Raw genomic sequence first — 287,208 nt, 5'->3', positions numbered from 1 at the left:
ATGCCGTAGATGGGACTGTATTTAAGTTAGAATATCGCGGCGCTGAAGGGTATGTGTATACCATTAAATATACCGAAGGGACAGTTGTGCTTAGTGTAGATTGTGGCGAGGGATTGTTTTGGGGGGAACCCCAAAGCATCTCTACCAAAAACTGGAAGCTCTTCCGGACCGTAGTGTGTGCGGACCTGGACAATGTGGGCTTCCCAGAGGTGCTGTATGTTTCCCAGTGGAACAGTGCATCAGGCCCTGAGCTTTACAGGGTTGAGGCTGATCGTTTCAATCGCAACCCTGAAGACTTTATTTTTCTCAGTGCATGTGATGACAGGGATAGTCTTATTGCTTCCAGAGGGCTTGAAAACTGGAGGTTAAATCCTTACCCTCTAAACCTTGAAGAGCGCACAAGATGGTTTAAGGACTTGTTTTTTATACAGTGGTGCGACTGGAGAGGTTTGTCGCGTCTGTTTAGCCAGATTGACGACGCGATCAAGAGGGACAGACTCAACACTGCGTACGAGAGTATTAGAAAACGCCTTGTTTTTGACGATCTGGCGAGTTGTCCGAAGACTGGTTTGCCTGCTACCCTGTGCAAACCTAAAATCATAAGACCTTCCGACAACTAAACCATAAACTGGTAGGTTTAATGTGAGGGGTGTGTGTGTGTGGGGTTGCGTGTGTATCTATGTGACAAATTAAGAGCTTGTGGTTTTCATTTTACAGAGAATGACTCGCCGTCGTGGGACCTGTCAGAGTCACCATCAATAGGGCTGCTAATCCCGACCCCCCAGACTCCACCACCCTCACCATCATGCTCACAGGACCCCCTCATATCAGACCTGTGGGAGGAAACTGTAATCGACATCAAACTCGCAACTCTCCACCTGTTGATGTTGGCGCTGAATGAGTTTCTACAAGAGACATGTTACGGATGCCAAACAGGCCACCCCAGTCAGGTGCAACACAGCTGCTTGCAGGAATTGTCTGAGTATTTCTTCGACACCTACTATGACGATGTGATGATAAGGCTCAAGACTGACCGATTCATCCCAGCCATCCAGCTGTTTGTACGCTCAAACACCACAGATGGGACTGGAACACAAATCCGCAGAGTTGCAGAACACCTCATGTGTGAACTGAGATCAGAGCGAAATATAGTATGCGCCATTAATGACAACATTGTGGACCTGCTAGAAGCAAGTACTTGCGCCCGACGTGTTAAACCAGCCATGCTCCGCATGATTGGAAACTACTGGGGTGGGAGACACCTGGTTTAATGTGTGCTGTTCAAGTATCCATTGTCTGTGATTGTGTCTGTGTGAAAATTAAATAAAAAGACGTGTTAACACCAACTTCTTAGTCATTTGTGGTTTGTACAGTCATGGAAAGCACATTGCATAAAATATATCATGATCCAGCCCATCCTGCGGGGTTGGCCAGTTTAAATAAGCTACGTATAGCGGCAGGGGAGGCATCAGGTGTAACACCTCCAATATCTCAGGTCAAACATTATTTAGAACAAGACGACACTTACACACTCCATAAACCTGTGAGGATCCATTTCCCCAGAAATAGAGTATTGGTGACAGGGATCGACAAACAGTTTCAAGCCGATCTGGTTGACATGTGTGAATATGTGTCAGATAATGATAATGTGAGATATCTGCTAACATGTATAGATGTATTCTCAAAATACGCATGGGTTAGATGCCTAACAAACAAGACAGCGAATGTTGTATCAGCTGCTTTTGAGGATATACTTAGTGAGGGTAGGATCCCTGTGAAACTACAAACAGATGAAGGCAAAGAGTTTTATAATACAACCTTTAAACACCTAATGGAGCGATATAATATCAAGCATTTCTCAACAGCTAGCGAGGTTAAATGCAGTATTGTCGAGAGATTCAATCGTAGCTTCAAGGGTAGAATGTGGAAGTACTTAACATCAGCCAACTCCCGGAGATATGTAGATGTCATACCAGATCTCACACAAGCATATAACAATGCTTATCACAGATCTATCCAAATGGCTCCGGCAGAGGTGAATAAGGATAATGAGAAGTCGGTGTTTAACGCGCTGTACAAAACGAGGCCTCAGAGGGAACTGTGCTTTAAATTTAATATTGGCGACACTGTACGAATATCAAAACTGAGAGGAAAGTTTCGAAAAGGATACGAGCAGACCTACACCGATGAGATTTTCACAGTCAAGGAACGTATAGGGAGACAGCCCCCAGTGTACAGACTAGCGGATCTAGCAGGAGAGGTATTGAAAGGGTCATTTTATGAGCCTGAGATACAACGTGTGGTTGTTGATGAAAACAAAACATTTAAAATTGAAAACATATTGGCTAGAAAAAAAGTGGGTCGGAAAAAGCATGTGCTAGTGAAATGGCTAGGATGGCCCGACAGCTTTAATTCGTGGATTCCAGAAAAAGACATCGTTGAGGCGTAATTAACTCAGATGACGCAGCTCTACACACATTCATTCAACACTGAGCATAGACGGAGAAAGCATGAATAAAAAGAACAACAACAATGCAGGCTTCTATGTAAGCCTCTTCTCGAATGCTTCGGCGCATGTTTACCCGGGTAATAAGATATCTAATTTTAGAACAAAGCTAGCAAAACCTATCGTTTTGGATCAGCCGTATGAGGTTGCTGTTATAGAGATACAGTACCCACGCATATGGATGTCTTTTCCACGAACGATGCAGCTAACAATTTAGAAGTTCAAAATGTGTTCACAAAGTATGTGCATCATAGGAATTTGAGTTGTATATATCTAGTTCAGAATTTGTTTATTCAAGGAAAATCCAGTAGAACCATTTCCTTGAACACTAACTATCTAATATTGTTTAAAAATCCGAGAGATAAATATCAGGTTATGCTTTTAGGTAGGCAAATGTTTCCGGGTAATACTAAATATTTTATAGAAGCGTTTAATGATGCCACATCCACAACATACGGGTATCTTTTAATAGACTATAAAGCTAAGACCCCGGACTATTTAAGACTCAGAACAAATTTACTATCAGAGCGTCCGGTTGTTTACATTCCAAAACAAAAATCAGCAAAGAGGTGAAAGGATGTCATCACGCATGCGGAGGAATCTGTCTCTGTTGGAGATGATATACAGGGCTCCTCCTACTCTACGCAGAGTTATTATTAGTAATTCAAACTTAGATTTTATCAATGCGCTGTGTGAGATAGCCTTTAATGTATTGCATGGTAACATACCACTGACCAATCAGCAGTACAAACAGCTGAAAAAGAAAAAATCAATAATCAGACTGATTGCAGACAAAAAAATAAAAACTTTGAAAAAGAGAAAGACAATCAACCAATCTGGAGGGTTTTTACTGCCGCTATTAGGGGCTGCAATCCCTTTCATAACCAGTCTGATAGCAAACAGGTGAAAATGGAACATGTGCAAAAGATGTTTTTGGTACCCCAACACCAGTTGGACTTAATAAAGCAACACCAGCAGCAGCAGCAGCAGCAAACAGACAGCATCAGACAACAGTCTCAGAACGAGTTGGACAAGGAGATGTTACAAGTGTTACAAGATTCTGACATAGATGTGTATGAGAAGGCTAAAAAATACAGCGATATTCTCCAAAGATACCTTACCCTTGTGAGACAAGGTGCCCGTGAAAAGAATGTATTGTCTTTATCATTACCTGAACAATTTAACAGGGATGTGCAACCCCAGTCGACGGACACATCGCCTGTTCATGGTGATGCAGGGGTGAGGGATCTTGTTGCGGAGAATGTTTTAACACACATACCTAAAAGGTGTAGGAGGAATGCAGAACTTATTCTATCAGCGGTGAGCCGTTCGCCACACTTGATCTCTTACAACGACAAAGGCGAAATTGTTGTTGATAAACACACCATCCCTGGTTCACACATTTATGATCTAATTAAAGGCGTCACAACCACACACACACCCTCTGAGGGTTTGAGACCTATCGGCTGGACAGAGTTTTTAAAAGCTGTCTCAGATTTAAACGTACCGTTATCAGCCATATCTAACACAGGCATACGTAAGACCGTCGCCATGTATAAAACCGATCACACACTGTCTGAAGACCCTGGTTTTTTAAAACACACACCAAAAAAGATCACCCCTGGTGGACCGCTGCGACATAGTACACTAAAAAAAATAAAGAATAAAAAAAACAAATTAAAGGGGGGTCCTGTAGAGTGGTTGGATTTTTGAATTCAGGTTTTTTCTTATTGCACCTGAAATTGTTTTTCTGCTAAAAATATTTGCTGTTTGGTGTTTTTTCTACTGTAATGTTTTTTCACTTATTGCTGCTAAATTGTTTTGTTTTGTTTTATTTTATTACTGTTAAATATATTATGTCTTTATTACTGTTAAATATATGTTTTTCTTTTTTATTACTGGTTAATGTTTGATTTCTTTTATTTATGTTTAAACAATGTATGTTGTAAATCTATATATTTATATACGAGATTTGATAATAAATACCATTGACTCGATTATCATGCTCTCATGTTGTTTTTATTATTCTCATTAGTACATGTCAGTATCCGCATTGCACACACACGTAATCACTGCATACAGCAACAGGTTGTATGTTGTTGACAAATCGACACACCATAGCATCATTACAAATTAAATCAGACCCATACATGTTAAGCACACGCTCATAAGATACACCATTTTGCACATGATATAAAAAAAATACACAGTGTTGACCGCATGTGATGGAGAAGTCGTTCTGCACTTGTTTTCCTGAATATAAAACAGTGGAACAGTTTTTTAGAAGAAACATCTTTATTGCTGGGGGAAAACTGTCTAACGAGTGACCAAAACTATCAAAAAAATAACCGCGTCTGTCTCTCGAAATATAAACAGCAAGCCAATGTTCCCCGGGCATCGTAGAAGGGTGGGTGTTTACAATACTCATAGCAGGGAGTCTTTGAAGCCGTTCAGTGGTTAGCTGATCATAGGCTAACACGCCTAGGAAATGTGTGTTTTTATTGATAATGCTGCCGATCACGGCTGATAGTTCTATAGTGTTCATGACCGTTTTTGTCTCAATAGTAGTCCAAGAGCACCTGTCTCATGTTAGATATTTCAATGACTGAATCAAATACCGAATAACACAAGAGGTTCACTGTACGGGGTAGTGGATTTCTGAAACGGGTTTCCAATCTCACGTTCCCTGTTTTAATTAACGACACATTCCCTGAATGTCCTTCGTCAGCTTCCAGATTGAAACAGAATAAAGTGTAGCCGTTACCAAAGTCCGCACGCGTAATAGCTAAAGATCTATCCTTTAAATGTCTTCCTGTGGTTTGTATCAGCTGGTAAAATTCTCTGGTATAGTGTTTTCTCTGGAAATTGGGCTGGAATGGTTTAGCAGGATAAGCCTGACTATCAGCATATAAAGACATAAATTCTATATCGCAGTTTTCAAAATGAAATGGATTACGCTGGTAGGAGCCAGTGTATGCTTCATTGTCTATAAATGCAATGATCACAAATTTAGGTATCCTACCCATAAATAAATTGTCATTTGTTGATATTCTAGCCCCTGCAGGTATGGAGAAGGTCTTTAAAGACACTCTGTCTACCGTGTATTTTGCGTTTGCATGGTGCAATGCCTTGCTGTGTGCAAGTCTGACGGTCGGTGATACACTAACTTTCTTGACAAAGAGACTGGCTGAGACAATTTTAACTCTGTATGCATTGGCATCCGCTGTCATGAGAGCAAATTCGTCTTTAGAGCGCACAAATTTCAGTGACAGGTCGATTCCATTAAGTAACAGTTTTTCTTGAAAAAACAGGTCTGCATGTACTGGTGCAATCAATTCAACAATACTGCTATTTGCTGTGTAGCCACCTCTGGTCACCAGGCCCTGGTTCTCTCCTTCTATAGATGTGTCATTCATGTGTGATGATGTATCCTTACAGAATAACCCGGTGCTGAACTGTGTGTCTAAAGTGTCCTTATTATAATTGATAAGACATTCTATCACACCTCTGTATGGATATGTGTTGGATGATTGACTAATGAGGCGGTCTCCCAAATTAACATCAACTTGACTAAATATGCTGCATCCAGGATAATTAATAAATCCTACATTAGCGTCCCTAGCCAGGTTTGAGCCATCAGCGTTTGTGATTCTCACACGTGTGTAGATATATGAGTCATTTAGATCCAGGTAATCTTCACCGGACGATGAGATGTAAAACTCGATCGGCCCTCCATCAGTGATTGCAGATACAGGTGGGATTTCGATAAATGTACTTTTCTCAATGCTAGTCTGTGTGTAGGGAACAGTAAACAGGTCCAGCTCTGTTTTTACACATTCTCCAGAATGACTGTGTAACAGTGCCATTTAGAATATGTCAAACTCTGCAGTTTTAGAACGACTGGTTCTGGGTCTTTTCACTCTGCGTGACGGTGTCCGTTTGCTAGCTCTCCTGCTAGGTTTTGTGGTTTTACGCTTTTTAGACAACGGTTGCCCTGGGGGTGGGGTCTTAGATGGTCTGGGCGTATACACATACAATCCGCTACCGTCCTGCTTAGTGGTTGAGGGTCTGGTTATGTTGGTTATGACATCAGACACTATGCCCGATGCGGCTGTTTTTAGGTGTGGTTTGACTATGCTAACTCCTTTTTTAAACAGTGGTACAGCAAATCTAAACAAGCTGCGGAACAAACCACCCAGCCCTGACCCATATTGCGTACTGGTCCCAACATACCCTCCGAGCTCTCCACCAGCCTGTGATAAGTAGTATTTTACATATTTTGAGTCATCAGTGTTGTAGACGGCCATCCTTTTTTTCAAAAATGGTGGGTTATCGGTCGGAAGTGTAACTTGACAAACACCTTGCCGTATAAAAAGGGTATGTGTTGATTTCGATCGTCTTTCAAATCAATTTCTATGTCGTCGATCAATGTCTTTGACACAGGTGTGTAGTGTGGGCTGTCAAATTGTAGAATAGGCAAGCGGCGGTCATCGTCCGTGATATTTATAGCTCTTAATAGCCTCGCGTGGGCGTCACCCACAAGCTGGTAATCAACGATATCTGCATAAATAAAGATGTTATATTTTCCCCCGTATATGTCTGCGGGGTGCGGGGCATATGTGTTTTTATAATGAAGTACAAACGGCTCTCCTGTTTCGAATCCTAGGATTTCCGCCAGTCTCCCTCTAAATGTGAGAATAGTGCCCCTAGGTCCCATAACACAGGCATGGTTAGTAACTGTGTTGTATTGCATTTTAAGGTCTCCAGTGGTTTGGTACTGCTGACATTTAAAATTAAATTCTTTTATTATCTGTTCCACAGATGCATAATGACCCACAGACAGTTCGATCATGGTTACGGCGATGGTTCCATCTTTGACTGGGTCATGAATTTCCACTTGCGAATCTGATTGTGGAAAAGACATCCATATGCGTGGGTACTGTATCTCTATAACAGCAACCTCATACGGCTGATCCAAAACGATAGGTTTTGCTAGCTTTGTTCTAAAATTAGATATCTTATTACCCGGGTAAACATGCGCCGAAGCATTCGAGAAGAGGCTTACATAGAAGCCTGCATTGTTGTTGTTCTTTTTATTCATGCTTTCTCCGTCTATGCTCAGTGTTGAATGAATGTGTGTAGAGCTGCGTCATCTGAGTTAATTACGCCTCAACGATGTCTTTTTCTGGAATCCACGAATTAAAGCTGTCGGGCCATCCTAGCCATTTCACTAGCACATGCTTTTTCCGACCCACTTTTTTTCTAGCCAATATGTTTTCAATTTTAAATGTTTTGTTTTCATCAACAACCACACGTTGTATCTCAGGCTCATAAAATGACCCTTTCAATACCTCTCCAGCTAGATCCGCTAGTCTGTACACTGGGGGCTGTCTCCCTATACGTTCCTTGACTGTGAAAATCTCATCGGTGTAGGTCTGCTCGTATCCTTTTCGAAACTTTCCTCTCAGTTTTGATATTCGTACAGTGTCGCCAATATTAAATTTAAAGCACAGTTCCCTCTGAGGCCTCGTTTTGTACAGCGCGTTAAACACCGACTTCTCATTATCCTTATTCACCTCTGCCGGAGCCATTTGGATAGATCTGTGATAAGCATTGTTATATGCTTGTGTGAGATCTGGTATGACATCTACATATCTCCGGGAGTTGGCTGATGTTAAGTACTTCCACATTCTACCCTTGAAGCTACGATTGAATCTCTCGACAATACTGCATTTAACCTCGCTAGCTGTTGAGAAATGTTTGATATTATATCGCTCCATTAGGTGTTTAAAGGTTGTATTATAAAACTCTTTGCCTTCATCTGTTTGTAGTTTCACAGGGATCCTACCCTCACTAAGTATATCCTCAAAAGCAGCTGATACAACATTCGCTGTCTTGTTTGTTAGGCATCTAACCCATGCGTATTTTGAGAATACATCTATACATGTTAGCAGATATCTCACATTATCATTATCTGACACATATTCACACATGTCAACCAGATCGGCTTGAAACTGTTTGTCGATCCCTGTCACCAATACTCTATTTCTGGGGAAATGGATCCTCACAGGTTTATGGAGTGTGTAAGTGTCGTCTTGTTCTAAATAATGTTTGACCTGAGATATTGGAGGTGTTACACCTGATGCCTCCCCTGCCGCTATACGTAGCTTATTTAAACTGGCCAACCCCGCAGGATGGGCTGGATCATGATATATTTTATGCAATGTGCTTTCCATGACTGTGCAAACCACAAATGACTAAGAAGTTGGTGTTAACACGTCTTTTTATTTAATTTTCACACAGACACAATCACAGACAATGGATACTTGAACAGCACACATTAAACCAGGTGTCTCCCACCCCAGTAGTTTCCAATCATGCGGAGCATGGCTGGTTTAACACGTCGGGCGCAAGTACTTGCTTCTAGCAGGTCCACAATGTTGTCATTAATGGCGCATACTATATTTCGCTCTGATCTCAGTTCACACATGAGGTGTTCTGCAACTCTGCGGATTTGTGTTCCAGTCCCATCTGTGGTGTTTGAGCGTACAAACAGCTGGATGGCTGGGATGAATCGGTCAGTCTTGAGCCTTATCATCACATCGTCATAGTAGGTGTCGAAGAAATACTCAGACAATTCCTGCAAGCAGCTGTGTTGCACCTGACTGGGGTGGCCTGTTTGGCATCCGTAACATGTCTCTTGTAGAAACTCATTCAGCGCCAACATCAACAGGTGGAGAGTTGCGAGTTTGATGTCGATTACAGTTTCCTCCCACAGGTCTGATATGAGGGGGTCCTGCGAGCATGATGGTGAGGGTGGTGGAGTCTGGGGGGTCGGGATTAGCAGCCCTATTGATGGTGACTCTGACAGGTCCCACGACGGCGAGTCATTCTCTGTAAAATGAAAACCACAAGCTCTTAATTTGTCACATAGATACACACGCAACCCCACACACACCCCTCACATTAAACCTACCAGTTTATTGTTTAGTTGTCGGAAGGTCTTATGATTTTAGGTTTGCACAGGGTAGCAGGCAAACCAGTCTTCGGACAACTCGCCAGATCGTCAAAAACAAGGCGTTTTCTAATACTCTCGTACGCAGTGTTGAGTCTGTCCCTCTTGATCGCGTCGTCAATCTGGCTAAACAGACGCGACAAACCTCTCCAGTCGCACCACTGTATAAAAAACAAGTCCTTAAACCATCTTGTGCGCTCTTCAAGGTTTAGAGGGTAAGGATTTAACCTCCAGTTTTCAAGCCCTCTGGAAGCAATAAGACTATCCCTGTCATCACATGCACTGAGAAAAATAAAGTCTTCAGGGTTGCGATTGAAACGATCAGCCTCAACCCTGTAAAGCTCAGGGCCTGATGCACTGTTCCACTGGGAAACATACAGCACCTCTGGGAAGCCCACATTGTCCAGGTCCGCACACACTACGGTCCGGAAGAGCTTCCAGTTTTTGGTAGAGATGCTTTGGGGTTCCCCCCAAAACAATCCCTCGCCACAATCTACACTAAGCACAACTGTCCCTTCGGTATATTTAATGGTATACACATACCCTTCAGCGCCGCGATATTCTAACTTAAATACAGTCCCATCTACGGCATTTTCACAGCGTTGCTTTTTACGTTGAGGACCCCGGCTGCATACTCCTGTAGACATACCTAGAGCGGCTGTGGCATGGGCGATGTCCTGGCTGGGTGTCATGGTTGATACAGATGGTATTCTGTGCTCCTTAGGTCGGTGAGTCGTTGGGGTCCTTAGCGCGATGTGTCTGTGCTCCTTAGGCCGTGGCGGTGATGGTCTTAGAATGTGAAAGGATCACTTTTATACCTATATAACCTAAGCCATCCCACTAGGAGGAGTCGATACCGCCCAGAGGGTGTGTTTTCACACCTGAACGCGCATGCGCCGAGCACATCTGTACGCGCATGCGCACACGCACGAATCCGACCAAACGGGGTGGGAGGTGTGGGGTGGGGGGTGAGGGGGGTGGGGGGGGGGGGGGGGGGGGGGGGCAAAAAAAGTGCAGGTGTATTACTACTCTTGTGAATTTTGTCCAAGCAACTATCTACTCTTGCTAGATCTCAACAAGACATGGTGGAATGTGTTAAACAACAGTGGTTTCTGGAAGTATTCCTGAGTCCATTTAGTAATGTCAGTGACACAATCATGTTGATGAGTGATGCAGTGTCGTCTGAGGGCCCGAAGACCATGGGCATCCAATAATAATCATTGGCCTTGTGCCTTGTTCACAGAGATATCTCCAGTTTCTCTGAATTTTTTGATGATGATATGCACTGTAGATAATGAGAGTTGCAAAGCCTTTGCAATGTGACATTGAGGAACAGAGGAGACCTAATACGTCACTTATATTGTTAATCATGTTACAGACTGAATACTGATATCAGTTAAATTAATTACTTGTTAGATGTTATCCCAGGTAAATATTTTTGAACTTTCTTGCCTACAGGTTTTTGGGACCTGTAGCAGGCTTGAAATTTGAAATTAGCTCATTTAGTGGATGAAGGTGTACAATTTCTCAGTTTAAACATGTTATGTTATTTATGTTCTGTTGTGAATAAAATATTGACTTGTGTAATTTGAAAGAACGACCCAACTTTTCTTGAAATCGGGTTATAGCTCATGCTATTGTGCCTTGTTTGTTTTATTAAAATGAAGATTATTTTATTATGGGGTTTGCCGGACATTTTTATTTTAAGTAGCTTCTAAAGTGAGCCATGGCAGAAAAATTTTAAGAACCACTGTCTTAAGCCAACATTCTTCTGATTGGTTGACCCTGATCAGCAGAAGGTTTGAATAGCAGGTTGGTGAAACTCTTGAGCTCGGTCACCTGTGATTCTATATAACAGAGCCAAGTGTAGATGAAGCTGTCTAAAACTCTGCATTTAAAGAAGTCCTAAGCCTGAATTTTCCCCCTCGTTCTATTGTAATGAGCTTGAAATAAAGTGACTTGACTTGTGTAGGTTTTGTGAAGACGTTTCACCCCTTATTTGAGAGCTTCTTTGAGTCTAAAACCAAATCGTAAAGAGTCCCAGGTATTCAATTCAATTCAATTTTATTTATATAGCGCCAAATCACAACAAAAGTCGCCTCAAGGCGCTTCATAGATACAGAGAAAAACCCAAAAATCATATGACCCTCTATGAGCAAGCACTTTGGCGACAGTGGGAAGGAAAAACTCCCTTTTAACAAGAAGGTTTTCTTATTTAAACGCCAGTGGGGTTATCCGTTAAGAGTTTCACTGACCCAATGTTGATCATGTGTCTCATCACAGGAAGTGTGAAACAAGGTTTAGGTCATTATCACCAGAGGTTTTGGGTGAAACCATTATGAGACATTGCCTCATGCAATCATGTAACCTACTGAGGTCAACTAACGCAAGATGTGAGTGGGGGTTGAGGCGCCTGGGAAGGAATCTCAAAACTGTATTGTAGGTGGCAGACAGTCGGTGTCGTAAGCAACCCTCTCTGTTCAAAGGTCACAGCAACTATTTTTCCTGACCTATCATATGAGCACCTTGTACTGTCCCATCTCTAATCCATTGCTGACATCTCCTGGACCCTCTGCAATTTCCAATGAGATGATGCCGTGGTCAGTGATCCAGTTGACATAGTACTATGTTTCATCCTCGATCCTCCAGTACCTAGACTCTTAAGGAAGTTATGCCAAGTTACTTTTTATTGACTTTAGTTCTACTTTCATTACCAGCATTCCGGCAATGCTTTAAAACAAGCTCTCCCAGCTGAGTGTCTGTTCCCATCTGGACCTGGATCACTATATTCCTGTTTGACAGATAACAGCTTGTGTCACTGGGCATGGACTTTCCAGCTCCAGTCACACTGAAAGTGATGCAGCAACCACAAACAGTAAAAAGTGAATCACATTTCACGACTTCAAGCAACAATGGGTGAATAATGTCTGGTATCAAGCATTAGACTAGATCTTAAATTTTTCTCAACTTTCCATATAGCTAGTCATTCACGAATGTCTCTACCTTGCTAAGAAGCAAAACAAATCCTTTTTCAGTGCTTTTCCAACTTTACTATTAGAACACACTAACTTGGGAGCGATGTCAATTTTGTGCTCTGACATCTGACTTCCAAGGTAACTGGAACAGAAATAGTCAGGTGGTGGAAGGAAAATTTGGAGGATCTCCTTTAGAAGAACTATAGATTATAGATAGAAGAACCAGAGATTTTGGATGAGGGCGCAACTGGTCTTCAGTTTGATGCTGAGCAAATTGATGCAGGTACTCTTAAAAAAAAAAAAAAATTTTTTTTAAAAAAGATGCCTTGAGTTCTTTAAATCTTAAATCTTAGAGGCTTCTTTAGGTCTAAAAACAAAAGGTGGAGAGGTTGAAACCTCAAGATTTAGGTTTACTGGAAACTCACACACGCAGACTAGAACCTACTGTTTCCTCTAAAGCAGAGGGAGGAAAGGAATACAAACATTTAAAGAAAACTCTTAAAACCTGTGGTTATCCATCCGTGGCTTCATCAAATCAACAAAGATGCACAGGAAAGAAGGTCAAACACCAACTAGAGAGAAACAGAAGGACAAACAGAACATTGTTATTCATTATGTCTCATGTTTGTCAAAGAAACTCTGGAGAATTTTCTCCAACCATGACATACCAGTGCACTCAGCTACACTTTCCCAAAACTCCCAGACACAAACTAAAAAACATGGTGTATGCTGTGCAGTACATCAAGGAGTGTTACCTTGACAGTTTGCCTGGAAATATCACCAACTGTGCTAATGGGTTTTAAACTCACAAACTTGTAAATAAATATGTTAAACCGTTCCAGGGCTCAGACTGTTGGTCCATCCTTCTGTCCTCTTATGACAGAACAATCTTTCCAACCATCAACCCAACAACATTAATCTTGGTTTGGACCCAATCTCCCTGTAGGTAGGAATAAGAGCTTGGAGCGCACACAGTAGTTTTTTGTCAGCTCGCCTATAATCCAGACTTTCTACTTCAGACGGTAAATAAACTTGTGTTGCATTGGTCAACCCCAGCCCTTTTCCACAGGATCTGCCTTCAACCAAAGCCTTCTCTGGTGAGAGGGATGAAGCACAAGGTTTTCTTTCCCAGGTTTACAAAGAAGCTTTGCAGAACCTATGCTTCAGAAAATGGCTAAAATTACTTACATACTGAATCTGAAAGGCAGGACACTGCAGTGCGCTCAAGCAGTAATTAATTCCAATGTTGAATTATCCTATGCTGAGTTTATGAATAAGTTCAGATGTGTTTTTATAAAAAGGATTAGCTCAGATTCCGCAGATATTGCATATTCATCATCCAACAAGGAAAACAAAGTGCTGCAGATTACTCCGTGGATACTCCTCCCTGAGGAGACAGGCAGGGAGGAAATGGTGCTTTCCTTCATGGCTTCAATGACGACATGGCAAGGGAGTTCGCTGCAAAAGATTTACCCATTCTCTTTATAAACGTGTTTCTATGTGCGTTAGGTTGGAAGACCATGTGCGTGAGCATCAACACCGCCGGACCAGCTGGGTCCGTGAACTCTAATCCTATGGAATTTCCACATTCATCAGAACGTTTTTTTGCGGAGTAGCAAGCAGGCAGAGAACACATGGCGGTGTCAGATCCAAAGCCCATGCAGGTTGACAGTACTCATTTAACACTCTCAAACACTCTGCACCAATCCTGGCTTAACCTGGACCTGTGTTTTCCATTTATTGTTGACATCGATGCCTCTGGTTCAGGGGAAGCTGCAGTTCTGTTTCAGAGAAAGAATGACAAAATAAATCCATGTGACAGGAACCTAATGTCCCATCTGTCCACCATCATCTCATCGTTGTCGGCACCTTTGGAAATTAGGACCCTACACCACCGGGCAGAACATGTTCCCTCTAAGCCTGAAGGAAAAACGAAGGAACACACGCATGTAAAGAAAGCACTCAAAACGTGCAGCTATCCTAAATGGGCGTTCTTAAAGTCAGCAAAGAGGCACAGAAAAGAAGATCAGACACCAGCGAGGGAGGATAAGAAGGACAGACGCAACAACATTGTCATCCCCAATGTAGCCGGTGTATCAGAAAAACTCAGGAGAGTTTTCTCCAAGCATTTCAGACCCAGCAACACGCTCAGACAAAAACTGGTTCACCCGAAAGACAAAACTCCACTGTGAGCAACCATCTTTGAACAGAGGCGGTGGTTTACAACACCAACTGTCTGCCATCTATAATCCAGTTTTGAGTTCCCTCCCCAGACACCCACTCACATCCTGGGCCATCTGACCTCAGGAATTCGCATGATAAGGTGGGGCCAGGTTTCACAATGAGCTCACCCGAAACCCTGGCTGATTGAGACCCACCACCACTTTCACACCTTGGCTCAGGTGATTAGAGGATCATCAGGGGGTCCTTTTGTCCCTCTTTGGGGGGGGATCCCACCACTGGGTTTAAATCTGGGACTCTCTGCCATTTGACCTTAGAACTGAAGAAGCTTCTCGGATGAGAGGTGAAACATCTTCAAGCAACTTAAAGAAGTCCAGACGCTTTTCTTTACAAGCTCCTTTGTTCTCCTGAGAACCTTCACAGACATATGCTGACCATTATCACCTACCTCCATCAGATTACTCCCAAGGTCAGAAACAATTATCCATGTGCCTTCTCTTTTTGCGGATTATCACCAACAGAGGGTAACTATGATATTGGGGACCAAGAGGTCATCAAGCTGGCACTGAAAGAATGGAGGCAATGGCTCGAAGAAGCAAATTATCCTTTCAGTTTTGGACTGACCATAAGAACTTGGGTTACCTCCGTACTGCCAAGCATCTTATTTCCCATCAGGAATGCAATGTCTTAAGCTCAGCCATGATCTAAACCTGGAGAAATTAACTCACACAGTGTGTGGTAACCTTGGTCACCAGATGGTTTGAAAAACAGGCCGGTCTAGGAAATCTACCTTGGAAAGTGAATGAACAATGGCACTTGGCAGATGATTGGATGAACCATCAGCCTATTACAGCATACCACATGCTGACCTGAACCAATTAATGCAACAAATTATAGGTACATAGGTAAGTAGAAATCAGGACAGAGTAAAACAAGCTGTAGTCTGATGAGTTTTGAAAGTCATCAAGCGTTTGGTGAAGGGTACTCATTGGCTGGGATGGATTATCCAGTGGGGATTCTGGGTAGGTGTCCAGAGGCCTGTGTACAGCTGGAGGCCCTTCAAATGAGACAATTTACAGACCTCTGGACACTAGTGTTTGGTGATCCCGTGCCAACTTGTTTTAATAATCGGGCTTTTTTTCTTTCTTCAGACTCAATATTATATAAGGCAGTTGTACTAGTAGTAGCCAATTACTACTACTACTTTATATGTTCCTTTACCATGCAACCAACAACTGCAGTGTCTCTATGAGCAATAATAATGGTTATATATATATTTTTAAAGTTTTTTTTTTAAATAAAATGTGTTGTGGCTGTAACATCAGCTATTGGTTTGTGGGATAACTGGTGGTTGGTTTGTAAAGACTTGTTTTAAAGCCTCCAAGCCTGTTGGCTTTTTTTGAAGAAATGTTTAGGATGAGAGGTTGGGGTCATCAGCCTATGGCCTAAATAGAGCTCTGTCCTGTCCTAGTCTGATAGAATGAATTAGAGCAGAGATTGAAACTTTGTAAATTGAGAGAGACAAAGTGGACTCACTGCTCCTCTACATGGAAAGGAGCCATTTGAGATGGTTTAGGCATCTAATTAGGATGCCTCCTGGATACCTCCTTGGGGAGATGAGAAATTGCATTTCTTGGCTGACTTGGATTTCCTCTCAAATGAGGTGGCCAGGATGATGGAAATCTAGGTTTCTCCTCCATGCGATGGTATGGATGATGTCATGGATGTGATTGGCACCAGTTTAGCTCTTCATGTGATGAGAGATGGATAAGTCTGACTGTAAAATCCCCACCAAAATTGTTAGCCAATGAGCATACCACAGATCAGTTGTTCTCAAACTTTTTACAATGAGTACCACCTCATAAAATATATGGCTCTTGAAGTACTACCCTTATGACCAACATTAAAGTACAGTAGTATAGGCCTATTTAACACCACATGCAGTTTACACAGACAATTTTATTTCTTATATGGATGTTATTTATTTTAACTGTCATAAACAGGATGTGACAAGTGATAATATATAACAACTGTACTGCATTAAAACATTCAAAGCAGGTGGGATATCCAATCTTTAAGTGATGACCTGATGAAACCTGCTTCCTGCTTCACTGTGTTTATATTATGTTAACCATAGCTGTGTGGCCAGCCAACACAGAGCACATCATTATATACCAGCTAGCCCAACTTCAGTAACCCTACAAACGCCACCGCTGTTTAGTTTTCTGTCTTAATTTAGGTCAGAAGTGATTGCAGAGCTGTATGTTTTAATTTTTGCTGTGGTGGTTAAGCTGCCGGATTTTAGGGCTTCATGACCCTCCTTGCTTGGCAAGTTTTACTAGCTGGGCTAGTAGTTAGCAAGTATTTGCAGGCAAGTCCATCACTTCCATTGAAACTACGACTGTTCAACAAATTTTTGCCAATTGTTTGGCGAATATACATTTTTCTCAAAGGGATAGACAGTTACTGGGCGATACTGACCATCAAACTCCAGACCACTCTCAACCAGTCTGTGAATACCCATTTTTCACTGCATTTAGGACGTTTTTTGCTCACTTTATGTCTCGTCCACGATGTTATTTCTCTCTCCAGCAGCGTAGGTTACAATTACATTAGCATGACCAATTATGCAAATTAGGTGATGACGTCATTTAGCGACTTCTAGCGACTTTTAGGACAACCAATAGCGATTTTCCTTACTGAGGAGTTGGCAACACTGGCACAGATCCACTGAGCGCTCAACACAGACAGCACCGTCAGAAGAAAAGTTGATAAAATAAATTAAAAATGTTGTATTGTTCGATACATATGCGTACCGAACCGAAAGCACTGTATCGAACGGTTCAATATCGATACGAGTATCGTTGCACCCCTAATATATATATATATATATATATATATATATATATATATATATATATATATATATGAAATTTCCTGCTCGCCCCTGCGAGTGGTCTATCCTCTCGGGTCCTCTACGAGAGGCCCGGGAGCTTGAGGGTCCTGCGCAGTATCTTAGCTGTTCCTAGGACTGCGCTCTTCTGGACAGAGTTCTCCGACGCTGTTCCTGGGATCTGCTGGAGCCACTTGCCTAGTTTGGGAGTCACCACACCTAGTGCTCCGATTACCACGGGGACCACTATCACCTTCACCCTCCACATTTTCTCGAGCTCTTCTCTAAGCCCTTGGTATTTTTCGACCTTCTTGTGTTCCTTCTCCCTGATGTTGCTGTCATTCGGAACTGCTACATCTATCACTACCACCGTCTTCTTCTGTTTGTCTACCAGCACTATGTCCGGTTGGTTTGCCACCATTTTGTCTGTCTGTATATATATATATATATATATATATATATATATATATATATGTGTGTATATATATATATATGTGTATATATATATATACATATATATATATATACATATATATATATATATATATGTATGTATATATATATATATATATATATATATATATATATATATATATAGGTACACATATGTACACATATATCTAGCGAGAGAGAGATAGATATATATATAGATAGATTTATATATACTCTTTATTTATTTTTTATTTTTTGTTAAAATAAAGTAAAATACATTTAGTAGCAGCTTTACTGTTAAACGCCATGCTTGCCCAGAGATTTGTTAGCTACAAAGACAAAAATGGCAATAAGCCCCGCCTACACGTGACATCAGAGCACAATCAAGATTTTGGATTTTGGAGGGGGGTAGTGTGCGTTCCAGTTAACTGTTGCACTGTGAAATACACTTTTTTTTCTGAGTTTTGAGTTTTGTTCAGTTAAACCCGGGATTATTTCCCAGCCGTTTATGCCCGTTTCCCACCCCCACCCCTCGGCGGGGTTAACAGAGCCCGCCCTTCTCTCCCCAGCAGCCTCCGCCTCTCTTCCCTGGTCTGTCATCCACACCGCTGTTGTTGCAGCCATTTTACCGTGGAGCGTCGGCAGGCACAGCGACCACCGGAGGATGCCGAGGGAGCACCGTTAAAAGGTAATTCCGCTTTTTTCACGAGCTCTTTAAATTCAATGGGTAATCTTTACATTTCTGACCGTGCAAATGCGTCGGCTAGTGTCTGACGAGTGGAGGCCCAGCCGGCAGGAGGGAGCTCAGGGAGCCTCAACAACTCGTAGCTGCTCAAAGAGAAGAAAGATCGTTGGGAGAATGTTTGGCGAGCGAAGCTTTCTGCTGCCACTTCGCATATCTGTGCGAAAAATGGCGACGTCTCCTATCAGACTGCTGAAAGTTGTAATATAAGCTTACATCCGGCTTCGTTTGATCCAAGTTTAAGCGCGCTGTAAAAGCAATGTTTTTGTATAAATTTGACTGACTCACGTTGGCGCATTCGGCAAGGGGGCGCACGAGAGCAGCGCGAAGAAGGGGGCGCTCGAGAGCTTATTTACCCGTCGATATTTCCGTTTAATCATTAACAGGCTAGCCTGTTTTTAAATGTGTTCTGTCACTTTTTACTTAATAGGAACAACATTTTGAGCTTCTTTATTCGTTCTAATTAATTAAACATGACTTTAAGTCCATTAGTGTACTGTTGAAAATAAGGTGATGCTAGCTGAACTTTTGTTTGGGGCAAGTCATGCCCATCACCCAGCAATAAGTTTGGAGCGTTGTCAGTTTCATATTGCTAGCATTCATTTATAGTTTCTTGTAGTCATTTTCCTTTTTAGGCTTACAAAAGTGTGTTCATGCTAAACAGAAAGTAACTTAAGCTTCATGTTACATCTACTGTTTGTAAAAACCTTAAGATATTTGTTTCGAGCAGCTGGTGGGAGGTGAAGTACTACTCCTGCTAGGTGGAATCAAGTTGCAGAGCAATGACACAAGTTCGTACACAAATGTTCAGTTTAACTTCTTTGTTGTTGGGGTTTTTTGTGCTCATTAAATCTACGCTTTAAGTACATCATAACCACAAAGCTCTCAGACATCCTACGTTGTAACCTGACATGCATCTACACATTACATTGCCCCAACCCACAACTATTATGATTAGTCTTCTCAGTACTGTTGATTCCTCATTTGTTCTTCTGGTGATTTTATGTCACCGTTTTTAGATTTTTATTTTATTTCTTCATTAAAAGAATACAAATGTCTGCCTCGACAGAAAGGCTCTGATAGTAGCAAATTCTTGAAGGCTGGTTGCCAAAAGTAGCTAAAATGTTTGCAGGGAATGTTGAAAGTGGAAAAACTTGAGCAGTGAATATTTATTTTTATTATATATTTTCTTTAGAAAAATATATACTTGACCACAGCAAAGAGTGGGCCTTAGGCAATTAAATAATAAGTTACTTAGTCCGGGTTAGGTATTTTAAAACATCTTGGTGAGTGTGTAAAACTACTCTGAATTAGGACGTTGTGGTTTGGGTTAAAATACTGTCGTCTAGGGCTGCACGATTTTGCATAAAATGAGAATCACGATTTTTTTTTGCTTAGATTTGAGATCATGATTCTCTCATGATTTTCTTTTCCAATATAAATATTTATTGCGCTTATTAACTGCACATCAACTTCGTAACAGTTGAGACTGAACATAAAAACAATAAATAAACACAAAAACAACAAATGTATCACATTTTGTCGTTGTCACAAAATGTTGTACTGTTTGAAATTCCATCTCCACCGTTGCTCGACACTGCGTGTATAGAGCAGGTAGTGCAACAATAGAAAAATAGTTGCGGGACGGCACTGTGTAGCGTTTGTCTAGGGTGTTGATCATTTTCCTAAATCCCTCGTTTTGCACAGTATTGATGGGAGCCATATCTTTGGTCAGGTGATAAGTAATAGCCTCTGTAATTTATTTGTGCCTGCGGGAGTTCGACAGGTATAGGGAAGCGCTGTATAAGGTTCCCGTTATTGATGTTTGGGTGGTTGACCGGGACGGATTTTCTCCTGTCACTTTCTCGTCATCCCTGACGTGCTCTCCGTTGTTTTTTCCCTGCCAATTTTAGCAGCCAGCTTCTGTATCACGTGGTATAAGGCTCCGCCCTTGTCATTTGTTGAGCAGGAAGAGTGAGCGCTTGTTTTCATGCAGATTACGTCCCGGATCAAAATGCGGTACAATCGTCGTCTTTTTTTTTCTTTTTTTTTTCTTTTTTTTCAAATCGTTGTCATTTGGAAATGAGATCGCACATAAGTATGAATTGAGATCGCGATTTTCTAATGATTAATCGTGCAGCCCTACTGTCGTCACTACTTGGTGTTGGGAGCTTGTTTTTTATAAATATTTTTAAATAGAGATTTCAAGGAAAAATACAGTTCTGTTTTTACTGGGAATTGTTTGACAGTTGTGTTAGGTTGGTATCATGCTAGCTTTACAGACTGAAGTTTGGATTGGACTTAGCTTTTGTTTTTTGAAGGGGTTCCACACAAATGCTAGCTGTGTGGTCACTCCAACACACATGGCACTTGAACGAGCCCTTTTCCACTGACTCGGGTCAGCTTCACATGACTCAACTTGGTTTTTAGTGTTTTCCTTTAGGAGGTACTATCTGGTACATGGTACTTTTGTAATACCTACTCTGCTGGGATTCCAAATGATCTGAGGTAATCCAAAAGTCAGTAGACTGCCGATTTGGTACATGGTGGCAGCACGTGAGCCATGAGTGTGACTGCGTTACAAAAATCAAAAGCATTAATTTGCAAACCTGGCAGTGAGGGGACTGACTTCACAAAAAAACAAAAAAACTGTGGTCACTGTCTGACAAAAAGCCATACAACTAGCAGCAGCATTGCCTCGATGTCCTTTATTGCTGTACTGTTCATGTAGATATTTTAATGCCAATCAATAAAATCTAATCAAAATGTCACATAAAAATGACGTTGCAGGACTTTAGGTTGCATGTATAATGACCTCACGAACATAATTACAGGGTTCGTACGGGTGCTTGAAATCCTTGAAAATGCTTGAATTTTAATGTTGTCTTTTCAAGGTTTGAAAAGTGCTTGAATTTTAGATGTGGTGCTTAAAAGTGCTTGAAAGTGTAACTGTATTTCATTCACCACAAATAACTATCTGATTGAATAGTTTTCTTATCAGATAGAGAACTAAAATGAGTCGCGAAATGTAAAAGCAACATTTCTCCGCCTGGGCTGCCTTGCGTCAGTTTCAATGTGTGACCCCGCCCCTCCCTCGGCCAGTTGGTGATGAGTGCGCTAACATACCTGTAGGTCGCTGTTTTAATGAGTGTTTGATGGAAAACGAAAATGGCGGACTTTGCGCTCTCTAGTTGCGTGATAGGTGAGTCCTAGTAAATAATTTTCCAGTACGTGTACGTTACACATGCTATTTTTTAAACTTATGATTATTATTATTTTGCTAGCTATCAAACTCGCTGGAGAAATGATTGAAATGCACTGAGTGTGATGCAGTATGGCAGCGCTATTATGAAATATGCTGTGAACTTAGCTAACATTACTTAGCAGTAATATGAGTTAATTTACTCAAGTGAAAGCTTTAAACATTAGCCCGATACATAACTAGCCAACTTAAGGCTTTCTGATTAACCCTCTGGGGTTGATGGACCCAGAGTCTCCATTTCAACTTGGGTTGAATGTGCGGACTTCAAACTATATACCAGTTTTTAAATTGTGTTGATAGGCCACGTAAAACCGATGTTTTTTTTCTGATTAAAACAGTGGCGTTTACGCCGGGAAGAAACGGTTAAAACACAGTTTTCTAAGGAGAGTGCTAGCAAACACGCTTTGCTTGTGAGTGAAAAAAGAAAAAACTCTCCTTCCCTATTGGTGGAAAAATGTACCATGTCGACCAATCAAAAAATGATATTGCAACATGTGGCATTTGGTTGTTTGGGAAGAGGGGGAAGTTTTAGGAGTGACCGGCGAGAGAGAGCGAGTGAGCGAAAGAGAGAGAGAGAGTTTTGATACGTGAGAGATTTGTGACGTTTACTGTGTTTGGAGTCTCAAGTTAGTGTGTAGTTAGTGTGTAGTGTAGTCGTTTTGTGTGTCAGTTCTACTAGTGAATGTCACAGCTGCTGCAAAAAAGCCACCAAAGGCAGATTGCAGTGTAAATGCTGAGTGACACACCTGCTGTCAGACCTGCAGGTTTATCCCTGTGCTGTTCTCATCTGTCTTATAGTGGACATAAACTATCTTTTGGAGTTGCATAAATAATTTGTGCCTTCTTATTTGATGCAGAACACCTGATTGTTCTGTACATAGTTTTAAATGGTTATATAAAAAGAGCCTTGGCTGCATTTTTAGGTAAATAGTACCATATAACTTTGTTGTTTGTAAAGCTTGTGCATATTTTTTAAAAATGTACAATTTCTATTTGCATTACAAGTTATGAAAATGATTCGTTAAACATGCTTGTGGTTTTTACAGGCTAAAATATCACTTTCTACTCGTATTTTAAATTTTGTCTGAATTTAGATAAATTGTGCTGATACAGTTTGTCAAAATGAGAAAATAACAGATTGGCAAGATGAACAGTTTTTAAAGGTGAAATATAGAGGCCAAATCAAAAGTAGTCAAACAGCCAATTATACCTTGGACTCCAGAGGGTTAGAGGCTAAAAGCAAAGTTGTCACCAAGTACTGTTTATATATGTGTGTATTGCTGCAGCTTTTTTGAGTATTAACTTGGGTGAAATAATGGTAATATGAGGGAGCGATCCATATGGTCACAGAGAATAGCCTCTTGTTTCTGTGCTACCAAAGTTCCCTGGCTTTCATTCAAAATGTGTTTATCGTCAGCACCTACACATTAAACTACTTAAACATTATAAATGTCTTCAAGCTCACACTGAGGCCTGTGGGGCACTATCAGGCACTGAGACAGTAGACACATTTATGTGTTTTTGTATATGAATATTTCATACTTTAAGGTAGGGGTGGGCAATGTTCCCTCTAAGCTGCGCACGTGCGCAATTGCGCACTGCTGGCACGGTCTCTGCGCACAGAATATCTGCGTTGCGCACAAAAAAATCTAACCTGAATTGAAATTAAAATTAATACTTTAACAATTCTGTTTTGCAGTATTAGTCAGTAAGTGACAGGCTGCTCCCGTATGGGATTAGAACAATGCCACCTTATCCCATTGTCCAGCCAATAATACGATTCATAGTCGCACATACGCAGCTAATCAACGTCGTTGACAGGCTATGACAGCGTCCTTATGTGCCGACACCGGTGTTTTAGCGAGCAAAGCGGCGTGGCTGATGTGGAGTGAAGCCATGTTAATGAAGACGTGTACAAACATTGGAGATGTGAGCAGGACAGATGGAACAACTGACGGGAAAAGTGTGGACTTTATACTAGTTTTTAAATTGAGTTGATAGGCCACGTAAAACCAGAGTTATGATAAAAATATCTGCAATGTTTGGTTTTCTTCCTGAGTACTATCGTTGTTTATATTTACCGCGGGAAGAAACGGTAAAAACGGCGTTTTATAAGAAAAAGCTCGAAAACACTCTCTGCCTGTGAGCAAAGACAAACCCTACCCCCCTCTACCTTTCCTATTCGTCCAAAAAAGTACCATGTCGACCAATCAAAAAATGATATGGCAACGTGGCATCTAGTTGTTAAGAAATGGGGGGAAGTTTTAGGAGTGACGGTGGTGTTTTGAGATGTGAGAGATTTGAGACGTTTAGTGCAAATCTTGTGTAGTTAGTGTGTAGTGTAGTCAATAGTTTTGTTGTGTGTGTCAGAACAATGAGGCGACTGCTGAATGTTACAGGTGTTACAGGAGTGATACATCTTCTGTTGTCAGGCCTGCAGGTATCAGGCTGTTGTTCTCCTTTATCTTATAGTGGACAGAAATAATTTTTTGGAGTGGCACAAATAATTTGTGTGGCATTAGATTTGATGGAGAACAGCTGATTGTTCTGTAAATAGTTTGAAATGTTTATTTAAAAAAAACACCTTGGCTGCATTAAAAAAAAAAGCTGCAAAAAACTTTGTTTGCATAACTCAGTTACTTTTTTGAAAAAGTAACTATATAATTAATTGCCCAGCATTGGTCATTATGTACTATATTTTGCAGACAGAGAGTTACAGGACTGTCTCCCAGACCACAGACTCATAATACAAGTCAGAGTTTTATAAAAAAAAAAGAAAAGAAAAGAAAGTTGTGTTTTCGAAATTGGAGTTCAGGTTATTTTTACTTCCAGTAGTGTTAACATGCTACACAGGTCAATGACTAGATTTTTTTTTTTACATTTTCATTGTAAATGGGCTAAAGCAGTTAATTAAAAGTAGTTTAATATAAATGTAAACGCTGTAATTTGATTCTTTTAATAAACCATGTAACTTGGATGGATTTGATGCTGGCGTGACCACAGTGCACACGTCTGATGTCACTCACAGTGGTCCAAGAGACCGCTCAGGGAGTTTGTTCGCTCAGACACGTGAAAAATTAGAGGGAACATTGGGGGTGGGCGATATAAATGATATACGATAGAAACGATATAAAGTTGGCCAACAATAGAGCGGTATAGTCATAATCTCTATCGCGATAGCGCATGTTGATGATGTCATCAAGCTGTGCCTGTTTTGGTCGAAAGCATCGCAGTGGCTACAACCATTATCATCTGCAAATTAAGCCAACAGTCATAGCAAAGAGATGAAGCACTTTTGAAATATGGGGAATCCAAAAACTGCGCTTCCTCCACTTCTATAACATTGATACATTAATGTTGAATTCTCTCGCAGCTGTTCTATGCCCATGTTGTTGCAGTATATTAATAACTAACCTTGTATTGTGGATGAATGATCTCAGTTGTTCTCCTGACTGAAGTTTGCCCCGTGTATAGCATCCTGCTATGCGATTGCATTTGTCCCTGACCACCAGAATCCCTCACGTTAACTTTTATCGAGTGGAAAAAAAGTTGCAGAGAACGGGGATGTGAGAAGACTCCAAACCTCCCTCCGCAAGCTCATATGTAGTGTTGATGCATGTGTGTTCTAAGGTGCATTTAAAACCCAGGAGGGCATGGAGCTACCTGCTAGGTAGCAGCAGGTAAGCGCATAGCCCCTCCTGATAGCCCTCAGTGTCTACGTGTATTTAAAATTGAGAGGTGGGCAACGACGCCAGGGGTGAGGTGTACACCCTGATGGTCTTTTGGAGTCCGTGTAGCGTGCCCACCCCCAAGATCCTATATGTATGTGTTATGAGAGTGTGAGTAATGTGAATATCTAAGTTGTGAGATAAAATTGAGGCACAGGCAGCCAGAAGGGGACAGAGGGGGGGATGCCTCCCCTGCACCCTGGTGACACACCTTTACCCCAAGGCCCTGCATGTGTGGGTGATTGTGGTGGAGCGGGAAGAGGGAGGCAGCTGGAGATTGGGGGGGGAGGGAAGGAAGGGAGGGGCAAATGACCCCTCCCTGGGGCCAGCCAGCTCCCCCGCTGACCCCAGTAGGCACCCCCATACTCCGCAACCCGCCAGGGAAAGGGGGCCCAGGCCCATCCGGACCAGGGCCCAGAACAGAAGCACTGCCCGGCCCCACAGAGTCCGGGACAGCCCACCTGACCCCACCACAGAGAAAACTGCACCCACCCCGTCATCCACTTATCTTCCAGACTACACAAGACAATAGACGTCCAGGCTGAGATCTTCCTCCACCTCTCCTGTATCTCCCCCTCCTGCAGATTTTATTCAGGATGTTAGTTTCTTCCATCTGGAGACGTAGTAGAACCCATCAGCAGTGGTTGTGGAACTCCTATAGACTCGTTAAACCCAGTACCATAAAAAGCTGACTTTCATAAGTATGAAATTTCTCTTCAGATTGCCTTGTTTAAAGTTATGTTAGCAATAGTGGTTAACCCATAAGAAATCTAATGCTGGTATTGATTTTAAAAAAGTGGTGACAGACCAAATAAGTTTCTCATAGCATTTAAGCAACATTGTCACACATCCCTGAGTGCATCTTGAGTTACAGCTGGTGTATAGGTGACTTACAATGCAAGGCATATAAGCTCATTTGAATTCCCTAAGACTCAAGATTTCTTGTTACACTATGAGATTATAGTTCTCTGGCTTTTCTGTGTTGTGCAACCTGGATAAATATGTTTAAGCAAAATTTCTACCAGTTGTTATTTGATGGATCTATAAAATATTTATGTGCTTTCCAAAACCTTTCATGTTAGTGGAGCTGCACAGAGTTTAAAATTTTGTCTGGAAATATTTGGACAGAGTACTACCAAGCATTGAGTTGTCTACTTTGTAATTATACTTCTCAGTTTCTTATTTTGTTTAGTTTTGTTTTAGGTTTTTTGTTTTAAGGCATACTGTGTCCAGTTGCTTCAATAATTGGTAGTGACCCATGCCATTGTGTGCTTCAGATCATGAGCCAATAGTTTGAATCTTGTAGTGAGTCTTATGCATTTTCTCCAAAGGTCCTCCATTCATGACATACTTGGATGACGAATAATATGTTGTTTGTGTTCTTTCAATAAGTCTTATATCCGCTTCCTGTGGCAGATTTCCTTTTCTAAGCTTCAGTTCCTCTCATGCTCAAGGCTGCCTACCTATGAATATCTGTTGTCTTGTACTAGGGCTGGGTTTGAAAACGATGTGCTCGGAGTCCGGTGTTTTTTGCTGGCTCTAGTGAGCCTTGAACCCCGGTTAGCTATCGAGCTGGTGGGGTAATGGACGTCTCTGAAAACATCACTGCACTTTTGCAAATATGTGATGTCTTGACAAACCGTATTTGAAGTTTACAAAGCTATATTTTTGTCTGAAAATATGTTTAAAGTTTATTTTGTGATCCAGAAAGAGTAATAAGAGTAAAACTTATAAAAACTAAGTAGCTGACGCAATTGTTGGAAACTGGAATTGGCTGAGCCGCGCTATGAATTCTGGGATAGGGTTGGGCCACGAAGGAAACACCCGACCCACCCTTCAAATCTGGGGAAAAGGAGGATGCATTTGGAGAAGTCTTCACATTTGGACAGTCTTCGTTGCGTCACTATAATGTAATCGGCCTACAAATGCAACCTCCAAAGGATGCAGTCCCTGAATTTGGACACAGCTACGATACCGGAAACAGCTTCTTCTTCTTTGGCGTTTAACGGCAGCTGGCATCCTTGTACATGCAGTGCTGCCATCTTTAGTTTCAGTCCATTATTACACTCTTAAAATATACTATGACCGTGGCTCAGGGGGTTGGGAAGCGCCATCTGTAACTGGACGGTCGCCGGTTCGATCCCCGGGCTCTCTGTCCTGGTCGTTGTGTCCTTGGGCAAGACACTTTACCCTACCGCCTACTGGTGTTGGCCAGAGGAGCCGATGGCGCGATATGGCAGCCTCGCTTCTGTCAATCTGCCCCAGGGCAGCTGTGGCTACAACCACAGCTTGCCTCCACCAGTATGTGAATGCGAGAGTGAATGAATAGTGGCATTGTAAAGCGCTTTGGGTGCCTTGAAAAGCGCTATATAAATCCAATCCATTATTATTATTATTATTATTATTATTATTATTATTATTATTATTATTATTATTCCTGCGTCTTTCAGGATCTTACAAAGCTTCAAATGACCCGTCGAATATTAAATTTGTCTTTTTGATAGTCGACGTTATTGTGACTAATCGTGGCATCCCTCTTACCATAGCAAATTTAAATAATGACCAAGGAAACTTATGAATTTGAAAATAATCAAATGTATTTTTAACAGGACCATCACAATAAAATGAAATAAATCAAGATATTAGGTAATACAAAATTAAGTGCTAGTAGTATTTTAAGCCAAATAATTATGTGCAGATAGAAAACTAAAACTGGTTTTCGTCCAAAAGTTCACATCCAAAAAAATCCAGTCCAAAATAACAAGTTAACAAAGCTTACAGATGATTGGACATACTCTGAAGTTGGGCTTGATCTTATCTTTGAAACGATATTCCCAGCTGCTGATAACCATTCTAAGATTGTTCTCTGTTATGACTTCAGCTATTTGGGAGTTGCGTGAGCCTCTTTTTGGGAAAAACTCATCTATATGCCCGTACTTAATACTAGTAAGGCAGAATTGCCAAGCAACTTGATTGGGTTTAGGTCAGGCGACTTTGGAAGCACCCCATCACATTCCTTCTTGGTCAAATTGCCCTTACACAACCTGGAGGTGTGTTTGCTGTCATTGTCCTGTTGAAAAATAAATGGTGGTCCAACTAAACACAAACTGATTGGGATGGCATGTCGCTGCAGGATGCTGTGGTAGCCACGCTAGTTTAGTGTACCTTCAATTTTCAATCTCTCCCCAACAGTGTTACCAGCAAAGCTCCCCCTTTGGTTGGGTGGAACCAGAGATCTCAAATTTGGACTCATCAGACCCAAGCATAGATTTCCACTGGTCTAATGTCCATTGCTTGGGTTTCTTGACCCAAACAAATCTCTTCTGCTTGTTGCTTTTTGTTACAAGTGGTTTCTTAGCAGCTATTTGACCGTAAAGGCCTGATTCATGCAGTCTCCTCCTGAACAGTTGATGTAGAGATGTGTCTGCTGCTCTGTTTGGCACTTATCTGTGATCTAATCTTAGGTGCTGTTAACTTCAGGTTTCTGAGGCTGGTGACTTAGATTATTTTTATCCTCAGCAGCAGAGGTGACTCGTTGTTAATAATGCTCAAAAGAGACCAAGAAAGGGGTGTTGATGTGTTAGGCAGGAGGTGTTCAGTGATCTTGCCTGGAAAAAAAACATGTATTTCAGTTCAAGTCAACCCCATATTATTATTATTATTATTATTATTATTATTATTGGGGGGGTTTTTTTGGTTTTCGTTCCCCTGAAATTCTGAGAACGGGTTAGGGTCCTCCGTCCTAATGTACAAAAGGCTTGAAATTCAAATTTTAAAATTGGAGGACACATCAAAAGGCTGACTTCACAACAAATCTTCAGTCAGAGTATCTTTTATCATTCCTCTCAATTCAAACAAATTGTATTTTATATGGTGCTAAATAACCACAGCAGTTGCCTCAGCGTTCTCTATATTGTAAGGTAGAGACCATAAAAGGGTCTTCAGTTGCAGTACTGCTGTAATGTCTACTGTGTGTGAGTGAGAGAGGGTAGTTTTCACCAAATCTATCTATTCCTGATTGTTAATGTCCTCTTGAGCACTTCGCCCAGGCTGAGCTATCTGAGGCTTTGTGGTAGCCTATGTCACCATGTTCAGACTCATGCTCCTTCAAAATTGCAACAAACTGTCTGGGGTTCAGTGCCATGGCTTTGATGAAGCTAACTGTTTTATTTAGTTAATTAAAATGTTGTTGACATAACTTTAGCACAGACTTACAGAATGCCTCCTGCTTATAATGCAAAAATACCAGTTTCGGTTCCGGGTTCCTTTCAGCCACATTATTTTGCATCCGCTTAAAAAGTCTGACATTTTGTCAGGTTGCTTAAACGTACTTGTTGCTTTTGCAGCTTTGCTAGCAAAGGTTTAGATGTCTGTTCTAGGGCTGCACGATTGGTCGACTAGTCACGATACGTCGACTATCAAAATCGTTGACGACTGATTTAATAGTCGACGCGTCGTTTGAAGCTTTGTAAGATCAAAAAAGACGCAGGAATAAGTAGTAGGATTTAAGAGTGTAATAACAGACTGAGACAGAAGATGGCAGCACTGCTTGTACAAGGATGCCAGCTGCCGTTAAACCCCGAAGAAGAAGAAACTGTGTCCCAGAATTCATAGCGCAGCCCAGCTCAGTTGCCATCAATGGCGGCAGCTAGTTAGTTTTAATATTTCTCTTATTATTCTTTCTGGGTCACAAAATAAACGTTTAACATATTTTCAGGCGAGAATGTAACTGTGTAAACTTCAAATATCTGCTCAGTTTATCAAGACACCACATATTTTCAAAAGCGCGCCAACGTTTTCGGAGACGCCTGTTACCCACTAGCTCGATAGCTAGCCGGGGGCAAGGCTCACTAGAGCCCGTGAAAACACCGGACTCCTGGCAAATCGTTTTCAAACCCACTGCCGTCTTTCGCTACTCCAGTTAAATATATATAAGTCAATTAGATAACTTCAAAATGTTATTGTTTGGCTTTTTTTTAGTATTTTATTTGTTCCTGAGTAAATCGGTTTGGCTGAGATTAAAGTTATAGTTTTTACACAGCTGAATAAACGTCAAGCAGACAACTGATTATCAGAAGTATGAGATGCTCGAGAATATACTCCGGTGTCCTGTTATATTTTAGATAGCAAGGAGTTTATAAACTTCACCGAAACAATCTGCAAATTTCATTAAAATTTAATGAACTATCATTTTGCCTTTATTTTTAGTTAGCACATACCTTAAACACGTAAAGCTGTAAGCTAATGATAGTTATATAAGAGCAGATGCTGCTGGTGCAATAAGCTGTACGTTTTATGTCCAATGGATGCATGATCTGATTAGCCGACTAATCGCAAAAATAATCGGTGACTTGTCGATTATCAAAATAATCGTTTGTGGCAGCCCTACAGTCTACTAAAGCACATCCAGGGTGTGCTTAGATCGTGTATTAGATTCCTCTTCTTCTTTTTTTTTTTTTGTTGTTGTTGTTGTTTCTGGTAGAGGTTTGATTTTTTTTTTTTTTTTTTTTTTTTTTTTTTTTTTTTTTTTGTGAGTTGGGCTTGGTTATATATTTAGGGTATATTTTGTCTCCGATGTAACTTTGATTTGGAAACTAAGATTTGGAAAATGCTTAGAAATATCAAGCTCTGCTTTATAACTTAACATCTTAATCTTTAAGTTCACTGTTCACTATTTTTCCACGAGAGATAACTGTTGGAATTGGTTTAAATACTAGTATTGGAGCAAAACGTATGGGGGGGCACAATTTTGGTATTTTGAAGACAAAGAAAGCACATCAAATGTCCGTCACAATTCTGTTTGAAACTTGGTGGCTTTTCATTAAAACGTCAGCTGAACACTCAAATCGTCTAGGTCCTCAGAGAAACAAAGTAAGTTTCAGGGGACTCGCAGCCAACTAAAGCATTTCAAGTCAATCGCTCTGGTGTTGAACCATTGAGACAGAACTGGAGAAAGTTACATAATACCCGAGGTTAAAGGCATTTCAGCACTTTTAGTAATGCACCCTGCAGTTTAAAAAGGAATGTGTTTTTTGTTTTGCTTTTTTTTTTTTTTTTTTTTTTTTTTTTGTCAACTAATTTAAGAGTTTCTCATGTAGTTAAAAACTTAAGTCATTGCAGTTGCTTGATGACCTTTGCTACATGTTGTTACTGTTTACTGTCTCTATAGAGATCGACAGACCACGTGATTCCAGCACTGGTAACCATTAATTCTGCGGTTAATAATCCATACTTGCATTTTATTTGCCCCAGAAACAGTTATGTACAAAACGAAGGAGAACACGGCAGGTCCGTACAAAGACTTGATGAAAAGGCAAAAAAAAGCAAGAGGAAAAAATCAAAGGAGTGAAACGGTTAGACCCATACGAGCATACACAGTGGACTAAAGACGCGTGCTGCCCAACTTTCATCACACACATATTTATAATTATGTGGTCCTAAGTGTGAGTGCATACACTCACAAAGTGTTTAGTAACTTCAGATCCCTGCAACAAGCCCAGGTCCAGTTTACTTTGGTGATTCACAGCTGTTGTTAAAAAAAATTTCCGTTTGCGTTGGCCTGTACAGGAGATAATCTATTTGTCGTTTCAGGTTGTAGTATTACACAACATTTTCAGATCCAATAGAAATAAAATAAGTGTTTCGTAATTCATTCAATTTATTGTCTTTATTTATGACTGCCATTATTGTTTCATTCTATTATAGAATCTTACAAGAAAGAAGCAAAATTGTATTCCTTCATGCTTTATTACTGCTTTGTTGAAAAACAAATCAACAATGCAAAGAAAATAATAAAATAAATAACCATATCAAAACAACATACTCAAACAGTTATTCATCACTTGATTGCTTCAGTACAACACTTGGGCACATATATGCGTGACTTTTCGTGGCTGTTTTGATATCGTTCTCTCTCTTAACCGATCAAATCTCGCTGTGGTAGCAGTTTTAAACTCGGTATGACCCAGGTTGATAGAGGGCGCCCAGTCTGGATCGCATTCCAGCATTTTGTATGCTGGTTTTCCTACAAAACACAACAAACATTAGCCTGCAGAGCCCCAGTAAACAAAGCAGCATAGTGCAACGAATTCAATTCAGATCAATATAAGACTTATTTGTAACCTACATCAACAATTATGTTATGATAAATTACGTAATAACTACAACAAAAGACTTAACTTTGTGGAAATGCTTGGAGCAGACTAACATGTGAGCTGGAGTGTGCTGGAACGTTATATTTGGTCTTCGAATGGCTGCAATCCAGGCCATCCTTCGGTTCTTTGTTACTTCGGACACAAGGCTTGAACAATTTTTCTTTCACGACAGAATCCGATAAAAAAACTCTTTACCCGTCGGCTTCCCGCGGCTATTACGGTTAATGATATAACAGCTTCTTGCCATTCTTTCTTTTTTATCGCTGTGTGACTGTTTTCTTGTGAAAGCCTGCGTGCGCTAGTACCACTTGCCACTCGTACCTACAATCCTTTGCGATTTTGACGTCACATTTTCGATCTCTACAGGGTATTGTGGTGGGGGTGGGGTAATGCATGAAAAAAACATTAATGTGGACCCCCAAAAGCTACTTAGTTTTTAATATTACTCTTTCTGGGTCACAAAATAAACTTTCAACATATTTTCATGCCAGAATGTAGCTGTGTAAACTTCAAATATCTGCTCAATTTACCAAGACACCACATATTTGCAAAAGTGCTGTGACGTTTTCGGAGACGTCTGTTACCCCACTAGCTCGATAGCTGGCCGGGAGGTCAAGGCTCACTAGAGCCAGCGAGAACAGCGAACTCCGAGCACCAGAGGTGGGAATCACCATACATCCCCCGATACGATATTATCACAATACTTAACGCACGATACGATATTATTGCAATTTTTAAAAATATTTTGCGATATTCAGATTCTGTACATAAAGGTAAACTTTATCAATATTCATATCTAATATCAAAGTCTCACACTCAGTCTTTCTCTCATTTCAGTCAGTTTTATTGTTGTCAAACTGAACGGTTTGTATTACAGTCTAGTCCAACTTAACTGAATGCAACCATCTGGTACAATTATAGCTATTCTAAACTATGCAATTTCTGAAAACTATGCAGCCCATTCAGCAACTGAAGAATTTGAAAGTAAATTAAAACAAAATATAATTTTACATTAAATAAAAAAGTTTTAAACCTAATTAAAATAAAACATGTCTTAAATTAAAATAGGTAAACAGTCATGTTTATTGCTGCCAAAAAAAAAGTTAAACACATTTGGACAGTGAAGGAATGTCAGGATTCTTACTCAGAAAAAGGAGCTGATCAACATGCTCTGAAGTCAGAGTCCACAAAAAATTGTTTGTAACAAAATATCGATTTCTGCTGTCCCCGTATCGATACATTGTTAGCAAACAAAATATCACGATACTACACAGTATCGATTTTTTTTCCCCTCACCCCTACCGAGCACATCGTTTTCGCAGCTCGACTTGCGGGAAGTGTTTCCAGCTGGAGTCGAGTGTTTTAACAGATGCATGAAACTATACATTTTTAGACACAAGTTGTAATGGCCGCCGTTTTCTTTGTGAGTATTTATTACACGGTGTGCTGCGGGGAAAAGCCTGTTCTAACGTTTGAGTCTAAGGTTTATTTTTTAGCACCTGGCGGCTCTTTTTTTACTTCTCATCTGTAAATAATCTGCTCTTTCGTGATTTAGTTTATTTTGAAAAGTCTCAACAGGACCTTGAGCTTTATTGTGCAAGGTTTATGTGGAACATAAACAAGCGGACACGCGATGGTGTTACCGTCGTTGTTGCTTACCAAAACTCATAAAAACAGTCGTTTGTCCGTCCGTAGTGTGGTTATATAAAATATAAGAGAAAGAGAGAACTTTAAGAAATTAATATAGCCACTACAGTGACCATCAAAACGATGAAAAATATTGCCGTAAGCAGTTTATTTTGCAACACCACGAAACAAACGATAGCGTAAAATGAAACGATAGACGTTTTTATATCGTCATCCGATATATATCGTTATATCAAACAGCCCTAATCTTGTCTTTATTTTTAGTTAGCACATACTTAAAGACTTAATGGTAATGATAAACAGGTAATGACACCCAGGTAATGATAGTTATATAAGAGCAGATGTATGCTGGTGCAATAAGCTGTACATTTTACATCCAATGGATGCAAGTTGACTAATAGCAAAAATAATCAGTGAGTAGTCAGCTGTCAAAATAATCGTTTGTGACAGCCCTACTGTTCAGTATAAGTAAGAGAAAGTTTTACTAGCTCGTTGAGCTGGAAGGGGGTCTAGAAGAACACCTGAAGAAGATTTCAGATTTTTGCAGCTTATACTTTACATACTGAATATAAAAGTCCCATAACATTATATAAATACGTTGTTTGTTTGTTTTTTGGAATATATGACTTCTTAAAGTTAGTTAGTCTTTGTTACGTGTTACTTCAAAAATCTTGTTTTAATTTTTTGGGTTTCACATACTCAACCACAACTGACATCTTTTATTTATTATTGTGTTGGTGAATAAGGTTATTTTTTGCTCCATATCATTCCTCACTGGGTGGCACCACAATTTTTCTATTCTGTATACAGGAAAAACATTGATGTTGTCATCAGTGCAATGAATTCTGTAATAAGTATGACAAATAAGGGTTTTTCCTGGCTCAGGATGGCCCTTTGGTTAGTGACTGTGCACATCAGATTATTAAGCATGCTTAAACATGCCCTGTGGTGCATTTTTTGACAAATCTTTTGCATTGTGTCCATCATCAGCAACTACAGACAAGTGCTACATGATAAATTACAGTGATATGCTTCATCTTTGGCAAAGCTAAAGGAAATACTCATTGTCAATATTATATTGCAGTCCAGGGTGAAAATAAACTATACAACTGTACTTAAAATCACTGCAAAGATGCTCAGAACTGCCACAAAAGGCCGGAATCACCAATGAAATGCTCAGAAAATGAGACTAAGAACCCACTCTGAAAACTTAAAAAATCTTTGCAGATGTATAAAATGTAGGTCTTAATTGGTCAGTTTTTGCTAACTTGTTACATATCTCACAGAAATACTGTATTTTCCATTACCAGTGTTTTTTTTGCACCTATAAGTGTTATTAGTAACCTTTTAGAAAGTGTTGTTAGCATGCAACAGTTTGCATATCAAAGTACAGATAAGCTTAAGCAAAACTGAAGCTGATGTTAAGGTGAGGTTGATAAACACAGTTGGCAATTTGGTAGGACTTGTTTCAGTGAAACAAGGTCTCATGTGTTTAACCTAGATGAGTAACTACCATGTAGCAAGCAGTGGCAAGTCAGAGCTGTAGAGCTGACTATTAAAGAAAGAAAATGGGCTGGTGTTTGATTCAGCATGCAGCAGTCATTATTATTATTTCAGTAGCCTTGTTAGACCACAGTTTGCAGTACCAAAACACATAAAATTGCTCTCAAGCTGATGGTAAATCACACATTGGAATGTGGGTATAAATTTAGTCACTTGGAAGCAAATGGTTACAGAGGCTGACAGCCTTTAGCTGTGTTCTTTAAGGTTTTAATCACTAGGTGCCGATAAAAGCGACATAATTTGTGTTCCTTCCACTGTACACCTACAAAAGAAGCCCAAACAGTATTTTGAATTATCATGATAATTATTTTGAATTTTAAATCCTATTCTTCTATTTTATCTACCTAACAAAGAAAGAAGGACAAAAGACAAATTGTAGAAGAGAATTGGAGATGAATAATAACTAATGATTAAATGGAGAGTCACAGGACAGCCAGTAGCCTAGGCTTTGCAGTGTCATTAGGGGAGAATTCAGAGTTACCTGAACCAGTGCTAACTACATGCTTTATGGAAAGGGGAAGTTTTAAGCCTGTCTTCATGCTTGCTCAATCATCCAGGTAAGGATGTATTAAAAAAAAAGTTGAATCTGTTCATCTGGATGTAGTGTTTTCAGTGGAGAAATGTTTCGTCACTAGTCCAAGTAACTTCTTCATTCTAGTAACTTGACTGAAGACAAAGTGACTCCCACTGAAAGAAGTGCTCTCTTGGGGTGATATGATATTATGAGGACTTTAAGATAAGATGGGACCTGATTATTCAAGACCTTGGATGAGTTAAGAAGGATTTCTTGATTCGATTATGGATTTAACAGGGAGCCAATAAAGAGACGTCGGTATCGGAGAAATATGATTGCTTGATGGTCCCTCTCAGTACTCTTACTGCTGGCCAAGGTAATGCCATCCAGAATAAGAATCGGACACAAAGATTTTTGGCCAAGAATAATGACTTAAGTTTTTTGTGAATTTAAAAAAGTCATCCAGGTTTTTGTTTTAATGACATACTGGGAGTTTAACTAATTGGTGTGTGCCGTCTGGGTTCATGGATAGATAAAGCTGCGAGTCGTCTGCATAGTAATAAAATATATGGCATGCCTTCTGATAACACTACTAAAGGGAAGTGTTACCTCGATCCTGGTGAAGACCATTGTGGAATTTAATTAGCCTTATGTATTTTAAAAAAGGAGGGGGGAAAAGACTAATATCATTCAAAACAGTGAAGTACCTTTAAATACCTACAGCACAGAGCAGAGTCCACTCTGAGGCTATGAGATCATTTAAGCTTCACTATGGTGAGATCTACTGCCAGCTTGAAGGCCTGTGGTACGCACTGGATTAATATAAAGAGGTTGAGCATATGTAAGCTTGAAGCATTTATTAATAGTAGGACGTCTTTGAGCAGTCTCAAAGGAATGGGGTGTAAAAGGCACGTTAATTGTTTGGAGGAAGTAATTGCTGAAGTAACTACTGAAGTTAACTCAAAGAGAAACCTACAGTTGTTATATTTTTCCAGTGATAAATAGTAAGATGTTCTAGCTCTACGGAGGGCTTTTGCAGTGTAGTAGCAGTTCAGGGTTGAAATGGCACATTAGCATGAGAGCGCAGATGTTTCTCTGCTAGACAAATGTACTGCACTGTTGAGAGCTGTTGCATGAAGAAAGAATGATTTCCTGTCTTAGTGGCAGCGGGAAGTGAAACCACTTTCTTTAACTCTTCATTAAACAAGTGTTCAATTCAATTTTATTTATATAAAATTATATCAAATCATGTTTTTAATCTTGTATCATAATTTTTGGTTGAAATTATTAAATTACACCACCTCAGCTGATAAACGCATTTAAAGTTCTCCGTTTAATGAGCCAGGTGGAAACTATTACATGGCATGACCCATATACACCATTTGGTCTCATTGCTATAGAATAGCAGTGTCTAGTTCTTTTCAGAAAACACAATGTACAAGTACAGTAGTATTTCTACGAACTGGGTGTGTTCACAGAAATATGTTGTTTCTGACTAACTGCTTTTGCTATGTAGTGCTGCAGATAAATTGTTTGGCCATTTCACATCTTGAAATATTGTAAACCTTTATTTATTCGTATTAGGTTTTTTTTGTTTTGTTGTTTTTTTTGGTCTGTCTTTATGCCCTGGTTTCCAAAGTGCATAACGAGGCTTGATCTGAAGAGGTATAAAGGTGGTAAGGTGGCTCTGAAGGTTGATATTGTCTAATAACGAGCCAGCTCTCAATATTTGCTGTTCCAGCTGTAGAGGGATGTCTGATTACACTGCTGCTGTCAGTAAACTGACTTCTCCCTCAAGCATTAATCTGCCTATTAAAAGTCTCCAGCCCATGTGTTCGCAGCTGCAGCAGTACATACTGATGTTAACATTTTATGTTCAGGCGCCTCTTATCAAAACATCTCACTGTGAGCTCAGCTGCAGGAGTCCGAAGGTCACAGCATCCAGGCCCAGGAGATAGCACAATTGTAGATGACTTCCCATGCATGGACAGTACAGAATCTAAAACATGTACAGATGATAAAGACGATGCAGCATTTGCAGTTGTTGTAGTCAGTTTGCCCCAGTTTAAGACTGGGGGAGGGGGGGACGGCGTGAGAACCAGCAAGATGAATTGTAAAATGCCCAGGGTTGTTCTCGCTCCTCAAAATCAGGCAAATGCTGCAAAACTGATGGACAGCATATGATCAGTTTTGCAAATAATGAATAAAGTCAAAATTATTTAACAAACCAAATTTGGCATTGTCCAAACTAACTGACCTAATTGTATTTACAAAGACTTGGATTATTAATTCAGTGGTACTAGAAGTTTCCAAATTTCTTTAAACTCTTTTGCTGTCAGTGATCATGTTTATATGTAGCAGCAACCTCTCACAATAAAATGGAGATGTCCAAGGAGATGTTGAAGATCTAAAATGTATGGTATAAATATTTATTTTAAAGCCTGACATTGCTTTATCATTAAAGTACATGATGGCTAAACCTTCAATCTTTTAATGGTGCCAGTAATAGGTTTTACAGACCATTTATAGGGATTTAATGTAATTGTAATGGAAACACAGAGACAAGAGCATAATTTTAATTTTGGCAGTATTGCGCAGAGAAAAGAGAGCTCTACATATTTGTTTGATGGGCAAGTTAACATATATTTTCTGGTCAAAAATGATGTGGAGTAAGACTTGAGGCATTGATCTGTCTGTATGGGTTATAATTCTTGAATCATTGTTTTCTGCAATTTGTTTTGACCAAATGTGGTAATTTTTTTTTCTCCTGACAGAATTCAAGTCATGGCTTATGAGGCACAATGTTCCACGGTCGGCCGGCCATTGGCGTTTGCTAATGAAGAGCGGAGGGCTGTTCATTCCTGGTCCCGGATTTCATCAGCAGGACATAATGTCCTCCTAGATGCTTTGAAGATTCTCAGCCCAATGTCCCGTGACCTTTCAAGCACTGAGGAGCTTGTCACCTTCCTGCAGGAGCTAAGTGAGGAGGGTCACAAGCCCACCGTGCTTCGCAGCAAGGATGTGTATGACTACCGGTCGTGCACAAGCCAACCCCTGACTGAGGACATGCTGAGACCACCAAACAGGAATGTCAAACCCACAGCTAAGAGGCGGAGGAGAAGGCCTCTGACCAAGAAGAGGGAAGTTCACCCATCCTGGAACACCTCTGAGAGGAGCAACCCCAGGATTCAAGGCATTCGCCCTCCAGAACCATTGGTGGACCATCGCATCATTGTTTGTAGCAGGACACCCAGTCGGATTGTGGCAAATTCAAATGTGGACATGCAGCCGTGCCTCAGACTGACCAGTATTGAAGGTCTATCTGGCTTCCACACAGCCAGACTCCAAATCCACACTACTCCACACTCATCCTCTGAGGTGGCCTCTAGTGGCTTTTTACAGCAACAGTACCCGCCAGCGATTTCAGGAATACCTTCTCAGCCTTCTCAGAACGGTGGCGGGGCACCCACCAAAGCTGTGGCCTTGTTCAGCCAGAAGACTCTGTCCTGCCCTATCCGACTAGATGGTGCTCTAATTGGAGACTCTGCACCGGTTTTGTATGCTAATGGTCGGGCATTCCCACAGACTGACACAGAGCTGACCAGCAATGGCTGGAGGAGCAATGGGCTCCATAGAGACGTTCATGGCCCCAAGGATCTGAACAACCCAACCCGACAGAGAAATAGTTGGAAGGACAAGAAAAGTTTTAGAGGGAAAGTGATAAAGGTAGATGACTCTCGGTCTGTGGAAGAGGCCTGCAGAAAAGCGCAGAAGATTCTACAGGTCAACCTTTCCCCAGTGATTCAGATCCAACCTCTCAACCATGTGCTGAGAGGCTTCAGATACCAGAACAAGTGACAATTCCTGTTTCTTTTAGCAGATTTTAGTATTTTACAGTAGCCTCCACCGGGAGGTATCCGGTGTTGAAGATGGACAAGATGTTGGTCTGTTTTGTGGAACTGCTGGTTCCTGATGGAGACATCTGGGATTTAAAGGCATTTGAAGTTAGGTGGTGTTTTCCTAGCAGGCTGGGAAATGACTATTGGCCAAATGCTGGTACATTTTCACTGTTGATGTTTGTTTATGCTACGCAACACTTCAACCAAACATCCTTCTTTGCTTTGAGTTGTTTGGGAAATAAGTGAGCTTGTACCAGAATCAGCACCTTTAACGGTGTAGAGTATTTAAACTCATTTGAAGTAGAGCGCCATTTTTTTTTTTATAAAGGTTTTTTTGTCTTTCTTTTTTGTTTCCAACTTGCTATGTCTCTCTGCAACACCACTGGAAAGAAGGAAAAAAGTGAAGCTAGTGCTGGGACAACCACCGCTGTTTAATTTCTATAAATAAACTAAATTAAAGGAGGGGAATTGTGTCTTCCTTCTGTGAAGTTTTTGTTTCTGCTGGAAATCAGGAAGGTGTTCTGTGCATGAGTACAGCATTGAACCAAACATTTAAAACTAGAGTCCATCACAAAGTGTTCCTTAGGTTTAGAGAATCGGTAAACAAAAATAAAATGACAAAATATGAATTGGTTGAAGAAAATGAGTATGGAAGAGTTCTCAGGTCTTGTTATCAGTCTTTTTGAAGGTACCGGTAATAGTGATATCCAGCTTTAAAGTTTATTCTAACTTTGCATGGTTCACAGTTCAAAATAATAAAAATAATTGAGTTATTTATTACACTGAGCATTTGTGCACTATCTGAAACCAGCCAGTTTACCTAGATGGTTTGTAAGCCATCTTTCTTCTGATTGGCTGCCCTTCACATAGTTGGCAAAACTATTACCCACTCACATCTAACTTACTGTGATAACAGCCGAAGCTGGGTTGGAGATGGCCTTATAAGGACATCCTCTCTCACTTACATCAAACAAAGCCAAGAGTAGAATCAGTAAAGGGATTTTTTTTTTTTTTTTGAATGTTTGATCAGGTTAATTGAGCATGTAATGGTGTAAACCTATGATAGCAAATGAGAAAAAGCATAATAATTCCACACAGATTTCTGATAGTAAAAAGAATTCAAGCTTAAATTTCAATATTTTCTCATGTTTTCTAAATTTAAAACCCAGGTTATACAACTTGATTTATAATTTTTAATTAATAATTTCATTTCCTCTACTTCATAGTGTGTGGCTCTGGTTTATACCCATGAGTTAAAACTATTTCACATGAGGGGAAAAAAATAAAAAATATCCAATGCATGTACTCAGGATCAGCTGCTGCTCCAGTTTCCTGTTTTCCAGTACCTAACAGGCAGAAAACAGAGGAGTCCTGATGGAACACATTTGTTTGACTGAGTTGGAGACATTTGTGGTGGAATCTGTTTACTTGAGTGGCAGGGCAGTTTGTTTCCTGTCCAGTATTACAGCAAGTTTGATCTACTACCAGAACTCATTTGTTCTGTATTTTGTTGAGCTGAATTTGCCCAATTAATGATTTTTTTTTTTCTTCCAGCTTTGATTTGAGTGATGTCGTCCACCTTCTGACTAAACAAAATGCACTTTGACAGTGTGCCAGTGCTTTGCTGTCACCTGTTCCTGACACAGAAGTCTTTAATGTTCTTTTCCGCTGCTTCATTTAGAAGATATCTGAAAATCTGATTTCTTTTAACTCCACACTGGTTTCCTCTACAGGTGCTAATCTTCCAAAGGTGGTGCTGAACAAAAAGATTAGCGCAGCATAGTTTCTCGTCTTCTTAGTCAACTTGATGCATTTAAGAGCAGGAACTTCCTGTTGAGGGACTTGATAGTTCGTCTGCCGGGTGGGATGAGCACGCCAAACCGCCTTTTGTGCTTTTCAAAGGGTTTCTACTGTGAGCAAGTAAGGAATCTGTTTTCATGTTAGTTGTGACAAACATCTGTATTTCCCTCCAGAAATCCACATTCCACTAGACAAATATTGTTGCGTGCCAACTTTAAAAAAAAAAAAAAAAAAAAAAAAAAAAATCAGTTTGATATACATACAAGATCTTAAAGTCAGTCTCCATAGATTTTCTGAAGCTTTTAGTGAACGCAAGACCATTAAATGAAGCTCTAAATCCAGAAATGTAACTTAAATTCCACTGTCTGGCTGTACAGTCCCAAGAAAATAGACAAATTTAATCTCCAGCCCAGTAAATAATGCCAGTCTTTGGATTTCCAAAACACTGATGTTCAAATGCTGTTTTCTTATGTGGGATCTGTAGCAGAAAGAACACATTAAATTTGATGATTGATCTAGAAATATGTAATTTAGGTTACAAAGTAAGATTGATGAATTGGAAACATCCCCACATTGTTTGAACTGAGACCACATCTGCTGTTTAGCGTCTGTCTTTGCAGATTACCCACATTTGTCCTGGTGAACCTTTTGTTCTGGGAGTCTCAGTTTTGTTGTACCCCCTTGCAATTGGTCTGTCTTGCTCATGCCCTTTTCTGGATCTGCTTTCTGTTAGTCTTGTTTGTGCAACACTTGTATAATATTGTATTTCCTACATGAACTTTGAAAAAATGTTTTTGTTCAATAAAACTGATCTGAAATGTATCTGTACAGTCTCTTTTATCCACCTATAGGTCCACTAACGCAGGTACACTATGATCAGACATTTCCTGTATATTTATCTAGTAACCTTAACTCAAATCTTGTGGTGTTAAAACATCTTGCTGTGAGGAAAAAAAAAATCAAAACCTCTAATGGTTGAGCCACAACATTTAATTAACGATATCCATGTGTTTCTATGATTTTTTTTTTTTTTCTTCCATTTTTCTGCTGCTAATGTGGGGTCAAGTTGTGGGTGCAGCAGTCTTAAGCAGACAAGCTCAGACATCCCTCTCCTCAGCCATCACCTCAAGGATATTGAGGCCTTCCCAGCTGAGGGAATCTCTCCAGCATGATCAAGCTCCTTACACTATCTCTAATTAAGAGCCAGGTAGATTTTTAGAGGAAAGTAATTTCTGCTATCTCATTCATTTGGTCAGTAACTAGAACTTGCAGTCAGGATAGGAGGAAGGTAGAAATATTGACTGGCTAACTCGACAGCTTCACCTAAACATTGGTGGAGCGTCAGAGTAAAGAAAATTCTGTACAGAACTGTTGTAAAAGTAATAGCTCAGTCTCCTGCTTCACTTTTCCTTCATTCATAATCAAGACCTCCAAATACTCAGAACTCATCATCTGAGGAAGCCGCGCCTCCCTGATCTCAAGTGGGCTCTTCACCTTTTCTGGCCAATAATAATGGCCTTGAATTGGAGGTGCCAATTTTCTTTCCCACCACTTGAAATTCTGCCTCAAACTTGATGTCACCACCTGAAGCCAACAGAAACAGATCATCTGCAAAAAGCAAACAACACACTGAGGCCACCACAACAAAAAATTTCTGCAATCTGGCTACATCTAGAAAATCTCCATAAATATTCTGAGCAGAACTGGTGACAAAGGACAACCATGGTGGAGTAAAACACCCACCGGAAATGGGTCAGTCATTAATGGCAATATGGACCAAAATGACCCACAACCCTATACTCCTTAAAACCCCTACGGGATCCCCTCGGGGACATACTTGATTGGCCAACTTTTTAATGCAATTGGGGTTACTGCAATAGAACAATGTTGACAATAATTGTGATATTTAAAAGTGTAACATTTCCTTATACTTTGAGTGGAATTCATTTACCAAAAATAAGAGTTCACATTAAACCATTTAAAATTATATTTATTGATGGTACTGGAATTAATAACTAATAACTTGGATATTTATTGAATGTTTGATCCTATAACAGCCATAAACGTAATACTTAATTCCTGCTCTTTTAGTAACCTAACTTGTAGACATATTTTTTTTATTTATATAATGCCAACAAATATATTCTCTGGGCGATTTTTATTATAAAAAAAAATTACAAAGGAAAACCTAATATGGGGGAGTACTTTGTGACAACTGGGGAAAAACAAAATTCCTTATTGACATTCTGGATAACCAGAACCAGGGAGGGCAGCCATCTGCTACTACTAATTGGGTTGAGGAAAGACAAAACAACACTTACCAGGGTCAGCAGGGGAGCTGGCTCCAGGGAGGGGGTACTTTGCTCCCCAATCCTTCCCTCCCCATCCTCAACTGCCTTGAGGTACAGGTGTGTCACTGAGGTGCAGGGTAGGCATTCCTCCTCTGTCTCCTTTTGGCCACTTGTGCCTAAATTTTATTCTACAACCCAGCCACCCACATTACTTAGACTCTCATTCAATTCAATTCAATTCAATTTTATTTATATAGCGCCAAATCACAACAAATGTCGCCTCAAGGCGCTTCATAGATACAGAGAAAAGCCCAACAATCATATGACCCCCTATGAGCAAGCACTTTGGCGACAGTGGAAAGGAAAAACTCCCTTTTAACAGGAAGAAACCTCCGGCAGAACCAGGCTCAGGGAGGGGGGCGGCCATCTGCTGCGACCGGTTGGGGTGAGAGAAGGAAGACAGGATAAAGACATGCTGTGGAAGAGAGACAGAGATTAATAACAGATACGATTCAATACAGAGAGGTCAGTTAATACATAGTGAGTGAGAAAAGGTGACTGGAAAGGAAAAACTCAATGCATCATGGGAATCCCCGGCAGCCTACATCTATTGCAGCATAACTAAGGGAGGATTCAGGGTCACCTGGTCCAGCCCTAACTATATGCTTTAGCAAAAAGGAAGGTTTTAAGCCTAATCTTAAAAGTAGAGATAGTGTCTGTCTCCTGAATCCAAACTGGAAGCTGTTCCACAGAAGAGGGGCCTGAAAACTGAAGGCTCTCCCTCCCATTCTACTTTTAAATACTCTAGGAACAACAAGTAGGCCTGCAGAGCGAGAGCGAAGTGCTCTAATAGGGGTGATATGGTACTACAAGGTCATTAAGATAAGATGGGGCCTGATTATTTAAGACCTTGTATGTGAGGAGCAGGATTTTGAATTCAATTCTGGATTTAACAGGAAGCCAATGAAGGGAAGCCAAAACAGGAGAAATATGCTCTCTCTTTCTAGTCCCTGTCAGTACTCTTGCTGCAGCATTTTGGATTAACTGAAGGCTTTTCAGTGAGTTTTTTGGACATCCTGATAATAATGAATTGCAGTAGTCTAGCCTGGAAGTAATAAATGCATGAACTAGTTTTTCAGCGTCACTCTGAGACAGGATATTTCTAATTTTAGAGATGTTGCGCAAATGGAAGAACGCAGTCTTACATATTTGTTTAATATGTGCGTTGAAGGACATATCCTGGTCAAAAATGACTCCAAGGTTCCTCACAGTGTTACTGGAGGCCAAGGTAATGCCATCCAGAGTAAGAATCTGGTTAGATACCATATTTCTAAGCTTTTCAGCGCCGAGTACAATGACCTCAGTTTTATCTGAGTTAAGAAGCAGAAAGTTAGTGGCCATCCAAGTCTTTATGTCTTTAAGACATTCCTGCAGTTTAACTAATTGGTGTGTGTTATCTGGCTTCATGGACAGATAGAGCTGGGTGTCATCTGCATAGCAGTGAAAATGTATGCTATGTCTTCTAATGATGCTGCCTAGGGGAAGCATGTATAATGTAAACAGAATTGGTCCTAGCACCGAACCCTGTGGAACTCCATAATTAACCTCAGTGTGTGAAGAGGACTCTCCATTTACATGCACAAATTGGAGTCTATTAGATAGATATGATACAAACCACTGCAGTGCAATACCTGTAATACCTACAGCATGTTCTAATCGCTCTAATAGAATATTATGGTCAACAGTATCGAATGCTGCACTAAGGTCAAGAAGGACAAGCACAGAGATGAGTCCACTGTCAGAGGCCATAAGAAGATCATTTGTAACCTTCAATAAAGCTGTTTCTGTGCTGTGATGAACTCTGAAACCTGACTGAAACTCTTCAAATAAACCATTCCTCTGCAGATGATCTGTTAGCTGTTTGACAACTACTCTTTCAAGGATTTTTGATATGAAAGGAAGGTTGGAGATTGGCCTATAATTAGCTAAGACTGCTGGGTCTAGAGATGGCTTTTTGAGTAAAGGTTTAACTGCAGCCACCTTGAAGGCCTGTGGTACATAGCCGATTATTAGAGATAGGTTGATCATATATAAGATCGAAGAATTAACCAATGGCAGGACTTTCTTTGAGCAGTTTTGTAGGAATGGGGTCTAAAGACACGTTGATGGTTTGGAGGAAGTAATTATTGAAGTTAACTCAGAAAGATCGATTGGAAAAAAAGAGTCTAACTTAACATCAATGGAACTAAGAGTAGCTGTAGATAATATTACATCTGTGGGATGATTATTGTAATTTTTTCTCTAATGATAAAAATTTTATTTGTGAAGAAGTTCATGAAGTCATCACTAGTTAACGTTAAAGGGATGGTTTGCTCAAAAGAGCTCTGACTTTTTGTCAGCCTGGCTACAGTGCTGAAGAGAAACCTGGGGTTGTTCTTATTTTCTTCAATCAGTGATGAGTAGTAAGCTGTTCTGGCTTTGCGGAGGGCTTTCTTATAAAGCAACAAACTATTTCTCCAGGCTAAATGATGATCCTCTAAATTTGTGGCACGCCATTTCCTCTCCAGATTACGAGTCATCTGCTTTAGGGTACGTGTTTGAGAATTATACCACGGGGTCAGGTACTTCTGATTAGAGACCTTAGTTTCACTGGAGCTACAGTATCCAGAGTCGTACGTAGTGAGGAGGTGAAATTATTAACAAGATAATCGACCTCTGTTGGGGTAGTGTTCAGATAGCTGCTCTGCTCTGTGTTGGTACAGGGCATTGACGATGATAACAGTGGCTGGATTATATTCTTAAACTTAGTTACAGCGCTTTCAGAAAGACATCTACTTTGATAAAGTCCACTCTCCACTGCTGCGTAATCAATTATTGTAAATGTAAATGTTATCAAGAAATGATCAGACAGGAGAGGGTTTTCAGGAACACTGTTAAATGTTCAGTTTCTATGCCATATGTTAAAACAAGATCTAGAGTGTGATTAAAGTGGTGGGTGGGGTTCTTTTACATTTTGAGAGAAACCAATTGAGTCTAACAACAGATTAAATGCCATGTTGAGGCTGTCATCTTTAGCATCTACATGGATGTTAAAATCACCCACAATAATTATTTTATCTGAGCTCAGAACTAAATTAGATATAAAGTCTGAGAAATCAGACAGAAACTCTGTGTAAGGCCCAGGTGGACGATAGATGATAACAAGTAAGACTGGTTTCTGAGTTTCACAGCTCATAACGGATACATATAGAGTCTTGGGGTGAGCACACTAAATGGCGTCCAGAGGACAGTCTGTTTATTCAACCTCATCTCTGGTGCTGGTGACCACCTCTTAATTTTATATACATGTAGAAATTGAGGGTTCTTGGGAGGGGCCATGCTGACACTGCTGTTATAGGGCTGTTTTGGTTGACACATCTCTACAATGTTGTGTGGAGATCAGAGGTGGTACCTCTGGACTGGTAGACCGGGGTGGTGATTCCTATCTTTAAGAAAAGGGGCTGGAGGGTGTGTTCCAACTATAGGGGATCACACTCCTCAGCCTCCCTTGGAAAGTCTATACCAGGGTGCTGAAAAGGAGTGTCCATCTAGTCAAACCTCGGATACAGGAGGAACAATGCGGTTTTTGTCCTGGTTCTGGAACACTGGACCAGCTCTTTATCTTCTCAAGGATACTTAAGGGTGCATGGAAGTTTGCCCAACCAGTCTACATGTGTTTTGTGGATTTAGAGAAGGCATTTGACCATGTCCCTCAGTGTCCTGTGGGAGGTGCTTTGGGAGTATGGGGTGTCTGGCCCATTGCTACGGACCATTTGATCCTTAAACAACCGATGCTGATGGGCTCCACCAGGGCTGCCCTTTGTCACCAATTCTGTTTGTAATTCTTATAGACAGAATTTCTTGCGCCACTTGGCTCAGTCTTGGGTGATCTCAGAATCTCATCTCTGCTTTTCTCAGATGATGTGAGAAAAGCTTAATATCAGGCTTCATCGGGTGATGGCTTCCAGCTCACACTAGAGCTTTTTGCAGCTGAGTGTGAAACGGTAGGAATGAGAATCAGCACCTCCAAATCTGAGTCGGAGGTGCCGGTGGCGTGCCCACTCTGGGTCAGGGACGAATTCCTGCCCCAAGTGGAGGAATTTAGGTATCTCAGGGTCTTGTTCATGAGTGACTGAGGGAGCGGGAGATCAACAGATAGATTGGTGTTGCGGCTGCAATGATGCAGACACTGTACTGGTCTGTTGTGGTGAAGATAGAGCTGAGTGTAAAAGTGAAGCTCTCAGGTTACTGGTTGATCTACGTCCCTACCCTCACCTATGGTCACGAGCTATGAGTAGTGACCGAAAGAATGAGATTGTGGATACAAGCAGCAAAAATGAGTTTCCTCCGAGGGGTGGCTGGCCTCTCCCTTAGAGATATAGGATGAGAAGTTTGCCCATCTGGGTGGGGCTCAGAATAGAGCCTCTGCTACTCCACATTGAAAGGAGCCATTTGAGGTGGTTTGACCATTTGATAATGATGCCTTCTGGATGCCACCTGAGTGAGGTGTTCCGGGCATGTCCCACCAAGAGGAGGCCCCAGTGTAGATTGTATCTCTCGGCTAGCTTAGGAACGCCTTGGTGTTCCCCTGGACAAGCTGGAGGTGGCTGGGGAGAGGGAGGTCTGGGGTTCTCTGCTTAGGCTGCTGTCCCCACGACTTGGCCCAGATAATCAAAATAAGATGGATGCTTTATAGATGGATGTTGACATTGTTTTCATGTACCATTGGGTTCCAGTTAGACCATCTCTTGCAAAGCAAGAATAGATATGATTATTAAGGTTAAATGTACAGTACATTGGCAAAAATATTCGCTCATGCATCCAAATCATTAAATTCAAGTGTTCCAACCACTTCCATCAGCACAAGTGTATCAAGCACCTAGTATGCAGAGTACATCTGCAAACATCTTTGAAAGAATGGGTTGCTCTCAAGAGCTCAATGAATTTCAGCATGGTACTGAGATAGACTGCCATCTGTGCAGCATGTCCAGTTGTGAAATGTCCTCACTACTAAATGCTCCACCGTTAACCAATAGTGGTGTAAGAACAAAGTGGAAGTGATTGAGAATAAAGCTATTTAGCCATGAAATGGTAGGCCATGTAAAACCACAGAGTGGATCAACTTCATGTGGCCTTCAGATTAGATCAAGAGGTCTAACCCAGTCTGTAGAGCGCTTTAGATTGTACAGCAGAGGAAATGTGTTATCTGGAATGACAAATCATGTTTTTCCATCTGGGTTTGGCAGTTGGCAGGAGAAAAGTACTTGTTAACTGTATTGTCCTAATGTAAAGTTTAGTGGAGGGAATTTATGGTATGGGGTTGTTTTACAGTAGTTGGGCTTACCCCTTAGTAAAGTGAAAGGAATTCTTTTTTTCTTTTTTTCTTTTTTTGCCTGTCCCATTTGGTTCTTTAGCCGTCAGAATTGTTGTCTGAAGACCAACAAGGATACCCAATGGATTTATTTTGCCAAATGGATCATCATGGCATTGCCGTATTGGTCCATTTGATCAACCTTTGTTTTTATTATTTATTTTATTTTATTTTCAGTTGTTACAGACGGGACAGACATGAGTGAGGGATAGGAAAGGGAGAAAGAAAGAGGAAGGAAAAGAAAAACAGAAGGGGAGAGGGACAGTGAGAAAGGGAAAAAAATCTCCTGGATCACCTGTTGAGAGAAAAAGAATAGAAAACAAGCAACAAAAAAAAAAACTCAATTCAATTCAATTTTATTTATATAGCGCCAAATCACAACAAAAGTCGCCTCAAGGCGCTTCATAGATACAGAGAAAAACCCAACAATCATATGACCCCCTATGAGCAAGCACTTTGGCGACAGTGGGAAGGAAAAACTCCCTTTTAACAGGAAGAAACCTCTGACAGAACCAGGCTCAGGGAGGGGCGGCCATCTGCTGCGACCGGTTGGGGTGAGAGAAGGAAGACAGGATAAAAGACATGCTGTGGAAGAGAGACAGAGGTTAAAACAAAGCAACATACTAAACACAACACCATCACATTAATCTAGCTAAGTGTAAACAGCAGTAAATACTAAATATTGAATGTTGTTGTGCAGCACGCAGGACAGACAGCGTACAATGTGCTTTGAAGTAGTAGCCAAGAAAGGTGTGTTTTAAGTCTACGAACAGTGAACACCCGTGTGCACGCCTGTGTGGATCTGCACACTTGTATTCAGATGGTTTCCCCGTGTAATGGTCTGCAAGAGGATGTAGAGAGCCATAGCCCTGTCCCCCAGGGCATGAAGCAGGCATGGAGGAGATCCAGGCCCCAGACATCCAGAGGCCCCAGAGTGCAAGAGCCCAAGGAGGACCACCGGAGGGGCATCCGTGCCACCCTCATGGGAAGGGCTGAGGATCCCCAGACGAGGGGTCACCCAGTAGCCACCAAGCAGAAGCTAGAGGGGGCTGCACCAGCGTGCCCGCCGGCTCCGCCAGCAGCCAGCTGTGCCAGAGTGAACCGAGCCCCAGGCCCAGAGGCGGGAGGCCCGAGGGCCCCCCGCGCCCTGGAAGAGGCCTGACCGAGCAACAGGCGCCAGGCCCCGCCAAGTAGCCACTGGGAGTGAGCTGGTACATACCTGAGCGCCCAGTCAAAGGAATTCTTAATGCTTCAGCATACCGAGACATTTTGGACAATTTCATGCTCCCAGTTTGGGGACAGCCCCTTCCAGTTCCAACATGACAGCGCACCAGTGCACAAAGCAAGGCCCATAAAGATAAGGATGAGTGAGTTTGGTGTGGAAGAACTTTCCTGACCTCAGGACCTTTGGGATGAATTAGAGCAGAAACTGGGAGACAGGCCTTCTCATACAGCATCAGTGTCTGACCTCACGAATGTACTTCTGGAAGAATGGTTACAAAAACCCATGAACACATAAACACACCCCTAAGCCTTTTACAAACTGAGCCATGAAATGGAAAGCCTTCACTGGAGAGTTGAAGTTGTTATAGCTGCAAACGGTGGACTGACATTATATTAAACTCTATGGATTAAGAATGGAATGTCACTCAAGTTTATATTAGGGAATACTTTTGGCAATATAATGAACACTGACCTCATTAATTAAACTTTGGCCAAGTTTAATATGAGCATAGACCACTGTAACTACACACACCCACAGGAAAATTAGTAAAACCATAAAAGATTTTTCTTTTTTAAAGAGGAGCTGATCAGTGAGGCATATGGGTGGGTTTTTACCTTTTTCAGGGCCCAACAGAAAGCACAAAGCATGAATTCCATTGGGGCTTACAGGTGGAGCAGCATCCGATTTCTCAGACTCCCAGGGGATGAAGTCTCCACTCCTCGGGAACAATCACAGATTTCAATGCTGTGAGCTGCTTTGAAACAGCAGGTAAAGTGATCAATGGACTCCTACTGTTTTTAAAACAGACTGCAGATAACACTGTTTACAAAACAAAACAAAAAAACACACAATCTTATCAAAAACTAACAGACAGAATTTGTTCTTCCATCTAAATAAACAACCCACCTAATCAAACACCTTTTAAACTAAATATTTGTTTGAAGCAAATTTTCACTTATATAGGTTAATGAGACATGAAAAGCTTGCTCTATTCAAATATGTTAATTCGGGTTTTGACCGTTTGAAAGGAAAATGATCCAAGTTACTTTTTTCCTCAGTGATGTACCCCATTGTTTTGTGACGTTGTGCCTTAAAGTCTCAACTGGAATATTTCAGCCACACCCATCTTTGTTTACTTTCCTTCCTTGGGTCAAAGATTATCTGAGCATTAGGGTTAGTCGTTGATTGATATATTCATGCTGCAAACACAGTAAGAACGTCAGCAATCACAGGCTGTTGGACTGAGTGTGGCTGGTTGCAAATTTTTAACTACCCGACCTGAACAGTTGGGTTGGTTTACACCATACAGCTGCTTCCCTTCACCATTTGAAATAATGCAGGATTAAAACACTCAAATTGCTCATCTTAAACTCATTGTAGTAACTATGTCCATATTTTATACTCAATACCAAAATCAGAAAAAAATACCCAATGCTCAATTGCACTTTCATTGGGTTTTGAATGAAGTTTAGAACTGAACATGTCATCCATTTTCTAAGTAAAAATATTTTTAAAGGTGCTATTGATTAGAAATTCACACCAGATTCTATTAAAAAATTTTGTACTCTTCATCAAATCAGCAAAGAAGCACAGAAAAGAAGGTCAGACACCAACTGGGAAGAATCCGAAGGACAAACGGAACAATTGTCATCCCTTGTGTAGTAGGTTTATCAGAGAAACTCAGGAGAGTCTTTTCCAAGCATGACATCCCATTGTACCTCAGACCCAACCATACACAAAAACTGGATCATCCTAAAGACAAAACTCTCAATCACAAACTTAACAGCTTAGTTTATGCTGTACAGTGCAGCAAGTAATGCTTAGACGTCTACATTGGTTAGACCAAACACTTCATAAATGCAGGGCACAACATAGAAAAGCGATCTCGATAGGTCAAGACTCAGGTGTACATCTGCATCAAAAGGACAATGGCATCCTCGAAAGAGTGAGCAAATATTCACATTTTGGACCAAGAAGACTGTTGGTTTAAAAAAAAAGGAGTGAAAGAATCTATGTCCACTGTGAACAACCATCCTTGAACAGAGATGGTGGCTTATGACACCAACTGTCTGCCATCTATAATCCAGTTGTGAAATCCCTTCCCAGACGCCTTAATGCCTACTCACATCTGGGGTCATTTGATCCCAGTAAGTCACATGATAGGGTGGGGCAAGGGCTCACAATGGGTTCACCTGAAACCTTGGCTGATTGTGTCCACACCTGTTTTCACACTTTGGCGTTAGTTTAGGCAGAGGATCAACAGAGGTCCACAACCCTCTTAGGAACGCTCTGGGACTCTCCACCAATTGCTCTTGGAATTGAAGAAACTTCTTGGATGAGAGGTGAAACGTCTTCAAGAAACTTAAAGAGGTCCAGATACTTTTCAAGCTCTTTAGACAATTTATGGAATCCACACGTGCAAAGAAATCAAACCATAGAAGCCCATAAATTATGTGTAACAATGAGAAATGACACAGGGAAAAGGTATTGAACACATCAAGGCTGTCATTCCATACAATACCAGTTTGCATACAAGGCAAACAGGTTGACAGGATACCATAATAGCAACCCTCATACATCTGGACAATAGTAATGCTGTTTACTGACTGATAAATTGTATTTTTCTCCCTATTGTCTCAACTCCCTCTTCACCACAGCCAGTACAATTACTGTGTATGCCTTCCTGAATTAACTTTTTTATAAAACGTTTTACATAAATTTGTTTGTATGCTCACTTAGCTAATGCAAAAGACTGTGGAGGAGCTTTGCACGAATCTACAGACTGGGACACATTGAGGGCTGCTTCTAACAGCTTGGTGGAGTTTACGGACACTGTCACCTCTTATATCTAGGGGTGGGTTTTAATTATTGATTTATCGATTAAAATCGATTCTGGCTTGGATAACGTGATATTGATTCATTAAAATCCTGAATCTATTTTTAAATATAAATTTATTTTGGCTGAAATGCCAAAATCTCAGGTTAAACCTCACAAAATTTCTACAACCACCAAACAGCTAAAACAGTAAATGAGAGCAGGTACACGGATTCTGCACAAAGACGTAAACACAAAACGCGGACCCAACGCATCCGAATCAGTAAGATGTCGCCTTTCTCGCCCGACGGCACGTACGCGGACACGCCGTCGAGGCTGAAAGCCGACAGCTCACTGATTTTGAAGCGTCGGCAGGCGCTTTGTGTTTACGTCCTTTTTGCGCTAGATTCTGAAGCTGCAGGTTTTATCTCTCTCCAAACAATATTGACTGAACCAGCAGTCAAAGACAATGCAAACTATGGTTCACATTTTGCTTCACGTAAACATCGTCACAAATTTCCTCTTACTTTTGCCGTTTTGCTTCCACCATGATAAAATCACACTTCATGTAGAGCTCTCTCTCTCTCTCTCTCTAAAATCGATAATCAAAACACACCCCTACTTATTACCCACCAGTCTACGGTGTCAGCCGCTGTTTTCTCTTTGTTTTTTTTACTTACTTCCAACAAGAAAGCCTCATTTCTGCTGTTCAAAACGGAACAAATTTAAACTTTTTACAATTATGCAAAATTGCAAAATGCTTAGCTGTATCTCTAATCAAACCTCTGTAACTTTGCTCTGCTTCACTTCGTTTTTGACTGCGCAATATTTTTAAGGTCATCTGTTATAAAAACCCAGACCAGGAAAACCGCCTTCATGTTTTTCTGTGTTTTATCCTCAGTTACTTTGACACAAAGGAATCTGCTGTGATGCTTACACCTTTGATAAAGTCTCACAAGTGTCAGGTTTTTTTTTATAGATATAAAAATATAGATATGTACTGATAAGCGATCAGAATTATAATATTTCTGACTGTCTGAGGCAAAATTTCACCGATTCAAATTGAATCCTATCGATTCAGGACCTTGTGAATCGGAATTGAATTGATTCTGGAAATTAGTGACGATACCCAGCCCCTACTTATATCCACTTGTGCGAGGACAGCATTGTGCCATCAAGCACCAGGGTGAGTTATGATGATGACAAACCCTAGTTTACTCCTAAACTCAAACAGCTGTGGCTAGAAAAGACAGAAGGCGTAATGTAGCGGAGACAGGGACTGCTACATAGAGGCCAAGTACAGGTTCGGAAAATAAGTGGACATTGCTAAACACCAGCACTCTAAGAAGATTCAGCAGCAGATCTCGGGTTACGTCCACACTAGCCCGGATAGATTTGAAAACAGCGTTTTCATCTGAAAATGCTCCGCGTCCACACTAGCGTTTTCGGTCGTTTTCACAGAGTCGTGCGTCCAAACTGAAACGGATGAAAACGCTTACGTTCCAGTCCTGCGCATGCGCAAAAGTGAGTGAGAATTAAAGAATTTGAAGAAAAGCTATCTGGAGCATGTACAAACTGATATTCATCTTTTTTAGGGCAATCAAAATTGAGAGCAATCAAAACAACCGGGAGTGAGCCGGTGTGTATCTGGATGCCCATCCCCGGACCCAAAGAACCACCAACGCACCGATGTCTGAGGGCGTCTGCCACTGGTAGGGGAAGTGGTGGGGGAGATAGGACCCCATATCTTGGAGGACCTGGGATGTCCCCAGAGAAGTGGCGTCTGATACCCGACCTGACATATGGACACAGACAAACAGGCACACACAGATACAAACGTCCATTCCCACCCTCATGCTCTCATATGCAATTACTCAACACTCACCCAACGTGGAGACAGACATAGAGAGACACTGTACACACAGTCACACTCCCCAAGCGTACTCTAAGCCCCCGGGTCTAGGTACCCTTGTCCCTGGAGGGGGAAACTGCATCCAGACCCAGGTGGCGTTACCCTTTTCCCTGGGGTGGGGAGAAGCAGACCACCCCCGACTCCGCAGCAGCAGGGAGGCCCCACATTCCAGACCCCAGTCGGACACTAATGCGTTTTTCGTTTGAAAAACGAAAACGCATTAGTAGCCTCAGAGAACGACTCGGCCTCTGTGTGGAAACGTTTTAGGAAGATCACCAACTGCAAGCCTAAAACCCCCCTCCACTCACGGCTTGGTCTTGGACAACACCCTCAACGACTTTTATTGCTGTTTTGATGATCCATCAAGCAGCCTTCACACCTTCCCCAGCCCCAACAGTAGAGACACTTTGGACACTCATTCCCCCACCTCCCCCACTTCCCCCACCACAGAGCCATCACCACCATCAAAGACTTCACCTACAGCACCCCCCTCCTCATCCCCCACACACAGAATCTCACACCAGCCTGAATGCTTGGAAAGCTCCCGACCCAGGCGGTGTGTCCCCCTGCGACTCTCAGGCTACATCCACACTAGCCTAGATCAGTGTTGCCAACTCCTCAGTAAGGAAAATCGCTATTGGCTGTCCTAAAAGTCTCTAGAAGTGGCTAAATGACGTCATCGCCCAATTTGCATAATTGGTCATGCTAATATAATTGTAACCTACGTTGTTGGAGAGAGAAATAACATCGTGGAAGAGACATAAAGTGAGTAAAAAACGTCCTAAATGCATCTTGAATTTATTTAGAACTACAAATTAAATTTATTTTAGCAATTATTGTTTTTTGTAATGTCACAATTCCAACCCTGCTCCTTTACCGGCAAAAGTGACCCGAAATAGGCACTCTGGTGGAGTTACTTTGTGTGTGTGTGTGTGTGTGTGTGTGTGTTTATAATTAGTTTTAAACCTCGTGATCCACAAAACAGCATAACAGTAAAAGAAGAACTGACTGCGTTACAGTCAGTGCGGGAGCAGCGGCTTCGCTCATGCGTGATTCATTTGCAGTTCGAACACATAGGTGTGAAAATCTTCTGCCCTGATAGCAGCTGGGGGAGGACTATCCTCCGCCCGTGAGCGCTTTGGAAAGGGCGAGGTGCCCACGGCAGCACCCGCTGCTTGTTGAGAGTAAAAGCGATACGCGCTTTCACGTCAAAAAGTCATCATAAATAAGTCTCCAATAACACCAGAAAAAGTCGCCAGATTTACCGCTAGTCGCTTTTTAGAAAAAAAGTCGCTAAGGTGGTCTGAAAACTCGCTAAATATAGCAACAAAGTCGCTAAGTTGGCAACACTGGCCTAGATAGATCTGAAAACAGCGTTTTCGTCTGAAGGTGCTCTGCGTCCACACTAGCGTTTTCAGTCATTTTCACAGAGTTGTGCATCCACATGGAAATGGCCGAAAACGCCTACGTTCCAATTCAATTCAATTCAATTTTATTTATATAGCGCCAGTTCCAGTACTGAACATGCGTGAAACGCAAGAAGATTCGACCTGCCTCATTTCTGTCTGCTGTTTATCTACTTACCAGCTCTTTTGCGGCAAAATGTCGAGGAAAAGCACTGAGTTTTTTAAATGGACTAACAATGAGGTGGAGTTGTTGCTGCGAGTAACATAAAAGTACAAAGTTGCAAAAGTGAGTGAGAATTGAAGAATTTGAAGGAAGCTATCTGAAGCATGTACAGACTGATATTTATCTTTAATAAGGCTGTCAAAATTGAGAGCAAACAAAACAACTGCTGTATAATACCCTGCGCTTAGTTTAATTGCTCACTTGACTGCATCACATGACTAAAATGTGTCATAGTTTTCAAAAAGTCTCCGTTTTTGTTGTCCACACTATGATGCGAAAACACCGTTTTCAAATGTATGCCTTTTCGACAGCGTTTTGAAAACGCTGCGTTTTCCATGAGCGAAAACGCCGTCTCAGTGTGGACGGGAGGCCAAAACGGAGAGAAAACGATGCATTTTCAAACTAAAACGCATTAGTGTGGACGTAGCCTGAGCCTTGCTGGCCCCAGTGTTTTCTGGCATTTTCAATTCCTTTCTGCAGGCATTTCATGTGCCTGCCTGCTTCAAGTCCTTCACCATAGTCCCTATCCCCAAGAAGCCAAGGATCACTGGACTAAATGACTACAGACCTGTGGCTCTGACATCTGTGGTCATGAAGTGTTTTGAGCACCTGGTTCTCTCCTATCCCAAGACCCTCACGGCTCCCCTCCTGGACCCCCTGCAGTTTGCATACAGAGCCAAAAAGTCTGTAGACGATGCTATCAATGTGGCCCTACACTTCACTACACTTCAGCATCTGGACTCTGCGGGAACTTACGCCAGGGTCCTGTTTGTGGACCTCAGCTCTGCCTTCAACACCATCTTTCCAGACCTTCTCCAAGGCAAACTTTCCCAGATGAATGTGCCTGATTCCATCTGTCGGTGGATCACTGACTTCCTGATGGACAGCAAACAAAATGTGAGGCTGGGAAAAGCTCCCGGACGTTCAGCATTGGCTCCCCTCAGGGAGCCAGTGCTTCTCCCTGTACACCAACTGCTGCACCTGGAACCACCAGTCTGTCAAGCTAATTAAGTTTGCAGATGACGCCACCATTATCGGACTCATCTTATCTCATCACATCTCACCACATGGACGAGTCTGCCTACAGGATGGAGGCTAAACATTTGGTGTTCAGCTTCCTGGGTACCACCATCACCCAGGACCTCAAGTGGGAGCCCACCATCACCTCCATCATAAAGAAGGCCCAGCAGAGGATGTACTTTCTGAGGCAGCTGAAGAAATTCAACGTGACAACATGGATGATGATGTAATTCTACACTGCAATCATCGAGTCCACCCTCACCTCCTCCATCACCGCAAAAATTTCCTAATGTTGTAAATCTGCTCAACGTTTGGCAATAACCCTTTCTGATTCTGACTTATTGCTTAATATTGTACTGACTCTATTTAGTGTGGATTAAAAAAATTCTAGCTTATAGATAAAGACATTTCTCTCTCTTTATATATATATATATATATAAGCAGCTGGATAGCGTAGTGGTTAGCCTCTGTTCCGCCTTTGGAACAGGGGATCGCAAGTTCGATTCCTGCCTGGGGCGTCTGTATCCAGTAAGGGTCCTAAGGCTAGACCCCCTATGCTAAGCGAGCCTACCGCAGACATGAGCGAGACAGATAAATATGAAGGCATGCCGGCTTGGACGTCGCCTGGATCAACAAGGTCCGCGTCAGGTGTTGAGGAACCAGGGCACCCTGACGAGAAGTGGGCTACTGGAACAAGAAGGCATCGGTGGGCAAGAGACAAAAACAGGGCGTTGTTGGAATGCTACTATGCAAGTAACCCCGGCGGAAGGGGCTACATGATGAGGATGAGGGATGAGGGATGAGGGACCTATGGATTCTTCGATACCCAACATTCACAATGACGGCGAAACAACTAGTAGCTCAGTGTTCCAACATTCGAAAGAAGGGACTGCTTTCACAGCTAGAGATTGCCGAAGTACAACATAAATGCTACGGCAAGGAGGAGTCAGGACGCCAGGTCAGGGGTACATAGAGAGATTGGGTACATAGCCCCAAGTGCAACAGCAGAAGGATCGTTGAGTGCGAGTAGGATCATGGCCAAGCTTGAAACCTGGATCCCCCGAAGCCGGTTACCAAGATTACATGAAGTACCCTCAGAAGGTCTGCTAGAGGATGTTAATACCTACAACCACGATTACCGACACTAACAAGCTGATCTACAATACGGCAGCAGTGATCAGTGAGATGCTTGGCTACAAGTTGAACAGCCACAAGGGGCAGTACCCTCCATGGAGAAGGAGGCTAGAGGACAAGATCAAAGTAGCACGGAGGGAGGTTAGCCAACTAACGGAGTTGCAGAAAGGTACGACAAAGAAGGTGCATAAGAAATACAGCAAGCTGTCCATACCTGAGGCCTTGGAAACTGCCAAGCAAAGACTCACAGCCTTGGCCAGCCACTTGAGGAGGTACACCAGAGAGATAGAAGGCAGGAGAATAAACCAGCTGTTCTCCACAGAACCAGCAAAGGTGTACTCTCAGTGGCAAGGGAACAATAATAAGAGAACAGCACCACCAAGGCTGGAGACGGAGCAATACTGGAAGAGCATATGGGAGAAGGACGCAAGCCATAATGGCAATGCTCAGTGGCTAGTGGATCTGAGGGCAGACCATAGCAACCTCCCTGAATAGGGTCCAGTAACCATCACAGTGGCAGATATCCAAGAAAGGGTCTCCAGTATGAAGAGTTGGACAGCACCAGGGCCCGACATGGTTCACGCCTACTGGCTAAAGAAGCTGACTGCACTCCACGAGCGTCTGGCAGCACAAATGAACCAGCTGCTAGTTAACGAGGGACACCCGGAATGGCTAACCGAAGGTTGGACGGTCCTGATGCCCAAGGACCCCAAGAAGGGACCAGTCCCCTCCAACTACCGACCAATAACCTGCCTCAGTACTACATGGAAGCTCCTGTCAGGCATCATATCGGCTAAGGTGAACAGGCACATGGGTCAATACATGAGCGGGACACAGAAAGGAATTGGCAAGAATACCAGAGGTGCAAAACACCAGCTACTGGTAGACAGAACAGTCAGCCGAGACTGCAAGACCAGACTGACCAACCTGTGCACTGCCTGGATTGATTACAAGAAGGCCTATGACTCAATGCCCCACAGCTGGATACTGGAATGCCTAGAATTGTACAAGATCAATGGGACCCTAAGAGCCTTCATCGGGAACTCAATGGGGATGTGGCGTACAACACTAGAGGCCAACTCCAAGCCCATAGCACAAGTCACCATCAAGTGCGGGATCTACCAAGGAGATGCTCTGTCCCCACTGCTGTTCTGCATAGGCCTGAACCCCCTCAGTGAGATCATTAACAAGACTGGCTACGGATACCAAACTAAGGAACGGAGCAGTTGTCAGCCACCTCCTGTACATGGATGACATCAAGCTGTATGCCAAGAGTGAACGAGACATTGATTCACTGATCCACACTACCAGGCTATACAGCAATGACATTGGAATGTCGTTCGGGCTGGAGAAGTGTAGTCGGATGGTAACAAAGAGAGGGAAGGTAGTCAGAACTAAGGGGATTGAACTACCAGAAGGCAACATTGCAGACATAGAGGACAGTTACAAGTACCTGGGGATCCCGCAGGCGAATGGGAACCATGAAGAGGCCGCTAGAAAAGCTGCAACCACCAAGTACCTGCAGAGGGTCAGGCAAGTCCTGAGGAGTCAGTTGAACGGTAAGAACAAGATCCGGGCCATCAACAACAAACATGGAGGGTTTCACCCCAAGTCCAGCACCTTGAGGCTGTACGCTAAGCGGAAGGAAGGGGGCCGGGGAGTGGTGAGTGTCAGCACCACAGTCCAGGATGAGACAACGAACATCCAAGAATACATCACGAAGATGGCCCCAACTGACAGCGTGCTCAGTGAATACCTCAGGCAGCAGAAAACCAAGAAAGAGGAGGGAGACGAGGAACCATCATGGAAGGACAGGCCCCTACACGGTATGTACCACCGGCAGATAGAGGAAGTGGCAGATATCCAGAAATCCTACCAGTGGCTGGACAAAGCTGGACTGAAAGATAGCACAGAGGCACTAATCATGGCAGCACAAGAACAAGCTCTGAGTACAAGATCCATAGAAGCTGGGGTCTATCACACCAGGCAAGACCCCAGGTGCAGGCTGTGTAAAGATGCCCCAGAGACAATCTAGCACATAACAGCAGGGTGCAAGATGCTAGCAGGCAAGGCATACATGGAACGCCATAACCAAGTGGCCGGCATAGTGTACAGGAACATCTGTGCCGAGTATAACCTGGAAGTCCCATGGTCAAAATGGGAAATGCCCCCAAGGGTGGTGGAGAATGACCGAGCTAAGATCCTGTGGGACTTCCAGATACAGACGGACAACATGGTGGTGGCTAACCAACCGGACATAGTGGTGGTAGACAAACAGAAGAAGACGGCCGTAGTGATCGATGTAGCAGTTCCAAATGACAGCAATATCAGGAAGAAGGAACACGAGAAGCTGGAGAAATACCAAGGGCTCAGAGAAGAGCTCGAGAGGATGTGGAGGGTGAAGGTAACGGTGGTCCCCGTGGTAATCGGAGCACTAGGTGCGGTGACTCCCAAGCTAGGTGAGTGGCTCCAGCAGATCCCGGGAATAACATCGGAAATCTCTGTCCAGAAGAGCGCAGTCCTGGGAACAGCTAAGATACTGCGCAGGACCCTCAAGCTCCCAGGCCTCTGGTAGAGGACCCGAGCTTGAAGGATAAACCGCCCGCAGGGGCGTGCTGGGTGTTTTTTCTATTTATATATATATATATATATATATATATGACAGTTAGACAGTTAGTTATACAGTTAAACATTTCTGATTTTTTATTTTAAAAGAACATGGATAAATATTGCACTATTGCAATATCAATTAATCAATTTCTCATTTCAATTTTGACTTCCAACAATAATTAAATGCCTGTCACTTATCTCGGAAAGATAACGGAAAACATTTTTTGTACTGATATTACACCGAATTTACATCCAAAAGAACAAGCGTGGATTCAGAAAAACGGTCTAAGTTGTAAAACAAACAAAAAAACAAACAAAAAACTGTTCCTACTTTAGGAAACATTTTCACATTGTCCCAAATTCAAAATATTGAGGATAAGAACAAACCAACACTGGCCCAGAAGAGTTCAGTCAAACAATGATTTTATTGAACAAACGCGTGGGAAGATGTACACTGCAACACATCAACGTAGATCTTCACCCAAGAATACACTTCAGAATGGTTTATTATATATCAGGGTTCCGCCCCTTCATGCGTCAAAAAGAATATGACATGCATCAGTTACAGTAAATGGTCAATTAAAAAAGCTAAAAACAGACAGAGAAGTTCCTCTTTCTATCACATTCTTCCATACATGGCAATTTGTTTCATCCTTCACTCTTCTTCTGTCACCTGTTACTAGGCAAACTCAAATGCAGTTAGAAGCTAAATAAATTCCAGGCCTTTGGACTCGCCTATCTTTAAAATCATTTGTGTTTGTAAGCGTGTATGCCTTTTAACCTTCTGTTGCTCCAAGTCACTTTACACCATGGATCATCGGAACATCACGCCAAACGAAGCTTGCGACCTTTAAATAGACTGAGCATCAACTCTTCATGAGCATAATCTGTAATGTGTGTATAAAACGATTATAGCCGCACCTTTAATAAAAGTTTTAATCTAATGCCAGTAGCTTTTAATGAACGTTTTAATGCAATGATAATGATGAAAGCCATATGTAGCAGTAAAATATTTTCTTTATTCCCACAACATCAATCAACTGTGCTAATTTTCTCCTCTGGTAAACAATAACCTCTTTCAGCCATCCCAAACAGACACAGTCTTTCAAAATGGCACAAAAATGATCACTCAATTTATTTGAGGCAGTAGAGAAAAGTCATAATATTCCAAAATCCCTTTTCTTTAGGCATTTCAGGTTTCCATATCTGCCAGCCAATTATGCTATTCACCATATTCTTGAATTGAATTGATATACCTTTATTAGTCCCACAAGGTGAAATTTCATAAGGCTGCCGACCTATTGCACACAATGGCGGCGCCATCTTACCCTCCGACCATACATACATTACACAAAACATCACATGGGGAAGACAGGTCAGAGAGGTATAACAATGGAAAATGCACCACATGAGGAAAGATAAGGAGAAAAAAATAACTCCCCCCAGACTGAGCTCCAACAGGGAGATCAGTTTGAGAACAGAAAACACCTCTGCACATAGCACATGAAAAAACTCTTAATACACCAAAGAAACACATGACAAGCAACAGGGGTGGGTAAAGGGTGAGAGACAGCCGAATTAGACAGTACATCCGGGCCTGCGTGCGCTGGTCTCCTTGATCCACCGTCAGCATCGGAAGGGAATAAGCGTCGAAGGCGTTTGGAAAGGGAGCGGGGATGAGTGTGTGCATATCAGTGTATATGTATGTGTGTGCGTGTCCAGAGTTCAGCTGAGACAGTGTCCTTCGCCCTGCCAGGCTAAGTAAACAGTCTTCCAGCCAACCCAGGTGGCCTTGCATGGAATGAGAAGGAGCGGACTAAACACAGTCGTTATCAGGGTGTTGTTGTTCAGCTCTAGCCTTGAGACCGCAGCTGCCGCCCAAGGTGTATCTGCATGAAGTGATGGTGGTTTTAATAGTGCGAACAGCTCATATGAATTTCAAAGCAGTTCTAGAGTCCAACACTGGTCTCTCAATCTCCCGTTGGAGAGCCACGAGCTTCGCCATACTTGCGTTCTGTGATGTTGTCATTTCTTGTGCTCAAGGAGTCGATTCTGAGAACTCACGACAGTTGCTTTATACTCTACAGAAAAGGCAATATATCTAGAATGTAAACTAAGACTCAGTATTATCTGCCCTCAAGGGGTAAAGCAAAGACTTCATGTATCTAAACACTGAACCCCCCGGGGTTTTGGCAACACTGAGTAGAATGTACTCAGTCTTCCTCCTTTTGTTTCAAGCAGTGCCTGATGCAATTTAATGTAGCACGAGGGCGATCGTGGCTCAAGAGTTAGCAGTTTGTCTTGTAATCGGAAGGATGCCGGTTCGAGCCCCGGCTCGGACAGTCTTGGTCGTTGTGTCCTTGGGCAAGACACTTCACCTACTGGTGATAGCCAGAGGGGCCGATGGTGCGATAGTGCCTTTGGTGCGTTTCCGATGGTTTGTTTCTGTCAGTCTGTCCCAGGGCAGCCGTGGCTACAACTGTAGCTTGTCTCCACCAGTGTGTGTGAATGAATAGTGGAATTGTAAAGTGCTTTGAGGGTCTTGAAAAGTGCTATATAAATGCAATCCATTATTACATCCTTTACACTATTTAAATGATAAACTTGCAAAAATATATCCTAATATCAGCCCAACATATTCACTCTGCCATCAAGGCTCAACTACACCCGCTTATATATTTTGCAATCTCCAAATGGGGTTTTGGAAGACCATTTCTGAAGGAAGGTCATTCTTGTACAGAAAATCAGTGGTACCTTTTCCATCTGTAGCCCCGCCCCCCCCGCCCCCCCGCCCCCCCTCCATTCAGCGCTAAATTAAGATCATGAAATCATGAGACAATCAGTATTTACCTTATTAGTGAACATAACTGTGGTGTACTCAAAGTGTTTGAAATGCCCTCTGAAATGTCACCCTGTGTGTTTTCCATCTTTGGCTCTGATATCTCACCCCCCCCCCCCCCCCCCCCCACCTGCTCCAACTACAGCAGATAGATGATGTCAGCAGCAATCTTTCTGAATCTCATAGCAGCTGTGCAACAATAAAAACACTGCGCTATCACCCAGGGTGTAGTCCAGCTCCATCCCCGTTTCATTTTAGTTTCCTCTCAGTGACTCCCCCAGCTACAGGATTAAAAAACTACACCAACAGAGTGGATGAGCTGTAACAGTTGAGTTATTGGGAAAAACTCAAATCTGTGTTTATGCTTTTGTCCCAAACTCAAATTTTCATGCTATTTGATGAGTTTACCAGAACTTCTGTTTATTTAGTACCAGACGTCACAAACTAACAACTAAAAAAGGGTAAAAGCAGTTATTTTCCACCAATTATTGAGATCAGTTATCGTAGACAATGACAGCAATGGAGGGTTTAAAATTGTATTTAACAATCTCTTTTGCTTTTTATGGTTTTTGTGTTCTCTGCAGCTGATGCTAAGCTGACAACAATGAGTCACCAACATTACTGATTGTTTTGCATATTCCTGACATGGTCTCTTATGGGACAATAAAAAGCATGAAAACATGGGTTTGCAAAGTTTTACGTATGACTAATATACTATCAAACCATGACCTTTAAGAAAACTGCAAAAATGTGGCCCTTTTACAGCACTACCTATAGGTGTAGTATACACAAATGTTTGGGTTTGTGTACCAGAGATAAAAATAAGAGGAAGAAGGTGAATGGAAAACAAAAATGTGACCTTGATATCAAGCAGAATGACCCATCAGGTCTTCAGGAGGAGGAGTGTTTCTTGTAAATTGCAGGCAGACTGGCATTAAGCTCACCAGTCCATCAGCTGGATGAAAATACAAAAGTTCCTGGCACAACTTCACCTACTTCCAAGGTGCATGGAGAGGGTCGCTGGAGTCTTCACCTCACCACATCTGCTGGATGAATCAAAATCAAGTATGAGAGATATCAGTACCAAACATTTTAGCATCTATGTCAGGGTAATAGCTAAAAAGGCTTTTAAAATGTTTTCTGAGGTGCAACTATAGCATGAAGGCTACAATTATTGACTGAAAAGCTAACCAACATTTACCCCTCAGCCACCAAACACTTTTTTTTCTTACTATAAAGACGGTCATTCTTTTATAGTATTCGATTGTGGGTAATCATTTGGGTGAATAACTTTTATTTTTAATCCACAAAAGAATGAAAGTGTGATGGTAAAGTGGAAGCTGCACCCAGGGCAGGAACAGCTACATTACACACAACTTTGGCTCTTTCCAAGCAAGTTGTCCATGCAGAAGCTAAGCTAGCCAGACAGCATGCTACCACTAAGCTAGTCAAGAACACAGAGTAAATGCTGATCCCAGCCCAGCAGCCAGATGCTGAACTTTAAGAGGTAACAAACTAATGAGAAGACCATATATACCAAGACCCAGTATATGATAGATAACGATCACTTTAAACTCCCATTCATGCAAACCTGCTCTGAAGTCCCAGGAAAAAATGTAGAGATAGTCTAAAAGGTTCCCTTTGCAGGGTTTATCTGGTTAAGGAATCTTTTGAATGTCTTGTAGTTACACACGCAGTGTGGTGTCAGTGATCTGGCATCTTCTGAACTGGACCCACATAGCAAAATTAGTATGGTCCTTATCTGGCCCACACAATCTGCTTACGCATGGCCCGCATACCACAAAGAATGACGGCCCTTTGGTGGCCGAGATCAGGTTTGCCAGAGGTGGCCCACACATGGGCCAGCACAAGGCCAGTTGCAGACACACTGGTGGTCCTGTGCTGGCCCATGTGTGGATTACCTCTGGCAAACCTGATCTGGGCCACCAAAGGGCCGTCATTCTTTGCGGTATGTGGGCCATGTGTAAGTTGTGTGCAGCCATGGGCCAGTTGCAGACACACCGCCGGCCCTGTGCTGGCCCATATATCAGCCTAATGTGTACCTTAATCAAGCCATGTAATAACAACATGTGCCAGAACACAAAAGTAACATGACGAAACTCTGTTCAGACATTGAATGGACTCACTCTTTTCTATTCTTCCAGATTACTCAAAGTACACTATACATAATCACGCAATTTCTCTAAATTGAGCGCTTCCTAACTACATTCATACACATTCTTGACATGCAGACTGGAGGAGCCAGGGATCAAACTACTAACCTTCTGATCAGTAGGTGACCTGCTCTACCTCCTGAGCTACAGCCACCCACTGGCACAGATGAGTAAACCGTCACTAGGTTTTGGATAAAGTGTACTTTCACAAACCTGTCAAATCTGCATTTGAAACATTTGCTGCCATAGCAGTATAGTATTGCAACATGGTATTTGGGTCTTCAAACTAAAATAGGAAAATAGGAACATAAATAGTGCCATCATTGCCAGACATGGCGCACATCTGCTATAACACCGGTCAGTCAGAAGTGCCAGCTTGATGCCAGATCTGGGCCAGACCTGTTTTCTATGGGCCTGGGCCACATAAACCAAACCACAATCGAGACAGATATGGCATGCCATCACATAGACATTGCCATCTATGCCAGGCCTGGCCCATATCTGGATGACATATGTCTTATCATGCCAGAAGTCAACCAGCAGTGCTGGCTTGATACCAGATCTGGGCCAGACCTGCCTGCTATGTGGGGAATCTGTTGTTTTGTTTGGTACTTGTTTGACATCCTAAGTATCTGAAGCAAATTTGTAAATGACTACACTGTTTTAGCTTTTGGAAAATATACTATGAGCTGTCAAAGGAGCTTGCAAAGAAAAGCATCTGGACTTCTTTAAGTTGCTTGAAGACGTTTCACCTCTCATCCGAGAAGCTTCTTCAGTTCCAAGGTCAAATGGTGGGGAGTCCCAGATTTAAACCTAGTGGGAGTATCCCCCCACAGAGGGACAAAAGGACCCCCTGATGATCCTCTAATCGCCTGAGCCAAGGTGTGAAACTGGGTGTGGGTCACAATCAGCCAGAGTTTCGCTGAGCTCATTGTGAAACCTGGCCCCACCTTATCATGCGAATTCCTGAGGTCAGATGGCCCAGGATGTGAGTGGGCGTTAAGGCGTCTGGGGAGGGAACTCAAAACTGGATTGTAGATGGCAGACAGTTGGTGTCGTAAACCACCGCCTCTGTTCAAAGATGGTCGCTCACAGTGGACATAGATGTTTTCTTTCACTCCTCTTTCAAACCATCTGTCCTCTCTGTCCAAAATGTGAATCGCATCCTCGAAAGAGTGTTCTTTATCCTTAAGATGCCGATGGACTGCTGAGTCTTGTCCTGAGGCAGCTGAAAGAAGCTTAATTAAGAATTTATGTAGATGTGATTGCATCTCAATATGGAACAAAATAATTGTGATTACCATAATCATAATTTACTGTCCTTTAGAATAGAATAGAATAGAATTCAACTTTATTGTCATTGCACATGCACAGGTACACGGCAACGAAATGCAGTTTGCATCCATCCAGAAGTGCTTTAGTGATATAGATATATTACAATATATATTAGCAATAATATAGATATGTAAGTATATTACAGAAATGGGTCTATTATGGTATGTTATAATGTACACGGTATGAAGTATGTTATGAATATTCTATAACTATAAGTATGTACAGGCTGTAGTGAGTACAAGCTATGTACAGGCTATGAACAGGATATAAATATGAAATAAAAAAACTATACAGAAATCTGAGATATACAGTTATACAGAAATGTAAACTATGCAAGTTATAAACAGTTGTAGGATTAGAAATGATCGTATGTACAGAATGATTATTTACACAGAGCTATACAGTAGTGCAGTTAAGATAAGTGAGATATGTGGATAATTTCTACAGAGGCTGTATAAAGTGCTAGTGGTTGTGAGTGGTGGTTCAGTCCATGTTATTATTGTGTGTTTGAGGGTACGGTTGTCCATTGTGTGTGTGTGTAGGTGGTTGTGGGTGTGTGTATGTCCAGTCCATGAGTTTAATGTGGGTCAGATGTCAGGAGGCAGAGTTCAGGAGTCTGACAGCTGTGGGGAAGAAGCTGTTCCGGTACCTGGTGGTCTTAGTCCGGAGGCTCCTGTAGCGCCTCCCAGAGGGCAGGAGGGTGAAGAGTCTATGTGATGGGTGACTGGGGTCTTTGATGATTTTCCCAGCCCTTTTCAGACACCGCTTCCTGTAGATGTCTTTTATGGCAGGAAGTGGTGCTCCGGTGATGCGCTGGGCAGTTTTCACGACCCTCTGCAACGCCTTCCGGTCCGAGGCAGAGCAGTTCGCGTACCAGACTGTTATACAGTTGGTCAGGATGCTCTCGATGGTGCAGCGATAGAAGTTCACCAGGATGTCTGAGGACAGGTGGTTCTTCCTCAGAGTCCTCAAGAAGAAGAGGCGCTGGTGAGCCTTCTTGACCAGCTTGGAGCAGTTGGTCGTCCAGATGAGATCCTCGGAGATGTGGACTCCCAGGAACTTGAAGCTGCTCACACGCTCCACAGCCGTCCCCTTAATGTGGATGGGTGGATGTGGGTCAGCATTCCTCCTGTAGTCCACGATGAGCTCCTTGGTCTTCTCTGTGTTATGCAGCAGGTTGCTTCTGTCGCACCACTCAGCCAGACGATCCACCTCTTCCCTGTAGGCAGTCTCATCGTTGTCACTGATGAGGCCAATCACCGTGGTGTCATCTGCAAACTTAATGATGGTGTTGGAACCATCAGCAGGTCTGCAGTCGTGGGTGAAGAGGGAGTAGAGGAAGGGGCTCATCACACAGCCTTGTGGTACACCGGTGTTCATTGTAATTGTAGATGAGCAGCGGTTATCCAGCCGGACATGTTGGGGGCGGTTGGTCAGGAAGTCCAGTAACCATTTGCAGATGAGGGAACTGATGCCCAGGTCTGTCAGTTTCCTGATGAGTTGTGAGGGGTGGATTGTATTGAATGCTGAACTGAAGTCTATAAACAGCATTCTGGCATATGTGTTGTTGTTGTCCAGGTGTGAGAGGACAGAATGCAGTGCGATGGAGACTGCATCCTCTGTGCTCCTGTTCTGGCGGTATGCGAATTGGTGGGGGTCCAGGGTGGGGGGGGGGGGGGGTGTACAGGATTTGAAGTGTGCTAGGACCAGCTGCTCTAAGCACTTAGTGATGATGGGGGTGAGTGCTACTGGGCAGTAGTCATTGAGGCTAGATGGGTTGGAGTTTTTGGGTATCGGGACGATGGAGGTGGATTTGAAGCAGGCCGGTACCACAGCGTGGGCCGAGGACAGATTGAATATGTCTGTGAGCACTCCTGCAAGCTCCCCAGAACACGCTCTGAGAACACGCCCGGGGATGCCATCAGGACCTGCAGCCTTGTGGACATTGATCCTGCTCAGCACCGCTCCTACATCGGCGGGGGAGAGAGTCAGAGGTTGGTGGTCTGGCGTCATGTCTGTTTTGGTTGTGGTCTTGGGGTTCCCTCGCTCAAAACGAGCATAAAAGTTGTTGAGCTCGTTGAGGAAGGAGAGCAATGCAGCAATGCAGAGAAGTTGGGTGAGGTTCAGTATCTGACTGGTAGAAGTGACGGCCAAGCAGCTCGTGAAACTGAGAAAGGTTTACTAGTCGAGGGGGAACAAAGGGTTAGGGCTTCACAATCTTCTAGACTTTGGAGACTCTGAAGGGGTGAATAAAAGAAGTGATGTATGAAAGCTGGAGTTGTGTCAATTTGAGAAAAGAACTGAGTTGAGTATAATCACATGGTTGATGCCTGCAAGCTTAAGGGATGAGAGACACCAACTCGTAATAGTTTAGAAACGAGCTCCTTTTTCCACGTGAACAGAAACCAGCTGTTACTTTGAGCTCCTCGGTCTGACTGAGCGTTACCTCGGCTGAACATCAGGTGTGATCAGGATGTTTTATCAGAAAGGATGTCGGACGTGAGCCGACATTGCCTGTTTTAAATGAGCTCTGCAGTGGCGGCAAACAGCCTGCCTGCCCGCAGCAGTAGAGGTCAGGGTCTCTGGTCTTCACTCAGCCCCCTCCTCCTCCTTTATCCCCCCACAGTGACTCTTTTCAGGCGAAACCATTTCCAAGCTGTTCTGCTCTGCAGCCAGCACTGCAGCTCAGCTCTTTGTGTGCTGGGGGGAAGGGAGCTGAGCAGGCGGAGAAACAGCCGGGAACAGTCACCTCCACAACTGTTCGCTCTCCATTTTGGAAAGGTTACCTCGTCAGAGATACACAATTCTCAGTACAACTCGAATGTGTAATTACTCTGCTTTGTTTAACCTGTATGCAGCGCCCTCTGCAGCGTCAAGCCTCCTTCTGCTGTCTGACAACAGGAGGAGGTCAGCCTTGTTTTTTTGTCTTGAATGTCTGGAGTAGCGAAGCTATTTAAGGTGAAGGTCTACAGAGAGAGGAAGCTTTTGAGGTGTTTCAGAGCGAGCCAGTTGATGCAGCAGAATAACAACCACCTCCTTCTCCTGTGAGGAGATTCAAACACAGCTGAGGATGAAAAGCCACACCAGTTCCTCTCATTAACAACATGGCTGCTTTGAGACACACACACACGTACACACACACACACACACACACACACACACACACACACACACACAAACCTGCTGTGTAAACACAACACAGTTTGTCTGTTTAGACAGCCGGGAGGGAAACCAGAAGTGGGGAAAAAGAACACATTTGACATCCAATGAAAGACACATAACTTCAAATGCAGCCTGAATGAGGCTGGTTTTGATGGAAACATCAGTTCTGGCAGCAAAGAAATGAACTGAAAGCCAACAAAATAAGACTTTGGCTTGTTTAGACAATAAAAAAAAATGTCAGTATGACAGAGTATTAGTTTTGGTTACTCACTTATTCACAAGAAGTCCCTGCAGGGAGCAGCAAGGAACACCCAATATTTGATTTGGAAGTTTTTTGCACCAGATGCCCATATTAACACAACACCCAAGGGATTTGTTTCTCCTCCTGGGATTGATCCACGGATCTTTAAAATGGATTGTAATGTTGATGCCTCCACTGGTTCTGCTGCCAGATACTTGTAACAAAAACATTATTTGGGTCTCAAAGAAGTCTGTTCAGGTTTAATTTGTTTTTTTGATTTACAGAGATGGTTTAATTCCTAACTATCACCATAGTAACTTTTCCTGCATTTTTAACTGGCTCCAGAAAAGGTTATATTTGAGATTACAAATTAATCAATCACAAACCCACCACCCACAGACCTGTCATTTGTCAGAAAAATCTTGTTGCTATTTCTTAAACTTAAGCTTTGGCTCACTTAATTGTTTTATTCATGTTTTCAGTTAACTGGATTTAGTGAAGATTTAAACCTCAGATAATTATGACATTTACTTGACTTACTTAGCAAGTTCACATGGGAATCTGGACTTTCTGAGGATGGGAGGATGCAGCGCAATCATTCTACAATTGACAGTGCACAAAATGACATCACAGCTCAGCTCAGCTGTAGTTTGTTTTTATTGCCATTCCCCTGTAATTTCACTGATTAATAATTACAACAGAAATTGCCCATGATACATCTAATTACTCGATTTCTTAAAGAACAACAAACAAAAATATCTCAGAAAGTTGATTCTGTTCATCTGAACATAACGTTTTCAGTGGGAGAAACATTCCGTCACTCAACCATGCGACTGCAGGCTTCCCCAACCTTCTAAACAGTACATTTGCATTGTGAAGTTAGTTTCTTGATCATTAATATGCAAATTGCCATGACGATTGATCAGCAACCATTGATGAACAACTACTGATCAAAGACTATTGATCAATGGTCATGAGTACCATTCACAGAGAGTTGGAGAATGGCTGCAGAATGGCAGCATTGTAAGATAGTGAACCCTTAGGCCCCCTATTCGATTCAGGGATTGTTGTTCCCTTTTCACGTAAGTGGCCTCCTTGACTCCCCACTCAAACCAGCGTTCCTCCCTGTCCAAGATGTGTACATCCTCATCACTTGGTGTTCGCTCTGTGGTATAGTATCGCTTCCTGTTCCTGCTCAAACACAGTGGTGTTTCTGAGTAGCTTATTTGCTTAGCAGTTTAATTAACAACTTTTAAATACATTCTTTTTTCACAGTATAATCTTCACGTGCTTCATCCGAAGCACACTTTCTGTGTACTCACTACCTAATTTATAGTATTCACTCACTGTCTCTGTACTGTTTCGCTAGCTTAGCTCGTAGCCGACCCGTTAGCACCATGGCTACTTCACCTGTCCCTTCTGCACTTTCTTGCTCATTGTGTCAGATGTTTAGTTACTCCTCGGCCTCCTTTAGCAGTAATGATATCTGTAACAAATGTAGCATATTTGCAGCTCTGGAGGCCAGGATTACTGAATTGGAGACTCGGCTTTGCACCCTGCTCTCACCCTTAGCTAGCCAGGCCCCTGTAGCTGGTGCAGCCGAAGATAGCGTAGGCCCCGCTAGCTGTTCCCCGGCAGACCCCAAGCAGCTGGGGAAAGGCTGGGTAACGGTGAGAAGGAAGCGTAGTCCTAAACAGAAGCCCCAGGTACACCACCAACCCGTTCATGTGTCTAACCGTTTTTCCCCACTCGGTGACACACCCGCCGGGGGTCAAACTCTGGTAATTGGTGACTCTGTTCTCAGACATGTGAAGCTAGAGACACCGGCAACCATAGTCAATTGTCTTCCAGGGGCCAGAGCAGGCGACATTGAAGGAAATTTAAAACTGCTGGCTAAGGGTAAACGTAAATTCAATAAAATTATAATTCACGTCGGCAGTAATGACACCCGGTTACGCCAATCGGAGGTCACTAAAATCAATATTGAATCGGTGTGTAACTTTGCCAAAACAATGTCGGACTCTGTAGTTTTCTCTGGTCCCCTCCCCAATCAGACCAGGAGTGACATGTTTAGCCGCATGTTCTCCTTAAATTGCTGTCTGTCTGAGTGGTGTCCCAGAAACGATGTGGGCTTCATAGATAATTGGCAAACCTTCTGGAGGAAACCTGGTCTTGTTAGGAGAGATGGCATCCATCCCACTTTGGATGGAGCAGCTCTCATTTCTAGAAATATCGACAAATTTATTAAACCCCTCAAAACATGACTATCCAGAGTTGGGACCAGGAAGCAGAGTTGCAGTCTTACACGCCTCTCTGCAGCTTCTCTCCTCCTGCTACCCCCCCAAAAACCCATCTCCATAGAGACTGTGTCTGCTTCCAAAAAGACAAAAAACAAACAACTTAAACAATCACAAAGAAAGAACAATACAGTATCCACATCTGAACCAAAGAGTAAAACAGTGAAATGTGGATTATTAAATATTAGGTCTCTCTCCTCCAAGTCTCTGTTAGTACATGACTTAATAATTGATCAACAAATTGATTTACTCTGCCTTACAGAAACCTGGTTGCAGCAGGATGATTATGTTAGTTTAAATGAATCAACACCCCCGAGTCATTCTAACTACCAGAAATCTCGAAGCACAGGTCGAGGGGGCGGTGTGGCAGCAATTTTTCACACCAGTCTATTAATTAATGATAGACCAAGACAGACTTTTAATTCATTTGAAAGCCTGATGCTTAGCATTGTCCACCCCAGCTGTGAAACTCAGAAACCAGTCTTACTTGTTATCATCTATCGTCCACCTGGGCCTTACACAGAGTTTCTGTCTGATTTCTCAGACTTTATATCTAATTTAGTTCTGAGCTCAGATAAAATAATTATTGTGGGTGATTTTAACATCCATGTAGATGCTAAAAATGACAGCCTCAACATGGCATTTAATCTGTTGTTAGACTCAATTGGTTTCTCTCAAAATGTAAAAGAACCCACCCACCACTTTAATCACACTCTAGATCTTGTTTTAACATATGGCATAGAAACTGAACATTTAACAGTGTTTCCTGAAAACCCTCTCCTGTCTGATCATTTCTTGATAACATTTACATTTACAATAATTGATTACGCAGCAGTGGAGAGTGGACTTTATCAAAGTAGATGTCTTTCTGAAAGCGCTGTAACTAAGTTTAAGAATATAATCCAGCCACTGTTATCATCGTCAATGCCCTGTACCAACACAGAGCAGAGCAGCTATCTGAACACTACCCCAACAGAGGTCGATTATCTTGTTAATAATTTAACAATAATTTAATTATTTTTAATAATTGTTTAATAAATGTTTAATAATTATAACTTCTTCACAAATAAAATTTTTATCATTAGAGAAAAAATTACCAATAATCATCCCACAGATGTAATATTATCTACAGCTACTCTTAGTTCCATTGATGTTAAGTTAGACTCTTTTTTTCCAATCGATCTTTCTGAGTTAACTTCAATAATTACTTCCTCCAAACCATCAACGTGTCTTTTAGACCCCATTCCTACAAAACTGCTCAAAGAAGTCCTGCCATTGATTAATTCTTCGATCTTATATATGATCAACCTATCTCTAATAATCGGCTATGTACCACAGGCCTTCAAGGTGGCTGCAGTTAAACCTTTACTCAAAAAGCCATCTCTAGACCCAGCAGTCTTAGCTAATTATAGGCCAATCTCCAACCTTCCTTTCATATCAAAAATCCTTGAAAGAGTAGTTGTCAAACAGCTAACAGATCATCTGCAGAGGAATGGTTTATTTGAAGAGTTTCAGTCAGGTTTCAGAGTTCATCACAGCACAGAAACAGCTTTATTGAAGGTTACAAATGATCTTCTTATGGCCTCTGACAGTGGACTCATCTCTGTGCTTGTCCTTCTTGACCTTAGTGCAGCATTCGATACTGTTGACCATAATATTCTATTAGAGCGATTAGAACATGCTGTAGGTATTACAGGTATTGCACTGCAGTGGTTTGTATCATATCTATCTAATAGACTCCAATTTGTGCATGTAAATGGAGAGTCCTCTTCACACACTGAGGTTAATTATGGAGTTCCACAGGGTTCGGTGCTAGGACCAATTCTGTTTACATTATACATGCTTCCCCTAGGCAGCATCATTAGAAGACATAGCATACATTTTCACTGCTATGCAGATGACACCCAGCTCTATCTGTCCATGAAGCCAGATAACACACACCAATTAGTTAAACTGCAGGAATGTCTTAAAGACATAAAGACTTGGATGGCCACTAACTTTCTGCTTCTTAACTCAGATAAAACTGAGGTCATTGTACTCGGCGCTGAAAAGCTTAGAAATATGGTATCTAACCAGATTCTTACTCTGGATGGCATTACCTTGGCCTCCAGTAACACTGTGAGGAACCTTGGAGTCATTTTTGACCAGGATATGTCCTTCAACGCACATATTAAACAAATATGTAAGACTGCGTTCTTCCATTTGCGCAACATCTCTAAAATTAGAAATATCCTGTCTCAGAGTGACGCTGAAAAACTAGTTCATGCATTTATTACTTCCAGGCTGGACTACTGCAATTCATTATTATCAGGATGTCCAAAAAACTCACTGAAAAGCCTTCAGTTAATCCAAAATGCTGCAGCAAGAGTACTGACAGGGACTAGAAGGAGAGAGCATATTTCTCCTGTTTTGGCTTCCCTTCATTGGCTTCCTGTTAAATCCAGAATTGAATTCAAAATCCTGCTCCTCACATACAAGGTCTTAAATAATCAGGCCCCATCTTATCTTAATGACCTTGTAGTACCATATCACCCTATTAGAGCACTTCGCTCCCGCTCTGCAGGCCTACTTGTTGTTCCTAGAGTATTTAAAAGTAGAATGGGAGGGAGAGCCTTCAGTTTTCAGGCCCCTCTTCTGTGGAACCAGCTTCCAGTTTGGATTCAGGAGACAGACACTATCTCTACTTTTAAGATTAGGCTTAAAACCTTCCTTTTTGCTAAAGCATATAGTTAGGGCTGGACCAGGTGACCCTGAATCCTCCCTTAGTTATGCTGCAATAGATGTAGGCTGCCGGGGGATTCCCATGATGCATTGAGTTTTTCCTTTCCAGTCACCTTTCTCACTCACTATGTATTAACAGACCTCTCTGTATTGAATCGTATCTGTTATTAATCTCTGTCTCTCTTCCACAGCATGTCTTTATCCTGTCTTCCTTCTCTCACCCCAACCGGTCGCAGCAGATGGCCGCCCCTCCCTGAGCCTGGTTCTGCCGGAGGTTTCTTCCTGTTAAAAGGGAGTTTTTCCTTCCCACTGTCGCCAAAGTGCTTGCTCATAGGGGGTCATATGATTGTTGGGCTTTTCTCTGTATCTATGAAGCGCCTTGAGGCGACATTTGTTGTGATTTGGCGCTATATAAATAAAATTGAATTGAATTGAATTGAAAGAGTACCCACTGGCCTGTAGGTGTAAATTGACTGTGGAGTCCTGGCTGGACAAATTAACTCTTCTGTGTTGTGCCAACCGCTTAGCCAGAAGTTGTTTGGTTTCCTAACGTATAAATCACGGCAATCCTCCTGGCACTCAACAGCATACATTATATTACTATTTTTATTTATATTGCCTGGAGACTGGATACTTGGGGTGGACCACTTTATTATCTATTATTTATAAATTGGTCCACCGTAACAGAGTAATATATCATACGCTGTTAAGTGCCAGGAGAATTGCTGTGATTTTTACATTGGGGGAAACTGAACAACCTCTGGATAAGCAGATAAAACTGTACAATGAAAATATAGGGCTGTTCTATTCTATTCTAAATCGAGGACGGGACCTAAGGGTATATCTTTCACCATCTTACAATGCTGTGATTGCAGCCAATCCTCTCCGTGAATGGTACTCATGGCCATTGATACATGGTTTTTGATCAATGGCTACTGACAAATGGTTGATCAATAGTCATGACAATTAGAATATTAATGATCAAAAAACTGACCCCCTCAGCCCATTGTTCATCAGTAGTTCTAGTATCAGTCATTGTGCAAAGATACTGTTTATAAGGTTGGGGAGCTCAGACTGAAGAAGTCACTTGGATGATAATGAAATATTTCTGAAATGCTATGTTCAAATGAACAGAATCAACTTTTTGTGATATCCTTACCTGGATGGTTGAGCATGCACCAAGACAAACAAAAATAAAAGTTGTCTTTAGATCTAAAAAACACCTACCTCCCTTTAGTCTTCATGACCACTATTAGCTGTTTTCTAACTATCAGAGATGTATATGATCTGTTTTATAATGTCTAACATTAAGTTCATTAAGTTGAGCACCAATTGTCACTACATGACTGAAACATAAACTGTCTTTGAATAAAACACATATACATGTGCACACAGCTCATGCTGCGTATTAAACAAAACAAAACAAAAAACAGGTCACATGTCAGAATTACTTTATTTTTATTCTGTAGATTCCCAAAACTTAACAGACAGCTGGTGTTTATAATAGAGTTGAATAAATATTAAAACATATTTTGATAATTTCTGGAGGATCTCCATGTATAGCATCAACATGTTGGTCCAGGTATCTCTGCTCCTAGTGATAAAGCTTGCAATTTCCACCTGAACTAAAATACTTTAATGTTAATTTTAAAACAAGTATAGCGCATTTCTTTATCAGGGAACAAAGATGAGTGAAATATTATTTTCCAAATATACAGAAAGCTATTCTATGAGAACTAAATAAATCTGTCCATATATTAAGCTTAACTTAGTTAAACCTACTTGCTCAGGAAAAAATAAAACACTGAAATAAATTGATCCTTAACCACTGGAAATCACTAAAGTGAAATATATCTCATGGTTAACTTCCACTGAGCTGCAAAAGCCAGCAGTGTTTTGTAAATTATGTTGTTCTCGTCAGGTATCATGAGTTTCGACTACCTGGTCAGCTAAGAGCTGGAGAGGCGAGTTGTAAGACCAGCAGGAACACAGATCTCTGAAAATTAGGCACCTAGAAACATTTTACAAAGGAAGATAGAGTATTATGCTAAAGGCTAGCAGTTTCATTTCTCCTTCTAGTCTTCTGTGATAAAGGCTAGCTGTTTCCATTTCTCTGATTTTATGCTTTGGCTAGCAGTTTACATCTATTTCCAGTCTTTATGCAAAAGGCTAACAGTTTCTGTTTTTAGTTTTCAGTGCTAAAGGATAATAATTTGAGTATCCCAGTCATTATGCTAAAGATGAGCAGTTTTCCCCATGTTTTGAAACCCTTGGTGACGCTGTATTGTGAGGTTCATGCAGTCGGTGTCATTGCTGCTGTCAGATGAGCATGCAGTTATTTCCTCCATTCTGTGTGTGACATCACTGCAGCTGTTTTATTGCAGATTCAGCACTAGTGCCTCACTGCAGACATGCAACACCATCAATGATTCATGACCAAAACGGCAGCAGATTGGAAGATTGATGAACTTTAATGTCCCCTTTCAGGTTGTTATTTTAAATGATGGTGGACATTTTGGGTGTTTGTGGAAATGCAGCTGCTCCCTGAGGCAGTACAGTATGTTTGACACTAAAGGATGATGTCCTTATTTTTCAAGTAAATCTATATTGGCACCGTGGACTTTATCAAACTGAAAGAGGACAGCATTGTTTTTGGCTATTTTGAGCAGCAGATTAAACTAAATTTTACAGTTTACTTTTAGGCAAAAGTAAACTGCTGTCTGTGTGATTTCATGGTGATGAAGGAGCAGGTCAAACAGTGCAAAAGTGTGGCTCACTGTAGAAGTGAGCAGTAGAAGATGAGACTTCAGGCTTTGAATCAACCACTTTGTACAGCCGGCTCTCTGCACTGACAGAAACCATTTTGAATAAAATCTTTCTGGTAACTAAATTTTCCACTTTCTTCTCATTATTAGAGCCTAGGAATACACAGGAGGAGCCAACTACAATTTTTTTTTGTCATTATTAAAAGGGAAAAGGACCCAAAATGCAGACTTAAAGCAAACTTGAGGAAAAGAAAACTGACCTTTATTTAAACAGCAGCAAACCCACATGTAGATGAAAACTTAGGTTAAAAACTCCAACCTATGGCAGAGAGCCACAAGACAACCAGTACCCAACAGGAAAACCAGGCAAAGAACTAAGAAACTCCAAGAACTTAAATACACACATGGGGTAATCAGGGAGGGAGAGATTGAGTCACAAAACGTAGGCCACATCCTTCGAAGGACCCGGCCTTCACGGTCTACGTGGGCCAGGTCCTCTGAAGACCGAGAAGGCCGGAAGTGCAAGGCTGTGAAATGGGACAGTCTAGCCATCAGATTTGCGTCACCGCTGTCTCGTGGAGTTTAACAAACTCAGCCATCTGCTCCTTGCTAAAATATAACAGGACACTGGAATAAATTCTCGACCATCTCACATTTCTGTTTAATCAGTTTTCTGTTTGACATTTATTCAGCTGTGTGAAAATCCCGGAGGAACCCACCTGATGGATTAATAAAGTTTTATCTAATCTAATCTAATCTAATCTAATCTAATAACTTTGATCTCAGCCAAACCGATTTACTCACGAACAAATAAAACACTGAAAAAAGCCAAACAATAACATTTTAAGTTATCCGAGTGACTTATATATCGTGTTTAACCTGAATAGCGAAAGACGGCGGGGGTCTGAAAACGATGAAGCCGGGAGTCCGCTGCTCTCACCAGCTCGAGTGACCATTGAACCCCCGGCTAGATATCGAGCGGGTGGGTAACAGACGTCTCCGAAAATGTTGGAGCACTTTTGAAAATAAGTTTACACGGCTACTTTCTCGCCTGAAAATATGTTAAAAGTTTATTTTGTGACCCAGAAAGATTAATAAGGGTAATATTAAAACTTAGTAGCGGGCACCATTGTTGGAAATTGGAATTGGCTGGGCCACGCTATTAATTCTGGGATATGGTGGGCCATGAAGGACACACCCGACCAAGCCTTCAAATTCGTGGAAATGAAGGACGCATTTGTCGGCCGCATTTAAAGGAGTCGACGAATTGGGACATTATGGCTGTGTCATAATCGGCCTTCAAATGCGGCCTCTGAAGGATGCAGCCTACGTTTTGGGACACAGCTAGAGAGAACAGCTGAGGAAAATAAGACACAAGTGATCAGAATCAAACTAACAAGACAGAGGGGAAGAAAAACTAAACACAAGACACAAGAGACACAGGCTATCAAATTATGGTATTATTGTTTTTTTTCTTATCTCAATAATGCATAATGTTAGCAATTAACAACAGTGAAATCACTCAGTCTAAGACTTCATAATGGGACTTCACTAATCATTCGACAATGCCACATTGGCTATATCTGTATTTTATGCCCTTTGTGGTCTGGGTAGGGTTGTGTGCTTTTCCGACAATATATTTAACTGACTAGTGTTTCTGATGTGCAGAGGTACAAAGTTGGTCTGGCACATTCCTGATGAGATTGACTGCCTGTTCACAGGAAATATTATCTGTAAGAATTCAGTTCCTTTACAGCGCGAGGGACTCCACAATTTGAAGAGTTATTTTTGGTATTTTGAGCCAGAAGTGACCGTATTTAGACAAGAAGGTAGAGTATTAAGCTAGCTAACACTCGCCAGCCATATTCATAAACTGTGTGGGTTAGGTTCAGTTAGAGGTAAGGAACAGACTAATGCAATATCAGAAATTGACTCACAGAATCTCAAACTTTGATCAACTGTATCACACAGAAGTCCACAATATTCATCAGATAATCTATTTAAAATGCTTCTTAAGGCACCAGCAGCACAAACACAATGATATCTACCAACCTCTGCTTTTCCTGGAAATCTCCTGGCTGTCACTATCCAAACGCAGCATCCTGAATTAATGGCTATCCTACAAAAATATTAACTGTTCTCCATAGTTTCACCACCTATTAGCCAGAACAGTCATGCCCCTTACATTAAGCCTTACCAAATGAAAATGGATAAGATTCACCTGAGATTTTTTACTAAGGGAGAAACTATCCAAAACCAGGTGTAACTGTGTTGAACATGGGACTCTGTAGGGACTGACTCACCTTTGGAGCCAGCCTTTAGTGGCTGTTAGAGGAACGACACTTTTTTGAACAATTATTTAACACAATAAAAACACGGACTGAGGTTTTTACCCAGAGAGGATTTGGGTTTAGTAAACTTTTATTCCATAATTGATTACAGTTAAACTGTGTGGAAATTTCTAAAGCAAGATGAAGTCACTGAGTTATTGTGGTTTGTTAACAGCCAGCTCCAGTTATACTGGGTCAGCTGGTTTTAATGGCCCAGGTCAAGAATATTTGGCGGTTCTTCTGGCTCCACCTCCTGATTGGTGTCCTGCAGGAAGGAAAGCAGATGTTTAGAACAGGTAAACCACAAAGTGTAGAAAGCTGTGGTGAACAGGACAGATTTTTTTTTATTGTAATCTGCTGGAGGGTCATGGAAGAGCAGATGCTCTGGCTGTGGTTACTGCAGCTGCACAGATGTGCAAAGATATCTGCTGGAAGGTTGTATGGCTGGTGGTTGCACACATTGCATTGGTCCTAGCACAGGGTTCAGTGCTAGGACCAATTCTGTTTACATTATACATGCTTCCCCTAGGCAGCATCATTAGAAGACATAGCATACATTTTCACTGCTATGCAGATGACACCCAGCTCTATCTGTCCATGAAGCCAGATAACACACACCAATTAGTTAAACTGCAGGAATGTCTTAAAGACATAAAGACTTGGATGGCCACTAACTTTCTGCTTCTTAACTCAGATAAAACTGAGGTCATTGTACTCGGCGCTGAAAAGCTTAGAAATATGGTATCTAACCAGATTCTTACTCTGGATGGCATTACCTTGGCCTCCAGTAACACTGTGAGGAACCTTGGAGTCATTTTTGACCAGGATATGTCCTTCAACGCACATATTAAACAAATATGTAAGACTGCGTTCTTCCATTTGCGCAACATCTCTAAAATTAGAAATATCCTGTCTCAGAGTGACGCTGAAAAACTAGTTCATGCATTTATTACTTCCAGGCTGGACTACTGCAATTCATTATTATCAGGATGTCCAAAAAACTCACTGAAAAGCCTTCAGTTAATCCAAAATGCTGCAGCAAGAGTACTGACAGGGACTAGAAAGAGAGAGCATATTTCTCCTGTTTTGGCTTCCCTTCATTGGCTTCCTGTTAAATCCAGAATTGAATTCAAAATCCTGCTCCTCACATACAAGGTCTTAAATAATCAGGCCCCATCTTATCTTAATGACCTTGTAGTACCATATCACCCTATTAGAGCACTTCGCTCTTGCTCTGCAGGCCTACTTGTTGTTCCTAGAGTATTTAAAAGTAGAATGGGAGGGAGAGCCTTCAGTTTTCAGGCCCCTCTTCTGTGGAACCAGCTTCCAGTTTGGATTCGGGAGACAGACACTATCTCTACTTTTAAGATTAGGCTTAAAACTTTCCTTTTTGCTAAAGCATATAGTTAGGGCTGGACCAGGTGACCCTGAATCCTCCCTTAGTTATGCTGCAATAGATGTAGGCTGCCGGGGGATTCCCATGATGCATTGAGTTTTTCCTTTCCAGTCACCTTTCTCACTCACTATGTGTTAACAGACCTCTCTGTATTGAATCGTATCTGTTATTAATCTCTGTCTCTCTTCCACAGCATGTCTTTTATCCTGTCTTCCTTCTCTCACCCCAACCGGTCGCAGCAGATGGCCGCCCCTCCCTGAGCCTGGTTCTGCTGGAGGTTTCTTCCTGTTAAAAGGGAGTTTTTCCTTCCCACTGTCGCCAAAGTGCTTGCTCATAGGGGGTCATATGATTGTTGGGCTTTTCTCTGTATCTATGAAGCGCCTTGAGGCGACATTTGTTGTGATTTGGCGCTATATAAATAAAATTGAATTGAATTGAATTGAATTGAATTGCAAGATTAGCAGCAAGGAGACCCTGGTTCAAATCCTGCTGATTCCTTTCAATTTCATTTTTTTCTGAATGTTTTAAGACTATATTATAAATTCTGGCTCCACCAAAGATGTGGAGTTTATTAAGCTGCACCTACTAAAACCACTAAATGAAGCGCTACATTATTGTAGATCTGTAATTTCATGTATTAATTTGGTGATGCAAAGAATTTGCGGTGAAATTGAAGCAGTTTCCATGTCTCCTTTATTAACTTTAATGTTTAAATGTATCCAGTTTAAACTTATAGAACTCTAATGTGCAGCTGTCACCTTAGAAACAAACAACAGCTTTACAGTGAACAAAATAAAACAATTAACTTAAATTGAAATGTTTGTTATATGTGCTAAATCCAAAGATTAACATTTTTCTGCAGCATTAATCTCTTGTCTTATTTGCAACAGTGTTGTACTTTACTGTTATATTTTTATATTCTTTCCAGATTTTTCATTGGCATTATATCGTCATCATTGATATAATCTAGGTAAAATTTGCCAACTTGTGAATTTGAATTTGATAAAATAATACCGTGTATGGTTTCAGATGAAGTTTGAGAAGAAATGTTTTTGTTTCAAGTCAGGACTGAAAACTCAGAACAATCAATAACTTCACATGGTTGCATATTTACACTGAGGTGTTTCGTCATTTCCCATAAAAGACCCTTTTACTATTAAACTTAATAAATCATTGCCCCTTCTGAGCTTTGAAGCTTTTTAATAATTAACAAATTTCACCTACAGCAATAAATCTGACAGCTGACTGCAGCAAACCACATATTTACATTAAAAGTAATATTCTAAAATTATCTTTGTTCATTTATGGGGAAAACATAAGAATAAGAGGACAGAGCACACGTGGAAACCACACAACACATACAAAAAAAACCCAAATCACACCTGAAGAAAAAAAAACAAAAACAAAAACATGGATACACAAACCAGCGATCTATATGTGTGTGTGTGTGTATTGACAATGACGGTGAGAAATTACAATAATGTCCCCAGGAGCCAGAAGCAGACAGAGAAACACCCAGGAGACCCCTAGAGTACTGAAGACCCCAGGTCACACGTCTCGATGACAACTGTGTGCCCCTCCCAGCAGAAGGAGGAGGGAGGCCAGAGATGGAGCCCTTAAGGCCAAAGAACTGCCATGAACTGAGAACAGGGCTCCAGATGCAAGAAACTGCCCAACAACCACCAGAACCACCACCGCCACCATGAACCAACAGTCGACCCCCACCCTGGGTAGGGTGCAGGAAATGGGTGTAGGAAGACCTGCCCCGACTTGACTTGGGAGTGATATGCTGGGTGTGTCAGACTCTACATGTGTGAGTGGTTTGTTGTTTGAGGGGTGTGTGTGTGTGTGTGTGTGTGTGTGTGCGCGCGCTGTCATGATACTTAAGACCGGAATGAGAAAGCCAGTTAAGCATCTGGCTCGGTAAGCCCACACCCATCGCAGGGCGGGGGAAGTAGATCTGGGGCCGTAAGCACAGCACCCCAGAGCACCACGGCAACCAAGGTCTACATCCACCGCAAAGGTCTCCCTCACCTGAACACCCCACCCCTTCCACTCCTTTACCTTTTCTAGAACTTGCCTGATTTTGGTGGATGCAAGAAAGCTAATGCCCAGAACAGTGGGATCAGACTGTGTGTCCCACACCCCTTAAGCCCCACACACTATTTACAGCAATGAGAGTGAGGCTGATATGAATTATCTCCTGCTGTGTGTAACGTGTGAGAGAACGAGAAAATGCTGCCCAAAAGCCTCTGCCCAATTTCACCCTGCCACTCAGGAAATTATGAATCTACATGGAGTCACTTGGGACACTCTTTTCCTTTTTTTAAATTAACCTTTACAACAAAAATGTGAAAGAAATCTCAAACATGTCCAAGCTGTTTCATTTCATTAAACCCAAACTCCTGAAATAATCACACAAGGTCTGGAAGTGTAATGACACAAATGGGTGCCACACCTTGATTGAGTGTGTAGTTAAGTGAGTGAGTGATATGTTTTTATTGATTAGCATTCAAATATCTCAGTGAAGACAGAACAAAGATCTACCACAAAGCAAGAAAGCATGAGACAAGGCTAATCAAAAGGTATTGGCTGAAGCATTTGCTTATTACGCCAACCCTTTTAACAAAAGATCTTTTAGCATGCAGCTCCTGTACACAGGGCTCGAAGCAAATAATAAAACAAAGCAAAAACAAAACAAACAAACAAACAAACAAGAAAAAAACAAAAAAACAAAAAACTTTCCACCTTAGATAAGTAACTACATCAAAGCAAAAGAATCAAGAGGTTTTTTTGTTTTTTGTTTTTGTTTTTTTTTGCTCTTTTCATTCTTGATATATATATTTTTCTAATACTCTATTTTTAAACATATTTTTAAACAAGGAAAATGAACTACACCTTTTTAAATCACTGTCATAACTATTCCACAGGTTAACTCCTCTAACAGAAACACATCTCTGCTTTATATTTGTCCTTATCTTGTTTTTTTTAAAGAAATCTGTTCCCCTTAAGTCATATTGACTCTCTCTGACTTTGAACAGCTTCTGAGTACTGGGGCAAAGCAAGTTATTTTGTGCTTTATACATTATCTGTGCCATTTTATATTCAACTAAATCATAAAATTTCAGGGTATTCAGATTAATAAACAAAATGTTAGTTGGTTCTATATAGTTTGATTGGTTTATAATTCTTATAGCTCTTTTTTGCAACTTGAAAATAGGAAGAGTGTTCGTTTTATATGCATTACCCCATATCTCCAGACAGTAAGTCATATATGGAAGCAACAGAGTACAATAGAGTGTGTATAATGATTTTTTGTTCAGGACATGCTTTGTTTTATAGAGAATAGCAATGGTTTTTGACATTTTTGTTTTCACATGGTTTATATGAGACTTCCAACTCAGCTTATCATCAATTATCACTCCAACAGTGATAATTGCCCTCCAACAGACTTGGAGTCTGTTGGAGGGCTTCATAATATAATGGCAGTTGCTATGGAAAGGCACTCAATGTGGCAGAACTTCCACATGAATGCACAAATGAAGTGAAAGTGTGTATGGAGAGGGTGTAGAGCACAGACAGGAATTGTGTAAAAACATTTAATTAACAAGTATTTTTAATTACAGCACTGTGCAAGAGTCTGGACTGGCACCCATGTTTTAAAACTTTGCTGGGAAAATAGGAAATGAGTGAAATGCTTCAAACATGTACAAACATGAATGTAAATACGGTACAAAAGGCACAAACAGATTCTGTACAACTATAACGAGTTTGAAGTCAATATTTGCTATGACCACCTTTATTATTTAACATCTTATGCAAGCTTTCTTGTAATTTGTTTAGTTAGTCTTCAGGACTAGTTCTCCAGGCTTCTTGAAGGATATTCAGAGATGTTCTTGGCTGCCTTTTGTTTCTTTCTCTGACAAGATGATCCCACACTGCTTCAATAACATTGAGGTCTGGACTCTGGGGAGGCCAACCAATTAAGTGCTAATTTAAAATTTAAAATTGGTTCTTTGCTAAGTTGTCTGTTACGTATAGACACAATACTGATTCATCCCTTCAGTTAGGCGCTTTTGCACTGCTTGAATGATTCATAGGTCAGTGTAAATTGGTTCAACACACAAAAAAACAAGTGGTCAAGTACAAGGACTGGACTGAAACTGAGTAAAAAAGCAGCCAATGTCCAAAGAAGAACTCTGAAAGGCCTCCAGAAAACCTGGAGAACTATTGCTCAGCTCATATTACAGTAAAGGTCTGGCTCATTTAAATCAAAATATAAAGAAATGAGAGCTGCCTAAAAAACAAAGTGGATCTAACATAACATTTCTTTCCCATTGGGTCCCTGGAATTGCAGATCAGACTCACTGGGCAACTAAAACAGCTAATTCATACTTCTATTAATTTGAATTTAGATATTTCATATGCTCCTTGCTTCACGCATAATAATACTTCTTAATTCTTCTTAGCAATTCTTAATAATTGCTTCTTAACTCAGATAAAACTGAGGTCATTGTACTCGGCGCTGAAAAGCTTAGAAATATGGTATCTAACCAGATTCTTACTCTGGATGGCATTACCTTGGCCTCCAGTAACACTGTGAGGAACCTTGGAGTCATTTTTGACCAGGATATGTCCTTCAACGCACATATTAAACAAATATGTAAGACTGCGTTCTTCCATTTGCGCAACATCTCTAAAATTAGAAATATCCTGTCTCAGAGTGACGCTGAAAAACTAGTTCATGCATTTATTACTTCCAGGCTGGACTACTGCAATTCATTATTATCAGGATGTCCAAAAAACTCACTGAAAAGCCTTCAGTTAATCCAAAATGCTGCAGCAAGAGTACTGACAGGGACTAGAAAGAGAGAGCATATTTCTCCTGTTTTGGCTTCCCTTCATTGGCTTCCTGTTAAATCCAGAATTGAATTCAAAATCCTGCTCCTCACATACAAGGTCTTAAATAATCAGGCCCCATCTTATCTTAATGACCTTGTAGTACCATATCACCCTATTAGAGCACTTCGCTCTCGCTCTGCAGGCCTACTTGTTGTTCCTAGAGTATTTAAAAGTAGAATGGGAGGGAGAGCCTTCAGTTTTCAGGCCCCTCTTCTGTGGAACCAGCTTCCAGTTTGGATTCAGGAGACAGACACTATCTCTACTTTTAAGATTAGGCTTAAAACCTTCCTTTTTGCTAAAGCATATAGTTAGGGCTGGACCAGGTGACCCTGAATCCTCCCTTAGTTATGCTGCAATAGATGTAGGCTGCCGGGGGATTCCCATGATGCATTGAGTTTTTCCTTTCCAGTCACCTTTCTCACTCACTATGTATTAACAGACCTCTCTGTATTGAATCGTATCTGTTATTAATCTCTGTCTCTCTTCCACAGCATGTCTTTATCCTGTCTTCCTTCTCTCACCCCAACCGGTCGCAGCAGATGGCCGCCCCTCCCTGAGCCTGGTTCTGCCGGAGGTTTCTTCCTGTTAAAAGGGAGTTTTTCCTTCCCACTGTCGCCAAAGTGCTTGCTCATAGGGGGTCATATGATTGTTGGGCTTTTCTCTGTATCTATGAAGCGCCTTGAGGCGACATTTGTTGTGATTTGGCGCTATATAAATAAAATTGAATTGAATTGAATTAATACGGTAGTTTAATATTTTAATTTGCAGAATAATGAGTAGATAAAGCTTTAATATATCAAGACTCTTGCTGTGTAAAACAAGCCAGTGGTGGATTGTAACAGGTGCTTTCTTTCACAATGAAACTATCCAGAGCCAGCGGCTGGTCAGTGAGCTTTTTTAAACTTCTCCTTGTACCCCTGCTTATTTCAAACGATTATTTAAAAGAAAAGAAAATGTTATATATTCTAACTGGATGCCCAAATGATGATGACACCAAATGTGATCCTGTTAATTAACTGACATGAAATTTCTTTCTTTAGTTGGAGATTATCTGTGACTATGACCAATGCTAAGCTAATCTGTTGCTGTCTGTATAGCCTTACACCATAACATTTAACTGAGACATGACACTGTTTCTAATCTTCTGATCTAACCCTCTGCAAACATTTTTTTGAAATGTCAGTGTGACCTTGAAGGCTGATTGTGGTCTCAGGCATTAATGTGATTCTGGAGGTTACACAGCTGAAAACAAGCTGAAGTTCCTCTGATAGAGAAGGAATGTGTAAGCTGCAAAGTGAAGAGAGCTAAGTGTCCTTCACAAGAACTCCGACAGCATAAACACGTTTAGATAGTGAACACATGGACATTCTAATAATGATGGATTGCATTTATATAGCGATTTTCGAGACTTTTTGAGACCCTCAAAGTGCCTTACAATTCCACTATTCATTCACTCTCACACTGGGGGAGGCAAGCTACAGTTGTAGCCACAGCTGCCCTGGGGCAGACTGACAGAATCTCACTAAGGAAGTCAGAGAAACACCATCTCATGTTACCTGCAGGCGGTGATGATGGCCATCACCAGCAGGCGGTAGGTGAAGTGTCTTGCCCAAGGACACAACAACTAAGACTGTCCAAGCCGGGGCTCAAACCGGCAACCTTCTGATTATAAGACGAACGGCCAACTCTTGAGCCACAATCGCCCATTCTCCGAGTTATTTCTCAAGCAGCAAGAAATAATGTGTGCTGTTGGATTGTTATGCAGTGTTTCAGTATTTTATGAAATCATGCAGGAAGAATCTGGAGAAAAAGGAGAAAGCTACATCAGGCTCCAATTACATCGTTTAGTTCTTAAATTTTAAAGAAGGAGCCAAATTGTGTGCTGACAAATACTGTGTTTCTCAGTTCTTTATCAGGATTTTTATTAGGATGAACACACGCTTGCTTTTATCCTGAACAATTAAACAAGTATCAGTAACTATACTGATATTGTCCAGGGATATTGTCCACATGTTCTGTGTGGCATTTAATTTAATTTGTGAGCTGCCATTTAAACACAAGCTTTTTCCCCCCTTTTATTTAAAATTGACATGCCTTCCAAATACAGAGAAGTGGCAAACAGTCGTCTGACCTTTCTCCTTTTCTCCTGAAAGTTCTGATATTATGAATAAAAATATTAAAGTATCAATAAATATATACTCTCTCTATATTTTTATCTTATGTATATTTACATAATGATAAATATTCTATAGAAATACACACTCAAAAATATTAAGGGAACAATCCTTTATCACATCCTTATAGAACATCCTTTATAACTCAGTTAAACCTGAGGGATATCGATCAGGCCAGTTAGAAATATAAACCATTATGAATCTATTTTAGGTGCTTTGGTGCAAATGAAAGTGACAGCAGGTGCACAACAAGCCAAATCCCACAAAGGGAACGGTTTAGCAGGTGGTGGTCACAGACCATTGTTCTCTCCTTATCGGTTCTGACTGATTTTTCTTTCGTTTTGCCTTTTAGTGTCCTTAGCACTGCGCGTAACATGTGACAATACCTGCATCCCATTTGGGTTTCACAGCTATTCCAGCTCCTGTAGGATAAAAGATCCATATGCGCTATTGCAAAATGGTTGCTGTGCCATTTGCTGTGTTTTCCAGTAAAGCCTCAAAAGCGTGAAGATACCAGGAGAGAGCCTGTTACATGATGAGAGCTTGAAAGGGCCATAGAAGGGCCTCAAACCTGCAATATGACCAGTATCTGCTCCTTTGTGTTTTGTTGAGCCCTGGCAGAGCCCTACAGCCCTACTCGTGTGCATGTTTTTGACCAACACCTCCGAAACAGACTCAATGAGCATGGCATTAGGGCCTGACTTCCTTAGTGAGATCTGTCTGTGAAGGTTCTCAGTCATCCAGGTCATCGTAGTCAAAGGAGCTTGCAAAGAAAAGCGTCTGGACTTCTTTAAGTTACTTGAAGACGTTTCACCTCTCATCCGAGAAGCTTCTTCAGTTCTAAGGTCAAATAGTGGAGAGTCCCAGATATAAACCTAGTGGGAGTATCCCCCCACAGAGGGACAAAAGGACCCCCTGATGATCCTCTAATCGCCTGAGCCAAGGTGTGACCATCTGTAAAGGACCCACACCCAGTTTCACACCTTGGCTCAGGCGATTAGAGGATCATCAGGGGGTCCTTTTGTCCCTCTGTGGGGGGATACTCCCACTAGGTTTATATCTGGGACTCTCCACTATTTGACCTTAGAACTGAAGAAGCTTCTCGGATGAGAGGTGAAACGTCTTCAAGTAACTTAAAGAAGTCCAGACGCTTTTCTTTGCAAGCTCCTTTGACTTAGTGAGATCTGTGCTCACAGAAGACTAGCATCCTGCTGCACCATTTGCATTCACCTGAGTACACCAGAACTGGCAGGTCCGCCACTGGCACCCTGTTCTCTTCACAGATGAGAGCAGCTTCACACTGAGCATGTGTGACAGGTGTGAAATAGTCTGGAGACGCCATGGCATCTGTTACAGTTTTATGGATAATATGAGACTCAAAAAAATCTTAGCACTGTACAAACATAACAAAACGCAATTGAATCAGTCTTGTAAACATCCCAGTGGTCCATGTCTACTGTGGAGAAGAGAGGACATAATGATTATAAATATACTGTGGGAATAAACAAGAGGGCTCATCTCACGCAACACCATCTTAAAATAATATACATTAAATCAGCTGAACCGACTAAAATCTTCAAGTGTTGGACACACTCAGCTTGACAAAGCTTCCTTCTAATTCAGAGCAAGCTAATGCCTCAGTCATGAGTAAAAATAGGACCTCAACCTCCTTGCATCCACAAATAAACAATGAATAAATACATTGGTAGTGCCTGATGATTGTATTGAATTTTTTTTCCCATTCTGTGACTGATTACAACTTGCGGTGACAACATGGTTGCCCAGAGCTTGAGGGTGTTGCACAGTCACTCCCACGATTGCACAGGTCGCCTGATAGGAGGCAACCTTTCTGAAACAATTGCAGTCTGACTTGGACAGACTGCAAACACCCTCAGAGAGAGAGATCATCAGCGGTTTGCAAATACTGACATACTGACAAGCAGCCTACAGGAACAAAGCAAGGACTCAGAACATGGAATTAATTGAATTGTATTATGCCAGCCAACCCACTAAGAGAGGTTATATTAATGAGCAGCAGACCAACATCGACAATGATCAACAAGCACTTGGTAGCTCTGTGCTACGATATCAATAAAGGAAAGCTACTACTGAAGCTGAAGATCAGTATAGACACAATGAGTACGGATATAATGAGGTGACCCTGGTACAAGATGTCAGTGTAACTGAATTATATGATGCCCAACCACCTGCAATCACTGCAGCCACTGAGCCGAGGATGAAGATTGTGGCTAGACTCGGTGTTGCAAGATATAAAGATAAAATTACTCACCATCAACACTATTATTATCACTGAGACAAGCAAGTCCACACTGCTCTTCTTAGGCCTCAACCCCCTAAGCTTGCTCATCACAAAGACTGGATGCAGATTAAATTACTGGATGGACAGCAGCCTCCTAACCTCAAGCTGACAGCCACCTCGTCCCTCTCCTCGCCTCCTCTGCACCCAACTAAGCATCGAGTGTGTTCAGCCAGTAACTGAATCTGGAGAGCTGATTTTTATTTTTCACATCAACATTTTGGTTGTTAGCTGAGAGGAAATTGTAAATATTTATCCATACGAATTGAGCACCTGGCAGTAGTTAAATAGGAGTGAGAAGACTCTTTTTCGTAATAACCTTTTCTCTTGTTTATTATTTAAGAACACAGTTTAGATATTTGCCATTTGTTTACTTTCTGTTAGGGAACAACAGGGATCATTAGAGATTTTTGTTCTGCTGCTCTATCCAGCTGCGAGAAGAACAACACAAATCCTTGTTTCCAATCGTCTTCCTCACCAATGCCAGATCCCTCACAAATAAAATGGAGGGGCTATAATTAGAGATTTATTTAACCGCTTTGTCTGGGAGTGTTGTCTACTGATTGTAACTGAATCCTGGCTCCATCCAGATTTCCCCGATGTCTTGGTAGAGTTACTGGGCCAGACATTACACCGCCAGGACCGCAACAAAGATCTGGTTAGGGAAGGGCCGGCAGGCTCTGTGCTTATCTGCTTCAGGATTGGTGCCATAACAGTAGAATTACAGATGGTCACTGCTTAGAGGCCATGTCTATTCAGGGCAGGCACTTTGATCTACCTTGCAAGCTAACGGTAGCCATAGTACATTTACATGTCCCCCAATGCTAATGTTAGCTCAGCACTCAACCGCCTTCAACGTATCATCAGTAAACAGCAGAGAGAGCCTCGGAGGGCGTCCATATTGTTGCTGGGACTTTAACAAGGTATCTCTGAAGTCTGTATTCCCTAAATTCTTCCAACATGCTAACTGTAACTGTACCAGGGGGATCAGGACACTGAACCATGTGTACAGCAACATCAAACAGGCCTACAGGGTAACACCCCTCCCCCACCTAGGACAATCTGACCATCTCTTCTCTGCTCCTCATTCCTGCCCACACCCCCCTCAGGAAACAGCTCACTCCAAACACCCGGGTCATTAAAAACTGGCCAGATGATGAGCTTCTCCGCATACAGGGCTGTTTTGATCTGACAGAGTTGTAAAACATCAAACACCAGGATCTGGAGACCTTCACTCAGTCAGTCCTTTTCTACATTAAGTGCTGTGTAGAGAATGTGACAGTAACCAAAACCATCCGTGGTTTTCCAAACCGAAAACTTTGGATGATAAGTGAAGTACAGGCTCTGATCAGAACTCATAACTCTGCCTTCAGGCTGAGGGACTGTTCTCTGTACAACACTGCCAGAGCCAACCTGAGGAGGGGCATCAAACAGGCAATGAGGCATACAGGATGGGGAGGCTTCCTCACTGATAACAACCCCCGCCAGATGTGGAGAACTCTCACCAACTACAAAGGCCAGAACCCTCCAACCCCCGACGGCAGGTTCAAACTTGCTGTCAGAGGCTAACCTCAAAGCCTTCTTTGTTCGGTTTAAGACCACCCCTCCCCCACACACCCCAGTTTGCCTATAGAGCAAATTGGTCTACAGAGGATGCCATCATCCTTCACAGAGCGCTGAGCCATCTGGAGAACAGGAAGAACTACATCAGTATGCTCTTTGTGGACTACAGCTCAGCAATCAACACCATAATCTCAGACATCCTCACCACCAAACTGGACCACCTTCAGAACCCCCCGTCACTTGCTCCTGGATCAAAGACTTCCTGCCTCCCCCCTGACTGTCACTCAGCACCGGATCCCCACAGGGCTTTGTTCTCAGCACCACCGTGGTTAGGCTCATCTCTGATGGAGATGAGACAGCGTACAGGGCGGAAGTAGAGAACTTGTCCCACTGTTCCTCAGAAAACAACCTGAAGCTGAATGTCCTTAAAACAGAAGAACTCATAATAGACTTCAGGAGGCACAGACAGGTCCACTCCCTTCTCATTAAAAATGGACAATGGGTGGAATCTGTCTCTAACTTCAGGTTTCTGGGCACCCACACCTCTGCCAATTTCACCTGGACCCACAACACCAATGTCCTGGTAAAAAAGGATCAATGGCAGCTGCACTTCCTCCTTTTCCTAAAGAATAACCTTGACCAGAAGCTCCTCAGTGGAGAGCATACTCTCCTACTGCCTTGGTGTTGAGTATGCAGGAGCCACTACTGAGAAGAGGACAGCTGTGAAGTGGGTAACTAACTAACTAAAAAAATCATTGGCTGCCCTCTGCCACCCATGTAGGCCATCCTCCTGTCTCAGGAAAACCAGAGCCATCAAAGGTGACCCCTTGCACCCCGCTCACCACCTGTTTGATCTGCTGCCCTCTGGTTGGCACCTCTGGTCAATCCTAGGGATGAGTACCGGTATCCGGTGCCATTATGTCACCGGTTCTGACATAAACGGTAGTAACCAGACCGAAAAGCAGCGCACATTTCGGTCCTTTATTTCGGTGCTTTTTTTTTTCCTGAGATGTCATGCACTTTGGATTCCAGCCAATCATTTTACCTTTGCCAGCGTAGTAGGCGGGCCCAGGTATGTACGTTATTTGAGAGCAGAGCTACAGATTAAAAATGCCCAAAGCGTAGCAGTCAAAGTCTGGCTGCACTTCACAGCAAAAGATGCAAACTCAGCAGCCTGAAACAAGTGCTTTAAGGTGATACTATGCAAAGGAGGTAACTCCTTGAATCTGATGAAACACCTGGAGACGTATAGCGTTTTGTTAAAAGCCCAGAAATGCCCCGTATTTGATAGCTTGCTGCGAGACCTCACACCGTGCACATCTACTGCGGGTGGGTTGCCTGTTTTCTGACCCGGAGTTAGCAACATCCCCCAAAAACCCGAAGAGGAGAGTCCTGGCCCCTAGCTCTGCCAGTGTAGCAGAAATGATGACGGATGATGATGGCAGCAGCAGCCCTTTTTCACTGAGTCAGTAGCTTAATGTTGTTCATGTGTGATGTACGTTGAGTAGGCTAACCACGTTATTACATTAATGCATGTAAGGTGAACTAGCAAACACCGTCGTAGTTACATGCAGCTGTCTTCTTGTTTGATGGCAGATACTCCCTTCACCCTGGCCAAAAAGGCTAAAATGACCAAAGAAAAAGTGAAAAACAGCTAAACATGAGAGGTTTTTGGACAAAGTTTGCGTTTTTTTCCCATTGTTTAAGCACTGCTTCCAGCCAAGAGTGATGCCATAAATCCCCTATAGCTGCAGAAAAGGCCAACGTTGTTATCTTTTTACAAAAAAACAGCTGAACATGAGAGGTTTTTGGACCAATTTTGTGTTCTCCATTCTTTAAGCACCGGTTCGAGCACCGGTTCGAGCACCGGCACCGTTTCAAAAGTACGAGTTTGGTACTGGTATCGGATAAAACCTAAACAATACCCATCCCTAGTCAATCCCACACCTCCAGACTCACAAACAGCTCCATCCCCTGGGCCATTCGGACTGTCAATAAACACTATCCCTTCCCATGACACCATGGAGAGTTTCTACCGTGAACAGGTAGCAGTGCTTCTTTTTTCTTTGGGCATAATGGCATAATGAAGGGTGTGCCTTCAGTGCTTCCTTAAGGAGTGCACATCATAATCTAGATATTAAAATCTTTCTTTTCACCCTTACTGTCAGTTTTAATAACTCAGAGAGGACATGAAGATTGAGATCAGAACAGTCTTGGATTGCTATGAAGTAACACACAGACTAATCATTAATTAGTAACAGCGGATGAGCAGCTGATGTTTATTTTACCCAGTGGTGCTAGAAATTAGAAGCTGTGCAGCAGTGAGGTTGAGAGATGTGGAGTAGCCCTGCAGCAGAATGCTGAGGTACAGCAGTGTGTCTGCACCGATGTTCTTCTGTGGATGCTGGCTGCCTTTTGTTCTTTTGTTGTGTCAAGATGATCCCATTATGCTTTAATAGTGTTAAGCTCTGAGCTCTGGAGAGTCCAATCCATGACTGATAGTACTCCATTGTGTGTTTTTTCAATCCAGGTATGCTTTTACTGCATTTTAAGTGTGTTTGGGATCATTGTTGTGCTTAAAAAATAAAGTTGCTGCCAGTCAGATTATTTCTAGATGGTATTGCATATTGGATTAAAATCTGACTTCTTTGAGCGTTTGGTTTCCGGGGTGTATGTGAGCAGGTTGTTGAATTTACGTGTGAGGAATTTAATTGAGTGAGTGGCCATGAATACCTGCGCCTATGAAATAATTTAATTTCATGTGAAATCATTTTCTCTCGTGCGCCACTTTTGACACAAATATAATTCCATGATGCTCCTCTTTTGTTCAGCTGGCACTGTATATTTATGTGTTACTACAGGCTACAGTAATAGAGTGCAACATTAAATCTCCCATCACCCTCCTCTTCCTCTGCCAGCTGCAGCTGTAGGGCCTAAAACTTATTTTGGTTAAAACCTCCCACCTTCCCCTCAAGTGCACACAGACACATGGAGTCAGGCCTCTTATCTCTGAGAAGAGGCAGGCAAGAGGCTGCACATCCCAGGAAACAGGGGAGATGTCGAAGAAGACTGTCTAATATGAGGATTTGTGAGTCTGCTTAGGATGTCAGCTGTACCCGTATGTGTGGCATGATAGATGGTGGATGGGGGGGGGGGGGGGGGGGGGGGGGGAGTAACACAAAATTTGTATCTTGGTGCCAAATAGTGAGGGCAGCATTGTTTAAATATGTCGTCCAGCCATTTGCAAACGTATGGCAGCCGCAGTCCACCACAACACAGTGCTCAGAAAAACTAAAGGAACACTTTGAAAACACATCAGATCCCAATGAAAAGAATAAAATCATGTATCTTTATCTATGGTTACCTACATATATGGACTGGGTAATGTGATAGGAACAAAAAGATGCTACACTGTTTGATGGAAATGAAAATGATCAACCTACAGAGGGCTAAATGTAAAGCCACCCCAAAATTCAGAGTGAAAAAATGATACAGCGGGCTAGTCCTGTCATGGTTCCGAGTCTGTTGCTTAGAGTTCTGCGGTGTCCGAGTTTTGAAGTTCTGTTGAAATATCTTTAGGTTGTTACGTTCACATTTCATGTATTATTCCGGAACTCCTGTTGTAACTTTCTTGTCTCAGTTACTCTCCTCTTATGTCCTGTTAATTTTAGTCTTGTCTCTGTATCTCTCTGTGGTTTCTGATGTCATATTGAAAAAAAGGGGGGAAGAGCTAAAACAATCAAACTGAGGATGACCTGAGGGGCTGCACCAAGAACCAAGTCATGCAGGGTCACTCTAGATTCTTTTGGTGCTTTTTTGTAGCCTTTATTTTTGTAGGACAGCAGAGAACAGACAAGAAAGCTGGAAAAAAGGCCAAGAGGAAGACCTGCAGGAAATGGACCGAATGCAGATTGGAACTTGGGCCTCTTGGCATATGGGTCGCCTGCTCTAAGAAGAAAACCCGTGCACACAGCTATCTGAGGAACACTCAGAAACACAGAATCTCTGTTTAAGATAAAGTACCTAAGACTTACCTCAAATGGCTCAGCTAAGGCTCTAGAGCTGACGTAGAGAGGGTTGGGGATGGAGACCAGTGTGGGTTTGGGCCTACCTCCTGTTGCACCATCCTCATCCTCATTCTGTGACAGAGAAAAGATGACTCAGTATTAATCCACGATAAAACTATTAATAATTCACTGCTTAAGTATGTCTTGAAGGGAAAAAATAACTTTATTAGCTCATCAAAACCTTGTAAGTGCTTTTTAGCATATTTAACTTAAGTTTCCATTCATGCATTGTTTTTATGACCCAGTTAAATTTATTTTGACTCCCCATTCATTTAAACTGGAGCTTCAAAATAACTGCCCAGAGGTGTTACAAAATCAAGTGGGACAACATAGCTCTAGAGGGACTTAGTTATAAGTAATTCTGGTGGGGAAATAATCTATGAATCACATGCAGCTAATGAGGCAAAAATGTAAAAAATAAAAATACTGTAACCAGGACAACAAGGAGCAGTGTGTGTGTGTCTCACTCTGAAGTAGTGGAAGCGGAAGGCATCAGTCTTGTGTTTGAAGACATAGCAGCCGAGTGCAGCCAGTGCACACACCAACATCAACGTCACCAAGATGGCCGTCACTGTTGTGCTTGAGTGGGCGTGGCCCGGGGAAGTGTCATGGTAGCTCTGCAGAGGACGTGAGGAAAAGACAAGAATCAGTAAAATAAAACCATCTAATCCTCACCACACACACTTCTGTTTAGCTCTAATCACTATGACAACACTTTGCTCCACTGTTGCCATGGTGACGTGATTCTGCTGGGTCATCACGACCAGCTTCATTTTCCCAGATGATGATAAAAATTTAATTGATGGATTAAAGCACAAGGATTTCAGTTATTGTGAAGGTCGCACATTGACTCATTACACAAACACTATGTTGGTTCACACTGAAGTTGTTGAATAGGTCCCCATACATTAGAGCTTTTCAGTGTTTGTGTATTGCTGGTTTCAACTTAAATTAGTTATCTGGAAATATCTGTGTAGTTATTTCGGGTGTTCTCCAGTAGAGCAACACCTGTTAGCAAAGTGACATCATATTAAAACCCAAGTTTTTAGGACCATCCATCGAGCCATCGATCTATCCAACCATCTGTCTCTTCCACTTATTCTCATTGGCAATTCCACATTGGTAACCTCTTCTCCTGAGCAACTCATGCTGGAGATAAGAGATGAGCAAACACTAAAACATAACCCACTGAGAAGTTAATTATCTGAAAATTGGCAACAACATTTTCAGTAACTTGTTAACAAACCGCCTAAACTCTTGTGGCCCATTTTGCTAGCTTTCTCACTTTAGCAAACAGCAATGTACAACAAAGGAGATGTCACATCCACTGGCACAAGCATCGTTTTGGTGTTGTTTCAGCCGGCTGTGCACCTCTTTGTTTTTGTAACCTTGTTTGTTGCGAGTATATAATAATGATTTATTTGAATCCCTGCTTGTAATTCTTTGATTAAATTCTGTTTTATTTATGTAGTGTCAAATCATGACAGCAGTTAACTCAATGTGCATTATGTTGTAAGGTAATAACCCCACAATAATACAGAGAAAACCTCAACATTCAGACAACCCCCGATGAGCAAGCACTTAGCAATAATGAAAAGGAAAAACATCCTTTTTAACCAAAGAAACCTCCAGCAGAACCAGGCTTACGGAGGGGGCGACGAGAGGAAGGAGGAAGACACAATAAAAGGCATACTGCAGAAGAGAGCCAGACATTAATAACAACTAATAATCAAATGGAGAGTGGTGTATAAACACACAAAGAGTAAATAGTGAAGAAGAAACACTGGGAAGCCAATCTAGGTCTATTGCAACATAACCCGGGAGGATCACCTGATTCACTCAGTATCTGGTTAGATACTATATTTCTAAGATTTTTAGGGCTGACTAAATTAACCTCAGTTTTATCTGAATTTAGAAGCAGGAAATTAGAGGCTATCCAGGTCTTTATGTCTTGAAGACATTCCCGTGTGTCATCTGGTAGATAAAAGAAGGTATCATCTGCATACCAATGAAGTCTGTTGGACTGTATAATTAACCTTAGTGTGTGAAGAAGACTCCCAATTTACTTAAATAAACTGGAGTCTATTAAATAGAAGTAACCACTGCTGCGAAGTACATTTAATACCTGAGGTAGGTTCAAATCTTTTTAGTAAAATGCAGAACAAGAACAGACATGAGTCCACTGCCAGAGGCCATAAGAAGATCATTTGTAACCTTCAGTAAAGCTGTTTCTGTGCTGTGATGAGCTCTGAAGCCTGACTGAAACTCTTCAAATAAGCCATTCCTCTGCAGATAATCTGTCAGCTGTTTTGCAACTACTTTTTAAAGAATTTTTGAGATATAGGAAGGTTTCAGATTGTCTTGTAACTAGACAACACTGTTGGGCCAAGTAATGGCTCTTTAAGTAATGATTTAATTACTGCCACCTTAAAGGCCTGTGGTATCTAACATTTTAATAGAGATAGATTGATCATATTTAAGATCAAAGCATTACTTAATGGTAGGACTTCTTTGAGGAGTCTTCTAAGAATGAGGTCTAATAGACAGATTGATGATTTGAAAGAAGTAATTATTTGAACTTAACTCAGAAAGATCAATTGAAGAGAGAGTCTAAATAAATATCAGAAGCACTGACAATAATAATGTGTTACATCTAAGTAACACAGAAGTAATAATAGAAGATGGCTAAGCATTTGTTGCCTGTTTTCTCTGAGCTACTTGAAGAGATAATGGTGATAAGAAAAGTCAAACCATACAGCAAGAAGCATCCCATCATGGGAAACTTCCTGTCAAACAGTGGGGATATCCCTTAGCTTCCTCTGAATGCCACAAATGGAGCTGTTGGCAGAGAGGCACCTTTATCCAAAACCCCCTCTATCTTTGTTGACCCGACCCTCCACTCCAATGCAGACCTAGTATCTCTGATAAATGTTCCAAGGCAGTGGTTTTTCTCATTGAGGTTCCTCAACACATCTTCTATACTAAAGGCTTACTAACTTGAGCTAGAACATGATGTGACAGCTAAAACAGATACCATATTGTGGGAAGTAATCTGTATTATAACTGACTACATCCTCCATCACCGCAAAGTGGTGATACAGGCTACTGGGACAGCCTCATGTTCTGGTTGGGTCCCATGGTTCTCCCGGAGCAGGGACTAATTTTGGTCACCTATCTGAAGACTAAGGAAAAAGTGGCACCCAAAGTCTGAACACTGGAGGCATGGTTACAGAAAGAAAAGGGTTTTTAATATGTAATTTCAACAAAATTAAGAAAGCACAGATGGAAGAACAAGGACAGATACTGAGAGACAGGACTATAAATACACATTTATAAACAGTGCAGAAAAATCAGGGAAGCAGTGAGGTAAGAAGACAAAGACAGGAAGTAAAACAAAAGATATACAATGTGAAGCGTATACTAAAACAAGGAAGGAAGGAAGGAAAAACATAGCTAAATAAAGACAAGAAAACCTTTGGGATGGGGAAAAGGTGAATAGGGGCGAAGAGGGAAAGAGAGTAAATAAATGAAGAGGAACAAACAAACAAGCAAAAAAACAACAACACACAGTCCAGCCGTTCATCCTTTATTAAGGACGAATTAAGATGACTCAGCAGGTATTAAAATAACTGTAGAGAGAGTAGCAAATCTGTCCAGATCTAACCATCATGTTGTGGTATCTGTTTGATATATTTCCACTAAATGCCAGAGAGTCTATTAAGACTGTGAGCATGTGAAGATTTATCAGAGTTCACGCTGTTACTCTGGACAGCCCATCGTTCACCATGCACTGATTTCTGCTATGGCAGCATTGCACATCACAACAAACATCAGAAACTGCTACAGGTCAAACTGGGATAACCAAACACTTTGATTCTAATAGACTTACCATATAAAGACTTAAACACCTGTTAGTCGAACAACATTAAGGATTCAGACAACCCCTAATTTATCTCTCTGTAGACGACAGTGAGGGCTCACACATGACAAGTGTGCCATAATCATTTATACTGATAATTTAAGCACACTGGACTCATTGCAGCCTTCTAATGCAGGATAAGTGTCCAAAAGTAAAAACAAAACAGCGTCAATACTGTTGCAGCATCTCCATCACTGTCATCTAATAATCTCTAAGCTTTCGGAGCGATAGATCATTGAAGTGATGGTAAAGAACACCTGCAAACTGGCCGTGGTTTGTGCGCCAAGTTACAAAAACCAGCTTGGCAGGTGTCAGCAGTTGTAAAGTCTTTTTGAGCGCACCCCAAAGGGAGAAGCTGATAAAAGAACAGTAGGATCCTGTGTTCAGAGTTTGATTCCAAACTTCATAAAACATTAGCTTCTTCTGCACTGATCTCGACCTGGTGTTAGCAAAACTTTATTTTATTTTATTTATTCTTGAGGGGTGGGAGTGTTTTTTAGTGTGAAGGGTGAAAACTAACGTTCATAGTATAATTAACAGGAAACCAGTGATGTGTCAAGGGATTTAGGTAACTAACCGGGTCGTTCCATCTCAAATAATCTAATTTTTAGAACACTTTCTACTTGTCCAACGTGTAACCACGGTGACTTCTGTTCCCACTTCCGCTAGTCCCTTTATTGTGGCGGGAATGAACCCCATATAACTTCCGGGTCAATCAGCTGCATCTTCCCTGCTTCCCCGGCTGCTGTTGTCCCTGTGGTTGGCGTACTTGTCAGATATTGACAAATTTTACATTGCATACTAGTTGACAGCGTGCAATAACCCGGCCGATTCATTCATCTTTACACTACCTCACAATCGACTCAACGGTGAGTTATTTGTTTGTTTTGTTCGGTCGCAATCACTGTAAATGCGGAGCGGCGGTCGCACATCCTAAAATGCCGGTAAGCTGATGGTAGGCTAGCGACAGTAAGTTGAATTACTGGTTTTATTCATTGAATATTGTTGTCTTTGTTTATTCTACTATGGCCGAATTTCGAATTAACGTATCTAGAGTTGAACGAGTGATTTGATTTCTGTAGTTTTGTCCGTTTTGGATGTTTTTTGTTACTTTTCTGATGAAATGCCAAAACGGCCTATGAGATTTTGCATTGAGTTAAAATCCATTTAGATTATTGAATCTGTTGCGCAACATCTGTGATTAAATGAGTTTTGTAAATATATCTGAATAACTGTGGATAATGTTTATTAGCTTTATTGCTGATATACTTTGATGGGACCCATGATAATGTTTTTCTATAATAGTATTTTGAATGAGATTCGTTATAAGAGAAGATGGTTTATTGATTGTTGTATGACACATGGCATTAATTACTTGACTTTGTTATTTATGGAGTTATGTATTTATTTTGTCACAGCAGTAGAATGCTGTTTCATTTTCTTCTGTGAATGATAATTTATGTTTTTGACCTTGTTTAGGTCAGGTTTTTTTCCCCGCGATCAGCCCTGATCAGCGCGGGATGGCGAGCCACCCGACCACCGCTATGTTGCGGTAGGAATCATAAACCTATGGACTGAATTACAAAAACTGTTGTCACATGACCTATCACAGGTCCATGGAACTGAACCAAATCTCATACTGGACTAAACCTCATCCCACCTCCTTTTGGACCATAATAAGCTGTTTTGTATTGTTAGCATTATTTTGTTTGTGATATATTATACATATATTTTTTTTGTATATCTGTCTCTATATTTATCATAACAAACACAATATATATATATATTTTTGAGCTCTACTTTTGGTTTCCTGTGTTTTCTTCGCACACTCAGGCTCCATAGTCGAGACTACTTCTGAAAGCTCATTGTCTATGTAGCTGCAGTCGGGCGCCCTGGTCCTTCAACCGCGTTACAAACGCCAGTTTAAAAATTTTATGGTCCAAAATTTTAACATATATGAATTCTGTGATATTTCAGCTTCATATATTAAATACTTTTCAAGACATATTTTTTGGAAAAATGTATCGACTAACTTGCAGATTGTTTTTCTGAGTTTTTTCACAATTTTAAAGTGTCTCTGAGTATTGGATAGATAAATTATGAAAAAAACAATTTAAGCAGTTCTGCAAAGACCCACATTTGAGAACAAACTAATATAGAACTTCACTTTGGAAAAGGAAACTAGTGACAATTTCTAAAAGTTATATAGTTGAATTTCACAATAATGCAAAATGAAACCTGTAGAATACTTTTTAACAGGAAGTTCTCAGTTACAAAAATGTCATATTCATTTAACTTTAGCATGGATTGAGGAAATATGAAGTACCAGAAAAGACATCAGCAGATTGTCCAATCTGAACAGAACAAACTCTGGAGTCTCCAAATGGCACTGGAAGTAAAATATTTTGTTTAATACATGCATATTTGTAAGTTTTGAGTGCTCACTATTCTTGCATTTGTGAACGGTGCTGAATAGCAGAAGTGATACCATATCCACTGGCACAGCCTGTGCATTGATGTTGTTTTGGCATGACCGGCCATGTTAAAGTGTATATAACAAAAAAGTTGAGTTGCAATTTTTGTGACTTTGTGCTGGTGGTGCTGCCACTGCAGCCGGAGTGAAAACAAGCTTTTACGAGTGCGTTGGATTTTACCACCGTTTTAATAATATATCAATACAGAAGCTTAAAGATTGGCAGCTTATACATAAGGAGATGTTGCAATAGTCTGAAAAGAGGAAAGTTTCTGGGAAAAAAAGAAAAACATTGATTTTTGTGCCCCTGGTTTTTACTTCTCCTCCAGTGCTGACCAGAAGGCTTCGTCTAAGGCTAACACCTGCATGAATACTGCAGTAAGTACTCCCATCCTCACTGCTGGTATTAATGGTATGAAGCTGAAGCTGTCTGCACATGAAACGAACACTGAAGCACTCAAAAACACCCCACAGACTGGCTAACTAACTCTTGATCATTTTCCTCTCATTTTTCATCTATTTGTTCTGTTAACAGTTCAGCTTTATTTAATGTCACTGTTTACATTTATTTTTAAGTAGTATAAAGCTTATTTACTTAATACTGGTATTGGACTGATACTCATTATTGGCAGATATCTTATCCCAGTGTTTCTGTATCTTATTTTTTATGTGTATGGGGTGGGAGTGGTATTCATTATTCAAAGGCTAGAATATAAACCTTCTGAATGGAGAATCTATCATCTACACAATGTTGTGCAGTAGGTTGTTTGCAGCTTGCAGGCACTTTCAAGCCCATTTTCAGCAGGTTTATTTACAGAGTTAAGCACCTCTTAGAGTCCATCCCTTACTCAGTTTGTAGGTGAATTTTCACTGGTTCAAACAAAAGCAGCAGGTTTTGTGTATAATGTGAATCTCCTTGTGATCAGGATTTGTAGCTCTGGCAGAAAAAAGTCTCTAGAATAAAAGCCAATTTAGGATATTTGACACTGATCTGCTGCACTTGAGTGTGGTTAGTTGTTTTTGCCTGACTCAAACCTGTGATTCAGACTTCAGTATATGCCTGATGGTTTCTAGTGTTTCTGAGAATTCAGCGACCTTCTGTAGATGTACGATAACCTGACCATGCTCAGAGGAGGAGACCATAAAAAAACAGCCTGTTTTCGGTTAATCCCTGAGGCTCCACAGTGTCTCTACTCTTACACTTGGGAATATGCTTAAAATAAAAAAGTGTTCTATTCAGCAGATATTTAGGAATCTGCAGCTGCAGCAGTGTTTATGCCAGCAGGCAGTGATGGTTTTAAACCTTTAAAAACACATTTTAATAATTTACTGCCTCAAATTAATTAAATTGTGCCTTTTTTTAAATTTTCTTTTTTTTATTATTATTATTATTTAATAAGGAACATAAGATAAAACAACCTATGAGAACACAAATGAACCAAAATAAACAAGTAATTGAAAATAAACAAACGGGTGTACCATCTAGTCATATATACATATATACACACATATGTAGACATATATATATATATATATATATATATATATACACGCATATACATATACATACACACAAATTGTGCCTTTTTTTAAAAAAAAAAAAAAAAAATTGTTTTAAAATGTATGACTTGACTCAGCCCTTCTTTTGCACAGCTAGCTCTCATCATGTAGAATTAAAAAAATAGAACCTTTCTCTACCTGAACTCCCGAAAATAGCAGGCATAAAACGGAAGCTCACCTGTATTTCTTAGTGTGGAATATATGAATCACATTTAAAATTTGTGCATAATCCCAGCTAATGAGTTGACAAAAGGTGCAGCTGCTCATTAGTTGGGTGAAACAGGTTGGACCACCCTATAAAACAACTTGTTAGCTAATTGATGACGTACTGAACCTGCTTCTTGTTACTTAAGGCGGTATCTTTTTTCAGCCGCCATTCTTAGGCTGTACAGGTTTATATTAGCACTATTCACAGGTACTATGTCTTCTATTTTACCCTTGGAGATAATAATAATAATAATAATAATAATGGATTGGATTTATATAGCGCTTTTCAAGGCACCCAAAGTGCTTTACAATGCCACTATTCATTCACTCTCGCATTCACACACTGGTGGAGGCAGCTACGGTTGTAGCCACAGCTGCCCTGGGGCAGACTGACAGAAGCGAGGCTGCCATATCGCGCCATCGGCCCCTCTTGCCATCACCAGAAGGCGGTAGGGTAAAGTGTCTTGCCCAAGGACAGATCATCACTGAACAAAGGTGGTAGCCTATGACACCAGCAATCAGTCACCTACACTGCACCTAAATTCAAAATACATTTTTTTTTCTTTTTGTGCACTCATGTTGCATGCAGAACAAAAATGGTAGAGTGTCTTTTCGGGAGTGAAGATATGGACACTACTTGTATTCATTTTTTCCACAAAAAGACATGGCGTGATGGTGAAATGCAAACTGCGTCCAGGACAAAAATAAGACAGCTTTGCCTTTTTGCAAACATCTGCACAGACAGCATGCTAATGCAAAATTAACCGAAAGCAGAGTGATATTAAAGCCAAGAGTATGTGGATCCGAGCACAGCACCCAGAGCCTTCAACAGGTAGCAAACTGATGAACAGTCAGGTTGCAGTCTCTGCTTTCTAACTGTTCATGTTTCTACAGTAGAATCACTGTGGTGATCGCTTTGAAGTCTCTTTGGGCTCATTTTCAACTTTGCTTTGTGTTGTTGATTTTGTGTTAATTATGAGAGAATACGTTTCAGATCATTTTGTGGAGTAAGGATAATTTAGACAAAGAAATAATGTAACAAATTACTCTCTCCAGGGAGTAATTAACAAACTGTATTATGTTAAGAAAAGTAATGAGTAATGTGTAATACATTTACTTTTTGTTGAGTAATGATAATGACCCTAACACTGGATGTTCACAACTCACATGAGTCGATGTCTCATAACAGATTCACACAGTGACTCATGTCACCATTAACAGCTCACATGATTATAGTGGGGCAAAACAACTAAGGGCTTAAAACTTGAGACTCTCCATTAGTTGTTTTAAAAGTGAAGAAACATCTCATATGAGAGGTTAAGCAAAAAGAAGTCCAGCTGCCTTCATTTCAAGTGTTTAAGGTGGCAAAAGTTTCAAATAATGAGATCTGTGTGAGCCAAAAGCTCAGGCTTCAATGGATCTATACTGATCATTTGTTTACTCTGGGATATGCATTATGTCAAAGGAAGGGGATAACAGAAGCCCCACCCACCTGCTGTCCAAACCAGCCATTCAGAAGAAAGTTGACTTAAAGTAAAAACAGGTCCTTTCACCAGCACTAGGGCACCATATCAACACCCAGAATATGATACATGAGGACTAAGACAATAATCGCAATATTTAAAAAAAAAAGAAAAGAAGAAATATCCATATTGTGGTTTTAATACACATTATAAAAATACCATAAAATAAGGGGAGATGTTGCAGAGAGCTGGTATGACAGAGGAGCGTGTTAGGGATAAGGTCCCAAGGGAGGCATGTGATCTGCTGTGTTGACCCTTAAAGGGAGCAGAGAGGAAGAAGAAGAAACAAGCTGAAACATCTTGTTTTAGACAGACGGTGAACTGAAGGGCTCCACTAAGACTCACCATCAGATGAATAAAAATTTTAACTCTAAATCATCCCAAGATACTCTATTAAAGCCCAAGAGCAGAAATATGGATTTTTGAAAAGAACATATTCACTCCCCTTTCTCAGTCGTGTGTCTTGTTTTTCCTGTAGGTTCTTCCTTGTATTTCTACTTTCTTGCTTTCTGCCATATTTCCTGTGTCTGCCTTTGTTTTCGTGTGCATTCTGTCTCCCTATTGTCTCCTTGTTTTGCCTCCAGCAATTCAGAACAATGTTACCGTAAAGGAAGAAGAGCTAAACCAACTTGCTTCAGACAGAGGACAAACTGATCGGCTGCACCAAGGCTCAGTGTAAGATAAACGAGGATTATTTTGAACTGAAATCACAGTTACTCTTGTAAAGCCCAAGAATCAAACTATGGATATAATATAACTATAACATATTAACTGATAATTTATGGCAAAGGGGTGGGATAAAATACGTGTTTACTTCTTTCCACTCCCTTTCAACATGTAAATTAATCAGAACGTTTTTTTTTTTTGTATGTAATTTGTATTGTTTTTCTTTCTTATTTTCTTTTCTAAATGTACTTGTATATTGTTCACATGTTTAAATAAATTACCAATCAATCAATCAATGGAACTGGAAATTTGCCTAATAGGTTGACTTTAATCTGTTCCATTTCTTTCACTGTCAAAGTTGAGCACATGCGAAAGATCTGAGATGAGAGAGTGTGAAACCACCTCGGCCCACAGTCAGTATGTGGAGAAGTGGATTTAAACTGAGCACTGTGGATTTTGGGTGATTAAATAGCTGTTATTTTGCCAGAGGTTCCATAAAATGATTCTATTGTGACCCAATCGTCATAATTTGAGTCCCACATCATGAATATTGATCAGAGCTCTGATGTTATCTGACAGAAAATGCAGCAGATTGAATCTTTATTTCCTGGAACCTGTTCCAAGAAACTAAACACAGCCATCTGCTCTCTGCCACTACCCCCCCAGCAACAACACACGGCAGCCTATCAGGAGGCGCTGCACAACAGAGGGGGAGGTTGTGGTGGTGCCTCCTGGTGGCTATGGTTAGAACTGCAGCTCTTCCCGATACAGCAAGCGCCTCATCGCACTTTTAACAAGCAATAGAGTGAAAAACTGTTTCTTCTGTGCAGCAAAATGTTTCTTTACACTCTGAGAGCAGGAGGATTTAGCACTTCTGCTGTTAAACTGGGCCTATTGAGCTTCCTTGTAATTTCATATATATATACTGTTATCATGACCAATGCTCACATTAAACAGTAGGATATCCTTGATTCAATTCAATTCAATTTTATTTATATAGCGCCAAATCACAACAAACGTCGCCTCAAGGCGCTTTATATTGTACAGTAGATTGCACAATAATAGATACAGAGAAAAACCCAACAATCATATGATCCCCTATGAGCAAGCACTTTGGCGACAGTGGGAAGGAAAAACTCCCTTTTAACAGGAAGAAACCTCCGGCAGAACCAGGCTCAGGGAGGGGCGGGGCCATCTGCTGCGACCGGTTGGGGTGAGAGAAGGAAAACAGGATAAAGACATGCTGTGGAAGAGAGACAGAGGTTAATAACAGATATGATTCAATGCAGAGAGGTCTATTAACACATAGTGAGTGAGAAAGGTGACTGGAAAAGAAAAACTCAATGCATCATGGGAATCCCCGGCAGCCTACGTCTATTGCAGCATAACTAAGGGAGGATTCATGGTCACCTGGTCCAGCCCTAACTATATGCTTTAGCAAAAAGGAAAGTTTTAAGCCTAATCTTAAAAGCAGAGATAGTGTCTGTCTCCCGAATCCAAACTGGAAGCTGGTTCCACAGAAGAGGGGCCTGAAAACTGAAGGCTCTCCCTCCCATTCTACTTTTAAATACTCTAGGAACAACAAGTAGGCCTGAAGTGCGAGAGCGAAGTGCTCTAATAGGGCGATATGGTACTACAAGGTCATTAAGATAAGATGGGGCCTGATTATTTAAGACCTTGTATGTGAGGAGCAGGATTTTGAATTCAATTCTGGATTTAACAGGAAGCCAATGAAGGGAAGCCAAAACAGGAGAAATATGCTCTCTCTTTCTAGTCCCTGTCAGTACTCTTGCTGCAGCATTTTGGATTAGCTGAAGGCTTTTCAGCAAGTTTTTAGGACATCCTGATAATAATGAATTGCAGTAGTCCAGCCTGGAAGTAATGAATGCATGAACTAGTTTTTCAGCGTCACTCTGAGACAGGATATTTCTAATTTTAGAGATGTTACGCAAATGGAAGAAAGCAGTCTTACATATTTGTTTAATATGTGCGTTGAAGGACATGTCTTGGTCAAAAATCACTCCAAGGTTCCTCACAGCATTACTGGAGGCCAAGGTAATGCCATCCAGAGTAAGAATCTGGTTAGATACCATATTTCTAAGATTTTCAGGGCCGAGTACAATAACCTCAGTTTTATCTGAATTAGGAAGCAGAAAGTTAGCGGTCATCCAGGTCTTTATGTCTTTAAGACATTCCTGCAGTTTAACTAATTGGTGTGTGTTATCTGGCTTCATGGATAGATAGAGCTGGGTGTCATCTGCATAGCAGTGAAAATGTATGCTATGTCTTCTAATGATGCTGCCATGGGAAGCATGTATAATGTAAATAGAATTGGTCCTAGCACTGAACCCTTAATATGGCCACCTCAGGCTGTAAGAGTAAAAGGGAAGGTTTACAACATGGTAGAGAAAAAGACAGGAGGACGAGGTGGAGGAGCTGAAGATGGTAAGATTTTCATTGCGAGGACTAGGATGAATAAGATTAGATATGAGTGTCGAGACAATTTTGACATGTGCAGGACAGTGACAGTGGATAAACTAAATAAAGGATGTTGAAGATGGAGGAAAATGAAGACCTTAGACGAGGTTCATGAATGTACTGAAGCTGGACATGCAGAGAGTTGGTTTCAAGGATGTCCTCATGTCGAACACAAGGCCATAATGGTGGTGTTGTTAGAGTTAAGTGACAGTGTTGTAGAGTAGTAGTATATTAGTATAGTACTAAATACTATAGTATAGTACAGTAGTCTTGTGTACCTTATAAAAACACACCATTTATTATAACTTCTTAAAAGGAATGAAAAAAAGGCAACAATAAAACAGTTTGATGAAAATTAGATTTTTTTTGCATCAACAAGGTGATTCCCAAAGAGCTCAAAACTGAAAACTTATCTCAGCGGTGTGCAGTACTGGTAACAGTCTCTGTGTATCTGAAAGTCATGCCCTTAAAAAACATTCAGACCTGACACAGGATCTGAGAGATGCATCTGCCCCTTCATTTGACCCATTACTGTTCGGTGAAGCGTCATCAGAAATGGTTTCAGTGGCAAGAAGAAACAGGGAAGAAAGTCTGAGATATACAAAATTACACAAGAACTAAATTGGGCGACAGCCAGTAGAACTCATGTTGCAAGTTATGCAAAGGTGTCCTGGAGACAGTCAAGCACTGAGTCCATGTACACTGAGAGGCACAATGATTTGGCTGGTAGAGTGTACAGAAACATCTGTACCACACAAGTCCTCAACTTCCGCACCACCACTAAATATGGTTGACTATAACAGGGATAAGGTCCTGTAGGAATTCAAGTTCCAGGCAGACAAGCAGCTGACCAGACATAGTGATGGTTAATGAGGAGCAGAAGACTGAAGTGGACAGCAACTTAAGGGAAGGAGCACAAGAAAATAAAGAAGAGGCTGAAGGAACAACTGGAGCAGATGTGGAAGGTAAAGTGGTACCAAGTGGTAATAGGAGCATTAGTAGTTTGGGGCTGTAATCCCCAAAATGGAAGAGTGACTCCAGCCCAGCATCAGAGGTCTCTTTCCATGAAGAGCGCAGTCCCAGGAAAAGCCAAGATACCTGAACCCTCAAACTCTCAGACCTCTGGGAAAGGACCCGAACTTCATTCCACACATACCACACACACACGAGAGGGACGAAGTGTAATTTAACCTCGTCCAAAATCTTTCACACTCAAATGATATTTTCAGTTCTAAGACCTAAACAATCTTAGCATGTTTAAGCTAAGATTTTAACGATGCTACCACCAACTCACACTCATTCCATCAACTGCACAGCATCCCAACTTAAAACAGCCGTGCTTAATTTTCTGAAAGGAAAACTGTCTCAGGTATTTAACGCCTAGCACAGAGGACAGCAACCCTTGGCATGCTGCTGACGAGCTTCTGAGCTGTGGCTCCTCAAAGCTTTGAGAGAAAAAAAAAAAGATAAATTCTATGAAACTATATGAAAAAACCAGACGAAGATTTACATCCATCATCCCCATTTTAGGAGGTTTCTGACTCTGCCCTGGTGCGTTTCATGGTGATCTAGAAAGTCACTGAGGCTACTTCTACACCAGCCCCGATAAATTTGAAATAGGTGTATATGTCTGAAAACACTCTGCGTCCACACTATCGTTTTCACATTGTTGTTCATCCACATTGAAAAAGCCGCAAACGCTTATGTTCCAGTACTGCGCATGCATAAAAAAGCAAGACGATTCAACCTGCCTCATTTCTGTCTGCCGTTTATTTACTTTCCAGCTCTTTGAAACGTTGCGGCAAAATGTCGAGGAAACCACCGAGTTTTTTAAATGGACTAACAATGAGGTGGAGTTATTGCTGCGAGTAACACAAAAGTACAAAGTTGCAAAAGCGAAGCGAGTGAAAATTAAAGAATTTGAAGAAAAGCTATGTGGAGCATGTACAGACTGATATTAATCTTTAATAGGGCTGTCAAAATTCAGAGCAAACAAAACAACTGCTGTATAATGCCCTCCGCTATCTTAGTTTAATTGGTCACTTGACTGCATCACATGACTAAAATGTGTCATTGTTTTCAAAAGGTCTCAGTTTTTGCTGTCCACACTGAGACCGTCTCAGTGTGGGCGGAAGGCCAAAATGGAGAGAAAAAGATGCATTTTCAAACGAAAACATATTAGTGTGGACATGGCCTAACTTGAAAGTCATTCACACACTCTGTAATTAAGTCATAAAAGATCCCATCAGCCAACGTGTGAATCCTTTGAAGTCTTTTCAAAAGCCGAAGGAAAAATCCAAAGTGGCATAGACTTTTGTCCTGACAACCAGAGGAATTTTTTAATTGCCTCTTTAAAAAAGCTTTGTGATTAACGTTTTTAATTTGGCACCTGATTTTCATCTAGTAGTTAATTCAGTTTTAATGTTGTGAAGGAAATATGTTTATATGTATATTTTTGTTTAGTTTAATTAAACAAAAGCTGATGACTTATTAATCCTCGCTTACTCCTTACTTTCCATCATACACAGCTCTCGCTGTATACAGTTCCCTGTGTGGGTTTAGTTTGAGAAGACAAGTTAAATCAACTAGCAACCTTAAATATGACATACTGAGCAACGTTAGCTTTCCATTTTCACCATACAATAGTTAACGAAGCAAATTTTTTGGCATTGTGTGAAAAGCTGAAGTCATGCTGATACATGACGTTGTAAACCACGTGAACATGTGACACATGCCCGTTCACAAGTGTGCAGGCGTGCTGAGCAGCTGATGCTGCAGGCGTCAGCTGTTCTGCATTAAATCATCCTTACTCACCGGTGGGGGAGGTGCTGTCAGCGGGGCCTCGATGATGTGGATGATCCCGTTTATGGCAGGAATGTCCCACTCCAGCAGCAACCGCTCATTCACTAGTTTAGAGCTCTGAGGGATCGAAAATCAACCACAATAAACATGGCAGTACATTTTAAGTTCATTTGCTTAGCTATAAGAATGTCAATGCTTTTAAGATGATGCATACAAAAAAAACTTCCATCTGTGGTGGTGGAGGTGGGGTGTATGTGTGTGTATGTGTGTGTCTCACATGAAGACCTTGTTGTAGCATGTGGCATGGTGGAATAATTGAGACAGTGTGTGTGTGTGTGTGTGTGTGTGGGGGGGGGGGGTATTTATATATCATATGGAATACTTTATTAATCCCTGAGGAAATTATGTAAAGCAAACTGCTTAAACAAACTAACACGCCATCTACGAGGCCTGCATTGTAGAATGTCTCCAGTCTTCAATGACCAGGGCAGTGACAGCTAAAGTGATGGTGGAGAAGACGGCCTTTATATAAGTGTCTGATATGCTAATAATCTCTACTCCAGACTGTGATGAACCACCAGTATGCTAGCAGGCTAACTTCTAGTTAAGCTTCCACCCAGAGGGAAATTAACAAGCTGGTTAGGTACTGGAGGAGATGAACTCACTAAGTTCAAGTAATTCACCAGATTTTGCAATTAAGAAGTAATTTGTAATGTTAGTTTGTGAAAAAGGTAAGTTGTTTAAGTATCTTGTGTCACCAAAAAATAAAACACACCATGTTTCCTCAGTGTGTTGACTTTATCTCATTACATAGTGAACTTTGTAGCATCTCCTCCATCACATAAGCAGCAGCAGCAAGCTTGTTCATTCCAGTGAGAGTAAGAATGAACAAGCACAGTGAGAGGTTTAGGCAAAAGCAGCTGTGGTTACGGAGCTATAAAATCAGCATTATTCTCTACCACAGCACGTCTGGCACACCACCAGAGTTTGTGGAGCTGTGCTTACTTGGCCGCACTTCAAAATGCAAAGCAAAGCTTTGAAAGACATTTATTATCACTCCCAACACAAAATAACACGAACACTTCCGCTTCCACAGCCAGCCTCCATCTCGCTGGCTGACCTGAGTGAACATGAACCTCTGGATACGATCCACAAGTGCAGTGTGGTTTTAAGCTGTCAGAAGGAGACAAAAACACTCCAACTGTGTTTGTGACTTTCTTGTTTGTGATTTTTTTTCTTGTGCCAAAACAAAAGGAACCGGGATATGTACAATATAGCAAATGTGCAAAATAAATACAAAGGTGTTTCATTTTTGTAACTTACAGGTACTCTCATCAGCTCTTTCTCTCAGTAACTATATCTGATTACTTTTCAACAGTAGTGATGCTATTTTTTCATATTTTGTATTGGATTTTCACCGTGTTGATATTAAACCAGTGTTAATTTAGTTTATCAATATTTTTTGTCAGCAAAATTATATTTTGTCAACTAAAACTGCAGGAACTCTGTGTGTGTGTGTCCTCTGACCTCATTGTTGCCCTGAGTAACAGTCAGATTGAACCCGAGCCTCGATGTGATGACCGTCTGATGATTCAGCTCCTTAAATGGCCATCTGCTCTGATTGGCTGAGATGTGATACTCCAGGTCTCTTCCAGACAAAGACTATACACAAACAAAACAGAAACTGAGTTCACTGACAGCTGTGTCACAACTCACTGCCATTTAATACATTTAATAAGAAACAATTAAAAGTTGATTCTCTCAATCATTTATACTAATATGAATATGCAACAAATGCTTTTAATTTCCTTATGGTTTTAACTTTAAACATGGTGAATAAAACAAATGCTTTCAAATACTACTCTCAAAGTTTCACAAAGTTGCTTATTTTTGACAGCCCTAATTAATCTAAGAAATGATAAGCATTTACTGAAGCGTTGTGTTATTTATTTCACCTGATTTGGAGCAAAGCCGCTGTTTTGAGGGACAAACAGCGTGACTTCAGCCTTCCTGTGAGAAAGAAACTTGACAAGTTGACTGCCCTCCGAGGACGTGCTGCTGTACTCCAACAACATCTGCAAAGAGAAAGGACAGTGACTTTTTTCAATTTATAATGGATAATAATAATAATGGATTGCATTTATATAGCGCTTTTCAAGGCACCCAAAGCGTTTTACAATGCCACTATTCATTCACTCTCACATTCACACACTGGTGGAGGCAGCTACGGTTGTAGCCACAGCTGCCCTGGGGCAGACCTGACAGAAGCGAGGCTGCCATATCGCGCCATCAGCCCCTCTGGCCAACACCAGTAGGCGGTAGGGTAAAGTGTCTTGCCCAAGGACACAACGACCAGGACAGAGAGAGCTGTCCTGGTTGTTGTCCTTCTTTTGGCAGATCATCTGCCTCCATCTCACCCTATTTCTAGCATCCTCACCACCAACCACATCCTCCTCCACATCTTGTCCACGAGAATGGACAAGACTGTTTCTAATCTTGTCCATTCTTGTCACTCTGAATGAAAATCTTAGCACCTTAGCATCTTCAGCTCTGCCTCCAGACAGGGGGTCCCGGACCTCTTGTCGTTTTTGTCAGTATGTTTGTCTCCAGACCATACATCACAGCAGATCTCACTACCATCTTGCAGGCCTTCCCATTCTGTCACAAATCACTCCTGACACTCGTCTCCACAATGCCTCTCTTATACACTGTTTTAGATGGCCAACCTTGTGTTTAAACTGATCTACCTTCAACTTCTTGCGGCTTCACTGCTACCCCTGTCTCCCACTAATTCACACACATGTATTCTGTCTTCCTTCTACTGACTGATTCCTCTCCCTCTACCTCTCCAGGGCCTCTACCTCCTCCCTACTCTGACTACAGATCACAGTGTCATCTGCAAACCTTATAGTCCCAGGAGACTCCTGCCTGACTTCATCTGTCATATTGTCCATTACGGCTCTCAGAGCTGATCCCCCATGTAATCCCACCACCACCTTGACCCCATTTCACCCTACTGCTCACCTCACCACCGTCTCTCTTTCCTCATATATATTTATTTTTAAACATATAAAACAAAAAATTGGTAAAATGTAACCAGTCATATTCTATGAACTCTTAAAAAGTATAACTGCATAAATTATACGTCATAAAAGTGACATGCTCAGAGTTAACTAGTTTACAAATAGTGTAGTGAACTCTGAGTAATAGTAGGTTTTCCTGGGGTGAATTATTCAGAAATCTCTGGTGCTAATTCCATTTACCTAATGTTTTATAGTTTCAACTGAAAAGTTTTTTTTTTTAAATGAATCAAAAGGCTTAGCTGTGGTTCTGTGCAGCAGAATAGGAGGCAGAGTTTTCAGCTATTAGGCTCGCCTGCTTTAAGATTAGGTTAAAAACGTTCCTTTCTGATGAAGCTTATAGTTAGGACTGGATCACGTGACCCTTAATTGGCTGCTCCCTCCTGAACTTGGTTCTGCTGGAGGCCTCTTCCTGTTAAACGTTCGTTCCCACTATTGCCAAGCACTGCTTTCAAAGGGTTTGTGTGATTATTGTATTTTTTCTTTATCCTCCTAAGACCCGAACTCTTCGACGGCATGCATTTTTAATTTCTCTTTGATATTTGGGCTGATTGGGACCCGATGAATGTAAAAACAAAGAATTACCAGACCAGGCCAATTATAGGCCTATTTCTCTACTGCCTCAATTCTCAAAAATTCTAGAAAAACTTTTTAATTCAAGACTAGAAAAATTCCTTGAAAAACATCAAATAATTAATGTTGGTCAGTATGGTTTCAGAACGCAAAGAACCACTTCAATGGCGATAATTGAGGCAGTAGAAGAAATTACTGATACACTGGATAAAAATAAATATGCAGTTGGTATTTTTGTTGATCTCAAAAAGGCCTTCGACACAATTAATCACTCAATTTTATTGGATAAATTGGAAAGATATGGTATTCGAGGGAAAGCTGGTAACTGGTTAAAAAGTTACCTAACGGGTCGGGAACAATATGTTAGCATAGGGCATTACCATTCAGAGAAACTTGGTATTACATGTGGTGTTCCCCAAGGGTCAGTGTTGGGACCAAAACTTTTCAATATTTACATAAATGATATTTTTGATGTTTCTCAAGTACTTAAGCTCATACTGTTCGCAGATGACACCAACATATTTTTCAGTAGCGATGATTATACTGATCTTGTAATGACCGTAAATAGGGAGCTAAAATTAATAAAAAAATGGATGGACATAAATAAATTATCATTAAATATAAATAAAACTAAAGCAATGTTTTTTGGTAATTTAAAATATAATATAGAATTACCAATTATCATTGAAGGTGTACCAATTGATAATGTGAGTGAAAACAAATTTTTGGGAGTCATAATTGATAACAAAATTTCATGGAAACCCCACGTCAGACACATAAAACCCAAAATTTCCAGAAGCCTTGCAATTTTGAACAAAGTGAAACCATACCTTGATAAAGATGCACTTCGTACTCTGTACTGTACCCTGGTTCTTCCATATCTTACCTATTGTGTGGAAGTGTGGGGAAACACATATAAAAATACAACTAATCCATTAGTCACAGTACAGAAACGAGCACTGCGTATTATTCACAAGGCTGGTTATCTAGATCATACTCACAAATTCTTTCTTCAGGCAAAGCTACTTAAATTCCAGGATCTGGTTAATTACAATACATCCATAATTTTGTATAAAGCTTTTACTAAACTTCTACCGGCAAATTTACAAACTAGATTTGAAATTCGAGAAAAGGTTTATAATGTGAGAGGCTCTGGAGAATTCAAATTACCCAGAACTCGAACAACCCGTAAAGGTTTTTGTGTGTCTGTATGTGGTGTGAAAATCTGGAACAGTCTGAGTTTACAATTGAAACAATGCAAAAATATTCATAGATTTAAATTCCTCTACAAACAGTTGGTCTGGTCACAGTATACTCAATGATGGTTTTTTAGTGTGCTCTGTAATGTCTGTTCTCTTACCATTGCTGGTATGGATTCCAAGAGAAAAAAAAAAAAAAGAGTGTGTGTATGTATGTATATATACGTGCATGTGTGTGTAGATATATATGTATGTATGTATGTATGTATATGTATGTGTGTTTTGTTACTTGTAATTATTACTGCCTGTTACCTGTGGTAATACAATTTATAATTTATATATTCTGTATTCAGTTATGAAGGCTCTAATTGTTGTTTGCGAGCTGCCATTGAGATGCTTGTATGTGTCCGGGGCTGTTGATGGGTCTGTATGTAATGATGGGCGTAGCTGCGGGAAGTTTATTGTTTTTTGATGATGAGTGAGTATAGGGGTGGGATTTAATAAGTTTTCTTCGTCCCACTCCTTTTTCAGGCAATTTTTGTTTTTTGTTTTGTGCATTTTATGTTCAATATAGGTATTTGTTGTGCCTGAAAATGAACAAATAAATGAAATGAACCTAATTTTGTTTCTAAGAAAAATGAGAGCCACATATAAGGAAATTTGTTTAAAAGTTTGATAGAACAGTAGCAGTATAATGTCCTTGTAAGTGGATATCAGGTGCTTGTAGAGCAAAATTGAGTATTTTGGTCTAAATAACCCAAAATGTGATGTCCACATATGTGGACGCCAGGTCCTATGACTGGATCTTTACCTTACAGTATAAAGCTGTTGTTGGGAACTGCTGCTATATAAATAAAGTTGAATTGAACTGAATCTTGGTATTATTGAGACCTGAAAACTAATCTAATACAACATTGCTATGGAAATGGGCATGAAAGTTACATTCATTAGCCCCTGGAGGCTCTTGATCCTTTGTGTTATAAATGTTCTGCCAGAAGACGCCAAATTCCCACTTGTGTTTTAAACAGAAAAAGACGAATTCCTTGTTGATGAAAAGGTTAAAGGGCGCATGGGGCGGAAGAGATGACAAGACTTGAAACTGACAGGAAGCCAGAAGAGTAGAAAAGGCCGTGGTCAGGTTTTGTGTTGTGAGCAGAAAACAGCTTTAAGCAAAATAGAATAAATATATATATAAAAAACTTTATAAATATGTCCTAAGCTTTAACTTTTGACAGTTTCTCTGTAATTACAAGACCGGAGGAGATCTGTAGCTTTGTGGAGCGCCACATTCCTGAACTGAATCCTCCTACATCTTTTTTTGAGGTGGATCAGTTGACACTGAGCCTCTGTGTTGATCAGCTGGAAGCAGCTGCCTTCTCTTCTCATTAACTGGACTTCTTCCAGAGCTCATTATCTTCAGCAGGTGACACATCTGTTTTCTTAAAATCTCACAGTCCTTTAGAAAACTACTAAATGTTTTTTATTTCACTCGTTAGGAAAATATTCACAACTGTAGGTGTAAGTGAAAGAATTTATGATGAACAATGAACAAGAGTTTAATGTCTGTTTATTTTTATTTTGAAAGGTAGCCTGGAGCTTATCCAGGTGAGTTTCAGCATGAAGTAATTTCCTCTCTGTCCATAGACAAAGAGACATCTCAGAACATTAAAATGATACAGATTTCCTTAAATTATAATCACAAATAGTTAAATGAGAATATAATCATTAGAATTAAATGCTTCTAATACCTGAGTCCTAACCTCTTACTGTGATGTGTGTGTGTGCACTTCTGTGCTGTGATTTTTTTGTGTCAATGAAGAGTGTAAACATTGCAAAGCCCAGATCTTGTCTGAAGGAGAAACAGCCTTTAGTGCTTTGTCAGAATAACTAAGCAAATATTCAGAGAATGTCTGACTTTAACATGTATGATTTAATAAAAGAAGTAATGAAATGATGAAATGGATAGTCGTGAGATTGAGCTGATGATAAATCCTGTTGAAGTAAAATAGCATAAACTGAATGAGACATAAAGGAAAATATATTCATGTTTTATGGAGTTCATGATAGATCATGTTAAAGTACAATATAGAAGATAAGAAAATGTGGTTTTAGTGTTGCTTTGAATCATGTATGCGCAAGGTCAGAGAGAGAGAGAGAGAGAGAAAAGCAAAATGGGGTGAGTTAAAATACAGTGATATAAATGTCATAGTTGTATGATACGGTCATCAAAGTGAGGGAGGAGAGAGAGGAGTTGTTCTTCTCTTTGTCTCCTGTGAGATTAGCAGAACAGAAGATCAGATCTAAGATTTCACAGTTGGGAATTTCGGCAGAGACAGCAGAGGGATCAACTGTGGACTCACAAATTGGGTTTATATTTTTAGGCTTTTTCTCTGCTCATTTTTGATGTTTCAGATTATACATTCAAGATGATTTGATGAATATCAGATGAATATCCTGCATTAAAAACGTCTACCTTGTGGAGATTAACTTTTTAACATTTGGTGAAACAGTAAAGGTGAAAACCTGTGTTTTATTACACATTATTAACATTCCTCAAAGGGTCTTACAAGTGACTCTAGCCTAAAAAAATAACAGATCCTTTGGGACCAAGTTTAGTTACCAAGTACACAGATTTAGGGAAGAGCTGCTGATAACGGGTTTGACTGGCAAGCATGCCTTCAGAGGCAGCAGGATCGACATCCAGAGGGTTGAGGAGCAGTTAGAGCTGGGAGAGACTCCTCCCGTTTTCCATCTAAGCTCTTGCATATATTGTATAAACTGTACTGGGGGTAGCTGGTTGAAATTCAAAAGACGGGAAAGCAAAAACGAAAGATTAAAAAATAAATAAATAAATAAGGACCAAATGTTATCTGACAATTAAATGTATTTGATTTAATCCTGTAAAACCTGAACCATGAAAAAATTGCCAGAATTTTTTTTTCTTTTAACTGGAGTGTTTATTGAACCTTCTGACAATTGAAACAATTTATCAAGTTCATCTTAAACAAAAACATATGGTAACGTTAATGTTAAAGCAATAACACTTCTAAGGTGCCAAAAACACTTAGTGTTACAGGGTTAAAGTTAGAGTTTCTAAACTTAGTGTTTAAAAGATGAAAATGTTCAAGTTGGGTACCTCTCCCTCATCAGAGAAACACAGCTGAAGTTTTTTTCCTTCTGTGACACAAAACACACAATTTTCAACCAACTTTAATTTTTCATAACTGAGCTGAACACATTTCCTCTCACATGACTTTTTTTTAATGTGTTTAAACTGAGCCTTGACTTATTAGATGTTCCCTTGGATGTCTATAGATCTATTAAAGCTCTATAGAAATCATTAAATGATGAATTCAGATTAGTTTTTATTGACCCTGAAATCCTTTAAAAATAGAAATGAAAAAGATTTAATCATGCCGGCAACGCAGCTTGAGACAGTTGACTGGTGACTCACTTTGGTCTCTTTGAAATGTGCTGAAAGTTTTTTTCTGTCTTCATTACTGAATGACAGTGGGCACTGAGTTGTCACAGAAACTCTGCTTTCCAGCGATAGCTGCCAGGTCTGAAGCAGCAGCCCGTGTGTTTTTCAGAGCTGCAGACTGATCGAGTAGCACGCTGTTAGTGGAGTCATTTTAGCAGGGCCACTCCTGGGGCTCTGATTAGAGGCACTTTGGCTCGTTCTGTACCTCCTGATTACTCCTGCTGCCGTGCCTCAACTGATTTTAGTTTAGGCGCCATCTTCCTGTGTCGTTTTCCATCTTTGTGAAGACTCACAATCAATGTTTGCAGTTACTTTGGCTGCTCTTTTCCACGTGGAGCCCCAATACAGACAGCAGCAGCTTACAACTACAAAACTGAGCCAGTTTCAATGATAGATTTTGAGACCCTGATTGTTAAAAAGGTGCTAACGCACAATTAACAGTGGCTACATTAACATTTTAGGTGCTTATATTTGTCATAAAGAGGATCTATGGAGCTCTTTTTTGGGCGATAAACATCAGCTAAGGTGACATTAGTCAACAGAAAATAGTGTTTTTATTCATGATTCTGGTTTGTGAGTCAAGCTAGCTGGTTAATAGTTTACTAGAAACTTTTAACAGATGCTATGAGCTGGGCATCATGGTTAAGTACTGAATAAATACTTTCAATATTACTTCAATAATGCAGTATTACTCTCAGTATGAATTTTTGTTAGCAAATTATAAGCCATGTCTTTCCTTCATTTTTCTTTAACATGTAGAGACCTCCAGAAGAAGCAGGCTCGGGGAGGGAAAGGCATCTAATGGGTAGCAGCTGTGGGATGGATGGAGCAAAGAGGAGACAAGCGGAATAGAGAGAGACTCCAACAGCCTGAACCGACAGCTAAAGCTATAACTAAGAGAAGCGTCTGGGTCAGTGATCCAACTTTATCAGACGTTTTGAAGCCTAATCTTCAAACCAGAGAGAGCGTTCGTCTCCTCAATCCAAAACACTCACCTTGTAAAAGGTGGAGATGTTGCTGTACGTTGCGAGGACGCTGGTCAGGACGCCGTTACAGAAATCTCCATTTCCAACGTAATCAGGAGGGCACGCACATGAGACATCTGCACACACAAAAATAGTTTTTTACAAACTGTGAGCTGAACGTTCAATCAGCTCAGTATTTTCACCTTGAGTTAAGCATGTACATGAGCCAATGCTGTGACTCAAGGTTAACACACTCCAGCCCAGGACTCAGAATGACTGTTTTCCGCGGCTGTGCTTTATGCTTTTTACCTCATCATCCGCTGTTTTATGAATCATTGAAGATAGCATGGCTCACAGAGCCACAGCATTAAAGTCCAATGCAAAGTAAACAACACATTAAAGTGGGAGTACAGATCAGGGAGGACCTGCTTCTGTCCACACACACACACACAGATTCACCTCTGAGCCTGTAGCAGTAGGCGTCATACTTGCTGCTCTGGTCCATGGGTTCTTTGTACAATACGAGACCCACGTGGTTGTCTCCACATGTGACCGAGGGGTAGCGGGTCGGGTATCCCGCCTTCCCCCCGTCCAGCCAGCCAGCCACACACAGATGCATCCCGAGCTGTCAGGGCCAGGGAAAAAAGTCTTGAGATAAAGCTTGATTTACATTTCTGCCTTGAACTAAAACTAAAATAAAATCTCCTGAAGTGACTGGTAATATCTTAAATATCACAAGAAAACTGAAAACTCACATCCTGCTTGTGTTTTTAAGCTTGTGATTAATCTAACGTTCTTCCTGCTGTCTGGGAATCAGTTAAAGGGCACCTTGGCTTGGGGGGTAAAAATCCAGAAAGTTCCCTCCTCCACTTTACCTTGATGGAAACTGTCATGACGTCGAGTGAAAGTGTGAAGGAGGACTTGGACTTGTTGCTGGCATGAGTGTGCTGCGTTAAAACTACAACATCCTGAAGATTAACTACAAAAGGCACATCTTAACACCCCATGTGTCCATACCATGTTATTTCACACAAATGGTAAAAAAAATGTGTCTTTTCAAAGCTGAAATTAGAAAGAAAAAGGCAAAGGCAGCTTATAAAATGAAATGATACGATGTCACTGTCAGGAAATGTAGGAGTAAAGATCCAAAGAAGTCCAAGACTCCAGCTTAGCAATATTCAGAACAGCAGTTAATAATACCACAAAACCCACAGACAGTCACTCTGGCTTTAGCTGACATGTCAAATTGTCAGCTCGTATTTTCTCTTCCTGCAAGAGAGATGATCAATGTAACTCCAGCGTTTGTTAATGTCTTCTGTGACTGATGCCAAGTTATTAATAATTCTAAAGGCTGGAAACACAGCAATGCTTACAATCAACACACAACTAATGCAAGGCTGAAGTATACGGAACCTTTAATTCAGTTTTATCTTTATTTATTCTTAACATTTAAATAAATCACACAAAGCAGCAACTTCATAAGTTGCATAAGGTCCCACAAAGGTACAAAGTTTCTTTTTCCTAGTGTGTCACTTTGAACTGTGCAGCATCATTATCTTCTTCCATTTGAACCATCTTTCCTGAATATCTGAAGAATTCAACAACTACTATTATGTATATTATGAACTCGTTTGTCATTATAATGTCAACCTTCATAACATATTTGCTCCCCTTAAACATCGAACTGTCTCATTTTCCTATTCAGCTCCATGGTTTACCTCCGACCTGCGTCACCTTAAAGCTAAAGGACGCCAACTCGAACGTCTATTCAAGAAAACCGGACTTACTGTACATAAAGAAATGCACAATGATCATGTTTTGTTCTATAAGGACTGCATTGCCTCAGCCAAATCTGCTTACTACTCTGGTTTAATTAGTTCTAATGAAGGTAACTCCAGGTCCCTCTATTCATTGTTCAGTAAAATTACAAAACCTCCAGACACATTCCCCTCTCACATGTATTCTGTTGATTTTTGCAACTCTCTTATCTCTTTTTTCACTTGTAAAATCTCAGACATTCACCGTCAACTTAACTCTTTAGGAGCTCCTGACTCTGAAGTAGACTTCCTGGTTCCCCCACTTTCTTCCTGTCAGTTATTTTTGAGCTTTACTCTTCCCTCCATAACTGACGTATCTAATCTCATTAAAAAAATCTAAGTCGTCCACCTGTCAACTTGACCCTCTCCCTACTGTGTTAGTTAAAGCCTGTCTTCCCTCGTTAGCACCTCTCATAACCAATATTATTCATTCCTCCCTGAAGACTGGAATTGTTCCTGAAGCACTGAAAAAGGCTTCTGTTATCCCAATTCTCAAAAAGCCTGGTGCAGACCCCAATAACTTTGATAATCTTCGCCCTATATCAAATCTCCCCTTTATTTCAAAAATTCTTGAAAAAGTTGTCGCCACCAAGCTTCATTTACATCTCAATGACCATAATCTCTATAAACAATTTCAATCTGGTTTCCGCCCCAATCATAGCACAGAAACTTACCAATGACCTTCTGATGGCAGCTGATTCTGGTCTCCTATTCAATTCAATTCAATTCAATTTTATTTATATAGCGCCAAATCACAACAAATGTCGCCTCAAGGCGCTTCATAGATACAGAGAAAAGCCCAACAATCATATGACCCCCTATGAGCAAGCACTTTGGGCGACAGTGGGAAGGAAAAACTCCCTTTTAACAGGAAGAAACCTCCGGCAGAACCAGGCTCAGGGAGGGGCGGCCATCTGCTGCGACCGGTTGGGGTGAGAGAAGGAAGACAGGATAAAGACATGCTGTGGAAGAGAGACAGAGATTAATAACAGATACGATTCAATACAGAGAGGTCTGTTAATACATAGTGAGTGAGAAAGGTGACTGGAAAGGAAAAACTCAATGCATCATGGGAATCCCCCGGCAGCCTACATCTATTGCAGCATAACTAAGGGAGGATTCAGGGTCACCTGGTCCAGCCCTAACTATATGCTTTAGCAAAAAGGAAGGTTTTAAGCCTAATCTTAAAAGTAGAGATAGTGTCTGTCTCCTGAATCCAAACTGGAAGCTGGTTCCACAGAAGAGGGGCCTGAAAACTGAAGGCTCTCCCTCCCATTCTACTTTAAATACTCTAGGAACAACAAGTAGGCCTGCAGAGCGAGAGCGAAGTGCTCTAATAGGGTGATATGGTACGACAAGGTCATTAAGATAAGATGGGGCCTGATTATTTAAGACCTTGTATGTGAGGAGCAGGATTTTGAATTCAATTCTGGATTTAACAGGAAGCCAATGAAGGGAAGCCAAAACAGGAGAAATATGCTCTCTCTTTCTAGTCCCTGTCAGTACTCTTGCTGCAGCATTTTGGATTAACTGAAGGCTTTTCAGTGAGTTTTTTGGACATCCTGATAATAATGAATTGCAGTAGTCTAGCCTGGAAGTAATAAATGCATGAACTAGTTTTCAGCGTCACTCTGAGACAGGATATTTCTAATTTTAGAGATGTTGCGCAAATGGAAGAAACGCAGTCTTACAGCTTTTGTTTAATATGTGCGTTGAAGGACATATCCTGGTCAAAAATGACTCCAAGGTTCCTCACAGTGTTACTGGAGGCCAAGGTAATGCCATCCAGAGTAAGAATCTGGTTAGATACCATATTTCTAAGCTTTCAGCGCCGAGTACAATGACCTCAGTTTTATCTGAGTTAAGAAGCAGAAAGTTAGTGGCCATCCAAGTCTTTATGTCTTTAAGACATTCCTGCAGTTTAACTAATGGTGTGTGTTATCTGGCTTCATGGACAGATAGAGCTGGGTGTCATCTGCATAGCAGTGAAAATGTATGCTATGTCTTCTAATGATGCTGCCTAGGGGAAGCATGTATAATGTAAACAGAATTGGTCCTAGCACCGAACCCTGTGGAACTCCATAATTAACCTCAGTGTGTGAAGAGGACTCTCCATTTACATGCACAAATTGGAGTCTATTAGATAGATATGATACAAACCACTGCAGTGCAATACCTGTAATACCTACAGCATGTTCTAATCGCTCTAATAGAATATTATGGTCAACAGTATCGAATGCTGCACTAAGGTCAAGAAGGACAAGCACAGAGATGAGTCCACTGTCAGAGGCCATAAGAAGATCATTTGTAACCTTCAATAAAGCTGTTTCTGTGCTGTGATGAACTCTGAAACCTGACTGAAACTCTTCAAATAAACCATTCCTCTGCAGATGATCTGTTAGCTGTTTGACAACTACTCTTTCAAGGATTTTTGATATGAAAGGAAGGTTGGAGATTGGCCTATAATTAGCTAAGACTGCTGGGTCTAGAGATGGCTTTTTGAGTAAAGGTTTAACTGCAGCCACCTTGAAGGCCTGTGGTACATAGCCGATTATTAGAGATAGGTTGATCATATATAAGATCGAAGAATTAATCAATGGCAGGACTTCTTTGAGCAGTTTTGTAGGAATGGGGTCTAAAAGACACGTTGATGGTTTGGAGGAAGTAATTATTGAAGTTAACTCAGAAAGATCGATTGGAAAAAAAGAGTCTAACTTAACATCAATGGAACTAAGAGTAGCTGCAGATAATATTACATCTGTGGGATGATTATTGGTAATTTTTTCTCTAATGATAAAAATTTTATTGTGAAGAAGTTCATGAAGTCATCACTAGTTAACGTTAAAGGGATGGTTGGCTCAAAAGAGCTCTGATTTTTTGTCAGCCTGGCTACAGTGCTGAAGAGAAACCTGGGGTTGTTCTTATTTTCTTCAATCAGTGATGAGTAGTAAGCTGTTCTGGCTTTGCGGAGGGCTTTCTTATAAAGCAACAAACTATTTCTCCAGGCTAAATGATGATCCTCTAAATTTGTGACACGCCATTTCCTCTCCAGATTACGAGTCATCTGCTTTAGGGTACGTGTTTGAGAATTATACCACGGGGTCAGGTAATTCTGATTAGAGACCTTAGTTTTCACTGGAGCTACAGTATCCAGAGTCGTACGTAGTGAGGAGGTGAAATTATTAACAAGATAATCGACCTCTGTTGGGGTAGCGTTCAGATAGCTGCTCTGCTCTGTGTTGGTACAGGACATTGATGATGATAACAGTGGCTGGATTATATTCTTAAACTTAGTTACAGCGCTTTCAGAAAGACATCTACTTTGATAAAGTCCACTCTCCACTGCTGCGTAATCAATTATTGTAAATGTAAATGTTATCAAGAAATGATCAGACAGGAGAGGGTTTTCAGGAAACACTGTTAAATGTTCAGTTTCTATGCCATATGTTAAAACAAGATCTAGAGTGTGATTAAAGTGGTGGGTGGGTTCTTTTACATTTTGAGAGAAACCAATTGAGTCTAACAACAGATTAAATGCCATGTTGAGGCTGTCATTTTTAGCATCTACAATGTGGACAATGTTAAGCATCAGGCTTTCAAATGAATTAAAAGTCTGTCTTGGTCTTTCATTAATTAATAGACTGGTGTGAAAAATTGCTGCCACACCGCCCCCTCGACCTGTGCTTCGAGATTTCTGGTAGTTAGAATGACTCGGGGTGTTGATTCATTTAAACTAACATAATCATCCTGCTGCAACCAGGTTTCTGTAAGGCAGAGTAAATCAATTTGATGATCAATTATTAAGTCATGTACTAACAGAGACTTGGAGGAGAGAGACCTAATATTTAATAATCCACATTTCACTGTTTTACTCTTTGGTTCAGATGTGGATACTGTATTGTTCTTTCTTTGTGATTGTTTAAGTTGTTTGTTGCTGGTTTTTAGTTTGTTTTTTGTCTTTTTGGAAGCAGACACAGTCTCTATGGAGATGGGTTTTGGGGGGGGTAGCAGGAGGAGAGAAGCTGCAGAGAGGCGTGTAAGACTGCAACTCTGCTTCCTGGTCCCAACTCTGGATAGTCATGTTTGAGGGGTTTAATAAATTTGTCGATATTTCTAGAAATGAGAGCTGCTCCATCCAAAGTGGGATGGATGCCATCTCTCCTAACAAGACCAGTTTCCTCCAGAAGGTTTGCCATTATCTATGAAGCCCACATCGTTTCTGGACACCACTCAGACAGCCAGCATTTAAGGAGAACATGCGGCTAAACATGTCACTCCTGGTCTGATTGGGGAGGGGACCAGAGAAAACTACAGAGTCCGACATTGTTTTGGCCAAAGTTACACACCGATTCAATATTGATTTAGTGACCTCCGATTGGCGTAACCGGGTGTCATTACTGCCGACGTGAATTATGATTTTATTGAATTACGTTTACCCTTAGCCAGCAGTTTTTAAATTTCCTTCAATGTCGCCTGCTCTGGCCCCTGGAGACAATTGACTATGGTTGCCGGTGTCTCTAGCTTCACATGTCTGAGAACAGAATCACCAATTACCAGAGTTTGACCCCCGGCGGGTGTGTCACCGAGTGGGGAAAAAACGGTTAGACACATGAACGGGTTGGTGGTGTACCTGGGGCTTCTGTTTAGGACTACGCTTCCTCCTCACCGTTACCCAGCCTTCCCCAGCTGCTTGGGGTCTGCCGGGGAACAGCTAGCGGGGCCTACGCTATCTTCGGCTGCACCAGCTACAGGGGCCTGGCTAGCTAAGGGTGAGAGCAGGGTGCAAAGCCGAGTCTCCAATTCAGTAATCCTGGCCTCCAGAGCTGCAAATATGCTACATTTGTTACAGATATCATTACTGCTAAAGGAGGCCGAGGAGTAACTAAACATCTGACACAATGAGCAAGAAAGTGCAGAAGGGACAGGTGAAGTAGCCATGGTGCTAACGGGTCGGCTACGAGCTAAGCTAGCGAAACAGTACAGAGACAGTGAGTAATACTATAAATTAGGTAGTGAGTACACAGAAGTGTGCTTCGGATGAAGCACGTGAAGATTATACTGTGAAAAAAGAATGTATTTAAAAGTTGTTAATTAAACTGCTAAGCAAATAAGCTACTCAGAAACACCACTGTGTTTGAGCAGGAACAGGAAGCGATACTATACCACAGAGCGAGCGAGCGAACACCTTCCTATCCATTCTCATCCTTCTTGATCTTAGTGCGGCATTTGATACCATTTCTCACAATATTCTCCTGAACCGGTTAGCTTCCATTGGTATTAGTCACACACCCCTTGCCTGGTTTACCTCCTATCTCTCAGACCGCACTCAGTTTATCCAACTTAAATCCCATTCTTCAACTCTCTATCCTGTTTCTGCTGGTGTGCCCCAGGGTTCAGTATTGGGGCCTCTTCTATTCATTATTTATGTTTCCTCTTGGTTATATATTCCCAAAATATAATATAAATTTTCACTGTTATGCCAATGACACCCAGCTCTACCTTTCTTCTAAATCCAATTCATCCCTCCCACCTACCTCCCTCTCAGACTGTCTTATTGAGATTAGATCCTGGTTCTCCTCCAATTTCCTCAAACTTAACAGTAATAAAACTGAAGTTTTACTTATTGGTACACCATCTATCTTAACCAAATCCCACAGTTTTTCCATTAACATTGAACCCACCCTTCCCTCCCCTTAGGTTAAGAGTTTGGGTGTCATACTTGATAATACTCTTTCATTCCAGTCTCACATTAATTACATAACCCGGTCTGCTTACTTCCATTTACGTAATATTAGCCGACTCCGCCCCTTCCTTACTCCCCATGCTGCTGCCATCCTTGTCCATAGTCTTATTACATCCCGTATTGATTACTGTAATTCCCTCCTATTTGGTCTCCCTAAAAGGTCCCTTCATAAACTCCAACTTCTTCAAAATTCTGCAGCTCGGATCATAACCCGTACTCCATTAAGTGCTCATATTACCCCAGTTCTTCAGCAGCTTCACTGGTTGCCTGTAGAAGCCAGGATAAATTTTAAAATCTTACTTCTTACATACAAGTGTATCCATAAATCTGCTCCTTCATATTTGTGTGACCTGCTCCATATCACTACTGTTTACCGCCCTCTCAAATCATCATCTGCTATTCATCTTACTGTTCCGTCCTCACACCTTATCACTATGGGGAACAGAGCTTTCAGTCGCTCTGCTCCTCGGCTCTGGAACTCTCTTCCTCCTGCACTCAGAAATATTGACTCCCTCTCCGTATTTAAGACACAGCTCAAAAACACATCTGTTTAAAACTGGCTTATTCACTTTAATGCTGATTTTTATCTGTTGTCACGCTCTGTTTTGTAATTTTAACTTATTTTATATATTTTAAGTACTACTGTTCCTTTATTAATTGTTTTTTTTGTAAGGTGACCTTGGGTTTCTGAAAGGCGAACTCAATAAAATTTATTATTATTATTATTATTATTATGGCGGATACTTCCTGGTCACTTCACTCAGTTAGGGGCCTTTTAAAATAAAACAGATTATCTGACCACAGCGATGGACAACATCTGCCATCTGATAACGTCTCACAGTTACCATGCACAGCTCACAGTTCAGGTTCTAATAGACTGAAGTGAAAAAGCTTTTCTATCGGCCGTGCAGGTGATTTTTAGTGTGTCATTCAGTGTTAAAAAACTGTAGTACCTGCAGAGCTCCTGAAAAATGTGGCATGCTACTCAATGAGTTTGAGAGCGCCATGACATTTTTGTTTTCAAGTACTCTTTCACTAACAAAGGTTTGAGTTGGCTGCTTTGCTGCTTCTCTTGAAAACTGCTGAATGCTTCCCCGTCAGCCTAACTGACCATGAAGTGGGTGTGTCTTTATAATGAAGACAGAATCTGTAGAAAAACCCTGATGGTGCAGGTTCACAAACTTTTATTTCATTTTCCTTTTTTCTCATAGGTATACATATTTGACTCAGGTGTATCGACCTGTTGATATCTCTATGTAAACCCTTTCAGTAGGTAGGTTTACCTGCTGTGCGTCTCCCATCTGTTTAACGGTAGCCAACGTGGCGCCCTCAGCCTTGCACTCGGCGTCGGCCTGACTGAAGTTCATCTGGTACCTCCCCTTTGGAGAGCGCAGGTGGAAGACTCCAGCTCTGTTTTCTGAAGCACGACAATCACGTTAACTTCCCTCAGATTTCTGCACCATTCTGTACAACAAATATCAACTCTACGAGTGAAAAACACGATTTGATCCGATGCTGAACAAATCCAAGAGACATTCACCCCCAGATTCAGTAGAAACATCTGCTTTTCTTTTAATATGATGTAATTACTTGGTGTTTAAGTTCTGATGAGTAAAGCACGAATCAATTAAATGTTACATAACCTTGGGAACTTTTTTTTTTTTTTACAAAAAACTTGTTTATGTTCCTGTGACAAGAAGTTCAAATGACAGAAATGGCTCATCAATACCTTTACTGCCACTGTGCAAACAGAGTAAAATCTCACCTCACAAGCTTAAACAAATGGCGTCCATTGTGTGTATTATCTTTTTGGACTGCTTAGTCTTTTTCACAAAGTGAACGATACAACAGCTCTAACAACTTCAGCTCCTTGTACCAACAAAGATTTCTGCTGTTTCATGACCTGCAGTGCTTTTTTGCTGGCGTTCGTGCAGTTACAGGTGCTTGTGATTGATTTTTTTTGTTCGTGGGAACTGTGACATGAACATAGCCTTATAACAACTTACAGAGAATGACTACGATGCCGCCATGTTCTGAGTGCCTGATTAGGAGCTGTGTGACGAGCCGAACCAACATTAAAATGTATCGCACTCCAGCAGGTCAGCAAGTCAGCAACATCCCCCTCATCTGGACTGTAATTTATTTATTTATTTTTAAATTTGCAATCTATGGATGTGGACAGTGGGAAAAAAAAAATAGATTTTTCAAGGTTTGAGGATTTTTGTTTAGAAAATAGGTCATGATTTCTGGAAAGAGACATGAGGGCAGATTTCTCTACAGCTGATTTCACTACAGACCTGAAAAAATGTGTACATTTGATTTTTGGAAGAAAATCCTTTTCTCTGGTTGGGTGCCAGATGCTTATATCCCACAAACTTAATTAAAAGGGTAACTCTGAACGGATCATTTATGGTGAATTTCTAATTATCTGTATACCCTGATTAATGAAGGTCAGGTTAGACGTAATAACAGCCTTTGAGCCTTTAATGAGCTCCATGTTTAACAAGCCTTAACGAGCTCCAGATCCTAATGAGCTCAACTCAGAGCTGACATTTGTTTACCAGCCCCAGAAAAACAAATAAATAAACAAATGGAAGTCCTCTATAATAAACAATGCTAGCCATAATGTCACCATGGAAACATAGATGCTACAAAGGTCATCTGCTTTAGAATCAGTCTGATTACCATGGCAACTGCAATAGAGTAGGACTGGGAGCCAACATGGCTCCCACTCAGCAGATGTGACACGTGGCTACACTGCAGTTCATGGCTTCACTGCATTCACATGTCTTACCGTGGTAATGCAGGTCCTTGCAGATCGCCACAGGGTCACAGCCTCCATTGTCTTCCAAGCAGCGGTCAACAGGAGGCACCATCTTCTCCAAACACTGGACTCCATTACCTACATACCCCGGCAAGCACTCGCACTCCCGTTCATTCTAGAAGAACCAGATTAGAGTGATCAGCTTACAGGAGGATGTCATGTTATGTTCATATTCAGGGATATTTTTAGGGTGACACGTCACTCGAAAAACCATTAATAACAGTAACGGCAAAGATGCTGCTTGTCCCGCCCCAGCTCCAAAAAGCCACTCAGCAGCTTGGGAACAACTGGGAAACCAAACATGATTTTGTGCAACAGTTTCGAACTATGTGTTGGTAAGTTTATAGTTCTACTCATGATTGCAATAAAGATGAAGACTGTGTATTCTTTAGTTTACTGTATCCATAATGTGAAATAGCATGGGATTGGATTGTGCAGTCACTTAGGATTTAACCTTGAGCAAAGCTATAACGTTGTGTAATTTTGTGTATGTGCAGTAAAATAATAACATTTGAGGCTTTGAGGTGAGATGCACTTCTGTAACTGCTTTTGGGAAAATTTATTTAAATCATATTTGTACTTTATTCAGAGACACATAATCAAACACTTATCAAATCCCATAACCATTAATTTTTATAACACTTTTATCTGACAGAGTCCCAGGTACCACCCAGAAGCTGCTGAATATGCACTTAAAATGACTTTGATTTCAGTGTTCCATGTTTGAAAATCTGATAGCATCTCTTGACTGAAAAATGAATTCATGCATCCATGTTTTTATGCAAGCTGGACAACATTGGGGCATGCTCCTAATGAGACAATGGATGGTGTGCTGGGGTATCTCCTCCTCTGGACCAGGGCATCACTGAGCTCCTGAAGAGTGTGAGGTGCGGGAAGGATTTAACAAATTTTCCCAGGTGTCGTACTGGATTTGTTGTGCTATTCAGGTCAGGTGAGCTTGGGGGGCAATTAATGGTATCAATTTCTTCATCCTCCATGAACTGCCTGTATACTCCTGCCACATGAGGCCAGGCATTGTTGTGTACCTAAGGAGCCCAGGAACCACTCCACCATCGTAGGGTCTGACAACGAGTCCAAGGATTGCATCTCAATATCTAATGGCAGTCAGGGTGCTGTTGCCTGGCTTGCATAGGTCTATGCCTCTCTATTACTGACCCACCACCAAACCAGTCATGGTAGCAAACAAGATGGACAAGCTAACAGTGATAGCTTGGAGTCAAAGGGAACCTCAGGTGTTAAACTTAATTGAATCATGGATGCACCAGGATATTCCCGATGAAAACACATCTGTGGAAGGGTTCCACACCGTTCAGGCCGTCAGACAGAGGTAAGCAGAAAGGAGGGGGGGTTGCCATTTTTTTAACAACCGGTGGTGTACTTGCTTACCTACAATCAAAAAGTGGATTTATTGCCCAGACACTGAACTTTATGCTGTTGGACTCAGGTCATATTATTTGCCCAGGGAATCTACCCATGTGAGCTTGTTGGCAGTCCATGTTCCTCCCTCTGCTAACCCCACAGCTCCATGTGACATTCTCCACTCTGCCATAGTCCAGTTACTGACTCAGCATCTGAGTGCCTTCATTGCTATCTCGGGTGACTTCAACATGTCACCTTAGACGCTACATTGTCAACTTTCACACAGTATGTGGTCTGTCCCACCTGAGGGGAGAGTATTTTAGACCTACTGTTTATAATCAAGCACACATAAGCCTGTTTCATTAGTAGCTTCTCAGATCGACTCTGTATGGTTCACCACGGTTTTCATGATTTTCCATTAGATCATAGTACCTGGTAAATGTTGGAATTGATATTTTTTATATTGTCATTTGTGCTTAGGAACATATAATCATTTGTATGCTGATAAAAAGCATATCCTTATTAGGTCTGATAAGATTCTGTGGGCACTTGTGTACCATGAGATGAGAGGAAGCAGCCTCTGCGTTATAATTTCCATTATAGCTTTAGGAACTAGATTGTTGTGTTTCTTAAAAGTGCAAAACTTCACACCTTTAAATGTTCGTCTGAGACAGGACCTATTGCAAGCTCCTGTTCTTATCATTTAGCGAGACACTTACTTCTGCTTTTCTGCATGCCTCATACACACAGTTTTAGTTCATTGAAAGGTTGTATTTCTATGTATAGTATAGCTGTAAACACACACACACACATGCACCTACACACACCCACAGAATACAGACACTGATGTTGTTCAGATATGCCTGCTTAAGAATGTCACATGTATTTGTAATTGCATATTCATGAATGATAGCTTGCTGACAATAAAAATGGTAAATGGTAAAATGGTATATAAAATATAAAATGGTATAAGTGTATAGCACTTTCACTAGTCCCCCCCTAGGGACCCCAAAGCGCTTTACACACCCAGTCATCCACCCATTCACACACACATTGACACACTGGTGAAGGCAAGCTACAGTTGTAGCCACAACTGCCCTGGGGCGCACTGACAGAAGCGAGGCTGCCATATCGCCAGAAGGGCCGATGGTGCCGATGGTGGACACTTCACCTACCTGGTAGGTAGGTGAAGTGTCTTGCCCAAGGACACAATGACCGAGACTGTCCGAGCCGGGGCTCGAACCGGCAACCTTCTGATTACAAGGCGAACTCCCAACTCTTGAGCCATGATCGCCACGAAAAGGGCTGTTGCGAAGGAATCAGTTGAAGTTGGCTAAAGGACAGGTGAAGGGAGCATTACTTGGCCTTGACTGACTTCCCTTGCAAGCCAAAAAGACAAAAGAGCTCTGTCTTGACTTGATTTGTCGTGCAGTTTGGCCTTGTGTTCCAGTGAGGTTTGTGCCTAGATAAACCCAACAGTAAGATGTACTTTTTTAGTACCCACTTTCTTGAGGTTCCAAGCAATCCGATGTGGCATCGTCAGACTGCATATCACCAATTGGCTGGTCAGTAGTGTCATGCGATGAGCCATGAGAGCGTCTTGTTCACAAAAATTAAAACCGCCATTTTTGAAACATATCAATGACGGAAATGGCTACAAAAATAATGCCATGGTGCTCAAGTCTGGTGAAAAGCCACAGTCCGAGCAGCAGGTATATTCTTGTCTAGACACCCACCTTTTTTGTAACGTTCATGTTAATTACTTCACGGGACACTTGGATACATTGCTATGACAACAACCATGCAGGCTAGGTAGTACTGGATTGAATGGAAAACCAGTTGATCCGAGTCGAGTTGTAGCGAGTTGATCCGAGTAGGTATTCATGGAAAACGGGCTATACAGCTCCTCCTCCCTCCCCTGATTGGGTAGGTCAGATCATAACCTGATTCATGTTTTGAGATTCACAGACTGGGAGACACTCTGTGAGCCTCATGGTCAGGACATCAATGGGCTTACTGAGTGTATCACTGACTACATAACCTTCTGCACCGACTCCATTGTCCCAGCTTAGACTGTCCATTGTACAAACTGAACATTCCATCCATTCTCATGGGTAACGTGAGATCTTTACCCAACAAGATGGAAGCGCTAATGGCGCAAACAGACTGCAGTGGGAGTACCAGGAGAGCAGCCTCCTGCTGTTCACTGAGACATGGCTCACAGACCACACACTGGACCCCGTCGTAACTCTGGATGGCTTTCAACTGGTTAGAGTTAGGTTAGAGGAGTGGAGCGCAGTAGAGAGTGGTAAGAGGGGAGGTGGGGGACTAGCAATGAAGATCAATGAGAGATGATGTAACCCGGGACACATCACTGTGAAGGAACAGTGCTGTACCAAAGAATCAGAATCAGAATACTTTATTGATCCCTCGGGGAAATTATTTCCTGTTAGCGGTTAGCGTTCGGCCATACCACCTGGCCTGGGATTTTTCACATGTTATTGTGCTGACTGTTTACATTCCGCACTCGGCCAACGCTATGGCAACCTGTGAGTACATTCACTCCACGGTCTCTCAGCTACAGATGGCACATCTGCAATCCCTCATTATTATCTCCGGGGACTTCAATCATGCCTCACTATCTGCCACTCTCCCTAACTTCTCGCAGTATGTTGCTTGCCATAGAAGGAACAGAAAAACCCTGAACCCTGTTTGCCAACACAAAGCAGGCTTACAGCGCATCACCCCTCCCCCCGCTTAGCCACACACACCACACCTGGTCATTCTTCAACCCACTTACACTCCCATGGTGTTTTTCAACAGATTTGGCTCTTGACCTTATCACCACTCCCACCCCCCAGGTTCCATCAACCCCCCTCCAAATGCTGTCCTGCCCCTCTCCTGGTGGAATGTCATTGTTACCTGAGCTCTTCTCACACCACCACCCTGCTTCACCCCCATCCACACATCTACCCACAACAGAGCCAGCCTGGACCCACTGCAGTTTGCTTACTGGTCTGGAATCGGGTTGGATAATGCTGTCAGTAGCAGTGATTCCTCTCTCACCTAGAGCAGGCAGGGAGCATTGTGAGGATGATTTTTTTTTTACTTCTCCAGTGCTTTCAACACCATCCAGCCTGCACTACTGAGAGGGAAGCTGGAGGAAGCTGGAGTGGGCAAACAGCTGACTGCATGGACCATCGACTACCTAACCAACAGACCACAGCCATCATTGGATGCGTATATGATGAAAAAGATCAGGAATATAGAGGGGTCATCAGTGACTTTGTCAGCTGGTGAGACCAACTCTCTCCAAATCAACGCTATCAAGACGCATCAGATGGTCATAGACTTCAGGAGGAAGTCACCTCCTACAACACTGGTGAACATCTAGGATGAAGACATTGAGACAGTGAACTCATACAAGTACTTGGGTGTTCACCTCAACAATAAACTGGACTGGACTACAAATATAGACATCCTGTATAAGAAGAGCCAGTGTTGACTTCACCTGCTGAGGAGACTGATGTCCTTCGGAGTCTGCAGGACTCCGACACTCAGTGACATTCTATGACACTGGGGTAGCGTCCACATTTTTCTATGCAACGGCCGACTGGCGGAGCGGATGCACGGACAGGGACATGAGCAGGATTGACAAACTGGCGTGGAGGTCTGGGTCTTTGCTGGGATGTCCTTTGGAGTCTATGGAGGTGGTGGGTGGGAGGAGGATGCTAGCAAAGCTTACATTCATCATGAACAACGCACACCACCCTCTGCACGAGTGGCACCACCCTCTGAAACACCCTCGCTGCAGGAAGGAGCGCTTTCACAGATCATTCATCCTCACAGCAGTTAATAATAATAATAATAATAATGGATTGCATTTATATAGCGCTTTTCGGGGCCCTCAAAGCCTGACAGAAGCGAGGCTGCCATATCGCGCCATCGGCCCCTCTGGCCATCACCAGTAGGCGGTAGGTGAAGTGTCTTGCCCAAGGACACAACGACCGAGACTGTCCAAGCCGGGGCTCGAACTGGCAGCCTTCCGGTTACAAGATGAACTGCCAACTCTTTGAGCCACGATCGCCCATAGCCAGTTAGACTCTATAACTCCTCAATCAAGATGTCATGAGTCACTTGGACATTGTGGTCATCCATTGGTCATCCACAGTTACCTCCTCATGCACAGTGCATCTTATATATGTACGGACATGTGCATGTATATGTATATCTCTCTATATGTATATTTCCTGTGGATGGATGTATGTGTATTTGTACGTGTGTGTGCATGTACATGTACATGTCTATACTTATAGATAAATAACAGATATCTGTTACTTACATAGTAATAGTAGTAGTAAAATAGTTGAAATTTATTATTTGCATATTTCCACAACCCTATATCCATAACACGTACTGTGTATGCATGTACATAGTACCTCAGCTACTGTTGTATATATTGTATTGTATATTGCTTTTTTATTATTATTAATATTATTTATTTATTATTCATTTATTTTGTATTTCTTGACTTTATATTTTTGGTATACTCTTTGTGTTCTACTGCTATCTGTACCTGAGCTGTGGTAAAGCACAAATTTCCTCGCCGTGGGATCAGTAGTCTTATCTTATCTCTTATCTTATCTAACACAAATAACAAGCCATGGGTGACTAAGGACATCAAAGCCCTCCTCAATGACAAAAAGAGGGCCTTCAGGGCAATAGAGAGTAGGTGAGAATAGTTCAGGCATTATTGAAGGGGAGAGGCTAAAGACAATTATAGGAGAAAGCTAGAGTGGAAACTCCAATAGGATAGCATGAGGAGATATGTAGAGTGGCATAAAGACTCCACTCAGGCAAGTCTGCATGACCAGGTGGGGTCCAGTCTGTGTGTCCTTAAGACCTGTACCCCCCCCAGTTTTGTGGAGTCTTTCATAAACTGTTTATGATGAGTCTGAGTCTGCAGAGGATCCCAGTGCTATGGAAGACGTCATTCCTCGTTCCTGTACCAAAGATGCCATGTCCCGGTGGCCCCCAGGATTACAGACCTGTAGTGCTGACTTCCCACACATGAAGACACTGGAAAGACTCATTCTTCACCACCATCCTCCTTCAACTTATAGTCAGGCCACACCAGGATCCCCTTCAGTTCGGTTACAAGCGTCTCCTCTGAGTTGAGGACTGTTGAGAAGTGTTAGTTACGTGACAGGAAGACCACAATATGTGCATTTTCAAAATTGTGTGTCTGATAAGGTGATCAGCAACACAGTGGGAACATGAGGGACTGTCATTTCCTCTTCGCCCTCTACACCACAGACTTCAGCCACTTCACAGAGACCTTCCATTTTCAGAAGTTTTCTGATGACTCTGCAGTGGTTGGATGCATCAGTGAGGGTGATGAGACAGAGTACTGCGCTGTGGTGGACTCCTTTGTCACATGATGTGAGCAGAATCCTCTGCAGTTCAGTGTAATAAAGACCAAAGTATTGATTGTTCACTTTAGGAGGACCAGGAAACCTTTGACCCCTGTTTCAAGCCAGGGGATCAATGTGGACATTGGGGAGCACTATAAATACTTTGGAGAACACATTGACAATAAACTGGACTGAATTAAAAATACCACTGCACTTTACAGGAAGGGCCAGAGTCATCTCTATTTTCAGAGGCCTTTTAACATCTGGCGGTGAGAGAGCAAAAGAGAGAGAGAGAGAGAGAGTTTTGAGATATGAGAGATTTGTGATGTTTAGCATGTTTGGAGTGTGTAGTTAGTGTGTTGTCTTGTTTAGTTAGTGTGTAGTGTAGTCGATAGTTTTGTTGTTGAACTATAACTAATTACTTTTTCAAAGCAACTTGCCCAACACTGATGTTCAGTGAGAGACCGAGATTACCCAAATGCACCACTGCACAATGCAGAAAATCATTCCTGTGCCTGTGGTGGTACAACTCCTCTATCTAATGCACAGTACACACATCCTTAATATCTGCACATCCTCTACAGAGAAATAACAAAATTACAAAGTTCAACAGTTTACAGTACAATTGTCACGGCCAGGCGGATCAGCTGCACGCTGATCAGCACGCTCTGTTTTTCTTTCTCTTCCTCTCTCTCTCCTCTTCTCTGTCGCCGGGGCGGAACTCACTGTGGGTTCACGCCCTCGGGAGATGAGACACCTGGGTCTCATTAAGACGATCAGCATTTAAGCCAGGAGGTGACTGCTGTTTGTCGCTGGATCGTTGTCTACCACGCGTTAGTGAAGCCAAGCTACTGCAAGTCGAGTTAAGTGTGTTTCCTTTGTGCGTTGTATTTAACCCCGTCTCCCTGTCTACAGAGCTCCCTGGATTTCCCCCCCGTGTGATTCCCGAGTGGAAAGTGTTGGAGTGAGAGCCAGTGATCGTGTGTGTGGATGATCTGAAGAATGTGATCTTCAGCCATCATGGACTCAGCGGACTCAACCCCCACCCAGCAACCCGTCCTCACTCCGGAGGCAATTCTGGAATGCCACAAACACATGCTGCAGCACATTAACCAATAGCTGGCTGCACTCACCCAAGCCCTCGCTCAACGCATACCGTTGGTAAGCCCACCCTCACCACCTCCGTCTGTTTCTCCTCAGTTACCGGCTCCCAACCCTTCAGCGGCTGCTCCATCTGTTTCCTCCGCGCCGGCACCCGCTGAGCCTCCAGAGCGTTCGTTACCAGCGCCAGAGCCTTTCTCAGGTGAGTTCCATAAATGTGCTGGATTTTTGACCCAGATCACGTTACAATTCCGACAGTTACGAAGAACGTATGAGACTGACGGGGCCAAAATTGCCTTTATTGTTCAACTGTTACGTGGGCAGGCATTGAACTGGGCACAAGCCGTTTTAAGAACAGCCCCTGAGATTTCTTACGAGGATTTCCTCACCAAGTTTAAAAGTGTTTTTGAAAAAGGCACCGGAGCGGAGGCGGACGCCCACAGATTGTTGAATTTGAAGCAGGGGAGTTTTCGGTCGAGTTCTGGACCTTGGCTGAAGAAACGGGGTGGGGGCAGTTGGCATCGATAAGTACCCTTTTGAATAATATTTGTGATGAGTTAAAAAAAGAACTGGTGATGAGGGATGTTCCTAAAACCCTTTCTGATGTGATTACACACATCAGAAAGGGTGAAGATAGATGAGCACATACGGGCGCGTCGGGGAACCGGAAACTACATTTCCCAGAAGCCTCCGGGTTGCATGGAGATGACGTCAGGAGGAGGCGCGATCAGCGGCAATCAAGTATCGGACAGCATGGAGGAGAGTGAACAGCCCATGCAACTGGGCCACTCCAGACTGTCGCCCGAGGAGTGGCACCGTTGGTGGACGGCCGGTGAGTGCTTTTATTGTGGCCGCAAGGGCCATATTGCCACGGATTGCCCGGCGCGGCCAAAAGACAGCGCCCGCCAGTAGTGAGAAGTGTACGGGTGGGCGAGGTCTTCTGTTCTCAGTCTCCTCCTCGTCTCATGGTTGCAGCCAAGTTAACGATTCGGCTCGAGACTCATTCTCTTGACGCCCTGATTGATGCTGGGGCAGAACAGAATTTTATTGATGCCTCGCTGGCGCTTAAATTAGGTTTTAGCCCGGAGCCTCTGTCACATTCACTCCAAGTCACAGCCCTTAGTGGTCAGCGTCTCCCGGACATTACTCTTGTCACTGAACCTGCTTCCCTGCCTCTTTCCGGCAATCATTCTGAAGTCATACAGTTTTATGTCTTTAAAGCTCCACTCACACCGCTAGTCTTAGGCTACCCCTGGCTACGTCAACATAACCCTATGATTGATTGGAGGAAAGAAAGTATTTCGGGGAGTGGGGGAAGAGTGTCACATGTCCTGTTTAAAAGCCGCCACCCCCGCCATGAACCCACCAACCAATTCAGCAATCTCCGAACCGCCAGATCTGTCCTCCGTGCCGTCTGTTTATCAGGACCTGGCACAGGTGTTTTGTAATGATAAGGCACGCTCCCTTCCCCCTCACCGGCCGTACGACTGTGGGATTGACCTCCTCCCAAGCGCACCACTCCCCGCGTTCGGGCTTCTCCAGGGGACCACTATCTTCTCAAAGCTGGACCTGTGCAACGCCTACCATCTGGTGAGAATAAGGGAGGGGGATGAGTGGAAAACGGCTTTCAATACTCACCTGGGCCATTTTGAATATCTTGTAATGCCTTTTAGTCTCACCAATGCACCAGCTAGGTTTCAGGCTCTCGTGAACAACGTTCTCCGGGATTTCATTGACCACTTCGTTTTCGTCTACTTGGATGACATCCTCACCTTCTCCCGCTCCGTCACCAAACACCAACGCCCTGTCAGGCAAGTCTTTCAGCATCTCCTTGAGAATCGTCTCTTTGTTAAAGGGGAGAAGTGTGAGTTTCATGTCTCAACTTTTTCCTTCCTGGGCCACATCATCAACCAAGGTAACCTCAAAACTGATCCCGCGAAGGTTCAAGCCGTTGTTGACTGGCCGACCCCCTCTAACCGTAAAAAGCTTCAAAGCTTTCTGGGGTTCACGAACTTCTATCGTCGCTTTATTCGCGACTACAGTAAACTTGCCCTGCCTCTGACCCGTCTCACTTCTCCCAAGGTTCCCTTCTGCTGGGATGAACCGGCTCAACAAGCATTCGCTCATCTGAAGGACCGCTTTGCCTCGGCGCCCATTCTTGTCCTCAACCTGCAGTTTGTTGTAGAGGTGGACGCCTCGGACGCTGGAGTGGGGGCGGTGCTTTCCCAGCAGCAAGGTGGTAAGCTTCACCCCTGTGCCTACTTTTCACACCGTCTCACCTCCGCAGAGAGCAACTATGATGTGGGAGACCGAGAGCTACTAGCCATCAAGCTAGCTCTGGAGGAGCTGCCCAGCCGTTTGTGGTCTGGACCAATCACAAAACCTGGAGTACATTCGATCGGCAAAGCGCCTCAAGGCCAGGCAAGCCAGGTGGGCCCTGTTTTTTACTAGATTCCAGTTCACAATCACTTACAGACACGGTTCCCGTAATGTCAAGCCAGACGCCCTCTCACGCCAATTCGCCGACTCCGAAGATGCAGCTCGGGACTCTCCCATTCTACCGCCCACCTGTGTAATTGGGGCCCTGACCTGGGAGATCGAGTCGGCTATTAGAGAAGCTCAACGGACAGAACCAGACCCCGGAACGGGACCTCCAGGGTTGCTCTTCATACCCTCCTCAGTAAGGTCACAAGTGTTACATTGGGCTCATACTGCCAGATTCACCTGCCACCCGGGGGTCCACCACACTATTACCTTCCTTCAATGTTTCGCCTGGTGGCCTTCCCTCGCTAAAGATGTCCGCAAGTATATTTCCGAATGCTCGACCTGCACTCAAAAGAAGAGCGTCCATCAACCACCCTCTGGCCTCCTCAAACCTCTTCCGACTCTGAGCCGCCCTTGGTCACACATCGCTATTGACTTCATCACTGGTCTGCCTGTCTCGTCAGGTTACTCTGTCATTCTCACCATTGTGGACTGTTTCTCCAAAGCTGCTCATTTTGTCGCCCTCCCTAAGCTTCCCACTGCTCTAGAGACCGCCCGGCTACTAACTAACCACGTTTTTCGCCTCCATGGATTCCCCTCGGACATTGTGTCAGACAGAGGACCGCAGTTTACGTGTCTGGAAGGAGTTCTGCAGTGCCCTCGGAGCTCAGGTCAGTCTCTCCACTGGTTTCCACCCACAGACCAATGGTCAAACTGAGCGTGCCAACCAGGAGCCCGAAGCAGCTCTCCGGTGCCTGGTGTCCACTAACCAGTCAACTTGGAGCGAGCAACTGCCATGGATTGAGTATGCTCATAACAGCCTTACCTCCTCCGCTACCGGTGTGTCCCCTTTCGAGGCGTCCCTGGGCTATCAACCGCAACTCTTCCCAGCCGTCAAAGGTGAGCACTTTGTTCCCTCTGTCCAACAGCATCTTCGGAGGTGTCGGCGTGCCTGGAGAGCGACTCGGGCCGCCCTTCTCCGCACAGTGGAACGCAACAAGCACCCAGCGTATCGCCACCGGACCCCTGCTCCCACCTACACACCTGGACAAAAGGTTTGGCTGTCTACCAGATTCATCCCACTCAGGTCTGAATCCAAGAAACTGTCTCCCACTCTCATCGGTCCCTTTGAAGTCGAGTCTGTGATTAACCCTGTCTCTGTCCGTCTTAAACTGCCCCGGAATATGAAAATCCATAACACCTTTCACGTGTCACAAGTGAAGCCTTGCCTCTCTAGTCCTCTGCAGTGTTGGGTAAGTTACTTTAAAAAAGTAATGAATTACTAATTACTAATTACTTAGTCAATACTGTATTTAAAATACTTATCTAATTACTGTGTCAGAAAGTTAACTTAATTACTAAATAAGTAATTTAACTAAATACTTCTTAAGATCCCTATAAACCTTGAGTGGACAAACAATAGAAATTAAACTCTAAATAATAAATACATTTTTTTTTAAAGACGGAGACTCTGCAGTACGCAGCGGTAGCATCTCTTCCACAATGTAGCCTGCAATCATTTTTTTAAGCTCACCTTCAGACGCTTTCTGTGCTGCTGAAGTAAAATCAAGTTTTGCCTGCTTAGCAGGAGTTGCCCCGGTGTTATCCATGGATGATGAACAAGGATCACTCAGAAGTGTTCGTCTATGCTCTCGTGTCAGGCGCTTCAGTAGATTACTCGTGCTATTAACAGCGGCCGATAGTTTTCTCCCCAGGACATAGCTTACATATTACTGTAATATTCTTGTCTGCTTGTTTCAGAAAAGTGAAGAGACGGGAATATGTCCATTTCAAAAAACAGCCACTCGCTTCAGCCGAGTCCGACATCTTCCGCTTTAGAATACGACTATACAGCAAACTGGCGCGAAATGACGTGCACCTGCACTGCAACTATGTTAAAGCGGCAGAGTTTACTTCTACGTTTAGAAGATAAATTATTGAAATTAAATAATGATATTCAGCAAGTTTAATTATTTTACAATGTAACACAAGTACATTGTAAGTAACTGTAATTAAAATACCTAAAAATGAACAGTAATTAGTTACTCTACTTTTTCAGTGGAAAAGTAATTTAAGTACAATAATGCGTTACTGTCATAGCCAGGCGGATCAGCTGCACGCTGATCAGCATGCTCTGTTTCTCTCTCTCTTCCTCTCTCTCTCCTCTTCTCTCTCGCCGGGGCGGAACTCACTGTGGGTTCACGCCCTCGGGAGATGAGACACCTGGGTCTCATTAAGATGATCAGCATTTAAGCCAGGAGGTGACTGCTGTTCGTCGCTGGATCGTTGTCTACCACGCGTTAGTGAAGCCAAGCTACTACAAGTTGAGTTAAGTGTGTTTCCTTTGTGCGTTGTATTTAACCCCGTCTCCCTGTCTACAGAGCTCCCTGGATTTTCCCCCCGTGTGATTCCCGAGTGGCAAGTGTTGGAGTGAGAGCCAGTGATCGTGTGTGTGGATGATCTGGAGAATGCGTGCTTTTCCCCTGGACTTCCATTGAGCCCCTTTTCCCTCACGCAGCAGTACATAGCACTCCCCCCCCGCACCGTCTTGTATATACACCTGGTGAATCCAAACCGTAACAACAATTTTGGCTACATATATGAATTTTGTCTTATATACTGCAATATTTATAATTGAGCTATTTGTTATATTTTGAAATGTTGTAATATATTGTATTATTTAATTTAGCTAAGTTAGTTACTGTTCTTACTGTCTTGAAGCAAGTGTAACCACATAATTTCCTCAGGGATTAATAAAGTATTCACCACATTGGTGGTGGTCAGAGGGCCCGGTGGCACCAGTGTCTGGCAGCCTCGCTTCTGTCAGTGCGCCCCAGGGCAGCTGTGGCTACAATGTAGCTTGCCATCACCAGTGTGTGTGTGTGTGTGTGTGTGAATGGGTGGATGACTGAACATGTAAAGTGCTTTGGGGTCCTTAGGGACCAAGTAAAGCGCTATACAAATACAGGCCATTTTAAAGTATTCTAATTCTGATGCTGAACGATGCTACAGGCAGCATTAAAATCTTCTCAGCATCACAGCTTCTCCAGACCCTTTCACATCTGTCACATGTGCTCAGGGTGAACGTGCACTCATCTGTGAAAAGCACAGGGCACCACTGGTGGAGCTGCCAATTCTGGTATTCTATGACAAATGCCAATATGGCTCATGGTACTAGTAGTGACACGAACCCTAGCTACATGCAAAACGTATATGTCCGAAAAGACATGGACAGAAAAATACGCCTGTGGCCCACACCTATAAAACCTGAGGATTGTCTCACCGTTGCCCCTCTAGTGAATCTAGTGATCTATCTAGTGATTTCATTAACACCAAAGCAGCTGAAAGTGATTAACAACCCCCTCTGGTACTTAACTGAGAAGAACAATAGAAGAAGTTTATGAAGTTTAAATGATATGATACTATACTATGATTAAATAATTTTAGTAATTTTTTTTTAGCAGTGTATTTAGCCATGTTTTTAAAAAAAATGTTATCAAAATTTTTCTCAAAAGTTCTGCATCAGCATCCAGCAGTGCTTGAATTGGAATAACCCCACAAATAAGATCTTTAATTTCAGTTTAGGTTGCACCAATAGAGCACTTAATTGTGCTGTAATATACATATATATATTGCCTGTCCTGTCTGGAAGTGTAGCAGTCAGGGTTGTTGTCTGAAGGCCAAACTAAATGCCCAACAGATTTATTTTCCAAAGTCTACCATTACGGCTTTTGCTATACTGGTCCACTTGATACTCATATTTAATTAGATTTTTAACAATTATGAGTTATTACAATCAGAATGCAAAAGACCGGGGCACGGAAATAAAGAAAGAAAGAGAAGTTGGGGAGAAAGTAGGCAAAAGGAGAGGGAGAGAAAAACAGAGAAGAGAGAGAAAAAACACTGAAAATCTGCTTTACCACCTGCTGAAAAAAAAAAAACAAGCAAAAAACAACACAGCATGGAAACCACAGCAACAACCAACATATGCATAAATAGCGGTAAATAATAAATATTAAATGCTACTGAGCAGCACACAGTATTAATGATACATGACACATAATGTGTGTCTGTGAGTACCTGTTTGTACACCTGTGTGAGCTGAGCCCTGGGCCAAATAGACCTGAGGGCTCCCCACCCCCAGCAACGGCCCAACAAAGCCAAGGGGGCCCGGCCCAGCCAAACTGCTGTCGGGAATGATCCACTATGCATTTGAGCACCCAGCCCCAGAGAACCACCAATGCACCAGCGGGTGGGGGCACCAGCCGGACCCGCAGCAGTAGGGAAGCCCACCAGCCCAGACCCCGACCAGAGGGCCAGTTCCTCCTCCCAGCCCACTACCCCAGACGGTGAACAGAGAACGGGTTTTAAGATTTGTGCTTTGATTTAAGCAAGTTCTCCTTTGCGCTTTTCCAGTATAATAGCTCAAAATCCTATTCTTGGTTATGCCCCTTGCCAAATGTGCAGCCATAGTAATTCCTCCCATTTAATGAAGTGCTTGTCATTTATTTCAGTTGGGAGTCTTTGAAATAGCTATAATAACCAGATAAAGATGATCAACTTGAGATATGAAACTTAATAAAACTTAATTAAATTCTATCTCCTAATGTAATTCCCAGTTTTCTCTTTTTTTAAGTCAATTAATTTAATTAATTTAATTCAACTCCACTCAACAAAATGAACGCACACAAATGATGCATTTTTATAGTTTGGCTTTTTCTCACATACATGACATCTGACAATTTCAATATTTACTACTTCTGCTCTATATCCCACTCTCAGTCTGAACTAGCATATGATGCATTTCCTGTATATTTAGTATAATCAGATTTAATTTAATTAAACTCTAAACAACTTGAAAAGAAAAAAATGACATTTTATTCACTTCTTTGCTGACATTTGCTGCACTGCTGCAGATTTTACTGGATAAAGATGAAAAACATTTACTCACTGGACCAGTGAACTTGCAGGAGGCAAAGTCACTGCAGCCACCATTTGGCTCTTCAGTACATCTGGAGAGCAGATAGAAAAACAGCCTGATGTCACGTCCCCAAAAGTAAACATCTCACGTTGATTTAATGAAGGCAACAAGAAAGCCAGGAAAAAAAAACGTATTTAAGACAAAGATGAAAGGCCACACCGACCTGTTAATGGGACTGCAGGAGTAGCCATCTCCCTGGTAATCACTGCGGCAGGTACAGTTGACGACGAGTCCCGTCTGGTTGCAGTCCGCATTCACATGGCAGCCGCCGTTGTACTCAGAGCAAAGGTCTGGAGCTGCAGAGTGTTTTTAAGAAAACTGTCATCTGATTCATTATAAATGCTGGCTCAGTTTAGGGTAAGCATCAGCTCGCCACATGTGCAACATCTGGAGCCTGAAACAAATGTGAACTGTTTTGATGCTTTTCTACAGCAACCAAATTATCAATCAGTACAGGAGTGCCACTGAGGAGAGAAAACAAATCTGATACTGAAAAACTAGAAGGATGAAAATATTTTAAGAAAAACAAACTGTCACAGAGCTCTTTCTTAAAATACTCCAAAAACAGTTTGATTAATTCTGCCAGTCTGCTAATGTGCACAACAAGAACATTTACAGAAAGAATGACAGGTTACTGTAGTCAAAGAAAATAATAAGGGATAAAAACTATAAATGAAAAGGGACTATGGCAACAGTAAGGTCAAAAAAAAAATGTTTATGCTTTTAAAAAATTACTGAAACAATTGATTTTTTACAATCTTTGTTATTTTGATTAGAAGGGAGACCAAAACCTGTTTGGGGTGGGGCAGGGCACACCACCATTTTCTTTTTTATATGCTGGAAAACTCTGGATTGTAAGGTTAATCAAGTGTTGACCAGTATTGTAATGAATCACATGGACGCTTATCACTTGCACATGCTCAATTGTTGGACAAGCTAATTAAACTGATTTAATTAGACCCCCTGGTTCACTGCCAGGGAGGCTAATCTTCCCCTAATCTAAGGGCTGAACTGGCCTCTTGTACTGCAATGCCAGGGTTAATAAGTTACAAATCAGCCATCAAAGACTAACAGGTGAATATACTTTGTCTCTTCTCCACCAACACATTCCTGGTTCTGTTATCTTTTAATCAGAGATAAATTACTATCACCGGAGCCTTCAAAGTTAATTCATTGAAGCCATTTAAATGCACCAAGTATTTACTGTACCAGCTCAGAAGAGACGATCCAAGCACAGGGTAACAGTTAAAAATCAAGATTATTGATCCAGACTTAGGTCAGCTAATTAAAGAAACAAAACACGAGAGGAACAAGGGGATACACAAAGAAGACACCTAGGACTAGAAGGAAACAAAACAATATATCAAGAATACTAACAGAAAGTTAGAACAGCTGACTGGGAAGAATTTAACACAATCTAATAGGAAATGAAGGGAAACTGGGGTATACATTTACAGAGGTGAGTAGCTGGTGTGCAAGAAAACTTGTGGGAACTAGAATCAAGGGTGGAAGTTAATAAAATAAAAAAGGAACTGTGGAATGGCTGCTGTTTATGTTGTATGACGCTGATGATGTCATGCTGTTTCGGGTTGTATTAGAAAAAGTAAAACATTGTCAGAGCATAGCAGAAACAACAGTGGATGTGACACAACCACCAATCTCGACCGATCCCAATAGGTTGATGAGTGGTTGTTAGGTGATCATATCCCTAATTTCCTTCGGGATTAATAAAGTATTCTGATTCTGATTCTGATATGCTGCACTTTTTGGTGTAGTATCTGATCATCCTTGTGATTTGAACACTGCAGTCACTCATAAATTACAACCAAGTGGTATTAAAACCTGAAAAATTCAATGAAATTCAGGTTTATTTACCTCAAGTACCTTGAGGCAACTGGCATCAACAGTTGCCTAAAGGGACTTTATGAGGTAAAGACCCTACAGTGTTCAGGAGAAAACCCTGACAATCGAACAATTATTAATTATTGGAACCACAGCTGGACCCGGATGATCAAAACTTACCAGAGCTTCCTCTTACTTCTGTGACTACAAAGCACTCTAATCTCTTCTCTTATTGCGTGACCACCAACAATGGACAACACTCACGTGGCTCTGGAGTGCAGAAGGTGCCATTCCCCTGGAATCCCGGTTTACACAGACAACCAACACCTTGCACACAGTCAGCCTGAGCGTGGCACTGCCGGCACTCCTTTGGGATTGAGCCTAGAAAGGCAGACGGGGGATTTATCTCAGTAGAAGATAACAAGTCAAATCAAGTCAAGTCAAAGTTTATTTATATAGCACATTTAAAAGACTAGTGTACATCAAAGTGCTTCACAATAAAACCACAGTGCGGGCAGAACAAAGAACAAATAGTACAATTATACTTAAAATTGCATTTACATGGTGTAAGGCAGGCCGAATGAAAGTCAAACTAATTTGTTTCAAAAGCTAAGTTAAACAAGTGTGTTTTTAAACGGGATTTGAATGATTGAATTGATTCCGAAGTACGGATTTCGACTGGGAGATTATTCCAGAGTCTAGGGGCAGCGATGGCAAATGCACGCTCACCTCTGGTTTTTAAACGAGACCTTGGTTGCATTAGGAGCAGTTGGCTGGAGGATCTTAGTGCTCTCTTTGGGTTGTACGGATAGAGACGATCAGTTAAGTGGCTAGGGGCCAGGTTATTTAGAATTTTAAAAGTGAGCAGAAGGATTTTGAAATCAATGCGATATTTGACGGGAAGCCAGTGTAGGTTAGCGAGGACGGGGTGATGTGCCCATGCTTTCTAGTGCCGATTAAGAGGCGTGCTGCCGCATTTTGGACTATTGCAGGCACTGAAGGAGGGAAAGTTGGAGGCCCAGGTAAAGAGAGTTACAATAATCGAATAAGGAGTGATGAAGGCATGGATACGTTTTTCAAGTTCTTTATGTGGTAAATAGGGCTTAGCTAACAAGAGTAAACAGGGCTTTAAAATAAAACTCACAGGTTTATTTAAGGAATGTTTTTGTGAGACCAACCTAGAAACTTTCAGAAAACAAAAGCATTCAACATGGATCCAGAATCCTCATTTTGTTTGCATAGACCATTTGCACTTGGACTTCCACTGTCTCAAAGTGGTCTCTTAAATTTGAATTTTGTTAAGAGCAAGAGGACAAGGTCTCAGGGATCCAAATCCAAAGTAGGTCTTAATCTGAGTGAAGACTGTGTTGCCATCATTTCCTGGCATGATGGCACAACATCACACTTCAGGTAGTTTGCAGCGAATGTTCTTCAGATGCCTCAGGTGTTACAGAAAAAAAAAAAGAAAACAAATGACACTCATATTCCTGCACTGGAAGCAAACTGCACCCAAATTTGAGGGGTTTTCTGTGTTCTCCAAAAGTTGATTCTGTTCATCTGGACGTAGCGTTTTCTGGGAGAAACGTTTCGTTACTCATCCAAGTGACTTCTTCAGTCTCAGCTGACTGCAGGTTTCCCCAATCTTATAAACAGTACATTTGCATAATGACTGAAACCTACTGATCAATGGCCATGAGTACCGTTCACAGAGAGTTGGGGAGTGGCTGCAATCACAGCATTGTAAGATGGCGAAAGATGTACCCTTAGGCCCCCTCCTCTATTCAGAGATGGTCTTTCCCTTTTCACGTAAATGGCCTCCCTGACTCCACGCTCAAACCAGCGTTCTTCCCTGTCCAGGATGTGTACATCCTCATCCTTGAAAGAGTGTCCACTAGCCTGTAGGTGTAAATAGACTGCAGAGTCCTGGCCTGACGAGGTAGCTCTTCTGTGTTGTGCCATCCGCTTCGCCAGAGGTTGTTTGGTTTCCCCGATGTATAAATCCTGGCAATCCTCCTGGCACTTAACAGCGTACACTATGTTACTCTGTTTGTGGTGGGGAGACCTGATCCATGGGGTGGACCAATTTTTTGGCACAGCATGTTTTGGGGTTTAAAAGCCACAGAGACGCGGTGTTTCGAAAAAAATGCATCTCAACTGTTCCGGTACTCCTAACACATATGGGATCACTACAGGGTTTTGCTTATGCAGCAGTTGTCCTTCTCTCCTGGATCGGCTGGAGCTTTCTTTAGGTGCCTTTCCAGCTTTGATAAAAGTCCAGCTGGGATAACCACATTTACTCAGGGCCTTCTTGATGTGCTGTTCTTCTGCCTCCCTGGCCGCTGTGTCAGTGGGGATGGTGTTCGCTCTGTGTTGTAGCGTCCTGATGACACCCAGTTTGTGCTCCAGTGGATGATGAGAGTCAAACCTTAGATACTGATCCGTATGTGTAGGTTTACGGTACACGTCAGCTTTTAGATGTCCCCCATTACTGATGGAAATCTCACAGTCTAAGAAGGCTAACCTGCCACTTTTCATATCCTCCCTGGTGAATTTGATGTGTCGGTCCACCTAGTTAATGTGATCCGTGAAATGTAGTACGTCCTGAGATTTGATTTTCACACGGACTACAGGAACCACCTGAGATTCAGCCTCAGATGCAGACAAAACAGGATTACTCCTAAAAGTCTGCAAAAGAGCTCTTCAGTTAAAGGCTTCCGGGCAACAAAAATCCTCCAGAAGGCACAGCATCAGTTGCTTAATGAACGGGTGAGGCAAACAAACTTTACCATCGACATGCTAAAATCTCAAGAGGAGCGGATCCGACAGAGACTGACAACACTTTTAGGTGAGAATACTCTTAAAAAGGTGTTTGACTTTACTGAGAAGGCTCATATAGCTCAGCACAAGAAGTCTAAGACCAGGCAACAAAGGAAGTTTGACTTACTTGTTGTACGTCAGAAACCACCGCAAAATACGGAGAGTGTCCTCAGTGGCCAAAAGAGACAAGGATGCGACACGGAGGATGTGGACAAGTGGGTGAAGAATCTGTCTGACAGACAGCTCACCCGAACAGAGAAAAACATCCTTGCTAAAGGGTTGAATTTTGCTGTCACACCGAGACAAATCCCGCTAGTGGAGCTGATCACAGCCACAGAAACAGCAATTCGTAACAACAATATTGCAAAAGTGGAAGCAGAGCAACTATGGATGAAAGTTTCGGCCTGTCCCAGCAATGCAAAGCCCCCAGCATCCAACATCACCATGGAGGAGAGGAAGGCACTCACATCACTTAGTGATGACAACAACATTATCATCCTTCCGGCAGACAAGGGTAGGTGCACAGTATTGCTAAACCAGAAAGACTATCATGAGAAGATTTTGTCACTACTCAGTGATGAAAATACTTATGAGCCCCTGAAACGAGACCAGGGAAGTGGCTACAGGAAGAGGGTGTTAGACTGTCTGAAGCAGTTAGAACAAGACAAGGCTATTGACCGGACCTCATACCACAGGCTATACCCAGGGGAATCTACACCAAGTCTGTATGGTTTGCCGAAAATACATAAACAGGGTGCACCTTTAAGACCGATTGTCTGTATGATCAACTCGGTCACCTATAACATCGCCAAGTTTCTGGCTTCGATCCTCAACCCGCTGGTGGGCAGCTCTGAACACCACATCCAGAACACCCTGGATTTTATTTTTTTTTTGTAATTGAAGTCTTTATTTGTTTTTAACATTTAACCACATGAAAACATAAACAAAACAACAAACAAAACAACAACAGAAAAGAAAAAAGAAACGACAGCTTCCAATCCCATGGTTAATTCACCTTTGCATTTTGGTTCTATTTTCAATACTTACTATCGGTACACCCGCAAAAAAAGGACCATAAAATCTTAAGTTATTCCATTACTGAGTGCCTAAACAAACATACAACGCAGCAAGCATAAAATTTAACTAAAGATAACTTCCCTGACCAAATAAATTCCAACCATCTCAGCCAAAAACACGTCCCCATGATTTGTCAAAACCCTCCCTATCATCATTAATCCTAGCCAAGAATTTTTCATACGACACCATTTTCAGCATATTTTCCTTCCACCTATTATATTCTGGAGGAGATGGTTCCTTCCATACACTGAGAATAACTCGAGCCGCTGCAATCACCCCCACCTTTATAACCACAAAGTCATACTTTGAAACCCCAGGTAACACCGACTGATCCCCTAATAAGCACAGTCTTGGTGACAAGGGTATTATCAAACCAATCCACCTTCCTATTTTGTCCAATACTTTTTGCCAAAAGGGATAAACTTTCCTACATTCCCAAATAGCATGCATAAATGTCCCTGGATCTAAACTACATTTCCAGCATATATTACTGGGACTGATTCCCATTCTGTAAAGTTTGGACGGAGTAAAGTACCATCTGTGTATTAATTTATACTGAGTAAATTTACCCCTGGCCTCTCTTATATATTTATCAGAGAATGACAAAATTCTACACCATTCTTCTTTAGAAATTGCGCAACTCAAATCTCTCTGCCATATAATCCTCAAGTTTTCACATATCTCTTTTTTTGGATTGTTAAACAGTTTGTAGAAAACAGCTGCTCTATGTGCTGTATTGGACAATTCTAAAAACTCCACCACCATATTTGAGCTTTGAGTAAATTTTCCTTTGGTAATACAATCCCTTATTTGTAAATATTTCCAAAAATTATTTTCTCTTATCAAACCATATTTTTGGGTTATTTCAGCAAATGACATAAACACTCCCCCTGAGTAAAGATCACTTATCCTGTGTATGCCTTTGACAAGCCATTCCTTCCAGAACACTGTTTTTCGCCCAATCTGTACAGCGGTGTTGTTCCATAGCGAGGTATAAGGTTGTCTTAAATGAGATGCTCCACACACCTTGTGCACCTCTACCCAGACAGCTTTAGAATACCCGAGCACCGGGTTATTATGAAAGTCTTGTCCATTAATTGCCGAGCCCTGTGAGAGAACATCCAAGGGTGTAAAAGGGCTCACTAGTTCCTGTTCGATCTTCCTCCAGCTCAGCTCAGAGTCCAAACCTGTCCAGTGCTTGGCCAGTCTTGACATTTCAAAAGCTAAATTATACAACTTCACATTTGGGAGGGCCATTCCCCCAATGTCTTTAGAGGCCCACATTTTCTTTATATTCACTCTTGGCTTCTTGTTATTCCACAAAAAATCTTTAATTAACTTTTCAAATTGACTAAATATGTGTAAAGGAATTCTTACAGGTAACATCATGGAAACATAATTGAACTGTGGGGCCACCATCATTTTAATCACATTAATTTTACCCCATAGTGTAAGATTCAATTTACCCCATTTCTCCAGATTTGTTTTTATCTTTAGGAGGAGAGGTTCCATATTTGAAAGCATAATATCCTCCAGTTTGGGTGTTAATAATATTCCTAAATACTTCATACCTGAAGGTAAATACTTAAAATTGAATGGAGTAATGCATCTAGAATGACATGATGCTGATAGTAGCATGCCTTCCGATTTGCACCAGTTTATCTTATAACCTGACAACCTTGAAAATGACTCAACACATGTGAGTAGTGCTGGTAGAGACTGTATGGGATCCGTTAATACTGCTAAGATGTCGTCAGCATATAGAAATAACTTGTGCTCGATACCCCCTGCATGAACACCTTTGACATCCCTGTTAGCTCGAATAGCCAAGGCCAGTGGTTCCAGAAATATTGTGAAAAGCAGCGGGGACAAAGAACACCCCTGCCGGGTCCCGCGAGTGAGATGGAAAAACTCTGACACCAATCCATTTGTCAAAACTGCTGCCCTTGGGCTTGCATATACAGTTTTGACCCAATTACAAAATCCAGGCCCAAACCCAAACCTTGCAAGGGTTGTCATAAGGAAGCCCCATTCTACCCGATCAAAAGCCTTCTCAGCATCCAGCGAGAAGGCCGCAACCGGAGCTAGACTAGATTTGCTTTTGTGCATGAGATGAAGAAGTCTTCTAATGTTATCACCGGAGGACCTATTCTTAATAAAACCAACCTGATCACCATTGATGATATCTGGTAATATTTGATCCAGGCGGAAGGCCAAAACCTTCGTCAAAATTTTGCAGTCAACGCCTAAAAGGCTTACTGGTCGGTAATTTGATGGGTCCGATAGATCCCTATCCTTTTTAGGAATGAGGGAGATTAGTGCCTCACTAAATGTACTCGGTAAGGAACCTATTTCTAGTGCCTCAAGGTAAACTTTATGCAAGACTGGAGCTAAAATATCAATATATTTCTTATAATACTCAATCGGGAAGCCATCCAAGCCTGGCGATTTTCCATTTTTCATTGATGAGATCGCTGCCCTGACCTCTTCTTCAGTTATAGGTTCATCCAATCTTGTTTTCTGTTCCTCAGAAAGAGTAGGTAATTGTAGACCTGAAAAAAAAGTCTTCACCTCCCCCTCATTAATTGCACCGGCAGAGGTATACAAATCTTGATAAAATGATTTGAAAATTGAATTTATTTCTTTTGATGAGGTTACCACTTGGCTGTCTTTCTTAATCATAGATATATTATTTAAATTATCCTGGATTTTATTGAGAAGGTGAGAGATGTCATTATGGAGGCAGATGAAACCTTGGTCTCGCACGACGTTACATCTCTCTTCACTTGCATCCCAGTTACGGAAGCGTTGGAGGTAGTTCGTAAGAGATTACAGGATGACACCAACCTCAGCAACAGGACCACTCTCAGCATCGACCAAGTGTGTTTGCTTTTGGAACTGTGTCTTCATTCCACCTACTTCACATACAAGGGTCAGTTCTACAGGCAGAAACATGGGTGTGCCATGGGCTCCCCAGTTTCACCCATCGTGGCCAATTTGTACATGGAAGAAGTGGAAAAGAGGGCTCTGCTATCCTACCCTGGAACACCACCAAGTCATTGGTTCAGGTATGTGGATGCCAGTTCCTTAATTATGATTAAGGAACTGGCCTCACAGCCCATTGTTCCTTCAGTGGGCTGGTTTCAGTCATTATGCAAATGTACTGTTTATAAGATTGGGGAAACCTGCAGTCAGCTGAGACTGAAGAAGTCACTTGGATGAGTGACGAAACGTTTCTCCCAGAATACGCTACGTCCAGATGAACAGAATCAACTTTTGGAGATTTATTTTCCTGGATGATTGAGAATGCATCAAGAGGTTTTCTGTGTTTTTTAATGGGCAGTCTTAAGTAAAAAAAAACCAAAACAAACATGGTTGGAATTATGTTGATCAAACACTGAAATAGATTATTTAACATGATTATCCATGCACTCAAACATCATGCATTTATTAAACTATCTTTGCATCTAAATAAACGATAAATACATTGAAAACAAAAAACAGGAGGAGGTTGGCGATGTTTTCGACCATAAAGGTAGTCTCATAGGAAGAACCACTGGTCCCTGCTGACCTGCAGCCTCTCCGTTGTGAGGTGGAGGTTTGGACAAGGACAAAAAGAGGTGCAGTTGGCTACGGGCTCGCATATCTCCAGAGACGAGTACAGAAGCTACTGAAAGAGAGCCGAAGCTAAAAATCAAATTACATCTCAAGCACACACTGCCAAAAGTGGAACAGGTAGTAGATGCTGGGGGATCTGGAGACAAAGGAAGCTGCAGCTGTTCATGATCCTTTCACATCATGACTTTAAGCTCCTCTTTATAAATCTTACTGATGAAAGTCTGGCTCAAGACGACCTAAACAGCGAATAAGTTTTGGCTATAAATGAAAGGGCTGTGCTCGTTTTATAACACAAGACAGAACAGACCAGAAGAGCTTTGTAGCAAAGATAAAAGCAACAAGTCATTGCTGTATCTCATTATCTTCTTAACTGTTAAAAGCCAAAAACCTAACTGAAACTAAAATGAGTCACTCAGATGTGGTTTTCATCGTATCTCATCGCTGTTTGGCTGGAACAGAGAAAAACTGGTTAAAATGTTGAGGATAGCCCTAAGTTTTTTGTAGTTTAACAAGCTCTTTAAAGTGGAGAACAGTTATAGCAGATGGGTGGAACTTCTGAGATAACCATTAGGGACAATTTCCCCCCTAAATGACAACATACACCGATGAGGCATAACCTAATGACCTTTTTCTTTTGCTGCCAAAACAGCCCTGACCCATCAAGACTTGAACCCCTGTGCTGTGGTTATCAGAGAGATCTGGGAAATTGGAGGCAAAATCACCACCTCAAACTCGTTGCTCTGCTCCTCAGGCAGGCAGCGCACATTATCCTGCTGAACCGTTTACTGTTTCCGTAAAAGGGTCTACATGGTCTGCAGCAGTGCTTAGGTAGGTGGGACGTAACAAAGTAGCATCCACATGAAGGTCAAGACCTAAGGATTCCCAGCAGAACATTGCCCAAAGCATTACACTGCCTCCAGAGGCTTAACTTTGTCCCATAGTCCATAGTGCGTGATTCATCAGGCCAAGGCACCTTCTTTCATTGCTCTGTGGTCCAGGTCTGATGCTCTCATGTCCATTGTTGATGCTTTTGGTGGTGGACAGGGGTCACCAAGGGCATCCTGACTGGTCTGCAGCCCAATGTGCAACAAACTGTGATGAACTGTTTATCCTGATATCTTTCTGTCAGAACCAGAACAAACTTTTTCTGCAGGATAAGTTACAGTAGCATCTGTTGGATCAGAAAACACAAGTCAGCCTTCGCTCCCCATGTGCATCAGTGAGTCTTGGCTGCCCATGACCCTATAACTGTTTCGCCACTGCAGACCAGGAACACCCAACAAGAGCTGCTCTGATGCAGTCGGCTACCCGGCACAGTTTGTCAAACTCACTCAAGTTTTTACACTTTTCCATTTTTCCTGCTTCTAACAGATCAACTGTGAGGACAAAATGTGCACTTTATCCTGAATATAGTCCACCCACTAACAGGTGCCATGATGAAGAGATAATAAGTGTTATTCATTGTATCTGTCCACCAGACAGTGGTGGTCCCCATCTTTAAGAAGGGGGACCGGAGGGTGTGTTCCAACTACAGGGGGATCACACTCCTCAGCCTCCCTGGGAAAGTCTATGCCAGGGTGCTGGAAAGGTTCGTCCGCTAGTCGAACCTCGGATACAGGAGGAACAATGCGGTTTTCGTCCTGGTCGCGGAACACTGGACCAGCTCTTTATCCTCTCGAGGATACTTGAGGGTGCATGGGAGTTTGCCCAACCAGTCTACATGTGTTTTGTGGACTTGGGAGGTGTTGCGGGAGTATGGGGTGTCTGGCCCATTGCTACGGGCCATTCAATCCCTATACAACCGGTGCAAGAGCTTGGTTCGCATTGCCGGCAATAAGTCGGACTCGTTCCTGGTGGGTGATGGGCTCTGCCAGGGCTGCCCTTTGTCACCGGTTCTGTTGATAATTTTTATGGACAGGATTTCTAGGCGCAGCCAAGTGGCGGAGGGCTTTCGCTTTGGTGGACTCAGAATCTCATCTCTGATTTTTGCGGATGATGTGGTTCTGTTGGCTTCATCAGGTGAGGGCCTCCAGCTCGCACTGGAACGGTTCGCAGCTGAGTGTGAAGCAGCAGGAATGAGGATCAGCACCTCCAAATCTGAGGCCATGGTTCTCAGCCGGAAAAGGGTGGAGTGCCCACTCCGGGTCGGGGATGAGTTCCTGCCCCAAGTGGAGGAGTTCAAGTATCTCGGGGTCTTGTTCGCGAGTGATGGGAGAAGGGAGCTGGAGATCGACAGACGGATTGGGGCTGCAGCTGCAGTAATGCAGACGCTGCACCGGTCCGTCGTGGTGAAGAGGGAGCTGAGTGTAAAAGCGAAGCTCCCAATTTACCGGTCGATCTACGTCCCTACCCTCACCTATGGCCACGAGCTGTGGGTAGTGACCGAAAGAACGAGATCGCGGATACAAGCGGCAGAAATGAGCTTCCTCCGAAGGGTGGCTGGCCTCTCCCTTAGAGATAGGGTGAGAAGTTCGGCCATCCGGGAGGGGCTCAGAGTAGAGCCGCTGCTGCTCCACATCGAAAGAAGCCAGCTGAGGTGGTTCGGGCATCTGACAAGGATGCCCCCTGGGCGCCTCCTGGGTGAGGTGTTCCAGGCATGTCCCACCGGGAGGAGGCCCCACGGCAGACCCAGGACAGGCTGGAGAGATTATATCTCTTGGCTGGCCTGGGAACGCCTTGGTGTTCCCCCGGATAAGCTGGAGGAGGTGGCTGGGGAGAGGGAGGTCTGGGCCTCTTTGCTTAGGCTGCTGCCCCCGCGACCCGGCCTCGGATAAAGCGGAGGAAGATGGATGGATGGATGGATGGCATTATATCTGTCAGTGGTCATAATGTTATGCCTGACCTGTGTACAAAGCCATGAAGATAGTCTGCTCATACAGTAGGTATTACAGGCACTCACCTCATTATTTGCAACTCCGACCTTATTTAAAGTAAATATTTACCACTGTAACAGTATACATGATAAAATAAAAGAAAGCAACTCAGATTCATTGTTTTATAATAACTTGGTTAAGGTTTAAAATGACCACGGGCTTGGTTTAGGGATAATTTAACCATGCCTTAATGGTTACCAAGGTATCCATCTGTTTAAAAAAAATTGTGAGCTTTATTTAAGAAATAATAAACAAAAATCATACATTTGTAGGATGTTTTAGAATTTTTACAACCTCAGTACGAACCAGTGGCTCTTTTCATGAGCTTTGTTGACCATTAAAACCCAATCAGGGTCTCATATCTTTGTGCATTCAAGAAGAAATCTCACCTATTTTGTTCTGGCAGCGATTGCCCTCCCAGCCCGGCTTGCAGATACACTGTCCAGATCCTCCAATGCCATCATTGCACCTTCCCTGGTTCCTGCAGGAACAGGCTGAGAGAGACAAACAAGACTTGACACATTTTCTAGTCCAACACTGATGTGAGAACAGGCAGGTTATTTCAGGCGTCCAGACTTCCTGCAGTTGTAGTTTGGCTCTGTCTGTGATCTGTAATTATGTGACTTCGATGGTTTTGATGACCTGTGGCTTTGTCCGTTTAATCATCAGTACAGCTGTAAGAGTCATAGTTCAAAGTTATCTACTGCTCCCCCAATGCAGTTTAAATGGACCTTACATGTTCATTTTCAGCTCTATGTTTTTATTGTTAAACTGACACCAGGCCTTGTTGCAGCCCCTCAGTTCATCCACTGTCTAAAACAAGTTGATTTAGCTCCTCTTACTTTAAGCCAACTTTCTTCTGATTGGCTCTAACTCACAAACAGAAGGTTTAAAAATGGTGGAGTTTCTGTGCTCACCAGATGTCCCCTTCCTTTGACATGAGGCAGAGCCAAGAGTAGGAAAAACTGTGAAATGAGCATTTAGAGCAGCCTGAAGCCTGAGCTTTGGGCTCACATCTGGATTATGTTTTATATGAGCAACATTATTTTTAAAATATAAAAAATGAAAAGCAGATAAGGTCCACTTCATAAATCACACAGCATAAATCTAATTTTTGTCATATTTCTTATTTTAATATTATGCTTTTGATTTTATTTATGCTCCAAGGATCTATGTTGGTGAGCTGTCTGTGAGCCTAAGTCACATTTGCAGCCTGAGTCTGACAGAAGAGAACAAATCAGCGTTATAGATAACATCCTCTCTACCAGAGAAGCTGACACCATCAGAGATTAACAATTATCAACCAGCTGTTCTCACGTCGCATGTGAAGAAGGTACTGGAAACACCAGTTTTGGCTCACCTGAGACTACAGGTGGAAACATCTATTGATCCTCTGCAGTTTGTACACCAACCAAATCTGGGAGTGGATGATTCAATCATCTTCATGCTGCAGAGAACCTACTCCCAATCTGGAGAGTAACAGCTGCACAGTGAGGATACTTTCTATGATTTATCAAGTCAATTTGAAATGATTCAGCTGCTGCTTCTGAGAGAGAAGCTCCTGAAAATATCAGTGAACACGTCCACCATCTCATGGATTACTGACTACCTGACAGTCAGTCTTCAGTATGTTAGAATGGCATAGCTCCGTCAGATTTGGTGGTTACAATGTAGCTTGCCATCACCAGTGTGTGAATGGACTGCACTGCTTACTAGGAGGCAGCGGAGCATCTTCCCCAAAAGACTGATTCAGCTCTGCTGCCACAAGAACAGAGACAGGAAAGCTTCATGTTGTCACCATCTTTAATACAATATATCATCTTTTAGGCTGAGAGACATCTGTCAGATATAATTATTAGTATTAGTATTATTGTTAATAATACTAATATTTTAATTGCTGTAACACACATGAATTAATAATCATGGGTTAATTAAATATTACATAAATGCTGTTTTTTTTCATCAAAAGTTTCATTGTTTTTTATAAGAGCTGTTATGCAACAGCTTCACTTTAACTAAAGCTGCAGAGTGCTCTTTGTACACCTCAATCTGCTCTGGATGAATTGAGCAACCATGGCAACGTGTTTTGTTCCTGCTGTGACGAAGAGTTTCAAATCGACTCCAGCTCTAACTGACACCTCTGCTGTCTCCTCCAAAGCGAGGACACACCTGTGTTCCTCTGTGGAGAAACACTGAGTGGAGTTGGATTTAATAAAGACTGTTAAACTCAAACAGGCAAAGATGAGCAGCCGTATCCACATTTAAAGAAAAACAAAAAAATCTGCTCTGGTGGTTTGGCTCTAAGCGAAGACAGCTGGCAGGTTTGTCCTGAGCTGGAAACACACCCAGCTGTGTGATGGTAAGTGTGGAGCGTTGCCATGGTGACAGACTGCTGGAGAGCTGATGGGGGTGAGACTGTCTGCTGATGCCAGATTTGCTACTTTCTTTCGCCACAGCATATTAAAGGGTTACAACGCAGCCATGGTGAATACATCAAAGGGCTGAAACACACCCTCCTCTTATTTTTAGACTTTTAACACTGCTTTTTTAATACCAAAATTGTGCACCAAATTTATGATTGAGATTTTGCATTTCTGTGCACTGCCCCCTGCAGGTGGTAGAGAGCTGCTGCCTCAAGTGCTGCTTTTCATTGCACTCACATGTCTCCTCCCTTCCTCAGCTCTTCCCAGTCAAGTGGGAGAGTTGTGAGGAAAAGGTGTGAGGATGGAGGAGGAAGCTGTGAAGTGAGAATTCCCTCCATGCCAGAGTCAGTCTTCACTTATGGATGTTGCTTGTGATTGTTTTTGATTATCTTCTGGTCTTATTTCTAGAAAGTGTTCTAAGAACTGAGCATTTATATGAAAATCAGCCTATCGCGCTAACTTTGGCTCATTACCAGATATTCTTGTTCATCAGTGAGCACTACACAGCACTGGAAGCAAGAAATTAAAGGAAAACCTCCCTCATCAAAAGTCTGTGAAGGTTCTCAGTCATCCAGGTCATCGTAGTCTGAGGGGCTTGGAAAGAAAAGCGTCTGGACTTTTCTAGGTTTCTTGAAGATGTTTCACCTCTCATTCGAGAAGCTTGAGTTCGAGTTCTTGAGTTCTAAGAGCAACTGGTGGAGAATCCCAGATTTTAAACCCTATGGGAGTGTCCCCCCAAAAGGGTCATGGACCCCCTATTGATCCTCTACCTAATCACACAAGCCAAGGTGTGAAAATGGGTGTGGGTCACAGTCAGCCAAGGTTTCGGATGAACCCACTGTGAAACCTAGACCCACCTTATCATGTGATTTCCTGAGGTCAGATGGCCCAGGATGTGAGTGGGCGTTAAGGCGTCTGGGAAGGGATTTCAAAATTGGATAATAGATGGCAGACAGCTGGTGTCGTAAGCCACCGCCTCTGTTCAAAGATGGTGCCATCGATGGCTTATTTCATTCCTCTTTCAAACCATCTGCCTTCTCTGTCCAAAATGTGAACATTGGCATCCTCAAAAGAGTGACCTTTGTCCTTTAGATGCAGATGAACCGCTGAGTCTTGTCCCATTGAGGGGTTCTTCTATGTTGTGCCATGCATTTATGAAGTGGCTGTTTGGTCTCTCCAACAGCCACTTCTGAAGAGCTGTTGGAGAGCAGACCTTATCTACAAAAGGTGCACTCTCTTTGTTTTTCCACTGAGCGATGATAAAAACTAAAAAGCATTTTACCTGTGCAGTTAGGGCCATAGAACCCAGCGGCACACAGTTCGCAAGATTCCCCTCTGAATCCGGTGTGGCATCTACATGTTCCAGTACCGAGATTACCGTCGTTGCAGTCGCCATGTTTGCCACAAGGGGCCTCCAAACCACCTGAACAAACTGCAACAGACAGAAGAAAAGGGTCAAAACATAGCATGGAAACAAAGAAAAAAAGAAACTCTCTTCCAGTCTTTATTAACTTTGCTCAGTGGGACCTGACAGAGACGGAAGTCTGTGGGAGAATTCTGCAAAGGTAAACATGATGGCACACCCAGCCCTACCCAGCTTTCATGTCCCTGTGACCTCTGAAAAAAGGTTTTACTCCAGGGGCTTCAAAATAACTGCCCATAGGCATTACCAAGACGGCTTGCAGTGCTGTGAAAAAGTATTTACCCCCTCCTTGATTTCCTAGCTTTTTACATATTTGTCACATGTAGACAAATATAATTTAACTTGTGTTAAATTATATTTAACACAAGTATATTTAAGTTATTATTTAACTTAAATATAATTTAACTTGCAATCCTAAGCAATCCACATGTCTACGTGACTTTTCACATAAACTCTTGTGTGATAAACTTATTTAGCAACTAACAGCTTCCACAGCTTCCACAGTTCTTCAGCTACTCAGGTGTCTTAGTTCTTCAGCTAAGACACCTGAGTTAGAAAACACAAACACTGCAGTCGTCTTTACTCGCGAGGGCACTGAGCGCTCGTCCTCACAGGAGGCACTCACGGACTCGCGCTCTGTCACTGTCTGCGTTCTTTATTTATACAAGCTTGTCACATGTGTGTACAAAGATAACAAAGTTATTCTAAGAACTCAGAGCTGAGGTTCCCCTTTTCTAAGTCTGTATGTTCTTAATATAGAGGAAGCTGTTAGTTGCTAAATAAGTTTATCACACAAGAGTTTATGTGAAAAGTCACGTAGACATGTGGATTGCTCAGTGATCCATAAAAAGAGCACATTTCATGTAGCTGATCACACTATGTACAATTTTCTTCTGACATTCCCTCCTGTTTATCACGAAATGAAATGTACATGTTATCAGTAAGTAACTACTTGTCTTTCACATTTTCAGTTACTACATCATTAGTTGCACTTCATCTTCATCTAACAAATAGGAAAAGAAGTCTTCATGATCCTCATCAGTTTGTGGTACATCTGCATATGCTGTGAGTGATGTCGCTATCATCTGTGAAATTACAGCTTTTAAACAAGGGATAACACAAATAAAGAAAAAGCAAAAATAAAACCAGGGAAACTCCAACGCTGATCAACAGTCTCTTTAGAATCTGTTAAAGTTGAGCGCTTCTTCCTGGATGAGGATGTTGATGTTGATGTGCACTTTACACAAGTCATTCTGAAAGTGTGATCAGAGATCAGAATTGGTGCACATGTTACAGTGTGTTTCCCACATGTTGTGTTAAACACGTATCTGTATCAGGCATTGTTCATCCAAGGATGGATGTGGTCTTGTGTCATGTCCGGTAGATGTGAGTTGTCATGTGTCCATCTCTTATCTCGGCTCGTGTATTGGTATCTTATTATTATCTTTGTCTAATATTAAAATCTGATTCCTGATCTGAAACATGTCAGTGTGAAATCAGGAAATCAGGAAGGGGACAAAATACTTTTTCACAGCAGTTTAGAAAGACCGTAAGTCCACATTTTTCTCACTTGGATAAGTAAGCATCAGTAATATCTAGCCAACCAGAAGTGTGACTAATATTTTTGAGAAAACATGCTTTCAATAAAAACTACATAAATTCAACAACTTGAATATCCAAACTAAACCTTGTGACTTTCAGAATTTGTAACTCAGTCTTTAAACAAGCTGCAAAAACCAAGAACATCTCTGTACAAACAAAAGCACAATTCCTCACATAAGTGCCTCCATCCCTTCCCCTCTTACCTTGACAGTCTCGCCCGAAGTGGTTTTTGCAGCACTTCTGTACCCAGCCTGGAAAGCTACAAACTTTCCTACAGCCATATCTGCTGAAACGATCCAGGTCATCATACAAGTATGAGTAGCGATACCTGGAGCGCGAGTTCAAACAGCCCTCCCTCTTTCCCTGGAAGAATACAGAAATGATATTTATCTCCACAGTCTTTATCTATAAGCAGCTAATGCTCACATGCTTTAGCAGACCTTACCGTGTCATAGTGTTTGAAGGGACAGGACGGAGTGAAGATGCAGCTTCCACAGCGCCCCTGAAATATTTAAGATAAGTGAGATAATGATTATTTGTCACGAGATAACAGGGTTAAAGCCCTACTTAATCCACCAGGGCACATGCTAATGTGAGAGCCTTTGTAGTTTTCTGGTCTTGTTAGGGTACGTGGGTCGTTGACCCAGTGGTTTCAGTTTTGTACCTTTTATTTGTGCTGGCATCTTGGTTTATTTTTGTGAAAGTTTTGGTTTCTGTTTTGCATTTCTATTTTTCCCCAGTTTTTCTTGGTGTGTGATTATTTAGTTCTGAAGTTTTGCTTTCCTTGCTCCCTCTATTCTGTGTCCAGTCAGTGTCTGTGTCTGCCCTGGTCCCACGTCTCTGTTCCCTCTGTTGCAGTGCCTGCTTGTGAGTCTGTGTCTGTAAGTTCAATCTGTGTTTCCTGTTTTACTTTAAAAATCCGTGTCTCATGTTAATGCGTCTGGTTTTGCTTCCTTTGTCTCGTCAGCCCTGATTTGTCCAGCTGTGTTTCCCTCCTGTCTCTCATTCCCTGATTGCTCCCTCTGTGTATATAAGCCCTGTGTTTTCGTCTGTCTGTGTCACGATCTACCCTCATTCATGCTTTGTGTTCTGTCTGTCTGTCTGTCTGTCTGTCTGTCTGCCTGCCTGCCTGCCTGCCTGCCTGTCTGTCTGTCTGTCTGTCTGCCTGCCTGCCTGCCTGCCTGCCTGCCTGCCTGCCTGCCTGCGTTTATTCTTTGTATTTTTGAAGTTTGTTACTTTGAGTTCAGCATTACAGCTGTTTTTTTTTTTTTGAGTTCACGTTTGTCTCCGGAGTCTGTACTTTGGGTCCTCCTTACCACCGCTCCTGCCTGCACACAGCCTTCGTATGACAGGTGTTTATTCACCTGGCGCTCATCCTGGGAATTACACATTATTCAATCCCAACAATTTAGTAAAACAAAGCTTAGCTTAGTTGTTAGCTTGGTTGCTAATGGCCAGAGGCAATTGTATGATCTATTCCTACTCTACACAAGAAGAAGCTAATAAACAATTTAGCTTCCTAAATTTTAAAATAAATCCTATGATCAAAGATCTGTTTTAATTTTAATTTCAACTTTTATCTAATCTGCTATATGTCTCGGTTCCTTTTCTGTGCATACACTACTGGTCAAAAATTTTAGAACAATTTTTTATTCCAATTTTTTATTAAAAATTATGCAGTTTAATTTCACATTGCACACTGAAATGAAAGCATAGTAAAATAAGCAATTTGAGTTTAAAAAGAAATCATGGACCCTGACTCCAGCACAAACAGCCCCAGACAACCACACTTCCTTGTCGATGTTTGACAGTTGATGCCACACAATGTGGAACCATCCTTTTGCTTACCTGACAGCATAAAAAGATCCTGTGTGATGAACTAAAGATTTCAAAATATGATTCATCAGTCCATAAAACTTTTTTTTCAGTCTTCAGTGGTCCGATGGCAGTGTTTCATGGCCCAGGCATGCCTCTTTGTCTTATTCTGATGTCTTAGCAATGGCTTTCTTGCTGCAACTCATCCTGTCAAACCCGCGGTTCAAAGTCTTTTCTCCACAGCTGAAACTGAGACTTGCTTACCTGCTTACTTACTCTGAACCAGAACTTGGAGCTATAGTATATAGATAATACTTAATTTATTGTATTCATTCTAAATTTAGGTTAAGTTTCACCATTTACATAAGCATTTCCATTTGTTATGTTTAGCTTAATTTTTTACCTGCAGTAACAAACAAATACTTTACCTAGCCTTGTCTAATCAGTCTAAATCAAAACTAATGAACCCAATACCCAGATTTCTTTTTTTATTTTGAGAACCTTTTGATTCTAATTTTGAAAATCAGATGAAAATAAACAACATAATTTCTTTAGTAAATTACATCACTGCATTTACTAGTGCTGTTGGAGCACACAGTAAAATGACTCCCCCAGTGGCAGTACTGGAGTTGAAGCGGTAGCATTGTTAGTGTTACTCACGTAAGTGGTTCTGTTCTCGATGGTGTCACAGAATGCCCCGAGGCCAGCAGGTTCCAGCAGCTGGTCGATGCCATAGGCCACGCCATTCTGGAAGTTCAGGTAGCGGTCCACTACCTTGGCCTCATTTTCATTTATTACTATTGAACCCTAAAAACAGACACACACGTTTTAAAAAATACAACTACTAAGCAATAACAGAGTAGACTAAAATGGAAACCATTCATTAGAGACAACAGAGTGATGTTATGATCATTTTGTTGGTGGTGTAAAAACAAACAGCAGGAGTTTTGTGAATATTCACAATACACTATATAACCAAAAGTATTCGCTCAGGTTTAATATGATCTCAGCCCACCCTGTGCAGCTATAACAGCTTCAACTCTTCTGGGAACGCTTTCCACGAGGTTTAAGAATATGTGTTTATAGGAATTTTTGACCATTCTTCCAGACGTGGATTAATGAGGTCAGACACTGATGTTGGACAAGAAATCCTAGCTCGCAGTTTCCAGTTTAATTAATCCCAAAGGTGTTCTGTCAAGCTAAGGTCAGGACTCTGTGGAGGCCAGTCAAGTTCTTCCACACCAAACTTGCCATCCATGTCTTTATGGCCCTTGCATGTTGACTGGTGTGCAGTCATCTTGGAACAGGAAGGAGCGTTCCCCAAATTGTTACCACAAAGTTGGGAGCATGAAATTGTTCAAAATGTTTTGGTATGCTGAAGCATTACGAGTTCCCTTCACTGGAACAAAGGGGCTGAGCCCAACTTCTGAAAAACAACCCCACATCATAAACCACCTCCACCAAACTTTACACTTGGCACAGTGCAGTGCCAAACCCAGACTCCTTTATTGGAGCGCCAGACGGAGAGGTGCGATTCAGTTACTCCCTTTATTGTCAACCAGAACTTGGGGCTATACGCAATTCGTCACTTCACTGCTGTAGAGTCCAGTGGTGGTGTGCTTTACACTACTACATCCACACTTTGCATTGCACTCATTGATGTAAGACTTGAATGCAGCTGCTTGGCTATAGAAACCCATTCTGTAATGTTCTGATCTAAACTGAAGGTCACATTCAGAGGTCTGTAGCAACTGACTCTACATAAAGTTGGGGACTTCTGTGCACTATGTGCCTCAGCATCAGGTACAAAGCTGGAATTCACTGAGCTCCTGAATTCACAAATCTTTGTTGAAGCAGCCTGCATGCCTAGGTGCTTGATTTTATACACCTGTGGTCCTCTTGCTAGCCATCTCTCGCTCACTGTAAGAAACCTCGGAGTGTTCCTGGATAGCTCTTTTAAATCAGAGAAACAGGTCTCCACTGTGGTAAAAAACAGCTTTTACCAGTTGCGTCAGATATCTAAAGCAAAGCCGTTCCTTCCTTTAAGGAAAAACTTATCCACGCATTCATCACATCCAGACTGGACTACTACAACTCCCTCTACTTGGGCCTCCAACACTCTTCTCTTTACCGGCCAAGTTAGTTCAAAATGCAGCTGCGCGTCTCTTAACAGGTACTAGAATCTATGATCACATCACTCCAATTTTAGCCAACTTACATTGGCTCCCTGTTAAATTTCCTATAGATTTTAAAATTCTTTAGTTTACTTTTAAATTCTAAATAAATAAATAAATAATAAATAATTGCTATAGAAATAAATTTTGATTTGATGACAGTGAGCAGAACACCTGAATTCAATTATTTGAATGGGTGAGTGAATACTTTTGCAGACATCTCGTGTTTACAGACCTGTAAAATCACTGCATGATCAATCAGTTGATGAAAGTAATTCACTCAGGGGTCTGTTTATAACATGTGCCAACCACACAGTAACTAGGCCCTTATAGTACCTACTTATGACTAGGGATGGGTACCGGTATCCGGTGCCATGATGGCACCCCCAAAAACCATGCCCCAAAAACCAGGATCCCCCAAAAACCCGAAGAGTCCTAGCCCGTAGCCCTGCCAGTGTAGCAGAAATGATGACGGATGATGATGGCAGCAGCAGCCGTTCTTCTCTGCGTGAGTAGCTTAATGTTGTTCGTGTGTAATTTACGTTGAGTAGGCTAACCACGTTATTACATTAATGCATGTAAGGTGAACTAGCAAACACATGCAGCTGTCTTCTTGTTTGATGGCAGATACTCCCTTCACCCTGGCCAAAAAGGCTAAAATGACCAAAGAAAAAGTGGAAAACAGTTTTTGGACAAAGTGTGTGTTATTTCCATTGATTAAGCACTGCTTCTAGCTGAGAGTGATACCATATATGCCCTATAGCTGCAGAAAAGGCTAACATTGTTATCTTTTTACAAAAAAACCAGCTGAACATGAGAGGTTTTTGGACCAATTTTGTGTTCTCCATTCTTTAAGCACCGGTTTGAGCACCGTTTAAGCACCGGCGCCGTTTCAAAAGTACTGTTTTGGCACCGGTATCAGATAAAACCTAAACGATACCCATCCCTACTTATGACAGACATTAAAATTATCTGTGGGATAAGCTTTGACTTTCCTGTCTGTATAAAATGGTAACTGGTTCTTAGATAGCACTTTTCTATTTTATCTGAGCACTCAAAGTGTTTTATACAACATATCTTATTCACCCTTTCACACATGCATTCATTCAATCCTTTTCTAGCTAACATTCACGCACATTCATACTCTGATGAATGCATTTTGCCCAAGGATACCTTGGCACGCAAACTGGATCAGAAAGGGAGCAAACAACCAACTTTCCAAATGGTAGATGACCTGCACTACCTCCTCAGCTACAGCCACCCCCACATTAGTTCTTGCAACCAATTGCATTCTTCATTGACGCACGAATTGAGTGAACCACCAATAAGAGGCATATCAGAGTTTTTGAGGTTTCCACATTCAGAGACAAAGTTTTGAAAAGAGTAAGGTTTTCTAGGCAGGAGTTCCTCCATGAGAACTCTGACGCTCATTAGTCAGTCCTTGTAAGAAGCCGCTGGGGGTGGACTTGCTTTGGGGTAGAGGCAGAGCATGTACGGTCATCAGGCCAGTGGCGATGCACAGACTAAGCCCAAGGCCACAGAGCACACACACTGTCATGGGTAAGACCCAAGCAGGGGCACATAGAGCACCTCAGGTGGATAACCTCAGCAGACCCGCTTGCACGCCATGAGGTCGTAAAGACGGAATGTTGCGGAGAAGGCGCTCCCCCCTGGAGCTAACAATGTGTAGATGCTGAGCCACACCACCCAGGCACATTTTTAGTCAGTTATGGGAAACAAATCCCAGGAGAGGTCCTAGGTTTGATCAGCCAACCTATGGGAACAGTGCTTTCATCATGTGGCAACACTAATTAATATAGCAACAATTAACTGCCAGGTGTGGAAGAAGTAATGGCCACTCATTTGGTTTATGTGTGTGTGTTTCCTCACCACCAGGCTCCGGTCACAGCTGAACTTGATGGTGGATCCATGCATCGTGCGGAAGGATGAAAATTTCGTCGGCAGTCCAACATTTGTCACCTACACACACACACATGCATAATGCTTCAAAGGAAAAGGTTTAGAAACACTTTAATATTGTCAATGTTTCTGATTAAATATGTGCTTAAAACATCTTTTGATACAAACCCTAAAAGCAGATCAAGAGAATGTTATTACTTTATTAATGCAATTCATTCATTTTCTTGGCTTAGCCAATTCAGGGCTCATGTTCACGTCCACATCTACAGAGATTTTCTTTATGTCTTTAAGACATTTCTGCAGTTTAACTAAATGGTGTGCGTTATCTGGCTTCATGGATAGATAAAGTTGTGTGTCATCTGCACAGCAGTGAAAATCTATGCTATGCCTTCTAATGATACTGCCTAAGGGAAGCATGTATAATGTAAACCGAACTGGTCTTAGCACTGAACCCTGTGGAACTCCAAAATTAACCTCAGCCTTTGAAGAAGACTCTCCATTTACATGAACAAACTGGAGTCTATTAGACAGATAAAATTCAAACTACTGCAGCACAGTAACTGTAATACCTACAGTGTGCTCTAATCTTTCTAATAGAATATTATGGTCAACAGCATCAAACGCTAGCAGGACAAGCACAGAGATGAGCTGCCTCTCCCTGAGCCTGGTTCTGGAGGAGGTTTCTTCCAGTTAAATGGGAGTTTTCCTTCCCACTATCGCGAAAGTGCTTACAAAGGGGGTCGTATGGTTTTTGGGGTTTCTCTGTTGTATTATTGTAGGTGTCTACCTTACAATATAAAAGTGCCTTGAGGTGGCTGTTGTGATTTGGCATTGTATAAATAATATTGAATTGGATTATAACCCTACACATCTCTTTTTGCCATTCGTAATCTGCTCTATCCAAAAGAACACTTCGTTATTCATCCAGTCATTCTCCTCCTACCTTTGAGTTGCGAATAATGTGAGCCTTTAAGGTGGCAGCTAGCCGGTCCCGGTGTAAAGGGTGGATGAGCCAGAGCTGCCTTTCAGGTGGCAAGGACTCCATGGCCTTGTTTGTGGGCCAAAACACGGTGAATGGTTGGTGGACGGCCATATTGAGTGTAGGGAGGAGGCCTGCAATCTGCAAAAAGTGATAAAAGCACTTAACAGTGAGTCTTGCACATTGATTTTTATTTATGCTGACCACAAACTTTTTTTTGACATTTTAGAAACACTTGAAATTAATTTTACTAGATACAAATGTTATGATAAATGTTAGAACAAATGGAACTTTACTTAACCTTTTCCTTTATGAAAGCCATATCTGCTGTGTAATCTGTTGTACAGTGATACTGGGCTGCACAGCGGACGTCTATTATGAGTAATTCTGTCTCTAATCAACAAAGTCTTCTGTTTGACAGTCTTCGATTTCAATAAAAATGTTATGGTAGAAAATATGAATATTTACAAAAATAGCTGTGAAATATGAAATACTTTTTAAAAAAATGATTCATCGACCCACCTTCAGGCCTTTTTCCACACACTAAAATTGGAAACAGTGTTTGAACAAGAATATCTCAACGACTATTAAAGATAAAAGCCTGAAATTTTCAATGGTCTATCTTTGTTCTTGATAAAATTTTAGCTGTAATTCTTAGCTGATGATGGAGGAACGAGACAACGTTCCTTCATCATCAATTTATTCTTGATGATGATGATGATAAAAACAGCAGCCTTTATCTTTAATAAGTTTTGAAATATTCATGTTAATACATTGCCTCAAATTTCAATGGGCCAAAAAAGACACTTTTAGGTCTTTTTTGGCCCATTGAATTATAGCACCACTGGCTAACAATGATGAGGATGTTTGTATCCTTGACAGGGAGGAATGCTGGTTTGAGCGGGGAGTCAAGGAGGCCATTTAAACGGGAAAGATCATCTCTGAATTGAGGACAGGGCCTAAGGGTACATCTTTCACCATCTTACAACGCTGTGATTTCAACCATTCTCCAGCTCTCTGTAAAATGGTACTTATGGTTATTGAGCAGTAGCCACTAATCAATACTCATGACAATTTGCATATTAACGACCATGAAACTGACCTCACAGCCCATTGTTCATCAGTGGTGCTAGTGTCAGTCATTATGGAGATGTGCTGTTTATAAGGTTGAGGAAACCTGCAGTAAGCTGACACTGTAAAACTCACTTGGTTGAGTGACAAAACGTTTCTCCCACTGAAAACGCTACGATTCAGATAAACAGAATCAACCTTTTTGCGATAGAGTCTAAAGGTACCTCTACCCATGTATTTTCCTGTTATGGCAAAATAATCTCATCTCCAGGACAAAGATGTTCAAGAGGAGCTGCCAAGCAGGAAGACAAGAAGAACACAGAGAAGGTTCATGGAGTGAAGGAGGACATACAGAGGGTTGGTGTGACGGAGGAAGATCACTGTGGTGATTGCAAAGCCAAAGGAAGAAGAACGTCAAGAAAGTAACCATGACCACAAAAACATGAAAATATGTGATTGCATCAGCAGGTCATAGCATTGATTACATTGCTGACAATATTAACAGTGACGGGATGATTTCTAGGTTCTAATCTTGGAGTCGATCAATAGGAAGAACACTCCCTCCACTTTCACAAACATTAAGATCGTAGAACATTTATGGCAAAGTGATATTTCAATCTATCATGTAATTTCAAGTCAAGTGGCTTTATTGTTATTCCAGCCATGTGCAGTGGTACAGTACACAGTGAAACAAGACAACGTTCCTCCAATACCATGGTGCTATGGTCTTGGAGGCAGTGCAATACCAGACAGAACAGAACAGAACGATACAGACACAAGACAGTGCAGACACAAGAATGACACAGAAAAGTGCAATAATGACAGTGGGTTGTGCAAAAGACTGAGCATTGTGCAAAAAGTACATATGGGATAAGGTAATCTCTGTGTACAAGTTTCACAAAATTCTGACAAATAATCTCGTCGGAGAAGGTCGTCTACAGTTCAGTTGAGTTCAGTTCAGGCTTATTTATCTAGCATCAGTCATAACAACAGCTGCCTCGAGGCTCTTTACACTGTAAGGTAAAGATTACAGTGTTACTGTGGTGGATAAATGGACACATGGATGCCTTTTCATGCCATAAGCTCAGTCCTTTGGCTAGATGAGCTAAAAACTACAGAATCAGATTGCTAATCCAGGTGTTAAGCATCTGAACACAATTCAGTATGATGTAAGAAAAATATTTAAGACTCTTAAATAGTCCACTATCAACAAAAAAAATCTGCACAGGATCTGTTTTTGAGTGTGAAGTCATTCTGTTTAGTTTTTGTCTCCTTATAGCCTGGGGTTAAACTGGGCAGGAGCCTACTGCAGAGCGTTACCAGCTCACACTGTGACGCTTAAACACAGGATAAACATAAAATGCCTTCCCCCTTTTTTTTTTTACTTTGCTGCAGCAAGAACAAAAGCAGTGGTATCTATGCAGTCTCTGAACTGAACTTCTGCATGTGGCTATTTCCCTATTTCAGTCTTGTTAACATAAATACTTTCTATATACTAACTATATGCAAGCTTTTGTGACATATACAATTCCTACTGTGAAAAACACAGCAGTCAAGGTCAGAAGGAAGCCATTTTGTACTTTCATGATAAATATAATTTTTTCCCATACTGTGGCCCCCTGGTGGTCCCTGAAGGTACTGTAGGTGGTTGTTTAAAATGTTTACTGAAAAATATATTTAGAAGAATGTAAATTTTAATATCTGCACATTTTTTAAACTTTAATGTTAATATGATATAACTTAACTAGACTTTTGTTTTGGGATTCATGAAATATTTATTATAAAAAGAAAAATAAACTGGGATACTGCCAGTGCTACCCCTAGATTTCAAACTCCTACGTCGCCTTGTTTTTGAGTTATCGTATTCATAAACTTGCCAGGCAGCGTGGTACCCTGACCCATCAGTCTTTTAAACCTGAAGGGTAAAAATTACTTTGTTATTAACCTTTTGTTATTTACTTTTTAAATTGAACTCATCTCATATCTCACCATTAGCTGACAGAATTTAATGCAGTGTATTCAGGTCTACATACACGGTGTAAAGTATAATACTCTCTTTAACGACAGTTATTTTATTTTTTAGGGGCATCCTATCCTGTTAACGATTTCAGTCTCTGGTGTGAAACATCAGTCACTTTTCCAAAGTGAATGTGAGTATTTTTTCCCTGCTGGATCCCTTTTCCAGGTTCCACAGCACAGATAACTCAAAACATTGTTAAGTGGTTTGAGTTCCCTCTGTTAATTTTAACGTTGTGTAAAAACATCAGCCTATACGTGGTTTCAGAAGGCTGCCTCTCGTCTGGCTGACACATTTATTGTAAAGCCCTGTTCCTGAAAGTCTCACATATATCTGAGCTTCCATCTTCAAGAGTAAAGAGAAGCCAAAACCAACATTATGTCTTCTAAATTCAACATTCATGTGTCATAAACAGCTGTATGAGGCACAAAACTGGCAGTAGATAAAGCAGAAGTCACAAATGGCAGCCTCCGGGGTTCAAGGGCCACATTATGAAACCAGGAGCATATTTTCCATTTCAAAAGCCTAAAAGAGAACTGATTTTTCCATTTGCTAATTTGAAAGTTTCCTATTTTCTTGCTATGACGCAAAGTATCGAGAATCCATCACGGCTAGAGTGAAACAGTGACCCACATGTAGTAATGTTAACCCCAGTTATTGGCCATGACCAAAAATGCATTTCAAACACATTCATCAATTAGAAAATTTTAAGATAAATCTGCTGCCGTTTTTTTTTTTTTTTTTTTGTATAAAAAGATAAAAAGATATATGGATTTAAAAAAGCTGCCAGCACCACAGAGATAACTTGCAGCGACTGACATGGATGTGCCACTTTTGGTGATAACCGTCAGTGCACTACAGTAACAACCGTGAGTTATTGTGATCGGGAGCACCTTGTTATTATTACGTTATGCAGGTTTGTAGATTTTATGGGACTCTGGGGGGATGTGGAGGTGTGGAAACTCCCCGTGTCTGCAGGAAAGGCCACTAACATTGAAACACGTACCTGGAGAGGGTGAAGCAGTGTGTGTGTCCATGAAGGAGTTTTACTATATCTTGATTAATTTACTGTAAATCTAAGGTCTGTACAGACTTCTCCCAGTCTGTTTTATAAATATATATTTGGGGTTGTTAATGGTTTTAGTACCATGGTAAAAATAATGATTTATAGGCCCAGCTGAAGAGCTTTTTTCTGTGACATGCTGGTACATAATTATATGTGGGATACTTGTAATTATTGTATTCGTGTTGCTAAAACACACAAAAAAAAAACCCCCAGAAAAACTCCCCCCACATGTTACATAAGAGCTATAAATTGATTTGGATGTCACTGAGTGAAATAGGTATTTGAGCCCCTACTACCACAGGCTGTGTGCCTGCAAAGATTACAATCAATCAGTCAATTAAAGAATTAGAAATAGTCCTGATCTCAATGAGTCATATTTATGACCCAGACCAAGACAGAGTTTTAATATATCTGAAAGCCTGATTCTTAGCCTTGTACAACCTAACTGGAAAACTCAAATACAGTTTTATTTGTATTTATCTATTGTTTTTATCTGATTTAACGGTCAGTTCAGATAAAATAATTATTGTGGATGAATAAAACATCCATGAAGATGCCCAAATTGACAGCATCAACATAGCATTCAATCTATTATTAGACTCAATCGGCTTCTTTAAAAATGTAAATGAGCCCACCCACCACTTTAATCACACTCCGGATCTTGTTCTGACATATGCCATAGAAACTGAACATTTATTCCCTGAAAAGCCTCTTTTGTCTGATCCATCCATCCATCCATCCATGCATCTTCATCCGCTTTATCCGAAGCCGGGTCGCGGGGGCAGCAGCCTAAGCAAAGAGGCCCAGACCTCCCTCTCCCCAGCCACCTCCTCCAGCTTATCCGGGGGAACACCAAGGCGTTCCCAGGCCAGCCGAGAGATATAATCTCTCCAGCGTGTCCTGGGTCTGCCCCGGGGCCTCCTCCCGGTGGGACATGCCTGGAACACCTCACCCAGGAGGCGCCCAGGGGGCATCCTTGTCAGATGCCCAAACCACCTCAGCTGGCTCCTTTCGATGTGGAGCAGCAGCGGCTCTACTCTGAGCCCCTCCCGGATGGCCGAACTTCTCACCCTATCTCTAAGGGAAAGGCCAGCCACCCTTCGGAGGAAGCTCATTTCCGCCGCTTGTATCCGCGATCTCGTTCTTTCAGTCACTACCCACAGCTCATGGCCATAGGTGAGGGTAGGGACGTAGATCGACCGGTAAATTGAGAGCTTCGCTTTTACACTCAGCTCCCTCTTCACCACGACGGACCGGTGCAGCGTCTGCATTACTGCAGCTGCAGCCCCAATCCGTCTGTCGATCTCCGGCTCCCTTCTCCCATCACTCGCGAACAAGACCCCGAGATACTTGAACTCCTCCACTTGGGGCAGGAACTCATCCCCGACCCGGAGTGGGCACTCCACCCTTTTCCAGCTGAGAACCATGGCCTCAGATTTGGAGGTGCTGATCCTCATTCCTGCTGCTTCACACTCGGCTGCGAACCGCTCCAGTGCGAGCTGGAGGCCCTCACCCGATGAAGCCAACAGAACCACATCATCCGCAAAAATCAGAGATGAGATTCTGAGTCCACCAAAGCGAAAGCCCTCCGCCACTTGGCTGCGCCTAGAAATCCTGTCCATAAAAATTATGAACAGAACCGGTGACAAAGGGCAGCCCTGGCAGAGCCCATCACCCACCAGGAACGAGTCCGACTTATTGCCGGCAATGCGAACCAAGCTCTTGCAACGGTTGTATAGGGATCGAATGGCCCGTAGCAATGGGCCAGACACCCCATACTCCCGCAACACCTCCCACAGGACACCCCGAGGGACACGGTCGAATGCCTTCTCCAAGTCCACAAAACACATGTAGACTGGTTGGGCAAACTCCCATGCACCCTCAAGTATCCTCGAGAAGATGAAGAGCTGGTCCAGTGTTCCGCGACCAGGACGAAAACCGCATTGTTCCTCCTGTATCCGAGGTTCGACTAGCGGATGAACTCTCCTTTCCAGCACCCTGGCATAGACTTTCCCGGGGAGGCTGAGGAGTGTGATCCCCCTGTAGTTGGAACACACCCTTCGGTCCCCCTTCTTAAAGTTGGGGACCACCACCCCAGTCTGCCAGTCCAGGGGTACTGCCCCTGATCTCCACGCAACATTGCAGAGGCGTGTCAACCAAGACAGCCCTACAACGTCCAGAGCCTTCAGGAACTCGGGGCGGACCTCATCAACACCAGGGGCTCTGCCACCAAGGAGTTGTTTAACTGCCTCAGTGACCTCGCCCCCAGAAATTGGCGGGTCATTCCCCTCATCCCCAGACTCTGCTTCCTCCTCGGAAGACGCGTCAGTGGGATTAAGGAGGTCCTCGAAGTATTCCTTCCACCGCCTGACAATTTTCTCAGTCGACGTCAGCAGCGCTCCGCCAGCACTATACACAGTGCAGGTAGAGCACCGCTTTCCCCTCCTGAGACGCCTGACGGTTTGCCAGAATCTCTTCGAGGCAGTCCGAAAGTCTTTTTCCATGGCCTCTCCGAACTCCTCCCACACCGAGTTTTTGCTTCAGCCACTGCCCGAGCCGCATTCCGCTTGGCCTGTCGATACCTGTCGGCTGCCTCCGGAGTCCCACAGGCTAACCAAGCCCGATAGGACTCCTCCTTCAGCCTGGTGGCTCCCTTCACCTCTGGTGTCCACCATTTGGTTCGGGGATTACCACCACGGCAGGCACCAACCACCTTGCGGCCGCAGCTCAATGCAGCAGCTTCGGCAATGGCGACGCTGAACATGGTCCATTCGGACTCAATGTCCCCCGCCTCCCTCGGAATGCTGTTGAAGCTCTGCCGGAGGTGTGCGTTGAAGATCTCGCGGACTGGGGCCTCTGCTAGTCGTTCCCAGCACACCCTCACTACGCGTTTAGGTGCACCAGGTCTGTCCAGCGTCCTCCCCCGCCACCGGATCCAACTCACCACCAGGTGGTGATCAGTTGACAGCTCAGCCCCTCTCTTTACCCGAGTGTCCAGAAGATATGGCCGCAGGTCTGGTGATACGATTACAAAATCGATCATCGACCTACGGCCTAGAGCGTCCTGGTGCCACGTGCACTTATGGACACTCTTATGTTCGAACAAGGTGTTCGTTATGGCCAAACTGTGATTAGCACAGAAGTCCAATAACAAAGCACCGCTCGGGTTCAGATCAGGGAGGCCGTTCCTCCCAATCACGCCCCTCCAGGTCTCGCTGTCGTTACCCACGTGAGCATTGAAGTCTCCCAGCAGGACAACAGAGTCCTGCTGGGAGAAATCACGTGAAGAAGAAAATCTTCACACACACAATAGAAAATATGTTGTTCTGCTCTAGAAAATCTGTCACATTTGATTGTTTATTTAACTCAACATGGAAGCTATGTTTTTACCCAAACAGATGACTCGTGACTGCAAAGCAGTATAAAAAATTATTTCCCATTTATGATTGGAAAAGTGAACTCAAGCCATTTCAGTTCACAGGAGCACCTTCCAGCAGGGAACAAACCCTCTCGTCCACCGGGAAAAACCCTAACGTACCGGCAGCAAGCCGAGGGGATATTAGAATACCCACCCCAGCCCGCCGCCTCTCACCAGGGGCAACTCCAGACTGAGACAGAGTCCAGCCCCTCTCCAGGAGACTGGTTCCAGAGCCCAAGCCATGCGTAGAGGTGAGCCCGACTATATCTAGCCGGTACCTCTCAACCTCACGCACTAACTCAGGCTCCTTCCCCACCAGAGAGGTGACATTCCATGTCCCTATTGCCAGTCTTGGCAGCCGGGGGTCAGTCCGCCAGGGCCTCCACTCCTGGCCGCCACCCGGCACACAATGCACCCGACCCCTATGGTGCCTCCTGCGGGTGGTGGGCCTGCGGGAGGATGGGCCCATGTCTCCTCTTCGGGCTGTGCCCGGCCGGGCATCATGGACTAAGGCCCGGCCACCAGACGCTCGCCCTCGGGCACCCTCCCCGGGCCTGGCTCCAGGGCGGGGCCCCGGTAACCCTATCCCGGGCAGGGTAAACTGTTTCCTCTGTGTTCTTTTCATAAGGGTCTTCTTTTGTCTGATCATTTATTAATAATATTTTAGATGCTGGGGTTTTCTCTGTATTTTCGTAGGGTCTTTATCTTACAATATGAAGCACCTTGAAGAAACTGTTGATTTAGCGCTTTATAAATAAAATTTCATTGTAGAAAGCACGACTGTCCACAGAATCAATTTCTTCCAAGCCAACCTGTCCACCTCTGGAGAAGACCAAGGAGCAGTCAAAGGACATCAGGTACAAGGAGCTTTTTAATTAGTTGGTACCACAGTCACCAAAAACATGACTGCTAACACACCACGCCATTATTTATTGAAATCTTTCAGCACCTGCAGAGTTCCTATGCTCAAGAAGGCACACGTACAGACCCGTATGAAGTTTGTTCCTGAACATCTAAATGACTCAGAGAAGGCTTGAAAGAAAGTGATGTCAGATTAAACCAAAATTTAGCTTTTTGGAATCAACTCCACCCATCAACTCTGGAGAAAGAGAAATGCTGAGTATCAACCAAAGAACACCAAGCTTAAGCTTAAGATTGGCCATGGACCAGTCTTCCAGCATGACAATGACCTAAAATATACTGCCAAAGTAACAAAAGAGTGGCAAATCTGTGAAGGGGGCTGAAGCTTCAAGTTGCCAAGCAGCAACCAAAAGGATGGATAGACTTTCTGTGAAGAAGAGTGGGCAGAAATCCCTCCTGAGATGTGTGCGAACCTGGTGACCAACTACACAGCCCATCTGTGGCAGCCAGAGTTCTGACTGGGTTGTATAGGATCAAATATTTATTTTACTGTCATAAAAAATGAGAGGCTGTTCATTTCTTTGTAAGTTAGCAAACATACAAATTCAGCAGGAGATCATATAATTATTTCCCCCACTGTACATCATGTGGAATCAAATGGATCTGGTCGGACTTGCTGAAACTGGCCTTACATGGCTCAAAAAAGAAGGGAACACTCGATCATCACAGTTTAACACAAAGTCAGTTAAACTTCAGGGATATCAAAGTGTGCAGGCAGCAGGCATAAACCACTGTGAATCCATGGAGCTGCTTTGGTGCAAATGAAGCAGACAACAGGTGCACAGCAACAACAACACAACCTCCAAAAAGAGAATTCAAGGTTCAAGGTTCTTTTTTTGTCACATGCATAGTTATAGTATATATAGGTGGCAGGTGGTGGCCACAGACCATTGCTCTCTCCTTATCCCGCCTGACTGATTTTTTTCTCCAGTTTTGCTTCTGTGCACCTGTTGTCATTTTCATTTCGTCAAAGTAAGAAGCAGGTAAAATGGATTCACAATGGTTTAGCCTTAAACCATTTAGCCTTAAACCATTGTGAATGGGGGTTGTTTAGGAGTGCACATGTCCCCTGTATGGAAACTAAATGCACCAAGCTTACCTCCACATGTGAGCTATTTGTTACAATTTAATTTTGGATTTTTGTTGTTAAATGATAATTAACCCTCAAGCAACCAAGCTATTTAAGCCTAAAACAACAATTTATAACTCCATTACAGTTTACATTACAGGAATAGATACAGGTTCGCCTTTCTACTCCAGCTGAGCCTAAACAAATTTTAAGCACTTTGAAAGCATCGGGGTAACTTGGGGTTCAGTATTGTGATCAAGGACACTTCAGACAAGAAAAGCCAAGGATCAAACCACCAACCTTTCAATTAGTAGACTCTACCTCCTGAACCAAAGCCAACACAATAATCAAGGATACCCACACAACGTTTCACGAAATTGTGGTACAAGATATTTTTACAATCAAAAATATAAGTTTTAACCACTTGAAGATTAAAGTACAACTTTTGATATGTCACTGCAGGTGAATATACCAAACCAGGGCCGGCAGAGAAATAATCCCAGGATAATGCCACCATGCTTCACACTTCTCAGTGTGTATGCATGACAATTAACCTTCTGCTTTTAAACTACATCTGCCTGGCAAAGCTACTGTAGTGCTACTGAATTACTGAAAACCTTGAATACAGGACTTTAAACAGAGTATTTTAAAACTGTGGTAAGTCTATGTTTACTGTCAGTTAAGGATATCACATCGCCCATCTTTCCAAATAAGAGTTGTGTGTGGAGCCTTGCATTTATCATCCTAGTGTGTTTAGTGCTGCAGTGTTTTCTCGTTAGTGCTTTGGAGAGAGGCTCAGAGTGCAGAGAAACGAGCTGTTGATTAATTAATGAGGTCAATCCAAGAAAAATTGCCCAGAGTCACAATAGCCTCAAATAACCAACTTTATCTTACTGATGCTTTCATACTATTAATATTTTCTTAGTTACAGCCCACTGAAGTACACAGAGGTGGCTAAATTTGCCTAATTTTTTTTAACATTGATCCCTGATGACTTCTGAAGTGAAGGAGCTACATGAAATGTTCTGAACTAATAAAATGCTCAGATTTGGCTCAAATTACGACCTAATGGCCAGCAGGATTTTTCTGAAGAGGATGTGTAGACAAGCAGATGGGAGTTAATGAAAGAGGGTTGCAGAAATTGAAGTAGTCCTTCTCAAATCAGTAGATGCAGGGTTTTGTTTCCCTTACCTCTATGAGTTGGTAGAAGCTGCTGTAGCCATAAACTGAAGCTGCTGTGGTTAAGTTCATCTAACACAAAGAGAGAAAGAGAGATATCACTATCTGCTTCCAGTTAAGATTAATCATTAAATAACTGCAACCAAACCCAACACACCATTTTGGGATTAATCGGCGGTTTTTCCTCCAGAGCGTAAGGTGTCAGCATCAAGTCGATGTGGTGAATGATTCCATTAAATGTGGTGTAATCGCTCTTCACGATCCTCGACCTGTTGTTGATGAAGATCGAATCCTGCAGGGGGAGAGAGACTGTTTATTTCCTGATGACTTCCCGAAGGTACTTCCTAGTTAAATTCAAGAAAAATCATTAAAAATGAAGGGTAACTCATTAAAGTAAAATCAAATGGGCTGATTTCTTGGGAGCTTTAGATTCACCTCAATATTTTATAACTTTAACATTTAAAATTAAGGGGTTTTTAAGGATGCTAACCGTGAATGGTGTAACCCAGGATCAGCGGGCCTATTCCAGAAACCAGGGCCCCAGTCAAAAAATTCCATCCCTTGTTTTTCCCTAATCACGTTTCTTGGACTTTTATGGAAAACATCAATAAGATGAAGGAGGTAATAAAGGAAGCTCTGAAGCAACTCTCCTTAGTATCTTTTTAATCTGACCAGACACTATTATTAGGGGCACTACACTAATAATTCCAGGTCTTTTCACTCAGTGAGGAATCTTTCTAAGAAAAACTGACTATTTAAACAATCCCAGGTTTACAAACGGAGCCTAACACTGATCTCTGTGGTAGGAAAATCTGAGTTTTTGTTCCCATAGCAGTTTTAATCAACTTACCCTGAGTGAAGCTCATGCATGGGTCATGAAAAAAGCCATCATAAGTGGCGCTCAACCAGTAAATAAGGAGCAGAGACTTCAATTTCATCCAGTGGACCAGGAAATATGAATGTGTGCCAGTGTGGGCTATTTCATTTATGTTTACAAAAATATGAGTGGATGAAAGAGAGTAATTTCACTTGAGTACATTTTATTTAGCAATAGACACAATATTCAGCCAATTTTCTTTAAAGCTGGAATTCTAACAAATGTTAAATCTTTTAATAAATGTATTAATTCACCTGGCAAAACCGAGTAAAAATGCAGGTAAAGAAAATATATATATCAAAGCATTCCCGGTAATCAGGGTCTGACATATCGAGACATATCATGGATCAACATTTAGAAAGCTTTCTCTCTAATATTTATTTATTTATTACTTTTTAAAGGTTTGTAAATATTACAGCAAAAAACTGGTGTCAGACTTTCTGCTGCCTGGATTCACAGATGAGATTTAGTTCATTTTCAGTGACAGCTGCATTTCATTCATCCTCACTCAGACATATTCATATCATCTCTGGCATGATTTAAAAACTATGACAAGAATGTTCTGACTGTGCAGACACTGGTTGGTGTCTCACAGGGCGAACAAGGAGAGCGCTGATCAGAAATGCAGCCAAGAGGCCCATGGTGACTCCACACGAGCTGCAGAGATCTACAGCTCAGGTGGGGGAATCTGTCCATAGGACAACTATTAGTCGTGCACTGCACAAAGTTGGCCTTTATGGAAGAGTGGCAAGAAGAAAGCCATTGTTAACAGAAAACCATAAGAAGTCCCGTTTGCAGTTTGCCACAAGCCATGTGGGGGACACAGCAAACATGTGGAAGAAGGTGCTCTGGTCAGATGAGACCAAAATGGAACTTTTTGGCCAAAATGTAAAACGCTATGTGTGGCAGAAAACTAACACTGCACATCACTCTGAACACACCATCCCCACTGTCAAATATGGTGGTGGCAGCATCATGCTCTGGGGGTGCTTCTCCTCAGCAGGGACAGGGAAGCTGGTCAGAGTTGATGGGAAGATGGATGGAGCCAAATACAGGGCAATCTTGGAAGAAAACCTCTTGGAGTCTGCAAAAGACTTGAGACTGGAGCAGAGGTTCACCTTCCAGCAGGACAACAACCCTAAACATAAAGCCAGGGCAACAATGGAATGGTTTCAAACAAAACATATCCATGTGTTAGAATGGCCCAAAGTCCATTCTAACACATGGATTCCAATCGAGAATCTGTGGCAAGATCTGAAAACTGCTGTTCACAAACGCTATCCATCTAATCTGACTGAGCTGGAGCTGTTTTGCAAAGAAGAATGGGCAAGAATTTCAGTCTCTAGATGTGCAAAGCTGGTAGAGACATACCCTAAAAGACTGGCAGCTGTAATTGCAGCAAAAGGTGGTTCTACAAAGTATTGACTCAGGGGGCTGAATAATTACGCACACCCCACTTTGCAGTTATTTATTTGTAAAAAATGTTTGGAATCATGTATGATTTTCGTTCCACTTCTCACGTGTACACCACTTTGTGTTGGTCCTTCATGTGGAATTCCAATAAAACTGATTCATGTTTGTGGCTGTAAGGTGACAAAATGTGGAAAAGTTCAAGGGGGCCGAAAACTTTTGCAAGCTACTGTAAGTGGCAGAAAACGGATGGCTGGATGGATTTTGCTCAATAATTTTACATTTTCAAATGATGCTGTGACTGGTCCTTTATAAAGCTGAGTACAGCTGCTGTGCTCCAGGGATTAATAAGGCATAAAGTGGTTGGAGTGAGAAAAAGTCAAGTGTGACTTGAGAAAAATTAAATAGTTCTCAATGTTTGTTTTACACATTTAAATCCATATCTGTGAAGCTACATTTACTTCTGTTCTACTGAGGAGTTAATAATCTGTGTATGTGCGTTACCCCTATCAGGCTGAAGTGCAATGTGTGTCCTGATACTGAGACAGCGCGCTCAGTGGTTTTGAAGTCATTCGAAGTCAGAATCTCACAGGAAACGATGTGGGAACGAACCAGATCCTCAATATGACCGTTCTGCTTCCAAACATTAACCTAGACACACACACACACACAAGTCAGTACTGTAAAGCAAAAACAATCAAAGCCACATGCTAAAGTGATACAGCTAGGGTAGGGTGGCACACATTTAAGGTGAGACTGGAGATGTTAATGTCACACAAAACAATAAAAAGCAGAAGCTGCTGCACTCACAATGGAGATGTTGTTGTTTTCCTCTACCGGGACGAAGACAGTGTATGGTCCATCACCATAAAGACCTGAAACGCCTGACATCTAGGAAGCACAAAAACAGTGACGATGGATGAGAATCAGATGGCTCAAAAGTATTCATCCCAAAACAAGTCCAGGAGGGTTTTTTTTTTTACTTAAATTTTTTTCCAGCTATTTTCCCACACAGTGACTTACAAAAGCAGCTCAGTGCAACAAATTTATAAAATATGTGTATAAAATCAAGGATGAATAATAAGTTAAGGTCTCACAGTGATACTGAGTTTTGGTTCCTGGTTTTATTTTCATTCCTATTTTTGACCCAATGTCCATTTTCTCATTTCCTAAATTCCTCCTCCTCGATTCCTCTCCTCGCATCTTAGCCCTCCCACCACACATGCAAGTGGAGGAAGCGAGGAAGAGTCACAAGGAGAGAGGAGTCAAGGCATCAGGTGTTTATCGAAATGAGACATCCTTGCCTTGGATGCCAATTTGATGTGACATCTGAACTGTATCACAGACTGAAGGTAAAAACACCTGTGCAGTCTGGATTACAGCTCCTCCTGCAGCCGCCTCTCCTCTCTGGCCTCCAGATGCATTTTAGAAACTGAGACATCCTTCACCTTGGCGCTCTGTGATTAATTTCTAGATCACAGGCATAACAGTTTTTGTTTCTGACCACAAAGGTAATCAGCTTAGACACTCATTACTTAATTAATAGAGGAGGCAGTCTGTAAAATCAATAAAATATATGCAAATGCTTTCTTTGAGGTAAAATAAAAGGCATCTAATTATATCTGGACTTTTACTATCTTAATTGCCTGAATTTAATCGTGTGCACTCTTTGAAAGTCAAACTTCACTTTATAAATGGTGAAGTTTTATTTTCAGTGTCTGGCAGAGGCTCACCATCATCATTTGACGAAAGAAGGCGTTCTCTTTCTGACTGGACACTTCCTGTAAAGCAGAAAACAGTGCAATGTTAGGGGGAGAGGAGTGGGAAGGAGCGGGCGCTCAAAGGAAAGCAGGAAGTTGAAGGTCATGTGACTTACAGAGTTGGTGCTTCCCCGGCAATTGATGCCATCACCTATATAGCCTCTGTGGCAGGTGCAGTTCCTCTCACCCATGCCCATGTACTCACAGCGAGCGTTCCTGCTACATTCACCGTTGTTCTGCACACAAACACAGCATGAGTCTTTTAACAGGAATGCCACAAAACAAGGGTTTTAATTTCTAGTTTTGTTAGGATTAAACATGGCATCAAGTCCCAGCATCAGGAGGTCAGGACTTTGACTGGATCACTGCAGCACTTTGAGTCTTTGTTTTGTCAGTCATTCTGTTGTAGATTTGCTGCTGTGCTTGGGACCATTGTCTTTCTGCATGACCCAGTTTCGGCCAAGCTTCAGCTGATGTACAGATGGCCTTACATTTGACTCTAGGATACTTTGGTGTATGGAGCAGCTCACAGTCGACTGGTCTGACTAATGGTTGGTTGTTCACATGCAGCTTTACAAACATAAGCTGTGCTGCCATGTTCTTTTTAGAGAGAAGAGGCTTTCTCCTGGAAACCCTTCCGTAAAACGGATCGTGCTGTAGGTGATGAACATTTGTTGACAGGATTCAAAATCATTTGATGGAAATGAAAATTATCAAGCTAGTTCTGTTTGCCGAAATTTCATTTACTCTCACCACATGAGACCGGGGACTGTTGTCCACCAGGGTCTGGGGTTGTCTCATTGTTGCCCCTCTAGTCGACCACTTAACTAACCAGATCAATATCCCAGAAGTTTAATGAACTTGACGCCACACTCCCATTAAAAAGTGTTGCTTTAGGTTTTTTTTAGCATTGTCTTTCAGGACATACTGAAACTCTGTCCTCAAACTAATCTCTACAGATAATTAAATCGGTGCAGAGGAGCAAAATTAAAAATCAACCTTTTTTTAATTACTCACTCTTCTCTGCAAAATATAAACACATAAATTTAAACAGGTATTTGGAGATAATTAAATAGCTTGCATAGGAATGTGTCTGTCAACATATTATCCCTGCTAAGACACATGGACAGGACTGCTGTAATAATGCTTCTGTTGCCACAGAATTATTTAGACGGCATCTGAAATATTTGGATAATATTTGGAAATTTCCTAGAAAAATCTGTTAAATTATGTCGATTAAGGTTCCTGATGACGACCACTCAAGTCTCACTCTAATAACCTGGAATCTGAGAGGAAGAGCTTAATGTCTCCTTTCAGGAGATTTCAATAATTTATGAAGATACCCAGCTGTGTGATCCGAGTGCAGAGCTATGTATATTCTACCCTCATAATTAGAGACTGCAAATGTAATATAAATCCCTACTGCTGTATAATGACTACAGGTATTTAACTGACTGAAGAAACCAGGCCATGCAGCTCCCCTGCAGCACCCAGGTGTGCTGAGTACTTTCGTATTCAGCAGCCAAATTAACGACTTATTGCCTTAAAACATGAAAAAATTATCTACCGCTCACATAAAATAAGTATCTGCTCCCACATCACCTTCAGGCATTTAAAACATTTAAAACAAGTGTCAGTATTTTGCTACCGAGCAGAATAAAGCACACACACATACATTTCTGCAGGGGTTCACAGGAAAACAGTATCTCCCCGATCCTTGGAAGCCCAGCTTACAGTTGCAGGAGGTCTGAAGATGAAACCAAAGCAGAAAGAGGAAACAGTAAGTCACTAAAACTGTCATGGTACTGGGTCTGTGACCCAAGGTTTTGTGTTTGTTGGTGAATTTATATTCTTTGATTATGGTTATTCATGGTTTTGGTTCTCTTCATTGTGTAGTGCTTGTGTTACATTTTTAGTTTCTAGAATTTAGGTTCCTGTCACTTTGTCTTCCCCGTGTTCCACATCGAGTCACTTGTCTCCATGTTGCCTCTGTCTCCCCTGTCAGCTGTGTCCCCTTGTAAAGTCTGTTTTGTCTGAAGTCATCAGTGTTGGGACTAGCACGTTATTAAGTAACGCGTTACAGTAACTACGTTATTATTGTGGTAACGAGCACGGTGACTAGTTATTATGCCAAAATCAGGAACGCGTTAATCATTACTGGGATTTAGGCTCGTTATTCGTTACTTCGTGTGGTGGCTATCACGGAGCTTCCACAGATTCAGTAACATTAGCAAGTGGTGGAGGCAGCAGGTGGATGAGGGAAATGGGAGGCAGGAGGGGAGGCAGGAGGGGAGGCAGGAGGAGAGACCCGAGGCGGCCGCCGGTCCAAGTGTGAACTGAACTTCAGGTAAGAAGTTATGACCTGCAGTCTATCTGGGTCAGATATAAACCAAGTTTAGGTGGAGTTTATTTTCGTTGTGCTGACTTTTTCGTACTGCGTACTAGCTAGCATGACAGAGTTTGTATATGGCTGAGCGGGTGCTATGATGAGGTTGAACTTTATTTTTTTCATAAGGTTAATTATGATGATGCCAACCATCTCTTAAAAAACGGAATTGTCTCGTATTTAGAGAAAATATCACGCGTTTTGTATTGAGGTGAAAAGGAACAGTTTGTCCCGTTCTTCAGCTAGAATGGAAAAGAAACAAAGCTGGAGTTTTTCTGTGTCTTTGCTGCCCAGCTGCCTCTTCTTCTCTCATTCTCCCCCCTCCATTTCCTGTTTCTACTTCAATCATGAAACTGATCAATGATCAGCTGATCGGCTTTTCTCTCTTGTTTGTTTATCGCCCACTTTGCACCAGAAAGAGGAAACCAGCCGATGTCGCTTTAAACAACAGCAGCACATTTAAGCTTGATCAGCTCTTGTTAGAATTTATTTAATATTAATTTCTAGTATCAGCTGATGTTTGCTGGAGCCACAGCTGTAAAAGCTGCTGGTCATGATATCGGTTTGGTTATCTGGTGAGAGGGAAACATGAGGATGAAACCAGGAGATGTCCTTACTGAATCATCAGAGCTGAACATGGATGATGGAGAAACAGGTTTACCTTTTAGGTGACATAAATGAGTTGAAGGGAAGTTATGAACTGTTTCTGAGAGACAAATAACACCAGGATCCTTTTCTAAGTAGCTGACAGCTGGTAACTGTGCAGGTGCGGGTCTAGCAAGGTTTTGCCAGAGGGGCCAGGTACGCCATCAACAGGGAGAGGTGGGCAAAAAGAAATACTTTTCATTCTTATTCTCATTTAAAATGTCTCGCTTTTAAAAAATAATTATCTGAATCTTACAACAAACGATTGATAGATTGATGCATATATACCATCAAAACAGTGTACATCACTGTCACAATAGCATTTGTTTTCATTCAAAGGCTTTATGATTTTTCCTATAATGGCGGGCCGGTCTCTAGTCAAAATGCCCAGGTCAATTTTTTGTCCCAGTCCAGCCCTGTATGCAGCTCATCTGCAGTCTGGAATGTGGTGGCAGATTTCTTTTCTCATATAATTACATATTTAATTATATCACATTAGTTATAGTAATATCACTTTCTCACTTTACCATAGTAAGAGCCCTCCTGCCACTACTTTACATGCATGTGGAAAGTTAACACAGTGAGGCCATTGTAATGGGAGGCATTAAACAGATAGTGAGGCTCCTTCTGCTTATCAGGGATGTAAATCCTTAGGTGAAGGCTAAGCAGAAAACAATGTCATAATTCTCTCTTTGCGGGAGGAGGTATAGCCCCCCCGTGAGAGGGGCCAACATGTAAGAGTTTGAGGAATGTTCTTTGTCTGCGTCTCTCTATATAAGATGTAAGGGAGGTGGCCACAATTCAGAGATGGTCCTGGTGTTTCACTGGGATGCTCTCTCCATATTGCAATGCATTTATTAAACTCACTTCAAATCAAGCTCACTGGGTGTGTTGCAGGTTATTTGTAACATTTCCATAACAGGTATTACCTACATCTTCCTATTCGGTAGGCGGAATTTCCAAGTTTCCGAGTACAATCGAAAGCACCACAACTGCAATTTTCGTGTTGGATGTAAAAACCGCACATGACGCTGTGACGTAGGCTAGAATCATGGCGGCGGTCAACGACAGTCCAGGCGTGGGATTTCTCTCGTGGAAATATGCACATTATTTTTTCCTTTCTATTGGTAGGTGGCACAGTGCACTTGTGGCAAGTAAGCAAGCTAGAAGACTAGCAAAGTTATGGAAGCAACACATTAACAAGAGAATTCTGAGTAAAACCAAAGTTACTTTCGCTAGTAACTAGTTACTTTGAAAGTAACGAGTAACTTGAAGTAACTGAGTTACTTTTGATAGAAGTAACTAATAATGTAACTAAGTTACTAATTTAAAGTAACTTACCCAACACTGGAAGTCATTGCATGCACCTGTCCTGTGCTTCCTGTTTTATTTTGATAATCCTGGTCCTGTGTGCAGTATATGGTTTTGCTTCCCTTTGTATCATTATGTCTAATTAGTCCCAGCTGTGTTTCCCATTTCCTCGTTACTCCCTTGTGTATTTAAGCCCCGTGTTTTCCTTTGCCCTTTGTTGTATTATACCACCGTCGTATTGTAAGTCTCTCTATGTTTCTAGTTTCCCAGTGTTTGGTTCCTAGTTTTCATGTTCAGGATTTTAGCTTGTTTTTTGTGAGTTTATGTCTACAGAAGAGTCTCCCAGCAATAAAACTGCTGCTTTTTGTTCACTTTTTTCTGCAGATCACAGCACACAACTATGTAAACGTTTTTACTACGAAAAAATTAGAAAATGATATTCTGTATGTCGCAAGTAACATATTAAGGATATCCTATCTCCTCGACATCACATGGACCTAAGAGGATATGCAGTTCCTGTAATGGCCACTTGAGGCTGCCACCAAAAGCGACTCATTTTAAAATGCTAAACTAAATGCTCTTATGGGTGTGGCTACTTTAATTGACAAGAACTGTGGCTAATTGCTGTCAGGAAATCATCACACTAGCATTAAGCCTTGCTCTAAGTTAAATTCTGGTACTTTATTAGTCTGTTATTGGCCCTTATTAGAAATATCTGTGTCTGTGTGTTGTACTTGAATCAAATCAATCCTTACATCCAAATAAAGTCACTTCTGGCTCAAAAGAACCAACACAGCCAGAGTCCAAAACCAACACACTGGCTGCATTTATCTTTAAAACAAAACCTGTGGTTTAGCAGAATTTGCCACTTGGTCAGGTTTAATATGCACGTCCATCTGTATATACATGACAGAACATAAGTGACAGTACCCCTTAATTAGAGTCTTTTAATTCAATACCTATATTGTGTGTTTGTAGTTAACTGTCTTTCTTTCCACTTGATTATTTATCCTCATTTGTTTCACCTGCTCTTTGCACTCTGACTCATCTCCACTACTGATTGGCTGCTGGAGGATCACCTGCACTTGTTTAAAGCCAGAGAAAGCAGAGCATGGTGATGGGCTCTCTAATTCACTCCACTTGTTTTTCTGCTTGTTTCAGTCTTCTCTATCAACTATTAGCCGAGCTGGGAGTTACCTGCAGTCTTGTTTTCTGTTTCGGTTCATTGACCTTGCCAATATTGGTTTAAGGCAGAAGCCAGAAACCAATGGCCATCTGGGCAGCTGGTTCCCGGGGTCCTTCCTCTATTGTTTGCTTATAACAGGCTGACATGTGTTCATTCTTTGTAATCCATCTTGTATTATTAAAAGCTTAAAATTAAAATCTTGAACAGAGGCAGTGTGTGACATGAATTTTAATCATTCTTATTGTTCTATCATTTTGGTTGTTAGCTTTTCAGTTATTTTTTGTTTGTAAAAGGAAAAGTGATTGTTGGATCTTGTATGACCTCTTTCATGTTGTTTCTTATCAATTAATTTTAACTTCACTATGAATCTAGATTATTCTACTTTTTAGTAACTTCATATGCCAAATGAATTAACTAAATGAATTAATTAAATGAATTAATAATATTAACAATAAAAGCACGAAAATATAACTGATAGAATTCAGGACACTAAAAATGACATTTAAAAACAAAGGACAAATAATACACAATTTTTTGTGGCAATGTAACATTTTACTAATTTATGGAAAAAATATTAGTTTTGTACCATGTATTTATTATTTTGTCACTGTCAGTCTGTTAAGAAAAAGCTATATAAGTATAAAAAATGGCAAATAAATAATTAAGAGAGGTTTATTAAGGGCCTCAGGTACAAAGTTAGCTCAGTGTTACTGGGGTCTGATGTTTTAATGCAGAACAGTGATGTCTTACAATGTTGGGTCCTGCTCTGATGCACTCCGCATTCTTGTGGCAGCCTCCATTGTTGATCAGACAGCCGTCAATCTCTGCAAAGAAACCAAAGGATGGACACAAACATTTATTACATCACCTTGCTTTTTTCTGAGATATGCAAAATACATGCTGAATGTGGACCGATGAATTGAAAACAACAAAAACAACAAGTACAAAAAATAGCAGGGAAGTGATAAAATACAGGTGAACTGTTTTCCACTGGATCAAAAAAAATGATATAAAACCTTCCACTCAAAAAATACATAAACTGAATAAAAAGTAAGGGGTGTCTGAAATAGTAGATATAGGTCTAATTCAAAGTCAGAAAGAAGAGTCTGTAGGCAAAAATGTACAGAATCCCAGGCTTTTCAATGACTCCTCAACAAATAAAAAATACACAAAGTGAAACAAAACAGGAATCTTTAGAACAAACTCAATATGTTCAAGGAATGAGAGCACAAACAGACACGTGTCTGACAGAAAAAGCTCAGTGGACACTGATGAAAGTGAGGGTGTTTTCACACCTACAGTTTGTTTACTCTGGTCCAAATTAGTTGTAAATTTGTAAATCTGTAGCTTTTTCCTGTGGTTTGGTTGCTTTTCATGCAGAGAAAACTCCAAGCAAACCAAAATACATCACTACAAACCAGCTGAGACAACCCGATGTATCACGGCAAAGCGTAAAATACACACACCCACAGTGTGTGTATTCAGTTGCAGTACCAGCAGAGCCAGATAATATATTTAACCCCCTAAGACCAGAACTTCATGGTTTGCATTTTTAATTTTTCTTTGCTATTTGGGTTGATTGGGCAAAATTTATGTGGTCTAGACAACCCAAATTGTGATGTCCACATATGACCCTTTGTCAGCAGGAAGTCCCCCCCCACACACACACGCTCACACATGCATACACACACACATGCAGTGTTTTAACCTTTTGTGTCCATAGGGGGGGTTTTCAATGGGTGTTTGTGTAAACTGTGTGTCACAGAATAAAAAGGCTGCAAGCGGGGGTTGGGGTTGGAGTTGTTTGAGACCGAGGACAGAGTGCTGCTGTTCCCCTTGCTATAGCATGTGAAAATCGATCGATCACTGTTCTGTCTTGCTTTCTGAAGTAGTGGGCCTGCTGAGGTGCAGACCCAACACGGTGTACTAAACATGAGTAATCAATGTACTATGTCCGTATGTATGGAAGGTGTCGCTCTGACACCCTGAACCATTTTTGTGCACGCTTTGAAACAGAAGGCTGGCAGCAGAGAAACGATCTACCTTTCCGAGCTAGAGGAGCAGTAATAGCCTCTTCAGGTGAGCTCTACACTGAGGAAAACCAACACCAGCAAGGCTGCAAGACTGGACATGTGTCAGATCAGATTGTGAAGTGTGAAATTTGCTGACCAATCTGTAGTTTCTCCAGGGGGGTTTCAGACAGTTTCAACCTGTCACATCAGGTTGCTGTCTGCCCCAAATCTTTCATTATTGCCTCTGTGTCTAAAAAGTCAGCTGCCACCTGCGATGTGATTACTGCACTGTTGCACTGACCTCAGTAATTATGCAGCACTTCAAGGACATCATCCCTGCTGGTATTGAGAGCCATCAGTTCACCTATACAGGGAACCAATGCACAGAGGATACAGTCTCAATAGCTCATCACACAGCCTGGCGTCACCTGCAACTGACTTTAATACGGTAATCCTGGATAAACTACCACTGAAGCTTCACAACATGGTGTTGTCCACTTCGATGTGCTCCTGAATCAAGGACTTTCTCACCAGTAGGCCTCAGGTGGTGAGAATAAGGGACTGTACATCATCCACTGTGTGCTCAGCCCAGCTCTGACTGTAGTGTCATTCACTGTTCAAATACCTTTGTGAAGTTTGCAGACGACACCACCATAGAGGGTCTCATGTTAGATAATGAGACTGTCTACAGAGAGGAGCCCCTGTACCTGCCATTACTGTGTTTACTTCTGCAGCAACGATCGAAACCAGGTGTGAAAATGAACCCAAGTTCAATTTAAACGGACTAAACAGCAAAGGTTTGAAAGCACGGCAGAAGAGTGAGAGCTGACACAGTGGAATCCAAGATGACAAGACAAAGACAGGCTGTAAAAATATCATTAATGCTACATCCTAGGAAAAGGAAATAACAACACTTAACAGGAAGTGAAAATGAGAGTCATGGAAACATAACAGGAAAATGTGAATGAAAGAAGCCACAAAAATAACTTGTCAGGAACCCAGGACTGTGATACAGCTGTTTACTGATGCAGTTTTTAGCCGTGCTGTATTTTTTGACCTGTTTCTTGTCTTTGATCTTTTTCCTGGAGTCAGTGTTTGAGAACATGGATTGACATGTGATGAATTTACTGAGATTTACTTTGTTCTGGTGGTTGATTTTGTCATCGTTGTTTGAAATAAATAAATAGTGTAATCGTATAGGAAAACTGTAACAACTTAGACCTTGCCTATGCTTGTATTGCATCATGTGTGCAAAGGCATTTACATGAAATAGTTAAATCTATTATCCATTATATATTTGTGTTTTTCAATTCTGTTTTACTGGGAGTATTTTTAACTCTAAATGTGTGTACTACCCACAGATTTTCCTTTTAAAAAACATATACAGATAAAACCTTCACTACTAGCCAGTACTGACTACACATTGGCCAAAAAACAGAGGAAAAAAGTTTAGGACCTTTATTGATTCTTCTTCTGTCTGAAATCATTACTTGAAGGCGACTTCAGCATTTCCAATAATGTCTAAGAACTTTGATCTACAAAACCTCTTGGTCTTGGTGCATTTATAGAGCTCCAGGTTAGGGTTTAGGACCACATACCGAGGCAGATGACCCCATCTCCAGTGTACCCCTGTTTACAGGTACAGGTCCTCATTCCTGCTGCTACTTTGGTACAAACAGCAAACTCTGAGCATCCGCCGTTAGACCGGCTGCACAAATCCAGCTCTGAGAGACAGAAAGGGAAAGATGAGGAGAGCGTAATCACACTAAAAGACAGGTATAATGATGCTGTGTGTGTGTGTGTGTGTGTGGTTGCCTTTGCAGTAGGTTCCATTTCCTTCATATCCAGCCGTGCACACGCAGACGGCAGCTGTTCCCTGTGGCCCTGTTATGCAGCTGCAGCAGAAAAACAAATGGCTCAATATGTGTTTCACATTTTTTCTGAAGCTGAGAGCTGTGACTAATAATTTCTATCATTACAAATCATATTTGGGAACAGCGCCCTGCATTACTGTTTATATTCTGTAGTTTTCTTCGCATCATTGATCCTATTACCAGCACAGAATTGAATTTCTAGCCTAACACATATCTCACTGCCGTGGTGCTCCACTGTTGTCAAAAAAGGATTAAAAACACTCAGTGAGCTACTGTTACAACGGACCACATGTCCTTTCATTACTATGAACACACGATGAAAACACTATAGACTCAATCTCACAGACTAGCCCCATCAAACAAACTTACAAAAACCCATCCATCATATAATAAAAGCACATCTCTACAGATTTTTTTAAACACGTTTTTAACATTTAGGGCAATCCAATAATGAAGTGTCTGTGTATTTTAATGCTAAAAAAAGATCTGCAAGGTGGTCATTATCTTATGCCTGATCTGTGTATGTTCATGTAGCCCTTCAAGCAGAGCCTTTCTGATTTTATCTTGTCCAGTTCTGAAGCATGACATCTTATTATTTTAAAATCAGATATCACCAGTGACAGATGTATTTGACTGATAAACCAAGGGCCCGATACGCCCATAGAGATTTATGGTCTGTTTTACTTTACCCAGAGCCTTCATTCAGAGGGTCGCCCCCTCCTGGCCATTAGAAAGAATGCATGTTTAAGGGACTTCTACATGGTGCCTTAAACCAGTGGTCCCAAACCCACGGGCCACTGGTCTGTGAGTCGTTTGGTACCAGGATGCGAGAGTTGAAGCTCAAGTGTATAACTTATGGTTTTCGGGGTTTTTATCAGTTTTTATCGTTATTTTTTTTAATTGTTTTTATCGTAAACTCTGTTTCCCTGAGTCTTTCTTTACGGATAAATCTTTTTTTTGGTACCGGTACTGGTTTTATTTTGTTGTATTTATCTCCAACACCTTAAAGGCCGGTCCGTGAAAATTTTGTTGGACATAAACCGGTCCATGGCACAAAAAAGGTTTGGGACCGCTGCCTGTATCAAATTACAGATCTAGACCATCCTTTGCCCTCCTGTATCCCCTGCTGCATTTGGCAAACAGGAAGCTCCGGTAAATCTCTGCCTTCATCCAGCCACTTCAGTCAGCAGTGAAATCATCAATAAATGTAATTTCATCTTCACTGGCAGCAATGAGAAAACCTCCAGCATTTTTGAAAAACAGAGGTGCTGCTTTGGGTCATGAGCAGTTCTTTTCACTGCTTCCATAGCAGAGCTTTTGTGGACTGCAGCTTGGCCTGCCTGTTTTTGTGTCAAGGTCACAGAGTGCCTCAGGTGTATTCCTCATGTGTCTGGCAGCCCGGCCCTCCACTCACTCCCCCGGAGCCCTGATGGCTGATCAGCCTGCACACCTGCTATCCATCAGCTCATCAACTCTGCAGCATATCAAGCCTGGTTCTTCATCACTCATCACCAGGTTGTTATTTCAGCCAGTGCTTGATGAAAGTGCTTCACCATCAACCCTGTGCATTTGACTCTTGTGTTGATTCTGATAGTCGAACTAATCTGCTACCCATCTCATGTGCCTGCCAGCCAAACCAGACATGATCTCACCCCCTGCCTTCATCTCCACTCAGCACTAGTTCCCCACCCACCAGCTTCCCTCAACCCTCCCCTGCTGTAATCCTCCTCCACCTCCCTCCACCTCCACTCCCTGACTGCAAACAATAAACTCTTTCTTATTCCTTCTACCTTCGATTCTCACTGTTGATCCTAAAGTCAGGAATGCACACAGGTATGTGTAGGCGATCTCACCCAGATTAAAAAACAAAAATCACACTGGCAGCAGAAAGTACCATCTGTACAGACGTGGCGGATATTTTTAGTGACGGAGAACAGAGAGCTGCTTCCAAAATATGCTGTGATACATCTGTCAGGATGTGGGCGCAGAAGGGACCCTAATGCAGGACAAAGTTAAACAAAGATTAAAAACGCATTTACTGGCTGATGCACAGTCCAGAAATAAACAAAGTCTGCAAAATGGGAACCAAAACCACAAAGCAGAAATCTAACTAATCACTGAGATCTTGGAAAACAGGAGCAACATAAGCAGCACAACAGGGAGCATTAGCAAACAATCTGGCAAAGTCAAAGTTAAACACTGGACTATGCAGAATATATACCTTAGGGACTAAATGCGGATCAAAAACAGGAGGGGAAGGAGATGAAAGTAAAAGCAATTGAAAAAACTTGTAAACAGTGGACTAACTAACTTAATAACAGACAGCGAAGCACCAAAGACTCAAATCATAACTAAGCTAAGAACTAGAATAGGAACTGATGCTTAAAATAACTACGGAGTAATAACGAAATCAAAACAGGTATGCAAACTTCAACCAATACTGATCAAAGCTCTAAAACTCAAAAGCTGCAAATAAAAACCCACACAAATATAACAGTATCTGATCGACTCAGTAGTATGTTCTTGAGTAGTATGTTCATGTACTACTTCACTCAGTAGTATGTTCATGAGGGAACATTTCCTGGTTGAAACATGAGGATTTTCCTGGAAAACTCTCTTTCATGGTTGACAAATAACGGGAAGTGGGGGGGTTGTTTTATTGCCACAGAATGTATAAAAAACCGATGTAGCTACCGTGGTGTCACCCACAGGTTTGTGAAGTCCTGTTTTGAAGATTTGAGATGAGATCTTGGCATTTGGAAACCAGATATTGCAACAAGGGGTTGATCTGACTCTGAAACGACACACTCACTAAGTAATTTTGATTTTTTTAGTTTTGATTCTAATTATGCAAACTGCAGAATTCTTACCCTTTCACTCCACACATTTATTAGCTCAACTCAGGGTCCGTTATGTTTTTCTTTTTACATTCTTCTTTGTTAGATGGCATCATTTGATATTTTTCTGACATCTCTTATCATTTCTATACTGATGACATTCAGCTGTGTATGTCTTTGCAGCCCCAACAGTTGACTATGAATACACTGTCCATCTTATGTGACTGCTTACCACAGATAAGTGAGAAGACTTATGCATGACTATCGTTCCTCCAGAATCACTCAGACTCTTGTTTGTTTTTGCTCATCTGCTGAGTCTGTGTTTGTAGTCTTGGTGTAATATTTTATCATTTGACTCACATGAAAAATGTATTTCACAATTCTATTTCTTTCTTTTAAGGAACAACTCCAAACTTCGATCTAACTCAGCTGAACTGGAGAAAATTTTTCATGCATTTGTGTCATCATGCCGAGATTACTGTATTGCCCTCTTTATCGTCTTAGACAAATCATCTCTTTCACACCTTCAAGAGAAACAAAATGCTGCTGCCAGACTCATAACTCCTTAAAGTGGAAAGTGAGCTCATATTTCTCTGGTTTTGTACTCTTCACATGAGCTCATTTGGTTTTAGAACATCATTAAAAATACTAAATAGGTTCGGCTGACTCTGTGAAAGCTTAGAATGACCAGATTTTACAAAATCAATGAAATTTTTTATTCAACATAATCTGAAACCACTACTTAGCTCATAAACTTGCCTGGAAAGAGTTTTCAGAAGAGGGATCAGAGGGCAGCTTTCCCATAGATTTCTACAGTACTGCAAGTCTTTTGGCAGCCACAGATACCACCCCCTGGTGCCCATGAAAAATAATGCTGTTTTCCAGCAATTGCAATTTGGATTCACGTTTTACACCTGGAAGATACGTCTGTCTTTTATTCTGCCCATAGCTATTGCTTTGCAGTCATAAAATGGATGTTGTCCGCCTTCCAGCCTCAGAGACCTCTCCAGCAAGACCTCTTAAGGGATGTAGAGTAAAGAGTAAAAAGTGAGTAGCTCTGAAAAACTGCCAAGGTTCAATGCTGATTGGTTAAACTCAGAACAAACCTCATTTTCTTAAAACCAACAACCTAGCAAAGGCAAGATAAAGAAAAGCAGACCACCAGTGTCTTAAACACCAACATCAACCAGCAACATTCATTTACCATCATGCCTGGCCCAAGCAGAGAAAAGGCAGCTAATAATAATAATAATAATAATAATAATTTCCCACAGCTTTATCACATGGAGCCTGCAGAAAGAGCTTCATCCACATTCCCGTTACTATGATGGGAATTCTCTGTTTAGACAGTTACCTGCGGTGCTCTCACATGAGCTTAATTGGACATCCCACAGACTTTAAAGTGCAGAGCTGGCAGGTTAAAGGCTATATGCATCTGCAAATATGCCTATAACGGATATTAACCCCCTTTTGGACCATGTTATCAAAACCTGACTATTAATGAGGTGTGCAGATTTAAAATTTAAGCCTAACTGTACTGGGTAGCACTGAGTTCAAAAAGAATATTATTGTCAGTAAATATAATATTTGTTGTTTTTTGTGCTTGTGCTGTTACCATCATAAAACACAGCACTGAGGACACATTGACTTACTTGGCGTTTTCGTCACACACACCTCCACAGGTGTCATCTTTGATCTCTGAGACACATAACACACACACACACAGGTTTCAGGTGATGACAGGTCACAGAAAATATGCGTGGTTAAAATTTAATTGTTTCTTTGTATAGACGTCTTACCTAGAGAGCAGGAGGCTCCTTTCCAGCCTTTATAACACACACACCTGCCACTTCCTGTCAGACCATCCTCACACTTCCCGTTGGCACAATTACACTCTGCAACACACACAGTATAACTCACAACTCCCTCCTTGACTTTATTTAGTTAATGAAGTGTTAGTCACAGGTCTGTTAGCTTTATGAGATTATTTTTGCTTTGCTAATAACAGATTTATTAGCAAACTTGAAGCTGGTCTTCTCTGTCCTTGCTGCCTGATCAAAGCATCAAACCCCTGCAGCTACTCCTGCAGTATGGATGAGTTTTTCAAGCAAAAATACCATTTGATTTTCAGTTGTGGCAAACCTGTCACCTACTAGCTTTGCCTGGTGAATGTCTTGATGCATGCTCATTCATCCAGCGAAGGAAATCACAAAAAGTTGTTTCTGTTCATCAGGACATCAGGTTTTCAGTGGGAGAAACTTTTTTCACTTGTGTTTCAGTCGCTGAAGCAGTGGAGGTAGTTCGTAAGAGGTTACAGGATGCACGATCTGATATTGTCGTGTTGGTGTTGTTCCCAGATCATCATACTAAATGTTGTTCCAGGATCAACATTGCAAGTGACCAATCAGAATGTTGTGACGTCATACTTTTGCGACTTCGGGAAAAACCGCTGTAAAACAAAAAACTGTACTTAAGCTGCGAGAAACCGCCTCTGTCCGCCGATCAACGGACCCTAACCCTAACCCTTTAATGAACGGTAAGCAGAATTAATATTGTCCTTCCAACATTGGAATTTCATATATGCAGGAATGGCTTGGCGCGCAAAAGAATAACATCACAACAATGCGATTGGTCACTTGCAATGTTAAACTTGGAACAACATTTTCATGATGATCTGGGAACAACACCAACACGATGATATCAGATCATCCTTACAGGATGACCCCAACCTCAGCAACAGGACCACTCTAAGCACCAACCAAGTGTGTTTGCTTTTGGAACTGTGTCTTCATTCCACATATTTCACATACAAAGGTCAGTGCTACAGGCAGAAACATGGGTGTGCCATGGGTTCCCCAGTTTCACTCATTGTGGCTAATTTGTACATGGAAGAAGTGGAAAAGAGGGCTTTGCTATCCTACCCTGGAACACCACCAAGTCATTGGTTCAGGTATGTGGATGACACCTGGTTTGAAAATCAAATCTCAGGACGCACCACAATTCACGGATCACAGTATATCGGTGGACCAACACATCAAATTCACTCGGGAAGATATGAAAAATGAGACTGTGAGATTTCCATCAGTAAGTCTATTAGGAGACATTTAAAGTTAACGTGTACTGTAAACCTATGCATATGGATCAGTATTTAAGGTTTGGCTCTCATCATTGATTGGAGCACAAACTTGGTGTCATCGGGATGCAACACAGAGCAAACACCATCTCCACAGACAGCACGGCTGGAAACAGAAGAATATCACATCAAGAAGGCCCTGAGTAAATGTGGTTATCTCAGCTGGACATTTATCAAAGCTGGGAAGGCGCTTAATTAAAGAAAGCTCCAACCGATTCAGGAGAGAAGGACAACTGCTGCATAAGCAAAAACCTGTAGTGATCCCTTATGTGTCTGGAGTATCGGAACAGTTGAGATGCTTTTTTTTTTTAAACGCTGTGTCTTTGTGGCTTTTAAACCCCAAAATATGCTGCGCCAAAAATCCCCAAGGATCAGCTCCCCCGACACAAACAGAGTAATATAGTGTACACTGTTAAGTGCCAGGAGGATTGCCATAATATATACATCAGGGAAACCAAACAGCCTCTGGCTGAACGGATTGCACAACACAGAAGAGCTACCTCGTCCGGCCAGGACTCCGCAGTCTATTTACACCTGCCGGCCAGTGGACAGTCTTACAGTGACACATCTTGGACAGGGAGGAACCCTGGTTTGAGCGCGGAGTCAAAGAGGCCATTTACTTGAAGGTAAGGGAAAGACCATCTCTGAATCGAGGAGGGCGTCAAAGGGTACATCTTTCACCATCTTACAATGCTGTGATTGCAGCCATTCCCCAACTCTCTGTGAATGGTACTCATGGCCATTGATCAACTGTTGTTGATCAGTGATCAATAATCAATGGTCATGATAATTTGCATATTAATGATCAAGAAACCGGCCTCACTAGCCCATTGTTTATCAGTGGTGCTTGTTTTGAGCAACGAGTTTTTGCTGTTTAAAGGCAGTTGGCAAACAGCTTATAGGTGTTGTACTGCCAATTTCTATATTTTTTAAGTTACATCATTGTAGTCCAAAGTGTTGCATAAATAACGACTTCGCCAAGATTATGTCAATTAGAAATTACTGTAGTCAGATGTAACAGGACTCAAACCTTGCAAAAAGTTTCACTTTTGTCTCATCACTCCACAGAATATTTTCCCAAGAGTCCTAGGGATCATCAAAATGTTTATTTGGCAACAATCCTTTATGTTCTTTTTGGCCAGCAGTGCATTTTTCCTTGGAGTTCTCCCCTTGATGCCATTTGTCTAGATTGGCGTAAAGATGAAGGTGCTCAGGGCAGAGCTGTTTACTCCTCCACATTGAAAGGAGCCAGTCGAGGTGGTTCAGGTATTTAACTAGGATGCCTCCTTGATGGCTACTAGCGGAGGTCTTTGGTGGAGGTCCAACCTGGAGGAGACCCCTGGGGCAGACAGAGGGCATGCTGGAGATGTCTCACAGCTCATGTCAGTGTTTGCACAGGAGTGGGTGCGGGAGATCTAAGATGGATGGATCCTTTGTTGATTTCACAGGGCTGTTAGTATTATAGATTTTTTTTAGCTGTGTAAGACTGCGTCTCAGAAGCTCAGTTTTTGTTATAATCAGAAGCTGGGGACTAGGAATGCCGTTAGCACTTGAATGATTTTATAAACAGCCCATAAATTATGATGTAGAAAGTCCAGCAAACATAGTTAAACAGCATTGATTTTGACATGTCGAGTCTTGTTTGTCTCTTCTCCACATCTACAGTCAATACACCTAAATATTTATTTAGCTGTTTTTTCACCGTCACTGGGTAACGCCGCCTTGTGACAAATATAAAATATGGCAGACAGGAAATGCTTCACTCTCCGTGTGTATGTGTGTGTGTCTGTGTGTGTGTCTGTGTGTGTGTGTGTGTCTGCATGTTGCTCACTGGAGGAGCAGTTAACTCCGTATCTCCCCGGCTCACAGTCCTCACACGCAGTTCCATGGAAACCCTCGTAGCACTGGCACTCGCCATTGCCATGGTTACCATCATGACACTCCCCGTGATTGGAGCACCAGCTGCCGACGTCTCCGGGGCATTTGAAGCACTCGTGGCCATAGTAACCGGGGCAACAGGAGTGATCCTGCAGGGCAGACAAATCCATGACATCATCATTATTATTATGATTATGATGATTATGATTATTATTATTATTATTATTGAATTTAAAAAATGTACACAATGTTGCGTTTGTGTCAGTGATGACGGGTGTTTCTAGCTGATTATTATGCATTTATCAGGTTTCATCAGACCCTTATGAAAACAGCCATAATGTTTATGGAAATAAGTTTGAGCAGACCATAGTGGTCCGGAGACATTTGATGACACAGCCGGGCACAGACTTCCTCCTGGATCCGACCCGCTTCCTGTACCTACAGTTGGGTTGCATGTTGGCTGGAAACTGTTTTTTGATCTGCAGCATAAAATTTACACCAACATCAGGAATCATCAGCATAAACAGGCAGAGGTGAATAAAGGAGCCTGAAATGCTGAAAAACACTAAACAAAAAAAACGATGACTTTAAGAACACCGACACGTGTCATACAATTACAACCCTGCTCCCTTTCAGGCCCCTTTTGTAAAGTCTGAATGCATTAATTTTGGGGTCATTTTTAAAGCTGTTAAAATTACTTTTGGAAAAGCTTGAGTTTCAGTTATTATGTCCACCCCAAGAACTATAACAGTTTTCTTACTGGTTTCTGAAAGAAAATGCATCGGGGTGGTCCATCACAGTCTGTACATCTTCCCTGGAGACAGAAAGGAGAACAGAGAGGCTAGAGTAACTCTGACAAACAAACACCCATCTATCCCATCCCTTCTCTCTATCCTTACCTCGACCTGCAGGTAGGTCATTTTACTGCATCTGTTGCGGCGGACTTTGAGGACCTGAGGGAGCGTTATGATGACTCCATTCTGGGTTACTGTGACGCTCCCGTCAAGAGGAATGTCATTCACAACTGTCTGGAGTTCAAGAGAAGACGAAACACACCAATTTTTTTTTACAATGAATCTTTCACACAAAACAAAAATAACAATCATCTTAGCTTAGGGAGTCAGTCGACAGTGGTTCTTTGGTCTGCTTCTGCACTACAGGAAATACTGTTGTTGAGCAGGAGTTCAAAGTCAGTGCAATCCATCATTACACTGAATTTTTACTTGTCAATTAAAAGGTCAGCAGATTCTGAAGGAAAACTCCGCCATACTGTCTATTTTATTCTAAATTTGATCGTAATTTAGAGAATGAAAATAATGCTGCACTAAATTTGACTTAAAACTAACACCTGAGACCAAAAACTAAGGAGGAAAACACTTACTAACTGAACAGATCAAAAAAGCAGCAGGTACATTTTCCCACAGAACTCAATGCAATTGGACTTAGTTTTGCAACCAAGCAATGCCCTCTGATGCCCTCTCTAGCAAGAATGTCCATTTTTATGGTGAATATGTTCTATTTTCCATTCTATTATATTTCCATTTTCCAATTTTCACAAATTTCAACATCAGCAGAGTCTTTCTCTTATGGAGCCACTAATTCCCTGCTGCCTTTTCTTCCTTTGTCCCTGTATGTCTCGTCTTACCTTTTTTTAAATCTGCTAGTTTGCCTTCTGGATGTTTAAGTTTTAGCATTCACTAATTGTGCTCCACATGACAGGAGAAGCCAACAGTGGATGGAAATTACCAGTGAGGTTACATCAATAATGGTAGAAAAATGGGGCTTTATATGGAGCTGGATAAAAAGCTCAACACAACAACCCAGGCAGAAAATTATTTCAGTTTTTATTACGTGACATTATTGTGCAGCTCCTGGCAAATTACAAGGTTACATTACCTTAGTTGTCGTTAAACTAAAGTATAAAATCATTTTAAACTTTTACTGAGAACTTCTGGGAAAAACACGACCTAGACTACTTTTGTCTTTACACTTGGTTTATTGTGTTACTACCACTGCAGTGTCATGCTGCTGTTTCTACAAATTAAGAAGTTTCTTAAAATGCTCTTATAAATCCTGCTGCGTGGAAGCTGCAGGTATTAAGAAGATCTTACTCAGTATTTCTTCTATGTTGTCAGAAATATCATTATTGTAAATTTTCTTTGAATATAATGATATAATTGTGAGGCTGTATGACCCACCCCTAGTTGCATGGCTGTTAAGCTGGTGTCAGTGCAGTTATTGTTACCTGGTTGTTGTTGTCCAAGTGGAACTGGACCTGGTACTCAGTTCCAAGCAGAGTGCTTTTCAGTGTGCCATCAGGCAAGCGGTCAGGGAAGAGCAGCTCATTAAGAATCACATGGTACTTGAACACATCAGAGTCCTGGACAGATGGAAGACAGAGGATTTATTTATAGCCAAAGACCAGAGTTGCAGTGGATCATCTCACCAGCAGGAAGAGAAAATAGGAGTGGACATGATGGTCAACTACAAAAAAAAATTGTTAATGCGACAAACATTTCACTTTATACACAAATTAGAGTTTTGTTATAAACAGTATCTAAGTATCTAAGATAAGCTCTTAGTAGCCCATCTTTAAGATACTGTAGTTCAAACACAGCAGACCAACATAAAAACATCCTGTGCCAAATTAATACATAGCCTGGTTTATAGACATCAGTTCTCTTTCAGATATTTCCTTCCTCTCCTGACAGGGAGATATCTGACACAAAAAGGTGAATCATTATTTTGGTCAGTACAAACAAACCACCTTAGTACCATTTTTTGCTGGGAATGCACACTTCATTTTGCGTTATATGAAACAGCTCAATTATTATTTGATTATTTTTTTGTAAATAAGAAATTAAATGATAGTTATACTGACCCGCTGTACCAGTTAATGGCTTTTGTGCAACTCTTGTTACACAAATATACAGCCCAGATGTTTCTCAGCTGATATTCTAACATCTAAGGATCGTAACATAAATGTTTTTGGACATAAACTAAGAGTGGTTGTTCCTTCACATTTTGTTAATAGATTTAGCTCATTTCTGAATTATTTGAGTTATTTTTAAAAATGGGAAATGTATAAATACTTTAAAGGTTGTATAAAACAACCTTTAAAGTATCTATTTTCTTGACAAGTGTTTGGAGGTTTTGCAAAATAGCAGCTGTCCACTGAATTATATTATTGACCTACCAGGATGGAGGTGTTAGTCCTGCTAAGATGCTGCCTTATAGCCTCATCTGTTGGCAGCAGAAGTGTAAATGACTCAGTAAGATTTGAAGACAGGTTGTACATCTGAGAGAAAACACACAGGAAGTTAATTAAATGTAATAATAAGAAGAAGAAGTAGAATAAAAAAAGATTAAAAATAAAAAAGGATTACATCTTATCACATGATGCTGAGATCAGACAGACTTACCAGAACATACTCTCTGAAAAGCGTGAAGTTGGAAGAGGAGTTTAGGAAAGACATAAGTGTGGGAGGCTCAGGTGGGAGGTCTGAGAGAGGCGGAGCCAGAATCTGACAACAGACAGACAGAGAGAAAGGTACTCTGTATGTGTAGATGGAGAGAGAGTAAACTAATATGCTAATAATGTTATTTATTTACATCATTATTTGCTCTGCATGAAAAAATCTGTATTTATTTATTTTCATTTCACTGTAAAGATTCACGTGTACCTTGTCTATGACATGGAGATAGCCATTGATCGCAGGTAGGTTGGGGGTGAGGATGGATGCTTTTCCAATTTGGATGGCCTGAAACACACACACACACACACACACACACACACACACACACACACACACACACACACACACACACACACAGCCCAAAAGGTAAGGTACAATAAAATGGATCCAAAACAATAATGATACTGACTGAAAAGTAATTCTTATAGATTTTCCTATTAAAGAATTAAAATGACAGAATGATTTTGATTGAAAGATTGACTGAATTAATTGAATGATTGAAATGATTTTTCTCTCTAATTATGTTAAAGTATACCACATTTGTCTGTAAGCGCCAGCTTAAAGAGGATAAAATGCAAATCATTTCCGTAGAAACTAGTTATATGTAACATGAATGTAGTGACATGAATACCCTTGTACACCTGCAGTTTCTACATCAGGCGAACCTTGTGAACACAAAAAATCTGAGTAAACCCACCAGAATGTGTAGTTATGTGGTGAGACACAACTGACCCACTCTTACCCCACTGCTGTTGCTGATCTCCCACTGAGTGGGTAGGTTTAGGGTTGGCAGTCTTTTGCCCACCATGCTGCCCAGATCTTCCACAGAGTAGATCCCCTTCAACACGTGGGCCCTGCAACCAAAGGGAGCAGTAAATAAATAAAAACAAGTTTTCTAAAACACACAACACGCTCCAGGATCCTGTCAGCAAAGGACATGTGATCCATGAGATCAGCAGTTCCTAATTTAAACAGTACAGAAATGTTAAATTTTTACAGTCTTTCAGATGCACCACCAACATCTTTACTGACACAACTATCAGTGAGGGAAATGCTTATTTGAATTCCTGCAGAATTTGTAAGTTTGCTCAATTACAGAAGACCTGGTAGTTTCATTTTAATTGAGACAGAGAAAGAATCCAGAAATATAGAAGAAAAAAACAGAGTACATGAAAGTTATAAGTGGACTCGCATGTCACTGAATGGAATAAGTAATTCATCACCAAGCAAAATATGACTTAGTACTTGGCGGAGAAACCTTTGTTGGCAAGCCAAATGGTAACTAGTAGTTGGTCACCAGGTTTGCACAGATCTCAGGAAGGATTTTGGCCCTCCCCTCATTACAGAAACGTTCTAAATCCTTTAGGTTACTTGGGTGCTGCTTGGCAACTCAAAGCTACAGCTCCCTCCTGACCAGAAAAACAGCCCCAAAGCATGATGTTACCACGTATTCTTTGAGTGACCCTCAGTATTTCTCTTCCTCCAAACACAGCGGGTTGATTTGATTTTGGTTTAATCTGACCACAGATCTTTGTCTCAAACCTTGTCTGAATCATTTAAAGGTTCACTGACAAACTTAAGACTGACGTGCACGTCTGCCTTTTTGAGCAGGGTGACCTTGTGGGTGCTGCAAGATCTCAGTTATGGCACAGTGAGTAACCATTGCTGTTCTTGGTGTCTGTGGTTGCTACTGCCTTCAGATCATTAACAAGCCCCTCCCACCTTATTTCTCAAGATCATCTTCACCCCATTAGGCAAGATATTACATGGACCTCCAGACTGAGGGTGATTCCTAAACACATTTCTATTTTTCTTCTATTTTCTATCATATCTGAATAATTTTTCAGTTGTCGTCTTCACACCAAGCTTCTTGCTGATGGCCTTGTAGTCCATTCCAGCCTTGTGCAGGTCTACAATATTGTCTTCCTTTGGCAGATAAGGAGTTAAAATCAGGAATCTCTGAAATTGATTGATTGTAATATTTTTGCCACATGGGCATAGAGCCAATCTGTGGGAGCCAGAATTTTGTCTGGGTTATGGAGGATTGCATTTAGTTAGGTCTGCTATAGGTGAAATGCAGCACCACTTAATCTGGGCGACTGACCTTTGAATATCAGTTGGACAATGGGGAAGAGGGCGATGGGCTGGGGGTTCATATAATTAATAAATATTATGCTATACATTTAAATACAAAGATCAGAGATCGTAGCGATAGCAAATATCCATGAAAACTATACTGATACAATACCCAAATACTTTACATACCGATCTGTAGAACAAGAGATTTAACATTAAACTGTGCTTCTCTGTGGCAGCTCACCTGCCTCACCTGTTGTGAAATACTATTGGCTACTGACTGATTATCTGTATGTGTTGGGTATAACTAAATAATTATCAGTCACTGCTGCTGTGTCTTATGCATAAATGGATCTCTGTCTTTGGAGACACACCTATGGATCATATGATGATTCAAGTATTTAATAAACTCAAACAGCTGTAAGCAGTGTGAAAAGATAAGGTAAGGTAAAAGCACATCGCACATGCCTAAGGCGTGAGCACAAGCAGAATACAGCCCAGGCTTCTTATTCTGCAGGCTAATGTGGAGAGGAGACGCCTTTTAAGCAAAGTAAGATTTCCTCTGGCCACATGCTGCCCATATCTGCCAAATCTCAAGCGAATTATACTGTATCCCTTTAAATCATTCTATCTCTGTGATTCATTAAGAAAACGATCATACAGACTTTAAACTAGATTGTGGTGTTAGATAAATGAGTCACTGTCTATAGCTGCCTCATCAAATTTACAATGGCCTGGAGAAAACTCTGGAAATACTCATTTCCATACACAGAGATTCTCTGTAACTTATCATAATACCTCCGCAGACTCCTGTGAGCTGGTTTAAAAATCCCTTTAATTTTTATATTGCACTAAAACATAACAGAGTTTAAAGACAAGCATATTACTATAAAATACAGAAAAAATAAAACATAACAACCAAACAAAAGAACAAATAAGATTAAAACAACAAACAATAAAATGAATAAATACATTAAAGTACTGTTTAAAAGAGAATCAATACAAAATCAATATATTCAATATAAAATCAATATTTTAAAAAGTCTACAAACAGAAAGGTAAAATAAATTTAGACTTTGTGTTAGAAACACTGATTCTGTCACACAAACTTCATGCACTGGCATGCTTTGTCTGAGCTCAAGGATCAGTTTTAATGTGTGTGTGACTTTACCGCAGGAAGTAAGGCAGGTGGTGTCGGCTGTTCCAGAATAAGTTGTCAGCTGTACTCATGTTCCTGAGAGCGTCTCGAGTTGGCACCAACACAGTTAAGTTCCCGTTCAGGTCCTCAAAGGCATGACTGGAACGCTGATCACATGACACCGTATACAGCTTAGTTATCATTGGAGCAGAGTAGTTTTTGAAAACAATGAGCAGGTGGACCTACAGAAGCTTCACCTGTGTCAAAGGTAACACTCATTCTGGGTAGGTGTCTAATTGTTTTGGCTGCTTTGACTCCATTGGCTGGTAAATTTATTCATATTTTTAACTTTTAACAACACCTTTGCCACTACAGTGCCATGTACGACAATAGATGAGAAAACCATCACACAGTTGAGAAAACAGCGATTTCTGTAAAGGCTTCCCTTTCCTGTCAAAAACATATTTTTACAGCAGGTGGAAATGTAGAATATTTTATAAAATCTGTGTGCGTCTAAGTTGACACTGATTCTTTTAACAGGCCAAAATGCACAGCCGTAAATGTCTTTAGCTTATGTGTCAGTCTCTACACCAGTCTTCTGAGAGGCTCAAAACAGAAAGGAGGGAGCTGCAGGAGAACAGCTGTAGAAGGGGTGAAAATCCCAGATTTCTATCTATTTTCAACATCAGTCACTAAATTAGGAAACTCGCCAGCTATCAAGGCTTTAATGTAGTTTAACTTTGAACCCAGAAAACTGACGAAGTTCAATAACTATAGAGTAGTTTGTCTTCCTCTTACTTACCTGAGTCAGCCGGTAGAAACTGTACATCTTTACATTCATCTCCAGCTCCTGCAAACACACCCACAGAAACATAACTGTGTAATGAATTACAGTTAATGAATCAAGTCTGAAGTAATACAAACAATAACAGAAATATTTTAGAAATTTTGTTTAAAAACATTTTAAAAAGTAAGAACCAGATTGATATTTATGAGACAAAAAAACAAACTGAAGCCAAATATACGCCGACTTCTCTAAGGAGTCAGAAATTTATCAAGCGTAACATTCAACCAGTAAAACATTTTTTTCTGTTCAGAAATGCAAAAAAAATAACTGCAATCTGGCATCTTAATTTAAAAAAAAGAACTAAAAATAACATTAAATGTGCAGCCTAGTTAATTAGGTTTCTCAGACACAACCCAAGCCTGTTATAATAGAAACATCATAAAACAGTTTAATTATATCCTTGCTCGTGTTCTCTGAGTGCTCATGTTAAATTATTTTTTTCTGCAATAAATAAACTAAAAAAAAATTTACATTTTTTTCCCTTTTTTTGCAGCCTGAGGACTGGCTACATATTGGCCACATGTATGTTGATTTTTTTTTTTCTAACTTCATTTTTGTGCAAAGCATAAAAACTGAGTGTATCCTGAAAAATGTTGTATGGTTGAAATGAAATTAAAGCACCTGCAGTAAATAAACATAAACGCCCTTCAATCCAGATTATGAAAAAGATATTAGTTCCACACTTTGACTGTCTTTCATTTTATTTTCACTTAACATAGTGAAACTGATTTGGCTCACCATGAAAGTGAATGATTTCAACTTATATAACCACAATGGATCATAATGAGCTAAGTATTTACGTCAAGTAATGATCCGTAGCAAATGTTTCCGTCTCCAGCGTAGCCGTCAGGACAGGTACAGGTGTGACCTCCACCATCTGTCTTCTCACACTTTGCCTGACATACAAAAAAACAAAACAAAACACACACACACACACACACAGAGAAAGAGAGAGAGAGAGAGAATTATAGGATGCTAATCTAAATCATTAATACTGTGGCATCACAAAGTACTCACAAACTAATTTTTGTTTTACATGCAAGAATTTCCTTCGAGATAACAGTTGATGACATCGCCTGTACCAAACATGAAGAGTTCCGACATCAATAAAGATGAGGTTTGACAAGCATTAGAATAGTTTTCAGGTTTTCCAAGAACAGCTGCTAGAGTAGGCAGAGACCTCCCTCACTAACTTGTGATGCAGACCCAGTAATTCTGTTCTACGAGCAGGGCAGAAAAGAGAAACAAGGTTTATGCCTACTATGCTCTCAAGGGATAAAGATTTAAACTTTAAAAATAGAAAAGCAATAATACTATGGTCTATGGTGTCTTCTTCTGGTCCATAGCGGGCGACCAGCGGTGGTGGTCTGCCGCGCAACCCAAGGTTATTATCGTTAACGAAAACTAACGAAATAACGAAAACTAGAAGTGAAAAAACATTTTCGTTAACGGAAATAAAAATAAAAACAAAAAAAGGAAAACTAACTAAAACTGGAATCAGTGTTCACAAAACTAACTAAAATTAACTGAATTTATAGCAAAAATGTGTTTAGTTTTCGTTGATGTGTGCGTGTCATACAATAGTCAAGGGTGAAAATGAAGTTTAGTTTCCAGATTGTTTTCTTGCTGTGTCTCATTATGCCAGCAGGTGGCAAGTACGTTAGTCGAGTCGTCTGTGTTGCTATTCCGTCCACGCGCAGAATCATGTCAGGAAAAGTCGGGAGAAAGCGCCAGAGTCCAATTTGGGATTACTTTGAATATGACTGTGTTTTGGATAAAGCAAGTGTCTTGTAGTGGAAACAGACAAATTATGAGGGACATTTCTAAAGGGAAAAAAATCCCACAAACCTTAAAGTGCACTTGAAAAGCTCACACAAGAAGGCTAACCTAGCTTACCTTGAGAGGGTAAGGGAGTACATTCAACCCTCATTCCCAGAAAACAGAAGCTAACCCCAGGCAAGGCAGCGTGATGCATCCCGAGACAACAGGACGGGGATATCTACATAACTGTGTGAGTCAATTACCTTCAAAAAGTTTATCAATTCACTTGAACCACAATTACGAACACCCGGTGCTGCAAGAGTTAATAGTCTCATTGGGGCCAAGATATACGTTTTATAGTTGCCTGGTATCAATGGTTGTTCATCTGCCTTTATTTATTTATTTAAAGAACCCATAGGTGGGAATGTGAGTTGTCTGTCTCTGCATGTTAGCCCTGCGACAGACAGGCGACCTGTCCAGGGTGCAGGGTATGGTAGCTGGAATAGCAACATACCCAAGGATAAGCAGAAGAGAATGACTGATATGATGAAACTGGGATTTTTGTTACACTTAATTATTGCAAACACAACTAAAACTATAACTGAAACTAATCAAAACTAAACTGAAACTAAGGATTTTCAAAAAATAAAAACTAAACTAAACTAGCAAACAATTGGTAAAAACTAATTAAAACTGATATAAAATTGAAAATCTGAAGTCAAAACTAAATAAAAATAAAAACTAATGAAAATTGCAAAACTATTAAAACCCTGGCGCAACCAGTACGCTGCTGTAGGTGCCGCAGGTTCTCTTGCTTGACCAACGATTATCTTCCACGCTTTTCAATCTAAGGCGATGGTTCGTGCCTGCTCAAGTCGAAGGGCCTTCAAATCATCCTGGATTTGTTTCATCCATGTCTTCTTTGGTGCATTTCGATGCACCCTCCAATCGGTGGGGTGGGTCAACCAGAGTAGGCCATGGGGGTAGCGGCTCGGGTCCATTTGACAAATGTGGCCAAACCAACGGAGTCGGCGGCGCTGGATTAGGTCGCCGATTGTCAGTTGGCTGCCGCAGCTGGTGAGTATGGTGTCATTCGAATGACGGTCGCAAAGGGAAACGCTGAGAACGCATCTAAGGCAACGCATTTGGAAAACTTCGAGCTTGCTCAGGTCGTGTTTGAGCATTGTCCACGTCTCCGCGCCGTAAAGTAGAATGGGCAGGATCAGGGTTCAATAAGGCGGATCTTTGTTGCCAATGAGATGTCGTTCTTCTTTCAGACGCACCAGCGCAGGGAAGCAAATGCTGCCGCCGCCTGCCCAATTCTGGAGCTTATCTCCACTGATGATGCCACTTTCTTCTCCTCGACGAGGGACCCCAGATATTTAAATTGTTGGACTTGTTTGATCTGCACACCGTCGAGGTGGACGATCGCTGGTGAGCCGTCGGTGGTCAGGACTTTTGTCTTCTCGGCGTTAACCTTGAGGCCGTACGGTTTGGAGTGCCATGCGATGTCATAGAGGATGTGAGTTGCCTCGGTGTCGTCTTCGGCAAAAATAGCACTATCATCAGCGAACATTAGATCGGTGATAAATCGATCGGTCGAGGCTTGGACTCCGTGGCGGCCCTCGAATGCTTTGCGCATTATCGCATCGATGACGATGTTGAACCACATCACCCTGCCGGACCCCTGTCCTGATGGGGAATTCTTCGGACACTTCGTCATAAATACGTACCTGGCTGGTTTGTAGCAGCTCGATGATCTTCACGGGTATGTGTTCGGCCGCCAAAGCCCTCCACAAGGCCGGCCGGTCGATGCAATCAAACGCAGACTTGAAATCAATAAAGACGATGGCTGTCCAGCGTCCGCATCTGATCCGTTCCTTAATGAGTCGACGTAGGGTGAAGATCTGGTCGCTGCAGCCTCGTCCAGATCTGGAACCTGACTTGTTCTTCCCGGCTGGTCATCTCACGGTGCTTTTGAAGGCGTGACTGAATTATTTTCATAAAGACCTTGCCGACGATGGACGGTAAGCTGATGCCCCGGTAGTTTTTACATTCTCGGTTGTTGCCTTTCTTTAGGATAGGAATGACAACTGCCTTCTTCCAATTTGCTGGTATCACATTTGATGTCCAGATCAGTTTGAATAACGAGTGTAAACGTATGACGAGGACTTCTCCTCCAGCTTTGAGGGCTTCTGCCGCCACATGATCAAGGCCAGCGGCCTTGTTCTATGGTGTGACCATAAACAGCTTTTCTACACACAGAGGGATGCTTTCTTTGTTAGCATACACAGATCAGGACCTCGAATCAACTGTAATTATTTGATTCATCCGGTGAAAGTGGCTGCTCTGACTATGGGTCTCACTAAGGTTGCTCTCATCATATCCCCAATACAAAATGCCAACCAAGGAAAAAATTTCATGTTGGGAAAAGAATCACAAGCTCTCTAAAGATTTAATAAAATTCATCCAACAGACAAAGACTTCAAATACTTTCTTGATGTCTGATCAAATCTCATTATGCTAATAAAAAATGTTTCACAATCTTTTAGCTATTTTACCCAATTTTTTCAAACTAATTTGTTTTAATGATCAGTATTAAGATATTTTTTCCTTATTGCACCCTATTTGCCCTGCAAGTAGAGTTCCTGAAGTTATATACAAACGCTAATTGATGGGACTGAATCTTTACCTTTAACCTTAATGGACTTACACTGTTGATACATTTTTCTGAATGCAGAGTTAGTGTAACCCATCAATGAGAGCAGCTACAATTATCATTATTGAGTGCTAACCTCCAAGGCTAAAATTGAAGCTTGAGGCTGGCTCCAAAACAAAGCCAGTCCCCTCAGACTCCTATGTTAAAATACCCAACTTTACAGCATTAAACTATTTAATGCCTGTTACAATGGTACCAGGCTCTATAACTAATTTTCCCCATTAATAATAACTATACATCTTATATATTTGGCTTAAAAGTTAGAGGTTTTGACTAACAGGTGGACAACTGTAGCTGTAAGTGTCTGCTAGGCTTCACCTCTTGACTCACTGAACTGGAGCTACACTCTACATGGTGTTTGTGCTGCTGATCACATAACACTACAATCTCATTCGAAACCAACATTATGATCTATTGTTATTATTAGTCATTCTTACTTGGCATATGTGTTCGTGTGTGTGTGTGTGTGTGTGTGTGTGTGTGTGTGTGTGTGTGTGTGTGTGTGTGTGTGTGTGTGTGTGTGAATACCAGCTCATGGCAGCCTCCGTTCTTTTTTAGGCAGGGGTTGATGAGGACACACACCTTTCCATTGCCCATGTATCCACTTTTACAAACACAGTCACTCTGCAGATGGAGAAACGGTCAGATGAGAAACAGAACCGCCTGACAGCTGGTTAATAACCAGTTATTTTTGCATATACAATGGTGAATTCTCATATTTGCAAATTTTACATAATGTGGTCAGCATATATACAAGTGATCTCTGGTTAGTTTTGGCCCAGGATTTATACTGAGCTTCTATACCGGAGTACAAGAATCAAAATATGGAGCTGAAAATTCAAATTCAAAATTCAAAAGTTTATCCTATCACAAATTTTAAGCACCGACCTGTCCGGGTCCGATGTGGTTACAGTCCGCGTTGGTGCTGCAGCCTCCTCGACTCTCCAGCTGACAGTTGTTGATCTCCACACACACTGTGCCATCACCCGTCCAGCCCTCAGCACACACACATGAAGCATTACCTGGACCCGCATACACACACTCAGCCTGCAGAGAAAGAGGATGTGTCACAAAGACAAGAGCACTGCACTGAATATAAAAGAGCTTATCTTTATGATTACTGAAGGTGAAAAGTTAAATAAAATCACACACATATTAAATAAATATAGCAGAACAACAACACATAAAGCGAGATTTACAAAAAAAAATGTGACAAAACAGTATGTGAGCCTCATAATCCCCAAAAAGCTTTCATAGTTGTTGTTAGTTAGTTGATAGCTATTTTTTAAACACAGGCTCAGTCATGTTCATTTCAGTATCAATCAAGAAATATAAGACATGCTTTTTTCTTTTTCTTTCTTTCCTCTTCATTAGATATACAAGCAGTAAGTTGAAATGTTGCAAACCTTAGTAAATCGGTTTGTGTGCTTTATTGAAATGAAACTCAGTTTGAAAGATCTATAGTCACTCATCTGTCTGCTTTCCTGGGTGTTCGGCTGCTTTTCTGTTCTTTACATCACTAAAGATTTCCCATACTGTCAATCTCAATACTGACATCATTACTCTAGTCCAATTATCTTCTTGCCCGCATTCTTTGAGACAATCAGCTTCCATTTTTGTGTTAAATCTCCATCGTACTCCCTTACAGAGCCTCATTCGTTCAACCCTCCTCCTCCAAATCCCCACCCCACAGAAACCTCAGTCAGGGCCCCGTTTCAGCCTCAGGCTTCTTCCTTCACCACCATCAGCGTCTAGACTCCGGGGGGGTTCTGTCCTAAATCCTATCACTGCTTTGAAGACACACACGCACATACACACAAAGAAATAATCTTACATTGGTGTCGCAGTCTCCTCGGTTACTCTTCAGACAGGGGTTGATGGCAGTACAGGAGTGACCGTCACCCTCATATCCATCCTTACATACACACCTTATGTAAGACACACACACACACACAGTTAAACAAACTCAACAGGTGATGCAATAACAGAGGTGACAAATCCCTGTTGTTTATTTCTTCACAGAACATCGCTGAAGGAATTACTAAAAATCTATTTAAATAACAGTACAGGACAACCAGAACATTTTAACCAAGCCAGCATTTAAACCTTTGGCAGTTATTTGATCATAAGATGATGGATGAAGAGACATTTTGGCTCGATTATGGCTTTTGATTAAACATTTCCACATGAATTTCAGGGCAGTTTCTTAAACGCCCATTCGATTTTTTTTTTTATTATAAAACTCAAAGTAAAACTTAGCTTTTATATATATATACATAAAAAACAACAAGAAATGCTATACGTTTCCTAATCACAAAACCCAGGGTGTGCAGTTGTTCAAACTTCATTTTTTCATTCATTCATTTTTGAGAAAATAAGCCTCCACTTAGAGATAGGATGAGGCCCTAAGTTATTCAGGGGGCGCTCAGAGTAGAGCCATAACTCCTCCACATGCAGGACATGTGGAGGAGTAATGGCTCTACTCTGGGAGCAGGTGGATACAAAGGACTCAACAGGGTGGGCGGGTGGATAGATGGATGGATGGAGAGATCTGGGGTAAAAAAAGGATAATTTTCTCATGCTGGGCCAAACACAACAAAGCTGTATCAATGAATAAACTGTCATAAATGTCTATCTGTCTGATAGCTTCATCTGCCAACAGTATGCCATCTGTCACGAGAAGATCAGTCATGCTAACGCAAGTGCCAAGCAAGCTAGAATAGCATTTCTGATGAAAACTTGGCCTACTTCACAAAAACCCCCAGATCTGATCGAACATCCTCCTTTTCAGGCCAGTAATGAAACTTAAAAATTGCAGGTATTGTACAAAGTCTTTAATCCTTGATTATCACAAGTACCTTAATCTGAAAACGTAGTCCAAAGAAGAACTGAGGATACATCCGATTACAAAGAGTTTTGTGCAGTTTGTTTCAGACATTGAGGAGTAAGGGAGTGGGGATGGCTCCAGAATGCTAATTAAATGTCCAAAAACAGACCTCAGGAGCCACGGCAAGAACAAGAAAGTTTTTGCTGTCTAAAAATTTACAACACCTAAAAAGTGACTCAACACAAAACGATCTCTCAGCTTCAAGTTTTAGTAATGGTTTTATGATTAGTATTTTCTTACGTAATAGCCAGTCCTGTCTGATTACAGTATGCGTGGATGTGACAATGCTGCAGCAGTCCGTCTGCGTTGCACGGCATGGCCGTCTTGTCACACAGGTCCCCGGAGAATCCCTCCAAACAAGAGCCTCTCCGACACACACCAGCGCTGCCTGGTCGGTTATCGCACGTTCCGTGAACACAGCGGCAATCTAAAGACAAGCACATACACATTATGTTATAATTTTCAGTCAGTTAGTTTGAATATTTAAACAAAATGCACCTCCATTACCCTTTGTACAATACTTTATTTCCATATACAGAGGTTTTTCACACTAAATAGTTATTATAATAATATTAATCCAGTTAAGCCTCAGAAAACAGGACACTGAATGTTGATATAAGGGTAAAAATGAAGCATTTGTAAATATGATTTCCAAAGATTAATCATATTTTTGGCCTCATTTCTTCTAGCAGGTCCATATATTAGTGTGATTTATGTGGTTCTGGGTAAAGGGCCTCAACCACTGTTGGATGGATCGACAATAAAATTCTAAGAAGGCCATTAATGTCAGGATTGGTGCAGTGATGTGGACCCTGTACTGGTCTGCTGTGGTGAACAAAGGGCTCAGCATGAAGGCCAGTTTACTGGTTGTTCTACATTCCTAACCTCACCAAAAGAATAGGACTGAGGATAGAGGCAGAGGAAATTAGCTTCCTTCATAGCGTGTCTGTGGGCTTATATACAGGCTGAGTAGCTCCGTCACTCTTGTGTAGAGCTCATACTTCGTTCTTTTGTTACTTTCTTCAAATTTATCAACTCAACAAGCATCAGGAGGCTTAATATATTTATTGAGACAGGATGCCATGTCTGCAACTCAATGACCCTTAGTATTCAGAAAAGAAAGATATCGCAGTACCTTTTCTGAATACCAATAAAAAGAATCAGAATACCAAAGGCCATTTTATTCTCAGGATAATACATAATTCATGTTGATTTTAGGAAATAAAAATAATGGCTGCTGCCAGTGCTACCTCTCAGCCTCCAATTAGACACACCTATGGTATAAATTTTACAATCCTTCATTGCCTCATTCTTGAGAATCACAAGATTTTCAGAAAATTTGACCTCAAGGTCCCACAAACTCGAGGTCACTGCAATTTGAACACATCTGAGATTTTTAGTAGACAGACCTACAGTATAAATTTCAAAATCCTACATTGCCTTGTTCTCGACTTACAGCATTCACAATAACTCACATTCCCAAACGTGCATGGCCATGCTATCCACCCGCCCGGCAGGGTGACAATAATGCCCTATAAGCCTTTTACGGCTGAGGGGTAAAAACCCAGAATCAATATAGAAACTTACAAGAACTACAGAAAAAATAAACATTAAATAAACAATAAACTCAAAATGAAACAAGCAAAGTCGCTCTGAAAACCAACAGAACCAAAACTGAACTTAAAAGAAAAAACTAAAACTAAATTTAAAAAAACATAATTTCTGTATGTAAATACATCAAATTGGAAATGGACATTTCATTGAACATAGTGAAAAGCTGTCAGCTAAGAGGAGGCGTTACCTTCATCACAGTTCACACCATGTTTGTTTGGATCTGAGCAGATGTGGCAGGCAATACCCGTCCAGCCTGCCTGACAGCTACATGAGCCATTACCATGGATACCATCAGAGCACTGTGTGCAATCAAAGCAAAAAATTAAAAATTAAAACACATCAGCCGAGGGACGAGGCTGCCTGAATGTTCCTCCTTACAGTTCCTTTGTCGTAGCATGGATGCTGAAATCCTCCGATGCAGGGCTTACAGTCCGGACCATAGAAACCTTTACAACACTTTGCTACCTGTCAAACACACACACACACACAGTACACAACAAAAGCAATAAATGTTTTCAAATGTATTAAATATAAGTTTCAATAAGGACTAATCCACCACTGGGGAATTGGAAGTGACAAAAGACGACAATCAGGTGTGTCAGTAAAACACTTCCAATCCAGCTCAGCAACTGTGAACATCCTGATAAATATCACACATAATTAAAATGAAAAACTAATAAAACACAGGAAACTAAGCAGAATTAAACTGATCGGACAAAACAAAAATCACAAATTACATAAAAACAAAAGCAAATGTAAAACTGATTGCCTATAATAACTCAGCTGCATTAAGTTAAAAATAAAGCACCAGTTCCTCTCTCACCTGTTTGGTGGTGTTGCAGTATTTGGCGCAGCCTTTGCTGAGCGATGGCCTGAGAGGAGATGTGACGTACTCGCAGTCACTCAGATGACTACCCTGAATAGACAGAAGCATAGATTTTTTGCTACAGTTTACTACTTCACATAAAAAAACCTGCACTGGCTGGCAAAATGACCAAAGTGATGCTGGGAAAGATTCCCAGAGCATTCGAAATTGTGTCCGTGTGGAAAGCATGGCATCAGAACTAAGCAAAGAGGGGTTTCTCAACATCAAATCATGGCACGACTGATGGTTTCTGTGAACTTCAAACACTTGAAACCAGGTTGATTTTTTAGGCAGAATCAGGTGAACACAAAAGCAGAAGAGCAAATTATTAAGCTCTGCAGACTGCGAGGCAGAAAAGCAACCAGAGAAAGTAATTATTGTGGAGGATAAAATTATTAATCCCAATATGAAATTTTAAAGTTTTTGTCAAAGTTTTCTCCAGTGCTCTTTTACAAGCTCCTGCTGTGCTATAACTTTGTGATGCTCAAAGCTTTTAAAATCCAGTTTAAACTGAGGGTTATCATCCAGAAAGCATCATGCCAAAAATGTTTTCCAAGTGTCAAGAACTGCAATAATAAATCTTCAACAAATTCAAAGACTGCCACAAAGTAGAGAAAAAAGGTAGGAAGCAAAAGGTTTCAAAGACTGTGAAAAAGAAATGGTGAGATGTGTCTGAAGACAATTCTACTACAATGGGAAAAGCAAGACGCAAGTCACCAGAGCTCTTTGTGTTGAGAGAACTCTAACGAGCGCCGTTCCTTCCACTAAAACCCCAGTCACTCTCAGTTAGCTCCCCCGTAGCACTGCTCTTTATTGTGGTTACATATGGCGTTATTTTTGTGCCACTATTCTGAGCGCTCGCAAAAATTTGAGTGCACGTAAAAAACAAAAATTGCAGGTGCAAGTGTTGCATTTTGAGGAGAAATTTATTTTGAGCGAAGAAAAGCTAAATTTGAGTGAACAAAATTCATTGCTGCGTGCAAAACATGTATTTTAGTGTTTGCTATTATCCATATACACACACAAGAGCAGCCCCTCTCACTCAGTTTTTGCATTTGCGCTTGCTCACAATGTGTTGCTTGCGCTCTCAACATTTCTGCCTGTGCGCGTTCAACTCTTTCTGTACACCGTTATATTTGTGCCACAAAACCAGCCAATCAAGGACTTGGATGCAAAAAAATCTGATTGGCTGTTTTGGTCTCCAATCAGCTCGAAATAACGAAATGCAATATCCCAGAATCCATTTCATCCAAAACTCAAACGAGGCAGTGGCGGAGGAACGCAGAAATGGCCTGTATTTGGTTAATGGCCTGTATTTGTATAGCGCTTTACTAGTCCATAAGGACCCCAAAGCCCATTCACGCACACATTCACACACTGGTGATGGCAAGCTACATTGTAGCCACAGCCGCCCTGGGGCGCACTAACAGAGGGCTCGAACCGGCAACCTTCCGATTACAAGACGAACTCCCAACTCTTGAGCCCCAACACAGAGTGGCGGAGTTTGAAATATTACTCTTTCTGGGTTACAAAATAATTTTTTAAGATATTTTCATGCAAGAATGGTGCTGTGTAAACTTCAAATATCTGCTTGATTTATCAAGTCATCACATATTTGCATAAGTGCTCTAAACGTTTTCGGAGATGCCTGTTACCCACCAGCTGACCGCATAGCTGGACTGGCCATTGGGCGTACCAGGCATTTGCCCCGTGGTCCGATGATGATTTTTCACTTTTATGTTTGTTTGTTTGTTTTTGTAATGGTATAAACAATGAAAGGTGGTGGATTAGCCAATTGGTCATGATCAACTCTGGGCTGGACCAATTACAATACATCCGTATTGAGGGGGAAAAGGAACGCGATTAGTCCCGTTCTTCAGCTAGAATGAAAAAAAGACACAAAGCTGGAGTTGTTCTGTGTTTTTGCTGCACAGCTGCCTCTTCTTCTCTCATTCTCTCCCCTCTCTCTCCTGTTTCTACTTGAATCATGAAACTGATCAATGATCAGCTGATCATCTCTCTTGTTTGTTTATTGCCCACTTTGTGCCAGAAAGAGGAAACCAGCGGATGTTGCGCTAAACAACAGCAGCACGTTCAAGCTTGATAAACTGTTGTTATAATTTATTTAATATTACTTTCTAGTATCAGCTGATGTTTGCTGGAGCCACAGCTGTAAAAGCTGCTGGTCATGATATCGGTTTGGTACGGAGCCCCGCAGGGGACATGGGAGAAAAAAAAATTAAGACAGACTTTTTTTTTTTTTTCAATATATTTTTATTGATTTTATAATTGAGCAGCATACAACAATCACCTTCAAAAGAACACAATAGAAGGTGGACGGCAAGTCAACAAGGTGGTAATACAGCATACATAAATGTTAAGACAGAGTATATTTCACTTAAGTTTATCCATCAGGCTAAAGACTGGTTGCCAAATCTTATAAAACACACTCTCTCGGTTAGACAAGGTAAACCTGATTTTCTCCAGATGGAGTACATTTCCAAATTCTCTCAACCACATTTCAAAGGTAGGAGGTTTATCAGACTTCCAGCTGAGAAGTATCAGCTTTCTAGCCACAAGAGTAGTCATTGACACAACCTGCGTCTCTGTCTTGTCCCTTGCCCATCCCGGTTCAGACACCCCGAATAATGCTGCAAAGGGGGTACATGGGACCTCCCTGCCAAAAGCTGTAGTTTTCGGCATTGAAAGAAAAGGTGAGATAAAGTTCCTCGACCACTTGAACACTTAACACAGAGGGCTGAAACGTTCTTATATATTTTTTCCACTTTAGTGGGAGAAAAATGCAACCTATACACAACCTTAAATTGGATCAGACAATGTCTAGCATTTATAGAACTACAATATATATTCTTAATACACTCTTGCCAAAGATCATCAGTAACATCCACCCCCAGTTCTTCCTGCCACTGCTCCCTAAAAGTATCAGATGAAGGACTGTATATATAATGGACCTTACATATATATATGTAAGGCCCTGTAAAAGCGAGACACAGCACCTCTAGTGTAGGGCTCAACTGCCATGAAGCTGTCAAGCACTGAGTTTTGAGGAATCAAATTGTATTGTGGAATAGATGCTTTGATGAAATGTCTTAATTGTGAATTAGGAAGATTAAATTTCACCCTCAATTGCTGAAAAGATGGAAAATGTCCATCAATGTAAATATCTTTGAGAGAACAAATCCCTCTTCCCTGCCATGTCACAAACGTGATGTCCTCCAGCCCAGGCCTGAAGGCATGATTGTTACATATTGGAGCATCCAAATATATTTTAGGAGCCTTTACTGTACCCAATAGTTGGTTCCAGACCTTGATTGAATTTTGAATCACAGGATTTCTGCCATATAGTGTATTCTTCACTTTTATCGCGCTATTGAGCAGGGCTGGAAGACAAGTTTGTCTACAAGACAGGTGTTCCATCATCAACCATGAAGGTTGTCCTTCCAAATCAGCACCTGGATTACACCTTCGCCAAAATGAAAAAATATTTAAGTGTGCAGCCATATAATATGATCTAAAATTTGGGAGTCCAAGGCCACCACAAGTCTTCTGTTTAACAAGATGTTTTTTGGAAATTCGAGGAACCTTACCCGACCACACAAAGGAGGATACAATAGATTCCAGCTTCTTAAAATATGACTGGGGAATGCAAACTGGGATTGATTGAAAGATGTATAAAAATCTGGGCAAAACTACCATTTTGATGGCATTAATCCGCCCCACCATGGAAATTGGCAATGTGATCCAAAACTCAATATTCTTCTCCAATTGATTAACTTTTCTATCCCAATTTTGCTTTAAAAGTTGTGACACCTTACGTGTGACTGTGATACCGAGACATTCAAACTTATCTAGCGCTATTCTAAATGGAGTATTATGCAGATAAGCCATGTCCACCAGATCCGACAGAGGCATAAGTTCACTTTTCGTCCAATTTATCTTATACCCTGAGAGAGAGCCAAATTCGTTAATAAGCTGCAATAGTGGACTGATCGAGGTCTTGGGTTTTGATATGAATAAGACTACATCATCAGCATAAGCGGAGAACTTATGAGGAATACCCTGATGTATAATTGGTAGTATATCAGAACTTAGCCGTATACGAGCTGCTAAAGGTTCTAGGGCCAGGGCAAAAATAAAAGGAGAAATGGGATCTCCCTGTCGTGTGCCCCTGTGCAATCGAAAAGGGCTTGATACATCATTATTAGTCCTTACCGAGGCCATAGGTCCTTTGTACAAAATTCTAATCCAATTGATAAAAGAATCACCAAATCCAAATTTGGATAATACAGTAAACATATACGGCCACTCGACCTGATCAAAAGCTTTTTCAGCATCCAAAGCTATTACCACAGAATCATCTGAACACCTAGCAAGACTATATATGAGATTAAATAATCTACGCAAATTAAAATAAATGTAGCGGTTAGGGATAAACCCTGTTTGATCTGGATGTATAAGTTTAGCAATATGATATTTAAGGCGGTTTGATAATACTTTTGTTAATATCTTGGTCTCAACACAAAGGAGAGATATAGGCCGATAGGACGAGACAGACATAGGATCGCGATCTTTTTTAAGAATCAATGAAATTACACCATGATACAATGAACTTGGCAGCGAGCCAGACAATTTTGAATAGTTAAACATACGCAAAATCAGAGGGGCTAGCAATGAGGAGTAAGCTTTATACAAACTCTGCTCCAAAACCATCTGGCCCAGGGGCCTTATTATTTGACATCTGTTGAATAGCTGTCTTAATCTCATCTAATGTGAAGTCCGCCTCCAAATCTGCAACTGCCTCATCATCTAATTTTGGGAGATTACACTTTTCCAGAAAGTCCTTAATTAATGACTGACTCGCAGAACTCTTAGAGCTATAAAGATCACGATAAAAATCTTCAAAACACTTGTTTATTTCTTGGGGGTTTCTAGAGGTCTGCCCATGTTTGTTATTGATTGATAGTATTGTTTGTGGTGCTTGTGTTTTCCTAAGTAATCTTGCAAGTAACCTATGAAGCTTATCACCCAATTCAAAAAATGTTTGCTTACACTTAGTGATTTGAAGGCAAACTTGCTTGCTGAGCAGAGAATTATACTCACACTTCAATTTAGTAATTTTGCCCAGTAATTCTATTTTGGGAGAGGACTGATAGGTTTGTTCTAGCTGCTGTATATTTAACTCAAGATCCTTCAAAGCCGTTTCCTGGGATTTACGTTTAGCTGCAGAGAACGAAATAATGTGGCCTCGAATTACTGCCTTCATACTCTCCCAGAGAATTGCATCGTCAACATCACCTTTATCATTATCATTAATAAAATCTAAAATGTGCTTCTCTAATTTCTTATGAAAGGTCTCATCTTTAAGCAGAGTTGGATCAAAGCGCCAGTTTCTTCTCTGTAAGTTAGCTAAATCTGCAAAATCCAGATCAATGGACACAGGGCTATGGTCAGAAATTAAAATAGGATGGTAGGTAACATCCCTCATAATTGGAATAAGTTTAGAGTCCAGAAAGATATAATCAATACGGGAGTACGACCCATGAACGGAAGAGAAAAAGGAGTAAGCCCTGCCTGTGGGGTAAAGTAGTCTCCAAGTATCCACCATGTTCATGTTTTTCAACGCACTCTTCACAACATGACTGGATTTAGACTGTTGGGTATGAGCCGATGCATTTTTATCCAAACGGGTGTCCAGTACCAGATTCATATCCCCAGCTATTATAATATTAGAATTATTCACATTTGGCAGCAGCTTAAAAGTCTTTTGAAAAAACTCAGGGCAATCAAAGTTAGGACCGTATACGTTTACAAAAGTGACAGGTAAGGAGTTTAAGAGACCTGTAAGAATTAGGTACCTTCCCCCTGGATCCACAGTAACTGTGCTTTGACAGAAAGGAATATTCTTCCTGAACAAAATTGCAACCTCTCTTGCTTTAGCTCCAAAATTAGCATTGTATGCCTGACTCAACCAATTAGCACGGAGCACAGATTGAACTTTGCGCTTAGCATGCGTCTCCTGTAAAAAAATTATGTCAGGTTGCAATAGTTTAAGGTGTGCAAGAACTTTAGCCCTTTTTACAGGATTGCCCAGGCCTTTCACATTCCAAGTGACCAACCTTAGTGTAGTCTTATTGAATGTGTTTAACATAAATGTTACTTATCCTAATTTGACTAGCTAACCAGTAGTTATACACTCTGTAATTACCACATTTAAGATTGTACCACCATAGAACAAAAACATCCAAACATAAAACACTAAGAACGGTCCCACTAAAAATGAGGGGCCTCCCCAAACGAAGCCCTTCTCCACCCAACATATCCAATAGGAACATAGTAGTAGCTACAATCCTACCCCTAATCCATCCCGCAGCCCCACACCAGCAAAAAGAGATTTATAAGACACTTTATTAAAAAAAAAAAAAAAAAGGGGGGAAATTCAGATAAATTAAAAACAAAAGCTGTATAAACCATATATGTGTGAGCTTTACTAGGCTCCCATACAGCAAATCAAAGAGTAAACAAGGATCCTGAGGGCTTATACTGTCCATATTGTAGGAAGTAATAACAGCAATAATACTGACCTAAGCTGTATAAGCCAACATCTACACGCCCATAAGAACAGCAAAAATAAGGCTTATGCAGAAAAAACATATACCTGAGGAAGTAAACCGCTGTGTTAAAAAGCCCTACTCATTTGTACCCACGGCCAGTTTCTGGTCCAGGAATCTTTTGGCTGCCTCCGGCTTATCAAAAGTCTGTGTGACCCCGTCCAGCGTCACCCGAAATCGAGCCGGATGAATAAAGCCGTAGCGCAGATTGGCCGCCCTGCACCGTTTGCGGATTTCTTCAAACTTCTTGCGCCGTGCCAGCACCTCCGCGGTCAGATCCGGAAAGATGAAAACTTTTGCCCCGTCGTACTGCAGCGGAGCTTTTTGTGCTGCCAGCCTCAGGATACGCTCGCGGGTTTGATAGTAGTGCAGCCTCACAATTAAAGGACGAGGCCGGTCCCCGTCAGCTGGCTTGGGGCCCAATGCATGGTGTGCTCTATCCACCACGACCCTGCCCGTGAAGTTCTCACCCCCCAGGAGCTTAGGAATAAGCTCAGAAGCAAAGTCCAGTGGGTTTCCTTTCTCTGTCCCCTCCTCAACTCCAAGGATCCTGATATTCTGTCGTCTTGACCGCGACTCGAGGTCATCCAATTTTTTGTGATGTAAATCGTATCCTTTCTGGAGCGAGTCGCAGAGCGCCTCTAAAACGGCAATCCTCTCGTCATGCCCATTTACAGCTTCCTCAATATCATGTATCCTCCCAGTCACCGTGGAAAGAGTGGCCTCCACAGCGTTCATTGTGGTTGAAATAGCAGTTAATTTGCTATCAACCGAAGTCTCCAATCTGGCAATTGCACTCATTATGTCGGCTGACGTCGGGTTAGCTACTTGGGAAGTCACGGGGCTAATTGCACATGGCTCCTCAGCTAGCGCGTGCTCGTTAGCCACACTCGCTGGCTCACCTTCATCTTCTCCGATTTTCTCAGTCTTTTCACGAGCTTTTGAAGCTTTAGGTTTCGTCATTGTTATAAAATATATACAAACGTCAGGAATCAACAGAAAGGTGTCAAAAAACAGATGGATATGAGTAAAAAATTATAGGCTGGTGCGGAAGAAACGTCTTACGCCATTGCTTGCTAACCACGCCCCCATTAAGACAGACTTTTGCGAGATCTCGCAAAACTAACTCGGGATCTCGCAAAACATCTGCGAGATCTCGCAAAACAAACTCGGGATCTCGCAAAACGTTTGCGAGATCTCGCAAAAGTTGAATTCCAACAATGGCGGCAGCTACTTAGTTGTAATATTACTCTTTCTGGGTCACAAAATAAACTTTTAAGATATTTTGAGGCGTGAATGTAGTTGTGTAAACGTCAAATATCTGCTCGGTTTACAAGACATCACATATTTGCAAAAGTGCTCCGACGTTTTCGAAGATCTGACACCCACCATTTCGAAGCTAATGGGTCAGCTTCGAGCTGGCGGCCTCCGAAGAGTGCGGCTAAAACTTTTGCGAGATCCCGAGTTTGTTTTGTGAGATCTCGCAAAAGTCCGTCTTAATTTTTTTTTTCTCCCATGTCCCTTGCGGGGCTCCGTAGTTTGGATATGTGGTGAGAGGGAAACATTAAGGTGATACAAATCATGCATATATACCAACAAGACAGTGTACATCACTGTCACAACAGCGTTTGTTTTAGTTCAAAGGCTTTATGGTTTTTCCTATAATACCTGGTGGTGTAGTCAGTGATCTTTTGTCAGTTCAGCCTTATATATTATGTTTAACCCGAGTGACCACCTGGGCAGCTGGTGGGTAACAGGCATCTCCGAAAACGTTAGAGCACTTATGCAAATATGTGATGTCTTGATAAATCGAGCAAATATTTGAAGTTTACACAGCAACATTCTCGCATGAAAATATCTTAAAAGTTTATTTTGTGACCCAGAAAGAGTAAAATTTCAAACTCCGCCACTCTGTGTTCCTCCGCCACTGCCTCGTTTGAGTTTTGGATGAAATGGATTCTGGGATATTGCATTTCGTCATTTCGAATTGATTGGAGACCAAAACAGCCAATCAGATTTTTTTGCATCCAAGTCTGTGATTGGCTGGTTTTGTGGCACAAATATAACGGTGTACAGAAAGAGATGAACGCGCACGGGCAGAAATGTTGAGAGCGTGAGCAACACATTGTGAGCAAGTGCAAGTGCAAAAACTGAGCAAGAAGGGCTGCTATTGTGTGTGTGTATTGATAATAGCAAACACTGAAATGCATTTTTTGCACGCAGCAATGAATTTTGTTCACTCAAATGTAGCTTTTCTTTGCTTAAAATAAATTTCTCCTCAAAATGCAACACTTGCACCTGCAATTTTTTTAGATTCATTAACATATGACGTCTTACATAGGCATGCATGTGAACAAAGAGTACCGTCTGTGTGTATGTGTAGGTATATGTGTGTGTGTGTGTGTATGTAAGCGTGTGTGTGGGGTCAAAATGTGACTCTGTGAAGACTCCCCAGACCTGCTGGTGCCAGGAGTCCAGCAGTCCACCTAAACAAAGGCTCTTATACTAAAACAGATACAGAGTAGGTGTCCTCCTATACCATAAATCAGTTAGAGAAGGTACGACCTCTCTCATGACCTTAGGATGTGTGTGTATGCCAGAACACTCTGGAAGGCACACAGACTGCTAAGGATCAGACATCCTATCAATATGCAATTGATTATATAACTCTAAGCATATATACATTTCTAAGCATAAATGACAATCCAACAATATAAACCTAACACTCAGAACAACTGCCAAGACACAAATTAATGACTTAGTCAAGTCAGGAAGTGTAGTCTCAAAAAAGATGATCACTTGGACCCTGCACAGGAATGGACTGTGAAGTTGCAGACTAAGAAAGACTCCACTCCTGCAGGAAAGACACCTTCAAACCAGCCTGAAGTATGCTAAGGACAACCTAGAGAAAGAGTATACATGCTGAAAGTGCGTCCTTTGATCAGATGAGATAAAATTAGAACTCTTTGGCCACAGAGATGCTGCTTATGTTTGGAGAAAGAAGGAACAGGCGTACAAAACAAAGAACACCATCCCCACAGTGAAACACAGTGGTGGGAGTGTTATGCTGGGGGGACACTTCAGAGTGTCTTGAACTGGGAATCTTGTCAAGGTGGAAGAAACCATGAAGAAAGAAGGATATGTAAAAATTTTAAAAGAAAATCTCAAACAGTCATGAGCAAAACTGGGTCTGGATCGTCGCTTACCTCCAGATGACCACAGTGAATGTTATTGACAGGCATTAAAGCCTTGACTTGAATCCACTGAAATCTGTGGGGGGTAACTGAAGCTCTATGCCAGAAGACCATCAAATCAGGAGGAGCTTGAGCGATTCACCAAAGAAGAATGAAACCAGCGACTGCAGACTGTTATTGAGCAAAAACGGATACAAAACTGACTACTAGCATTGGAGGGGGGTAATAACTTTCAACCTGGTAGTTTTTGTGAAATAAATTTTTTCCTTGTGTGAAGTAAAATAATGTAAGCATCTAAAATAAAACTAGGATGTTTGGAAAAAGCTGTGTTAAAAATTCCTTGCTCTGTTTAATAGCACCTGAGTCATACTTAAAGAAAATCATAGGGGGGATAATAATTAGAGATGGACCGATCCGATATTACGTATCGGTATCGGTCCGATACTGACCCAAATTACTGGATCGGATATCGGCGAGAAATAAAAAATGTAATCCGATCCATTAAATATCAAAAAAGCACCTCACAAAACTTGCTACACGGCGTAAGTCGGCTCATAACCGCAGTTGGAGCCGTGTGGTCACGTGATAGAGCGGCTGCCAGCAAACCAGCATTTCATCTCCGAGGAAGTTTTCCCAGAGAGAAGTAAAGCAAGTGTGTAAGTTCATCTCTGAATGTTTGTAAAGCATTCCCACGTTAAGCTTAACAACCGATATATGGAGCGACTGCCTCTTCTTGCTGCTACTTCAAACGTGAAACTGATCAATAATCAGCTGATCGGCTTTTCTGTCGCGAGTCCGTCTCTCTTCTTAGTTTTTGGCCCACTTTGCACCAGAAAGAGGAAACCAGCGGCTGAACAACAGCAGCACTATTAAGCTTGATGAGCTGTTGTTAGAATTTATTTAATATTACTTTCTACACCAGGATCTTTTTCTACGCAGCTGACGTAACTGTGCAGGGGCGGATCTAGCAAAGTGTAGCCAGGGGGGCCGATAGGGCATGAACAGGGAAAAGGGGGCACAAAGACATACTTTTCTTTCTTATTCTCATTTAAAATGTCTGGCTTTTAATAAATAATTATCTGACTCTTACACCCAAAGTTTTAATCTGATGTAAAATGTATAGAAGTCCATTAGTCCATATAGTAACTGTTAAGTCTAATATACCCTAGTAAGCTATAGTACTTTTTCCTTTGGGAAGATACCATCTGTGCAGTTCTGTTGAAGAAAGATGTTGAATCTATTTAATTATTCTTGAAAAAGAATTTATTTCTGTGCATTTTCCTCCCTGCATCAAATTAAATTTGATTACATCGATTAAGCATCATGAGGTGGGGGATGTGGGTGGTTCCCTTTCTGGGAGTTTGCAACCGTATTAGCTAGGTTGCTTAATATTTCTGCTAAGTACTCTTTAAAATACCAGAATAGGAAGGATGGAGCAGGTTTAAGTTTATTAGATTGGTATTGCTGAACTATGAAATATTTTGGGCGCAGTGTATTTTTTACATACAGGTATAACAGAATAGCTTTAGTGTTGTTATTTATTTAAACTTGAGTATAAACTTATACAAAATGTAGCAAGATATTAAAAAAAAACAGTTTTATTGATTAAAAAACACACTATATCGGATTCATATCGGTATCGGCAGATATCCAAATTTATGATATCGGTATCGGTATCGGACATAAAAAAGTGGTATCGTGCCATCTCTAATAATAATGCTGACCTCATTTGTATGAATATAAATTTTCAACGAGCATGTTAGAGAAGGATGTGTACTTGTGGTATGTGAGAAAGAAAGTCATTTTAAACCTCTTCTCAGCAGCAGATGGGGGAGAGTCTATTAATAAATGCTGATTTTACTAAAGACTGTATATTAATATGGACATAGCCACTGTTTTTGACACCTCAAGCCAGATATGATGAACAAGAGTTGTCAATATGACACTTTTCACTGTAGATGATTAAATAACCAATGACTACAGGATGTGAGACACACCACAAAAAGGCTGAGAACCACCACCTTAGACTTTATACAACCAGACTTCATTCTTTTAACAAGAGGAGTCACCCCCTGCATGAGTCACCCCCTGCAGGAGACTAGGAAGAATGCAGGTTTAAGGCAGATAGATATCAGCTTTACTTTTCAGACCCCTGAAAACTAGGGTTATCTTTGATGTAGAGTAATAACAATATATAAAGTAGAAGAGAACAGAATGCATTTTACCAGCTCGGTGCTGCCTTCTGGACACTGGGTCGCAGAGAGGTAACTGCAGTGAACACAGGGACCCTGAAAACACACAAAAATGAAATTTTAATATTTGAGGGAGGTGGTAATACGTGTCATCATTGGATTTTTTTTGTTGTTGTTATCTGTTGTTTTTTTTAATCCATTGATTCAAACACATAAACATGCACTAAAGGTTAATCCTGCTCTACTGAAAACGGCAAACCTGCTGAAAGAAAGGCTATGATTAGAGCTGGGAAATTAATAGGAAATGAATAAAAGCCCACATTTAGAACCTGTAATCAACATAATAAAAAACTCTCCTGAGAGGTGTGCAAACCTGGTGATTAACTACAATAAACGTCTTACTGCAAAGGTATCTCCACCAAGCACTAAGTCATGTTTTGTTTGGGGATCAAATACTTAATCCAGTAAGTGACACAAAAATCTATTTATAGGTTTTATTTTATGTATTTTGTATGTATTTTTGGTTGATATACTGTCTCTCTCCAGACTGAGACTGTTCATTTCTTTGAACTTGATCAAACCTACAAATTCAGCAGAGGATCGAAAAACTTTTTCCCTCATCATGTGTGTGCCTTCCTTTATTCAAGTGTGTAATCATAATTATTCTTTAACCAAAATTAAGGTCAAATGTTAATTGTGATTTTGGTTTGAGGTCATATCGCCCAGCTCTATGATATTTCCATTTCTACAGGAGATGACCTGCCATTAAAATTTTAATGTAAAGTATTATAAACAGACAAAAATGTCATTGAGAGAATCTTTTCAATTATGGCTTTATCTCCAAAAAACAGGCAAAAGTGCTCTTCAAAGTCAGGACCATTGTTGTTTGTCCTTCATCGCAGTTTAAAAAACAATGACATACAGCAGTAGTGACCCCAACTATTTCAGTTCTGACATTCATTTAAATCTGCAAACTGTCAACCAGACTCAAGGCAAAAGGTTAGGAGTTACACTGTGTGAAAGAAAGAACCAATATAGAAAAACAGATGGATAGTGAAAGCGTTGCTGTAACACATGTGCTAACATCTTTAGAATCTACTGACACCCTTTTTAATTACCCCTCGCCCCCAGAACTAAACTGATTCAGACTCTGTGTGTGTGTGTGTGTGTGTCTTTTCTCACCACAGTGATCTTGCTGTCACCAACATCACAGCGGTGAGGCATGATGGGAAGGATGGAGGGCGGGTACAGCAGCCCGTCAATCATATGTATTATTCCATTGGATGCCACAATGTTGGTGCTCATCAAACGGATGCTCTTCTCACCCAATACGATCCCGCCCTGCAGGACAGAGAAGTAGAGGACAGCTAGTGTTTAAGTCATCTGCTAATGTGTGTCCTACATATGGTGGAAATTAAACTGTTACATGCATTGTTAAGTACCAATGAACTATACTTACGTCCTCAGATGCAGCGATTTTGACCATCTGATTTGCCATCGTCTGAATCCGAGAGAGTCTGCTCAGATCATCAACTGTCAGCTAGTGACAGAAAAAAATCATAACCAATCTAATTTTGCAACCGGGAACAAAGAATATCTAATGACGTTTATATTTTTAGTGCCCTGATCAGTAGTGTGGCTAAACTTGCAGTGCTTGAGGAATGGGTCAATAAATGTGAGGAGTTTACACTTTTAGAAGCAGAAATGTGATTAAAAAATATCTGAATAACTCATCTGATAAAATTAAAAGGTTACATGTCTGGCTTTTCTTTATTTCCTTTCTATTTCCTTTCATTCTTATTCTGTTGCAGTGGTTGACGCTCATATTGAACATCCACCCATCCATTTTCTACCGCTTATTCAGAGTTCCCTCACCCAAGCCATTTCTTCCATCTGTTACCCAAATCCAAACTGGAAGCTGGTCCCACAGAAGAGGGGCCTGAAAGCTGCCTCCTATTCTATTTTTAAATACCCTGGGAATCACAAGCCCGCAGTCTGAGAGTGACGAGGTCTAATGGGGTGATACGATACTACGAGGTCATTAAGATAAGATGCAGCCTGATTATTCAAGAACTTGTATGTGAGGAGCAGGATTTTGAATTTGATTCTGCATTTAACAGGAAGCCAATGAAGAGAAGCCAATATAGGAGAAATATGCTCTCTCTCTGTCTAATCCCCGTCAGTACTCTTGCTGCAGCATTTTGAATCAACTGAAGGTTTTTCTGGGAATTTTTAGGACATCCCAATAATAACAAATGACAGTAGTCCAGCCTAGAAGCAATAAAGGCATAAGCTAGCTTTTCAGCGTCACTCTGAGACAGGATATTTCTAGTTTTGGAGATATTGCACAAATGGAAGAAAGTAGTCCTACATATTTGTTTGCATTCAGGAAAATATCTTGGTCAAAAACAACTCCAAGATACCTCACAGATAATGGTAATGCCATCCAGAGTAAGCATCTGGCTAGATACCGCATTTCTACAATTTGTTGGACTATATACAATAACCTTACTTTTATCTGGATTTAGAAGCAGAAATTTTTAGGTCAGCAAGGTCTTTATGTCTTTGAGAAATTTAAAGTTTAACTAATTGATGTGTGTTACCTGGCTTCAATGATAGATCTAGAGTATGTAGAAAGTGGTAGGTGGGTTTTGAAAGAACCCATTTGAGTCTAATAATAGATTAAATGCCATGTTGAGGCTGTCATTTTTAGTATCTACATGGATGATAAAATCACCCCCAATAATTATTTTATCTGACCTGAGAACTGAGTCAGATAAACACTCTAAGAAATCAGACAGAAACTCTAATAAGGCCCAGGATGATAGATGATATCAAATAAGACAGGTTTTTGAGTTTTCCAGTTAGGTTGTACAAGGCTGAGAATCAGGCTTTCAAATGAATTAAAACTCTGTCTAAGTCTTTGGTTGATTAACAAGCTGGTGTGAAAAATTGCTGCCTGTTTTCTCAGCTGCTCGGACAATCTGCTGGGGGAGAGCTAACAGGGCCTATGCTTCCATATATTTAAGGAAATGAGTCTTTGTTACAAACAGACAGTATGAATGGAGGGACGTAGTCACTAATGATGTGTGCAACTAATTTAACAGACATTTAAGTGTTGCTGCTCCAGAAATACTGGTCAATTACACCACACTGGTTTGACTGACACATTGTCAATCAGTGAGATTATCCTGGATAATCCTCCTTTCTGACTCTAATAATAAATGTAATTTGCAAAATTAGCTTCATGTTTTTACTGATGTGACCTGAAAGTGTCACTGCCTGGTGGCCAATAAAAAAAATGCATGTTTCTTGGCGGCACCAAGGCCCAGAACAAGATAAATAAGGACTATTTTGAACGGTGAGCAATGCAAAGCTAAGAATAAAAGTGTGGAGCTAAGTCTTTTTTCATCTGTGTTCGCCAATGGGTAAAAGGCAAAAAGAAAGGAAAAAGCAACAAGTGAAAGTGAAATAAATGACTCTGACAGAAGGATTGGGGAGTTGGGGTGAGAGCTCACCGCAGCCTGGGAGAACACGTGGTGTCTGAGGAGTTCCTGAAGTTTATATTTGGCCTGGAAAAAAATATATATTAAAAACAAAATCTCTAATATAGCAGGAACCAAATGTGCTTTAGAAAATAACAAAACTGAACATATCTGGGTTACTTCAAGATGAATATTATCAGTAAGAATTAAGTTTGGGACAGAGTCACAAAGTGTTTGGTCTTCTTATTTGATTTGTTGATAATTAAAAAAAAATTCAGCATGTGTTATCTGCACTAATCATAAAGAGATGAAAAGTGTCATAGGAAGTGACTCCCTTCTTACATCATTCAGCATGTACAGGATGCTGCCATCTCGGGCTCGGTCCACAGCCTGGTTGGTGGGGACGAACACAGTGAGGGGTCCTGGCCCCCGCAGCGGTGGCGGCGCCCCACAGTTCTGCAGAAAAACACATATCTGATTAACAAATGAAGATTTAGCACAGATTTCCTTTAAGCCTCGGTGCCAGACAGAATACAGAATTAATCAAATTTTTTGGGGGAAAAAACCCTTGATTTCACACAAACAAAACAAGTTGTTTTTACAGGCATTTACCATCATTTTATGGAAATACAAAAATAGATGCTTGAAGATTCAAACTAAGAGGTGGGCTGATTTGAAACAAAAACCTTATTACAGTGGTTCAATATGCTCATGTTATCGAATATGTATGTACATCATACATCCCAAAAGTCTGAAGCTGAAAAGGTCTAACTAAATGATCTGCATTCTCATCAGTTTATAGTCTGTGTAGAATACATTACATAATATAAATTGTAGTGCATTGCTCAATAGCCAGTGTTAGATATGCTACACATAAAAAAATTGATGTGTTATTTTAAAATTGCGTTTCTTAAAGTGGGGAAGCTGTGTAAACATAACAAATTTGAAAATAATTTAATCCACACATTTAAGGAGCACACGGACAACATGTCAAATGATGAAATTATCTTTTTTTTTTTTTTTTTTTTAAACTTAAATGCGCCTTTAAATTAAGGAATCACCAAAGTGCAATAAAAAAAATTAGAATCTGGGAACTTCACAGAATCCTTTTTAGCGAGGTCATGCATACTTCAGCAGGAATGCCAGACCAGATTCTGCAGGCTCTGTAATAAAAGAACTGTCACTCACTTACACAATGACATCTGACACCTCATGAAATTAAAAATATCTTCCACAAAATGAGGAAAGCTTGAGGGAAGTTGACATTTACATCAAATGTGATGCTATGAGTTAAGCCAGAGCTGCTGGAGTAGAAGTTAAAAAAGAATGAAGCTGGTGGTATTAGGCTGCACTGTAAATTGGGTTTAAATGAAATTAAACCTCTTAAAAACAGTGTCATAAGGACTTTCACTACTAATCATTCTGTGACCTTGTTTTTTTTTTAAAGAATGAGGAAAAGAAGTGTCATAACTGTGATGTGGAGGACCTAATGTAAACAAAAAGAACAACCTGAAATGAACAAAAAAAAAACCCTCTCCAAGTAAATGAAACACAGGACTATATAAACAGAAAACTGACTACTAATGAGAAATAAAGTTTACAACAGGTGGAAGCAATCAAAGTCAAGGTCAAGGTCAGCTTTATTTATAAAGCACATCTCCAAACAGTCCATGCTGCACAAAGTGCTTAACAATGTAAAATGCCACTAAAATAAATAAAATGCAAAAACAATGATGCAGTAAAATATAGAAAAAACAAATAAACAGATGAAATACATCATAAAAACAACTAAAACAACAATAACAACTAAGGGTGTTAAAACCAAAATGTTTAGATCAAAGTGTGTTTAATGCCAGACCATAAAATTGTGTCTTCAGTAACGATTTAAAATGTTCAAGTGTTTGTGCAGATCTTGATGCAGACTCATTCATCCAGGTAAGTAAATCTCCAAAAGTTGATTCTGTTCATCTGGACGCAGCATTTTGTGGGAGAAACGTTTCGTCACTCATCCAAGTGACTTCTTCAGTCTTAGCTGACTGCAGGTTTCCCCAATCTTATAAACCGTACATTTGCATAATAACCTCCCAGCCCACTGAAGGAACAATGAGCTGGGAGGTCAGTTTCTTCATCTTCATAATTATGCAAATTCTCATGACCATTGATCAACAACCACTGACCAAAACCCACTGATCAAAGACCACTGATCAATGGCCATGAGTACCAATCACAGAGAGTTGTGGAATGGCTGCAATCACAGCATTTTAAGATGGCGAAAGATGTACCCTTAGGCCCCCTCCTTGATTCAGAGATGGTCTTTCCCTTTTCACGTAAATGGCCTCCCTGACTCCGCGCTCAAACTAGCGTTCTTCCCTGTCCAGGATGTGTACATCCTCATCCTTGAAAGAGTGTCCATTGGCCTGTAAGTGTAAATACACTGCAGAGTCCTGGCCTGACGAGGCAACTCTTCTGTGTTGTACCATCTGCTTCACCAGAGGTTGTTTGGTTTCCCCGATGTATAAATCCTGGCAACCCTCCTGGCACTTAACAGCGTACACTATGTTATTCTGTATGTGTCGGGGGACCCGATCCATGGGGTGGACCAATTTTTTGGCGCAGCTTGTTTTGGGGTTTAAAAGCCACAGAGATGCTGTGTTTATAAGATTGGGGAAACCTACAGTCAGCTGAGACTGAAGAAGTCACTTGGATGAGTGACAAAACGTTTCTCCCACTGAAAACGCTACGTCCAGATGAACAGAATCAACTTTTGGAGATGTTTGTGCACATCTAATATTAAGAGGAAGACTATTCCAAAGCCTGTGACCTGCTACAGGTCTGAAGGCTCAGTGTGATTATTAATGAAGTTACCAAAAATGACAATGTATGTTTTGTTTTTGTTTAATTAAATTTTTTTTAAAGACATCCACTGTTTAGAGTCATCAAGACAGCGTAATAATAGCTGAAGTCAGTCTGACCCTGCTTTTAAAGGCAGATAGATCTGCAAGTCATCAGCAAAACAGTGAAATGAAAGATTGTAGCGTGAGAAAATAGACCCCAGTGGCAACATATACAGTGCAAACAAGGCAGGACCCAAAATAGAGCCTTGAGGTACACTATAATTAAGAGGGGCTATTTATGTTGTCATAAAAAGTCCTTCCAGATAAATAGGACCAAAACCACTGGAGGCCAGACCCTTTTAGGCCAGCATATGATTTCAGCCTTGATAGCAGGATATCATGGTATCAGCCGTGTCAAAGGCTGCTGTCCAACAACAAGAGGGCAGCAGGGCTGCCAGAGTCCAGAGTTAAACGAATGTCATTAAATGTGTATACATGCTCACTCTGTTAACATTTCCACCTGGAAATCCAAAGAAATTAGAACTTATCCCCACAACAGGCACAAAATAAAACAATTTGACATTAAATGTGGCACAATTGTGAATAAACTCCCAGCAAATCCAGTTTGTATGATACATTTAAGTTGTTTAATATGTTTAAATTGTAAGTGTTATTTGTTTTATTGTAGTAAAACAATTTCAGCATGCGGTTAAATAAAGGAAGGAGACAAACGTGAGGGTGCATAGTCACACAAATACTTACATCAACCAAAGACAGGAAGCGGTTGTACTTGTCATCCTTAGTCAGAATCTCTCCAACTGTCAAATCAGCAAACTTAACACAAGAAGAAAAAGACATTAAGTTTCATATTGTGCTGTACTGTAAAGGAAAAAAATAACTGCAGTGTTTTAATGTTTTTCACTCAGCTGTTGTTTAAGCTTTTTTCTGTTTCTTTTTTTGGTGTTTTCAGGGAGTTTTCCATTATTTGTGTATTTACTTACCTGTTCATCACGAGGGGAGGAGTCGCTGGGTGTGATGGGCTGGTCTATGATATGAATGATCCCATTGGATGCTGGCAGGTCTTGCTGGATGACAGAGTACAGTTTTCTGGGGTTGTCCAGCAAGATGAACCTCTAAAACAAGAGTAAGACAACCAAAAAAAAGACTTTCTTTAAAGAACCTGTGCATGTTATGAAACAAGAATCAAGGTTCAAGCAGGTTTACATGGACTACACTTTACACATTACAGGAAGCCTTTAAGATTGGTGCAACAATGAGACAATTACTAGTATTGTTGGGGGGGGGGACATGACAACAGTGGTGGACAGCATGACCGTTTTTGCAGCTAAAAATACATGTGTGCTCACTGTGAAACAGAGCTGGGAGAATGTGTGCGAAAAAGAAACCTATTGTAAGAATCAGCCCGATTATCTAGTGTGTCTTTTGTGTGTAAAGCTTCATACTGCAACGGCAGTGAAAATGAGGCTGTACAGCCTGAACACAGGTGGAGTGAAAGAAACACTGTTCTAGACTTGACAGCTGCAACTCTTTACTGCTGTAATCAGAAAGAAACCCTCTGCAAGTTAAAAGCCAATGAGATCCCATTATCAGATCACTGGCTCAACAGACTTAAACACTGAGAAAATTAGTCTGTTCACCTGCATCTATCCACCTCTGTCTGGAGTTACAAAGATGCTTAATAAAGAACAATTGACAAGATAAACTGGTAGCTTAGTTTGTCAATCTTTAAATTGACAAAATGATTGTGTATGTTGCTTCAGACTGATAGCGGCCCACTCATAAACAAGAGTCCAGTAAAGCTTTGACCTGTGGATCTAGGGGGCCTGTGATGTGGGAAAAACAGGCGGGAGTACTGTTAAAGCACTTTGTAAATTGGAGGAAATCGATTCTCAAGGTTTAGTGTTTTTTCCCAGAGTTACAGATGTAAAAATGAGCGACTCTAACCCTGCATCATTATAAATTGAATGAATAAAGGAATGAGACCTTTACTTGACTCTTGGGATACTTTGTGCACCTTTAAGAGCATTGCAACCTTTGGCACACTTTCCAAGGACGGACAGCCCAGACGTGCAGATAAAGCAGGAGCCCTGAGCTCTTCTGTATCTGACTGCCAGAGATAAGTGCTCGTGTTATATGCTGCAGAACTGGTGATCTGTGACAGAACTGTCTCTGAATCTATTTTGTGACCCCTGACTAGTTATCATTTTATTCACCATGTTAACGATCTGTCATGATACCATACATGAAATACTGTAGAGCAAACATCCAACTAGTGTGATAGACACGCATGAGATTTCTTGAGAAAGCTCCGCCCACTGGGTGAGGCCATGCAGTCAAGCAGGAAATGCAGCTTATTGTTTTTGTCTTCCTGAAAGGAGAAACATACACAGAGACAGACGGTGAGGATTCTAATCACACCGTAAAATATCACTTCCAACTAATGAAGACAACTCCGTGAGGGAACACAGTGAACACTGGGGTAACTGGAAAATAGAAATACTTGCAATTCCTGCCAACTGCTGCAGTTTGCTCTACTTTATGATCTGAAAGAGCTGCGACAGAAAGTGAAACCAACTGTCAGAGAATCTTCCGGACTGACTGACTTCACTTTTATTTTTTGCTTCATTCACAGGCAAAATGTCGCTCAGATCAGAAGAGGATTTCTTATGTCCTGTCTGCCATGAAGTCTTCAAAGACCCTGTTGTTCTGTCATGCAGCCACAGCTTCTGCAAAGACTGCCTCCAAAAATGGTGGAGGGGGAAGAAAACATACGATTGTCCGTGCTGCAAGAGAAGATCCTCAAAGAGTGATCCCCCTCGTAATTTGGCATTAAGGAACCTGTGTGAGGCCTTTTTAGCGGAGAGAGGCGACAGAGGCGACAGAGGCGACAGAGGCGAAAGAGGCGAAAGAGGCGACAGAGGCGACAGAGGCGAAAGAGTTTCAGAAGGGTCCGAGTCACTCTGCAGTCTGCACTCTGAGAAACTCAAAATCTTCTGTCTGGACCACCAGCAGCCAATATGTGTGATCTGTCGAGACTCGAAAATGCATAGCAACCACAGATTCAGACCCATCGATGAGGCTGCACAGGATCTCAAAGAGGAGCTCCAGAAATCCCTGAAGCCCTTAAAGGAGAAGCTGCAGGTCTTTGAAGATGTTAAAGGAAGCTATGATCAAATAGTGAAACACATCAAAGTCCAAGCCCAAAGCACAGAGAGGGAGATTAAGGAGCAGTTTAAGAATCTTCACCAGTTTTTGCACAATGAAGAGAAGGTGAGGATTGCTCACCTGAAGGAGGATGAGGTGCAGAAGACTAAGATAATGAAAGAGAAGGTTGAGAGTCTGAGCAGAGAAACAGCAGCTCTTTCTAGCACAATCAGAGCCACAGAGAGGGAGCTCAAAGCTGAAGACATCTCATTCCTGCAAAACTACAAGGCTGCAGTTAAAAAAGCCCAGCAGCGCCCCCTGCTGCAAGATCCAGAGCTGGCTTCAGGAGTGCTCATAGATGTGGCCCAACACCTGGGCAACCTGACCTTCAACGTCTGGAACAAAATGAAAGAGAAGGTCTTCTACAGTCCTGTGGTTCTTGATCCAAACACTGCCGACCCAGAACTTGTTGTATTCGATAATCTGAGCAGCGTGAAATCAGGAGAGCGGAAACCGCTTCCCAAAAGCCCAGAGAGAACCAAGTTCTCCTGCTCTGTTCTCGGCTCTAAAGGCTTCAACTCAGGGACGCATGAGTGGGATGTTGATGTTGGAATCAACAAGGACTGGGAACTGGGCGTGTTAAGCGAGTACTCCCAGGTCAGCGGGCGTCTTCAGTCAGGACTGTGGAGAATTTTGTTCTCTGATGGTAAATTCTCAGCATTTTCATCACCAGACACTGAGAAGGATCTACCAGTGAAGAAGGAAGTGCGGAGGATCAGAGTCCATCTGGACTTTGACAGAGGAAAGTTGTCGTTCTCTGATCTCGACACTAATGCCCACATGCACACCTTCACACACAGCTTCTCTGACACCCTGTTTCCTTACATTTACACTGAGAATCCTCAGCCAGTGAAGATTTTACCAGTGAAGGTCACTGTGACAGTGGAAATGAACACTTAGGCATATCATCATAAAGTTGGGAAATATGACAAAACTGTGAGACAAAATTTGTTAACTGTTTAGGAACGTAGAGCAACTTTAATATTAACGGCGCAAATATTAGACAAGTGTACAATCTGGTGAATATAAAAGACTGCTGCAATGGTGATGTTATAAAGTACTCTCATATATTTATTGGTTTTATTTGTACCTCAATATACATAAAATCAAAAGCTACTCGATAGTCTACAATGAAACATTTAGGTCAGGATTTATGGTTGTTTTGTAGAAATATGGTCTCATTTAGCTTATCTAAGTTCATTTCTATTTCGCCTAAGTTGCCCTGTTATAGTTCGTTGTTCATTAGATTCCCCTTTTGTCTTCACCCCTGTGTCTCATGTTTACGTCTCTCAGTGTTTCCTGTTTTATTTTGAAGAGTCAGCTGTCTCCATGTTCAATGTGTTTTGTTTTACTTCCCCTGTGGTGTCTTTATGTTCCTTTGTGTCAGCTGTTTCCCCACGTCTCCACTTCCCTCATTAGCCTCCTGTGTGCCTTCATTCAGTCTTTGTCGGGTTGTCTGTGTTACTTTCACGATGTCATGTCACGCCAAGGTATTTCATGATTCAGCTCAGGTCATGCTCCCGTTCCATGTTCCTGTTTTTTCCTCGCTTTTTGCATGCTCCACCCTGAATCATGTTCATGTCTTTCGTTGCAGTTGTCGTAGTTTAGTTTCTTCCAGTTTAGGTTTTAGTTTAGTTTTTGTTCCTGTTCACTTTACCGCAGGCTTGGCCAACTCCAGGCCTCGAGGGCCGGTATCCCTCAGGTTTTAGATGTCATCCTGGGTCTGCACACCTAAATCAAATGATTAGTTCATAACCAGACCTCTGGAGAACATGTTGAGGAGGTCATTTAGCCATTTAAATCAGCTGTCTTGGATCAAGGACATATCTAAAACCTGTAGGACACCAGCCCTTAAGGCCTGGGTTTGGACACCACTGCTTTCCTGTGTTTTTTGTACTCATGTTATGAGCCAGAACAAAGGGCTCGCTTTTTTATTATTTGAGTTACCTTTTTACGCTCCGTTTTTTGATCTGCATTTGGGTCCAGTATTCACTCTACACACAGTCACCTCCCGCTGCCTGTGACAGAAACGTGTGGGGTATTTTTCTGGCTACTTCGTGAACAAGAATGTCTAAGATGCTTGAGTATATGAAACACAGTCCTCAAAATAATGTTTCACAATGCTCGTGACTTCACTTTGGCCTTGGGAAAGAAACTTAAAATGTGAAGGGAAAACCTTGAGTTACAGGGTTACACTATGCTTTTATTTTTAAATTCACAATGTTTTTAAATGTTTGTGTTTAAATCCACAACCTTGCTGTCAGGTTTCTGGGTTTGAACCAGCTGGTTGGTTGAGAACTTTCTATGTGGAGTTGTCATGTTCCCATTTCCCTGTGTGGGTTTTCTCTTTGTGCCCTGCCAGCCCAAAGACATGCTCATCAGATTAACCTTTTAAATTGGCCTGAGGTGTGTGAGAGTGTGTGTTTGTCTGCTTCATAAGTACTAGAACACAGAAGACAGAACTTCTGGTTCTGTAGTGCTCTCTGGACAGCAAATATTTATTTCTGCCTTATAAATGTTCATCTAATTCATGGAACCATTAATGTTGTCTTCACAACAGTCTCATGGCTTCAGGAAACGGGTCATGGTAACCCCTCTGCTGTTCTTGTAACCACATAATCTGTTTATATAGTTATTTAATACCATTACTCAGACGTTGAATAATTAAGAGACACAAAATGAGAGAATTATTGGAAAAAAGACCGTGTCACATAATTCTTAAGATAATATCCTTATAAATCTCACATAACATAATTTCTGTCAAATAATTTCTGCTGTGATCTAATGATGTGTTGAGATCCACGTGTTACTTAACAGACTGTTTTGTTTGGTTTAACAAGACGTTTAATAATGAAAAAAATCTAATAAACTGTGTGGGTTGTGATTTGAAGATATATGAATTGTATATAACTGAGTGTAATGGACACACTCAGTTGGTAAATAAAACTAATTTTCATTCAATAACCAGTCTCCATCACCAGCGAGTTATGCCAGCATGTTACGATAGAGAAGTGTAGAGGTGACGGGTGACAGAAGACGATGATGATAACACTGTTAGAAGTGCTGATTTTAAACACAATGGTATGTGATGGTTTTGGACACACTATCTTGAGTCTGTGTGATGAAAACTGCTAATAGAGGTAGTGAAGAGTTGCATCACTTAAATGTTTGTGTTATACTATATTAACCACATGAATGCAAACAAAACTAATGCAAGGGAAAATGATTTTCTGTAGCATGCACTTTGCTTTCTAATTGTGGCAAGAATAAAAATCATGCTGAAAGAACTTTTTTGTTTCTGGTGTATCCTTGTAACCAACTTTAACTTACTAATGTAGACTGAACATTGGCAGTCTGGTGGTTCTGCTGTGTCCCAGAGAAGAGAGCCGGGGGCTCTTATGTGTGAAATCTGCATTAAACTTCAGTTAAATAAAGAATATGCTGGGCTCCTGTCTTGACCCATGAAAGAGATTCTTAATAGTTTCACTTTGTAGTTAAAGTGAAAATCACACTTACTTCAAATCATTGGAATTGTGTGTCAAAGTCTGTACTCCTGCTTAGTTATATTATACGGACAGAAATTTGAGCACTGCAACATCACTCCACTTGTCACAATTTAAATAAAAAATCTCATTAATGGATATAAAATAGTTTCAACAGAAAATCTGCAGGACTTTAATGTCTATGTGATTATGAGAGCAACAGAAAAAAACAGAAAAACTTAATTTGGGTGAATTTTGGGTAAACTTTCAAAGGTCACATTACCATGTGATGTCAAACCTTCAAAAATAATTTTCTGATACAGTGTGGGTTTGTGTAATGTGGGAGGCAATGATTGATTTTTAGGAAAAAGTCTTGTCGTGACTGTTGAGTTTCCAGACAACAGCACGCTGGACCTGAACTAAAAGCTCCAGGAAATTTTGACCTTATGCTTGTGAATAACAGTGGCTGCTTCCGTGGCTTTGACAAATGTCTCCACCAAAAATAATTTCCAAAGGCAAGAACCAGGCTTACACCTTTCATTTTTTCTTTACTATCTAGCTTGAACAGCAGCTGGAGTCTGGAGAAGCAGTGTTACCTTGTTTTCTTTGGTCCTCAGCTTGGATCCTCCGTACAGGTTGAAGTCTCGACCAGTCAGATCCTTGTAGAGGTACTGACCCAGGATCAGGTGGTTTTTACATAATGTCTCCTGATTTAAGTCCTGCAGAGATATTTTGGTTTAGAAGACCAGTTTTTTGTATTTATCGATCAGTTAGTTTCTAATTATTAGGTATGCTAGATGTAGGCTCTGCCTCCCATTCTACTTTTGGAAACTCTAGGAACAACAAGTAAGCCCGCAGTCTCAGAGAAAAGTGCTCTACTGGGATAATATGGTACTGAGGTCCTTAATATATGAAGGGGCCTGATAATTTGTAACTGTGTGTGAGGAAAAGGATTTATATTGCATTTATCACTGAGTCAATGAAGAGATGCTAACATGGCAGAAATTTAATCTCTTCTTAGAAGTAATAAATGCATGAACTACTTTTTTTCCTAATTTTGCACAGATCTAAGAAGGCAGCACCAGAGATTTGTTTAAGTTGCAGATTAAGCTTTTCAAATCTATGGCTTCATCCCTCAGGAGCTTCCTGTGCTGGAGGAGATCATTAAAATAAAATTCAGACAACCAGGTGACCTACAGGCAGAGGTGATTTCAGCAGGGGGATGAAAGCTGTGAAGGGTCCGTTATGATTCAGCAGACGTGGACAGCCTGCCTCTGAAACACACACACACCCCAAAGGTCAAAGGAAAGGTGCAGTAAAAGAATAGCAACACCAAAGAACGTACAAAAAACAGCATGTCTCATATAAATTACCTTGCAGGATAATCGGGACACAGACTCATGTTTTTATTATTTTTAAAAAAGCTGATATCACCACCACGGCTCACTTTAAGTCATATCCTGTCAGTTAGCTTGAAACACTCTGAGGTGCTGATCTCTTGTTTTAACAGGAAACCCCGCCATAGTTCAATAAAGTACCGCGGGCATTTCTCAGAGCGTATTTTTGCTGGTTATTTTTACCGAACATGGAAATGGCTCCAGTAAAGTTTCCTCTCCAGCTGCCGCTCCGGTCCAGCTCCATGACGCGCTCCATCAGGTTACCATAACAACGCCGACCATCACTGATCTGATCCACTTCGCACACACATCTGAGAGAAGGGGGCAGGAAGAGAGCGCCACTTTAGCCAACCGAGGCAACTGACACTGTGACCCGACCTATCTGATCTTTCCAGATTTTTCCATCGTTACTTTTAGGAAGCGAATCATTCTCAGTGAAAGTACCGCTCCAGTTTAAAATCACATCTAATCAAGTTCAGCACACGTGATCGAGATGCGTCGTGTTTGCCCATTTGACGGATTTTAACTCAAGACTCAAAGCAGTGTTTCGGACAGCTTTATGTTACTCTATAAACAGGGACCTACTAAATTTGTATTTCTTTTGTTTTTATGTTAAATATTCATATTAAACATAACCACAATTTCAAATAATGAGGTCAGTGTGTAGACAAGTAATCCTTATCAGCTAAATGTTCAGTTTCAGGTTGTTTTTTTCTGAGAGGGTTTTGGTCATTTATTTGGTCATCTCAGGCACACACCTCCGGCTCAGCGCAGAAGCCCAGCGCACTTGTTGTTTAAACTTTGTGTTTCTTAGGGGCAGCCAGCCAGAAAGAAGATGGCATGAAGGCAGAGAAGCTAAAACAAACTTACTTTTTACATTTTATTTTGAAGTTAGGAAAGCAAAGTTTAACTCTAACATAAAACAATGGCTCCCAGCCTCATCCTCACAGTGAGGATTACAGTTTATTAATTTAACACTGTTACGGGATCTTAACTCAGTAGTAGAAGAGGTACTAGTGTTATATGGTAACTGGAAAAGTTGGATTTGAGCATGTCTTGACTGGCTTCAGTTAATCTCTGGTCTAAGATAGTGGTCCCCAACCCCCGGGTCACGGACCAGGACTGGTCTGTGAGTCGTTTGGTACCGGGCCGCAAGAGTTGATGTTCGGTGTGAAATTTATGGTTTTCAGGGTTTTTATTGTTACCTCGGTTTCCCTGAGTCTTTTCCCATGTTGTAGTTATGTGTCTTATTTTGAAAGAAATATTTACCTTACCATAGCAACCAGAGAGCATTGAAGGGCAGAGAGGAGAATGTTACTCTCAATGTTGTTGGCGCAATTCAGGAGGACACTGCTAATTAAGTTACACAAATACACAGTGAATTTCCGTTTATTATTATATTTACCAAATAGCACAGTTTTTGTCTTGGTCGTATCATTTTCTTTTGTTATATTTATCCTCGACACCCTAAAGGCCGGTCCGTGAAAATATTGTCTGACATTAAACCGGTCTGTGGTGCAAAAAAAGGTTGGGGACCGCTGGTCTAAGGGATGAAATCCAAAATTCTGCCACACCACTTTAGGATCCTGACAGCAACAGACCAGCTTGTATTGATCTGGCACGATCTACAAATTTTCCAGATGTATTACATAAATATTTAGACTGTGTTATTTTTTTTCTGCCTAAAATTGTGTTACAGGACTTATGCGTTGGGATAACTTTGTTATTCTACTTTCATCATGGAGTGAAAGGGATCTTATCTGGTTGGTGTTCTGGTTTTAGTCCCATCAAAGTCAAAAGGAGCCGATTCTTCTGGCTGTGGTCACATTTTAGACTGGGCTCTACATTTTTGGTCCTCCTCCCAGTTGTAGATAATGGTAGAGAAAAGTTTGTGTGTCTGACCTGGGTTCGCCATTCAGTTCAGTCTGACAGCGAGCTGTGGGGTCACAGGTGTCCACCGAGCAGGCGGAGACGAGCTGACAGCCAGACTCAGGGCTGCCACCTATAGGCGACATGCTGGACATACATGCACAGCTGGACTGAGAGCCAGAGAGAGAAAGAGATGGAGAGAGAGAGAGGAGTTAAACAAAATGTCAGGATTTTGTTACAAACAGCTTTTTCCTGACTCTTGGCAGGTCTCCTCACCTTGTTGGCTCCTTTGAAGACACAAACTGTGGAGTTCAAGGGACAGCCCCCGTTGTTATCTAAGCAAGGGTTCTGAGGTATACAGATTTTGCCATCGCCCAGGTAGCCGGGCTTACATGTGCAGCTGACCTTTAACCCCCGAGAGGAGCACTGGGCATTAACGTCACAATCCCTCTGTGAACAAACACCTGAGCAGAAAACGAATAAATAACCTTTAGATTAAATTCATAATGTTATCTGGGTCACTCCATTTAAACAATCAGTGCACTCCTCCCACCTGACCCCCTCAGAATGAGCTGGGGCCTTTGTGCAATACCTTCAGTATATGTAATTATTCCATGAGAAATTCGTATGAGTGAATGTGTGAGTCAACATTTTGTGCTTTTTAAGTCTTAAGTCTATTTTTTAGCATTTTTGAGTCCTATTAACATCTTAAACACGGGCGATAGCCACGTGTTGACAGTCAATTTTGTACACACTTCAAGTCGCACACCCTTCAATTTTCAGAAGTTTTAACTTCTATAAATGACTTTGAATATCAATGTCATATGAAATATCATAGTTTCAACAGTAAGACTGCGGCAGTAGCAGAAACGAGCGCTGGCACCCCAGATGTTTGATCTGATTTTTGGTTAAAACAGCAGAAAGTCCATTTTGGGTTAAGTTTACAAGATCCTATCATCTGAGATGGGTCAAAACAAATTAAAACACATGAAATTCTCATTGTTTTTTGTACCTACATGCTGATACATGGCTCATCTTCAAGCCCTACTTTGAGGAGGAACAGGAACAGGGCCATGAAAATTTTAACGGCTCCATTTAAAACACTGAAGTTATTGTATTTAATAATTTGCTGATTTTGAGGGGAACAGGAGAGATTTTTAGTCCATTTTTATTTTAGTTTAATTGAACAACTCATGTTATCAGCAATGTACTGTATATGTACATTGCAATGTAAGATTAAAATAGGCTGTGTGACATCACCAGTTTGCAAAGCCCAGTGTGTTTTTTTTCTCTTTTTGTATAAAAAGGTTGGACGTAGCAAAGACATTATACAAATTGAAACTCTTGTATGCAAATTAATATTTCTTTTCTTTTCTTTTCATTTGCCAGAAGGTTTATTGAAGACTCCAGTTTTTAAAAAAAAATTTCTGGCAATAATTTCATGGTTAAGGTTTTAAACAGTTAACATGTTCACTTGGCCATACACACACTCACTTCTGGTAACAACAGCAGCATAAACTCAAAATTATCACAAAATAAATTATTATAATTTTTACTTGCGCATTTGTTCTGTGGCGTCTTCCTGTATCCAGGCAAACATTCACATACGGCTGCGTCTCCCTCTCCTTTACAGTATGAGTACGGGCTGCAATTGTTGCACCTCCGATTCTCTGTCAACAACACAAACACGGCAGCAGTTCACTACAGGCAGCAGTTTAACACAAAACAAACAGGTAGTGCAGGGAAACATCATTACCTGAGAATCAAACCACATTTGAGAAGTCCTTTTCAGTCTATTTGTATTTTTAAATGCAGAAAATGTATCCCTTATTGTGTTTCTAAAATCTTTCTTATTCTTAGATCAAAATAAAGTCGGGTTCGTTAATGCAGTTTATTACTTTGAGCTCATAACACAGCAACAATCTCTTTGTTTTATCTCCCCCCCAACATCTAATTTTATCACTTCTGTCTAACCAAGGTTCTTACTTTTTTAATTTTCACCTTTAAGATGTTTCTGCCAGATTGTATTTTATTGAACTTCTCTAATATAGTTGGCTAATAGCTAATTGTATGTGTTTCAGTCATGTCTATGGTTATAGTCACCTCACATGTGACTATTCTGAGCCAGGAAACAGCCTGTAAATTGATGATCTACAGAGATAATCTGGAAAAAACCATTTAATTATTTATTTTTATACAAATATGTACATTTGATAAATTTCTGGGGGGGGAAAGCAGTAAATATTAAATACCCTGCAATTTACACTTCTCTCTTACACGATGCCAGTCTTGCTTTTACTGTTTTTAACAAATGCCACTTTAATGTTTGGTTTGCTTTCTTTTTTATCAATTTTGTTTAGATATAAATTCCTACACCATCTCATAAAGCCCTTACCAGGCATCAGTGGCACTTTTATTTTATCTGTGTTATGTGTTGTTTATTGTTGTCTGTGCTATTGTTGCTCTTTATTGTGCTGCTGTAACAAAAAATTACCCTTGTGGGATAAATATATATCTATCAACAGACAGCTACAGCATGCTCCGCAGCTTGTCTAATTCTATGGAGATGATGAAACTAAAATAAATGAACTGCATCATCTAATGAAACCCAGTAATATACATTAATAATGAGTGATGTTTCTGCTAATTTAATACAGTATATTTCATTGTGGTGTGGTCTTACCTTGGTCACAGTTCCTCCCAGTGTATGGTGGCTGACACAAACACTCTCCATCACCTTCAGGACCTTTATTACACACTCCATGTTTACAGTCACACACTGCACACAGAGAGGCAGTTTTTAAGCAGATTTCAGATGTTCTTACAGCTTCATAGTAGTCTTTGAAGGTTTGACTTTCTGCTTTATTTCCTTTTAACGTGAAGAAACACTTCACTGAGCTGAACTGTTTATCTAATAAAATTAAAAACTCATTGTGAGCACTTTCATGTTGGATGCACATTCTTTCCACCAGCTGTGTCACTATGCACAAGAAACATGCTTGAGACAGCATGATTGGATGACAATGTATATATGTCCCCTCGGCTGGGCTTCGATGTCAGTTAGCTATGCGTTTCTTTTGGTTGAGGCACAATGTTAGCTTCCAGGTGAAGAAAAATGATGATTTTATGCTCTCTAGGGCCTGTTAGCAGGAGATGCAATGCTAATTTTAGTTAGCCTAGCAGTCAGTGCAGCACATGCCGCTTTCCATGTGAAAGGACCTCCTACTTTCAAGTCTTGTTGAACTCAAGATAGTTGTCATTTTCCAAATGATGCTCCTCACTGCAGTAATAAAGGAGGATAAACACAGGAGATTCTTTCCACACAGACTGTGACTGAGAAGCTGCTGCCATAAGGATGCTGCATCTCTTTGTTTTGGTGTCAGAGTGACCCTTCTCTATCACATCTACTTTCAAAACATATAAATGTTCAGCTTGAGGCTTTAGAACAGGACAAACCAATGGGTGATGAAGTATACAGAGTCCACAGTTGGTGGATGCAGATGAAAAGTTGCTGATAAGTTTTTCAAAATGTTTTTATGCATTTTGACAAACACAAGGCGAGTGCAACTTAATTCCATTAAATTGAAGAAAAAACAACAATCTCATTGATTGTGGCTCAAGAGTTGGCAGTTCTTCTTGTAATCGAAAGGTTGCCGGTTCGAGCCCCGGCTCCGACAGTCTCGGTCGTTGTGTCCTTGGGCAAGACAATTCACCCGTTGTCTACTGGTGGTGGTCAGAGGGCCCGGTGGCGCCAGTGTCCGGCATCCTCGCCTCTGTCAGTGCGCCTCATGGCAGCTGTGGCTACAATATAGCTTGCCATCACCAGGGTGTGAATGTGTGTGTGAATGGGTGGATGACTGAATGTAGTGTAAAGCGCTATACAAATACAGGCCATTTACCATAATACCAAACAGGTCACACTGAGACGATCTAGGCAGATAAAACGTACAACAGTACAGAGGAAAATTATGTAAATATGATTTGGGGCAAACTGCGCCTCAGAAAGTAAAGAGGGTACCGACCTTTATCACACCTTTCTCCATAAGCATTTGGATTCTTACACTCCTGACAGGCAAAGCCAGTGAAACCATCCTGAGAAGGAAGAAGGTTTTTTTTTATTTCGAAATATTACCAAGAAAAAAAAAAGAACAACCAATTACTTGAAATCTCTGGACTTCCCAGCATTTCTTCCTCAATGTAACACAAAAAATGGGATATTTGTAAGAATAAACCTAAATACAGTCAAATTTCCTTTTGCTAACCAAAAAATAACCATCCAAAGCCAATGTCTCTGAATCAGAAACGTAAATGGACATAAAGATGAAACCATTGTCAGGGAGCTAAAAGGTTCCTTCATGTTACTGTTTGCATTTCCACTATGATAACCAACTGCAAAGATGGTTCAAATTAGCTATACAGACAGTTACATGTGGGAATCTATTTAAGAGAATGAGTTTACTTTAAGCTTTCAGTGCGTCTGAGCTGCAGGTGTTTGTGACAAATGCTGCAAACCAAACAGCACAGCCTGCTCTATAGCTGAAAATGCTTTACAAAGGTGCGAAGATCTTTATTAGAAAGTAACTGTACAATAATCAGAAGGCAACACTTCTCTGATTAACCAGTCATGTTGTTTTCTCTCCCTCTCTTCATATGTATCTCTCTGTCTCTCTTTCTCTGATATGAAATCTCTCTAGACTTAACCGGCTGAATACACTGCAACTTTGATCCATTTCAGACTTTCATTTTTCTTCATGTCTTTTGCATTTGTTCTTCTGCTCTTCATCTTGCTTCTGCTAGGATGTTGAGTTTTAAAATTGAAGTCTACATGCTTGTCTTCTCTGAGTTTAAACAATCTGAGGAGTAGATTCATAAAAAGTAAAAAGCAAGAACTTCTTAGCAAAAATGAATGCAAAAAAGTAATCATTGGCATGATGCCATGCTTCTAGCACAGCCTCTTCTCTCTCTCCCTCTTCCTCTTGTCTCCTTTTCCAGGAACCTCTCTGTGTGATGTCTTTCCTGCAGCTCAGCTGCATTCTCCCTGTGACTTTGATTTAAATTCAGATTATCTACCTGCCTGCCTTACTGTTTAAATTCACAGAATTCACAGAACTCTCCCCTCCCCCTTTGAAAGTAGTCCTGAAATTATTTTGCTGCAAAATTGTTCCTGTAATTCGATGCGATTTTGGCTTCCAGTGATACTGACTACCTTGACTTCAGTTGTAACTGAAATTAAATTTAAATTCCAACTGGATTAATCACCCAGTCACAGTGCGTGTGAACCAGCCAACATGCAATGCTCAGATGTAACTTGATTGCTACATTTTTCATAAAGTTATGCATGCAAAAACAACAGTAGCCAGATGTTTCACTACAGTGGAAACAAGTGTTTATCTCACTGAAATGGTTCTTCAGTCTGAAATGGTTTTTGGTACTTTGGGGATGGAAACAGATAATGAGTACTTTTTTCTTCCTTGAAACCGACCAAGAAAGAAGAAACCAGGACAGGTTTTCACATAAAAGTTAATAATGAATAGCATCTCTATAAATACATAAAAAAGAGAGAAGGGATACCAACATTACAGATGCAGGTTCCGTTGCCCAGGTCTCCATCCTGACAGACCCCATTATTGTTGCAGGTCTTCCCAGACCAGCTGGGGCAGGCTGCAGACACACAACAAGTGAAAAATGTGTGATTAGAAAAAATCAGAGCTGTTTATTCAATTTGTGCATTGAACATTTATCCAGTTTGAATTCATATAAACATTTGGCAAACTGTGTAAGATAACCTGATGATGTCTATGATGATGTCTATCTTAGAGGTAATCTGTGACTAAACTTTGCACTATGCGCAGTGTGGGTTTCAGGCATGCCAGACTGCGAGAAAAGTAATGTGTTGAATCACAAATTACACAGAGATAAAAAAAAAAAAAAAAAACCATAACACAGCCATGCGTCACCAGCTAATGTCCTGCTTTCATGAGTTGAAAATGTATCTGAATATTTAAAAGTTTCCAGCAGAACTTTATTACTAAGTAGCTCTGTGAAAGATGGAAAATGTCAGAAGACACACTGTTTTCCTCAGCAAAGAGGGAATTAAGGCAGTGCAAGAAGTGGATGAGTTGTACTTACTTGTGTGAACTTACACACAAAGTGTTACTACAATCAAACTTATTATTCAATTAGAAATGCCAACAGGACATAACCACATTTAAACAAGCAAGCAGGTGACGTGATGGAAATGCTTCATCTCTGTTGATCATCTGATCACCAGTTGAAGTAGGCTTAGAAAAACATGATAGTTAATAGAGCAGAAGAGAAAGGCCTTTTTTTATTTTTGCTGGATGTTTTAATTATGTCTATAAAAAATAATAAATGTATGAATTTTCATCTTCTACCCTTCCACTGAGTAATCCTAAATCCACTTGTTTCCAGCTCCAAATTTATGTTTATTTATTAGGCTATTTATTTTTGTATTTTTTGAAGTTTTTTACCTTTCTGCACTTTGGTTATTTGCAATAAACAAGCAAACATGTGATGTGTTTATGTAAGTTAGTTAAGTTACGTAAGTGATATGATGATATGGCTGCTGTGACAGCATCATTTCCCAACTCTTGGGGTGAATAAAGCATATGTTATCTTTTTATTAATGGATTCATTCTCTGTCTAAAACATGATGTCTTAGCTCCTCCTCGTTTACACAAACCTTCTTAGGATTGGCTTTTCCTTATAAACACAGCAGGTGAGTGGGTCGGACTGATATGTTCATGACATGACCATGCGGTATCTGATGACCATAAGGTATCTGAAGCCTGAGTGTTTAACTCACAGTGATTACTTGTACATATGCAGATGACCTCCAGCAAATCAACTGACCCAAAGAGAAGCAACAGAGACATGTTCCTTCAGAGACACGCTCCACTCTCTGGTTGAAACTTTCTGGGGGTTTGTTTGTTTGTTTGTTGTTGGGTTTTGTTTTTTTGTTTTTTACTGGAGCAGGATCATGAGCACAAAACCACCTCAAAGCTTTGCCAGGACAAAGAAATCCAAGGACTGCTGACAGTCTTGGCCTTCACCCCACAGTCGCCTGACTTCAAACCCAATGAACATTCAAGGGGGCACTTAAAGACTGTGAAAGCCAAACACGGCTGACATTACAAGAAGCTCTTTGGAGCACTCTCAGGTTATGGTGGGATAAAATCAGTTATACGTCCATGGTGTTAACAAAATTGGGTGCATGTGCAGCCCTAGTCCTTCCATAAAGTGCACCTATTACATCCAGTTCTAGCATTGTATTGCTTATCTCAGGTTACAGGCTCAGGAGCACATTTGCATGACTCACAGCTATGGGCCTTAATGCACAAGCTGTTTTAGCTCCTCCTCCATTAAACTTAATTCTTCGTAAACAGATGTTTTTACTGACAGGTGGGTGGAGCTTCTGTGCTCACAAACAGAACTGTGCATACCTGGCTTGACCATATTCGTTATAGCTGCTCTTCCTGATGTGCAGATCGATACTGAAATATCGATTCTTCCGATACCAGTCATTTATGTTCTAGAATCGATTCTCACATTAAAATATTGATATTTTAGTAATTTAGGGTAAATTTGTAGTTTATCATTAACAGGAACACAATGGAAAGAAACTATATAATTCGGATTGTGAACATTGGAAGGAACTACTTCCTCTTCTGCCTTTCATAGTCATGTGCAAAATAGGGCTGTATAAATGTGTCCAGCCCCTGGCGTGCTCATTCACAACAATGGCTGAGTGTAATTGGAGTTACGTGCAGATGTATTTTACCTCCACAAACAGCCAATATGTGGTTTGCAATACATGTGGCAGGACAGTGAGGTGTTGTGGCAACACCACTAACCTCGTGAAATACCTCACAGTAAATCAGATCACAGAATATGACGAGCTTATGTTGAGGCAAACTGAAGAGGAGGACAGGGACAGGTGCTGCTAGGGCGAGACAGACGTCTTTCACTGAATCCTTTAGTGCTGCAGGCAGGCACTTCTGGTTTTTTATTTCTATATGATGAATTCTGCATTATTAAGTGATAAGAGCAAGTAATCTGATGTCCTGTAATCATGATGACGCTATAATTTGAGATACAATAAAAAATACAATAAATAAAATAAGTTTTTGTACAAAGTATAGTTATCGGTATCAGATCAGTATCGTCGATACCACCCTGAATTTTACTTGGTATCGGATCGGAAAGGAAATCAGTGGTATCGCACATCACTACTCAGAAGATCTCAAAACTAGCTAAAAGTGCCTTTATGTTGATGACCGTTAAACATTGTCCTTAACAACAGACGTTATCACTTAGTTCTTCTGGTACAAACACAGTACAGCTTACATACAACTCCATTTTCCAGAAAAACACATTCACGACTTTATCTTTTTCTACCTGTAACAGATAAATTACACACTGGGACCATAGCGTTATGTGATTGGTGGAGAGGAGTAACAATCAGTCAAACGACCAATCAGAACTATGATATAAAGGTACAGCCCCGCCTTCTTATTATTTATTGTTTTATATCATTTTCTTTTTGTAGTGACTCCTAGCGCTTGTTTAAGTTTAGTTTTTATTGTTTGAAATGTTTCGTTTCCCTATAGTTTTATTAGTTTGTCTGTTTGGTGTTTAAAAAATTATTATAATATTGTTTTGTTTTGTTTTTTAGTCAGGGGAACATTTAAGAACAAAACAGAAATGAAAGTCGACAGAAGCAAGAATGAATTTATGTGTGTGTAAGGGAGGCAGATGGAAAGGTGAACATGCAAGGAGCAGAGGTAGAGAAGGTGGAGTCAGTGTCATAAATGTGCATTTTTTTAACCTGCTTAAATCAATAAAGTTATTTCTAGTTTGAGTTTCAAATTAGCTAAAACCACTGTGTCCTCTGCTGAGGGAATATACTGTATTTCGGTTGACTGTTGCTACAGTCAACCAACAAAACCTATAAATATTTTTATGTTTGATCCAGTCAGCTGCTCAGTCTTTGTTGGACTCTATTAACCAGAACGCAGATTAGAAAATGAATCAGTATTTTGAAATCATTTATGTTTAAATGCATCATTTAGAGCTGGTTATTAAAGTTATTTCTACCTGTTCTTCACCAGTATCAGAGTTCAGTTCACAGGATAAACTTTAATGTTTAGATGTTTCCTTTTTAGACTTGTGCAAAGTTATAAATTCATAAGAGTAATGATTTTCTGCATTACTGTCTTTAATTTTATTATTATTACTTTTATTGAACCAGGAAGTCCCACAAAGATCAAATTTATTTTACAAGGAAACCTCGCCAAGGCAGCAGCCATACAAACTCAAAACATCTTTTTTCTTATTTGCAGCACATTTGTTGCTTTCTGATCTTTTAGTTTTTATATTATTTGTAGATCTTGATCACATCTGATAATGTCTCTGACTGAGATAGGTAGTGCTCATTTGATCCATTTTGTGGAGAAGTTGTACAATCCATTAAACACTGCTGCAGACTAAAGCAGGAAGTCTGGGTTTAAATGTGATCAAAATTATGGCACAAATGATAGTTCATCATATGTACTTTATGTGTGTGTGTGTATGTGTGTCTTACAGAGACACAGTGGTCCCCAGTGCTGTTGGCAGCACTTTGGCTGCATGACGTTCTTCACACAGATGTGCTGACATCCCTCCAGCTGCAGCTCCCTGCTGCCGATGTTCACCACATAACTGCAGCACAGCGAGACTCGAGGTAAACAAACTGCCTTAATCATACCACTGCTGCCAGCGCTACTAATTACTACTGCAAATCTCACAGTTAGCATTCATGAGACGTCCTTGAATCTAAGCTTTGTATGATTAATAAAGGTGGAATTATGTTGCTGTCATTATTTATTTAACAGGGTAGGTGCATGTTAAGGTACACTGGCATAACAAAGATGAAAACATGTCAGATTTTGGCAGAACTGTTCATTTACAACAGTGGTCCTAGAGGAGGGTCACATGAAACAATATACAATATGCAAAAGACATACAGGTGTACAACATAACACACATAAAGCCATTGCTATAGGTAAGCTGTTCCACTCTTCACTTCATGTTAACTGTGGGTATGAAGCTTGACCTGTACCTGCAGTTGGTGATGCCAGTGCTGCTGAAGCCGCGGGGGCAGCTCGCAGTGATGGCAGCAGCACAGGAAGTGCAGTCTGTTTGTACCTCCAACCTCTGCAGGATATCACATCGACCAGGAGGAGGAGTCTGAGGAAGGAGAGGAGCTGTTTACAGTCTTATACCACTCTCTGTCCACATTTCACAACATCACTGTTAATATGGACAGACCCCTGCAGATTGTATTCTAATACATCTCTGTTTTTAATGAGCAACAATTTGTGATAAGACAAGTTCTGATATTCCCACAACTGATATTTATAACTAACAATCACTACTACAGGTATCAGTATCAAGCAGCATAAAGATAATAACAGGTGTGGCACAGCTGTTGGTAAGATCGATGGTAAGAGTAGTTGTATTATTACAGTAGTAATAATACAACAGTAGTAATTACAGAACCCATTTTTACACAAAAAGCAGCAAAAAAAAGTGCAAACCAAACTGCATTCTTTAAATGCATTTTAAGACTTGATGTGTGTTTGATTAAATTACAGAGTGCTGGTATCATTTCATCTTGTTTTACTGAAATAACTGACACTGACGACTGCCAAGAAAAAGAATAAGGAATAATTACCAGCAAATTACAATAACCTCTATACCCTTACATACATATATAAGAGTTTTCACATTAACAGCAGTTCTTTTAGAAAACTATGAAAATTTGCAGAAGGTTGACAATTTTTTAAAACTTATTTAGACAAAGGCTCTCAAACGCTACAGCTGGGATTATACTCTATACTGATACATCCATCTCTGCTTATCCATGTCAGGGTCGCGGGGGGCTGCAACCTAACCCAGCTACCGTCACCAATCTGACACAGGGCTAACACAGAGGGACCGACAACGCAATGAATGCACAAGCATCTCAGTATTTTGGATGCCTTAGTAGAACCACCAACCTACTGATCAGAAGCTGACCTGTTCTGCGGCACGTTCATGATAAAAGCGGAGACCGTGTAGTGGTGAATGGATGTTCTAATTTATTTAACTAAAGTAAAAACTTGAAAGTACATTCTGCCTCCGATTACTGAAACAGCCCTGGTGATGATACAGCAACGTCAGCAGAGTTTTCTTACTTACAGACAGTGGACTAAATGTTATGGAGTCTGCAGGATGTGGCTCTTTAACACAGAGACATTTTTTTGGGTGTTTAACCCATAGGAGGAACCAAAAGTCAGACCAATGCATCCTTTGTTGCTTCAATACCGGCCAGATATTGCTCAATGGATCCGTTCTATAAACAAACAACTGAGAGACTGTTTGGGAATGGATCTTAAAAATGTAAAAGTGTAAGTGTAACTGAAATATTTCAACAACTGCACACAGTGCCACAGTATTATTTACAATCTCATAATGAACTGTAGTAACTGTAAAAATCCCTCTGATGTTTTATCCAGCAACATTATTGGCATGAATGCAAAACTAGTGACTCAGTTTAAATTACACTTGCCCAACATCAATGTTGGCAACATATTTATTTTAAAGGTTTAGAGGTTTTAGAGGTTTAGTAATAAATTTGATAATGTTGGCTGGGCAACATGAGATAGGGGTAGTTATATAGAATTCAGTGATCATTTACATTATCACTTTTCAGATGGTCTGGTGGTGGTGGTGGCAAGAAGCAGTGGCAATAGAAGCATGAAGTTCCACTAACATCAAATGTATTTTTCATGGTGGCAGTGATACATTTTGCACAAAACATAAATGTCCAGAACAAGAGAAAAACGTCTCCTTCAGCATGTTCCTCAGGTCTTTCTGCAGAGACACTCTGCAGTGTGTAGTAAGAAAACACAGTTTTCCTCGTATCTGCTTTTTGTTCTTTGTTTACATTTAGTTTTGTGATGGAAGACTTTGACCAATCACAGGCTTTTCAGACCAGACCAGAAGTAAAACATGGCGTTGCAAGGGATGAAGCAGCTGCCTACACTTAACAGAATGGGGTTTAAGTCCTGTATGAGGCCAGAAAAGAGCCTGGCTTCTGAAGCAGGTGCAGATGCTTGTCTGCTGTTAAGGGCTTAAAACAGAGTGATGAGAGCTGGAGGGCAGTTTTCCGTGTTCAAATTGCAGTCTTTATTTGTTTGTTTGTCTGTAGATTTCTGCCTCATGCAGCTTTAAACTCAGGATATCTTGTCTGAGTTCATGAACTACTTGAAAATACAATACCTTTAATATTTGGAATATCTAATTATAATGAACTTTCCAACTTTCCAAAGCGCTATCACTTCTTACTAAGCTACTTTAGGGCCTAAATATATCACAGGAATACCTTTTTTAACAGCTTTGTTTGTGTTGGAAAGCCATTTCTATGTACAGACAGATATACCAAACTGTTTTTAATGTGATTAATTATTGTTTTCAATCACTTTTACGCAATAAAGAGTCAACCCAACTCGCTGCTCCAGATCTTTCAGCAAAAACATTACAAAGTAGAGATTATAAAAGGAAAATTACTACAAAATAAAAGGCTGTGATATTAAGAAAACATGTGCTTATAAAAATCTGAGAAAAGTTGTAGGAGAGCACAACCTGACAAATGGCCTCACTTTGTAACTTCAAGGTTAAATATTTTGAGTTTCTGAAATTGTTTAGCCCTGTTAAGCTGATGCAACTCTGTTTTAAAAAGCTCTGGGTCTCAGTTGCAGGTTTACTCATTTGTATCATACAAAGATGTCTATGATGTGGAAGTTCCAGGTTTGCAGTAGCAAATGATTGACTTTACTGTATACAGAGTCCCATGCGTAGTTTGTCACACTGAGCTGTTTAATGTTTGTCGTTTATGTTTACAGCTAAGCTGTTTGGGTTGTTTTTTTAATTCACCTTCATATCAGAACAACAAAGATTTAACATCTCTGACAGTCTCAGGTTAAGTTCATCAGTGGTGATACTGAATTAGAGAAAGTATAGTTACTCATGCCTGCATAAAGTAATAGAAATACACTAATATACTGCTTTATTGTCATTAAAAAACAATTACGCATTGAATGCCAACTGATACTAAATTTCAAAACAGTTGTATTGAGTTTTATTTGTGATCAAATAGTGCAGTAAGCATGTAATCATAGTATTTAAATCATGGAAACATTTCACTGCTCATCTACTTAAAAAAAAAGCATGTTAAAGTGATCCATAATGTTCATTTTTCTGTCTTCTGCAATTTTCAGATTCAAAATGAATCATGTTTTCCATCAGAAATTCTGCTCAAGCTTCGTCAGACTTATTCAATCCAACCTAATTTTATTCACAGAGCACTCTTTAAAAACAAGAGTGCTGTACAAAGCGCCAAAACACGCCACAACAAATCAATAAAAAAAATAAACAAGAAGGTAAGGACACACCACTCTCATTCTAAATTCAAAGCCAAGGAATAAAAATCAGTTTTAAAATGTGGTTTTAAAACAGGTAATGAGGGGCCATCCTAACATGGGGAGGGAGATCATCCCACAGTTTGGGGGCGAATAGCTAAAAAAGTCGCTCTCCACTGGTTTTCAGCTGACCTCAGTGGCCTTGAGAGAGTGTATGGAGTCAGAAGCTCAGATATGTGCAGTGGTGCTGATTCATTAAAGGTTTTAAAAATAAATTTAAAAAAAAAAACATCTTAAAAAGGAGTAATGGAGGGAGGTGTTAACCATGCAGTTACATTTTTGACATTTACATCCATGATTCAAAGACAGTAGGTGGTACATGACCTCAGCGTGGTGGTGTAGTTGGAGGTGTGTTACCTGTTGTTTCGCTGAAGGTAGCAAGCAGAGCAGTGGCAGCAGCAGCAGCATGGCTCAAAGTCTCACATCCAGATACAAAAACAAACCTACTAATCCTCCTCAGTAAGCAAAGCAAAAATCAGTTAAAAATAATATAAAGAATAGGTCCAGAGAGTTGTAACTAAACTCGTTTCCTGCTCCCGTGTCAGCGCTGAACTTCAAATAAAACCTGAACTACTAACTACAGGAAAAAATACAGATAGCAACATCCTCTATGCAGGAAAAACAAAGCGATTAGAACACAATAGCCAAGTATTCCTCAGATAATGATTGGGAAAGCTGAAATGCTGCTTAAAGATGTGGAAACTCTAGAAAAATGTAAGCACTTAGTGAAAAAAAAAAATCCAAAAAAATACACAGGGTTGATCCAAGTATTTGAACAATTACCAGCAGGCTCACTTGGGACGCTGCTATGTGGGAAATGACCAACAAACAACAGCAAACGAATGAACTCTGAGCTCAGCGTCCAGCGAGGCAGAGAGGCTGCAGCGACTACTTGTGTCACGTCTTTCCTCCCTAATCTAGGAAGAGAAAGAAAGAGGAAAAAACACACAAAGTGGTAGAATAGGAACCTCCCAGTAGGAAGGTCATCACCTCCTACCACTCCCCCAGTAACAGCAGAGACACTTGTTTTATTCACAAGAGAATGAGCAATATATTCGCACACAAACACACCCATGGAAATCAACCGTGATGACTTCAGACCACAGATTCCCAAACAGCCATGAGATAAACATCAAAACAGAATTTTACTTTAGTTAAAGATATCAAAAAGCTGGACAGTATGCAGTGAAGTTTTTCCATTTTCTGTCTGCACAGACATACCCAGACATCCCTCTCCCTGGTCACCCCCTCTCCCCAGGAAGAGCTGGAGGAAGTGAATTGCCACTGAGTGCCCTAGAGATCCTCTGGGGGTATGTTTTTACGGAGGATTTGCCTTTCCCAAGGCAAAATGGCTCTTAGTGACGAGCCAGACCATATGGAAAAGATACATATAAATCTTATAAAGTTTGTATCTGTCTTGTGTGAAACTTGTATGAAAAGCATACAAGAGTGAAAACAGATATAAGATCCCTTGAAAATTTATATAAATGAAACTTGTATGTTTTGGATACTTACTAAAACAATATATGAAAGTAATGAGAAAGTGGCCACTTTCATGAGTAAATCATATAAGCCTTATATGATTCACTATATGAAGTAGGCCACATCTTATGCAAGTCTTTTGTAAGTTTTTACTATTTCTTTTCCATATGGGAGACCAAGTGTGATTCATAAGACCCTAATGGCAGAGATAACTTTGCACTGACAGGGGTCCCACCTAGGAGCCAGGTCTGTGGACCCTCCACCCACAGGAGGGGTTGTAGGTTGCAGTTAGTTAAGTTAAGTCAGTGAGGTCAGATTTGTCAACACGGCAACGCTTATAAAACTTTGGCTCACTTGTTCACTTGGATATATAACAGGAAGTGTAGTAACATCTGCTCAAAACTTCTTTAATCTTGTCCCTAAAAATACCACACACACACATGTTAAAAACACAAAAACTAAAACTTGCAATGAAACTTTTTTAAAAAAACTCAATAGAACCTAAAAAACATTCAAAAAAAAAAAAAAACAAATAAAAAAAATCTAATTCACACTGTAAAATAACTAAAACTAAACTGAAATTAAGATTAAAATGATTAACAATGAAATAAAAACAATATTAGTGGCAATATATATATAAAACTATATTTAAAAAAATCAGATTTCAGACAAGCAAAGCAAAAGGAAATTCACTGACTTGTGTTACTCCAGGTAACACAGGCTCATCTTGCTTGCATGTGTAGTCACCCCTAAAAGCCTGTTTTGACCCAGGACAAACCCTGATGTTGGATCTCAGACCATGCAGCGCTAACCAGCAGAGTAACTGCATTTTTACTTATTTTCTGTATCTTCAGTAGGGATGGGTACCGGTATCCGGTGCCATGATGGTACCGGTTCTGACATAAACGGTAGTAACCAGACCGAAAAGCAGCGCACATTTCGGTGCTTTATTTCGGTGCTTTTTTTCCTGAGCTGTGATACACTTTCTTCTTCCTTACATTTGTATTGGCGGTTGGCAAACAACTGAAAGGTGCATTACCGCCACCAACTGGTATGGAATGATACACTTTAGATTCTAGCCAATCATTTTAAGTTTCCGAGAATAGTAGGCGGGTCCAGGAACGTACGTTCTTTTAGAGCAGAGCTACAGATTTAAAATGTCCAAGGCGAAGCGGTCAAAAGTCTGGCTGTACTTCACAGCAAAAGATGCAAACTCAGCAGCTGCAACAAGTGCTTTAAGCTGATACTGTGATACTGTCAAAGAAGGTAACACCTCAAATCTGATGAAACACCTGGCGACGCATAGTGTTTTTTTTTTAAAGCCGAGAAATGCGCCGTATTTGATAGCTTGCTGCGAGACCTCACACCGAGCACATCTACTGCGGGTGTGGTGCCTGTTATCGGACCCGGAATTAGCAACATCCCCCAAAAACCCGAAGAGGAGAGTCCTGGCCCCTAGCCCTGCCAGTGTAGCAGAAATGATGACGGATGATGATGCAGCAGCAGCAGCCGTTCTTCTCTGCGTGAGTAGCTTAATGTTGTTCGTGTGTAATTTACGTTGAGTAGGCTAACCACGTTATTACATTAATGCATGTAAGGTGAACAGCAAACACCATCATAGCTACATGCAGCTGTCTTCTTGTTTGATGGCAGATACTCCCTTCACCCTGGCCAAAAAGGCTAAAATGACCAAAGAAAAAGTGGAAAACAGTTAAACATGAGAGGTTTTTGGACAAAGTTTGTGTTTTTTTCCATTGTTTAAGCACTGCTTCCAGCCAAGAATGATACCATATATGCCCCATAGCTGCAGAAAAGGCTAACATTGTTATCTTTTTACAAAAAAACAGCTGAACATGAGAGGTTTTTGGACCACTTTTGTGTTTTCCATTCTTTAAGCACCGGTTTGAGCACCGTTTAAGCACCGGCACCGTTTCAAAAGTACCGGTTTGGCACCGGTATCGGATAAAACCTAAACGATACCCATCCCTAATCTTCAGCCATGCCAGCCTGTGACTCGCACTCTGGGTCAACCTGACCTGTGCTCTCTGTCCTCTGCACTCTCTGTGTGGTGAGTGTGTGTTTATTTACTGGAGTGAAGACAGGTGTGTTTAAGCTTCATCAATCAATACCTCTTCCGCGGGGGCCCGCCGCGTATAGGTGTAACGGAGAAACAGCCAATCAAATCGCAGCTTTTAAACCAGCGTAAAAAATGGATTTTTTTTGGCACTGAATCGTCTGAGCGCAGGTTCGAGTCCTGGTTGGGACAAAGGCTGTGTTACATTATCAAAAGATAAACACCATTTTTAATTTAGTTAATGTGGATAACATTTATTTTTCACTTTGCTTTTTCTTATTGTTTGATTATCATTCTATTTATATCATAGTGTTTTGCCTCAATGTCTCACACATTCATGCTGCTAACAGAAGGTATCTCAGGAAGCTGGAAGCAGGCATTCACACGGGAAAAGTTCATCTTTTGTCTTCTCCACTGTAAGAGGAAGCAAGGGAGTGTGAACTTTTCTCTGGTTGAAGACCAAAGGTGTGAAAACAGCTGTGTACTGCCTTTTGGTTCTGTAGAAGGTGTTTATACCCAAGGCTCTGTTGGGTTTATTTAATGGAAAACTTTCACAACAACTGTGTGAAAGTTTACATAACTCAGAATAAACTGTATCATCACAAACCAGACATACTCTTCAGTTATGGAGATATCCAACTTTTAATACAAAGATTAAAGTTTAAACTATAATTCAGATACATTCTGTTGGCACAGAAAATTAAGCTTATGCATAATTTCAATAAGGAAGATGTGTAATAAGTCATCTGTCTGCTTCCTGGTGGCTGCCAGTTTATATCTATTCATTTTCCAGCACAAACTCAGTACTGACATCATTACTTTATTCCAGTTATGCTCTTGCCTGCCTTCACCGAGCATGCCAGCCTCCACTCTGCATGCTTTAAATCTGTTGCTCTTCTGCTTCTGCCATTCTGCATTTCAGATCCTCAGCTATGCAGCCCGCCTCCTCTCCTTTCTCCTCCTCACCGTGGTCACTCAGAACCCTGTCCCAGCCTCCATCTTCATCACTACCAGCATTTTGACTCTGGGGTGTGGCTTGTGCAAAATCCTGTCACTGCTGAGATTTCTTCTGCTATAATGGGTCATTGGAGTTTAACTGCCTAACAGTTACATTTATTTCTGTATCTCAATAAATCCTGTTCGGTTTTTCCACATGATCTCTCCTTATTGAACTGCTTTTGTAGATAAGCTTCAAGCCAGAAAGCAACAATACCTAAACCAAAAATATTATCATCAGAAGTGAGAAAGTGTCTGGACTATCTCCAGCTGTGTTGCATGTATTAAAGATAACTTCAGACACTGTCTGGTTGTCATGTCTGAAACAGGCTGTACAGTCACACAGATAAAAGACAGCAGTCATGTTTCTTATATTACAAATCAACCAGAAAGATTATGAAGATAAAAGCTGTGAGACCCCACTAGAGAACGGATGGCTTGTTATCATTACATGAAGTGATTTAGAAATAATATGTTAGCTTTCAGGGCAGCACTCAGAGCTTTTTAAAACTGAATACCTGATGGTGAGCACACACAGATATATAAACATACAGGTAAGAGGTTATAAAGAAGAGAGCTGTGCTGATATTTTTACAGAACAGAATTTATTTACATTTTTATATTTACAATCAGTTTTTATTTATATAAACAAAATAAACATTACAAAACTGGAACTAAACTATATTATGTACAATATCAACAGTTTCTCCCCTATTTCCTTTTTTCTTCCACCCATCTTTGTCTCTCTGCCTCGTAGAAAGGAGACTCCTGAAACTCCTTCCAGGTCATCTCCTTGGCCATGCCCTTGTCCCTGTACAGAGAATGCACTTTTGAAGGGCAGTAGATATATTTCCCTGCCACTCCATTGTGGCTGGGTTTAACAGCAGGATGCAAGAGAACAAAAAGAGACAAAATCTGAATCAACATTTGCGATAAAAATGTTTTTTCTTCAGACAATACAAACTGTTCCGTCTGTAAATAAAAACCTTTCATGGTTGAATGCAAAATTTGTGCCAACTGCTTAGTAGTCATGGTACATAAGAACTGCGGGCAGATTATCGACATACCTATTTAAGATATCCTGTTTATTCTTACACTAGTGGGCATTGCTCATGTTAGTGAGATATCACGACTGTCGTATAGATACGATTACTGACCATTACAACATGAATGCAATACAAATTTTAAAAAAATGCAGGTTAGGTCATTTAGCATGTCATCTCATAACAAGCCATTTATCGATTATTTAATTACACCACATTATAGTAATGTCAGTGTCACAGCAGTCAGAAACCTACCAAGTTTATTTAACAGTAAAACGCGTCAATGAAACACGCAATTTATTTAAGGATCACGTTCATTAATTTTTTACCGTGCCACTTTACAACAGCGGATAAACTCCCACCGTCTTTAACCGAGCGGTGGATGCTTCGTAAATGCAATCGCAACACGTCTATTACCTGTAATATACACCTGTAAATGTATTCTGTTGGTTTACTCTTATTCCAAACGACATTTCTTACCTTTGATCAATGAACGAGGATCGTTGAGATGTGTTGCGAGCAGTGCGTTACTTGTTTCGTCTCCCGAAAATTGTGATTTTTAAAAATTGCCGCATCTCAAACTCGCAACAGCGCCGGAAGACCGTAGTGGCCAAAAATATATTACATCCGTAGTGGTTTAGCACTACCATAGAGAATGAATGGGAAACGGTTTAGGCCGTTTAGCTAAACAATCCCAGGCTCCCGCCGCGGGCACTTAATAATGCCTCAGTCTGAGCGTGTTCACCATTGCCATCTTTCTATTTACCAATCAGATGTGACAAGCGAGGAGTGGATCTGACTCAGTAAACTCTCTGCTCATTGGTTAACCACTTGTGACAGACAAATTATTAATAAGAAAGCAGATCCTGGAGCAGATCCTCTTCTACAACTCTTAAACTGGAAAAAAAATTAATGAGATGTTTTATTCACTATGACCTGAAACCAAGTGACCAAGCCCAAACGTGTTTCCTGATGTCAAAGAGTGAGGGAGATAAGAGATGTTTTCCCATAGATTTCTATACATGCGGAAGTCTTTTTGGAGCCAGAGCAACAGCTACCCTGGTGGCCAATCAAAATTTGCATCGCGGTCAGGAAGTCTGACAGAGGAACGGCAAAGAGAGTGCAGTTGTATTTCAAAATAAAAGCCCTAGAGTAGACTAATTGTTCCTGTTGTAATTTGAAGTTGTACAAAGGACAGAACAGAACTAGGGCGCAAAGTCACAGATGTATCTACTGACTACTGTACTCCTGAAGTTATCGGCTAAATATTTTTGATAGTTTGAGATCTCAGATGGGATATGACAGTGCTTTATTTACTCTGACACACTGGGATCTCTCAAATGACTTCTCTCCATTACAATATGTGCTCTTGCAGTGTTAAAATGCAGTTATATTGTTTTTAATTCTCTAAAGCAGAATGTTTTGAATGACGTCTAACTAATGCTACTAAATATTTGTAATAGATGGTGATATAATGATATTCATCCTGCGAGGTGTGTCTCAGAAGAGCAGCAGTGAGATTGTGAGAATTCGTCTCCTCTCCGAACCCAGAGCTTCAAGCGGATTTCCCCTCCTGCTCGTTCCAGTGTAGCGGTGTGATTTGGACGGATTTCCTCGTGAGCTGACACAATTCCCCGTCTGCTTCGAATGACAACCGTGAACAAATGCAAAAGCTGTGTTTCTTTCCTGTTTTAATCCAGCCAGGCTCGATGAACAGACACAGCAAGGTGACTGTCACTGGAGACAGGGTCAAGGGTCAGACAGAACAATAGCACGAAGCGAGTGGTTTACCACAGTTTGCTGCCTTGCTCACTGACTTTCCAGCGGCAGACTTTATTCTGACAGATGTTCCAAACGGCTAAAAGAATCTAACCACGAGTCAGAAGCTTTTTAAGTTTCCCTCATGTTTACAAGTTGCACTATTTTTCTGTTTCATCTGGTATCCTGGTAAAAACCATAGACTGTATATAAAAGATGAACGCAGCCGCTTTGGCAGCACCCATTAGTCTACCATTAAAGTTTCAAGCTGAGCATTTTGGTCATCGTCCTACTGATGTTTTCAGAATGTACATGACTGAGAATTTGTTCCCATCATTGGGCCATAAGTGACATGGAGTTCTCGGCTTGCAGCATGTACAGTGCAGCAATTCCCATTAGCAATCAGAAGGACAAAGAAGGAAAGCAAGGCTGAGTCGCCTTAAAGATTTACCCACAGTGTCACGGTCGGATCACTACTGACACCTGGATTTGAAAAGCTAAGACAAAAACAAAATGCTGAGACTGTGGGTGATGTCATGGTGGCCATGAGCTTTTTTCACATACAGTCTTTGTTTGCAGCCTGTTGGTCATTCCAAAGAAAGCAGGGTGAAAACTCCATCTTAGTGTAAAAAATGTAAACTTTTAACAATTAAATGTCAGAGATTTTATTAACGGGAGACTCAAAACTCCATGATTAGCGACAGTAAATATTAAATTAAATTTAAATTTAGGCACTAATGAAGTTGAATGAGTTCAATAGTTATATGATTTCTGACTTTATGAGTTATTCTGTTTTCATTGTATGCATAAATTTATATATTATTTACTCCAAATTTGTTTATGTGTCTTAATGCATCACATTAACACTTTTATTGGGGAGTTCAAGAAATATTCAGCCTCTAATCGACTGATTCGTGTTTTTGGACATGAATGTCCAACCTTTGTGTTTGTAACAATGAAGTCTTTCATCTGTTCTGTCTCATGTGTACTGACTTGGGTCCATGTTCATGTTTACTAATTAAAAAATGAATTAAGGTTGAAAATGTCCATGTTAGGAAACAGGGGGAGTCAGTGGAGTGAATCAATTTACAGTCTTTTACAAGATTTGGTTTATTTTTAATATGTTTTTAAATTTAAATAGGTTCTTAATAACATTAAAAATGGGATGCTACGAAACAGATTGTTTAAACTAAATTTGCTGAGCACAAGCATTTCTTGAGGGGCCAACAATAGGTAAAAAAAATTGTTGATCTTGTGACACATTTTGATTGATAGCCCCACTAGCTGTAATAGTAATGCACTTTCACTGTTTCAAAACCTTTGGCACAATCTATGGGGGATTTGGGGGGGGCACGGATGTCCCTGTGTCCCAGTGACCTCAACCTCAGTAAATGCCTCCGATCAGCACTGTGAGCTGGAAATGAGAGGCAAGAGCAAAAAAAAAAAAAACACACGCACACAAAAAACAATGAAGGACATGAGAAAGATCGGGAACAATTACTGCTAACAACACCATTCACTGTGGACTCTTCAGCGATCCAAACATGAATCAGACAGAAAAGGAGAGTGGCCTGAGACGAAAAATGCCTCGAGTCAGCCGGAAAACAGCCAAGCAGATGAGAAAAGCATGACAGATAAGAGGAAACGAGAATGGATTTATTATCAGTGTCACATCCCTCTGGTGTTCCCTAATGCCTCTCTGTTCCAGCTGTTTGTCAAAGAAGCCTTTAACTGCATTCAGCAATATCCAGAACACCTCGCAGTGCTCCATGTACCAGGTTAAAAGTGGTTCAAAAGTTCATGCAAGTTTAAAATGTGCAGCTGATGTGAGAAGGTTTGATTCTTTGCTTCTGAGCTCAAGATTTGAGACGTTCTACACATGTTATTATCATCTTTGTCTGATCTGAGAAAATTCACCTTCCCATCTGCATGTTTTCTTAAACAAGAACACATCGATGCAGAGAGCATCGTTTCATGATATTTTTATTACAGTATGATGACGTCAGCCTATTATGGCATCATTGTACTCATGGTGAACTTTAACAATGATGGTCAAGTTCAAATGCTTAGCCAACCAAGGTACTCATGTCCCTCAAGGCCTAGTATATTGTTGTGAAGTTTGAAGACGATCCATGGTGTCCACCATCATGGGAAATTTTTAACATAATATCTTGAAAACTGGATGCTAGCTTGCTAACAGACAGACAGACAAACCAATACTGTTGCAGGCTCCCTCCCTTTGGTGGGAGCATAAAACAGCCTTTATTCTGTTAAATGTTGGCCACAAAGTCAAATTGGGGCACTGTGCCATTATGTACAAAAGGGAGTTGACTCAGCTGGTTTTGGATGCTAAACCAAACTAAACTGTGAACTCAGTCAAATCAAACTGTAAATAGATAATGGTAATGTTAGCAGTACATCTGCCGTATAGCAAGAAGTCTTAATTGCCACATTTCATGTTTAATGTTCATGGTTTTATTTGCTCAGCTATTAATGTTAGCTAACTTTAAAGAAAGCTTTCACAGGACTCTCTGTACTAACAGATGACCTAATTTTTGACGCTACTTTGGTATACAATGGAGTTCAGGGTCCACACTCATAAACTCAAATCATCACGCCTCCATCACCATGCTGACAGGTGTCCAAACATCTGGGCTTTGGTCTCATGTGTACAAAGGACACTGATCCAGAAGTCTTTGTGGTTTATTCAGATGCAGTTTTGTAAACCTAAGCTTGGGAGTGATGTTGTTTTGTAAAGAGTAGAGGCTTTCTCCTGCCAACCCTTCCAAACAAGCCACACTTGTCCAGTCTCTTTCTAACTGTGCTGTCATTAACTTTAATGTTTAACATGCTAACTGAGGCCTGTAGAGCCTGATATGTAGCTCCTGAGCTTTTTGCAGTTTCTCTAAGTGTTGCGCAGTCTGACCTTAAGGTGAATTTTCTGGGACATCTATTCCTGGTGGCTGTCTTGAATGTCTTTTTTCTTGTGAATAATGTTTCTCACTGAAGAATGAATGATGTCTTCCCTCCTTGGTGTTGGGTTAAGACACACCTGAATGCTCCAGACCAGCAAACTGTTAAAACTATCAAGTAAAACTGAGGGTTACTTCATTCGGGTTATTTTGGGTAATTTCTGTTAAATAAATAAGGAAAAACTGTTGTTGTTATCTGATTTTATCTAACTCTAAGACTTGGAAAGGAAAAAATGATTTCTTTATGTCCTGATATGTAAAACCTTAAAATTATAACTAAAAGAGGGTGCTCCAAACAGCAGAGGTAATAGCACAGTTCTCCTGTGCTTGCCCAGCTAACCCTTTGTTCCCCCAAAATCATTTATTAAGTATAGATGGCTCTTTTTAGTTTTATTTCTTCACATAAAAGCAGAATATCGGGTCTAAATTCTTTCCTATTGGTCTTTTGACCTGCTGGAAGGCACAGAATGGCAGGCATGGGTCAGATAACAAGCTTTGCTGATCAGGCACTTCCTGGTACAGTATCTCTGGCCTTGGCCTGTTAAAGTGTCCCTAGAAAGGAAATCAGCCAATCTTCATGATGAGCAGTGTCGACAGACAGGAAATAGAGGAAGTTGAATGAGTTGAAAGTCGGCAGTGTTTTTCGTGCCACTAAACCACCAAGTCATCAAAATCTCACTACGTGGTGACAGTGATTTACTGCTGACGGGTACCAGGAGATTAGAAATACTGAGGTCATGAGTCAAAGTCAACCAACAACCTGCATTTGAAAATTCTCAGAAGTCGTGCAGATGTTTTTGAGGGTTTTTTTTGTTTAGCTTCCGTAAAATTCCAAACCACTCTGTTATATCCAGACATAAAGGTATAAATCCTGTTTGAAAGCCTCCATCACACAGCCAGGAATACTATATGATATAGAAATTCTGAATTTTTAGAATTTATTTTTGGCATAAGAGAATGAACTCCAGATCAATCAAAATAATAAAAGTTTTTAGGCCAATTATGCGACCTCCTCTGCCCCGAAGGCTGCAGTCCCCCCCTCGCTAAATGATCTGTATCGCCTCACAGCTCCAGAGCTGTGGAGGCTCGATCTGAGCATAAGCGGTCTGGAGCAGAGAGGAAAATCATATATAATCCCACGGGGCCCAGATATGTTTGGATTCCCTTGATGATGCAGATGAGTTCTGGTGTGCATTTCCACTGAGCTGTAGAGGAAATGCAGCAGCACCACCTCCACACTGCTTTTTTAATTTAAGCCAGAAAAAAAAAAAAGAAGAAATAAGACAGATATACTTAGGTGAAATGTCCAGTAGGTAAACTGCTTGATTTATACATTCATTCTTTTATCTGGTGCTTAATTACAACTTTTGTCTTGTTTTAGTCATAAGACTAAGAGCAAAGGGTTCAGACATTATTCATAGTGCATGTTATTTAACAGAATTCAGGGTCATTATGCTCAGCTACATACTGAACTTAGAGGATAAAAATAAAGCAGCAATCCTGTCGCAATAGTATCGATCGGATACCAACACCAGCAATGTTATTGATAGTTAGATTGATCCAGCCCAGCACTAGTGCAAACTCAGTTCAGCTTTGGTGTCATCAGTGTCAAGATGCCAGGTTGGTGGTAAAGGGGTTACAAGTGAGCTGGGAACATAAGTAACGCTAAAAAATATATCTTTCCATTTCTCACTAGAACCAGAAGAAAAGTCGCTCCATCAGGCGATGGCATACTGATGTTGTAAAGGGATGTGACAATCCGTTAAAGCAGCACTTTAATGGAACTGTTGTGCAAACTTATTGTAAAAAATCCTGGAAACACCCTGGTGTATTCACTTCCTGTACACTATAAATACAAGCAATGTTCTTACTGAACATAAACTAGTGCATTTAACCCAATATATTTTCTGCTTTTCAAATGTAACTTTCTGATACTAAGCTATTTGGATTTTTGGTCACATATTGAGGAGTACATGGCCAAAAATACAAGCATTGATACTAAGCACAAAGACTCACGGGACTATAAACATTTAGCTTCTAATCTGTAATCATGTTGTGGTTATTACTTCAGTTCTGTTGTGTTTAGATTTTAATTGTTGTGGATGTGTGATGAGGTTTCGGGTGTGCATGTGGTTACAATTTGGCCACCATGACCGACGCTTCAGTAGAGATCAATGAGCCACTGCACTGATCGTTCAGGGCTGGTACCAGAGTTCTATCTGGACGCAGCGTTTTCAGTGGGAGAAACATCCAAGTGACTTCTTCAGCCTCAGCTGACTGCAGGTTTCCCCAACCAATAAATTTGCATAATCACTGAAAGTAGCACCACTGGTGAGCTGAGAGGTCAGTTTCTTGATCATTAATATGCATATTAATATGTTATGACCCTTGATTAACAACCATTGATCACTGACAATTGATCAATGACCATGAATACCATTCACAGAGTTGGGGAATGCTTCTTTTAATATTTTAAATACTGACAAAACAGCAATTTATGGAGACATTATTTTATTGTTTTTTTAGCTTATTTTTTTAAATAAAGTGCATTTAACTTAAAATTAAAGAGAACTCCTAATCAACTCCAACTTGTCCTTCTCAAATAGATTTTTAATTTAACTAAAGCCAGCTTATCAAATTTTGCAGTCTGAGTTTTAAGGCTTGCCAGACAACCTGCTCATCGGCTACTAAAATATCACAAATACAAAAAAGGATATTTCTACTTTGCAACAACAAATTATTTATCTTCTGTCACCACAATATAAAGGTAAAGAACAAAAGCACAGTGGAGTCCTCACGGTGACTGAGGTGTGAAGGAAAACATACAATTTTCAGTCTTTATGAGTTTTACTTCTGCTGAGCTAGCAGAATGAGTAAGAAACTGACTTGTAGTGTAATCAGCACATCACTCGCAGTTCTTTTTATTTCTTTTGCTGCCGGTAAGCTGAATATTTGTCAGTCATTTTCCACAGAAGCGCAGAGTGAACAGACCTCCTTTGGTTTTGGTCAGATTGCTGCATCAGCTGAAAAGTTTGCAGACTGTGGTTAAATCCTGCTGATTTTTTCAAAGAACCAAACCGCCAAAATAGGAATTAATATTTCATGGGAAAGCTTTCAGTTTCATTTTAATTCAGTGGTATTTCCCGTTTACAATGCCCAATAATGTTAAACAACAGTGGTGACGGGTGGGAGAGCATCCTATCTGTCATTTGTATTGTAAGAAAAACAAAATTACATAAAACACAAAGCAAAATATATTAAAAATAACACTCGATGATAATACTACATTTCCGAGTTCATGATGATAATAATATCAGGACCCTTGTGTCTTTTTACAAAATAAGCTTCAGGATGGGAAACATCCGTCTGTCCAAAAGCAACAATTATATTAATATCATATTATTAAAAAGCTTCATTATACAGTTCAGTAATACTGCTTCATCAGTTATAATGTGCAAGAAATAAAATGTTCAGAGAGAAGATTGTGCCGAGCAACTGTGTGTTTGTGCTATTTCAAATGAACCCCCCCGATCTTATCATCAGTCAGGCTGAACACACAAAGGAATAGGAACACACACACACAAAAGCTATTTTTGGTTTTAAAGCCAGTAAATAAAAGCAAGTAAATCAAATAACTTTGGAGTTATTTAAATGTTTTCTTTCCTGTTTTGATAAAGCTACGCTAGCCTTTTCCCTCTGCTTCCAGTATTTGTGCTAAGCTAGGCTAAACATGTCCAGCAAATGGAGGTGATCCACCTTCAGATCCGACTCTGGATAAGACGAAGTCTTAGAAGATGAACCAGAACATAATCCTGAATTAGGAGTATTGGAGCTCCCGTGGACCCTGTGCAGCGCCCAATGCTGTGCAAATCCAGTCTGTGTGTGCAACATCTACAACCCCCCCTCCCCCCACCCCCCCAAAAAGAAAAAAATATATAAAATTAAAAAAATTAAAAAAGAATATACAATGCATGTTTAGATGCTTTACAAGAAGGAGAAGTTGTGCCAAAAAAAAAAAAAAGTCTCAGGATTTTGGCTTCGTACAAGGTCACGGGCCTCTTCTCCTGTCTCCTGTCACTGTAATCCAGTGATGTGCAGACACTACTGAGGGAGAAGGAGCCAGATTCCCACCAATCTGTAAGAAGAATGACTGCTGGGCTCAGATTTTTCAAATTACGGTGGTCACTGTCTCAGATTAGGCGATTGCAGGGTCATAAAATCCTGCATTTTCTTGCCTGAGAGACATAAGGGTCGACATTTTGCTCTATGACCAATTATGTTCATCTCTCACAACAGCAGGAAGGCGGCGCCATATAGAAACTTCCTGGAAAAGAATGTAAACAGACAACAGCAACCAAAGTGTTGTGTGTGACTCTGTCCTCCCGCTCTGCTTCACATAGCTCTCCATTAGCCTTGATAACCCTTTTCTATTTGGCACCCCATCACATACAGGTCGCTGAATTTCACTGATGCTTCACGGTCTCTGGTCACTACTTCTACTCTCTTTCTGTATAAACACCTGTTGAGAGCAAAGCAGATTCAGGCCGTGGGTCCTCCAATCTTACGCAGCTGGTACCGCTACAGGAGACCAAAATAATCCAAACAACTCTGATAACATCACTATCATGTTTAGTTATAAACAGCTTAGTGGCATTCTGCGCTTCTACTGGTCAACATCAAAGAAGTGGAAGAACCAAAGTCACAGCACTGGTTTTCGCCCATTATGACGTACCCTTTTTGTGTTCTGACCAGAGTCGACACCCTCCGTCATCTGACTGGGCCGCAATTGTACTGATAGTGAGAAGTCTAAGCTCAGGATAAAGTCTCACTAAGCTTCACACTGTGTTCAATCGGTGGCCTGTTCCTCCATCTTCAAAGAACCGAAATGCTGAGAACCGAAATGCTGAGAACCCCCCCCCCAAAAAAAGCACCGAAATGCTTTCATCATCTAGTGCAGTGAATCTCAATATTTTCACCCACGACTCCACCCCAGTTATTATTAATTTCTGTCAATTATTAACCAAAAGAGGGAGGAAATTTAATTTTGTGTTCATCCTCCGCATAGAAATCTCTCCTCATCTTCAGATCAGATTTCTCTTCCCGATGTCCCTCCTGCAGTGACTCCATGGCCCAACACTGAGATTAAACCAATCAAACCCTGAGTCCATGTGTAAATGAACCCAATCACATGATGACTCCACCCACCAACCAGCAGCTGAGCAGTCACCTTTTTGTCTGTCATCGCTGTCAACCAATCAGCCCGTGAGCTCAACAGGAAGCTCTCGGCTGCACAGCACCTCCCACTGTCGAGCGAGGAGCGAAATCAGCCTCTCTCTGCTGTCGGCTCCCGGGACAAAAATGCACCACTGCACCTCGCCCTCTGCACCCCTGCTGGCCACACCTCCTCTGGGATTAGCTTCATTGCTGCTGACAGCAAAGTGGTCCATGGTGAGGTGGCAGAGGAGGTCGGGGCCGGGCAGGTCGTCAAACACGAGAGTCAGAGCCTGGGGGTACGTCTGGTAGCCCAGCAGCACCCGGTCCAGGTCGCGGATCCTCCGGGCCTCACGCAGCTGGTACCGCTCCCTGCAGAGATTGCAACTGTCAATAACATCCAGTTATACTTATTTCTATTAAGGAAAAAAAACAACTCTAGTGCTTTAAACATGCATTTCCAATGTATACTGAGACTGGGAATAGTCTATTTTCACACTGTAAACATGTGAGGTTACTGAAACTAAGAGGCTTCTATCCACGGTGTGGAGAACACAACAGGAAAGTGATGCTGGTGGTGGACTTACAACTTAAAATGGAGCGTGCAGACTGTAAAACATATTTAAAAGAATAAGTGAGAATAAAGAGAACCAAAACAACAAAGGGCCAGTAAAATGTGGGGTCGGGATCAGCAGGAACTGTCGGACTGAAACCTAAACAATCAAAAAGAGCCAGTATGTTACAGTTTCCTGTTCCTCTTGACAGTTTCTGAATTGATGCTTCTCTTTGGCTTCATTGAGCACAGACTTGAGCTGTGTGTTTTCCTTCAGTATTTCAGACTAAGCTGTCTGCACAGTACAATCTCAGCTGGTCTCCGTCTCCTCTTCTTCCTCTTTTTCTGTTGCAGACGAGGACAAACAACAATTTTTTTTTCTTGCGGCCAACTTGTGACTCAGACCAAGTTTAGGGGCGACACAGAACACAGAATTGATTTTAATTTTCTAATACCTGTTGGACTTTCTTCCCCACTTTAAGGCCGTTGTCGTGCATAATTCTGCTCTATCATAACACCCCTGTATACAGGCTGTTTGAAAATGTTTTATTTCTTTGTTCACACCTGGATGGAGGTTCTTTAGCGAAGTCTGGCAGTGGATAGCTGACATAGTCTTCATCCAGCAGGAACACATCAGTGCTGGTTAGGATCAGAGTCCTGGGCTGGAGAACTGGAGACCGGGCAGAGCCTAAATCAGAAGAGGAGGTGCCTGAGAGTGCAGAGCCTTGGCTGGGTGGACTACTGGGGATCTGGACCTGGTGGAAAATAACCATAATAAAAATAGAGAAAACCAAGAAGCTCAGAAATTGAAAACAGGAATTATAAAACCAGAAAAACAAGACTGGATTTGATTCTTTATCTAGAACATCAGTTTTCAGCAACAGTCAAACAGTCAAACAGCTTTAAGAGTTTATCACAATGTTACTGGAGGCCAAATTACTGTCATCCAAAATGCTCACAGTGTCATTATTACCACAGTAGCCCGTTCACACATTTAGCAGATACAGAGGAGTGTGAACATTAACTGGAAGTCACGTTTCTAGCGACATGAACATCCAATGTTGCTTCTCTTTTATAGATCCTTTTATATTCACAAGCTCATTGTGGCTGCAATTATGTGCACACTGAGTTGGCCTGAGAAGATCCTGCTTCCGCTCCTGTGTGCAACGTTTCTCTAAGAAGAAGTTCTTACCTGGAAGACCAGCAGGTACAGCAGGACGTTAAAGGAGCATGGGGAGGAGGACGCCACGCTTGCTGGAGTCTTCCTCTCTGCTACGATGAAGGTCAAATCTCCCATCTCCTCCTCACTGGGATAAATGAACTTCACCTTGCTGCTGTGGACCAGCTCGTAGTTCTGCATCTTACCTGCAGGGGGAGACAAATTTACATCTATTACGATGATCATTGCTTACTGGTGGTCTGTACAGATTTTATATTTGGTCAAAAATAATACATTACAAAAATAAACACTTAAATAGATGTTTTTCAACATTCTTGAGTTCTTAATTTTGTACAATGAAGAGTAATCTTTACTGAATATATTGAACTATGATGTTATCTATGAAGCAACCAAGAATAAGTCCCTTCACAGTGTCATGATATATAAAAGTCTAAGAAGTCAGAGAAAATCAAGATCCATACAGAGAGGAAGAGCTGTCTGTTAACACGATGTGGGTTTTATACTTTAATATTATATATTCACTCTTACTAGGACAACAGATGCCACCGTTGCCCGAGTTACCTGTGCTTGTGTTGGTGAACTGCGAGTAGAAGTCCTGATCGGATGGCTCTGGAGGAGGAAGCTGCTGCTGCAGACTGAGAGCTGACATCAGCTCCTGCAGGAAAACGCTCGTGCCATAGCTGTCTCTGCTCAGACAGCACACCACATAATCTGCTGAGTGACCTACAGGAGGGAGAATCGATGGAAAGCTAAGAAAATCATACAGACATTATTTATTTATTTATTTAAAAGCAATTCACTCTTAAAGGGGGCCCATCACATCTTTCCTTACTTTCTGTCATACAACTATACATACATAGATGGATGTGCAAATTAAATATGGCCCAAAATGTAAAAGTTCAGGCTTAAAACTGCTTTTACATTTTGGCCCCACTATTTGCTCATGGTAGGTCACTCTTTGAAAAAAAGAAAATAAGAATTTCCAAGTTAAATCCCAGTTCATTCCTGGAAACTCATAACACTTTTTTTTTCACAATTATTTAATTTTAATCTACCGGTAATAAATCGCCAGAACAAGCACTACTGACGCTCTTCACAGATGGTGGAGCTGATGTGCAGCTGCTGGATGTGTGACTCAGGTTTGCTTGTAACAAAGTGGGTGTTAATGTAATTTTAGGCAGGTTTTTTTTTTTTGTTTTAATAAATGGTATTATTTATTATTTTCCTTTAAAAAATTGCAGTTTCCTGTCTTTACGTGCACACACACCTCCTGCCTTATCACCACAAGTAAATTTCTATTTTATGAGAAAGTGCTGCGCGTTCAGTAAGACGAGATAAATCTAATAGGACAGGCACACAACTCGCAGTATGAGTAAAAAAGCAAAGCTTATCTAGTTGAGTCCAAGAATAAAAATATAATGTTGGAATGTCATGAGAGAACAGGCGTAAAAGCACCCACCTACGACTCTGAAGTACTGATCAAACAGCCCAACGTTGATGGCCAGCAGATCAGAGAGTCTGATGGACATACAGCAGCACAGACATGTGTCTGGATCTCCAGAGTCTGATATGTCCAACACTGACAGAAACAGACAGAAAGAAAAAAGGAATCGAGATTTAACAAAAATGATCCCAGGGACACCACTCAGAGACATATTTTATAACTCAAACAATTGCAAAAAGCGCAATAATTCAGAAAAGAAATTTCAGGAATGACTCGACACAGTGATGGATAAACGTCCCGTTGACCGGGGCCAGTCACATGAGTAAATTTTACCTGAATGATGACCCAGTGTAGTGGCCAAATCCTCCAACAGGAAGTAGATTGAATCAGTGGAGAGTAGCAGACAGCAGGTGAGTTCAGTCTCAGGAGATTTGTAGAGAATCACAGACAGCCACAGCACCTGTCTCACCTCCTCCGCCTCAGACTGATATAAGTGATATATATATATTTTAAAAATGATTCATAGAATATAGAATAAAGATTTAAGACCTGTCCTAAAGTTTATTTATCTAACACAATCACTACAAACAGTAGTTATTAGAGTTATTAGAAAATTACTGTGTTCTGATTTGAGCTCTGTTTACAAGCAAAGTGATCACTCAGAGAGTGATTTCTTGTAATGCATATGCTTCAAAAAAGGGTTTCTTACCTGTGCTATATATCTGTGGAAGTAGGTGAGCAGCTGCTGCTCTCCCAGTCCAGCCATGAGCTTCAGACCCGGTGACAGACCAGGAATGAGGTGGGGAGAGGGTTGGTTCTCCTCCATGTGAAGACGGGAAGAGTCCCAGCTGTGAAAGAAAAGGAAAAGACAAAAAGAAAAACATTTCAGTCCATAAATATCTGGACAATGACACAGCTCTTTGTGGTTTTCCTCTGTCAACCACATCAACGTGTGGTTGAAATGCAGACTTTCCGCTTTAATACAATTTTATTACTCTAGACTTGATGCTAATATTTAAAGGCTGTACCTGCTGGAGCCATGTGACTGCTTGGTATTGGAACAACAGCACTGGTCTCTGGATCTATAACGGCCTGAGGACACAACAACAGAGCTGTAATACTTGGAAAAGAAACCAGAAGAGGTCAAACAAAATAAAAAAAATAAGAGTCTGGTCTTCACCTTGTGAGAACTCACCTTGCTGTGGACAGAGCCTGGAGGGCTGGGGCAGGGCCACCACCTTCAGCCCCTCCAGAGCAGACCTTCGTTGGCTCAGCAACCCCAGAAAGGAGCTCTTGTTCTGGACCACAGGAAAGCACACCAGCAGCCTGTGATCACCCAGCAGCAGCTCCACAGTGTGACTCCTCCTAGTGGACACAATATGACGATGGAAAAAAAGAGATAAACACAGATTTAAAGAAAGAAAATCAAGGAAAAAAATGTTTTGTTTATTGCTGTTTATTTTTATTTATACCAAATTTGACCAACAGCTTTTTCTTGTCCCTGAACTTCACATCATCTTTTTTTTCTCAGGTGCTGAAATATATTCAGATTTCTTTGCTTTGTTCTAACAATTTTATATAAACTAATGAAATTATCTATTTAGAACATAAACATACATGTCAGAGTTCAAGTCTAGAGTTACACCATCCACTCACACCATCTTTACCTCTGGGGATGTTGTGGGTCCGAGCAGGATGCATTGCTGACTTTGTCCCCCACCTGAGCATCTCTCTCTCTGGGGTGAAGCACCACAGAGCCGAGGGGTACACGGACTAGCCTACAAAAGGAGGAGGAGAGACGACGAAGGCCAGCATTGGGCTTCTCTATTTCTGACAGCTCTCTGAAGTCCATCTTCAGCACCCACAGTTGTCGGTGGGTGAGGAAGAACAGAGAGGGAAAGCTGGGCTCCTCAGATAAGATGTCTGAAAGGAGGGGATTAGTGTTGAGGACAGATGACGAAGAGGAGGGCATGAAGAGGACGGGATAGCCTCCCTGCGCCCCTTGACTTTCCTCCAACTCCCAGGAGTTGATGAGAGAGCGGGGAAGGAGTTGACGAGTGTTGGAGAGCTCTGGGTCAACCTGTAAGAAAGAAGGCATGTTCCTGTTTCTAAATATGACTTATGGTAAGTTAACAGCTCTATTTTTATCTTTAAAAATGCAATCAAAGAATCTGAACTGGATAAAATGCAACACAAATACAAATATTCAAAACCACTGACTGCATCTGAATATTAAACTGAGGCTGCTTATGTGTCGCTCTCTGACCTGAAGCAGCACCGTGAGCTCAGATCTAATCTGCTGAAGCTCCTCAACCTCAGAGAAGATGTAGAACCAACGGGCTGGTTTTGCTTGCAGTCCAAAGGCAAGACAGGAGTCTGGGAGCTCAGCTTGGGAAGAGAGTGAGAGCTGGGAGTACGGGAGCAGGAGGTCCACCTGGAGGCTGAACAGCACTTCCTCCAAAGGCAGACTCAGATCTTGGTCTACAGACAGGAAAACAAAACACACATCTTAATATTTTATTCAATATTACAGGACTACACATCATGCATTTGCAGTGTTCTCTCAAAGGTTTAACACATAAAGATACGCCATATAATAAAAAAAAAAAACAATAACAATCCTTATATTTAAGAAGCCAAACCATCTAGTGTTTACAATTTGCAAATTAAACCTTGTGAGATTTTTTTTAATGTCTTTCTCATCAGATTAGGTTGGAAACCAACATTGACATCAAAATCTAGTTAGTCTCAGTTAATTTATAACAGAAGTGTTGTAGAAGTGAACTAGATTTCTTCTAAATTGAATTTGTGCGTCAGATGGAGATAAAAATGACAAAACAGCTTCCAAGTTTGCTCCAGTCTGCATGTAGACGGTGTGCTTACCCATGTTCTGATTGGCCCTTGTGAAATCATGTGATGAGCACAGCAGGCCCAACAGTTGGTCCGCAAGCACCAGGCATGCCACCTTCTGCTTCACCACATCCTCCTCCACCTGAACACAGTAGCACCACAGAACCCGGCGGACCTGGACCTCTTCCTGTTTCTCCTCACTCTGCTCCTCCTGATGGCCACCAGGCTCCTTTGCAGTAGGAGCAGGGAGCGACATGAAGGAGGGGCCGACCAGCTCCTCCACAGAGTCATCCAGACTCATCTCAAAGTAGCCATCAGTGGACCCTGGACTGGAGTAATAAACACAGAATGAGCTAAAAATCATCTTCAGGTCTTTTAAGTTACAAATTTCTTCCGTGTTTATAAGTTGATTATCTAAAATGATCTGTCTGTTGTTATAAATATGCATCCAAAGGATCATTTCTCTAATAGCTTTAAAAACAGCTGGAATATAACATTGATCTGATGAA

At 41.2% G+C, this 287,208-nt stretch overlaps 4 protein-coding genes and 1 long non-coding RNA gene across 9 annotated transcripts in view; 3 read left to right on the top strand and 2 right to left on the bottom strand.

Annotated features, from left to right (window-relative positions):
* The first annotated feature begins 18,395 nt into the window (after positions 1–18,395).
* On the top strand, positions 18,396–45,258 carry ccdc71 (coiled-coil domain containing 71). Its single transcript, XM_085159791.1, has 2 exons — positions 18,396–18,690; positions 39,387–45,258. Exon 2 carries the CDS (start codon positions 39,397–39,399, stop codon positions 40,468–40,470), a length of 1,074 nt encoding a protein of 357 aa, XP_085015917.1. The 5' UTR covers positions 18,396–18,690; positions 39,387–39,396; the 3' UTR covers positions 40,471–45,258.
* Positions 45,259–82,294: 37,036 nt separating this feature from the next.
* Positions 82,295–266,083, bottom strand: stab1 (stabilin 1). 2 transcript variants are annotated; one of them, XM_085158702.1, is made up of 70 exons: positions 265,494–266,083; positions 261,734–261,861; positions 261,218–261,333; positions 257,189–257,274; positions 255,636–255,705; positions 254,297–254,392; positions 253,170–253,283; positions 251,890–252,077; positions 251,647–251,783; positions 249,928–250,055; positions 249,545–249,621; positions 248,944–249,066; positions 242,642–242,773; positions 242,403–242,474; positions 239,149–239,262; positions 238,840–238,893; positions 236,781–236,861; positions 236,504–236,662; positions 235,355–235,417; positions 223,265–223,357; positions 222,820–222,906; positions 222,629–222,740; positions 221,068–221,254; positions 219,775–219,868; positions 218,829–218,987; positions 218,469–218,564; positions 214,261–214,356; positions 213,416–213,463; positions 212,647–212,780; positions 210,142–210,253; positions 209,607–209,684; positions 209,346–209,447; positions 209,120–209,221; positions 208,169–208,303; positions 206,823–206,951; positions 206,684–206,737; positions 206,289–206,402; positions 205,877–206,072; positions 202,712–202,807; positions 202,565–202,610; positions 198,017–198,096; positions 197,800–197,925; positions 194,940–195,013; positions 190,337–190,408; positions 188,778–188,897; positions 188,635–188,682; positions 187,712–187,792; positions 187,406–187,552; positions 184,772–184,906; positions 184,627–184,686; positions 173,838–174,014; positions 172,865–172,954; positions 169,461–169,607; positions 167,431–167,487; positions 167,189–167,348; positions 165,243–165,392; positions 161,927–162,031; positions 151,417–151,533; positions 149,474–149,606; positions 149,281–149,341; positions 133,921–134,065; positions 132,410–132,543; positions 124,026–124,191; positions 123,597–123,703; positions 116,224–116,343; positions 115,796–115,930; positions 114,281–114,385; positions 99,108–99,257; positions 98,608–98,712; positions 82,295–82,486 (listed from the first exon to the last, which is right to left on the bottom strand). In XM_085158702.1, exons 1-70 carry the CDS (start codon positions 265,542–265,544, stop codon positions 82,427–82,429), a joined length of 7,626 nt encoding a protein of 2,541 aa, XP_085014828.1. In that variant the 5' UTR covers positions 265,545–266,083; the 3' UTR covers positions 82,295–82,426. The 2 variants fall into 2 exon arrangements, with proteins under 2 accessions (XP_085014828.1, XP_085014829.1); XM_085158703.1 differs by lacking the exons at positions 242,403–242,474; positions 242,642–242,773; positions 248,944–249,066; ... (9 more) ...; positions 261,734–261,861; positions 265,494–266,083 and adding an exon at positions 239,391–240,905 and having other exon boundaries at positions 239,149–239,321.
* Positions 89,263–97,732, top strand: LOC146518125 (uncharacterized). The gene is made up of 2 exons (XR_014873978.1): positions 89,263–91,421; positions 91,893–97,732. It is a non-coding gene; the product is annotated as an uncharacterized LOC146518125 (long non-coding RNA).
* LOC146518124 (E3 ubiquitin-protein ligase TRIM35-like) lies at positions 244,026–247,906 on the top strand. The gene is made up of 2 exons (XM_085158704.1): positions 244,026–244,140; positions 244,294–247,906. Exon 2 carries the CDS (start codon positions 244,299–244,301, stop codon positions 245,763–245,765), a length of 1,467 nt encoding a protein of 488 aa, XP_085014830.1. The 5' UTR covers positions 244,026–244,140; positions 244,294–244,298; the 3' UTR covers positions 245,766–247,906.
* A 12,485-nt stretch (positions 266,084–278,568) lies between the features above and the next one.
* The window catches only part of nisch (nischarin), a 28,307-nt gene continuing 19,667 nt past the window's right edge, over positions 278,569–287,208 (bottom strand). For 2 of the 4 annotated variants that reach the window (XM_085159449.1, XM_085159452.1), the window contains exons 17-28: positions 286,733–287,028; positions 286,116–286,330; positions 285,517–285,929; positions 285,030–285,214; positions 284,878–284,941; positions 284,559–284,697; positions 284,183–284,333; positions 283,865–283,984; positions 282,967–283,128; positions 282,418–282,590; positions 281,790–281,980; positions 278,569–281,044 (exon numbers count right to left, since the gene is read on the bottom strand). In XM_085159449.1, coding sequence (XP_085015575.1) covers positions 280,717–281,044; positions 281,790–281,980; positions 282,418–282,590; positions 282,967–283,128; positions 283,865–283,984; positions 284,183–284,333; positions 284,559–284,697; positions 284,878–284,941; positions 285,030–285,214; positions 285,517–285,929; positions 286,116–286,330; positions 286,733–287,028 — 2,437 coding nt within the window. In that variant the 3' untranslated portion in view covers positions 278,569–280,716. Of the gene's footprint in view, positions 281,045–281,789; positions 281,981–282,417; positions 282,591–282,966; positions 283,129–283,864; positions 283,985–284,182; positions 284,334–284,558; positions 284,698–284,877; positions 284,942–285,029; positions 285,215–285,516; positions 285,930–286,115; positions 286,331–286,721; positions 287,029–287,208 lie in introns of all 4 variants that reach the window. The other 2 variants (XM_085159451.1, XM_085159450.1) reach the window with 2 other exon arrangements.

Source organism: Neolamprologus multifasciatus, chromosome 5 (genome assembly GCF_963576455.1).
Source record: "Neolamprologus multifasciatus chromosome 5, fNeoMul1.2, whole genome shotgun sequence".
Classification (NCBI taxonomy): domain Eukaryota; kingdom Metazoa; phylum Chordata; class Actinopteri; order Cichliformes; family Cichlidae; genus Neolamprologus; species Neolamprologus multifasciatus.
Note: the sequence above shows the minus strand (reverse complement) of the source record. Positions and strands in the feature narration are given on the sequence as shown.

Coding starts and splice junctions, on each gene's coding strand:
- ccdc71 (XM_085159791.1), top strand. CDS start 39,397: ATGGCTTATGAGGCACAATGTTCCACGGTCGGCCGGCCATTGGCGTTT.
- LOC146518124 (XM_085158704.1), top strand. CDS start 244,299: ATGTCGCTCAGATCAGAAGAGGATTTCTTATGTCCTGTCTGCCATGAA.
- stab1 (XM_085158702.1), bottom strand. CDS start 265,544: ATGCTGCTGCTGCTGCCACTGCTCTGCTTGCTACCTTCAGCGAAACAA. Junction 250,056..251,646: donor GAACTGAATGGCGAACCCAG/GTCAGACACACA, acceptor CCCTTCTCTCAG/ATGTGTGTGCGAAGTGGATC. Junction 206,738..206,822: donor TGACCTACCTGCAGGTCGAG/GTAAGGATAGAG, acceptor TTCTGTCTCCAG/GGAAGATGTACAGACTGTGA.